General features: G+C 39.8%; 1 protein-coding gene and 1 pseudogene across 1 annotated transcript; both read left to right on the top strand.

The window, feature by feature from the left end:
• Positions 1-56,522: 56,522 nt before the first annotated feature.
• PDIA5 (protein disulfide isomerase family A member 5) lies at positions 56,523-244,663 on the top strand. The gene is made up of 17 exons (XM_072613786.1): positions 56,523-56,756; positions 98,204-98,330; positions 102,266-102,353; positions 156,995-157,078; positions 157,275-157,320; positions 163,843-163,935; positions 165,951-166,011; positions 170,983-171,050; positions 186,869-186,960; positions 187,097-187,168; positions 196,163-196,299; positions 212,874-212,944; positions 213,524-213,687; positions 227,208-227,338; positions 234,974-235,044; positions 240,446-240,580; positions 244,431-244,663. Exons 1-17 carry the CDS (start codon positions 56,538-56,540, stop codon positions 244,509-244,511), a joined length of 1,740 nt encoding a protein of 579 aa, XP_072469887.1. The 5' UTR covers positions 56,523-56,537; the 3' UTR covers positions 244,512-244,663.
• LOC140503239 (histone H3.3A-like) lies at positions 57,090-70,718 on the top strand (annotated as a pseudogene).
• Positions 244,664-288,358: the final 43,695 nt, after the last annotated feature.

The following is a 288,358-nucleotide window of genomic DNA, read 5'->3' as shown; positions in this document are numbered from 1 at the left end:
AATTTAGCACAATCAGGAAAGCAACTCTGAGCCTGTTCCATGAGATGACCCTCTTATACAAGGATCTCATGTTCAGAAATTCAGCAGTTAAATTAATGTTTATAGATAGTCTAAAAGCTATGTGATTCTTGCCACCTTTTGCTTTCTTTTTTTGCTACTCTCTTGGCAGTAGACGAGGGCCCATAGGCACAGGCCATTTTGTATCTTTCTATGTCCAATGGGGAGACCATGGCCAAAGAATCATCACCTACCTTCTAATAGAATTCTTATATACCTATTTATTGCTAGTGGTTTGGAGATGTACAAAGTTCATTAAAATTATAATTAAGATATTTATATATATGTACACATACATACATACACACAAACACACATACGTATAATATATATACATATATTTAATGTACATTTAAAACATGGAAAATTTCTTAAACTTATTTTCTCCTTGTTTCTTGAATTATTTTAATTGCCAGAGCCTCCCATTTCCTAGTAAGTAATTAAGTAAGAATCAAGGTCAAAGGCCTACCCAGCGCTTAGAAGGAGGTGCCAACAGGAGCACAAATAGCATCTCAAGGGAAGTGCCAGAAACAAAGTCAACATTGTCCTCAGGGTGATTAAGGAAGAGTTGTGCAGTGACCTTGTGTACCCATAGTCAGGTACACAAGGAATCTTCCAACAGGGTTAGGTGAAGGAACAATGAGCTTATGCTCCATAATACACAGATTTTGTCTCTTGGGGGTTTCAGATCTTTTTTTCCAGCCTTTATTTGAATCTGCTCAAACCCTATGGCATCATACTATGGAATTAAGCACCTGTTCCTCTGCAGGATCAGAGTTCTGAGGCACCAAAATTTAGAAGATGCTGACTATACTTCTACTCTTTCAGAATATAGAAATAGGTGCTTTTAGCACCTAGTTCTCAAGAATAACCAGCTAAAAATAGAAATGACCGTATCTAACATTTGCAAAACACTTCATTTACTTTGCCCAGAATCACACAGCTAGTAAGTATGTGAGTCTGGATTCATAGTCAAGGCATCGAGATGGTAGAGTGGATAGAGCACCACACCTCAAGTCAGGAAGACCTGATACTAGCTGTGTGATCTGTGATCCAGTCACTTAAATGCTGCTTGCCTTGGTTTCCTCATCTATAAAATGGAGATAATGATAGTACCTATCTCCCAGGGTTGTTGTGAGGATTAAATGAGATAATAATAGCAAAGCACTTAGAACAGAGAACAGCATATAATAAGTGATATATATATATGTAATATGTAAACGTAAACTATTTTTATTATTAAGTCTTCATGACTCCAAATTCTGTACTCTACTATGTCACCTGGATGATACATTTTCTTCCCACCTCCCAGAGTCTTCCCCAAAAAAGCAGCTCTCTCCACCCAGGTTTTTCCCGACCTGAGCCTTAACCTTTACCGTCCCTGGCAGTAGCAGATGCTGACTCCCTTGGGTCATCCTTCTCGATTACCAGCCGTCTCTCCCAGGATGATCATCACATCATAGATTTAGCAGTAGAAGGGATCTTAGTGGTCATCAACTCATTTTATAGATGAAGAAACTGAGTCATAGAGAGATACATTGCTCATAAGTGTTTGATGAAGGATTTAAATTGATAGCTTCCTGTATGCAAGTCTAGCTATCGATTCATTATACTCTGCTGCCTTTGTCTCCCCAAGTGGGTTGGTGTCTCTGAGTTGTTTTTTTGTTCCCCCTTGGGGTCTTTCATTGTATGGTCCAAGATCTTTCCTGAAAGTCTCCCTCACACCCTCAGTCAACAAAATTTATCTTAAAAAGTTGGCTTAAAGCTACCTTTTTAAGGTATATGTACCTTGAATATGGTTCATGGACCTTGTTCCCCTCACGAAAATTACTAGTGATGGTTTTGAGAGTATGTCACTGTATGATGTGCAGGTTGCAGCATATGAACATATGGCCTGAAACCTTTTCTTTCTTTCTTTCTTTTTTAATATTTTATAGAAGGTTTTAATTTTTTATATTTTTTTAAATTAATTTATTTATTTTTAGTGTTCAACATTCATGTCCACAAGATTTTGAGTTCCAAATTTTCTCCCCATCTCTTCCCTCCACCCACTCCAAGACAGCATGCATTCTGATTACCCCTTCCCCCAATCTGTCCTCCCTTCCATCACATCCCTCCCTTCTCTTGTCCCTATCCCCTCTATTTTCTTGTAGGGCAAGATAGATTTCTCTACCCCATTGTCTTATTTCCCAGTTGCATGTAAAAACAATTTTTAACATTTGTTTTTAAAACTTTCAATTCCAACTTCTCTCCCTCCCTCCCTCCCCATCCACTCCCATCGAGAAGGAAAGCAATTCAATATAGGTTATACATGTGTGGTCATACAAAACACTTTCATAACAGTCATGTTGTAAAAGTCTAACTATATTTCCCTCCTTCCTATCTTGCCCCCCATTTATTCTATTCTATCTTTTGACCCTATCCCTCCTCAAAAGCATTTACTTCTAATTACCCCCTCCTCTCATTTGTCCTCCCTTCTATCATTCCCCACCCCCTACTTAACCCCTTCCCCCCTATTTTCCTGTAGTATAAGATAGATTTTCATACCAAATTGAGTATGCATGTTATTCCCTCCTAAAGTCAAATCCAGTGAGGGTAAGATTCACTCTTTCTCTCTCACCTCCCTTCTCTTCTCCTCCACTGAAAAACCATTTTTCTTGCCTCTTTTATGTGAGAGGTAACTTATCCCAAATATGACCTTTCCATGTAGGAATGTAAACAATTTGACTTTAGTAAGTCCCTTATGATTTCTCTTTCCCATTTATCTTTTCATGCTTCCCTTGATTCTTGTGTTTGAAAGGCTAATTTTCTGTTCAGCTCTGGTCTTTTCATCAAGAATGTTTGAAAGTCCTCTATTTCATTGAATAACCATTTATTCCTTTGAAGTATTATACTCAGTTTTGCTGGGTAGGTGATGGTTGGTTTTAATCCCAGTCTCTGCTTTTACTCCATCATCTTAGCTCCACCCCCTTGAAACCTTTTCTGTAGAATAGTATCTTTGTATCACCATCACATAGGACTTAGTGCATAGTAGGAGCTTAATAAATATCTATTGAATTTTTTGTTCCAAAAGTGTGATGGAATTGCTAAAGAGCTGATGAATAAGAATAATGGTAACTAACATTTGTATAGTATTTTAAATTTATAGTCATATGAAAAAATGCTCTAAATCTCTATTGATTAGAATAATTCAAATTAAAACAACTCTGAGGTACCAATTCACACCTATCAGAAATGACAAATGATGGAGGGAATGAGGGAAAGTAGGTATACTAATAAACTTCAAGTGGAGTAGTGAACTGCTTTGACTATTCTAGAGAACAATTTGGAACTATTCCAAAAGGCCATAAAACTGAGTGTACCCTTTGATCCAGCAATACCACTACTAGGTCTATATCCCAAAGAGATCATAAAAAGAGGGGAGAGGAGCCACATGTACAAAAATGTTTATAGCAGCTCTCTTTGCCATGACAAAGAATTGGAAATCAAGGGGGTGCTCATCAGTGCAAAGCTTCTACAAATATCTCATTTTTTCTTCATGAATATCTCCATTTGACAGATGAAGAATCAGAGGCAGACAGAGGTCAAGTGTCTTAACCAGGATCACACAGTTAGTAAGTTTCTGAGACTAGATTTGAACATAGGTCTTCTTTACTCCCAACTACTGCTTTATCTACTCTAAAACCTAGCTGCCCATCAAAGGAGCAGAGAATAGGTGAAAATCCTCCAAACCTGCCTCCCCTTCTGATTTCCCTGCTTCCATGGACAATACTACCATCTTCCAGTTATTTAAAGTCAAAATTTTAGAGTTATCTTTGATCCCTCCCTCTCTCCTCCTTACCTACTACATCTAATCAGCAGCCAAATCACATTACTCTTCCATTTTCAATGTCTCTCATCCTCAACCTTCTTGACCTCTATCCATCATTTGATACTGTGAGTCACCTTTTCCTCCTGGACATCCTCTCCTTTCTGGATTTTTGTGACTTTGTTCTTTCTTGGTTCTACGCACCAAGGGTGTGGTGGAGCTATTGTTAATTTTTTAGCATGATCATTTATACCTCAGAAATTATCAAACCCTACAAATCAGAGATTGATTTATTGTTTTGTTAATTGTCTAGACAAGAAAATGATGGAGATTTATAATAGTCAAAATGACTTATTTGTTCAAAGTTGTTCTTAAAACAATATTACTGTTACTGTATGCAATGTTCTCTTGGTCTATTCATTTTTGGGGAGGGAGAGGAAAGGAAAAAAGAGAAATTCTCATGATAACTTTATTATATATTTAAAAGGAATGGAAACTTGTACATAATAGATTTGCAATTTCATGTGCAATCATCTTTTTTTAAAAAATTACACTGTTATGGAAATGCTTGTTTATTCCAATGAAATAAATAAAATAGTTTTTAAAATGATGAAGAATATTGTAATAATGCAAATTAAATTAACAGGTGTATTTTGTCCAGTGAGTCTTTTATTACAGGTGATGGAACTGAGGCTCAGACAGTGAAGTGACTTAATAGATAGCAGAGTAGGGATTTAGATGATCTTCTGACTCTTGTATTTTTTTAATCAGCATCATAAGTCAGGGTGAGAGGTGTGTGTGTGTGTGTGTGTGTGTGTGTGTGTGTGTGTGGGTGGGTGTGGGTGTGGGTGTGGGTGTGGGTATGGGTGTGGGTGTATGTGTGTGTGTGTAGGAATACAGTGAGACTACAGTATATTTTAAAAAGACCAAGCACTTTTAGTGAACTACAAGTCTAACTGAGTCATTAGCTGGACACAGTAATAAAAAAAAAAGTCAATGTGGTCTCATGTTGTTCTAAGAAATGGCAGGTTTGGAGAACAAAGGAAGTGATGGTCTGTCCTGGTCAGTCCACATTTGGAGCATAAGGTTCAGCTGGGACACCATATTTTAGGAAAGACGTTGACAACTGGAATTAATTCAGAGGAAGGTGGCCAGAATGGTGCCATATAAGGTGAGGCTAAACAAGGGATGCTTAGCCTGGAGAGAACACACAGGACAGGAGATAATAATCACCTGCAAGCACTTGAAGGGTTGTCACATAGAAATGAAATTAGTCTGTTTTGCTTGGTCTCAGAAAGGAGAATTAGGAGCAAGGGTGGAAATTGCAAAGTAACAGTTTTAGGCTAGATATAAGGAAAAATTCTTTTGAATAGTTAGAGTTATCTAAAAGTAAATTATACTATCTCAGGAAGTAGTTTACAGTGGGAAAGCTCTAGATTTGGAGTGCAGCGACCTGTGTTCAAATTCTATCTCTATCACTTACTCGATGACCTTGGGTGAGTCATTTAATTTCTGACCCTCAGTTTCCTTACCTGTAAAATGAAGGGGTTAGATTACATGGCCCAGTGGATAGAGTGCCAGGCCTAAAGTCAGGAAGACTCACCTTCCTGAGTTCAAATCTGGCCTCAGACACTCACTGGCTGTGTGACCTCAGGCAAGTCACTTACCCCAGTTTGCCTCAATTTCCTCATCTGTAAAATGAACTGGAGAAGGAAATGGAAAACCACTCCAGTTTCTTTGCCAAGAAAACCCCCAAGGGAGTCACAAAGAGTTGGACATGACTAAAACTACTGAACAACAACAACAAAGGTTCTTTCCAACTCAGAATTTATGATCCTTTGACTTCTCTTCTTAGTCTGCCATTTGCTAGGGATTTTATAGAGAAGAGCCCTATAGAACTAGATGACCTTTGAACTAGACTAGGGTCTGGGCAAAGGCCCCTTCCAACTCTGAGGATTTGTGACTGTGATTCTCTAACTCCCTGTCTCAATGTTCTTTTCACTATGTTGTATTATTGCACACTGTTCCCTTCCCTCCCTTCCTGCCTCCTGCCTGCTTCCTAATCACAGGATTTTATTTGAAAATAGGACTCAGAACAATGGAATAAGTGCTAGTACCAAGGGGAATACACAGGAATTGTGTAATTAGTGTTCTTGTAAAGTACTAATAAGCTTACCGTATGTTTTCAGTTGGTCTGCCCTATATTTCTGCATAACAGCACACAACCAAGGCAAACAAACAACATCTCCTCAGTCAGATGCCTGCTCTTCCAAAGGACAGAGATAAAGCAAATTGACAACCTCTGCAAGTCAACAGAGCCTATCATGTATGACAGGTTTGTAAATTGGAAAAATCTCCAGGTTCTTAAACAAATTCCTAAAAGCCCAGGCTCATGACATCATAGACATAGTGAAAACTCTTCAGTATTCCATATGACAACAAACCTTGACTTGATTTCAAAAATGCCCTTAAAAACTGTTTGAAGATACACACACACACACACACACACACACACACACACACACACACACACGCTGTGTATGTGTATATTTTAAAAAAGAACTCTCTGTGCCCCAACGTTAAAACAGTGAGGAAGTGGAGGAAGGAGGAGGGCAAAGAGGGAAGAAGAACCAGAGGTATTTTAAAACCAACTTCTAGAGAGCTCATCAGAATCCAAAAGGATCATGAGAACAGATTCCTTGTACCTCATAGATGCAAGTGACAGGGGTTAGAGGCAGTTTAGCTGAAGCTGATCTAGGCTCCCAGGAGAGTATTTTTAGAAAATGGTTCCATTTTTAACAACTATGAGAAGACCCTACATTATAAATGAGATGGTTTAAAAAGCAGAATCTTTGGGTTTTTTTAACCAAGAAAGCAGTATAAACTCTTGAATCCAAGAGCATTGGATAAAGATTTTAGTTCTTTTTTCTCCTCTTCCCACTTCTTTCTCTCTCTCTCACAGACTATTAAAGCTTGATAGCTGAAACCACTAGAAAGTGGGGGACTTGGGTAGAATGCAACTGAAGCCCCAAACAGGGGGCACCTTGTTCATCTGGAAAAGAGGTCCAAGGCAGGAGATAGTCATTGATCATGACAGGAAAATCAAAACTATTGTCTGCTTCTATCTAGTCAGTGAAAAGACAAGAGCCTTGGGGGACAAGATGCACACAGGGAGAAAGTGAAAAGAGAGAAGATGAAGAATGAGGAACATGGTGACCTAGCTGGTCAGCTGGCAGACAGACTAGCCACATTATCTGTGCAGTACAGAGGAAAAGGTTGACAACAGTTCAGGAACTTTAGCCTAGTATGAAGTTAATAGAATTAGCATAGTCAGTAAGAAGGCACTAAGGAAATGTCTCACTCTGAGAACACACATGGAGAGGGGACATTATGAGACAATGCCAGAAAGGTGCTGCCAAATGATGATCAACCTTGAATGCCACGTTAAGGGATGGCAAAGACTATAAATGGCCAAAAAACACAAGAGGAGGGAGAAAAGAGAGATGATAGAAGAGAAAAAAAAAACAGGAAAAAAGGTGAGAAAGAAAATAATAAAGGGAGGGGAAACAGAATAAATAGCAGAGCTTGGAAGAAGTTAAGGAATGGGGAAGAGAATAGGGAAGTGTGAGATCCAAGGAGAGAGGGAGCAAATAGCAGGCATTCTAATGAAGTCAGCTAGGAGAGGATGACAGACAGAAAGCCTGGAGTTCTGAGGTCCCAGATCACACACAGTGCTGCACAATGATGTAGTCCTATAGGCACTATGGAGTCACACTGGAGTAACATCAGTTATCCAGCAGCCCTACAGGTGAAGGAGTGGGAAATGTACTGAAAGGGCTGAGTTTTGCTCACTTCAACAGCTTCTTAGTGCAATAGTTGGCAGGTAAGGCCAGATTGAAAGCATAACATGATAGTGAATGCATGTGAATATGAATGTGTCCAAAAATATTTACAGCAGCTCTTTTTGTGGTGGCAAAGAACTAGACATTGAAGGGATGCCCATCAACTGGGGAATGACTGAACAAGTTGTGGTCGATGATTGTGATGGAATACTATCATGCCATGAGAAATAGTGAAGCAGGATGGTTTCAGAAAAATGTGGGAAGACCTATGTGAACTGATACAAAGTGAAGTGAGAAGAATCAGGAGAACAACCTACATAGTAATGGAAATATTATGAGGAAAATCAAATTTGAAAGGCTTAGTAACTCTGATCAGAACAGCTATCCAACTCAATTCCAAATATAAAATGCTATCCGCTTCCACATAGAGAGCTGATGGACTCAGAGTGCAGATTGAAGCAAATTTTCCTCTTTTTCTTTTTTTCTTAGATCATGTCTAATACAGAAATGTGTTTTACATGACTATATGTATATAGTGGATATCATACTTTCTTAATGGATGGAGAGGGGTGGAGGGAGAGAGTGCATGTGGAATTGAAATTAAAAATTAAACTTTGATTTTTAAAAATGAATGTGTGTAATTTGAGAGGAGGGTTCACTGAAACTGTAATTGAGAATTTGGGGGCCTGGTTAAAGAAGACAGGAAGGAGACATCAGGAAGTTGCCACAGTGAGAAGGAATAAGCCTTAGGGGTAGGAGAAAAAACATGCCCCAAGAGAGGTTTCTCATCTGCTAGAGTACTAGCTTACATATTTTCCCAAGTCCCCTCAGCTGCAAAAGCATTCCTGATAGAAGAGTGCCTCCCTTCTACTTTCTCTTTATATCTTTGTGCACCTATTTACATATCAGAATGTAATTAGAGACTCAAGAGCACATTGTATACAGTAATAGCAATATTGTTTTCACAACAACTTTGAGCAAATAAGTTATTTTATCTATTATAAATATCAAAATTAACTGTAAAGACATATGAAGAAAGCGCTATCTGTATCCAAAGAATTGAGTCAAAGTATGTATAGAATAATTGTGTGTGTATGTATGTATATGTGTGTGTGTGTGTATACACCTATTGGTGTCTAATGGTAGCCATCTGTAGGGTGGGGTGAGGGAAGAAAAAAAGGGAGAAAAATTAACACGATAATTTTGTTGTATTTTTGAAAGGAATAGCAAGTTGCACATAGCAGATTTGCAGTTTCATGTGCAATCAGTTTTCTTACTGTACCATGTTATGGATATGCTTGTTTTATTCCATAAATTAATAATAAAATAAAGAACACTTGATGCATAAAAAAAGAATGTGACTAGAATGTAAAGTCCTTGCGGGCAAGGACTGTCTTTTAATATTTGTATATCCAGTACTTTTCATAGTACCTGACACATGACAAACATTTCATAAATGTTTTTTGAATGATTGCTTACTCTGAGACCAAAGCCTAGATTGCCCCACCTCAGTTATAGCTCAAGGGTTTACTGTAGTTGACTGGCCAGCCAAACGACACTACAGTTAAGCACCTGTAAGCAGAACAGAACCAGCTGGATCATAGCAGTTATCCAGATATTGTAAAAACTCCAAACTTTCCCTGTTACCCAATGCGAGCTGAAAAAGAAGAATATTATGAGCAAATGCATTTGATCAAGCTGTGTGTACTTTCTGAGGGGTGGCTTTGGCATTGCCAAGTGAGACACACATGGCATTAGGCGACTAGCTAGTTGGAGCCACTGAATAAACAAGCAGTTGAGCATAAAGCTGCAGCCCAATTTTGCTTTTTTTCAGACAAGTCATTTCTGAACACAGTCTCCCCTGAACACTTTTCCACTGCTGATGAAACTGGCTCATTCTGACAGAACCTGCCAACTTCCACATTAGCAAGTGCTGGGCCAGGCAGGTGCCCCAGGGTTTAAGCAGAATAAATCAAACCAGATCAACAAACAGGTATTAAGTGCCTGCTTTGTGCAAGGGGACTGGCCATTCTTGGGGTGGTGTGGATACAAAAAAAAAGAAAAAAGAAAAAACTGGAAGCCATAGTCCTGGCCTTCCAAAAGCTGAAAATCTGGTTGGAAATTCTCATCATCTAAAGCTTTCAAAAGTATGGCCTATTTACCTATTCTTATACCACATGAGTTAATGCCTGCATGTTCCCAAGCTCCTTGAGGATAGGAACTGTCTTTTACCTTTTTTGTATCCCTAGTTCTTAGGTAGTACCTAGCACATAACAACTGCTTATTAAATGTTGATTGATTGAAAAAGTAATTTTCTTCCCTTAACAACCATTGGTACCTCCAAAAAAAGATACTCTTTGATATAAAAATGCTCTTATGTCACAAAAAGGCATATATCTCAAGCAGGTCAAAAATAGAGAGAAAGGTCACAAACCAGTCCACAGTATTTGTATTTTTTGTGTGTTGTATCAAAAAACAAATGAGGTAACCATAGACTGGGGAATGACTGAACATGTTGGTATGTGAATATAGTTGGAATATCATTGTGCAACAAGAAATTTTAAAATGGGAATTTTTTTGTTTGGGTTCTTAATTAAAATTTTTTAAACCAATGAAAATCTGCCTTCTCTTCCTCTCATCTCTTTCCCCCATCCCAGCCCACCCCGCCCCTCCTCAACTGAGGAAGAAAAAAAAACCCTGCTATAGACAGCTATAGTTAAGCAAACAAATTTCCAGATTGGTCACAGCAAAACAAGGTCTCCATCTTCACCTCTCTGTCAGGAGGTGGGTAGCCTCTTTTATCATGAGTCATCTGGAATCATGACTGGTCAAAGTGTGGATCAGAGATCCAAAGTTTATGAAAGTTGTTTGTCTTTACAATATCGTTGTTATAGTATAAATTGTTCTCCTGCTCACCTCACTTTACATTAGTTCATAAAAGGCTTCCCATGTTTCCATGAAAGCATCCCTTCATTATTTCTTACACACAGTAATATTCCATCACATTTATATGCCATAACTTACTCAGCTATTCCCCAGTTGGTAGCCACCCCTCAGTCTCCAATTCTTTATCATGAGAAAAAGAGCTGCTATAAATTAAAAATGGGAATTTTACAAAGAAATCTGGGAAAGTATTTTTGATGGAGAGGATGATAAAAGCAGAACTAAGAAAATAATATATATACATATATACACATACACACATACATGTATGTATATGTATATATACATATATGAAGAGATTTTGTTACATTCTTATAGTTTTATGTGTATAATATAATCATCATTGCAATTAATCAGTTCAATTGCCTTTTAACATAGTTTTTGTTATATTCTCAATTGCCTTTTAATATAATTTTATTATGTTCTTGTAGTCATTTTATATATATGTATATATAACGACTGTGTCATATACATGACTACAAGAATGTAACAAAAACTGTATTAAAAGGCAATTAGACTGATCAATTGCAATGATGCGGAAAATATTTTCATCTGCTTGGCAGAAAAGTGAGGAATTGCAGGTACAGAATACTGCATACTCTGGTAGATGAGGTCTTGTGGTTAATTTTGTTTAACTATGTTATCTTTGATATAAAGGTTCAGTGGGATTATAGAAAGAAAGAAGTGAAGTGCTAAAACAAAAGGAATCAATAAAACTTTGAAAAAGAAGTAAAAATCATTGCAGAAGCATCAAGTAGCCTGAGAGAAAACCTCATCTACTAATAGACAGTTATAGAATTGTACTGGACTTGGAGTCAAAGACCTGAGTTCAAATCCTACTTCGGACTCTTAACTAGCCTTGTGACATTGAGTAAGGCATTTTCCTTCTCTAGAATTTAGTTTCTTCATCTCTAAAATGAGAGGATTGGATTAGATGATCTCTAGCTCTAGAGTAGTAGCCTGTTCTACTTCTAACATACCAATAAGTCCACCAACATGTTTTTTATAAAGTGCCTACTCTGTGTCAAGTACCACTGGAGTCACAGGAGGACGTATGAGGATTAATGTCTGGAAAGATTTTTTTACCACCTTCCTACTTACCAATGTTACTTTATCAATTCACCCTATGTGTTCGGCCTAGAGGCCGATGGACTACCTGAGTCTTACCTTCTTCGGTGGCCAACCAGATAAACGTGTTGAGAGAAGAGAGAAGAGACTTTCCAGAGTTGAACAAGGGTTAGGCTTTATTCAGGGTCTTGGTTACATGTGCAGGGTGAATTCTTCCTCAGGAGAGAGGAATCCTCCTCCTCCCAAGGGGCAAGGATCATACATCAAGAGGATGGGAGTGGGAGAGGGGAGGGACCCTCTTCCCTCTAAGGGCCCCTCAGTGCAAAGAGCCCCCGGAGGGGACTCCGCATCCAGAAGAGGAGCCCCCAGAGGGGACTCCAAATCCAGAAGAGGGCCTTCAGGCTTTCCTGTCCCTACTTAAGCTCTCCTGCCACATAGTTTGCACGTGAATACCGTGCCTGCTCTCAGCTCCTAGCTAGTCAAAAACAGGTGTGCTCAGACCACGGGCCAATCTCAAGGGTGGGATGCTCTCCCCAGCAAGTTTCCCACTGAGAAGAGGTGGAAATGCACGAGATAGCCCGTGTTTCACACCTCAATTCCCAGCTGTTCCCTGGGGGGACTCATGAGAACTCTGAGATTTAGAAGTCCTCACCTTTACCTGCCCGAGACTGTCCACGTGAAAACTGAGCTTACACCCCTAACACCTATGAACCAAACTCTTCAGTTTATGAATTCTAAGCTCCTCCATTAGATTGTAAGCAACTTGAGGGTAGGAACTGTCTTTTACCTCTTTTTGTATCCCTAGTGCTTAGCACTATTTTAGCTATTAAAAACATGAAATATCATCATGAGAGAGAGAGAGAAAGAGAGAGAGAGAGAAGGAGGTGGGGAGAGAGGTAATTCAGTAAGTGGGCATTCCACAGGGCTTGCAACATTAAAGACACATTATTTAATGCTGCCTATGCTTGGAAATATGCTAAAATCAAATCACGGCCTGGTGTCATAGAAGTGTCACCTAATAAGGATTAAGGTGATGAAGAAAAAAGACTTTTGGCTTTTCAGAGCTTTACCTACATAGGATGATCAGGGGTTTCCCACCCAAAGCTTCAATTTTGAATATGCCGCCAATGCTCACATTCCTTCCTCCAATACAGAAACAACTGATTAATTAGATTAATTAATTAAAATTAGAAGCTACCAGTTGGTGTTCTTCCTCTCTCGATGGTGGTTGCACTCTAGGGGAACTCTTCCCTCCCACCCACTCCTTAGAGCTTCCCCAGTGATGGCTTTGAGGTTTCCTGGGATCTCTGCCTCTCCTTCCTACAAGGTCCTGTTTCCTTGACTCTCTTTTCCAATCATAGGACCACAGGATTATAAAATCATAGAACTGGAGTTGTTAGGGCATCAGAGGGCACCTAATTCACCTCTCTCATTTTGAGGAAACTGAGGCACAGGGAGATTAGGTGACTTGCCCAAGGTCACACAATACAGAGGTGGGATTTGAATCTAATCTTCTGACTATTCAGTCAGTGCTTTTCCTGTTGTGCTATACCACTCTCATTCTTCTGAAAACTCAACTGAATTAATTTATTTTAAAATTGATTCTTAGAATGTACTTTATACAGAGGCAGTGTAGTACACTGCAAACAGTGCACTACTTGGTGTCAAAAGACCCAGGTTCAAATTTCAGCTCTTCTACTTACTGTCTATGAGACTTTGGGTTACAATGGCAAAGTGAATAGAGCACTGGGACTGTAGTCCTTGAGTTCAAATCCAGTCTTGGACCCTAGCTATGTGATCCTGGGAACATCCCTTGACCCTTGTCTGCCTCAGTTTCCTCAACTGTAAAATGGGGGTAATAATAATGCCTGTCCCACTGGACTGTACTAAGGATCAAATGAGATAATATTTGTAAAGTTCTTAGCACTGAGCCTGGCATATAGAAGGTATTTAATAATAAATGTGTGTTTCCTTCCTTCCTCTGTAGGGCTTAGTACCCTCATCTGTAAAATGAAGGGATTGGTTTGGATAGTCTCTAAGGTAATTTTTAGCTCTAAATATATGATCCTTTTATCCCAAGTTATTGCTTGACCCTGCCCTGGGTACCAAATCATTAGCTTTACTCTGAGTTCTCCCCAAAACCCCTTCACTGAAATTAAAAAGTATTATAGCACAGCAGAAAGCTCATTAGATATGGAGTCAAAGGACCTGGGCTAAAATCCCAGCTCTGTTACTCATTAGTTGTGTGATCTTAACCATGTTAATTTCCCTCTTTGGGCCTCAGTTTTCTCATTTGTAAAATGAGGCTGTTGTTGGATCAGCTGCTCTCTAACATCCCCTTTCAGTCCTAAATTTTCAAAGAGGTAAGGTATACTCCTCTTTCACACTTCATGAACAAACACAGCAATTGATGTAGATGAATAGATGAAAAGTGACAGAGGGGCCCGTGGCCTATTGTGCCAGTTAAACAGAAATCAGGGAGAATGTTTGAACATTGCTGACAGGTCAAAGGACAGTGGAGGCAGCAGCAATGAAGTTTTTCTGGAGGATGACAATATCGCTAAGGAAAAAGTGGCCCTGGCTTTTGATTCTCTAATTAATTTCTGCAGAAAACCAGCTGTGTTACACTGCCCAAGAGCTCCTGCCACTACATCTCCTTCCCTCCTCCGTTATGAGAAAGATACAATTGACCAAAAAAGCAAGCAAGAGTCAAGGACTTTTTATTTTTAATGTAGAGAAGGCTGGTAAGGTTCTGTGCTGGTCAGATTGCAGAGCACAAGCTAGTGTTTGTTTTTTGTGGTTGTTGTTACTATCATATACAATAAAGCCTCCATGAGGATGGAAGGCAATGATCTTGCCTTCTTTGCCTAGTTTTTGCTCTCATTCAGTTTCATTTAAATGTCAATCACAGAGACTCTTGGGAGAAAAGTAGACTGTATCCCCAACCTCGACACAGCTCTAATGGGGTTTTATTGGCAAACCCACTATTTGGGCTTTGGTGCGGTACACAATATTTATAGGAGTTAAGCAGGAAGTTGAAGGAATTTCTAATCCTACATCAAATAGTTGTCCAAGACAAGGGACTCTGAATAAGCACTAGAATAGACAGGGTATTCTAATTTTTTTCACTTAGCTGTCTTTAGTTAGGTGTGTTGGCTCATGGCCTTAACAATGGTCTAAAGAGCTGTTATCCTACCCATGTCAGGCAGAGTCTTAGAGAGTAAGAACCCAGAAAATGATTCTAAAGACTAAAAACTCAGAAAATAGTGGCAGAGATGCTCAGCAACTCAGAGACAATGCAATGCTAAGCAGAGTTGATGTGCTTTTCTGAGAGTAACAGAGCATTGTGCTGAGATCACCAAAGGACATTCTCAGTCTCATCATATAAGAGGCTGTCCTCACCATACATGCTTCCTGGTCACATGTATACCCTTCACCCACGAACCCTGGCCAAGTCTGTTTCCCTTCAGTCTTTAGTAGGGCTCTCTGTGATAGAATATATCCCTAATGTATATGGGGGAGGGGGAATAATTAGTTGTCCTTTATTTGCCATTCCGTTCGATTAAATGTCTTTGGTTTTGAACTACTGTATCTTCTGTCTAGCTGGTAAAAGTGAACATGTCAGTAGAGGTTTTCGAGAGCTGACTCACAGGGTGCTTTGAATTTGTGTTAGCTTTTCTAGAGACCAAGATGAGGGTAGAATATCATAGGTACTACATTCTGGAAAGCAAGTTCCCTTCTAGGGTCATTCCATGCAATCTCTAGGTGTAGCTACATCCACAGCTTACTACAATAACTGCTATTAATACAGAGAACATGAAGCCATTATGGAAAGGTTAGTTGGCAATCATGGTACTTGGTTTAACAAGATTATGACATGTGGGATCAATTTATTATTTTATTTAATTAATTTATTTGTTTTCAGTTTTCAACTTCCATAAGTTTTAAATTTTTGCCTCTCCCTCTCCCCTCCCTCCCCAAGACAGCATACAATCTTATATGGGTTCTATACACACATTCTTATTAAACACATTTTCACTTTAGTCATGTTGCATAGAAGAATTAAAATGAATTGGAGAAACCATGAGAAAAAAACAAAACAAAACATAATGCTTTATTTTGCGTTCTGATTCCATAGTTCTTTCTCTGGATGTGGAAAGCATTTTGCCTCAAGAGTCCTTTGGGAATGTCTTAGGTCCTTGCATTGCTATGAAGGGCTAAGTCTATCAGAAACAGTCCTCACATACTGTGGTTATTACTGTGTATAATGTTCTCCTGGTTCTGCTCCTTTCACTCAGCATCAGTTCATGTAAGTCTTTTCAGGCCTCTCTGAAGTCTTCCTGTTCATCGTTTCTTATGGCACAATAGTATTTCATTACATTCATATACCACACCTTGTTCAGCCATTCCCCAATTGATGAACATTGCCTTGATTTCCAGTTCTTGGCCACCACAAAAAGAGCTGCTATAAATATTTTTGTACATGTGGGAGGTTTTTCCCATTTTTATGATCTCTTTGGGATACAGCTCATGTGAGGTACATTTTATAAATATTTCAGTCAAAAAAAAAGATTAAAATTTTTATTCCTGGCATTTAGGCAGTTAAAAATTTCTACAATTTGATCATATCATTTGTCCAGAAAAGCTTGCCAAATAACTAAGATCTTAGGATGTATTAGTAGACCTCACATTTCCCACCATCATCTTGATTACCTTCCTCATTTAGGGTCAGGGTTTTAATTTCCTTTCATATCCAGTTGACTCTGTTCTTGGCCAATCTTAAGATTTTTTCACCTTAGCATCCCCCAACTCTACAGCCTCAGGCTGATGCATAGGAATCAAGTAGAAAAGTCATCTTTTTGGAGAGGGGTGAGAGAGTAGGAGAGGAAAAAACTATAGAGCAAGCCCAAAGGAATTGTGCTGTCACTGATTGATAATTCTCTAGCCTCTGCTGGTTGAAGAAAATCACTTTCTGGAGATGAAGAGGCAAAGGTGGGGATGGAAATGGAACAGGGGTTCCCAGGTGACTCTCTCAGGGTCTCTAGAATATTTCTGAGACAATCTTGTTTACAAGTTGTCAGCACTGTATCCTAGTGATGTACAGAAGAATGATCAAATATAGAAGCAAAGCATGTGATTTGCCTTAGATTTTTCCCAGCCATGTTCTTTTCAAGAATTAAATTTAGGAAATAAATATTCCTGAAGATAAACAATAAGTACAGCTTGGTTGTTGGTATTTGGGGAGGAACATTTCCTTATGTTTCTCTCTCATCCAATGCATAAGAACGAATGAGTGAAAGAATGAATGAATAAGTGAATGAGTGAATGAAAAAGCATTTATTACATGCTAAACATTGAAGACACAGATAGGAAGCAGAGACAACTCCTGCATTCAAGGAACACATTTTCTTTCCAACACATATAGGAGGTTTCAACTGTCAAATGGGAGGGCCCTGTCCATGGTCCTTAGGGTGCAGTGCAGGTGGTAATGAATCTAATCTACTTTCATTTTCACTGCTAAAACCAGATCCATTTATGAGGCTGAATCATTTAACAAAGTCAATGAATTTGTCAGTAAGAACTTTCTTTTCTGGGTCTTCAGCATCTATGGCCATGGAGGTAGCAAGGGCTACAGCACCAGCAGAGACAATTGCTAGGTCACATTCCACAGTGTTTGCCCTGCTGGATGACTGCTGCAAGGGCTGAGCAACAAGAAGGGTTGGTGGTCTGGGGCACTTAGGCTTACCTCCCTATCATGGGTAGTCAGCAGTTGGTGTTGCCTGTGATCAGGATGGCAGGCCCCTTCTCAACAAGGACTTCTCTCCTGAGGGAAGGCTGCAGACCTGGTTGTTCTGAGGTAGTTGCTATTCTAAGATCTCTTAAGTTCAGGGAAGCTAGGTGGCACAGTGGATAGAACACTAAGTTTGGAGTCAGGAAGACCTGAGTTCAAATTCAGCATCAGACACTTACTAGCTGTGTGACCCTGAGCAAGTCACAACTTCTGTTTGCCTCAGTTTCCTCAGCTATAAAATGGAGGAAATAACAGCACCTGTCTTAAAAGGTTGTTGTCAGGATCAAATGAGATATCTGCAAAAAGTGTCTAGCATAAAGTAGGTACTAATAAGCATAATAAATGTTTATTTCATCCCTTCCCTCCCCCTCAGGGTTCTGGGATGTCTCTATCTGGATCTGAGAAGATGTGATAGTTGAAGAGGTAGCAGTGGTTTGACTTGCCACCTTCTGTCTCTCACATCACATTTTGTAGTGAATTTGTCTGAATTTTGTCTTCATCCTCATTATCAACCCAGAGTCATAGTATTATAATGGAAGATTCACTGAGCCCAGAGTTGTGAAACCGTGGTTGGATGACTATCAAGGCAATCCTGGATGGGTCATCCCACCTTTCAGAACCACATTTCTTCATCTGTACAACAGGTACATTAATATTTATACTAACTTCATCACAGAGATGGTATGAGGTAAGTGCATTATAAACCTAAAAATAGTCAATCAACAAGCATTACTATCAACCAAGTACTGTATTAAGCTCTGGGAGTACAAATGCAAGAAAAATAATAGACAGTCCCAACCCTCAAACTTACATCAAGATGAGGAAGGCAAACCATAAAAGGAAGTTAGAAAGGGGGGGAGAAAGAGGCAATGTACTGAGCTTGGGGGCAGGAAGGACATGATGAAAAAACCCAAAGGAGTGCAGTGTAGTGGAAAATGAAGAGATGACTGACTTGGGCATCTTCCTTACCTGGAAGTTCTGGGAGGAGCCATCCAATCATAGATAGGGGCCCCAGGGACATTTATGTAGTGAAATATTATATGAAAATAAGCTATTGTTAAAATGAAAGTTATTGTCAAAAAATGTTTGAGGTGGAAAGCACCTTTGAGATTAATTAGTTCAACCACTTAGTTCACAGGTAAAGAAACAAAAGCCCAGATCAGTTAAGTGACTTGCTCAAAGTCCCACAGCTAGCTAGTGACACAATCAAGATCAGAACCCAAGGTTTCTGACCCCTAACCTGTCATTATCATCCTTTTATTAAACATCTATCAGTTCTGTATCACATATGGATGAAAGACGCAAATGTGGGCCCTGTCCTCAGGGGCTCACAGTTTAAAGAAGACACCTAGACAAATAAATAAAGAATAAAGCCCAATAAAAAACATTAAGTAGGTTGATAAAAAATTAATCAAGAAAGCCTTTACATCATATGTGTCAAGGGAGAATGTACATTGAGTTGGATGAGGAGGGTAAATATATCACTGGAGCAGGCAGAGATGTCTGAGGGGAATAGCCATGAGAATTACAAATCCCCACAGAGTGAGCCTAGAGAAGGCATTAACTCTCCTTAGATCAATCTGGAAAGGATCAATGCCAGTGTTGCAGCAGCAGCTGAATGATCAGCAGGAACTGGTGTAATGTCACATGCATTACATCACCTACTTCTCATTTAGATTTCACTGAATGAAATCACACAAATGCAGGGTGTCCCAAAAGTCCTAGTGCAGTTTAAACCTTCACTAAGACTTATGGGATACCCTGTACAGTACAGTACAATATAATACAATATGACAACTATTTTTTAAGGGCCTACTCTGTACAAAGTGCTAGGTTAAGCCCCAGGGAAGAGGCAAAGTATAGATAATACACTGTCCTTGCTCCTGTCCTCAAGGATTTTACAATCTAGAAAAAAGCTGAACTCTGACATATAGTTATAGGACACAATGTTATATAAGTGCATTAGAGAGGCACAAAACAAATACTCTGAATTATGAGAGGAGGCTACTGTTCCCAACTGCAGAGATGCACAAAGACTTCATAGGGAGAATGCAATTTCAGTTGAACTTTTAATGGATAGGGAAGACATACTAGATATAGGGTACAGCTTAAGGAAATATCCAAAGGTAGGAAGGAGTCTAATGAGTAAGTCATAGAATCTGAAAAATCTTAGCATTGGGAGGGACCTCAGATCATCTGTGCCTAAAGAGAAATCTCCTTTCTAACATGTCCAAGAAGCCCACTCTTACATGCTTATATTAATTACATACTTAATTAACCATGGGCTACTTAAAGGTGGGGGCAGTTAGATGGTTCAGTGGATGGAGCACTGGGCCTGGAGTCAGGAAGACCTGAATTTAAACCTGGCCTCAGAAACTAGCTGTGTAACCTTGGGCAACTCACTTCTGTTTGCCTAGGAGGCAGCTAGGTGACTCAGTAGATAGAGTTCTGGACCTGGAATCAGGAAGACCTGAGTTCATTACTAGCTGTGTGACCTAGGGTAAGTCATTTAAGCTGATTGCCTTGATCCACCAGCAAAGGAAATGGCAAACCACTCTAGTATCCTTTCCAAGAAAATCCCATGGAGAACATGGTCCACAGGATCACAAAGAGCTGGACAATAGCAACTTAAAAGTGACCTTTGAGAGGAGTTTGGTGCTACTAGCCAGATCAAAGTCATTCTGGGGTGTTGGAGTGAAAGTGTGAGTATGAATAAGAATTGGAAGAGATCTCCAATATGAGCAAGCCAATCCCCTTAGAGTGGAGAAAGGGGAGTGGGACTCTCTGGGACTGGGACTCTCTTCTTGTAAGCTCTCTGTGACACTGCAATCCTTTGATTAGAGGACCTTTCGTTAAGATTAAGTCCTCATTTCTTAGCTGATGATATATGATTGAACTGGGAGAGAGGGAGGCTTTGGTGCTACCATTTACACAGAGATTACCTACATATCCCTCCTTGCTGAAAGCTCCTTGAGGACAAGCACTGGTCTGCTTGTTACCTATATCACCAGCACCTGGCACATAAGTAGCTGCTTAATAAATGCTGTTGGGAGGAACTAGTGGATTGCAGGGGTTATTTATCATGAAATAGACAAACTGCTGGTATACCTGTCAAAGATGTCAGATGGAGAATGTGGTAGGAAGAATAGTGACTAGGATGAGGCAATTTGCCCAACGCTAGGCACCATAAGGGTTGCTCAGGCTCCTGACAGTGCTGGCAGCTGCTATGCTAGAGAGCCTGGTGATAGAGTGATGAATAGAGCAGGTTTTCTCCAGGGGAGCTATGTGGCAGCAAGCCCCATTTTGGCTCCAGCTTGCAAAGTCTTCTAATCAAACGTGGAGAAATTTAGTGGCTGTGGCTGATGGCACCTGACCTCCAGCCCAGGGGAGGAAATCTGGCTTTCTCTGCTCCTGGTGAACTGGTCCCTTCAATGTCAATAGCAACCAATGGCAGCTTGGAGGATGGGCCCAGGGGAGGGTAGATAGGGAAGAAGGGTGTGCAAATCATCTATTACCTACATTTCCCCCAATCTACTCCACCTGGAGAAAGCTGCTGGGCTACTCTACCTGGTAGAACTAAGCTTGGGGTCAGAGTGTGTCCCAGGAAAATTAAGGAGTCACCCTCCTAACTAAGGTGTTCATCCTGAGTCCTAAGTGCTGGTGCTCAGGAAGAACCAGTGCCCATGTGAGTATTAACCTAGTGATCCTTGTCTAAATCTCAGGTCAAATGTCAGCTTCCTGTCTAAAAGTACAATTTACAATTTACTGAGTCTCTGCTATGATACTAACTCTGGGGCACTCTTTCCTGATCTATAAAATGAAGGGAGGAGCAGAGTATGGATAGGGTGTTCTCTAAGGCTCTTTCCTGTTCTAATAGTCATAAATCTGGGAGATCTGGTCTCTATTTAACTCCAGTCCTGCTCAGCCCCAATTTCAGCAAGATTTGAATGAGATTTCTTCTTTAACCTTGAGGAAGTCACATCCCCAGTCTCAGGCTTCAGTTTTCCTACTCTGTAAAATGGAAGGACTAGATTTGACAATCTCTACGGTCCTTTAAAACTCGATACTTCCATGATAATTGGAGGGACTTTTGAGCGACTGGTTTCAAGCTCTCTTATAGCTCCGTCCTCAAAAGCTTCTGTTTGTTGTAATGGCTCCCCTTCTATCTCCACCCACCCAGCAATCAGGCTTCTTGAATGCTAAGTGTGAAGAAACAACTGAGCCTAGCACCTAGTGATCAAAAATAGTTAACCAGATGCTGTGTTTCCTCTCCCTGGGGCAGCTTTTCAGTGGCTCCATCTGTTTCTCTACCCCCTGGTCACAGCTGTCTCCATACTGCTCCTTCTCTCTTATACCAGTTGAGGCACTTTATGTGCCACTAGACTTAGGTAGGTGCCTTTCATAGTACTTGTCCCAGGTCCAACATTCCCTGCTATGGATTGTAGATTTAGAGGCAAAAGGACCCTGGCTTATTTGGTAGTAGTTCAAGGTGGTGATGAGCTGTATACCCTTTGACACAATGGCAGAGAGTGATCACACCTGGAATAGCAAGAGGCTAGGAAGATGTAGCAGGAACTATGAAAATGGCCAGTAGCTAACAGGGGTTGCCTTGGATCTCCTTCCTTGGTATGGTTATTGAGGTTGATCTAAGGCAATCTTCTGCTTAAATGTCTTTGTTTTCCTTTCCTGACCAATTTAGGGTAAGATAGTCTCTTCTGACTCATTCCCCTCCCTTCCACTCTTCCAACCCCAGGGTATATGGGGTGTTCAGGGAGCTCTAGCACCTCTGGTGTAAGGGTTTGCTAAGTCCTTTTCAGGGTTGCTCATCTACCTTTAGTGTCCATCTGACTCACCTGTGCCTCTAAAAAGCTGTAGTATATGACATGGTCATACTCCAGTAAAACCTTCTAAGCAGATGAGCTAAACTACATTGAAGGTAATGATAGTGAGTTACCTCCAGGCAGGTGAATACTTCCCCCGACAGTATGAATGTATGAAAACAGTTTGTTCCATCAGCCATGAAGGTGGCTAAAGTAGGCACTGTGGAGCGCATAGAACTTGGTCAGGCATCAAAGATGCTGGTCTTTCACTGCATCCTAGGCCTTGGCCAGTTGTCTTGACTTTTATCCTGTCACTAGACTTTGATGACTCTGGTAGAGAGAGGCTGATGACTTGGAGCATCTCTTCCCCACTAAAATCCAATTTAAGGGCAAGTCAAGACATCATACTGGGGTGTTGCTGGTCCTCTTCAAAAACAAAGAACAACTAGCAGTCACAAAGTCATAAGCCTCACTCTCTCCTCCAGAGTCATCAGAGTCCAGTGGCAAGACACAGGTCAGGATGGCTGATGATGACCCCCAAGAAAGAGCATGTCTCAAGAAAACAGCTGAATCAGAAGGAAGTCACCCACGATCACAACATGAGGGGCAAAGAGTGAAAACAAAGAATAAAAAGACTGATGCTTTGGGGAAGCAGATTGAGTCCAATAAATGCGCTGTTCACTGGAACTTCACTCCATCCATAGCTTCTACCTTGGAGCTCCACCCACCAGATTAAGTGACTATCTCTCCCAGACCACTACTTTAGAAAAAAGCTATGCTTCTTTTCACTTCTTGTTTTCTAGCCATTTATGCCATAGTTTCAACAACTCCCTTGCTCCCTCAAGAGTACCCTTTCCTCTTCCACCCCCAACCCCTGGTCTGGAACCTTGAACCATGATCAAATCAACTCATTGTTCCTGGAGGGGTGTCAATCTGTGCCCTAATGGGTCCCACTCACCATCCCTGTGACTATCTAGGTCAAAGTTAACCTCCCTGGCCACCACTTCCCTTTGTGTGTTGTCTCCCTCACTGCAATATTAATATTCCTTCAAAGTAAGGACTATCTTTATTTTTTGTATCTCCATCCCCAGAACTTAGCATAATGCTTGGCACACAGCAAGTGGTAAATCAATGCTTTTTTTTCTTTTATAACCCTTATAAACTCTGAGAATCCTCTCCCCCTCTCCCCCTCTCTCCCTCATAAGCCAGATCCCCTGGTCAAGGTTAACTTTCCCTTTGGGGGTCCTAGGGAGTACTCCTGGGAGTTTGGGGGTTTCTTCCTCTAATCTTAAAGCCCACATTCTAGTGTATTCTCCTCAATATTAATCACCAATTATGATCATTCCAATATAATTTAACTGATGCGAGACCCACTTGAGCCCCTCATCACCTAAAAAAAGTCAAAAGCCTGGACTGGCCAATTGCAGAGGATGATCTGAGCCCTGCTGGGCTGACATAACAACAAACCTGTTCAGTGCTTCCTGAGTGAACCCAAAATCCTTCGGCTGTGTCAGGAACCACAACACCAGATTAAGCTTGCACAAACATCCTGAGTCAGGGGGACTTGCTGGCTTTATGGCTTTATAATCCCCTTTACCTAACCCTTTCTCAAGCTCAATTCTGACTGCAGCTCTACATGCATGCCACCAGCTTGAAAGAAATAAAACATGCATACAACCAAATTTTGTTCTACTTTCTTAGATCAAACTCTGGGATTGATACCAATTAATATCAATAAATTTTTACAAAAGAATATTTTCTGGGAATATATATCAGAAAGAGAAGTATAAAAATCTCCCCATAACATTCTTCTCTATTCCATCTCACTCCCTGGAGAGAGTGAGCTCAAACTTAAAGCAGTTTCCACAAAACATTTACTCCCCCAAGTTCACTTCCAATTGTAGCATAGATACCAAGTGAGTTACTGGTGCTCCCTCTTGGCTTTGATTCACTGCTATGCTAGGCCAAATGGGTCAGTAGGGATTTTAGTCCACACCAGGCTTGGCATAGACTCAAGCTCTTGGACCTCTGACAGCTTGCTCTCCCAACTTTTCAAAGCTTACAATATCACAGGTTAGTCCAATATTCCACCCAAGAGCAGGGAAATATAGATACAGCAGAGACAGAAAATAGCCACACCACAAACATGTCCGCATGTTGGTGCTCCAGGTGGAGAGATAAAAGCTGGAAGCCTCTCTCTCCACGCAGAGGCTTATAGTACTTCTGAACTGACAGCATCCAGGAAACAGAAAGCCCAAATCATTTGATTACTGTTTCTTTAAGTAGTTCAAGCTCAGAGACCAATCAAGATGTTCCTCTTCTTCATTCAGTAATCATTCTAGGAACATGCTCTGAAGCCCACATCAGGATTATGTTAGATAGAAGTTGCTACATTGGACAGCCCCTTCCTCCCTCTTACACATTCATTTATTCACTTCACACTTTTGGCTTTTACAGCTTCCTCCAGTGCTTTGCAAAGAGCCTCTCTGACCATCTGAGTATCTCAGTGATCTGCACATACTCAAGTATGAATCTTGGTGCCGCTTTTTGGTTTACACTTGCTTTCATTCCAATTAGACTTCACCTTCTTAGGCCCAGATGGGGTGCAGTTTCCCCACCCTTAAGGGGCTTTCTAGTCACTGAATGTAACACACAGTCTAAAGACTGGAAAATAGTGGAACCATCAGAATCCAACTTTCCTTTTCTAATGTTCTTTCTATTAAATCATGGAACCTCTCCTTCTCTTGATTATTTGTGACAATGAAGAAATGGAGACAATCTAAGATATTGAGCAATATACTACATATTGTATTTGCTTTTAGGACACCTTTTTATAAATCCACCAATTAGTCAACATTTACTGAGGACTTCCTTTCTGCCAGGCATGTGCTTGCTAAATGCTTAGAACACAACAAAAGATAAAAAACAGGCTCTGCCCTGAAGATGGGAAAACATTGTATATAAATGCATATTTTATGTATGTATGTATGTATGTATGTATGTATGTATACACACACACAAGCCTATCACACAAATAGCAGATCATTTTCATAAACTCAGGCACTGTCTCTGAGTCAAAACTTCCCTCTCAGCATACCAGCTCGCTATCTGCAGTGATGGCACAAAAGATGGAGGAGATATCACCTAGTTTCCACCCAGCATGAAAATGTCATTTCCAATAAGGTAAGTTGTTTTTCCTTGGATTTTGAAGAGGACCAGTGACATCATGGGGGATGTCTTGACTTGCCTGTGAATTGGATTTAAGTAAGGCAGAGCTGCACAAAGCCATCAGCCTCATTCTCTCTTCCTGAGTCATCCAAGTCCAGTGGCAAGGCAAAAAAGGCGACTGGCAATGGTTCAGGATGCAGTGACCTCGGTGTCTTTGATGTCTGACCAAGTTCCTCTGCTTCAGCTATCTTTGTGGCTGTTGAAATAAATTGTTCTTATGTCTCTGTTCTGCTGGGGGAAGTCTTCACATGCTTGGTGTAGACATCTCCTTAATTCACCAATAGGTCTGAGGCCTATCAGTTACCCTCTACCTGGTTCAGCCCATCTTCTGGGATGGTTTATTGGATGTGGCTACTAGGCATGCTACAGTTTCTTGAAACTTGAGAGTTGGGTGAATCAGGTGGATACCAAAGATGGATGAACAGCTTGGCAGCCCTTATATCAGAGAGACTAGTCCTCCCTAACACACACACACCCCGTGTTCCCCGCAATGTAAGTAACCATGACTGAGACAGAGCCTGGGGACAGCAGGGCTGGAAAGCATTCACAAAGGAGCCTGAAGGAGATAATTTTATGGGTGGTCCCCCTGTTTTGCTGGAGTCAGTTTCCCACCACAATGATTCATAAGGTCTAGAGCCAGAAGAGACCTTAGAGAATGCAACTCTCTTGTTTTACTGATGAGGAAACTAAGGCCAAGGATTATTGGGTGACTTGCCCAAGGTTAAACAGGTAGTAAATATCAAAGACAGAATTTCAAACCACATTTTTACCTCCAAATACTCTATTATTTCTACCTCATCATGCTATTTTTCTTGTGGAGCTTAGAGGTGGCATCATATAGTAAAAAAAAGAACTGCGCCTGGAGTCAGGAAGACCTGAGTTCAATTTTGGCCTCCAATGCTTATTAGCTGTATGATCCTGGACAAGACATTTGACCGCTGTCCAACTCATTTTACTCAATCTATAAAATGGGGATGATAATACAATCTACCTCATAAGGCTGCTACTCTGACAAGAGTAAAATAAGATCATATCTTTAGCACAATGCCTGGCATGTTGTTCAGTCACTTCAGTCATGTCCCACTCTTCGTGACCACATTTGAGGTTTTCTTGACAAAGATACTGAAATGGTTTACATTTCTTCTCCAGCTAATTTTACAAACGAGGAAACTAAGGCAAACTGGGCTAGGGGTCTTGCTCAGGGTCACACAGCTAATAGGTGTCTAAGGCCAGATTTGAACTTGAAGCTGAGGCCAGATCCATCTTCCTGACTCCAGGCCCACCACTCTATCCACAGTACCACCTAGCTACTCTATGTGCCTGGAACATAGTAGGTGTCTTAATGAATACTTGTGCCCTTCCCATATAACAGGGAAAACCCTAGAGTTAGAATCAGAAAGACCTAGGTTCTAAATGTGGGCATTTTGGACTTCATTTTCCTGATCTGTAAAATGGGAAGTCATAATACCTATTTGTCTATCTCCTTTATAAGATTAATGTGCAAATGAGATAATATACACTATTGCAAAAATGCAATATGTTGCGTTGAACATTGCAAATTGTTAAAATTTGCAAAATGAAAACTGCAAAATGTTATACCAATGTATATATTTCTACATCAACTTTATCTGTCCTCCTTTAATTTGGGAAGGGCTGATAACCTTTACATTTAATGCCCCTTTCTTTACCCAGTGGCTTAAGAATAATAATATCCCTGACAATAGAGCACTTTGCACATATACCGAGTCAGTACTTTGCAAGGACTCAGTCTACCTGATCAATAATCTCATTTGACCCCAGATGAGTTGTGGAAGGGGAAGGCTGCCTGGGAGTGAATTGGCAGATGGAAATCAAGTCCTACAATACAATGGATGATTCTTCCCTAGATCTCCAGAATTCAGTGTGCATCCCCAAACTTTCTAGCCCACACCTTGGAGAACTAAGATCCCTGGCATACTCCAATACATTCAAGCAGATTCTGTCACTGGGCAGCAAATAGTTAAGACACCACTTTACTGCAGCATCAGTGCCTGTTTTCCTGGGAGATTAAGGTAGAGTCCTTCAGAATAAGATATGACAGGGGCAACATTAACTAGAACTGGGCCAGAGCTGTACAGAATACAACACAGATTTCAAAAAACTCTCTTTAGAGCTTTTTCTTTTATGACACCAAAGTGAAGCAACTCAGAGTAGCCAAAGGCTTATACGATTCTCTAGCAATGTTGGAAGTAATTAGAAGCAGGTGGTTTGTCAGGGAAACAGGGTAATTAGATGCCAGGTTGGGGAGTAGGGTATTACAGGGAGAGAACTAGATAATAGATAAGCCCCGCAAAGGCCCAGAGAACACTTATGTTTCCTTAGCAGATGGTTCCCAGGCTTGCAAAGGGCCCTTATCCTTCCCTTGGGAGTTCGGGTGTGGGCTTGTGTTATCTTTCCCATAATTCTAGGACCCAAGAGGTCAGAAGAACCCTGAGCTATTAGAGTATGGTCAATAGGTGAAATCATTCCTATTACTACCAATGCAGACTGGTGTCCATGTTTCCCTGGGGAAGAAGGTCAGGAGGCAGGAACCCTACAACATTTAGTTCATTTTTTTTTATTCTTACTGTCTTTTCTGTTCCCTTTAGCAGTGATTTTCACTCAAGAGTTTTTAGTGAGTATCTTCATAGAGTTACAGAGCTGCAGGAAATTGGGCTGAGGAATTGGGACCTGAGGAAAACTTAAGAGAAAGCTGGCCAGTTCAATTCAACGGACATTGTGTTAGGCTTTAGGGATACACAGATGGCTGAATTCCTGCTTTTTGTTTTAAACTACTATCACCCAAAGTACAGAATCAAAAACACTAAGAGTTGCAAGAAACCTCAGCAGCCAATCCACACCTGAAAGAAATCCATGCTATAATGTCCCCTGACTGGAAAAAGAGATAGACTAGCCATTTAACAAGAATGAGACAATAGATGGGCAGCTTGTTGCTGTCCATTGTACATTGGTATCAAGGTACCATATTAAAAGAACCAGGGAAAACCTCCAGCACATTGAGTAGACTTTCTAGGGAGGATTATGGAAATTTATGACTGAGAATTGTAGCAGATGAGAATAATAGCTAACACTAATACCAGCTAGCATTTATGCAGGCTTTAAGGTTTGCAAAGTGCTTTGCATGTGTTAATCTCATTTGATCCTCAGAACAACACAGAGAGGAAGCTGCCATAATTTTATAGATAAGGAAACTGAATCTGAGCAATGTTAAGTGACTTGCCAAGAGGCACACAGATAGCAAGTAACTGAAAAAGGATTTGAACTCAGATCTTTCTGAATCCAAGTCTAGCACTCTATCCACTACCCCAGAACAGGGGTTTTTGCAATTTGTATCCATGAATCGAATAACCAGCCAGATGATATCACAGATTCAACTAAGATGCAGCTAAGAAAATTAGAATATGATGAGGGGTCAAATAAAGAGGCAATGACAGACTAAATTAGGTAAAACCCTTCTATGTACAAAGGCATCAGAGAAAGCTTCAGTGGAAAAAGTAACATCTGACCTGACTTTGAAGGAAGGGAAGGATGTCAATAGATGGGATGACCTGGTTCCAGACTGTGAAATGTGAAGTATTTATTATGGCACGTATACATACACAGGAAAAGACTGAGAAGAATGGTGAGTAGTTCGGTTTGGTTTAAACATAGAGCACTTGAATGGGACATCTCTGAAATGAGGCAGGAATGGCAGTTTGTAGTCCAATTATTTAGGTCCTTGAAAGTCAGGTTAAATTTCTATTTTATTTATTAGGCAATGAGGAGTCACTAACATTTTGTAAGGAGTGTAATGATTTGATAGATCTTGGAAACCGACAGGACTTTGCCAAGTATGTGAAGAATGTATTGGAAAATTTAATTTATAGTCTAATGTACAATTTTTTGTTATTTTTTTCTTTATGCATTTTTAATATTTGTGTTTGCTAATAGTTAAGTTGTTTTTAAAGGATGGGTTGAATCAGAAAGACATTAGAAGCAGGAAAAACAATTAGGATGTTAAAATAACTCAAAAAGTGATAAGGATCTGAACTAGTAAGGTTGCATTACGTGTGAGGAAGAAGGGATAGATGTTAGAGAGAAAATCAACAAGACTTGGAAACTGATTAGATTTGAGGGATAAGAAAGAGTCAAAGTTAACTCAAGGATTTCAAGACTGTTTGGGATAATAATGGCACCATTCAGAAGTTATGGGCATGTTAAGAGGGGGCAGGTTTGGAGGAGAAGATACCTTCTGTTTTGGATATTTTGATTTTGAGGTGTCAGAGGCACATCAAAGTGAAAGGAGTCTAGGGATCCTGGGGCTGAATATGTAGATTTAAGAGTAATCTACATGTAAAACCTTATGGCAGGGCTCTCCTGACATGAAGAACTGTGTACATTTTGGGAACCTCTCACTTACTTGGATCATATGTTCTGATCCAGGTGCAGACTGGGATTCTTGATATCTATCTCTTCCCCAGTGGTAACACTAGCTTCTCTTCCAAGCAGTCAGTCTCACAAGATGTTAACGTAGAAAAAGGATTATTTAGATGGTAAAGAACAAAGAAAGGACTCAAATTAGACCCCAGAAAGAGTAAAAAGAACCCCATTTCTTCTTGTGGTCCCCCCTCCCACCCACTTCAGAGAACCCTAAATTTCCTGTATCAGTCCTAAATGGTTAGGGATAAAAATTGACTTCTCCCCATGACTTATATTCACCACTTCATTGCCTTATTCTTCCATTCCTGGTAGGTGTCATGGATCTTTCCTGCCATCACTGATACCTTCCACTTCAGACAAAGGTCAGTGCCTGTAGGGTCTAGCCCTCACAAGTAATGGACCAGAGAAACAATCAGTTTTCTCAGCTGACAATAATAGTGTTCCCTTGCCCTCCAGGGGCCAGGATGCCTCCAGGCTATTTCAAACTTTCTATTATTTCATACCCTGGTCCCAGGAAGGGTTTCCTCAGGTAGTTATGGGAAAACTTCCTATTTTCCTTGCTCTATCATTCTGTTTCCCACTTTTTAGATGGGGGGGAAGGAGTAAGAGGTGATTCTGTCTAATTGAATCTTCTTCCATCTGCATCCAGGAAATGATTCTCTTATGCATGTTAGTACCTCTCCAGAGACCTTTTGGGTTTCAGAATAGTATTCATGCTTTCTTAGATTTGCCTTTCTCCTTCCCACCTTCCTAAGCTGAAGTTGCTGCAGCTTACTTCTAGAAGCAGGGAGGGAACAGAGGAAGAGCTGGTGGCTGGCTGCTTTCACTGGCATCATCTATGATTCAGAAGGGGAGGGGCAGTTCTACTTTTCATTCCCCTACTACATGCCAAGAGGTGATAATTGATGCCTTGGAAGTGGGTGAGAATCACAAAGGAGAGAGCCCTCATAAGGAAGAGAAGAGGGATAGAGATAGAATGTTGGAGGATACGCTGGTGACAAGTTGGAAAGGAAATAGCAAAGAAAACCAAAAAGGAATAATCAGAAAATTCAATCCTTTCTTTTACAAGTGGAGATACTGAGGTCCAGAAAGATTAAGCAACTTGCCCGAAGTAACAGAGCTAATTAGCTGGTAACTGAGCTAAGATTAGAATCTGGATCTCTTGATTTTCCATTCAGTGTTCTTTACAATTTAACCCTCACTTTCCTCATCTTGAAAACGTAAATAATAATGCATTACATAGGGGCTGAAGCCAAAATAGAGGCTTAGAGGAAGCATCTCAGCTGAACTCTCTCAACATTTTTCTCCAAACAACTCTTAAAAAGCACCTCAAATCAAATTTTGGAGTGGTAGAGCCAACAAGAAGGTCATTTTTCCAGCCTAAAAAAATTTAGGAGGTCAGCAACACTGGGATAGAGAAGCATGTCCAGAGTGCCCATACATAGCAACAGTAGCCAGCCTTAGAGATGGCAGCAATAGTAGCAGCTGCAGCAGCTTCAGGAGCTCTCAACCCAGAGAGAGTAAGAGGTTGTCTTAGGATGGTCAGAAAGGGGATGGTCAGAAAGAGCTTACAGGGTTCCCTTGGTTGGCTCTGGGTACATCTGGGTACAACTCTGTTGCCTATACACAGTTCTAGGTTGCAGTTCCAGGCAGAGAAGAGTACCTATGGTCAGTCACAAGGGAGTAGGGGCTCTGCTCAAAAGTCAAAGGTGGAAAAGAATGTTAGTGTTTGTGGCCGCAGGGGTATAAGAGTGTAGATGAAGAGAGCAGCAGCCATAATTCTTCCAGGACAATAAAACCTTGGAAGCATCAAAAACTTGCAGACTCCCAGAACTAGCTCTGAAAATAGTAGCACAAAAAAGCCTAAAGCTTGATAAGGTGCATCCCCATTAATGAATGAGCAAAGTCCAACTTTAATATAAAGTTTCAAGTCAAGAAATAGGTTGGAAATTGAGCAAACAACAACAACAACAACAAAACTTCACCATATAAGGCTACTATGGGTAGCAGGAAAGATCAACACAGACTCAGAAGAAGACAATAATGTGAAAACAACTACAAGCAAAACCTCAAAGAAAAATGCCAATTGAACCCAAGACCAACAAGAATTTCTAAAAGAGTTAAAGAAAGAGATAAGAATGGTAGAGGAAAAATTGGGAAAAGAAATAAGACCAAATAAGAACCAAGAAAATTATGAAAAGGGAATCAACAACTTGGTAAAAGAAGCACACACAAAAAGTACTGAAAAAGATAACTCTGTAAAAACAGAATTGGCCTTATGGTAAAAGAGACACAAAAATTCACTGAAGAGAATTCCTTAAAAAGTAGAACTCCTTAAAAAGTAGAACTCTTTAAAATGTAGAATTGGCCAAATGGAGACATAGGCAAAATAATACCCTAAAAAAAAAATTCCTTAAAAAGCAAGATTGGATACATGGAAAAAGAACCACAAAAGCTCACCGAAGAAAATAATTCCTTAAAAATTAGAATTGGAAGCCAGAAGGCTCTTTCCTTTGTTATTCTCACCCACTTCCAAGGCATCAGTTATCACCTCTTGGCATTTAGTGGGGGAATGAAAAGTAGAACTGCCCCTCCCCTTCTGAATCATAGATATTACCAGTGCAACCAGCAACCAGCTCTTCCTCTGTCCCCACCCTGCTTCTAGAAGCAAGCTGCAGCAACTTCAGCACAGGAAGTTAGGAAGCATAAAGGCAAATAGAAGAAATATACTCCGTGAAACATCAAGAAACAATAATACAAAGCCAAAAGAAAGAAAAAATAGTAGAAAATGTGAGATATCTCATCAGAAAAACAACTGACCTGGAAAATATAATAAAGAAATAATTTAAGAATTATTGGAGTACCTGAGAGCCATGATCAATGAAGGAGACTAGATATCATATTTCAAGAAATTATCAAGGAAAATTCTTCTCATGGCTTAGATCCAGAGGGTAAAATAGAAACTGTGAAAGAATCTACTGATCACCTTCTGAAAAATATCCCTAAGTGAAAACTCTCAAGAATATTATAGCCAAATTCCAGAACTCCCAGTTTAAGGAGAAAATATTGCAAGCAGCCAGAGAGAAACAGTTCAAATATTATGGAACCAGTCAGGATCACAGACTCAAGAGAAACACAAAAAGGTAAATGTGAAAGAGTAATCATAAGAGGCTCAATAAAGTTAAATTGTTTATATCCTTATATGGGAAGATGATACATGTAATTATTTAAGAACTTTATCATTATTAGGGCAGTTAATAAGAGTTTACATAGATAGAGGGCATGGGTGTGAGTCGATTATGTTGCAATGATCTCCAAGACAATGAAGGGATGAGAAAGAGAGACACATTGAAAGAAGGGAGAAGGAGGAGGAAGAATGGGGAAAATTGTGTCACATAAAAGAGATATTCAAGGAAAAGTTTTTGTGGCGGGGTGGCAGACAATGCTTGAACTTCATTCTTTGTCAGAATTGGTTCAAAGAGGAAAAACATGTGTGTGTGTGTGTGTGTGTGTGTGTGTGTGTGTGTGTACACTCAGTTATGTATAGAAATCTATCTTGCCCAATAGGAAAATAGGAGAGGGAGAGGATACATGAAAAGGGAAAGGATGATAAAAGGGAGAGCAGATTAAGGAAAACAAGCAAAATAGACTTTTGAGGAAAACACAAGAAGAAGGAGGAGGAGGAGGAGAGAGGAGGAGAAGGAAGGAGAAGGGGAGGAGAAAGAAGGAGAAGAAGAAATGAGATGGAGGAAAATACACAATAATCATAACTGTGAATGTGAATGGGATGAGCTCACTCATAAAATGGAAGCAGATAGCAGAATGGATTAGAAACCAGAATCCAGCAAGATGTTTGTTGTTTACAAGAGACACACTTGAAACAGAGAGACACACACTGAGTTGAAATAAGGGGCTGGAGCAGAATTAAACAGGCTTTACCTGAAGTAAAAAAAAAAAGGCAAGAGTAGCAATAATGATCTCAGACAAAGAAAAAGCAAAAATAGGCTTAATTTAAAAAGATAATTAGGGAAACTACATTTTGCTCAAAGGTACTATAGACAACAAAGTAACATAAAAAAATTTTACAGCAAGTTTCTCTAATAAAGGCTTTATTTCTCAAACACATACTGAGTATAGAACTGAATCAAATTCATAAAATTAAGAGCCCTTCCCCAATCAATACATGGTCAAGGGATATGAATAGACAGTTTTCAGAAGAAGAAATAAAAACTATCTATAGTCATATAAAAATGCTCTAAATCACAATTGATTAGAGAAATGCAAATTAAAACAACTGTGAAGTACTACCTCATTCCTATCAGAGATGACAAATGCTGGAAGGGAAAAGAGAAAATAGTTACACTAACGAATTGTTGATGCAGTGGTGAACTGGTTCAACCATCCTGAAAAAACAATTTGGAACTATTCCCAAAAGTCTATAAAAGTGAGCATACCCAACAATACCATTAGTAGATCTATATCCCAAAGAGATCAACGTAAAAGGACCTATATGTACAAAAAATGTTCGTAGCAGTTATTTTTGTGGTAACAAAGAACTGGAAATCAAGGGGCTGTTCCTCAATTGGGGAATGGATGAACAAGTTGTGGCATGTGATTGTGATGGATTTTTATTGTGCTATAAGAAATGACAAGGGGAGTGGTTTTAGAAAAACATGGCAAAATCTGTATGAAGTGGTGAAAAATGAAGTGAAAAGAACCAGGAAATCACTGCGTACTGTAACAACATTTTAATGATAATCAACTGTGAAAGACCTAGCTACTCTGATCAATACAATAATCCAGAACAATTCCAAAGGACTCATGATAAAAAAATGCTATCTATCCCCACGGAGAGAACCGATGACCTCTGAGTACTAACTGAAGCATAATTTTCTCACTTTCTTTATTTTTCTTGCTTTTTTTTGCAAAATGGTAAATATGGAAATATATTTTGCATGATTTCACATGTATAATTGATATCCTGTTGCTTGCTTTGTCAGTGGGTGCAGGAGAAACTGGGAGGGAGAGAATTTGGAACTCAATTTAAAAAGAAAGTAATGTTAAAAATAAATAAATCAGGCTTTTTAAAAATGCATTACATAGTTGTAAGGAGATGGTTTGACAGACAATAAAGTACTATTTAAACGCAAGGCACAGTCAATAAAGAGCTGCACCTGCCTTCAGTAAGACCAAAGTTCAAATTTTATCTAAAACACTTACTGTGAGATCCTGGGCACTTAGGATGGGTTGGATTAGGCAGATATTTGAGGCAGGGAAAATAATTAGTAGGTTATTATAATAACAGGGGAGATGATAAAGGTCTGAACTAGAAAGATAGCAATATATGTAGGGAAGAAAGGATGGATGTTAGAGAATTAACATGACATGGTAACTGGTTAGATTTCCCGGATGAAGAACAGTGAAAGTGAACACAAAAGTTTTCAAAACAATGATCAGGAGAATAAAAAAAAACACACATAAATAGGAATATTAGAAGAGGACAAGTTTGTCTGCCTCAATTTCCTCAACTGTAAAATGGGGATAATAATAGCACTTAATCTCCCAGAGTTATTGTGAGGATCATATGAGATATTATTTTTAAAGCACTTTGCAAAACCTTAAAACACTATAGAAATGCTTATTAGCTATTATGTAGAATCTCTCAGTATGCTTCAGTTTCAATGTACTTTGTTATTAGTAACTATGCAACTCACTGTCAGAGGCTCCATTTAATCCAATCTTTATTTCCTGGGCCATATGAGAGGCATAAATCTAATAGCAAAAGCTTTTAATTAAAACATGAAACAAAGTAAATCAAGTAGCAAAAACATTCTTGCCACTCATACACAAATGGAAGCAATCTTTTCTATCTCCAGGGAAGTTCTAATCTAATTCCCTTCCAGTCCCTCTGATACCCTAACATAACAGAAGGACACATTTACTCTAATTTTCACAGCCCTAATGCTTAGGATGCCGTGTTGTCTGTGCCTTGAAATCAGTCAGTAAACTAGGGTTTATTAAGTGCCTACTATGCACCATCCATATGAAGAAAACTAAAATATAGTCCCTGTTCTCTAGGAAATCACAGTCTTGGGGCACAATCCCCAGCCAGTTGGAGAATGCTAAAGCATAGTAGGTCTTGCGTTGGTTCTGGAATCATAAGAGGTCAATCCCAACTCCTAGGTTTGGAACACCATGGATAAACACCTTTCCCCACGTTCCCCTTCTTTTTCATTCTCTAACTGCAACCCTAATCCTTGTCTCTCTCCTTCCCACTCATGCTACCCTCACTCTGGCACCAGTATCCTTGCTCCTTTAAACCTGCCACTTGTAGAGAAGTTTTTGCCAATCAGATCATTCACCTGGTGGATGTCACCACCCTAGTTGGTCTCCCCATATCAAGTCTGCCCCAACTCTAATCCATTTGCCACACAGTCATCATACCTTACCATGACACTTTCTCCCTCTCCTCTTTCCCCAGACGCTCAAAAAACTCCAAGGACTCCCTATTATACACCAGTGCTCTCTGTCATTTAACACTCTTCAAACCTGACTCCTTTCTACCTTTCCAGTCTTCTTACATATAACTCTCCTCCACATACTCCATAGTTCAGCCATATTGGCTAATTTGCTGTGAGAGAGACAGAGAGACATAGAAAGAAAGGATGGAGGGAGGGAATGAGGAATGGAGAGAGAGGAAGAGAGAGAGAGAGAGAGAGAGAGAGAGAGAGAGAGAGAGAGAGAGAGAGATTCCATTTCCATCTCTTGTCCCTGAGCTTTTGCATTGTTTGTTTCTCATACTTAGAATACATGCCCTCTACTTCCCTCTCTCTTGAAATCCTGATTTTTCTTCAGTTCAGCTCAAGTGCCACCTTCTGCATGAATCTTTCTTGATTGTTTCTTATATTCTTACCTTTTATGTATGTATTCTGTGCATACTTGTTTTTTGTATGGATGCATTTCCACTCCTATTAGAATATAAGCTTCTTGAGGACAGGGACTGCATGACTTTTTTCTTTTTATCCCTAGTGTTTAGTACAATGTCTGGCACAGTAGGTGTTTAAGAAATGCTTGTTGCTTGATTGATTATTTGTGTGTAACATAAGCATTATGGGAAATGAAGTTCCAAGGTCACTTCCACTATAATTATTAATATACTTTATTTGTCATGGATCAAAGTGCTCATAGTCAAGAGGTTAATGGGATGGACTAGAAATCCACTGGAAACTCTTGTATATCAAATCCTATAGAACAAAGGTTTTTAATGGGGAGTCAAACAACTTGGTTTTTTAAATATTTTTATAACTATTTTTACATAATTGTTTTCCCTTATAATTCTATATCTTTTGTTGTATGCATTTAAAAACATTATTCTAAGGTGCAGTCCATAGGCTTTATCTGACTTCTAACAGGTCCACTGCACAGAGAAAGAGAGGAGAGAGAGAGACAGAGAGAGAGAGAGAGAGACAGAGAGAGAGAGAGAAAGAAGAAGAAGAAGGAGGAGGAGGAGAAGAAGAAGAAGAACTCCTGCAATTAAATTTGACAGGCAATCTACTAGAATAAAAAAAAGACAGGATACACAACCAGAAGATTTAGACTCTAGTTCCAGCTCTGGTACTGGGTTCATGTGTGATCTTCAACAAGTCATTTTCCCTCTTTGGGACTCAGTTTCTTCAACTGTAGAATGAGGTGGCTAAACCAGATGACCTCAAAGGTTCCTCTTAGCTCTAACATTCTGTAATTCTATGATTCTAATGACAAAGTCTGCAGTATAACTGGATCTCTATACTTCTTTCATCATACCCTAGAAAAGTATGACTGTGCAAGGGATGTGTCTGTGCATAGGTATGAATGTACACACATATGCAAACCCCTTTCCAAAGGCACTTGGAATGTAGGAAGACCCAAATAAGGTTCCCACACAATTCCCAATTAAAATATAAATATGGGGAAAGCACACCAAAAGAAACTGAACTCAATAATTATTCAAAGTATTTAAGTGTTTACTACATACCAGTCACTGTGCTAAGCACTAGGAATGCAGATACAAAAGAGAAAGAAAATCCCTGTCTTCAAGGAACTTACAATCTAATGGTGGAAGACAGTCTACAAGAAGAATCTCAAAAGGGGTGGGGGCATGATGGAGAAGCTCAAAGGAGTGCAGTTAGGTGGGAAATGAAGTGATGGCTGGCCAGCATACCCCCCTTAAGTGGAGGATCTGGGAGGAGCTCATTGCTCCACTCTTTAGAGGGGCACAGGATTCTGTTGAGGATGAGTACCAAGGCTGATTTGATCTTGCAAGATAAGGATCAATCTTGGTACCAGAGAACATATAACAAAACATGACTCCCTTTTCTTGGCAAAGAGGTGAGGGTCTATGGGGATAGGATGTTACATGTCCTCTCTGATGTAATCACTGTATAAGTTGTTTTTCTTTGCTATGACAGAAGGTTGAAATGGGATGGAGAAGGGAGGACATATCTGGAAATGATTTGCAATGAAAATCTAAAAATGATTGCAAAGTAAAAACAAAGGGCAACCATAAAACTTCGATAAAGTAGATGTAGGGACTTAAAGTTTTAAATGTAAGACAATAGGACTTTTTTTTCCTGTTCAGTGATTTCTCAGTCACGTCTGACTCTTTGTGATTCCATTTGGGGTTTTCTTGGCAGAGATACTGGAATGGTTTGCCATTTCTTTCTCCAGGTCCTTTTATAGAAGAGGAACTGAGGCAAACAGGGTTAAATGACTAGCACAGGGTCACCCACCTGGTAAGTGTCTGGATTTGAACTCAGGAAGATAATCTTCTGATTCCAAGCCCAGTGCTCTATCCACTGTGCTACCTAGTTAACCCAGTTCAATAGAATTACCATGACACATTAGGGGATGACTTTGTCATGCTACTGTCTGTTTAGAATTCTAAAACAATGGGGTCTCCTAGCTATGCCAAAGGGACTGCTAAGGCTTCTGAGAGGACGTAAAGAGAGTTAGTTTCAAAATGAAAAAACATAAACATTGTCAGGGAATATAAGTCTCAAGAAAAGTATACAACAAAGAGAAAAATATGTAAGATGGAAAAAAAGTACAATGTACTAACTCAGAGTTCAAGGGTAGGGGAAGCATCTTTAAAGAGAACTTACAAGAACATCAGAGATAAGACTAGCTTCTTAGAGATAGTGCCAAAAAAGTATTGACTGAATCACTGGCATCTTGGAGGTCATCTAATTGAAACCCTTATTTTACAGATGAGGAAACTGAGATGAGAGAGGTCAAGTGAGTTGGCCACTGTCATGCAGGCCTATGTGGTAGAGCTAGGATTCACAGCCAAGTGTTCAGATTCCAAATCCTCTTACCTCACAGGGATCTTGTGAAGCTCAAAAGGGCTAATGTATGTAAAGCATCTTTTGAGCTTTAAAGGGTTATTTAAATATTAGCCAGCATTATTATACACACTGAAAACATTGAATTTATGAACAGCATGGCATAGTAAATTAAGAATTGACCTAAGAGTCAGGAAGATCTGGGTTTAAATTCTGTCCCAGACACTCAGCACGCGCTTGCATGTGCACACACATGAACTGTGCAAATCACCACCTCTAGGTGCTCTAGGTAACTCCCAGAGCTGAAGGTGCAAAGAAGGTGCTGAGCTGTTTTGGTAGAGGGAGTTTTCTCACCAGGAGTTCCTTACACCAATTAAATCACAGGTCTAATCTCTATCCCTTTATTGATTAGGGTAAGAATGTTTCTTTTAGAGATGAAGTGTGGCAAAGTAAACAGAATAAGCACTAAATATAAATGTATAATACCATGAAGTCTGGAAGTAGAGTCTGAGGGCCTGGGTTTGAATTCTGACTCTGCCACATACTTCCTGTGTAAAAGAGATCTCAAATTAGGTGATCTCTAAAGTCTTTTCCAGCTCTAAAGTTTTATGATTCTTAATGCAGTGTCCTTCCAAGCTGTACATTTGGGAAGAATAGCAAACATATTGGATGACAGAAACAAAATTCAAAAAGATCTTTGGCAGGCTGTAATGATGGGCTAGTATTGACAGGATGAAATTTAAGGGATAAATGCGTTTAAGTTCAAAAAAATCAATTGTTCAAGTAGAAGACAGAGAAGATATGATTTGACAGCAGTTAATGTGAAAAAGATTTGGAAGTTAAGTTCAATACGGGCCAATAATGTGGTCTGGCTGCTAAAAAAACACACAAACAAAACTAATGTAATATAAAGCTGCATTAATAGAAATAGCGCATCCTAAGAATAGTTGCATTGTACTGCATACCAATCAGGCCACATCTAGGCTATCATATCCTGTTAGAGGCAGCTGGGTGGTGCAGTAGCTAGAGCATTGGACTTGGAGGCAGGAAGACCTGAGTCCAAATCACCTCTTATTGGCTGTGTGATCCAGTGCAAGTCACCTTACCTCTGCCTGCTTCAGTTTTTTCAACTGTAAAGAGGGGATAATAATAGCACCTCCCCTCCAGCATTGTCATGAAGATCAAATGAGATTGTATTTGTAAAGTGCTTAGCATAGTGCCTTTGCACATAATGGCTGTTTAATAAATGTTCATTTCATTCCTTTCTCCTCCTGTTCTGCACGTCATATTTTCAGAGAGAAATTGACAAACAAGAGTTCCTCATTGGGGGGGGGAGGCAGGGCGTGGGACCAGAATCATGGCAAACTGTTATCACATGAAAAATGATTGAAAGACTAAAGAACTATAAGGTCAGAAAAGAGAAAATTTGGTGGGGAAGGGTTATTATAAATATAAACTCTTGTACTTTGCTCTGGCCTGATAGTTGTGTTAGGTGGTGGAGGAGGCAGAGATATATTCTTTGGCATTCTGAAGGGAAGCACTGGGGAAGGGAAGGAAGGATAGGAACTGTTAGGTGAGAGTAATATAGAAAGGCTCAATGTATTTTGGTTCATTACATAAAATGTTCACAATTAGAGCTGTCCAGCAACAAAATGAGCTGACCCCAAACATTGTTAGCTCCCTGTTACTAGAAGAGCTTGAGTATTCATGCAGACGTGGGATGGATGGATAGCAGAGAGGTCGTACAGGTAATTTTGCATTGGGTAGAAGTTTCCAGTGTCTTGCTTAAGTAGGTGATTAATACATTTTTGTGAAAGTATAGGTTAGACTAGATGACCTCTAATGTCCCCTTCATCTCCCAAATTCTATAATAATAATGAGAAACAGCTTTTGCATCTTCCAGAGCCAGGTTAATTATATTTTGCTACCCTGCACAAATTCCTTCAAGTAAAAAAAATTGGCTCAGAAGCCTTAAAAGATTGTAAAAATCAATTTAACACCCAATTTACCACTACGCCCTTCCAAATCCAGGCTGATCTTCACACCTGTAAAGTTAAACTCAAATATTATTAGAATTCTCCATTACCTTTCAAAGGAAATATATTTTCCCTCCTTCCCTCCTGAGAAAGTGTCTTCTCTAGTTAATAGCTTCTAAAGCATTCAGAAGAGGTGGCTAACAACACTTAGTACTTTCCAATTCAGGAAGATCTCATTCAAGCACTGGGTTTGCAAGTGAGAAATGAAATCCATTGGGCATCCTAGAAAGTGAAGCTGACACTCGTCTTCCCCCAAGCCTCTTCCCATGAATGGAACCTCTCCATCTTACAATCTAAAATCTGTCTGTCCTTGAATCATCCTTTTCTTCCAATGCCATTTTCTAGGATTTATCTCTTCCTTTATGGTTCCCAAATTCCTCTGAATCCTTAATCAGATGAGCAGATAATCTGAAGTATTGTTTGTCCTTTCACTTCCTATCCTTAAAAAGTCTCCTATGACCCTGCCTTCCCCTCTGCCCCCTTAAGTTATAGTTTTGGTCATAGAAAAAATGGGTGAAAAATCTGGGGCTTACCCAAGATCAAATAGTTTGTCCATGACAAAGTAGGAACTAGATGTGGTGCTGATTCTTACTACACAATGTAGAAAAATCTGGAAACTCAAAGTAAGATGGGTGCTCAAAGGCAATACCTTCTATAACAATGGAGACAAATGATCATCCATCCATGCTTGAAATTCTCTAGAAAGGGCAAACTCCCTAAGGCAGCCTGTTCCATTACGGGACGCTCTAATCATTTGATAGTTTTTACTCGTGTCAACCCTAAATTTGCCTTTTTCTAATTTCTACCTATGACTCTTAGTTTTACCCTCCAGAGCCAAGAAGAACAAGCCTATAGAGATGGGTAATGAAATTGTAATAATGAATACCATCATACTGAAAGCAGTAATTAATATGAAGAAATTCAGAAAAGTCTGAGTGATTTTTTTAAAAAATGGTACAGAGCAAAAAAATAACAGATAATAATATATAATAAGAAAAATATTATATATATAATATAAAATATTATATAAATATAATAAATATTATATATAATATAAAATATATAATAAGAAAACAACAGTAAAAGTCATCTTAATTCAGATAAAATCCAGTGACCAATGATGCTCAGACCAAGCAGGAATCCCCTCTCTAGCAATGGTCCAACAAGAAAGATGTTGGATTTGGAATCAGAGGACCTGGGTTCTTAACTCTAGCTCTGCAATTTCATACCTGTGTGACCTTGGACAAATTAACTAATGCCTCTGTACCTCATTTTCTTAATCAGCAAAATGAAGACATTGGACTAGATGATGAATAAGCTTCCTTACAACTCTAAGCCTGTCACCCTAGTGTTTATCCTTAAGTCTTCAGGAACCTATTACTGTCAGAGGCAACTTCCACAAATTCAGTTCAATTCAAAGCTTATTAAGCCCCTACTATTTCAAAGTACTGTGCTAGGTGATGGAGATGCAAAGACAGACATCTCTTGCAAATGTCTCTCCATTTGTCCTTTCACACAGCTATCACTCCAATTCAAGGCCCCATCACCTCTCTCCTAGACTATGGCAAAGCCTTCTAATTGGTCTATCTCAAGTCTTTCCTGACTTCAACCCATCTTCCATATAGCTGATAAAGTGATTTTTCTAAAGTAAAGTCTGACCACTTCACCACCCCTCCCTCACTTTGCAGTCAGCCTATACCTGGAAAGCTCTCCCTCCTCACCTCCACCCTTGGAATCCCTGGCTTCCATCAAGACTGAGCTCAAGTTCCACTTTCTGTAGGACTTCCTCTGTCCCCTTCCTCTCCTTTGTTAATGCCTTTCTCTCTAATGTTATTTTGTATCCACTTTGTAGACATCTGATATGTGCCTATTTATGTATGGATTGTCTCCTCTATTAGATTATATGTGCCTTGAGGGCAGGGAATGTTTAGTTTTTTTACTTTGTGTCTCCAGAGTCTAGCATATAGTTAATTCTTAATAAATACTTGTTGATTTATTGATTGATTATTAATAAAATAGTCATTCACCTCAAGGAGTTTACATTTTATTTCAGGGGATATCACAATTGTTCAGTCCTTTTTCATTCACATCTGACTCTTTGTGGCCCCATTTGAGGTTTTCCTGGCAAAGATATTGGAGTAGTTTGCCCTATAGCATGCACAAAAATAAATGCAAGGAAAATTGAGGAGAGAGAGCTCAATATTAACTGGAAAGAATAAGGAAGGCACTCCCTCTTCAAGCTCCTCTATGATTTAATAGGTCAATTCTAGAACAGAGGGTGTTAATCTTTGTTGTGTCATGGGCCATTTTGGTGGTCTGGTAAGGCCTATGGACCCCTTCTCAGAATAATGTTCTTAAATGCATAAAACAAAAGGCATGGGATTGCAAAAGAAACCAATTATATCAAGGTAATCAACTTTTTAAAAAGTTTACTGAGGGGGCAGAGCCAAGACGGCAGAGTAGAAGGATGAACCTGCTCTAGCTCTACCCTTATAGCTCATAAAATACCTGTAAAAATTACTCTAAACAAATTCTAGAGCAGCAGAAGCCTCAAAACAACAAAGTGATACAGATTTCCAGCCCAAGACAGCCTAGAAGGCTGACAGGAAAGGTCTATCACACCGGACTCAGAGCAGAGCACAGCCCAACCTTGGCCATGCTACACAGCAGGGACAGGACTGGAGCAAGCTTCAGGGAGCAGAATCACTGACAGCAGCTGTGGTTCCCAGATTTATCAACCCACAAATGCCATAGATAGCTTCAAAGGAGAAGGGAGCAGGGTTCAGCCCTAGCCCAGCCCCAGGGCAGCAGCAGCCATAGTGGCAGCAGTGTCCATTTTTGAAGCCCTCAGTCTAAAGACCCTGAGGGAATCAAACAGATGATCTGAGGCTCAGTTCTGAGTCATGGCACTGGGGTGAGGAATAGTGCTGGTGTGGTAGAGTTGGTGGAGGTTCTGGAGAAGGAATTCTACTTGCAGATCATGGATAGAAAAGCTTGTGATTGCTTCCAGACCAGAGCACAGGCCAGGAGAGGAGTAAACTCCCCTCCCTTAATTGTGCCACCCTGGAGGAACTGAAAGCTTACAGGCTCCCAGAGTACACCTTCCAATTGACAAAGGACTTTAAAGTCAAGTAGCTGGAAAATGCCCAGAAAAGTGGAAAAAAAATAAGATTTATAGAAGGTTACTTTCTTGGTGAACAGGTATTTTCTTCCATCCTTTCAGGTACCATCAGATACCACAACAAAGTCAAGACTTCTGCATCCAAAACCTCCAAAAAAATATGCAAAGTTCTCAGACCATGAAGAGCTCAAAAAGGATTTTGAAAATCAAGTAAGAGAGGTGGAGGAAAAATTGGGAAGAGAAATGAAAACGATGCAAGAAAATCATGAAAAGCCTGTCAACAGCTTGCTAAAGGAGACCCAAAAAATGCTGAAGAAAATATACCTTTAAAAATAGACTAACTCAAAAGGCAAAAGAGGTCCAAAAAGCCAACGAGGAGAAGAATGCTTTAAAAAGCAAGATTAGCCAAATGGGAAAGGAAATAGCTTTTTAAAAATTAGAGTGGAGCAGTTGGAAGCTAATGACTTTATGAGAAACCAAGAAATTACAAAACAAAACCAAAAGGATGAAAAAATAGAAGACAATGTGAAATATCTCATTGAAAAAACAACTGACCTGGAAAATAGAGAGAATTTAAAAATTATGGGACTACCTGAAAGCCATGATCAAAAAAAGAGCCTAGACATCATCTTTCATGAAATTGTCAAGGAAAACTGCCCTGATATTCTAGAACCAGAAGGCAAAATAAATATTGAAAGAATCCACCAATTACCTCCTGAAAGAGACACGAAAAGGAATTCCAGACCTCCTAGGTCAAGGAGAAAATATTGCAAGCAGCTAGAAAGAAACAATTCAAGTATTGTGGAAATACAATCAGGAAAACACAAGATCTAGCAGTTTCTACATTAAGGGATCAAAGGAATTGGAATATGATATTCAGAAGTCAAAGGAACTAGGATTAAAACCAAGAATCACCTACCCAGCAAAACTGAGTATAATAGTTCAGGGGAAAAAATGGTTATTCAATAAAATAAAGGACTTTCAAGTGTTCTTGATGAAAAGACCAGAGCTGAATAAAAATTTGACTTTCAAACACAAGAATCAAGAGAAGCATGAAAAGGTAAACAGGAAAGAGAAAACATAAAGCACTTTCTAAAGTTGAACTGTTTACATTCCTACATGGAAAAATAATATGTGTAACTCTTGAAACTTTTCTCAGTATTTGGGTAGTTGGAGGGATTATATAGATAGAGGGCACAAGGTGAATTGAATAGGAAAGGATGATATCTAAAATATAAAATTAAAAGGAGAGAGAGGAATATGTTGGGAGGAGGAAGGGAGAAATGGAATGGGGCAAATTCTCTCTCATAAAAGAGGCAAGAAAAAGCTTTTTCAAGGGAGGAGAAAGGGGGGAGGTGAGAGGGAAAAAGTGAAGCTTACTCTCTTCACATGGCTTAAGGAGGGAATAACATGCACACTCAATTTGGTATGAAAATCTGTTTTACGCTACAGGAAAGTAGGGAGAAGGGGATAAGTGGAGTATAGAAGGGATGATATAAGAAAGAGCAAATGGGAGGAGGGAGTAATTAGAAGTAAATACTTTTGGGGAGGTACAAGGTCAAAAGAGAGAACAGGATAAATGGGGAGCAGGATTGGATGGAGAGAAATATAGTTAGTCTTTCACAACATGACTATTATGGAAGTCTTTTGCATAACTACACATGTATAACCTATATTGAATTGATTGCCTTCTCAATGGGGATGAGTGGGGAGGGAGGAAAGGAGAGAAGTTGGAACTCAAAGTCTTAGGAATGAATGTTGAGAATTGTTTTTGCATGCAACTGGGAAATAAGAAATACAGGTAATGGGGTATAGAACTCTATCTTGCCCTATGAGAAAAAATAGAAGATAGGGATAAGGGAAGGGAGGGGTGTGATTGAAGGGAGGGCAGATTGGGGGAAGGAGCAATCACAATGCATGGTGTCTTGGGGTGGGCGAGGGGAGAGATGGAGAGAAAATTTGGAACCCAAAATCTTGTGGAAATGAATGTTGAAAACTAAAAATAAATACATAAATTTTTTAAAAAGAGAAAAAAAGTTTACTCCTAGTTATGAACTTCTGTCATAGCAAATTGCTTGAGTCTCAGAGAGATTAAGTGACTTGTCCTTGGTCTCACATCTAGTGTCAGAAAAGAGATTTGAACCTATGTCTTCTTAACTTCAAGTCAAGTGTTATAGACCTATTCAGGGGTGGGGAACAAGTAGCCTGGAGGCCACATGTAGTACTCTAGGTCCTCAAGTGCAGCCCTTTGACTGAATTCAAACTTCACAGAACAATTGAATTCAATCAACAGGCTGCACCCAAGGACCTAGACTGCCACAGATTCTCCACTCTTTGCCTATATTCTCAGAATCCCTTCTGGAGCCCCTTTTATAGATTATATTCACATTGTTGGTGTTGTTCAGTTGTGCCCAAATCTTTGTGGCCCTGTGCATTCCAATACTGCCTATGGGGTTTTCTTGGCAAAGACACCAGAATGGTTTGCATTTCCTTCTCCAGGGGATTAAGGCAAATATAGGTTAAGTGATATACCCTGGGTCACATAGTTATTAAGTGTCTAAGGCTAGATTTGAACTCAGAAAAATGAATCTTCTTGACTCCAAGCCTAGCACTCTATTTACTGTACCACCTTGCTGCCTGATATTCATATAAGGAAATATCAGTTCGGGTGACTGGTCCTAATCACAGATTTGGGAATCTTACATTTGGGAATCTTACTTGGATGATCTTTGGATTTTGAAAAAGATACCCTATAACTATTTCTTGGACTTTTAATGAACAAGAACTGTATTCAAATATAATGTTAAATATTCTTAATTAATTTTAACATTTCTCAAAATGTTTGTATGTATTACTTATGTTGCATTTTTATTTTGTGACCTTGGGCAAATTATTTTACTGCTCTGGGCCCCAGTTTCCTTATCCATAAAATGAAGGACTCAGACTAGATTATCTGTAAAGTTCCTTCTAGCTCTGATATTCAATTTGATTCTACAAGTATTTATTAAGGGCTAACTATGTGCCAGGCACTATGCCAAGCATGGGAGTCACAGATAGAAAAATAAAATGGTTCCTGTCCTTAAGGAACTGATGTTTTAGTTGGGGGGGGGGGGGGTGGAGAGACAATATGTACGTAGAGAAGTATGTATGAGACATACAGAATCAAGATAAAGCAATTTGGAGTTGCAGAGGAGATTCTTAACAACTAGAAGGTATCAGGAAATGCTTCCTGTAGCAACTGAGTTATCCTTGAAAGGATTCTAGCAGGTCAAAGAGATTCCTGAGAATGTTCCAGGCATGAGGGACAACCTGGACAAAGGCACAGGGATAGGAAATTGAAGTATTACAGACAGGAATCATTAGGTAGACCAGGTTAGCCAGAATATGGAATTCAGTAGGGTACATAATATTATAACCTTTGAACAATCAGTCAGCATTCTGTTGTGAAGGAGGAGAGAAGAGGGAAGGGGAAGATACAAAACGAAAAGGCCCTTGTGACAGGCCTTCAGTGCCAGAGAGAGGAGCTTCTATTTACGACTAGAGGACATAGGAAACCACTGAGCTTCTTGACTGAGATGGCATAGACCTTGGCTTTAAGTAGACCAGTTTGATGTCAATTTGGCAGTTGTGTGGAAGATGGGATGGAAAAGGAAGGAAACAAGCATTTATTAAGCACCTACTATATGCCAGGGGCAGCTAGGTGGTATAGTGGATAAAGCTCTAGGCCTGGGAGTCAGGAAGACTTATCTTCCTGAGTTCCAATTCAGCCTCAGATACTTAGTAGCTGTGTGACCCTGGGTAATTCACTTAACCTTGTTGGCTTCAATTTCCTTATCTGTAAAATGAACTGGGGAAGAAAATGGCAAACTACTCCAGTATCTTTGCCAAGAAAATCCCAAGTGGGGTCATGAATAAAACAACAGCAACTATATGTCAGGTACTATGCTTATAATTATTATCTCAATTGATTCTCACAAAAAATCTGCGAGATAGGTGCTTTTTTATCCCCATCTTATAGTTGAGAAAAATGAGGCAAAGAGCGATTAAGTGACTTGTTCCACAGCTAGGAAGGGTTTGAGGTTGGATTTGAATTTGAGTCTTCCTGACTCTAGGCCCATGTCACCTAGGTAACTCTCCAAAGAGGAGGAACAAACAGCTGGCAACTGAGCATACATGGGGGTTAGGGGAGGTTCAGGATGTTGTTCTTCATGATTAGTTGTTCTTGATGAATAGTTCAAGATGATTCCAAGATTGCAAAGCTAGGTGACTGGAAGGATGATGGCGCTTTTGACAGAAATGGGGAATTTCTATTTCTAGGCTCTATAATTTTAGAACTCTGTGATTGTGTACACAGATACGTAAGGAACCTGAGTATTTACTGCAAGAATCAGGCAGCTACTGACATGCAGGTCATGGTAAGTGTGAAGTTTCTGTCTTCAGATCTAGTATCTGTGATTTAGGAGAGGTTAGGAAGGACTTGGAGAGGTGTCATTTCCAATTACACAGGTGGGAAATGTGATGGCTATTAGAGGAGAGCATTCTAAGACTGGAATCAGGAAGAGCCAACAGGGTTCCAATCATCTTAGGGTTGGGAGTCTCAGAGGACACAAGATGGAAGAGCTAATGGAAATAGAAGAGATAAATGCCAGGGTCCATAGATTTGAAAGAACTGGAAAACATTATGGTCATGACTCTGGGCCAGGGGTAAGGAGAGAGGAATTGAAGGAGGTGAAAGAAAGTGGGGTAGTCTTTCTAACATCCTAAATCTGGGCTTTTTCATCTGATATATTCTTTTTGTCCTCAGACTCTATTTTTATTTATTTAATTTTATCCATGCTTTTTTAATACTAGTTATTTCCTGACATACACCGATCCTCTCCACATGGAACTCCCTCTTATTGCAAAGAAAATCAGTTAAGCAAAGACAACAGACAACGATAGTGTCTGACCTCGTATGCATCATTCCATGGCCATAGTCTACCACGTCTAGCGAGAAAAAGGAGGTGTGTTTCACCATAGGATCCTAAATACAGAGTTGAATGGCATCGTGGAGGTCATCTACTCCAGGGTGTCTTGAACTTTTTCCACTCAAGACCCCTTTCAGTGCTTCTTAAATTGTGGGTCTTGACTATTTTTTATGCCTTCATTTTACAGATGAGAAAACTGACACAGAGGAGATAACATTTATTAAACTGTAGAGTAGGGACTGTTTTTGCCTTAGTATAGTATTTGGTACACAGTAGGTACTTAAATGTTCGTTGACTTCAATTGATCTGACTTGCCCAAGTGTACACAAAAGGTCAGTAGGAGATCTGGGACCTGTGCTGGGGCTGTGATTTCTCATTGTAATTCATTAGGGTTGCCAGTCTTTTATTATAGTTTTCATTTATATTAGTATAGTCTTCTGTATATCGGTCTTCTGGTTCTGCTTTCTTCATTCTCCTATCTGATGTTCTCCTAATGAAAAGTCAGTTGCTGGTGATAGTTTGGGGGTAGTGTTATGTAAACAGTTCAATGACTAATGACTAATCGATGCCCAATGATGAATAACTAATTATTATTCAATAAGGAACAAACAACCACTCCTTCCTAGAAATGTAGTCCTTTCCTAGAAAGAAGTCCCTGGGGTAATCTTGTTTATGTCTTTGACTCTGGACAAAATTTTACCTAAAACAGACCAAATAAGAACTGGGGTGATTCTTTTGTTCTTTAAAACAGCAGAGAACTTTCTCTAATTTACTGTTACTGTTGCCTAGGAAGTTCTCCCTTATGTATAATTTCAGTCTCTCATCATAGTTTAAACCCATTCCTTCTTGTGAACATCTACTTTTCCTTCTCTGTGTCCTCATTTATTTATACCACATGTCCCAAGAGTCTTAGTGCAGCTTTAAGTAACTTTAAGCTTAAAAACTGCTCTGAGACTTTTGGGACACAGTTGTTATTGTTTTTTTAACTCCCCTTTCTCATTCTCAGGTTCCTTCTCCTCTGTCCATTTCTCCTCATAGGCACAATTTTCCACTCTATTTCTCAGGGAGTATATATAGTGAGATGTCAGGTAGAGAATATTTTTCCATTCTTCACTTTTTGTCCGCATCTCCAAATATTTCTTCCATTTTCAGTTACTTTTGGGTAATGACCATGCTAGTAATAATCACAATAGTCCCAATCTGGAACCACCATCTTTCATGACTCATACCTAACATGTGGAAGGCTACTAGTTCTGTTCTCGTACAAGTTACTGTTGGAAAATAGTTTATTCCTGTTGAGAGCTGTGTGATTTTGAACGAAAATGAAATTTTAAATTGTTAAAAATTCCCAGCAGGGCATAAATCTTTTTGCAACTTGTTTCAATTGTGGAATGAAATAGCCTATTTTCTTGACATTTTTTCTTTGCGTTTAAATTCCTTTCCCTCTTGTTCCCTTTCTCAAATGGATATGAGTTTCCTTCTTTCCTTCTTCCCTTTCTTTGATTCTCTCCCCCTTTTGTAGTTACAACATTATGATTGAGCTCTATTTTTTCCCAGGGAATCAGAAAACTGCTACCTAATCACAGAAGCAAAGAAGCTAAGAATTGGAAAGGTCATTAAAGATCATTGAATTTTACAAATTTTACAAATGAGGATACTGAGGCTAACGGAGGCTAAGTGACTTTGTTAGGGTCAAAAGGTTAGCTAAAACTGGGATCAGAATCCAGGTTTCTTAACTCCCAGTACAATGTTTTTGTATTATATCACACTGTCCCTTTATAAAAATTCTATAAAATGGGCATGAATGTACTGTATTGAACAAGTTATTATCATAGCACGTACAATGTACTATAAGGTATATTTACATCACATGAAAATTACATCTCTGCTGTGAATTGATCCAGCCATTCTGAAAAGCAATTTGGAAAATGACAGTTCATCCTATCCTCTCATTCAGAGGGATATATTTGGAAGTGAAAATAATACAAAAACAGAAGACACTCATAAATACATATATGTACTTTATATATTTAAAACTAAAAATCCCAGAAAGGTCCCATTTATACCCAAATATTCATAGTAGCCTTTTTGTGTTAGCAAAGAACTAGAAATAAAATTCATCTCCACTGAGAAACAGCTAAACAAATTGTGATATGGGAATGTAGCTGAATTGCCCTACCCTATAAGAAACAATATGAAGAATTCAGAGAAGCATGGGAAGAAATATGACAATATAAATGTAAAGAACCAGAAAAATAAAACTGAACACTGTGTAATTAAAATGACAAGTCTGTCCTCTCTGAAAGAGATAAGAAATGCAGTTGTTCTCTCTTCTTTGGAGAGGTGAAGGACAATGCTTGACGAACATGGCGTATGCTTATCAAACTTGGCTGATGTGTTGGTGAACTGTTTGTTTTTCTCTTTCTTCTTTTTTGTTGCAAGGAATAATTTCTTGGACAGGAAATCAAAGAGGGATACATTTGGAAGTGAAAATAATACAAAACCAGAAGACATTCATAAATACATATATGTATTTCATATATCTAAAACTGCTCCATTGTACCACAAATTTGACTTTCTAAAAACTAAAGTCCTAACTCTGATAAATATTTCATTAATATCACCCTCAGTGACTTCAACATCCATGCTAATGTTACTTCTAATATGATGACCTTATAGTGTTTCATTCTAATGACCTTCTTCTCCACTCCATTTCTTCTACCCACAAACACCCTGGGGTTAATTAATATTCATAACTTCTTCACTGATAAGAACTGAGATGCTCCTCTATGAATACAACCTTTTATAAAATCTTTCCTCTTATTACTACTGAACTAAAGAATCACAGAGAACTTCAGAGGTCACATTTGACAAAGAATTCCCTCTACCTCATACCTTAATAAGTGGCTGCCCACTGCTTAAAATCCCACAGTGAGAGAGAACCCACTACCTTCCCATTCTGCTTTTTGATGGCTGTTTTTGTTAGTAAGTTTGCTTCACAACAAACCTGTTGTTGTTGTTCACCTTTGTTTTCAAACCTAAATTTGCTTTTCTTAAACTGCTATTTATGGATACTAGCTCTATCCACTGTGGACAAGTGGAACAAATCTTATTCCTCTTTATACATCATGCCCTTTAACTACTTGAAGATAATTGTCTGTCCTCAGTCTTATCTGGAATCTACAAACTGTAGAGGAGAGCCCTAAGCATTTTCTCTGGCTGCCCCCATACCTGGAATGTTCTCCCTCCTCATCTCCATCTACTGACCTTCCCGGCTTTCTTTGAGCCCTAATTAAAATCCCAACTCTACAGGAATGCTTCCCCAACCCCTCTTAATTCTCATCTCCCTTATCACTATACCTTTTGAAGAACAGGTTTATCAGCAAGGCAAGCCAATGTATATATGTATGTATACATATATGTGTGTGTGTGTGTGTGTGTGTGTGTGTGTATACACACATATTTAGGGGCTCTGTCTTTGGCACAGAAAAAAGAAGAACTCCAGATGTCTAGATAATATACATTCTTCCATTACCACCATATCATTCCTCCAAGCCAAGTTTATAACTTTTCTACATGCCATATTTATTTCCTCTCTCTCTCCAGGTTGTCAATAATATAATTTCATGGCAATATCTCTATTTCTCTCGTTCATCTTTGCCTAAACATAATGCTACTTTACCCCATCCTCCCTTTTACCTATTTTATTCCTTTTACATAAAGTATTTGTAATTGATATTCCAGTATAGAACTCCATTCCACCATCTCAGTGATAGTTGCTAGGTCAAATTCATCTCTCTGTGTTAGAATGTCTTGTTCACTTTGCCTCTTTGCCCATTTTTCACATATCTGTATATAAATCTGTGGTCCTAGATCTTATTCCTGGCTCCTTTCTAAGATTTTTGTGTCTTACAAACAACTAGGCATCTTAATTGGTTACACAAAGTCAGTTTTCCCTCACCCCAATTATTTTTATTTTAAAATATCTCAGTTTTCCTAGACACCAGGTATTTTACTTGCCCTTATTAGGAGTATTCTGTCTCTGGCCAAGAGCTTATCATTCTTAGTGTTTAAGCCTCATACGTTAAGCTAAATTGTATTCTCAGACATTATTTTCTTAATCTCAGATGACAACATTGTTAACACTTTCCTAAAGCTATCTTTTTTTTGGAAGCCCCTGCTTTCAGTGATATTAGTGATTTCAGAACAACAACAATCCATCTGTGTTCCTAATAGGGGCTTTAGTTTTTTGCTTAGGATATCATAATCTATAACCAGATAATCTGCTCTTCCCTCCCATGGATACTTCCATTCCTTTCCCTTTTCCAGTTTGCCAGGTTCACCAGTACGCTTCTGAATTCACTTGTTTGTCATCAGTCTTTTCAATAGTATTCTTCCTAACGTGGTAGAATTCTTTACTTCCCTGTAATTCAGTTTCAGTGCTATCCCCTCCTCAAGCTATGGTCCTTCCCTCCCTCCTTTCCACCACTGCCAAACTTTTTGTAGGAACATTCTATGCCACTGCTTTTGTTTATTCTCTATCTTTGCCAGCTTCTTTCTCTTGCAATCTGGCTTCTGCACTTTGACACTTGATTGAATGTGCTCTGGTGAAGATCACTGGTGATTACCTAACTGCCAAAATCAAGGGCCCACTGCTCCTAGGCCCCATGCACACTCTGTTCTCTGACTTCTCTGATAGTTCAAATGTCACCTCTTCCATGAAGTGAAACCTGATTGCCACCCCTTACTTTGTAGGTAAGACAAGTACACAAATATTATAATACTCTACTATACAATACAAACACTACTATATATTAGAATAACTATAACGCAAGGTAGTATATTATGGGTAACAAAAGAGATACAAAGTCCAGTGGAAGTTCAGAAAAGAAACAGGCATGGGTTCAAATCCTAGCTATGCCACTCTTGAGCAAATTCCTTAAATTTTCTAGGTCTCAATTTCCTCATTTTTAAAATGGCAGGATTGGATACATTACCTCTGAAGTATGATCTTGTCCTATGAATTCCTAAGGAGGGATAGGGCGAGGAGTAGGGTGGGGGTTAGGGAATGGAGGCATGGTGACAGGCACGTTTTTTTGGAAAGGAGTGGCTGGGGAAAACACCATCAGCCCGAGTTCCTATACAATTTGCCCAATAATCTAGCATCCTGGGTATATATCCTTACAGGTAGAGGCACAGGTCAGTGCTGCAGACCCCACCAGGGCAGATTCCTAACTTTGCTTTCTTGGAGAATCACCTCAGTTTCTCTTTTGATGTGCTGGGTGAATTAGAATCATGGACTATTACAGCTAGAAGGGACCTTAAAGACAGTGCCATATCATCCTTCCTGGATTTTCCAGAACCAAGAATATGACTTAAGAATGAAGCTTTACAAAAAGAATATCTCATATCATATCAAGTGTCCAGATTTTGAGTTTTAAAAAATGCTACTTATCTTTAATTGTGCCTTTCGTTTTGTAGACTTACAGTGTTGAAAGGGTATTGGATCTGGAGTTTTGATACTGGCCCTGCCACTAAGGACTTAGTTGTTTGACCTGGGACAAGTTACTTGGGCTAGATGGCACAGAAGATTGAGCATGGGACCTAAAGAAGACATGACTTCAAATCCTGCCTCAGACACTTGCAAATCACTTACCATCTGCCTGACTCATTTTCCTCAACTATAAAAGGAAGATAATTATAGCACCTCATCTCACAGGGTTATTCTGAAAATCAAATGAGAACATATGCAAGGTGCTTTAGCTATATATATACATATATATATATATCATATACTAGTGATGATGATAGTGGTGGTGGTGGGGTGGTGATGATGATGATGTGATGGTGATGGTGATGGTGATGATGATGATGATGGTGGTGGTGATGATGATGATGGTGGTGGTGATGGTGATGATGGTGGTGGGGGTGATGATGATGATGGTGGTGGTGGTGGGTGGTGATGATGATGGTGGTGGTGTGGTGATGATGATAATAATGATGGTGGTGGTGTGGTGATGATGATGGTGGTGGTGGTGGTGGTGTGGTGATGATGATGATATGATGGTGATGGTGATGGTGATGATGTGATGGTGATGATGATGGTGGTGATGATGATGATATGATGCTGCTGCTCCTGATATGATGGTGATGGTGATGGTGATGATGATGATGGTGGTGGTGGTGGTGATGATGATGATGATGGTGGTGGTGGTGTGGTGATGATGATGATGGTGGTGGTGGTGGTGTGGTGATGATGATGATATGATGGTGATGGTGATGGTGATGATGTGATGGTGATGATGATGGTGGTGATGATGATGATATGATGCTGCTGCTGCTGATATGATGGTGATGGTGATGGTGATGATGGTGGTGGTGGTGGTGATGATGATGATGATGATGGTGGTGGTGTGGTGATGATGATGATGTGATGGTGGTGGTGATGGTGATGATGTGATGGTGATGATGATGGTGGTGATGATGATGATGGTGGTGGTGTGGTGATGATGATGATGGTGGTGGTGGTGGTGTGGTGATGATGATGATGTGATGGTGATGGTGATGGTGATGATGTGATGGTGATGATGATGGTGGTGGTGGTGATGGTGATGGTGATGATGATGATGATGACAGTCTTCAACGTCTTGGTCTGTGAACATTAGAGGGTCTGGACTTGAAGTTTCCTCCCAGCTTTGCGATCTGGATTCCTGATGGACAGTCAGTACCTGCTCGGTAAGGTCCCTAAGCATTGGTTAATGCCGGGAGCACTACAGAAGAAACTCTGGTCCTGTCTAGCCCCAGGGATGCACGACCATCTCTCTTAGAACACCACTCCCTCTCGGAGCCCCAGAACCAGCTGGGGAAGGAGGCAAGTGGGCACCGGGGAGAAGCCCTCTCAACCCACCCACGCAAGTTCAGGGCTCGGAACTGTCCTGGAGTTGCCAGCCGCGTAGTCCTTGGTTGGGATATACCCCTTTTTTTTCGACCCCGCCTTCAGAAACTACAATCCCCAGCATGCCCATTTCCCCCTCTCCCCTTCCCACGCCCCCGGCTGGCCCGCCCCGGCGCAGTGCGCATGCCTCTCCAGACGTGGCACCGGGAACTTCGAGGGCGCTGGGGGCGGGGCCCAGGGCAGCGGCCGCGGCCGTTGGAGGAGCGGGAGCCGGAGCCGGGCCGGGCCGGGCCGGGCGGGCACCTGGCAGGCAGGCTGGCGGGGCAGGCGGCGGCGGCGGTGATGGGTCGGGCCGGCCGTGGGTGTCGCTCCGGGCTGTTGCTGCTGCTGCTGGCGTTGCTGGTGAGGCTGGGCAGGGGCCGCGCCGGGGAGGGAGGTGGGCACGCTGCAGGCTGTGCCGGGGGCGCGGGGCATGACTGCCCGAGAGCTGAGAGGAGCCGCGCGGGCCGCTCCGGGGCCGCCGGGCAAGCCCGGGAGCGGAGCCGGGGCGGAAGAGAGGACGCCCTCCCCGTGCCTGGGTAATGCCCCTTGCACCTGTGCGTGTGTACGCCCGGGAGTGGGGGCGCGGGGGGCTCAGGGGGCATCACCAGGCAGCCGAATTTCGGGTCGCTCACGCTTCTTGGTTTCCGTCCCTGAGACTTCTGGCTTCATGTGACCGCGCTGCCCTCTTCCCCCATGCCCAGACCCCTGCACCCACGGGCCAGGCCCCTTGGAGGCCGGGGCAGCCCGGTCCTGGAGGTCACTGTCGTTAACCCGGCGTGGGCTGAGAGGTCCCGTTTGTGCCGTGGGGGAGGAGCCCTCCCAGACTTGGCGGGTGTGACGCTCCCACCCCCGTGCTCCGGAGAGCGTCCCTGGGTCACACCCCGGAGGACCCTGGAGACCCGAGCTGCCGAGTGCCAGAATGGATGGGGGCCTGGGAGGGGATGGCATGAGGCGGCCTCTTCCCCTCCCTGCAGCCTCACTCCCCCTTGGCCTCCTCCCAAGAGCTTCCCTCTTGGCAAGAGGAGGAATCGATAGAATTCTGGTCTTTTATCTGTTAGGTGGAGGGCAACTGTTTAGTCCTGGATAGGGAGTGACAAAGTTAGGATGCCTCCAGCCTAAAGCTTTTCCATTTCCCCAATTACTCTCCCTTCCTTCCAACATAAGTTTGGTGAATTGATCCTCTGTTTCCAGATGGCTTAAAGATGACCATCAAGGGAAGAGGAACCGGGGAGAATTTAATTCAAGAGATAATAAATACCTAGTATTTGTAAGGCACTGTGCTAAGCTCTGAGGATACAGAATGAACCGCCCATACTCCCAAAGAACTTGTATTTTTTAGGGGAGATGTTGTATGTCTAAGTAGATACAAGTTATGGAGGAATGAAGCAAGTAAAAGATTTTTGAGAAGGAAGAGGAGAGTACTAATAACCGGGGAGATCGAGGATGGCTTCACAGAGAAGATAGTACCTGTGGGATTTCATTTCATGTGAAGGGACAACTTGTATGCATGTAGAAAGGTGTGATGTGGCCTGCATGAGGTTATTTCTTTGATTTAATTTATTTTTCTGGGGGTGAGAAGTAAAAGAAGGCCTGTCTGGGCTTACTAGCCTTTCTGAATATATGTGGGCACTGAATTTCAAAAACACCTGCTCGTCTAAGTACATTACTGGAAAGACAGGGACTATGCAGATAATATAGTTGATGTCAACTTGTACTTCAGTTTAGGTCTCTTTTAGGATTCGGAAATACTGGAATTACTCACTAGGGAATGGGAGGAAATCATTGACCTTCCCGTGGACGGAAGGGATGAGGGATGATTGTTCCTGCCAAGATTTCCATCCTTCCTGAGGGAAGGAACAGATTTCCTCCCTTGCCTTCAACCACATCTGATCTCAAAGTCTTTTCTTAATCATCTTACTTGTGGGCTAATGGGAATTGTGAGCACATATATAGGCAGGTAGGGTCTTTTTTTTGTTCTTTTTGGGATGATCGTTACCCACTTCTCTAGTGCATATAAGAATTGGAATTTTGAGGTCTGCACTGTCACAAGAAACCAGTTCAGCTCAGTCTGTCAACCACCCCTCCCTAACTGTAAAAATGGCAACAGTAACAAAACTTTTAAAATTGTAAGTAGGTTTCTGTGATTAGTTTTTCATGGAAAATAAAATTGGAACTCTGAGAGATGCATCATATATATTACCCCTAAAATGGAAAAAGAAGAAGCATACCTTGAAAGTAGATTTCCACCCCCACCGTCCCTACCTTTCCCCCTCCCCCCAAGCCTGGCTTAAGAGAAGGGAATAAGCAGACAGTGAAGGTGAAGGTTGGTGTGTTTGTTTTTCTTTTCTTAGGAAACTGGGATGGGCTACTGTACATTTATACACCATGTATGTCTGATAAGGTCCTCAGGAATTCAAGGGAGAAGGTTGGGTTCCTTTACTTCTTTCAACAAATATTTATTGAGCATAGCATTGTGTTAGGTTCTGTGAGGGATACATAAAATATGATGTGTGATTTCTTCTATTTAGGGTCTCAGGGAGACAAGATTATACACAAAGTTAGACGCCTCTTTAGGAGGACGATGCAAGAGATGTCTGTTATAAGTCATTATAAGAAGATTGACTAGAAATGTTTGATTTGAATGTGAATAGTTACCCCCATCTGGTAGTATAAATTTGCCCTCCCTCTTCTCTGTTCCATTTGTGGGATTGTTTCTTCCTTTTAAACACTCCTAGCTGTTTATTTCTGCTACTCTATTTCCCTTAGATTGCCCTACTCTCTAAAGCTGGAACCCAACTTGTTCTGGCCCAATTCTTTCTCTAACTGTTATAGTGAAAAGTGTGTAGGATTTGGAGTCAGTGGACCTAGGTTGGAATCCTGTGTGAATGGTATGTTAGACACTTAAACTCTCCAAACCTCTAGTTTCTTCACATATAAAGTAAGTGAGTTGTTCTAGATAACATCTAAGATTTTTTCCATTTCCAGGTCTCATCATTCCTTTTCTCTTTTCCCTGTCCCTTTACCCTTCCTGCCCTCTTCCCTCTCTCCTCTAGCTAATTTCTTTTTACAGTCCCTTTTTTCTCTGAATTCAGAGATGGCCTTGCTGTTGAACCATTCATTTCCTTTTCTCCTATCTCCACCCTGCTAGCTGAACTATTCCCACTTCCCCTTCCCTTCTCCTCTCCCCCAGTTGACTTGTTTGTGTAATCCTTCACTTTTCAAAGCAACCATCCCACCTTCCTGCATTACTTTTCCCTCTACCCACTTCCTCCTCCTCCTCCTTAGCAGGAGGAATCTCCATTTTTTATCTGTCAGAATCTTCCTCTATCATGTTTGCCCAAGCCTCTGTCCCAGAAGTCGTTCCCCCAGGGGAGCCAGTATGCTGGCTTGAAGCTGGGAAAACCCCTTTTCCCATTGACTGGCATGTGCCCTGCTTTGGGCGAAGGGTTGGGGGAGGATTTGATCCTTCTGTAAAGTGGAATCCTGTCCATTTTCCCAAAGAGCCTTTTTTTTTTATGTTTTGGCTATACTGTAAGTTAAATTAGGCTTTTGATACTAAATCAGAAACTGACCACTTAATGTTTTGTTTCAGTAGGAAAACACGTTCAAGTTCTGAACATCTGACTGAAGAACAAGCCTTTGGAACAACCCACTTTATAAGTAGGTTGGAAATGGCCTATGGATGATTTAGTACCAGTTATATGAGATCCTTGATTTAGATCACTAGAAAGAACCTTGGAGGTCATTTAGTCTGATCCTTTCATTGTGAAGGATTAAGTGGCTTGTCCAAGGTTACACAGGTAGTTATTGAGAGAGTCTAGATTTGAGCTCAGGTGCTCTGTCCATTCTGCCCCACTGGAAATGTACTCAGAGCACCTGTGTTCAACTCTGGACTCTCTCATTTACTACTTGGGCAATGATCCCTCTGAAGTGTTACAAACAAGTACTTTGAATTCAGTGGAAGGAGCGATTCTTATGTTCAGGAAGGCTTTTTCTTGAACTAGAACTAGGCCATGATGGGTAGGGTTTATGGTCAGATAGAGGGGGATGAGCATGCTATGGAAGGCGCATGCTATAAGTATATGAGCAAAGTAAAGAGGAAAAGGAATGAGCACTGTTTGCAGGGAGGGAAAATGAAGAGATCAGTATGACTGGAGTCAAGATTCTTTTGTGGAATAATGAGACATATAGGGTCACAGATTTAAAAGAGACTATCTGACCTCCTCATTGAACAGAACAAGAAATTGAAGCCCAAAGAGATTAAGTGATTTTCCCAAGATCACATCATGTGAGAAATAAAATTTGAACTCAGATCCTCTGACTCTGTCAAGAATCCTTTCCACTCTTCTACCTTACCTCTTCTCTTGCTTCCATTACTCAAGAGTTGATTACACAATTCCCTTCTTTATCATCTTTCTCGCTTTGCTAACTTGTCTTTTGACCATTCTCTATATGAAGTGTAGAGATAACAAAAGGTAATTGTTTTAATAAAAAGTTTGGTGGAAAGGAGTTTGGAACCAACAGCCAAAATCATTTCACCTAGGGAAAGTCCCACTATTAAATTAGAAGTATACAGGTTCTTCCATAATCATACTGTTTTTGGTTAGGGGCAGTTTGTGGAGGACCTTGATTGGCAAACTAAAGATTTGAAGTTTTTTTTCTGTAGGAATAAGAATTGATTGAAGAAACGATGTGAAGAAAGCAGTGCTTTAATATTAATATGGCACTGGTATGCTGGAAAGATGAATGAAATGAATGAGAGAAAACTAAACAATTTAGGAAGCTTTTGCAATAGTTAAGACTTTAGGTGATGGTAGGAGAATGGAAAGGAGAGGTAGATGTGGGAGTATTATAAAGGAAGACTCAGTAGGACTTAGTGAATGGTACTTGGGGAAAGAGAAGAGTCACATATGAGTCTGAAGTTTGGATGACTGAGAAAGTAATGCTACCACTGACAAACAGTCAGGAGAGGGAATTAACTGATGCTTTGGTTGTGAGTCACCCAGGTGCATAGGGAGCCTGATGCTAACTAGGGAAAAAATTTTAATGTAGTTCAGAGAGGGCTAATGATTTTCCATGAGTTTTAGAATATCTGGCTACATTTCACATCCTCCTGACTAGTCTCTATTTCCCTCTGTAGGAGACTGCTCAAACTCTTTTGACCATGACATTTATTGCCATACTTATCACTAGGTGAAATATTTCTTCTCTTGAGAGGGAGAGAGAGCAGAAAGTGAGAGTAAGTCTGATTGCAGCCTGGGAAATCTATCTTTGTCATCCTGAATGTGGTCTGGCCCTCACCTCAGCAAGTAAGCAGTGCTTACTGCCACCTCTTTTATCCTTGGTCAAGGAGTGAGGTATATGTGTGTGAAATGAACCCTAGTATTGGAGATTTTGCTTTTGACTTCTGTATTTTGATCTTGAATTAGTACTCTGAATAATCCTGTCTTGAAATCAGCAAGGCATAGTGGATCATTGGCATCAGAATTGGCAGATTCAGGTCACACCTCAGACATGAGCAGTGTGACCCTGGCTAAGTCACTTAACTTCTCTATATGCTTCTTTCTGTATGCTAGTTCTATATGCTAGTTCTAAAATGATGGGTCAGACTTGGTGACTTCTGAGCTCCCTTAAAGCCCCCAGCTTTAAATCTATTAGCCTGTGGTTCATACCCACTCAAATGAAGATATTTACAAAAAGACATCATCTATAAATGACAACTGTTGTTATTACTGAGTATTTATGTTAACGTACTGTCTTACCTGTAGTAGACCCACTCCTGCCATTGGCTTTCTGTCTTCTTCCAGTTCATGATCAAGGTCTCATGAATTACATTTAGGGCAGTCTTCAATCTTCAACCAGCCCCCCTTCCCCTTTCCTACACTGTGATGCAGCCCAATTGGAGCTGGCTTCCCGATCCCCTTCTCCTCCAACACACACTGAATTCTTTGATCCCTATATTCCCTTTGCCTAGAGTGCCCTCACTTTCCATCTTTACCTGTTGAATTCCTCCCTATCCTGTAAAGCTCAGCTCAGATTCTCCCTCATTCAGGCAGCATTCTCTGATCCCTTTGGTTAGCAGGGATCTCTTTCTCTCTTTCTCTTCCCCCCTCCCACAGGTAATACTTGGTTTTGCCTCTCTAATTCACTATCATGTAATATTGTGCATTATATTTATCTTTGTATTAAATCCCTTAAGAGACTGTTTTGAGAGTATGGCCCATTTCTTAGATAAACTTTGTACCCTCCGCAATACCTTGCACAGGGATTTGTACACAGGCATTTGTTGAATGACTCCAGAGCCAACACCTGGAAAGGGAAAGCAGAGAGGTGAATATTGTAGGTATTACATCGTTCCTTGGGTGATTACCTTCCTTCTTTTCCTTTGAATGTGAAACCATCAGTTTGGGCAGAGAGACCTTCCTCATCACCGCCACCTCATTTATTTGGTAGTAGATGGTTATGGTATTACTCCATGACTATCTTTTAAAAAAAGTTTTTTGATGCTCTTTTTAAAAAATATCATTGTCACTTCTCACTAACTTTCCTCCTCCCAAAGTACAGATCAACCTTGTAACAATAAGTTCTGTCAAGCAAAACAAATGTACATGTTTGAAAATGTATGTTTGAAAATGTATGCCTCATTCCATGTCTCCAATCTGTGGATTTACTTTATATACTAAAACTTCTCTGGTTATTAATTGTTTCAGTTAATTTTTTGTTACACATTTAATCTTCCCCCTCTGTCTAGAGGTAAGATGCATGCTTCACCAATAATCTTTTGAAGTCATTATTGGCGATTGCTTTGATCACAATTCTGAAGTCTTTTAGTATTATTTTCCTTTACATTATTGCCATACTTAGGTGGTCATCCTGTAAATTATTCTTCTGGTTCTGCAATTTATACAACTCTCTTTGCATTATTCATATTTGTCATTTCTTTTGGTACAACAATATTCCATTGGGTTCGTATGCCACAATTGTCCTTTCATTTCCCAATTGATGAGTCCTCACTTTATTTCTGGTTCCTTGGTACAACAAAAAGTGCTACTATAGATGTTTGCATATATATATATATGAGACTTTTACCTGTGTCTTTCTCCTCCTTGGACAGCACCCTTATTAGTGGTAACACTGGGTTAAAGATTATGGATAACTAGTGATCTTATTTTGCTAAAATTCCAAATCATTTTCCAGAGTGGCCTCCATGACCATCTCACATTTCATTTCATGGCTGAGTTGGCTGAATGACATAGGAGTAGACAATTCTAAATGAAGTAGAAACAATTTCCAGACGTCTTAGATTGGTAGGATTTGAGACAGAAGTTTCTGGTGTATTGATTTGATTGAGGATTGGGAGTGGGCTGTTGTAGAGGAAAAACAGACACAGTAGTCCTGACTCCAGTCTGGAATGGTTACCTAATAAGGCCCAACATCTTCTTCCTTGTTCTTGATGATTGGCTGGAATAGGAACTTATTTGCTCTTGCTGGGGGTTAAAGGGGGAGTGAAAGTACAGACAGTGATATCTCTGTAGACTTTCGCTTTAAAGTTCCTTCAACTATTTTGGCAAATAAACTTAAGCGAAATCCACACAGACTATTTCCTGTAATGGGAGGAGCTTTACATTTCAGTCATCTCTTAAATTGGAACAAAGAGGAGGGGCAGAGATGCCAGCCAGCTGGGTTTTCAATGACTTAATTCTTTTCACCTCTGTCATCCTTCTCTGACTGACTTTTTCTTCTTTCTGAAGTATTTAGTCTGGCTACCCTGCTTATCAGGGCTTCCTTCCATATCATTCCCCAACCACTTCTAAGTGTTTGAATTTAGAAAGAGTATACAGATTCAGACTAGGCATAGGATTCGAGAGGTTGGGGCATGAGACTGTGATGCCTTTTTGTCTAGAAGAAGTCCTTAGAGTTCACTAATTATGCAGGCTCCCTGATCTCAGCTGCGTGTGGAACAGATGTCTTTATTGAACTGATTGTGGTGGCATCTCCGCCTGATTCCAGAGAGGTGCCAGCTCATTTACCACCTGCCAGAGTACAGGGAATTGTTATCATCTTGCCCTAGGGAATAATATTCCCTCTTTGGCACAAGCAACTCTTTTTATCCTCAAGATGGGAAATATTAACAACTATCTTTGTTTAAGGCTCAGTAGTTTTTAAAAGGTTCTGATGTAGTCTAGGCTGCTTTGGTCCAGAGAGCCATCCTGTGACTGGAGTCATGTGAGACTCAAGTGTAGAGAGAACAGCTTCATCACTAAGACACCTAATTATACCTGGCCTAATACTGGACATTTTACAAGAATACATATGTTCACTCACCCACTTTGAAGGTGCTCAGGCAGCCATATAGATGGACTAACATCATTAACTGTAACTAGGATGGTCTTTCAGATACCTCATTTATAGGTCACAGGTAAAAGAATATATGGAGTGGGGAACAAGGGTGAGCCTGTCAATACTAAAAATCTGGTTTTTATTTAAGCAGAATGGCATAGTGTGAAAGAACTCATGCAGTGAGAATATCTGGATTTAAATCCTGGCTCTGACTCTAATGAACAGTATGCCCATGGGCTACTCACTTAATCTCAGTGAATCTGTTTCCTTATCTTGTCAAATGAAAACAATAATACTTTCATTCCAGTGTTGTTATGAGGAAAGGACTTTGTCAACCTTAAAGCCCTATGTACAGCTGTGTTGTTATTAGACTACTGGACATTGAGCCATGCCTGAACAAACAAAAACTTTTTCTTAACTAGTGGCATGATTTTCACTTGGGTGGCTAAGTGGATAGAGCTCTAGGCTTGGCATCAGGAAAATTCATCTACCTGAGTTCAAATCTGTCCTCAGACACTTACAAACTGTGTGACCCCAGGCAAGTCACTTAACCCTTAACCTTTTTGCCTCAATTTCCTCATTTGTAAAATGAGCTGGCAAACCACTCCAGTAACTTTACCAAGAAAACCCCAAATGGGGTCACAGAGTTAGACACAACTGAAAAGGCTCAACAACAGCATTATATTTACTTGAAAGCAACCTACTTGGACCTTATCTACTTCTCTCTTGTTAAGAAAAGCAATTAATGTTTTATAGGTTGTAAATTCCCCAACATTAAAAAGTTTTTATTGTTGTTTATGTGTAGTCTTTTGTTTTTGCTTTTTCCTCTGAAAGAGTTTTAGGAATAGCAAAGGTCATAGACTTCAGAACTGGAATGGACCTTGGAGATCATCTCTTTATTTTCCAAATGAAGAAACTGAGACTGGGAAAGGTTTAAACATTTGTCCAAAGCCCCACAGGTACTATCAGAACCAGCATGGAAATCCAGGCTCTGTGACTCCCACTTTAGTGTTAGGTGAATATGCCATATTTGAAAGTAGTAACTAAGTTGTGCATTGGGGCTCTTACGAGTGTTTTTCCAAGTCTGGAAGTAAAAACAGTGCTGGTCGGCATAATTGTTGTTATTGTTCCAGTCTTGGTAATTTGGAATGGGATGGAGACTTAGTAACTGGGGAAGAGTCATATTTAGTGTTGTCCTGTACAAGGCTAACATTTGGTTGGAAAATAACTAATTGAAATAGTGGGGGTTTGATTTTTTTTCTCAGGTTGTAGGGGAATACTGAGGTTTTAGCAGTTTTATGTAACTGCTATCTTTCTCTATATTAATGCATTGTTGGATTTGGATGGATATTGTGTAATAATATAAGCAAAATAACACGTTAGCATCCTGGATCTGCAGATTTGTCAGGAATCCAAGGAATCAGCTCTAGTCTGTGCCCTGGCATGGGGAGACTAGGTTTCTAAACCACTAGTAGCATTAGTAGTCTATGTTTTGTTTAAAGGGACTGGAATTATAATCCTAAAACAAAGATCTGTTTTCATAAACTCGCCAGATCAGTAATCCAGCTGACTAATTGTTTTCTTATACCCTTGTCAACACCTACAGCATTTATGTACTTTAAGCACTATTGGGAATACAAAAAAGGTTACTGTATTAGACCAAATATAGGGGAGAGATGTTTTTAAAAGGACAAAACCTAGTCAAAGACAGGTCTCATCCTAAATTTGTTGGAGGTGTCAAATAGGTGTGAAACAAAATGAATACATAACCCTTTATACCTTCATCCAGGGTATTGATAAAAATATTAAACAATTGTGGACCAAACACAGATCCTTAGAACAAAGTCTTGTCCTCACACTAGAACATTTTTATGTCTGTCCTCTGGCTTATTCCTTCCAGAATCTCTATTTTGAGGAAAGCTTCCAGGCCAGCTGTATGTTTATTCTTTCTAGACTCCACTCTTGACTTTTTCATTTTTTCTACCATACCTTCCAGGTGAGTATCTTTTCTCCTTTTCCCACCTTAGCTTTTAAATATATCAGTCATCTTGGAACAAATTCTTGTTTTTAAAACATGCACTAATGGGAAAAGGACTCACATGTACAAAAATATTTATAACAGCTTTTTGTGGTGGTAAAGAACTGAAATTGAGGGGATGTTCATCAGTTGGGAATGACTGAACAAGTTGTGGTATATGAATGTAATGGAATACTGTTGTGCTATGAGAAATGATGAGAAGGCAAATATGCATTATAGCAGAACTGACTGTATTTGTTTATAATTATCTGTTTACATATAGTGTGTTTTTGTTGGTGGTGGGCTGTCATTTCAGTTGTGTTCTACTCTTCATGACTTCATCTGGGGTTTTCTTGGTAAAGGTACTAGAGTGTTTTGCCATTTCCTTCTCCAACTCATTTTACAGATGAAGAAATGGAAGCAAACATGGCTCCAGGCTTGCTACTCTGTCCACTGTACCACCTGTCTGTCTCTTACCAGATAATGTGATAATATTATGTATTATCTGTTTACATATTGTATCTTCTATAGAATGTAAGCTTCTTGAGGGCAGGGACTGGTTATTATTTTGTTTTTCTATTCTCAAATGTCTAGCATAGATATAGTACAGATAAGTATTTAATTTTTGTTGGGTTGTGGCATCCCTTTAAAGATCTTCTAAGCTGACATTAGGCCATTAGTGGCCACTTTTTGGTTATGGCCATTCAAGCAGTTGCAAATTCAGCTAAGTATTATTCTCTAGCTTTTATTTTAACCATCTTTTCCTTAAGAATAGCATGACTTTTTACTTTGTCAAATGTTTTGCTAAATAATCATCTAAAAAAATCTATGGTATTTTCCTGATCTGTCAGTCTAATGAACTTGTCAAAAAAAAAAAAGAAATAAAGTTAATTTGACATGATCTATTCTTGATGAAGCCATGCTGACTCTTTGTGATCATGGTTTCTTTTTCTAGGCATTCAGTATCTACCCCTTTAATAATGCATTCCAGAATTCTTCCAGGAATGGAAGTCAAGCTCACTGGCCTACATATTGCACATTCCATTGTCTTGCCTTTTTTGAAATTCAGGATATCTGCCTTTTTCTAATCCTATGGTACCTCTTTCAAAGATTGTTGAAAGAAGTTCTCCCACCACATTTTCCTGTTCTTTTAGTGCCCTAGGATATATTTCCTCTAGGCCTGGAGACTTCAGCTCATGTAAAGCAGCTAGATTTTCTCTTAATATCTCCATATTTATCTTAAGTATCATCTTGATAGTAGCCATTTCCCTCCCCCCTGTTCCTTTCCGTCCAATGATCATACTTTTTGGAATGGAAAATAAGCAAAATAGGAGTTGATCAGACTCTGCCTTCTCTCCCTCTTTGCCCTGTCGTGACCTGCCCCTTCTTTGACCCTCCTCTTTTCTCAGCAGAGCTTTAAAAAATCCCCCAGGACCTTTTTGTTGCCCTAAGCTTTTCTTAACCAGCCTCGGGTGCTGTTATTTCTCATTCAGTCTCTTTCGGTCCAACACGCTGAAAATTGTGGCATAATGAATAGAGCCCTGGACTTGGAATTCAGGAGGGCCTAGGTACAAACTTCACTTTTGAAATTTAATAAGGCTGTGTGGTCACAGATAAGCCACTTCACCTTTCTGAGTATTATTTTCTCATTTGTGAAAACAAAAATAAAAAATTAAGGATAATATTAGTAATAACTGACTTAACAGGGTTGTTGTGAGGCTCAAATGAGATAATGGATATTAACTGCAAAGCAGCATATATTAAACGTGTCTTATTGCCATCATCACACCTGGACGTAGTGCACAAGTAATTTTGCCAGGAAGGAAGGCATTTTGATGTATAGCCTATGTGGGGTAAATTGTATGTGGTTCTACAGCCTGACTTTCCATAGGCTTAAAATATTAAACCAGTGGATCCTTAGCTAGTCAATGGAAAAACCCGACCAGGTCATTGAGAGTGGCTAAGATTTTTCTACTAAATTATAGAATCCAACTGTAGGTTGGAAGGCCTTAGCTGGAGGCAGCTGACATATTCCCTTCTCCCTACCTTCCACTTCTACCCCTACCCCCACCCTAGGACCTTCTAGATCCTTTTGGTCTCCAGAGGAGTAAGGCTTTTTCCTGTTTTGGTAAAAACTATTAGGTCTTCTTCCTCTGACCCAAGAAATCTGTCTTCTCTGTATCACTAAGCTATCCCTAGATCTTGATTGATACACACACACACACACACACACACACACACACACGAAGTTGGTTTGTCTTTTTTTTTTTTTTTACAAGAACTATTCTTAATATTTTATATTCAGCTTTCCATGCCTCATTAGCACACAGCCCCTTTCTTGGTCTATGTCTTTTATTGAACACTCTCATTTTTAAAAAAAAAAGTTTTATTGTTGCTTCCTGTGTTTACACCAGATATTTCTACTAATTCCTTTGGTTTATTCCTTCATCTCTTCCTTCCTCCCCCCTTTTTTCCCCATTGAATCATTTCTTTAGAGAAAAACAAGCAAGGTCACAGGGATGCTATGTGCTTACTTCATCCCATGTCCATAGCCCCTGCTCGTCTGAGAGAGGAGAGGTAACATTTGACCTTTTTCCCTTTCCTTTTTTCTTAAGTACCCTTCAGTTCTGAAAAGTCTGCCCTACCCAACTGAGGATCCCTCTCCTCTTCTGAGTCTGGCTATCATTTCTTCTCCAATATCATTTTTTAGGGATTCTCAATAGATGTTTTGCAGGCAGCTTCCATGGAACACTTAAAATAATTCCACATTTATATTTTAATAAACACAGTACTGCCTTCATCTTTAGTACTGTAATTGATTTGTCTCACAGTTTACAATCATTTTTAGTGAGGGCAGGGATATTTTATAACACAAGGTGGGAGGGGGAGGTGAAAGGTGAGTAAAATAATCATATTTCCCAAACAACTACTCCAGCCTTTATTCCTCCATCAAAATTATTTGAACACCCATACTCTATCTAAAATATAACTGCTTGGTGGGGAAGCAACATGTCATGGTGAATAGCAAGCTGGCCTTGAAATCAGTAAGCCCTAGTTAAGTCTTTCCCCTCATACATATTGGGTCTGTGACTATGGACAAAATTACTTTCCCTTTTAGTGCCTTCAGCAACTGGTAAAACTGTTGTGAGCCAGGTACAAAAACGCTGCTAAGCTGTATCAGTGGAAGAAGTTTCCACATCAGAAGTTCCCTACATGGGAAAAAATGCCCCTAGCCCAGACCAAAAAAGACTTTTCCCTCCTCCAGAAATTATTGTAATGGGGGCTTATAAAAAAGTTTTTCTTTCTTCCTTCTTTCCTTTTTTTTGTTTTACAAGCAAAAGATATTTATTAAAACCAGGTAGAGGCCGCCGTGGCTCTCCAGCCCAAGCCGAAGGAGAAGGGGGTGTGTAAGGAGAAGTTTTCAGGAACGTGGCTCGTACCAAGCAAAGTGCCTGTAAATCCGCCGGTGGTAAAGCCCCCAGGAAGCAGCTCGCTACACAAGCCGCTCGCAAGAGTGCGCCCTCTACCGGAGGGGTCAAGAAGCCTCATCGCTACAGGCCCGGTGCTGTGGCTCTCCGTGAAATCCGACGTTATCAGAAGTCCACCGAACTTCTGATTCGTAAACTTCCCTTCCAGCGTCTGGTGCGTGAAATTGCTCAGCACTTCAAAACAGATCTGCGCTTCCAGAGTGCAGCAGTTGGTGCTTTGCAGGAGGCAAGTGAAGCCTAGCTGGTTGGCCTGTTTGAGGACACCAACCTATGTGCTGTCCACGCCACACGTGTCACAATCATGCCAAAAGATATCCAGCTAGCACGCCGCATACATGGAGAACGTGCTTAAACTCCACTATGATGGGAAACATTCTTCATTCTCAAACCAGAAAAAAATCTCTTCTTCCTGTTATTGGTAGTTCTGAACGTTAGATATTTTTTTCCCATGGGGTCAAAAGGTACCTAAGTATATGATTGTGAATGGAAAAATAGGGGACAGAATCAGGTATTGGCAAGTTTTTTCCATTTTCATTTGTGTGTGAATTTTGAATATAAATGCGAGGACATAAAGCATTAATGCGGTCAAAAAAAATGTTTCCATGAACAAGTTTCAACGATTCAACTTTATAACAATTATAAATAAACTTGTTAAATTTTTCTGGACAATGCCAGCATTTGGATTTTTTTAAAAAGTAAATTTCTTATTGACGGCAACTAAATGGTGTGTGTAGCGTTTTTATCATATGGTAGATTCCATCCATTCACTATACTTTTCTAACTGAGTTGCCCTACATGCAAGTACATGTTTTTAATGTTGTCTGTCTTCTGTGCTGTTCCTGTAAGTTTGCTATTAAAATACATTAAACTACAAAAAAAAAAAAAAAACCAGGTAGAAAATGAGATAAGAAACTTTTCTTTAAAAAAGCCCTGCATTTAAGGATTTTAGGCCAGATGGGAAACAAAACACACATTTAAACAAAAAAAATAGCATTTATGTGTAGATGAGTGACACAAACAGTACTATGCAGTAGTAATTGAATTAGAAAATGATTCCATGTGGGGGAAACAGGCTGTGAGTTTCCCAGGCATCCAGGTAAATTGTTAGAAGGAAGGAAGGCAGAGGAGAAAAGTTCATTTATTTGAACTTGGCCTTATAGAATGAGTAGACTCAGATAGTTGGGAGCAGCAAAGCTGTTTTGAGCAGGAGGCATGATGGAGGACGTGAGATGAAGATGGTGAAGACAGATTTAGATAAAATGTTTAGGGAATGTTCACTCTACAGTTAGGCTTGGTATGAAGGCAGGAGCTCTGAATCTTTTTGGTATCATAGTGCCCTTTGACAATCTGGTGAAGACTCCTCTCAGAACAATGTTTTTAAATACACAAAATTAAAATAAGATTCAAAGGAATCCAACTATATAGAAATACAGTTATGAAAATATTTTTTAAGAAGTTCCCAGACCCCAGGTTAAGGACCTCTGCTTTAGGAGACTCGTGATAGGACAGGTTAGAAAGGTAGATTGGAAGCAGAATGAGAGGCAGCTTGGGGTAAGCAAGTGCTGCCTGGGGAGACAGGTGACCTAGAGACCCTCAAGATTTACTGACTCAGTAACCACAGACAAGTCTCTGAACCTTAACTTCCTAATCTGGAAAATGGGGATGATTGCACAGTACCTACCTCACAGGATTTTTTGTGAGGAAAACACTTTGTAAGCTTTAAAGCACTAGATTAATGTGAATTCTTATTATGGAGGACATTGAGTGCCTGCTTAAGGAGTTTGGACTTCATTCTTTAGGTAATGGGGATCTATTGAGGATTTTTGAGTAGGGCAAGTGACATTATCCTAGTGATCTTAGACTCATCAGTCTGATGCCTGTAAGGAGAATAGAATAGTGGGATGTAAGACTGGAGACAGGTTAAGAAGCGATTGCATCAGGACTAGGGCAGTGACTCTGTGAAAGGAAAGGAAGGGACAAATCTAAGACACAGTACGAAGGAAAAATTAAGAGTTTGTGGACTAACTCAGAATTGAGGGAGAGGGAAGAGTCAAAGATGAGCACAGTTCTTTTGAGCTGGTGAATTGGAAGATGATGCCACGTGAGGAAAGCAGGAGGAGGAAACTAGCTTGTTTATAGATTCTGACACTTTCTTCTTCTCCCAGAAGATATGGTAGTATTTGGTGCCATGCTTAGTTCTGTCTCACTCGTTGTTTCTAATGGGCTAAAATTGAATGACTCATAGGTTTGACTCATTACTGAGAAGTCATTCACAGGTTCCAAATAAGCATGTCCCCTGTAGATCCTTTTCTCCAAGTAGGGCAGTACTCATTGAAAACCTTACTTTTCCTTTGACCGAGGAGTGTAAAATAATCCTTAGAGACATTCATACCAAAACCTTGCTTATTTTTCTTAGAAGTCAGTTGTGCTTGAGCACTTTCTATACTATTCCCCTGCGTAGAATTTGTGTTTGGTTCACTTTAGGAGGAACTTTAGAAAACTAGAGCCTCCCAGGAAAGAATTACACAAGGTTGTCAAGAGTCTCTGTACCATGTCATGAGTTATAGTTGAAGGAGGTAGGGATGGCTTAGCCTGAAGAAGAAAGGACTAGAGAGATATGGTAAAGGTTTTCAGACTGCTGAAGGACTAATCATGAATAAGAAGGATTCAGCTCATTCTTTCTACCTTCAGAGGGGTAAACTAGTGTGATGTGGTGGATGTTACAGGAATTAACTCAATATACGAAAGATCCTCTAGAAAGAGCCAGCTAGCTGTCCAGTAGTGGAATAAGCTGTCTTGTGACAGAGAGTTCCCTTTAAAGGATGTTCAGGAAGGGATTTCTAAAGTAAGTTGAGCTAGATGACCTCCAATATCCTCCGCAATTCTGAAAATCATTGAAACTGAAAGAGCCTTCCTAACTCCTAGGGCTCAAGTGATGGGATTAAAGTTGATGGAAAAGATTGCTTAGGAGGTTTTTATTTCTTCCTGTATCCTGTGTCTTTTGGGGCAACTATGTAGCAAAGTGGATAGAGTGCTGGGTCTGGAGTCAGGAATATCATCTTTCTGAGTTCAAATCCAGCCTCAAACACTTACTAGTTGTGTGACCTTAGGCAAGTCACTTAACACTGCTTGCCTCAGTTCCTCATCTATAAAATGAGCTGGAGAAGGAAGTAGCAAATTCCAGTAACTTGGCCAAGAAAACTTGGGGTCATGAAGAGTCAGATAGGACTGAAAAACGACAGAACAACAAAATTCTGTGTCTTTACTTTAGGTAACCTGATGAGTTCCCCTAGTTTGTGATCTAATTTTGTGGTTTAATCACAGGCACAGTGGTTAGGGAAGGGAATAAGCATTTTAGTATCTAAAATGTGTCAGGCACTGTGCTAATTGTTTTACAAATTTTTTCTCATCTAATACAGCAGCTCTGTGAAGTAGGTGCTGTTTTGTCCTTATTTTACAGTTGAGAAACTGAGGTAAACAGAGGTTAAGTGACTTAACTCAGGGTCATACAGCTGGTAAGTATCTGAAGCTGGATTTGAACTCAGGTCTTCCCAACTCCAGGCCTAGGGCTTTTTCCATTGCGCTACCTAGATGCATTGGCTTACTTTAGGCCTAGATGGGCCATCATTTAATGTACTAAACTGGGGGGTGAAGAACCTGCTGGCTGGAGGCCACATGTGGCTTTCTAGGTCCTTGGTTGTGGCCTTTTGACTTGAGTCCAAGTTTTATAGAACAGATCCTTTTATTAATGTGATTTGTTCTGTGAAGTTTGGATTCAGTGAAAGAGCCACACTTGAGGACTTAGAGTGCCACACATGGCCTCACCTCTGCTCTAACCTGTACATTTATCTTTTTTATCTTTTTAACTTTTGTGCCAAGAAATTGGCTTATGTTCATAATAGCATATTCTTTAATGACTTGTAGACTACAGTACAACATTTGGGTAGGACCCTTACTAGGAAATGAGGAAGACACAAGGTGTAGAGTAGTTAGCAGGATAAGCAACTAGCACTGATAACTACAATAGACATACAACATTGTATATTATAACATGACAAATGCATTAACTTGTTATAAAACACAGTTTTGGGTTAGTTGTGAGGGGTGGCTAGGCTCAAGAAAATCTTAACTTGAGTAGGTGGTGTTTAAATTGGACTTTAAAGGATGGCTGGGGATTCAATAGGTTATGAAAGGTTATTACACATAGAGACAAGGCTGAGCAGAGGTGAGAGTGCAGCACACATTTGGATGATAGAAGTGGTTTAGTTGGGCTGGTGGAGAAGGATAGGAGAGAAGGGTGGATATGCCAGTCTTTGGAAGCCAGGCAGAGAAATATAGACAGGCCTCACCAGGAAGCCACTGGAAATGTTTGGAGCAGAACAGTGACACGATCTAATGAATGTCTGAGAAAGATTATTCTGGCAGTAGTATGCAGGATCAGGTGGAATTGCCTGGAAGGGGAGACCTTAAAACCTGTTGTTGGCTATGGGAATAGGCCAGATGGGGCAATAATGAGAGCCTATACTAAGGGAAGGAGCAGTGGGAATTGAGAAGAAGGTCAAGACTGAAGATGTTGATTGAGGTAGAATGGATAAGATCTGTCCCTCTTTTCAGCTTTCAAGATTTTGAGTCCGAATTACTGGGAGAATAGTTGGTTCTGTCAGCAGAAATAGGGAAAGTTGGAAGAGTTTCAGGTTTAGGATAGAAGATTGTGAAGTCACTTTTAGAAAGGTTGAGTTTGAAGTGCCAATTGTGCAGTGCATTAATGGTGAGATATGACAGGAAGTTGGAGATATTGGATTATAATTTAGGAGAAAGATTGAGGCTGGATAGATAGATGTAGGAATTATTTGTAGCTAGAGGTAATATTTAAAGCTAAGAGACAATAAGATCACACTGGAGAGGGGAGGAGTGTAGAGAAAAGAGATTGGAGTTTGGGTACACTAACGGGGTAGAAGTTGGGTGGAAATCTAGTAAAGGATACTAGTAAAGAAGAGGTCAGACAGTAGGAGGAGAACCAGGAGAAAGCAAGGTCATGGAAGACAAGGGAGAAGAGCAGATCTAGAAGGAAAGGGATCTAGGAGGAAGGGTTATCAGTGTCAAAAGATGCAAAGCAAATATAAAGGAGGTTGAAGTTTTAGAAGTCACCTACCAATTTAGCAAGAAGAGGATACTGACCTTTAAAAATGTAATTTCAGTAAATGAGGGAGTCAGAAACCAGATTCCAAGGGGTAAGGGAATCAAGAAAGTTTAAGTAGTTACTGCAGACCTTTTATATATGTATTTATAGAAATTTATCAGTGAAAGGAACAAGAGATAAAGGATGATAGGGAATGCTAGAGTCAAGTGAGGGTTTCTTTTAAGGATAGAGAAAATGTGGGCCATGTTTATAGATAATGGAGAAGAGCTAATAGATAGGGAGAAGGGGATTAATCAGTTAATCTGTGCCAGAGGAGAGCGTGGGGAGTAAAGGCCCAAATGGAGAAGTTGGCTTTGCCTAGGAGAAGGAAAAGCTGGATTAAGAAAGTTTAGAAGAAGATAAAGGAGCTCAAGCCAGATTATCTCAGTATTAGTAAAGTAGGCCTAGATTTAAAGTCATGTCTGGGGAGAGAGAAGGTCAAGAGTGAATTTCAGGTTTGGAAAAAAAAGATTTGGAACACGAACAGTGGATAGTGTGATAGGAAGTTAAATACTGTGGTTCTCACACCTATCAGATTGACTAATAGAGCAGGAATAGATTCAGCAATGCTACTACTAAGCCTGTATCTCCAAGAGATTTATAAAAAAGCGGGGGGGGGAGGAAGGGAAGAACTTATTTGTACAAAAATACTTATAGCAGCTCTTTTTTGTGGTGGCAAAAAATTGGAAATCGAGGAGATGCCCATTAATTGGGGAGTGGCTGATCAAGTTGTGGTATATGATTGTAATGGAATATTATTGTGCTGTAAGAAATTCAAACAAAATGATTTCAGAAAAACCTGGAAAGATTTACATGAACTGATTCAGAGTGAAGTGAGCAGAACCAGGAGAACACTGGATCAGCAATATTGCACAGTGAACAACTGTGAATGACTTATTCTCAGCAATACAGTGATCCAAGACAATGTCAAAGGACTCATGATGAAAAATGCTAAGTGCCTCCAGAGAAAGAACTGATGGAGTCTGAATGCAGTTTGAAGCATACTATTTTTCACTTTCTTTCTTTTTGGTTTGAGTTTTCTTCCACATAATGAGTAATATGGAAATATATTTTATAAGACTGCACATGTATAACCTATATCAAATTGCTTACTATCTGAGGGAGGGGGACCAAGAGAATTTGGAATTCATAATTTTGAAGAACAAATGTTAAAATTTGTTTTTACATATAATGGAGGAAAAAATAAATTTTTTTTTCAGTAAAGAATATACTGTGGTCATTAGCCTGTCTTAAGATCTGCTCTTCAAAATATTTCCTTTTTTTGACTACACTCCTCCTTTTAGGGGAAGTGTTATTTGAAATACAGGTGTTAATTACTTCCTTGATACTGCTCTACCACGTTTGTGAGCTCTAAACTCTCTGTTAGCATTTATTTTCTTTTGCCTTCAGAAGACAGGTATCTGTCTGTTTTTTATTCTCACTAACTCATTCAGTGTTCTTTCCAGACTTCTAAAAGGAGCCATACTCTTAAAGCTTTTTTTTTTCCATTTCGAAACTATCAGGTAAAACATGGGTTAAACACAGTACAATGGAGTTTATTCACAGCTCCTAATCTGCGAAACACACATACATTGTGTTTGTCCTTCCAGGTAGAAGAGTAAGGGCCAGAATGCTTTCCCTCCCCCACCCAGTTTCCTAAGCACTTAACTTAGGTCTTTACATCTTCCTGCTTTAGCAGGCTTCTTTTACATAATTCAGTATCTCTGGTTAGCTGATCTGAGTTGAATAGCAAATCCATAATGACAGATTGCTTGGACCACTTAATAGAATGTAGGAGAGATTGGGAATGAAAGAATCACACAACATATATTTTTTCTAATGAGTTGATTTAAAAAACTATGTAAGTATGTTAGTACGTTTATTAGTGCATGTTTCTTTTTTATCATTCAAAAGACAAATAAAAGAAGAAGGGAGTGTGGGTGGGATGGGTAGAGAGAGAAATAAGTAAGAATGGAATAGGGAGAGGAAAAATCTCCTTGGCTGAAAATATTTAATCAGTTACTGTGGTTAATTTTTCATTTTAGTCATGATCTGAATATATGGATTATATTCTTTCTGATGTTTGTTAATTATTAAAAACTGAGTGGATTTAAATGTCCTTTCTCAAGCCATACACATTCTCAGCCATACTTCAATGAAAAATAGAGACCATTGACAGAGAGCTCTTCCTTGCCACTCACCCGTCTTCCCCTGCTATTTCTTCATTTACTCTTTTCTCAAAGGAAGAGGTGGGCCATCTCCTTGCCAAGGCTAAACCCCTAATGTCATCCCTGCTCTCTCTAGGCTTCAGTCTCTCCCTTTCTAATGGCTCATTTCCTAATATTCATTCTCTGTTTACCCCATTCTTAAAAAGCCCTTCCTTGATTTACCACCTCGCCTTCATTTCCCCCTTTCTTGTACACATACATGTATGTATGTGTACACACATACATATATGCATTCATATATGTGTGTATAGCTGTATGATATACATATGTGTATATGCATATATATGTGTGTATACACATACATATATAACATGAATACAATTATTTTACAGTAGGAATAAGGACTGGGCCTATGATTTCATTGATTCAGGGAATTTCAGGTTGTCACCTTTTCTGCAACCTACAGCTTTAGAGAATTGCCTGCAATGACAAGATGTTACATGACTTGTCTACTATGTATTAAGGCAGGTCTTGAACCCAGGTCTTCTTGGCTTCAAGGCTAGCTAGCTTTCTAACTGGTATGCCATGCTGCTTCTCTGTTTAAAAAAAAATGATGAAATACTTAATGGAGTCAACCAGTCACTTAAGAGATTCTGGAAGTCCAGAAAAGTATTAGTTTTATTTGAGCCCATTAGAGAAGACTTCATAGAGGAGTTCGTGATTGAGATGAACTTGATAGTATTCTATACAGTATTCTAGGTGAGGGCTGATAAGGATCTATAGTGGGTAACACTGGGAACAGAAAGGAGAAGTGAGGCATGTAAGAAATTGGCAGGACTTGGCAGCTGAATAGGTGTAATAGGTGAGTGCCAGGGAAGAATCCAGCATAATTCAGGTTTCAAGACTGAGTAATGAACTTTATGATGTAATCAAGAGAAACAGTGAAATTAGGAGATGGAGCAGGTTTTAGAGGGAACCTGTTAAGTTTAAAGGGTTCTTGGGACCTTAGGGTGGAGTTTTGCCTAAAGCATTTGGAAATGGGGCACTGACAGGGAAGAACTTGGGTTAATAGTGAAGATTTGGCGATCATTGATAGCAATTACTGTAAACAAATTATACTTCCATTTGAGAGATTGGGCTGTGTTTATTTCTTTTCTATCATTTACAGACTTGGGGTCAGTAATCCTCATGTAAGAATTCTAGTGTGCAGTTGTGTTATGGTGTCCTGAGTTCTGATGATGGTATCTTCCATGATCTGGCACTCTGACCCCTATGAAAACATGTATCTGGTTCTGGGAATAATTTTTTAAAATATTTTTCTTTCAAGTTTGAGTTCCAAATTTTATCCCTCCCTCCCTCTTTCCTTTTTCCCCTCCCTGAGATGGTGAGCAATCAGATATAGATTATACATGTGCAATTACGTAAAACATTTCCATATTAGTCATTTTGAACAAGAAGATTCAAATGAAAGGAAACAAATAAAAGAAAGTGAAAAATAGCACACTTCAGTCTGTATTCAGTCAATATTGGTTCTTTCTCTGGAGGCAGATGTTATGCTTTATCATTAGTCCTTTGGGAATTGTCTTGAATCATGCTGAGAATAGTTCTTCCACAGTTCTTCATCAAAGAATATCACTGTTATTGCATACAATGTTCTCCTGGTTCTATTTACTTCACTATGCATCAGTTCATGTAAATCTTTCCAGGTTTTTCTGAAATCATCTGGGAGTAATATTAATCATGAGTAGAATGGAGGAAAACTGCCCTCCGTTAGCAGTATGTAGCTCCAGTGGAATATTTTATGGATCTCAGCCCAGCTCAGACCTGAATGTAAATACGCTTAAAGCAGAAGGCTGGTGAGCAGAAAGAAAACAATTATTGGAGAAGGTCAAAAGGAATTTGCATGATGCTGAAAAAGGATTTTTTTTTCCTTCTGTCTCCAAAAGGTAATTGACGCGAAATTTAAGGCGGCTGCCCAACAGTAAGAACAGTACTGGCTGGCTTTGGAAGAACTTTTTAAAATGCTGCCCTTCTCCCCACCAGAATTTGACAAAGGAGTCAGATGCATCGTTAACAGCATTTTTGTTACTCTTGGCCAATATTGTAATTATAAATGGACTGTGATTTCTGATGTCTGTAGGAATAGTATAGTGTGTATCCAGGGACTCTACAGTTGCATTTTAGAAAGGAATGTGCTTAAAAGCTAATAAAAATACTGTTTTGGGGAGAGAAAAATATGTAAGTCACCCTAAATGACTTTAGTTAAAGAGGGAGTTTAATGAATTAAAATAATTTGATAATTATTATCATATTTATAATTTTTTACAATATATAATTATATGTTTATTATATATTTATATATAATATAGTAATAAATAATTAAATAATAAATTAATTAAATTCTCTTCATTTGACCTTCTTTATTACTGCATATTTGAGGATTTGCTTGAAACTTAGAATCATTGGCTTCTCTCCTTCCATTTATGGCCAGAGGATTACCAGTCAGGAGAAAACCAGTCTTTCTACTCATTGTGTGGATTCCCACTACTTCTCCAAAAGATCTTGTTCTCTTTCCTGTCCAACACCTTCCCTTTCTCCCTCCTCCTGGCTCTTATCTCTTTCTCAACATTCATATATATATGTTCAGGTCTCCCTTATTAAAAAAAAAAAACCAAAAAAAAACAACAAAAATCTTTGCTTTACCTTTTCTTAGATTTTAGCTGTCTGTCATTCAACTGTGCTTTCTCCTTTTCTTTTATTTATTTATTTAATTTTAAAGTTTATTTATTTAACTTTTAACATTCATTTTCACAAAATTTTGGGTTCCAAATTTTCTCCCCATTTGTCCCCTACCCCTACCCCAAAACACCGAGCATTCTAATTGCCCCTATCACCAATCTGCCCTCTCTTCTATCATCCCTCCCTTGTCTTGTCACCATCTTCTCTTTTGTCCTGTAGGATCAGATAACTTTCTATACCCCATTACCTGTCTTTCTTATTTCTTAGTAGCAAGAAGAGTACTCGACAGTTGTTCCTACAACTTTGAGTTCCAACTTCTCTTCCTCCCTCCCTCCCCACCCATTCCCTTTGGGAAGGCAAGCAATTCAATATAGGCCATATCTTTGTAGTTTTGCAAATGACTTCCATAATAGTTGTGTTGTGTAAGACTAACTATATTTCCCTCCATCCTATCCTGTCCCCCATTGCTTCTATTCTCTCTTTTGACCCTGTCCCTCCCCAAGAGTGTTGACTTCAAATTGCTCCCTTCTCCAACTGCCCTCCCTTCTATCATCCCCCCCACCCTGCTGATCCCCTTCTCCCCCACTTTCCTGTATTGTAAGACAGGTTTTCATACCAAAGTGAGTGTGCATTTTATTCCTTCCTTTAATGGAATGTGATGAGAGTAAACTTCATGTTTTTCTCTCACCTCCCCTCTTTTTCCCTCCACTAAAAAGTCTTTTGCTTGCCTGTTTTGTGAGAGATAATTTGCCCCTTTCCATTTCTCCCTTTCTCCTCCCAATATATTTCTCTCTCGCTGCTTAATTTCATTTTTTAAAGATATGATCCCACCCTATTCAGTTCACTCTGTGCTCTCTGTCTCTGTGTGTGTGTGCATGTGTGTATGTGTGTGTGTGTGTAATCCCACCAACTACCTAGATACTGAAAAGTTTCTAGAGTTACAAATATTGTCTTTCCATGTAGGAATGTAAAGAGTTCAACTTTAGTAAGTCCCTTGTGACTTTTCTTTGCTGTTTACCTTTTCATGCTTCTTTTCATTCTTGTGTTTAAAAGTCAGATTTTCTTTTCATCTCTGGTCTTTTCATCAAGAATGCTTGAAAGTCCTCTATTTCATTGAAAGACCATTTTTTTCCCCTGAAGTATTATACTCAGTTTTGCTGGGTAGGTGATTCTTGGTTTTAGTCCTAGTTCCTTTGACTTCTGGAATATCATATTCCATGCCCTTCGATCCCTTAATGTAGAAGCTGCTAGATCTTGTGTTATCCTGATTATATTTCCACAGTACTTGAATTGTTTCTTTCTAGCTGCTTGCAATATTTTCTCCTTGGTCAGGGAACTCTGGAATTTGGCCACAATGTTCCTAGGAGTTTCTCTTTTTGGATCTCTTTCAGGCGGTGATTTGTGGATTCCTTGAATACTTATTTTGCCCTCTGGTTCTAGAATCTCAGGGCAGTTTTCCTTGATAATTTCATGGAAGATGATGTCTAGGCTCTTTTTTTGATCATGGCTTTCAGGTAGTCCCATAATTTTTAAATTGTGTCTCCTGGATCTATTTTCCAGTTCAGTTGTTTTTCCAGTGAGATATTTCACATTATCTTCCATTTTGTCATTCTTTTGGTTTTGTTTTGTGATTTCTTGGTTTCTCATAAAGTCATTAGCCTCCATCTGTTCCATTCTAATTTTTAAAGAATCTTTTCTTCAATGAGCTTTTGAACCTCCTTTTCCTTTTGGCTAATTCTGCTTTTGAAAGCATTCTTCTCTTCATTGGCTTTTTGAACCTCTTTTGCCAATTGAGTTAGCCTATTTTTCAAGGTGTTATTTTCTTCAGCATTTTTTTGGGTCTCCTTTAGCAAGGTGTTGACCTGCTTTTCTTGCTTTTCTTGCATCTCTCTCATTTCTCTTCCCAGTTTTCCTCCACCTCTCTAACTTGATTTTCAAAATCCTCTTTGAGCTCTTCCATGGCCTGAGCCCATTGAATATTTATTTTGGGTGTTTGGGATACAGAAGCCTTGACTTCTGTGTCTTTCCCTGATGGTAAGCATTGTTCTTCCTCATCAGAAAGAATGGGAGGAGATATCTGATATCTGTTCACCAAGAAAGTAACCTTCTGTGGTCTTTTTTTTTTTCCCTTTTCTGGGCATTTTCCCAGCCAGTTACTTGACTTCTGAGTTTCCTCTCCATACCCACCTTGCCTCCAGATCCGCCCAGCAAGTGCTTGGGGGTTGAGATTCAAATGCTGTTTCCCAGCATCAAGGCTTTCACTAGGGCTGGGCTGCTATTCAGTGTGAGATTAAGTTCAGCTGCTCAGGTGGGTGCAGGGCCACCTCACAGGGCTCAGTTCCCTCAGGAGGTTTATGCGGAGACCTTCTACAATGGATCCGAGCTCCTGCCTGCTTTGGGAGCCCTTATCTGCTGCTGCCTCCACTGCTGTCTTCCAAGGGGGCCTGAATTATGGAGACACCCTGCTCCCCTGTTGGCAAGCTGAAAAGACCCTCTCACTGACCTTTGGTGCCTGTGGGTGGAGGGACCTGCGCTGCTGCTGGAGATTCTGTCCCTGAAGCCTGCTTGGATCTGCTCTCCTTGGTGCTGTGCAGCCAAAGCAGGGCTGGGCTGTGCTCTGGTCTGGTGCGCAATGGACCTTTCATGGCAGTTTTTTAGGTCTCTCTGGAATAGAAATTTCCTCTACTCCGTTGTTCTGTGGCTTCTGCTGCTCTAGAGTTTGTTGGGAGTTCTTCTTTACAGGTATTTTATGGGCTGTGAGTTCGGAGCTAGCATATGTGTGTCTTTCTACTCTGCCATCTTGGCACCTCCAAATCGCTTTCTCCTTTTCATGACCAAACTCCTCAGTACTGCTGTTTCCACTTTTTATTTCCAACTCCCTTCTCAGCCCTCTCTAATCTGATTTCAGCCTATCTCTCCTGAAATTCACTTAAAGTCACTAAGTACCTTTGACAAATTTTATGGCTTTTTATTATTCTACTTCTAAGAGTTATTTAGCATTGTTAATTACCAACTTTTTTTAAAAAACATTTTTTCTTACTCTGAAATTGGTAAGCACCAACAATTAAGTACATTTTTATATACAGAGAGAACTGAAAAAAGAGAGTTGTATTTGACACCACTAATTTCCATTACAGCTTGTTTTTTTAATAGCACATAATAAATTGAACATGTTACTTCTCAAGTTTTCTTTCTTTTCTTTGTCTTCCTCTGAACTTCCTTCTGTTTTTATGTGCATTTAAAAAATACTTACTTTATGATTTTTTCTTTCTGCCTTCTCTATCACCACCCCACCATTCCAGTTTCCAACCACATGAAAAAAAATAAAAGATTAAACCTCTCTTGTGACAAGTAAACATCCACAATAGGCCATGGCCTAAAATATGTTTGATTTTTCACCTTGCATTCCATCACTTCCCTATCTGGAGGTGAGTAATATATTTATATTTCATAACTACTCCTTTGGAATTGGACATTACAGTTGGACATTACATTGATCAGAGTTCTGTCTTTCACAGTTTTTTATAGTGTGGTAGTCATTGTACAAATTATTCTCCTGCTTCTGCTCACTTTATTCTACATTATTTCCTTCAAATGAAATCATCCTTTTTACCATTTCTCACATCACAGTAAATATTCCATTACACTCATATACCATAATTTGCTCACCCATTCTCCAATTGATGGTTATCTCCTTAGTTTCTGTTTTTTTGCCACAACAAAAAGTGCTGCTTTTGTACAATATTTTTATACATATGGCTCCTTTTCCCTCTTTTGTCTCTTTGAGTGATACAGGTCAAAGGATATATGCAATATGTTGTGGCTTTGAGGGCATGATTCCATGTTGTTTTCCCAAGCATCTGTGTCATTCCTTTCACAGCTGTGAGGCATTCATATGTTTGTATCCTCTCAGTGTCTCCCGCAATTGGTCTTTCTCCTTTTTTTATCATCTTTGCCAACCTAATGAATATGAGGTGGAACTTGAATAATAACTTTATGTTTTTCTTATTACTAGTGATTTGAAGCGTGATTTCATATCTGTTGATTTGTTTTTAGTGCGAAAAAAAGTTTATTTTGAAGGAAAGAAAAAAGGCAGAGAGTTGGAAATGTGAAGAACACAATTGCACCCCCAAGAACTAGAGCAGGTTTGATTTTTTTTTTCCCTTAAGGAGAAAATCATGTCTTTTGATTATTGAGAAGTAGCTCTTGTTCTTACATATTTGAATCAGTTCTCTATATCCTAGCTATTAGATCTTTATCAGAGAAACTTGCCATAATGATTTTTTCCTGGATAAGTTTCCCTTCTAATTTTAACTGCATTGATTTTGTTTGTGCAGAAGCATTTTATTTTTATATAATTGTCTATTTTTTTCTTGTCATCCTCTCTGTACCTTGTTTGCTTATAAATTCTTTCCCTATCCATGATTACAAAAGTTTTCTCTTTTGCTGCTCTTCTAATTTGTTTATCATATGACCTTTTACGTTTAGGTCACATATCCACTTGGAGCTTGTTGTGGTGTATGGTGTTAAATGTTTTTCTAAATCTGAATTCTACCGTATTGATTCTAGTTTTGTCAGCAGTTTTTGTCAAATAATGGAGTCCTTGTCCTAGTAGTTAGGGTCTTTGAGTTTAGCAAGCACACTATTCTGTTTGTTTCCTTCCAGATCCTGTGTATCTAATCTGTTTCAAAGATCAACTGAAAAATTTTTTAACTAATACCAAATAGCTTTGATGATTACTGCTTTGTAATATGGTGTAAGTCCATTTGTTCCTATTTTTTTCATTATTTCCCTTGAGACTCTTCTTTTAGATGAATTTTGTTATTCTTTTTTCTACCTCTACAAAGTAACCCTTTGATAGCTTGGATATGGCATTGAATAAGTAAATTAATTGAATTATTTTTATTATATTGGCTAAGTACAATCATGAGCAGTTAATATCCCTCCAGTTATTCAGGTCTATATTTTCATAAACAGTGTTTTAGAGTTATAGTAAAATAATTGTTATGTTAAGATAATTGTGTTAAAAAAGTGTGTGTTGGTAGATTGACTTCTAAATATTTTTAGATCGTGTAGATATTTTGAGTAGAATTTTCTATTTCTTCCTTCTGGGTTTTGTTAATACAGAAAAAGCTAGTTATTTATTTGGGGGTAATTTGATATTCCACTACTTTTCTGAAATTTTGAATTTGTTAAAGTTAACTTTTTAGTCAGCTTTCTAGGATTCTTTATGTTAACCATAATGCCATGTGCAAGAAACAAGCTTTTGCTTGCTCTCTACTTGTGATTATTTGCTTAATTCCTTTTTCTTATCTATTGCTATAACTAGCATTTTTATAACTATTAAATAATAGTGGTGACAGTGGACATCCTTGATTTACTCTTGATCTTATTGCAGAGGCCTCTATTGTTTTTTTGTGTTTCAGCTAATGCTAGCTCTTGGGTTTGTGTAATTACCATTTCCTACTTTAAGAAAAGGTCCTTTTATTCCTATGCTCTTTTAATGTTTTTAATGGAAGTGATTATTGTGGGTATCCATCAATTGAGAATGGCTTAGCATTATGTTTTGTAAATTTAATGTTTTGTAAATTTTTATAAATTTAATGGTATTTTATTGTTCTGTAAGAAATAATGAAAGAGAATTTCAGTTTGGGAAAATTTTGTTTAACTGATTCATAGTGAAATGAGTAGACTCAAGAATATTTTATATAATAACAGTTGGGTTGTAAAGAAAAACAACTCTGAAGACTTAAAACTCTGATCTATGCTATAACTAATCAGAGGTCATGATCTAAAGGTATAATAGTGAAGTATGCTTTCCACCTCCTGACAGAAAGGTGACAGACTCGAGCTATAGAATAACACTTTCACTTTCAGACCTAATATGGGAATTTGTTTTGCTTGATATGCACAGTAATTACAAGTTTTGTTGCAGTTTTGCTTTTTTTATAATTGTGATGAAAAGGGAAGAAAGAAAAGGGAACTAGGGACATTGTTGCCATCTTCTTCCCCAAAATAAGAAAGAAAAGTGAGAAAAAGAAAGTCATTGAAACATTAAAAAAAAACTACACAGAAGAGAGAGTTGGGAACTGAATGTTAGGAGGGTACCCACAGTTATGATGAAGGAAATGAAAGGGTCGCACAGAACAGAGAACCACGTAAACTGCAGTGTCACAGGAAGCCAAGGAAGGACACTTTTAAGAAAGAGTGGATGACAGATTAGAAAGCAGAATTCAACAGTACATTGTTGAAATATAAAGATTTACACAGAGCTCTGAGAGTTTTTGTTGAATTAACTAGGTTTCATTTAGATTTTAACCTTTCTTCAGAGGCTTTTTGTTTTCTTGTCAGTAAAGAATTTTAAAATATTTCTGCTTTTCTGTATTTGTGAGCTTTTTGTATGCTGGAACACAATTTTTTCTTCAATTTTCTTTTTCAGGGTGATGTTCTCATCAGTGAATTCTTTTTTTATAGTTTTAAAATCATTGGCCAGTTTTTCTTTTATATCCTTCTTCAGACGTTCCAGGTAGTCTAGTTGTGCTTGCGAGAAATTCATAGTCCCATCTGAGGTTTCAGATGGAAGTACAGTCTCAGCTCTAACCTCTTTGGTGTTTGTGTTTTGGTCCTTATCCCCATAGAAAGATTCTATGGTTTTTTCACTTTTCGTCTGCTTTTTCCGATTCATGATGTTGGCTGAGTGTTGTAGCTTTTGGTTCTTTCAGTCAGAAGGTACAGATCTTTAAGTTGAGCTGATGTGTGTCTAGGCTAAAAGCAGGCTTTTGTTTTTTGTTTCCCCGATCAACCCTGGGGTTAGCTTGTTAGATGTGTGGGAGGGGTGGTCTGGTCTCAGGATATCTCCTCAGCTGACTTGAGGCAAAGGCAAGGTCAGGGGATGGTGATCCCAGCTTCCCTATTGTCTTCCCTTTTCCCCTGGAGGGCTGGGGCACACCTAGAAGCTAACAAGTGTTCCGGCCCCTCCTGGGGCTCGTCTCCCGGCTCTGAGGCTTGCCTGGGTCTCAGTGCGAATTTTCTCTGCCCTGGGTCGTCTGTCCCTCCAGCCGTCTCCGCCACCGTAGGAAGAATCCCCCTTTGCCACTTTTCCAGCCTCTGGTGTTATAAGACCACCCGCCCCCTTCTGCTGTTCCTGCTGATCCAGGATTAATCTGGGGAAGAATTTTATGGTTCCCTCACGGTCATCAGGGGGGAGGAGAGAGCACTTACTGATCACTCTGCCATCCCAGTTCCTGGAAGTTCAAGTAGTGACCCACCAAAGTCCGTCTTCAGGCTGGAACACAATTTTTTAAAATATGCCATATACAGGTGAGAAATGTGTATATTCCTTTATGTTTTCATTTAGTAATCACCATCTGTTAGATTTAACTTTTCTGAGGTTTTGTTCAGGTCCTTAACTTCTTTCTAGTTTGTCTTTTTGTTAGATTTGTCTAAGTTTGAAAGAAGTACCTTGGGGTCCTCTCAACTATTATTTTTCTACTTTTGTTTGTAATTTGATTAACTTTTCCTATATATGCTTAGATCTTGGTACATTCAATGCATATAGATTAAGCATTTATTTTATTTCATTGTCTATAGTTTCTTTAAGAATAAAGTGGTTTCCCTGATTATCTAGATTAACCATGTCAGTTTTTGCTGTTGCCTTGTCTGTTTCATGATTGGGTTACCTTTTTAAAATTTACCTGAGATATGATCAATTCTGTCCTGCATTTTAACTCTGTGTAAATCTTTATATTTCAACAACATACTATTGAATTCTGCTTTCTAATCTGTCATCCACTTTTACTTAAAAGTGTCCTTCCTTGGCTTCCTGTGACATTGCAGTTTATGTGATTCTCTGTTCTGTGTGATCCTTCCATTTCCTTAATCGTAACTGTGGGTACCCCCCTGACATTCAGTTCCCAGCTCTCTACTTTTCTTTCTGTATTCACAGGCTTGGAGAACTCAGACCTTCAGTTGTCATCTGTAACAATGGTTCCCAAATTTTTATATCCAGTATATGACATTTCTGCTCATATGTTCTAATTCACTGTGTCCATAAGCTTGTTACCAACTCTTCTCCCCAGAAACCTCCCCTGTCCTTCTACCAAAAAAACCCTCTTCCCTCCCCTCTGAAAAATCTCCATTTTGTTAGCCTAGAAGTCTCAGATTTATTTGTTTGTGTTTTTTCATTTTAATTTTTTGACTCTTCCTTTCCTTTATTACTTAAATTCAATCTGGCAGCAGGCCTAGTTCATTCCTTCATCATGTGTCCTAGATTTTTCCCTTTATTCTTCATTCCCACTGTTTCTACTCTACCCATGTCACCTATGTCTAAGTTACTGCAACAACCTCCTTGTTGGTCTGTCTTCTTAAACTATAGTTTTCATCCTGCTCTCCCTCTACTCAACAGTGGTCGGTTAGACAGAGTCAAGATGGCAGAGTAGAAAGATGCACCTACTCTAGCTCTTCCCCCACAGCCTGTAAAATACTTGTAAAAAAATGACTCTAAACAAATTCTAGAGCAGCAGAAGCCACAAAACGACAGAGTGAAAGAGATTTCCAGCCCAAGGTAGCCTGGAAGGCCAACAAGGAAGGTGTATCGCACAGGGCGTGGAGCAGAGCTCAGTGCATGGAGACCAGCCCAGCATTGGGGAATAGGACCAGAACAGGCCTTGGGGGTGGAATCCCCAGCAACAGTTGCAGTTCTCAGATCCCTCAACCCACAAGTGCCAGAGAAAGCTTCAAAGGTCAGTGAGAAAGCGTTTTCACCTAGGTGAGAAGGGAGCAGGGTCCTCCCCTAGCCCTGACCCCAGGTGGCAGCATCTGCTTTTGGAGTCCTCGTCGTAAAGTCTCTGGGGGAACTGAGTCTGATATGGGTCTCAGTCCTGAGTGGTGACCCTGAGGTGAGGAAGAGTGCTGGCTGGCATGGTGGAGCTGATGGAGGCTCTGGAAAGGGAATTTTACTTGCTGATTCTGGGCAGAAAAGCTTTGGTAGGTCCCAAGCTAGAGCGCAGGCCAGGAGAGGAGTAAACTCCTCTCCCTTGATTGTGCCACCTTGGAGGAACTGAGAACTTACAGGTCCCCAGAGTATACTCCGTTTCTTGACAAAGGACTCAAAAGTCAAGTAACTGACCCAAAAAAGGGAAAAAAATAAGACTATAGAAGGTTACTTTTTTGATGAACAGGTATTTTCTTCCATCTTTTCTGAGGAGGAAGAACAATGCTTACCATCAGAAGAAGATATGAAAGTCAAGGCTTCTGCATCCAAAACCTCCAAAATAAATATGCAATGGTCTCAGGCCATGGAAGAGCTCAAAAAGGATTTTGAAAATCAAGTAAGAGAGGTGGAGGAAAAATTGGGAACAGAAATGAGAATGATGCAAGAAAATCATAAAAAGCCTGTCAATAGCTTGCTTAAAGGAGACCCAAAAAAATGCTGAAGAAAATAACACCTTTACAAATAGGCTAATTTAATTGGAAAAAGAGGTCTGAAAAGCCAGTGAGGAGAAGAATGCTTTAAAAAGCAGAATTAGCCAAATGGAAAAGGAGCTTCAAAAGCTCACTGAAGAAAATAGTTCTCTAAAAATTAGATGGAAGCTAATGGCTTTATGAAACCAAGAAATTACAAAACAAAGCCAAAAAAATGAAAAAATAGAAGATAATGTGAAATATCTCATTGGAAAAACAACTGACCTGGGAAATAGATCCAGGAGAGACAATTTAAAGATTATGAGACTACCTGAAAGCCATGATCAAAAAAAGAGCCTAGACATCATTTTTCATGAAATTATCAAGAAAAAAATGCCCTGATATTCTAGAACCAGCAGGTAAAATAAATATTGAAAGAATCCACAGATCACCGCCTGAAAGAGATCCAAAAAGAGAAACTCCTAGGAATATGTTAGCCAAATTCCAGAGTTCCCAGGTCAAGAAGAAAATACTACAAGTAGCTAGAAAGAAATAATTTGAGTGTTGTGGAGATACAATCAGGATAACACAAGATCTAGCAGCTTGTACATTAAGGGTGTGGAATATGATATTCCAGAAATCAAAGGAACTAGGATTAAAACCAAGAATCACCTATCCTGGAAAACTGAGTATAATACTTCAGGGGAGAAAATGGTCATTCAATGAGATAGAGGACTTTCAAGCATTCTTGATGAAAAGACCAGAACTGAATAGAAAATTTGACTTTCAAACACATGAATCAAGAGAAAAATGAAAAGGTAAACAGGAAAGAGAAATCATAAGGGACTTACTAAAGTTGAACTGTTTATATTTCTACATGATAAGATAATATTTGTAACTCTTGCAACTTTTCTCAGTATTTGGGTAGTTGGAGGGATTATACACACACACACACACACACACTCTCATATGCACACACAGAGAGCACAGAGTGAGTTGAATAGGAAGGGATGATATCTAAAAAAATAAAATTAAGGGGTGAGAGGAATATATTGGGAAGAGAAAGGGAGAAATGGAATGGGGTGAATTATCTCATAAAAGAGGCAAGGAAAAGCTTTTTCAATGGAGGGGAAAAGCGGGGAGGTGAGGGGGAAAATGTGAAGCTTGCTCTCATCACATTTGTCTTAAGGAAGGAATAACATGCATACTTAGTTTGGTATGAAAATCTATCTTACACTACAGGAAAGTAGGGGAGAAGGGGATAAGTGGGTTGGGGGGAATGATGGAAGGGAGGGCAAATGGGAAGAGGGAGCAATTAGAAGTAAACACTTTTGGGGAGGGACAAAGGCAAAAGAGAGAGCAGTCAGAGCTGGGAAGGATGCAGGCAAACAGGCAGCTGGCTAATGTGAATGATTTTGTGATTATGCTCTTGTTTAAGGGGGCTTGCTTGTGATTTGTTTAATGGAGCTGGTTTGTGGAAAGCCTAAAAGGGGGGAGGGCTTGAGCATGATGTTTCTCTGCATTATTACTGTGTATAGATTTTTGTTGCTACTATGGATTTGGGTCTGAAGAAATGTGTTGGTTCTGCCTTCCAAAAAAAAAAACTGAAACAATGGTCGGTTACCTACTGTATTTGTACTCCATGTCCAGCATCCAAGTACTTCCATAATTTGGCCGTATCCTGCCTATTTAACTACTTTCCCACTGTCGTTTATTTCTGGGCCCTAGCCAGAACAGTCTTGTTGCCCATGCACACCTCATGATAATTGTTTCCTCTTTGCTTTTGCTCATATTGCTTCCTTACCTCATATTGCTCTTCCCTGTTTCCTCTACCTATTCAAGCCTATCCATCCTTCAAAGCTCAGTTCAGTACCACCTCTTCCTTAAAACCAGTCCTGACCACTGCAACTCACATTGGTCTCTCCTTTTGAATTCCTTTTGCACTTACAGTCTGTATCATACAGTTTTAGCATCTTGATTGTCCTTCAATTAATTCATTTGTCATGTTTCTTCAGAGTGTAAATTCCCAGGGAGATCCTCTACAGCTGCTACACATGTAGGTGCTGATTGCCCTTTCAATTTCTTCTGTGCTCTGGTTGTGGCCTCAGCAAAAAGACAAGCATCTGCTCAGATCACCTTGAATTTGTTGCCTCAAGACCTTTCACTGTCTATCCTGAGTGTATTATGAGCTTTCCCCTCCTGAATATTTATCTTGCTTTCTCTCCAACCATTTAGTAATAATCTTCTGGTAGGTAGACAGGGATTGTCATTTCAGAATAAAACTCTGTTCAGCACATGATACTCATTACCTTCAATACCTGTTAATGGCATGTTAGATGACCTTTGGTGAGCTCAGCCTCTGACAGCGTGGCCATGGCCCTGAAAAGATTGTCTGTGGTCTGGGATTATTTATTCTGAATACTGACAATGATAACTATAAGGTCCTTACAAGTTTATAATTTTTAGACTCTTAGAATGTCAGAGCTGAAAGGAAATGAAAAAAATCATTTGGTCCAATCCCCTAATTTTCTTTTCAGATGAAAGTGAAGCCAAAGAAAGTTGAAATGACCTATCTAAGGTCACACAGATAGCTAATATCAGAATGGCTACTGTTGAAAACAAAATTTCCTGGCTTCAGGACCAATGCACTTTCTACTACTTGAATGCAGATTTGAGGTGGTAGAATTTTGATTAGTTTTGCATATGGATTTTAGCTGTAATTTTTTATGTATAGCTAAGGTGTAGGTTTGATTGGGGAGGGCCGTCAGTTGCTGCCATTCATATTTCAAGGACATATTTCATGGACTGGTTATGTGTAGTCCCTTTGCTGTTGTTTTAATTTTACAGTCCTTGGGCTTCTGACTAGGGTGAAATTAGAGAGAAGAGTTGATTAGGAGGTCGACTGGAACGAGAGTGTTGTCATTCAGGTACCTCTCTAAACCTAGAACTCTGCTTAGAACTTCATTGGGTTATTCATTCATAGAAAAGTCAATCTGATTAGGGAGCTCCTGATCTAATGGGGGGATGCCCTCTAGGAACTCCTAACTGGAAAGAGAAGGCATAAGGATTGTCTGTATATAATTGTTAGGATGTAAATATGTTGGGGAAAAGTTAGATCAGATGTTTTTCTGTCAGGCACAGTTTGTATAGATATTGAGTTCACATAGGACCTGCATTCAAAAGGTAAGACTTAGACTCCGTAAATCAACCTGTTAATTCTTAGTTACTAAAGTCATTGGCTGACTCTTGCATGTGCAGTCACATTACTGTACAGTTGGAATTCTGGCTGAGTCTTGTGATATTTCTTAGGGAGGTGAGGAGAGCAATATGCCTTCACAGAAGTTCCATCGCCAAGGCCATTGATTCCCAAGCCTGAAGACTTTGTTTTCTCTCGGGGTTTGTGACTTGTCCAGTTTAGTAAATTATTAAAAATAGCCATGTATTTTAAAAATTCTTTTTGTTTTTCAAGTAATGAGGTTTTAAAAATAGTCTGTCCCTTTGACTCTCCTTACTTCTCATTGAGCAAAATAAAGACAAACAAACAAACAATTTATGATTACATAGTCTGGCAAAACAAATTTCCATATTAAACCTTTCTGAAAAAATGTATGTCTTTTTTTTGCATTTTCAGTTCACTATTTCTCAGGTAAGTGGAGCACATCATCTTCATTCTTTTGTACTTATGCGTTATCGTTGTGCTGATCAGAATTCTAAAGTCTTTCAAAGCTATTCTCTGTAATGTTACGTGGTTGCTTTAGTCTTCATTTCTCTAATTATCAATGATGTAGAGCATTTTTCAATCCCTTATGAGTGTCAATAGATTGGATTTCTTCTTTTGAAAACTACCCACTGTATTGCTGAGAATAGCTCAGTCATTCAAAATTCTTCATTGTACGACATTGTTATTACTGTGTATAATGTTCTACTAGTTCTGCTCATTTCGATTTTCATCAGTTCATGTAAATCTTTCCAAGTTTTTTTGAAATCATCCTGCTTATCATTTCTTATAGTACATTAAAATTCCATCACAATCATATGCCACTGTTTGTTTAGCCATTCTCCATTCTCCAGGGCATCCCTTCAATTTCCAATTTTTAGCCACCACAGAAAGAGGTGCTATAAATATTTTTGTACAAATAGGTCCTTTTACCCTTTTTTTTTTTTTTTTTTTTTTGGATTTCTTTAGGATATAGACCTAACCAGTGGTATTGTCAGATCCTAGGGTATGTACAGTTTTATAACCCTTTGAGCATAGTTCCAAATTGGCCTCCAGAATGGTTAGGATCAATTCACAACTCCATTAACAGTGCATTAATGTCCCAGTTTTCCTACATCCCCTCCAAAATCCATCAGTTACTTTTTTTGGTTATATTAACCAATCTGTATTTCTAGATTTTTAATAGAAATAAGTATTCAGTTTTATCAAGCCCTTTTAACATCTATTGATATGAGATGATTTTTATTATTTATACTATTATTATGTATCTATGTACTATCAATAGTACTATCAAACTTATTATATTTCCTCATATTGCAACATTACTACATTTCTTATATAAGCTCAACTTTGCCATAATGTATGATCTTTCTAATATGTTATTGTAGTCTACTTGATAATATTTTATTTAAAATGTTTGCATCAGTGTTCATTAGGGATGCTGATCTGTAGTTTTCTTTGCATTGTTTCTCTCTGGTTTAAGTATCATGACCGTTTTTGTATCATAAAGATTGGAAGAGTGACTTCTTTTCATATTATTGCACACAGCTTGTGTAGTATTAGAAGTAATTGTACTTTGAGTGTTTGATGAAGTTCACTTGTGAATGCATTTGTCCTAGAGTTTTTTCCTTTGGGAGTTCATTTGTTACTTAATTTCTTTTTCTGTTAATGAGTTATTTAAATAGTTATTTAAGCAGACCTTCTTGGTTGACTCTCAAACTATAATGGTTTGTTTTCTTTCAGGGGCCTATGACTTGTCCTACTTTGTAAATTATTAAAAGTAGCCAAATGTAAATGTGTTTTTCAAATAAAGAAATTTTCTTTTTTTATCACATACTTGGATATGCTGAGGTACCTAGAGTTTTAATTTCATAGCCCAAAATCTGTTTGTGAGCCTCTCTTGCCCTTAAGCACATGTAACTGAGAGAAATAAAAAGAATGAAATTTGGTCATGTAAATTCAGTGAACTTTTTTAAGGGAAAATTATCACAGTTGTGACTTTGGGATTTGAGGAAGAAGAGTATAGGAAGCTTTTTATGATTGTATTATCATGAGAAAGAATAAAGGGAGAAGTCAAGATAGTGCTACTTTCTAATGCTACTAATCATTTCTGTTTTAGATATTAGGAAAATAATGTAACTTAGTGGAAAGACTCTCAACTGGGAATTAGGAAACCTGAGTTCTAACCTGAGCTTTGCTACTAACTAGCTGTATAAGAAGTGAATTACTGTATCTCATGACTTCCCCGCAATTTCATACTTCTTGACATCTCTTCAGCCTTTGATACACTTTCACCATCCTCTCCAGGTTTTTGAGGCATTGCTCTCTCTTGGTTCTCCTCCTATTTGTCTGACTTGTTTCTTTTCATTTTGTATGTGTGTGTGTGTGTGTGTGTGTGTGTGTGTGTGTGTGTGTGTGTGTGTGTGTGTGTATGTTCTAGATCTTCATCCTAATCATGCCCACTAACTTTTGCGTGTTCCCAGAAGCACTGTCCTAGACCTTCTTCTCTTCATCCTCTCTACCAGGGGTTTCTTAAACTTGGGTCTGTGGTCTTGTTTTTAACTGTATTTCAATATAATTGAGGTTTTGTTTTTGGGAGGGAATCCTATATATTTTATTTTATGCATTTAAAAACTATTCTGAGAAGGAAGGAAACAGTTTTTCATTTAAATACCTACTATGTGCCAAGAGATGTGGCAAGCTTTTACAAATACTGTATCCTTATAAGAACCTTGGGAATCAGGGGCTATTATTAATCCCCATTTCACACTTGAGGAAACTGAGACCAAGAGAGGTTAAATGACTTGCCCAGAGTCATACTGCTTAGTAAGTGTCTAAAATTTGCCCTCACATTTGCCAGGCTGAGTGATCTCTCTACAGTGGGACCTAGTTGTGCATCCATAGGCTTCACAACACTGTCGAATACAAAATGAGGAATACCCCTTGCCTAATATCATCTCAGTGATCTCATCATGTCCCTTGGGTTCTGCTGCTTGATTGTTGTCCTTTGTTCTTGAAGAGGACCAAAATGACATCACTATGCTAAAGTCAAGTTTCACTGTGTCCTACTGTGGCTCAGACCAATATGAGCATAGAATGCTGTACCACAGGTCGGGCACAAACAGTCCATGTGAACATTTGGGGTGGATACTCCAAATTTGCGCATCCTCCATTTCCTTTGAGCTGTTTCAATTCTGCTTTGCTCCTAGAGCACAGCACCTTCCCTGATGTGGGCATGCCATGCTGAACAGTCCTGTGCCAGTGTCTCCCATGTCACTCAATCAATTCCAGAGTTCTTAAGAGAGACCTTGAGAGTGTCCTTGTATCACTTCTTCTGACCATCATGTGATCACCTGCCCCACATGAGTTCTCCATAAAATAGTCTTTTGTGTAATATAGGAGACACTGGCACAGGACCACTCAGCATGGCACTATCAGCTTACTTACTGATTCCTGCCCTGCCTTAATGCACTTTTGTAATTAATAGAATTGATATATTTCTGTACAGTAGACAGAATATATAACAGAAATTGACCAACATGGATTGGTAAGTTACATCTGTTTAGTGGTTTCTAGAGCTCTATGAGGAAAGCAGAATTGAGATAGTACAAAGGAAACACAGGATATGCAAATTTAGAGTAACCACCCCAAATATTCACATGGACTACCTGTGCCCAACCTGTGGTAGAGCACTCCTAGCTTGTATTGGTCTGATCAGCCAGTGAGATACACTGAAACTTCACTTTATCATGGTGATGTCATTTTGCTCCTCTTTGAGAACGAAGAACAATAACCAACCAACCAATTTAAAAAAATTTTTGTTGAAAGATTTTTTTCATCTATCCAGTCTTTAAAGCCCAGTTCTAATAATGCTGCCTTTTCTCTGAAGCCTTGCCTGCTATCCCAATATCTCTCCCTACCCACTGCTTCTTCAGACTTCACATAGCATTTTGTCATTTCTTTCTCTTTTGTTTATATCTTACTGTTTATTATAGTTGGCTAAGTGTCTTGTCTTCATATTCTATGAGAGCAAGTACTTGAGCTTAAATGAAGTTGTATGGTTCTTCTTCTGGATACAGTGTTTTGCTCACAATAGGCAATTAACAAATGAGTATTGAATTGAATTAGCTGCCAAGGTTCTATTTGAAAATGCCTTTCCCCAACTCTTCAATCTCCGTCTTCCCTTTCACAGCCAAACTCCTAGAAAAAGCTATCTATATTTGGTGCCTCAGCTTCGCGGCTTTTTGCAATCTTTCTTCTGTCCCCAACACTTAACACAAATCACTCTGCCCAATATCATGGATGATCTATTTATTGATAAATTCACTTTTCTTAGCCTTTGTTTTGTCTGTCTTTATGTCTGAAGAGTTTGACATGGTTGACTCTGCTTTCCCTTTGGATAGTCTCTCCTTCCTTTCTGTGACCCCTATTCTTTCCTGATTCTCCTCTTACCTGTCTGACCTCTTCATATCAGACTGTCTGTATCCTTGTTTATGGGTATCCTGCAGATTTTTCATCCTGGCCCTTGGTGATCTCATCAACTCCCTGCACTCTCCCTTGATAATGACATCAACTCTCATTGTTTGAATCATCTTGATGCAGATGATTCCTGAATCTAGAATCAGCAGCTCCAAACCCTCTTCTCCCCTCCAACTATCTGTGGGATATTTTTATCTGGATTTCCCATGGTCACCTCAAATTCAGTATGTCTCACTTTCATGTATCTCAGTGCATAGCATGTGGTTTGCACTTAATAAGTGCTTGTCTGTTGGTTGAATTACAGTTTATTCAGTATGAATCTGCTGAAAAAGGAGTGCTTATTTCCTTCCTATTTTTATACTTTCAGGCTTCAAGATTAGAGAAATAGTATTTGCATCTCTCCCATAAAGAATGTATCCATCTGCTACCCTCAGGGTATGGCTAGTCTAACATGTGAGGCAAAACACACATGGAATTCTTATAAATATTTATCACAAAATTGAGAAGTGTTTGAAAAGAAAAGGTGCCTGGAAGCTTAATGAATCTTTTGTCTTGCCCTGATAAGTTTTCTTGGTGGAGGCCATCTAACAGGAAGATTTTAGGTAGAGCCCAGCTACAGTGGAGAAAGTAGTCATTCCATACCGCCCCCCCCCCCCAAGAATTTAGAATGTTGGTTTTTCCATTTAAATTTGGATTGTATATTTATCTCCATCTGCTAATTCTAGTGACCAGACTGGGAACTGAGATTTATGATTAACCTGTTTCTTTTAACCTCCAGGTAGTCCTGCCAGTGTGTCTGTCCTCCATCCAGATCTCCCCTCTCATCAAGAAAATTTCTGAACATAAGGATTTCAAGAAGCTTCTCAGGACTCGGAATAATGTTTTGGTGCTTTATTCCAAATCTGGTAAGTACTCTTGATTCTTGCCTTCAAAAGCAACAAAAATAAAAGTAGAGGGAGGGAAGAAGGGAGTGGTGGGGTGAGAAAGAGAGAGAAACAATGTGTGTGTGTGTGTGTGTGTGTGTGTGTGTGTGTGTGTGTGTGTGTGTGTGTGTGTGTATGAGAGAGAGAGAGAGAGAGAGAGAGAGAGAGAGAATGATGATATATTTATGGCTTTTGGTGGGGAAGGTGGGGAGAAGAGGAGGGAACTGAAGAATCACCCAGGAAAAGTGACCTTACTCCGAGGCTTATTTACTTTCATCTTTTTTCTGTGAGCTGCAGAGAAGGTGCTAACCTGATTTTGTACAGGGAGCTTCCTTACCTGGGAGATTTCTATACTAAGGAATTCACAGGTCTAGTCCCTATTTCTAGCCCTGTTTTATCAGTTGCTTTGGAATAGTTAAGATGTGCAGGGTTTTGTTTTTTTGGGGGGAGGGGGCAGGGTTTGTGGGTTATTTTTTTCCTGTCACTTAAGAGAATCTCTTCAGATAGTTCACTGGGGCAAGACACCGTCTCTGTTCTTAGGAAATTCCTAGTTTGATAGAGGAGCTGGGAGATATGCACAAGAAAAAATAAACAAATGTAAATTCTTATAGTAGACCTTGTGAAGTGGGAACTGTAGTTTTCTTGTTAGACTGGGAGACACTGGAAGATAGGGACCATGATTTCTTTCCTCTTGGCTGTGTCTACATTGCCTAGTACATGGCTCTGTTCACAGGATGTGTTTAGGCAGCACCAGTGATTCATTGACTCTGCCCTGCCAGTAGCCTACTGATCTGAGAACTGGATTTGGCCAACTCCAGCCCTGCCTGCCCTCAGTCTGCCCCACTTTGAAGCTGGAGCATGTGGCTGAATTTAGAATCCACTAAGAGCTTGGCAGATTTATTGAGGGTAGATAGCCATGACTAAGACCTTTCTTCTGACCTCCAGGCTAACAAGCAGAATAACTGATGGAGAGAGTTTTGCTTAGCTTTTGGCAGTGACTTCAGTGAAGGGTAAATGTCTGACTTGGTTGATGTGGTTCCAGGAGACTTGTGTCTTTCCATTTCCAAAGGATGCCAAGTCTTCAGTATGCCAGGAGAGACAGCAAATGACTGGTCAAGTTCTGGGCACAGTTCTCACCAGTGACTCCTCTTTGGGTCATTAGGACTCGGCTCTGATGGATGTTTTGGACGTGTGTCCCTCTTGAAGCTCAGATCATCTCTGGCCTATAGCCATGCTCATTGGCACTTAGTGAATTTCCACTTTAGAGTACTTGGCTGTGTTTGCTGGCCCAATTATGCTGAGTGCCTAGGATGTGACTAGCTTCTCTTTGCCACCAAAAGGTGGAGAAACTGAGGTTAGCAGGGAGCCAAGTTCAGATGGGGTCCATAGAGGGTTCCAGAGCAGAGTTTCTTAAACTCTTCGTGTCATGGACCCCTTTGCAGAATAACATTTTTAAAGAGTACAATAAATTCATAGGATTACAAAAGGAACCACTTGTATTGCAATACACCTATCAGCATATTTAAAAACCAAGCTGACCAAGTTAAGAACTCTAGAAACCACTAGGCAGACATAACCTACCAATCTATATTGGTCAATCTCTGTTATATATTCTGTCTACTGTACAGAAATATATCAATTCATTAATTACAAAAGTGCATTATGACAGGTCAGGAATCAGTAATTGGGCTGATGTGTTGGACAGTCCGAAGAGGGGAAGTGTTTCTTAAGGATTTTCAGACTTGACGTCTTAGTTTGAGGTAGAAGCTAATGGACTTCTTCCCTATATTGTCTCTTTCTGGGAGAGTGGAGTTGCTTTTACCCATTACCTCCCAGTTACTGCAGTGGGATATGATTATTTACCTTCCCTTTCTGTCTGCCCAGATTAAAAGACTTCATTTTTAGCTTTTTTTTTAATTGTGTTTCATTACTATGGAGCCTATGTGGAGGGTGATATTTGTGACCTTCAAAGTGATTTCTAAGCAGTACAATAACTGATTTTTTCATTGCCTTTAAAAAAAAAAGCCACTTTTAAGTCAGTTTACTAATGTAGGCCTAGCTTCTGCTGGGCTGAAGTGTGGGGTTTGGGAACAGTGCTGCAGAGAGGGAGAGAGAGTTCTTTTGCTTTCTTATTGCTTTGTATTTATATTTTTGCTTCCTTTTGTGTTTCCCCAGAACACAAATTGAGCGTTGACTTTTTGTCACATTTAGTCTGATTCAGTTCTTTCCTCCTTTCTCCTATTTCTAGAACCTGTCTAGTAGGGTTTGGGGACAGAGTCAGAATGGTGAGAGTTTCCCTTAGACCAGGGGTTCTTAACCTGGGCCCTGTGAACACGTTTTCAAAAAAATTTTTGATAACCCTATTTAAATATAATTGGCTTCCTTAATAATCATTTATATTGTATTTTATGCATTTGAAAACATGATTCTGAGAAGGGAATCCATAGGCTTCACCAGGCTGCCCAAGGCATCTGAATGCACAAAAAAGGTGATGAGGCCTTTCATTAGGAGCTCCATGCATGCTTACTGCCAGCAGAGCTCAGGACTTGTCAGAGCTGCTTTCAATGGATGCTTTTTGTTGGTTCCATGAAAGTCACAGTATGCCTTCTGATTTACAGCTAAGCCTCAATTATCCACTTTAATGGAAGGGAATAGTAGTACAGATAATTTAAAAATTTTTCATTTTCATTTCACTTTGGCTTTGGAATGTGTCATATGACTTTCTGGAAGTCAACAGACATTTGTTTTGGCTGATGTTAAAATAAGTATTCAATGTGACCCCATAGTGAGTTCATTGTCAAGGATTAAATATTTGTTATTCTGAAAGTGGGTAACAGAGTTGGCGGAGTTACAATCTTGGCGATAGGGCCAGTTTCCTCCTCTTCTTCCTCTCCTCATTTCCCCTCTCATTCCCTCTATAGCCCACTGTATAGGTGGGATTGGCTCCTTATCAGTGTAGGAATAAATTAGAAAAAATCATTTGTTGATAATCTCTAAAGTTACCTCTAGCTACAGATCCTGTGATCTTAAGCTGGCAAGGCTTCCTGCAAAAGGTGGGTCTTTAACTGTGGTTTAAAATAGATGTCCATAACCCATGTGTACAAGAATATGTGTGGCATCTCTTTTTGTGGTGGCCAAGAACTGGAAATCGAGGGGACACCGATTAATTGGGGAATGGCTGAACAAGTTGTGGTGTATGACTGTAATGGAATGCTATTGTGCTATAAGAAATAATGAGGTGGACTTCAGAAAATCTGCAAAGACTTACATGAACTGATGCTGAGTGAAATGAGCAGAACCAGGAGAACTTTGTACACAGTAACAGCCACTGTGTGCAAGTACTGATTTTAATAGACTTAGCCCCTCTCAGCAATGCAAAGATCTAAAATAGCTCCAAAAGACTCAAGACCATCTACATATGGAAAAAGAAATATGGAGCCTGAATACAGATCAAAGCAGACTATGTTCTTTTTGTTTTGTTTTGTTCTTTCTTTCCCATTTGTGAAAATATGTTTAATAGGAATGTATGTGTAAAGCCTATGTCAGATTGCATGCTGTCTTGGGAAGGGAGGAGGAGAAAACTTAAAACTTATGGAAGTGAATGTTGAAAACTAAAAATAAATAAATTTATTTTAAAAAATAAAATAGGTGTCCATACATCTGATAGGTAGAAGACCTGAAGCATATAGCTCAAATTTAATACCTGCCCATTCAGAGGCAGAGGTTATGGGCCTTGTCTGTCATATATGAAAATTCCAAGTTATGAAGAAACATGTTTTTGAAATGATACTTTCCTCTTTGCCCTGGGCAGGTGGTGCTGATCTTGATTTCTGTTAGTGCCCACTTTGCTGTATGGAAGAAGGTGGCACGGATGGCTGTGGAGCGCCTGTGTTCATTTCATTGTTGTTTTTTTCTAGCTGCTGCAGCCGAAAACCACCTCAGGTTGTTGTCTAACGTGGCCAAGGCAGTGAAAGGACAAGGCACCATCTCCTGGGTAGACTGTGGGTATGTGCCAAAGGCTTGGGGTCATGTGTGTTTGGGTATGTCGGTAGGGTGGGGCAGTTGCTGCTTGTTTGGAACTTTAGGAAGGAGAGAAGTGTATTTTATTACTATCTGACTTGAAGCTACAGAAAACACTGAAGGAGGCTTCCTCAGTTGTACTCCTTGCTCACCTCCACGGAGAAGGGCAGAGGATAGACTGCCTCTGTGCTTAACAGTAACCTCTTGGTTTCCATACAGCCATTACTTTTCCAAGCATCATGTTGTGTTATCTTTTATCTTTACATCAACCCTGAGAAGTAGGTAAGGAAGGGATTTTCACCTTATTTTGCAGAAAGGATGTCTGAAGCCCTGAGAAGCTAAGTGGTTAGTGAGATAATAAATGCTTACTGATTTAATTTGTTTTATTTTAGAGAGTGTGCAATAATGTTCATCATTCTTGCTAGCTCTGTTTCCCAGTTGTCTTTCTAGTTTTCTGCTAAAGCAAGGATCACACCTAGTTGATTATTCTTTACCTTCCACCTTTGCCCCACATTTCCTTCCTCCCTACCCCCCACTCTCTATCCCCCCATGCAGCTACATGACCCAATAGAGAGAATACTAGAAATGAAGGCAAGAAGACCTGAGTTCAAATCTAGATTTAGACACTTACTATATGTCACCCTGCAAAAGTCACTTAACCTCGATTTGTCTTGATTTCTTCATTTGTAAAATGGGGATAATAATAGGACCTACCCTCTAGGGTTGCAAGGACCAAATGAAATAACTTATGCAAAGTGCTTTGCATTTGAAACAACTCTGATGTACCACCTCACATCCATCAAATTGGCTAACATGACAGAAAAGGAAAATGACAAATGCTGAAGGGGATGTGGAAAAACAAAGGCATATACACTGTTTGGTGAATATGTGGACTGATCCAACTGTTGTGGACAACAATTTGGAACTATAGCTAAAGGGCTATAATACTATATATACCCTTTTATCCAGTAATACCAATACTAGATCTGTATCCCAAAGAAAATTTTTTTTAAAGGAAAAGGGTATATATGTACAAAAATATTTATGGCAGCTCTTTTTGTGGTGGTGGAGAACCTGAGGGGGTACCCATCAATTGGAGAATGGTTGAACCAGATATGGTGTATGAATGTGATGGAATACTATTGAGTTGTAAGAAATGATGAAAGAAAAAAGCCCAGGAAGATTTGTATGAACTTATGTAAAGTGCTTTGAGTAGAACTGGGATAACATTGTATACAGGAACAGCAATATTATAATGGTCATCAACTTCGAAAGACTTCTCTACTCTGATCAGTACAATGATCCATGATAGTTCCAAAGGATTCATAATGTAAAATGCTATCTATAGAGAACTGATGAACTCTGAGTACAAGTGGAAGCATATTTTTCCCTACTTTTTTAAAAACATGGCTGATGTAGAAATATGTTTTGTATCATTTCATATGTATAACGAATATTGTATTATTTGCTTTCTCAGTGTGGGGAGGGACAGAGGGAAAGAATTTGAAATAGAAAATTAAAATTAACAAAAATTAACCAAAAAACACCTGAAACAAGTGAGAGCACATTTAGAAATAAAATGGAAAAGAACATAAAAGACTAAAAGTGCTTTGTAAATTCTAAAGCAGTATGTAAATTCTGGATATTATTGTTATTATTATATGCATATTCTTTCTTTTTTTATTTTTGGTGGCAGTTGGGGTTAGGTGATTTCCCCAGGGTCACACAGCTAATAAGTGTCAGAGTTCAGATTTGAACTTGGGTCCTCCTGACTCCAGGACTGGTTCTTTATCCACTCTGCCACCTGGTTGCCCCAAGCTCTTTCTGAGATGTGCTGCCTAAGAACCCATCTTAATATTCCATCTTACTTATATTCTCCTTTGCCTTTCTCAATACGGTGCCCCCCTGAGGGATTTTAAGACTTTGTATAAATAACAAGAAGCTTCTTTCTGTAAAAAGTTGAGTTTACCTGTTCTAGAATTTGTGGCCCATGGAAGGGAAAAAGCTTCTTCTGAATGGAGAAGGTTGAATATTGAAGGAGTTACACTGCTTCTCTGTCATTTGAGCATTCCTTATCCCACCATGTTGTTTTCTTCGCTTTTCATTCAGTTATTAGCTCTTTATTAGTTGTTTGTATGTGGTGCTGTTCTGGGTACACTATATGGTAAACAGTGCATAGAGATGCTGTGATCAAAGGGTATCTAGTGTGAGACTGACATATTAATACAAGGACAGTAAATGAACACAGAGTAAATGCATGTAAGTGCAGATTAAACGTAAGCACTCATGAATATAATAGAGGTCCTGTAATATAAATGGCTAGCTTATGCTTAGATCCGAGTGCCAGAGGTATTTCCAGAACCAGTGAATTCCTTCTTGCCTCAATAGCCAGTGGTAGTTGAGTTTTTAGATGGAGAGTAGAGCAAGGTAATAGGAGGAGATATACTTATAATGTTAACCATCATTCTCTTCTTGAAGCACACTATAGAAAATATTTTCTCATTGAAGCAGTATTATAAATGATGGTGATGTTTGCTGTTCTGCTCACAAAAGCCTCTAGTAATATTGGTGCTTATATTAATGTTCTACACTATATATATCTATATATATAGATATGTAGATATAGGCTCTTGTAGGCTGGATCATTTGTAATATTGTTTCTGTAGGAAAGCGTATTCCAGATTTCAAACAGCCAATTAAACCTGTTTGTAAGTTTGGGACCATTTGCAAGGCTTATCCCTTCCCTTGCTTAGGATGAATTGATGGAAATTCATATTTAGACAGAGTAAGGCTAGAACAAGACATCTTTGGATTATTGCTGTGATATATCTTAAGCAGAACTACTTGCATGCCACCCAAACAGCCTTGTTGTTCCCTGTTTAGGTGAAAGATGCTAGAGAAAATAAACCCACAGCCCTTGCCTATTTGGTATGTTGAGTAATGCCTAAATTTCAGTCTCAAAAGCCTTATTGGGACTACATTGAGAGCTCCCTGAAGGTCATCAGAGCCCATCAGTATCCTGTACAAATCATTTGAGTTGGCTTGTTGTATCATAACTGATGACAAGACTTTCTAGTTGCTTGCTCCAGCCCAACCTCCTCTTACCCTGGCTGAGTTGGAAGATGGAGTAGAGGGGTGAAAGCAAGGGCAACCAGGGGAAGAAAGCATCAATCACATGTGCCAAATATGCTCAGGGACAGTATGTGCATCCAATGTCAGTACACCAGTGTTACATTTTGGGGGTTTTGTTTGCTCATTCAGACAGAAGTTGTGGAGATGGCAGTGTGGGAAGATTTTTTTTTTTTAGTGTTATGTAGTTTGTTAAGGAAGAAATTCACAGATGTTTGTGGTGCAAATGTTTTGAAAACCCAATTTTGACTCCTAATGTTGGATTTGCTACAGGCACATTTTGATAGGGTCTTATACCTTCAGTCCTTAGACAGCTATAGATGGCACTATCTATAATTTCTGGTTTACCTTGATTTGACTGTCTTGTTTTTTTCTCTTGTCTCTTTAATCAAACTGGGAGCTCCCCAAGGTTAGGGACTTTGTTTCTCTCATTATAGTTTTCCAAAGGGAAACTTTCCCATTAGACTAGGAACTCTCTACCAGAACAATTGGCAAAATAAAAAAGATTACAGAGAAAAAAAGGCATAGTGAAATCTCTAAACCTGCAGATGTAAATTCTTTAGGGTATTGGCATGTCATTCAAACGGAGATAGACTATAAGAAGTTCCCATAAGGAGGACTTAAAGCCAAGATGGCCACCTCAGTAGAGGCAGGCATCCTAACTTCCACATACCTGCTTCCCCTAAAAAGACTAGAAATAGCACCAGATCCAATAGAGATCAAGCATAAAAAGCTGCAGTAAGTGCCTTTACCCACCCCAGAACTACACAAAAAGTCAGCAGAAATTCTGGCCACAGGTAATAGGAAAGGAGCTCTCCCAGAGAGAGTTATCACCATTGTAGGTAAACAAGAAGGCAGCCTCCCAGTGGAACCCCATACACCTGTAACCTGTAAGGATCTCTATCCAGAAGCAGTAAAAGTAGGGGACCCAGATTGGGGATCTTGGAAGCAAATGGGTTTAGTAGCATTCAGACCAGGACTCCTAGGCTTAGGGTCCAAAGAATTCTGTCCTGAGATACCTTAGAGGACCCCAAAGATGTAGTGCTTTATTTGAACCTTATATATCTGGAGTAGGGGGCGTCTGAGAACTTAAACTTCCAAAAGCTCTTAGAATAGACATATTCCAGGAAGTGAAAGTTGGAGCAGGAACCTAACTGGAGAAAAAGCAAGGCTTTTTCCTCACCCCAAAGTACAGTAGAGTTTGGAGCTTAATCCTGATACAAAGCCTCAATTTAGGAATTAAGACTGGGGAGATGAGTAAACAGAAGATGACACCAGCCACTATAAAAATTATTTACAGGATAGAGTCAGAATGGCCAAGTGAGAAGTATTTTTGCCTAATTCACACAGCACATGGCCACCATAATAATCTAGAAAACATGCTAGCCCTAATTCTGATTGGAAAAGCCAAGAAGTAAGTTTATGTTACCAGGTCAGAACAGGTTAGGGAAATGAAGAGAGAGGGCTGAAGACACTGAGGATAGAGAGCTGGTCAGAGTATACCAAGTGAGCATTTCACCCCTGCCAAAGACAGAAAGAGGGTAGAGACAAAACACCAGGGCAGGAAGCACTGGGGCAGAAAGAGATCCTGGGGGATGCCTAAACTAGCAATAGGTGCAGAAACATACCATCTGGCATCTTTGTTGCCCATTAACCAGTTCCAGGTCACAGATCCAGGGTGGAAGTGAGTGGTTGCAAGTGGATGTGGGCTTAAAGCTGTGTATTGATTAAGGAACAAGTTCTGTAAATGTAGTTGTATGACTTTGAACCCAGGAGTAGAGCAATGACTCAGTTCTAGTCTTTAGCCTAGCACATAAGCCTGCAGAGGAGTAACTAGAGAAGAAGTCTCAGGCTGACAGGGAACCCACACTTCAACCCCTCTGAACTTGCAGAACCTCCTAGCAGGCTAACAGTAATTGAATACATCAGCAGTCTACAGAAACCCAGCCTCACACAAGCCACCAGACCCAAGTACGGATTAGAAATTCACAGAGCTCAGACCAGGAGGGCAAGTGAACAAGGCTTCTTCCAGATCACACTACTTTGGGGGCACTGAAAACTTACAGCCACTGGACTGAGTTGTGAAAGCAGTAGAACATAAAAGGATAGAAACACAGGCCAGACATCCCTTCCAGAAGTGCTCAGCATAGCACAAAGTCCAAAGTCAAGAAGCAGGCTGGAAGAATGAGCAAACAAACAAAGAAAGAACCTGGCCATAAAAAGCTGTTATGGTGACAGGGAAGCTTAAGACTCCAAATACAGAAGACAATGACTTGAAAACATGTATCTGCAAAGCATCAAGGAAAAATGTAGATCAAACACAAGCCCAACTGGAGTTCCTAGAAGAGTTAAAGAGTTTTTCAAAAAATTATTTTAAAAACCAAATGAGAGATGGAGGAAAAAATATTAGAGGTTTGGAAGAAAAATATGAAAAGAGAATTAACTGGTAAAATAGCTCATGAGGCATAAAATCATATTGAAGAAAATAACTCCTTGAAAATTAGAATTGGCCAAATAGAAGCAAATGACTCTGCACAACATCAGGAAATAATAAAACAATCAAAAGACTAAAGACAAAAATGGGAACTATCTTACAGGAAAAACAGTTGACATAGAAAATAGGTTGAAGAGAAATCATTTAAGAATAATTGGATTACTTGAAGTCCATGAACAAAAAAGATTAGACATCATATTTCACAAAATCATAAAATAAATTGTCCAGATATCTTAGAAGCAGAGGGCAAAGTACAAATTGAAAATCAGTCACTTTCTGAAAGAAACACCAAAATGAAACTCTTGGGACTGTCATAGCTAAAATCCTAGTTTAGGGAGTCAAAACAGAAGTATCACGGTTCCATTTGTGTTGTAGAAGGAATTTGTTAGGAACTTCTTTATTGCTTTTTTTTTCTAACATTTTATGCACTATTGAGATTAATTTTTGTTTAAATGTTTAGTAGAATACAGTTTCATATAGTAAATTGATCTGGTTCTAGGTTCTTTTTTTTTCCCTTGGGAGGAGAGGGTTGATTTATATTTTGTTCAATTTATTTTTCTAAGATAGAGTATTCTTTTCTGTTCTATGAATCTGGGCAATTTATGTATTATATTTTTGTAACCATTCATTTCATTTTTATCTTCAGTTTTGTTAGCATGTAGTTGAACTCCCTAAGCCAGGAAGTCAAAACAGAGACAGAAAACTATAGACCAATTTCCCCAATGCAAAATTAAATAAAATACTAGTAAGGAGATTATAAAAATATGTCATGCTTATTTTTTGCCAGGAATGCAAAACTGATTCAATATTAGGAACACAATAAGCATAACTGACCATATTAATAAAATTCATATGATTATTTCAATAGATACAGAAAAAGTTTTTGACAAAATGTAATACCCACTCTTGTTAAAAAACTAGAAAGTAGGAATAAATGGAGCTTTCCTTACAATGATAAATGGTATCTATCTAAAATGAAAATCAGACTTTATCTGTAATGGAAATAATAAGCTAGAAGCCTTTCCAGTAAGATCAGGAATGAGACAAGAACATCTCTTAGCGCGATTACTGTTCATTATTGTACTGGAAATACTATCTGTATTAATAAGAGAAGAAGAGAAAACTAAAGGAATAAGCATAGGCAAAGAGGAAGCAAAGCTATCACTTTCTGCAGATGATATGATAGTTTACTTAGAGAACCTTAGAGAATAAACTAAAAAATTAATTGAAACAAAGTTTTGATTCAGCTTCCAGCAAAGTTAAAATATATAAAATAAACCCACACAAATCATCAGCATTTTTATCTGTTCCCAACAAAATCCATCAGGAAGAGAAAGAGAGAGAAATACCATTTTAAATAATGGTAGACTCTATTAATATAATCACCAAGATACACACAGGAACTTTATGGACACAATTTTATAAAACATTCCTAGTGCTTTACTCTTTCTCACACCAACTGTTTTTTTTTTTTTTTTTGGAGACCATTCCAACATAATTGACTCAATGCACTCTGCCTATGCAGACTCCTCCTAATTGCCTTAATGGTGATAAAATTCTTAGGAGTTACATTTTCTCATGTAGGAATGTAAACAGTTTAACTCCATTGAGTTCCTTATGGCTACTCTTTCATGTTTACCTTTTTATGCTTCTCTTTAGTCTTGTGTTTGAATGTCAGATTTTCTACTCAGCTCTGTTATTTTCTTCGGGAATGCTTGGAAGTCCTTTATTTCATGAAATGTCTATTTTTTTCCCTGGAGAATTATACTCAGTTTTTCTGAGTAGGTTATTCTTGGTTATAATTCTAGTTCCTTGCCATCCAGAATATCATTCCAAGCCCTCTGCTTCTTTAATATGGAAGCTGCTAAATCCTTTGTGATCCTAATTGTGGCTCCATGATATACAAATTGTTTATTTTTGAGTGCTTATAATATTTTCTCCTTGACCTGGGAGCTCTGGAATTTGGCTATAATATTCCTGGGAGTTTTTATTTGGAGTACTCTTTCAGGAGATGATCAGTAGATTCTTTCAATTTTATGTTAATTTCTGGATCTAAGATATCAGGACCATTTTCCTTGATAATTTCGTGAAATATGACTAGGTTCTTCCTCTGATTATGGTTTTCAGGTAGTCCAATAATTCTTAAATTATCTCTCTTTGATCTGTTTTCTGGGTTATTTGTTTTTCCAATGAGATGTTTCATGTTCTTTTATTTTTTTTATTCTTTTGACTTTGTTTTGTTGTTTCTTGAAGTCTTGTGGAGTACTTAGCTTCTACTTGCAAAATTCTAGTTTTTAAGGAATTATTTTCTTCAGTGAGCTTTTGTCCCCCTTTTTTCATTTGGCCAGTTCTTTTTTTTCCAGAAGTTCTTTTTTCATTGAATTTTTGAACCTCTTTTTCCATTTGGTCTATGCTGCTTTTTAAGGAATTTGTTTCTTCAGTGAATTTTTCTACCTGTTTTACCATTAGGCCAATTCTGATTTGTTGTTTTTTTTTTAAGGTCATATTCAATATTTTTGTGGCTTTTTTACGAAGCCATCAGTTCTCTTACACAATTTTCTTGCATTATTCTCATTTCTTTTCCTAATTTTCCCCCTATTGTTCTCTCTTTCATTAACACTTGAGTTGAACTTGGGTCCATTTAGCATTTTTTTTTAAGGCTTTGCTTGTAGTTCTTTTTATGTTATTATTCTGGGTTTTTGTCTTGGTCTTCCCTGCCATTGTAGTAGCTTTTTGTGGCCAGTTCTTTTTTTTGTTGTTCATTTTTCCAGCCTATTTCTTGACTTTGAAGTTTATGGTAAAATTGTCTCTGCTCACTGTGGGGTGAGGAGGCAGTGTTCCAAGCTTTGGGATTTTTCATGCTGCTGTTTTCAGAGCTCGTTCTGGGGGGTCTGCAAGTCTTCAGTGCTTCCAAAGTGGGAGAGGTGTGGTCACTGTCTCCTGGTCTGTTCTCTGGTCTTAATCCAGGAAGGGCACCTCCTTTCCTGTGGCCACAAGTGTTTGTATGCCTCTCTATACTGGAATTCTGACCAGGGCCCCTACTCACCTGTGACAAATCACAGGTGCTCCTCTCTGCCCTGGAACTGTGACCCAGAACTGCATATGGGTAATATATTTGCCAATCAGTGCTAGCTACACCCAATACCCTGTATTAGTCCCCTGTAATCTCTTTCTGACCAATTGTCTGACCCCCTTATTGTTTCTGGGCTAAAGAGCTCCAAAACTGCTGCTGTTGCTATTGTGGGACCTGTGCCCACCCTGGTATTACAGACCTCTCTTGCAAACCTCCTAAGTTGCTTAGGCTAGAAAAATGTCTTTTGTTGTCTCTGCTGCTCCAAAATTTGATTTTAAAGTTGTGGAATGTTGGGATCCTTCAGCTGGGTTCCAGCCTGTACTCTGCCATCTTGGCTCTGCCGCTGTGGTGTTTTCTTTATTTGTTTGTTTGTTTGTTTTAAAGAAATCAATCCTCCTTACATCCTTACACAACAGCAGTTTCAGAAACAGACATTACTTTAGCTTGGTGAGGGGAAGAACAGGGGAAGCTTCCCAGGAAGTGATATCTGTCCTGGACTCTGATGAAAGAGTAGGATTGCTTTATCACAAATGAATGGAATAATAGCTAGAAGTTGAGTATGCCTGTATTTGGAGACCTGGATTGGACGGCTAGAATAGGGAGTTGCAAAGTCTGCCTTATTTGTCTCTTTGTGGTATGTATGAGGCTACTAGGTAGAAGAAAGAGCATCAGGTCTGGGGTCAGGAAGACTTGAGTCAAATCCAGCCACAGACATGGAACTGTGTGATGCTGGGCAAGTCATTTAACCATTGTTTGCCTCAGTTTCCTCATCTATAAAATAGGTATAATAATAGCACCTACCTTACAGGGTTCTTGTGAGAATCAATTGAGATAATAATTATAAAGCACTTAGCATAGTGCTTGCCACACAGTAGGTGCCATATAAATGTTAGCTTATACACACATATACACACGTACAGAGCTATTAAGTACATGCATTTGTGTGGGAGGGGAAGAGCATAGAGGGTATTCTCCAGTGAAAAGAGGGAATTCTTGAGCCTGGGCCTGAGACATTACATCTTTCAGGCAGAGTTGTTCTCACGGCTTCACAGATGGCAAGGGGAGAAGAAAGAATTTAATGACTCCATTCATTCATTCATTCAACAAATTTACTAATGGAATGTCATGCAGACTTTGTGAAGATGCTCTTGAAATTGTTTTTAGGCCCTTAATGTGACTCCTCCATTATCAGAGACATTTTTCGTAGGATATTCCAGGAGATAGCAGGGCTTGCAATAGGTATCAAGTGTTTGGTGGTTATTTCCCCAGCAGGAGTCCCCTCTCCTACTTTGTGTCACTTCCCTTTGTTTCTGGGTCTTAAGAGTGCAACTTTTGTCTTCCCTGGTTCCATTTTCCAGCTCTTTTCCTAGTCATTCTTTGTAACTCCTTTCTTTTTTCTATTTCTGCTCTAATTTCTCCTTGAATTTATACCTGAATAGTTTCTGAACAGTAATTTGTTGCTACTGGTGTAGTCTGAGTGTGTCTAGTTTCTGCTATCCTTTCCTGTTCCCAGTTTTTTGACCTGGGCTCTGGAGGCTCCATTCAGTTTTGCTGGTGATTGTTATCAGGTTTTTTATATGTATATAAGCAGAATTTGCATTCCCATCACACCCCTGTAGCATGGCACTGGGGAGAGAACTTGGCTGGGATTCTTATAGTCTGAGAGGATAGAGGAAACTGTGGCCAAAGAAGAAATTAGTATGAGTGAGCGCTGTCTAATATGCTAATTACTCCTGCTAATTCCTTTTTTGGACATGGCTGTCCTATCAGACAAATGCTACTTCCCTCCCTTGGGTTTGGAGGTTATCATTTCTCTTGATTTTTCCTGCCATGAAATTTCCCTTCTCTCTGCTCTCTCCCTGTGTCTGCATTTTTATTTTCCATAAAGCTTAAGTCACTGGCCTGGAGCGGTACATGGAAAGAAAAGCATCCTATAGATTGATTAATCAATCTTATTTCATTACTCTATCAGGATTCTGCTATGCCCATAAGTGTGGGGACTTTCGCCTTTCTCTACATCCTCTTCTTGTTTGTACTACAGATTACATTATATCAGACTACATTGAGTTATCCCAGGAAAGCCACATTTGGAAGAATTACTCTTATTCTTAGAGGTAATTCCTGTATTGCCTGTTTGCCTAACATCCCACATGAACTCAGAGTCCCATCTACATGTCATATTGAATCTTCTTCTCCCTCTCTCCCCCCTTCTGCTTTCTTATTGCGTTCATGTGTCTTATCTCTCAACTCAATTTTAGAAAGAGTCAGAGTTTCATTTGTAGCACTCAACATCTGGCACAGTACTGGGCACCTAGGGGAGAAAGAGGGAAGAGCCCTGGATAAGAGTCAGGAGACACTGATTCAAATCCTGGCCTTACCTCTTGTCAGCTGAGTGACATCGAGTAAGTCAGTCACTTCATAGAGACCTAGTTTCTTCTTCTATAAAATAGCAATGCTCTTTCCTGCCCTGTTTATCTCACAGAGTTGTTGTGAGTATAAAAATAATGGATATGAAAATGCTTTGCTAATTGTAAAGCTATATTGTGTATTATTATTGTTATGGGTGCTTATTAAATTACTTGTTTCTTCCCTATGCCACATTTCCTGCTTATCTTTAAAGAATGGTAGGAGCTCTTCCCACCTCTTATAACTACCTCCCAGGGATGTGAAGTGGGGCAATGGGGGTGGGGATTTTCACATTGTAGATAAAAAGTTTTGAGAATAAGATGGCATAGCAGTGCTGACTGTGGCTAAATGAAACTTTGATGGGGGTTTCTGGGAAATGTACTATTCAGTGTCAGCTTTATTTTTTAATTGTCTATTTCCTTGTGCTTTCTGTTCTGCCCGCCCCTGCTCAGAGTGAGCATGCTGAGTGAGAAGGAAGAAGAGGCCAGGTTTGGACATGGCATATCTGTGTCATACAGTGGAATCATAGAATTCTGAGCTAGCAGAGACTCATCAGTTCCAACACCCTTATTTTTCAGATGAGGAAAATGAGAGAGGAAAATGAGAGTAGACTTGTGCAAGGTTGTACAGCTAGCTAATGTCAGAATCAGCACTAGAACCCCAAATATCCTACTTGCCAGTCTTATGTATTAATCACACTGTCAAGTCATCCTAACAAGGGCAGGATACCCAGGATATTTACTGTTTGGGATATTGTAGCCTCTCCCTAACTACTGCTCTCTCCCCAATCCTCTTCATCTGTTTTACTTTTTTTTTTTTTTTTTTTTGCGGGAGGTGAGTCCCCAGAAGCATAATATGAGAGATCATTACTACAAAAAGCTTTATAAAGCAGCTATCCTAGACCCAGTTGATTCCATAGAAAATCCTTAATCATACATTCTGTTTGTTTATATGTGCCTATGTTAGCCATATATCCAGGATTATATGGGGATCATATATTTGTTGGAGATTGAAAAAAGGAAGCTTCATAGTCTGAACTGGCCCAAATCTGAGTGATTTAATGAGGTAGGTTGTGGGATTGTAGTTTCAGGATGGAATTGGGTAAGGACTGTCAAGTAGCAGTTGGTGATACCAAACTCAAAAAATAATAGACTTCTGAGGTTTGGGTGGACAAGCAAGGAAGATCAACTCCCCTGTGTGTTTCTGCTGCTAATATTTGGTTCCATTAGGGCAGGTGATGAGACTGAGATAGGTTAGAGCCTTTGGACCCTCAAGCCTATTACTATCATTCCATTCATAGTAATGTCCCATGGGTAACATCTCTCCCATTGGAAAGAATGACTGAGAGAAGAAGTGAACAGAGCCTGGAAGATACTACCAGGTTCTATAATGCTAGGCATGTAACAGATCTTAAAGCCCAGAAAGCCAGGAGACAGGAAAGAAGTGAAAGGGTTGAGAAAAGCTCAACAGCTGTGCTGTTTTTCTGTACCCTTCCTGTCATGAGAACTGCTTTATATAACATTCTTTGCTCCATGTATGTTTCAGGACTGAGTAGGAAGGGTCTCAAAGGGAAAGACGTGGACTTTGCCCTCAGGGAACTTTTATCTATTGAGAGAGACAAGAAATACACAGGAAAAGAAACATTGTACTATGGTTATCTCCATGCTGAAGGCATTCAGTGCAAGTAAGAACTTGAGGATTGCCTGTCTTCTGTCCTATTAGAAAGGATGAAGTGTTCTTGGGCAATGATGGAAAGAAGAAATGAAGAAAAAGGCAGTAAAATGTGAAAAAGCCTATTAGCTGGTAGGCCTGACATGGAAAATCAAAAGGCTTACTTTCTTGAATGTGCATCTAATGATGAGAGCAGGAATGGTAGTGTGGCTCCAGCCCACCTTCTCATCTTTATTTCATATTTTTTCCCTTACATATTCAGTGCCACAGCTAAACTGGCTTGTACATCATTCCTTAATTTCATCCTTCTCTTGGCACATTTACATATATTCTTCCTCATGTCTGTATTGGATGCTTCCATGTTGGTCCCTATTGCTCTTATGCTTTTCAGGTGCCATGTGCCACCGTCACCTCATCTCCTCAATATGAAGTGATCCCTTCATCTCCGAATCTCTCATTCCACTCTCATTTGATTTCTTCTCTTTACTTAATCGTGTTCCAATTTGTATTAATTATTCATGAATATATCTTAGCTTCTCTGTATGATTGCAAGTTTTTTGAGGGCAGGAACTGTGTCTTTTATTTTTAGCTCTCCAGTTCCCATCTCAGTGCTGCGTATATGATAGTCATTAAATAAGTATATCTGTTGCTGAATTTGTTTACTGGGGCCATGCAGTATTAGGAAGAAGAGCTGCACTTTCATAGAATATGATAGCTTTCTCTTGCAGACAGTGTCAAGCTAGTGAAGGCTTTGAAAATTGGGGAGGAAGGAAAGTTTCTATCCTTTAGTCTGCGAAAGCTGAGTATTAACTCTTTGGGGTCATTTAGCTAAAGCAAATTAAGAGTGGAAATCAAGTTAAATTCTTAACCTTTTTTGTATCATGGACTTCCCTGAGGGCTTATAATCCTAAGGTAATTCTGTTCTTTCTTCACCAAAACATAGCATATCTCTACAAAATTTGCCTTGAACTTTTCACCAATGTGTGAGTGAATCAGAGGTGCTGAAGCTGGCATAGCCTCGTGGGATTTTCTAGCCCCAAGGGACGTTACCTAATTGATTCATATTGAATGGTTCCACGCAGAATGTAAGCTTCTTTTTTTAAAAAAAAATACCTCCATCTCCCCAGCATAGTGCCTTGAAGTATACTTAAGTGTTTGTTGGACGTATTTAGACTGAATTGAAATCATTCTGGACTGAGAGAACGTAGAGAAAAACTCTTTTAGCATATTGTTCCATGTTTCTGGGGGTGGAGGGTGGCATTATCTGGAGGTCTGAAATAAGCAAAGCATTGAGACTGGAGCCAGGAGATAATAAATAGCAGGACCTTGAATGACAGACTAAGAATGAGGGATGGGAAGACTGTTGTGTTGTTTATCCCTCATTCTTTTTTTTTTTCTTTAGGTTTATTACAGGAAGGAATTTTATTATTAGAATAGGGAAATTTTAGACCATCTTCAGAAAAGAATAAACATGGGTAGAACTGGAGTTCATTTACCCTTCTGTTGTTTACTTCTTTTAAATATATATATATATGTATATATATATGTATATATATATACATATATATATATAAATTTATTTACTTTTCAGTTCTCAACATTCACTTCCACAAGAATTTGAACTCAAAGTTTTCTCCCCATCTCTCCCCACCCTCCACCCCAGGACAGCATGCACCCCATCCACCCCTTCCTCCAGTCTGTCCTCCCTTGTATTACCCCTCCTTCTTCCATCCCCCTTTCCCTCTATTTTCCTGTAAGGCAAAATAGATTTCTATATTCCATTGCCTGTATATCTTAATTTTCAATTGCATGCTAGAACAATTTTTAACATTCATTATTAAAGCTTTGAGTTCCATATTCTCTCCCTCGCTCCCCACCCACCCTCACTGAGAAAACAAGCAACTCAATATAGGTCATACATGTGTAACAATGCAAAGCACTTCCATAATAGTTATGTTGTAAAAGACTAACCACCTTTCCCTCTGTCCTATCTTGCTCTCCATTTATTCCATTCTCCCTCTCTTGACCTGTCCTCCCACAATAGTGTTTGGTTCTGATTAACCCTTTCCCTAATTTTCTGTCCTTTCTATTATCTTCCCTCTCCTTCTTAAAGGGTAAAATAGATTTCCATATCCAGTTGAGGGGGGTTTTTAATCCTTCATTCTTGAAGAGAACCAATGCCATAACAAGGATGATGTCTTGATCTGAGTGTGAATTGAATTTAAGTGACACAGAGCTGTGCAAAGTCAGTCTCACTTTTTCCTCTATAGTAATTGGAGTCCACTGGCAAGACAAAAGTCAAGATGACTGGCGATAGCCCCTGGATGGGAAGAATCTATTTATTAGATAGTACTCCAGTTTCTTTTAGTACCATTGATCAGTGCTGGCTGTTTCTTGTGGGCTGGGTTCACATGGATAACACAGTGTTGAGGCAGTGTGGTACAAGGTTAACCCAAGTCTGGAGTTGGATAAAGAGGACAGTACGTTGGGGTTGCTTCTTCAAACAGTTTGAGCCATTGATCTGTTAAGTTGGTTGTTTGTTGTTTTTTAAGTCAAAGAAAACAAAGTTTATTAAGGATTCGCCTAATTGGGTTGCCTCTTAAGGAGTCTAAGCATTTGTAACGCTTGTATCCACAAGCGGGTGAGATAGAATCTCAGCTAGACAGAGTCTGAGCTGGATTGAATCTGAGTACCTTCATGGAGGCAAGATGAAACTTAAATACAGAAAAGAGTATAGGAGGGATCTGGGGGGGTGAGGGGGGGGGTAGTCTGGTAGTCCAGGGTGATGGGAGGAGGGGTTTAGGAAGAGTCTTGAGGAGAAGTCCAAGGAGGGAATCCAAGGAAGGGTCAAGGGCTGGAAACAGCTGGAGGCTATCAGGAGATAGCAGACAATGGAGGTGGGAAGCAAGTGGGGCAATCGAGAGATAACAGACTGTGGTCACAGATTTGAGTATGAAAAGCCAGGTTCTGTTGAGACATACAAGGGGAGCTCAATTTGAGTATGAAAGTTCAGATTCTGTGAGGAGATACTAGGAGAGCTCAATTTGAGTATGAAAAGCCAGGTTAAGTGAGGAGATTCCAGGGAAGCTCAAGGAAGTTCCCAGAGTTTGAACCTCATCATTCCCCCCTCAAACAGATTGAACCCAAATTCTTTTGGGGTAAAGGGCAAAGGTCTCAGTTTCTGAAACTTCTTCCTGCTGGCAAGGGGCGTAGAGCTGTCCCTGCCTTGATGGGTCCTGTTCAAGGGGTCAGACTTCAGAACCTGAGTGGTGCCAGGTCCAGTGGGCTGGAGATCTTGGATTCAGATGGAGGTTGGTATGCAGCCTGGACTGTCATCTGGAAGTTGATGGCTTGCACTCTGGAAAAGACAAACTTGGCAAGGAGGTTAGGCAAACACACACCAAACAGGTACAAAAGGAGTATAAAGAAAAGACAATTTCCCTGGCATAAAAGATAATTTCTCTGCAGAGAATTAAAGATGACTATGGCAAGGCCAAAACATAGAAGGGAATGTTTGATATGGGAGTTTTTTGCTGTCAGATATCCCCTTTCTTTCCAGATTGCTCCATGGGCATGTAGAGCAAGGAAAGCATATTTTGAGTAAATAAAAACATCAACTGGCCTGGGGTCAGGTAAGACTCCCAAAGCTTGTCCTCTCCTTTCATCAACATACAGAATGAAAGGTTTTCCCAGATTGGGTAGGTCTAGTGATGGAGTGGTGATCAAATTAGTTTTCAGAGTCTCAAAAACTTTAGCCTGGTCTGAGTCAGTGCCCTGAGTAGGGTCATAAAGGAGTTTAGCAATAAAACCAAAATTAGGAATCCAGAGTCTACAAAATCCAGTCATTTCTAAAAACACTTGAACTTGTTTCTTAGTAGCTGGAACAGGGATAGACAGGATTGTCCTTTTTCTCTCAGAGGTTAAGGAGAGAGAGGGTGTGAGTTCATGGCTCAGATACCTTATGGACTGGCATGCTATCTGCGCTTTGTTCCAAGAGACCCTATAGCCTCGAATGCCTAAGAAATTAAGGGCTTCTGTGGCAGCAGCCAAAGAAGCCTCCTGGGTGGGGCTACAAATAAGAATATCATGCACATACTAAATTAAGCTACTGCCTGCTAGTTTCTGGTGCCTTGAATCCCTTCCCAAAGCCTGGCCAGATAAATGAGGGTTATCTCGAATCCCTTGGGGCAAGACTGTCCATGTTAGCTGATATGGACTTGATTCCCCAGGATGAGTATATTCAAAAGCAAAAATAAATTGTGAGTATTCTCCATTAGGCCTTTTTGTGGGAAGGATTGCAGTGTTGCAAGGAGATGAACAAGGGACAAAGATTCTATACTTAAGGAATTTTTCAATTAAAGGTTGTGGTCCTTCCCAGGTCTCAGTCTTAATCAGATACTGGCTGAGATGGGGGAGCACTTTAGGGTCTGGGAGACTAACAATGGCTGGGGTGTCAGAAGTAGCTCTCTCTGGAATTTCAGCGTCCCAAATATTTGGCCTGACTCTCTCCCACACTCTCAAGCAAACCAGGGAAGACATAGTGAACAGCGGCAAAAGGGAGATGGGAGGTTTAACTAGAGAAAACTGGCTCCCCAATTTCACCATCAGGTCCCTTCCCAACAAGGGGGCAGGGTCCGAGGAGGGCATAAGGAAGGAGCGTTTAAATAACAGATTCTCAAGCAGGCTGGGGAGGGGATATGTCTGGAGACATTCCTTAGTTTCCCCTTCAATGCCCATGACCCAAAGGGCAAAGGGATGGGTAGGGCCAAAGTGACTGGTTAAAGCAGAGAATTTAGCCATGTTAAAGTGGGTAACCTTACCTTCAGCCTTCGTTTTTGCCCAGGGCTTGGTGAGAGAGGTGGAGAAAGTGGGAGCACTGCCAGCACCCAGGCTTTCCTGACGTTCCAAATCTTGAGAAGACTGGAGGACAGGGTACTGGGGGGCAGCTCCACAACTTTTCCAACCTGAGGGACAATCTTTCCTCCAATGTCCCTCCTGGTCACGTAGGTATGGTTCCACAGACGTTGGTTCCTGGGGCTCCCTCTGGGGGGGGGGGGTGCCCTGGAGGGGCACTCCTTGGACCAGTGACCCTCCTTGTGGCAACGAAAGCAGGTTTCCCTAGTGCCTAAGTAGCCAGCCTTCCTCCAAGGGGGTGCCCTGGAGGGGTGCTCCCTGGGTCTTTTCCTGACCAAGGCAGCAGCCAAGAATTGAGCATGCTCCCTGGCCCTGGCCCTTCTCCTTCGTTCTCTTTCCTCTGCTGCAACGAGGTCTCTGTTGTTAAAGACTCCAAAGGCCATCTCCAGTAATTGGGCCTGAGGTGTGTGGGGTCCCATTGCCAATTTCTGCAGTTTCCTCCTAATATCTGGGGCAGACTGATTAATAAAATACATGCTAAGGATTACTGCCCCTTCTATGGAGTCAGGATCCAAATTTGTATGCTTTTTAATGGCTTCTACTAGCCGGTTTTGAAAAATGGCAGGGTTTTCCTTTTCTCCCTGAGTCATTTCCCTAATTTTTTGAAAATTTACTTGTTTTTGAAATGCAGTTTTTAGGCCTTCTAACAGGCAAATTACCATAAAGTCTCTCTTTTCCCTGTCCTCACTCTTTTGATAGTCCCATCTGGGGTCACTTGTGGGAACAGCAGCTGTTCCTGGGGGGTATTTTATTGGATTATTGGTAGCCATATGATCCCCAAACTTTTGGGCATGTTCCCAAATCCTCCCCTTCTCCTCAACGGTACAACAGACAGAGAAAAGAATATGCAGATCCTTCCAAGAAAGTTCAAATTGTAGGGATATGTCCCTAAAACCCTCAGTAAACCTAGTGGGGTCTTCCGAGTATCTCTCCAGTTTCTCTTTAATCTGGATGAGATCCGAGAGAGAGAGAACAAAACTTGCACCCTGGTTGTCCCACTGGGTGGGGTGGGCACTTCTTTCAAGGGAAATAGCCCTGACAGCCCAGTGGGGACAGGGGCTTGTGGAGGAAGATAGGAAGTCCCACTTCTTGTGAGGGAGGGGCTGGGAAATACCTGAACTGGATTAGGCTGCAGGGACAGGGGATATGGCTGGCAAGGGGAAAGATCCGCTGGTACCTGAGGAAAAGTAGGGATCAAAGGGGGAGATGCCCCAGAGAATGTCACGGGAGTGAGGCCTAAGGCCTGAGTGAATATTGCCCCAGCCAGAGGGGCTGCAGAGGGAGGCACCCCAGCAAGACCCATAGTTGGGGACTGAGGTAGAGTCCCCAAGGAGGGGTGGGTTACCAGCAGTGATACTGTTGAGACTGCCATGGGGTGGGGGTGGGGCCTGAGGTCTGAGTGAATGTTGCCCCAGTGAGAGGGGCTGCAGAAGGAGGCACATCAGCAAGCCCTGTGGCTGGGAACAGTGTGGGTTACCAAGGTGGGGGGGGGGGGGGGCACGGGAGGAGATTCAGGATAGGCAAATGAGGCAGGAATTGGGGGGGGTTGGGGTAGAGGTGGCTGAGGGGGAGGTGGAAGGACTGGGAGGGTGGGGGAGCAGCAGGAGGTTGGGGAGCTGGAGGAGGGCTCAGGAGGGATTGGGGAGGGGGAGGGGATTGGGATGGTGGTAGCGGAGGTAGAGAAGGAGGTGAGGTCGAGATCCTAGAAGCCATAAACAGGGGGTCATCCAAAACATTCAATTCACCCCCATTTCCTTTTGTGGAACAGCTCTAGCTACAAGCATCTTACAATCTGTTCTGAGAATGGGGTCCTGAGATAGTTCAACAAAGGCCCTTATGTAAGGTATCTCTATCCATTTTCCCTTTTGGAGGCAATATAATTGTAATTGTAAAAGGATATTACATTGTAAGATCCCAAATATGGGCCACACTTCGTTGTCCTCCAGGTGATACTGAGGGTAAAGTGTGTTGCAAAAGAATACCAACTTTTTCTTAAGGTCTTTAGAGAAGTTAAATTTTTTCCCATTTTGTAAAAGACAGCCCAAAAGTGAATTCCTTGGAATTGATGAATTTTGACCCTTTTTTTTTTTTTTTTTTTTTTGCTGTGGGGCTGGAAGTCCCCCCCCTCCTTAAAGGAGGAGGTGGAAGTAAGCCTTGAGAAAAAAACAAGAGGACCAAAATAATCAAGTTTTCCTTGATTTACTTGCACCCAGGAAATCCAGAGAATTGGACACCCACTTAACTAACATTTCTCTAACCTCCTAGCGCCCAGAAAGTTCAGAGAATTGTGCTTTGGAGGGTATGCCCAGGTCCACGGCCTCAAACACAGCCACTGGACCGACAACCCGAGTCTCTAACTCTCTAGCGCCCAGAAAGTTCAGAGACTTTGCCTGATACTGGGACCTGAAGCCAAAAATCCACTTCCAAGGTGCTTGGAGAGCAAGTAGGGGATAGAGAGAGGGGGAGACTTACATACCTTCCAGTTTTAGCAGAAGAACTTGAGATTAGCAGCTTTCCCAGTCAGGGAACCATAAATGACGAGGTTAAGGGGTGATGGGGGACCCCAAAATACCGACAGTCTGGGTCGTGCTCAAATGAATTCGACTCAAGCCTTCTTAAAGCCAAAGAAAACAAAGTTTATTAAGGATTCGCCTAATTGGGTTGCCTCTTAAGGAGCCTAAGCATTTGTAACACTTGTATTCACAAGCGGGCCAGATAGAATCTCAGCTAGACAGAGTCTGAGCTGGATTGAATCTGAGCCTGTTAAGTTTTCTTACCTAAATGATCCTAAATTTTAATCTATCTGCAGTGCCTTTTTCCACAGACCTGGCCTAAAGGAGACAGAATTAGAATGGTTGTTGGGTTGTGTGTTGTCTTTTTTTCTCCTCATCATTGACCTTCCTTGTTAAATCTGTGTAGCCACACTCAAAATACCATAATTCTAACAAGAATCAATGAACAAATACCTATTTTGTGTTGTGGGGGTTAGAAATCAACACCCCAGGGACATAATTCCCCATTTAGCTCAGTTTCTGTATAGCAGTAGTTCCACTGAGTTCAAGTCCAGAGCCCTGCTGATCAAACACTTGCTCCTCAGAGCTTTGCTGCCCAGCTGACTGCCTAATACCCTGGATTTCTGGACTCCAGTATTCCCCTGGCTCTAGATCCTGGGTAAAAGACTCTGTTTCCTGCCTCTAATGGAAGAGAATGAAGGAAAAGACCCAAACCCCAGTCCTGTTTCTCAAGGCTACATGACCTTAAGGTGTTGTCCACCACCCTTCCCACCAACCCCAACCACCCCTGTCTTACGGAGTTCCGTCTGTCACCTGCTGTGAATGAAGGAGTCCTCAGTCAGGAGTGTAGAAAAAAGTTTACTGAGTTTCTGAATCAGGCTATTTTGAAGATGCTGACCTTTGCAGCTATGAAACCGGTGGAAAAGTCTGCTTACAATCATGAGGAAGGTCAGTGTTGAATGTTCACATACATGTCTTTCCTCTTGATAATGTAGTCTTAGGTGCTCCACGACATGTACCAAACCACCATTATATAAAGAAATATAAGGCCTGTACCCTCAAGCAGCTAAAATCTAGTTGGGGACATAATTTGGACATGTATGCAAAGTTAAATAACGGGCTGAGGCAGTGTAGCAAGTGTGAAATAATTGGTAGTGAAATATTCCAGGTCCTTCTGTAGGAATTAACTAACCAAATACATAACTGATTCATTTTTAATGTTTATTTGTTGTTTTCAACATTCATTTCCACAAAATTTTGAGTTCCAAATTTTCTCCCCATCTCTCCCCTCTCCCTACCCCATAACGCCTTGCATTCTGATTACCCCTTCCCTCAATATGTCCTCCCTTCTATCACACCCCTCCCTTCCCTTATCCCCACCTTCTCTCTTTTCTTGTAGGTCAAGATAGATTTCTGTACCCCTATAGCTATATTTCTTATTTCCCAGTTGTATGCAAAAACTTTTCTCAACATGCATTCCTAATACTTTGAACTCCAACTTTTCTCCTTTCCTCCCTCCCCACTCATCCCCCCTGAGAAGGCAAGCCATTCAATATAGGCTGTATATGTGTAGTTTTGCAAAAGACTTCCATAATAGTCATGTTGTGTAAGATTAACTATATTTCCCTCCATCCTGTCCTGCCTCCCATTTATTCTATTCTTTCTTTTCACCTTGTCTCTCCCCAAAAGTGTTTACTTCTAATTACTCCCTCCTCCTATTTGCCCTCCCTTCTATCATCCCACCCACCCCACTTATCCCCTTCTCTACTTCCCTGTAGTGTAAGGTAGATTTTCATACCAAATTGAGTGAGCATGTTAGTCCCTCCTTAAGCCAAATGTGAAGAGGGTAAGCTTCACTTTTTCTCTCTTACCTTCTCCCTTTTCTCCTCTGTTGAAAAAGCTTTTTCTTGCCTCTTTTATGAGAGATAATTTGCCCCATTCTATTTCTCCTTTTCTCCTCCCAATATATTCCTCTCTCACCCCTTAATTTTATATTTTTTGATATCGTCCCTTCTTATTCAACTCACCCTGTGTTCTTTGTGTGTGTGTGTGTGTGTAATCCCTTCAACTACCTAAATACTGAGAAAAGTTGCAAGAGTTACAAATATTATCTTTCCATGTAGGAATTTAAACAGTTCAACTTTAGAAAGTCCCTTATGATTTGTCTTTCCTGTTTACCTTTTCATGCTTCTCTTGATTCTTGTGTTTGAAAGTCAGATTTTCTATTCAGTTCTGGTCTTTTCATCAAGAATGCTTGAAAGTCTTCTATTTCATTGAATGATCATTTTTCCTTTGAACTCAGTTTTGCCGAGTAGGTGATTCTTGGTTTTAGTCCTAGTTCCTTTGACTTCTGGAATATCATATTCCAAGCCCTTTGATCCCTTAGTGTAGAAGCTGCTAGATCTTGTGTTATCCTGATTGTTCCACAATACTCAAATTATTTCTTTCTAGCTACTTGTAATATTTTCTCCTTGACCTGGGAACTCTAGAATTTGGCTACAGTATTCCTAGGAGTTTCTCTTTTTGGATCTCTTTCAGGAGGTGATCTGTGGATTCTTTCAATATTTATTTTGCCCTCTGGTTCTAGAATCTCAGGGCAGTTTTCCTTGATAATTTCATGAAAGATGATGTCTAGGCTTTTTTTTGATCATGGCTTTCAGGTAGTCCCATAATTTTTAAATTGTCTCTCCTGGATCTATTTTCCAGGTGAGTTGTTTTTCCAATGAGATATTTCACATTATCTTCTATTTTTTCATTCTTTTGGTTTTGTTTTGTGATTTCTTGGTTTCTCAAAAAGTCATTAGCTTCCATCTGTTCCATTCTAAGTTTTAAAGAACTATTTTCTTCAGTGAGCTTTTGAACCTCCTTTTCCATTTGACTAATTCTGCTTTTTAAAGCATTCTTCTCCTCATTGGCTTTTTGGACCTCTTTTTTCAATTGAGTTAGCCTATTTTTAAAGGTGTTATTTTCTTTAGCCTTTTTTGGGGTCTCCTTTAGTAAGATGTTGACCTGCTTTTCATGCTTTTCTTGAATCTCTCTCATTTCTCTTCCAATTTTTTCCTCCACCTCTCTAACTTGATTTTCAAAATCCTTTTTGAGCTCTTCCATGGCCTGAGACCATTGCATATTTATTTTGGAGGTTTTGGATGCAGAAGACTTGACTTCCTCTGATAGTGTGCATTGTTCTTCCTCATCAGAAAGGATGGAAGAAAATACCTGTTCATCAAGAAAGTAACATTCTGTAGTCTTATTTTTTTCCCCTTTTGGGGGCATTTTCCCAGTCAGTTATAACTTTTGAGTCCTTTATCAAGGGGAGGGTATACTCTGGGAACCTGTAAGTTCTCAATTCCTCCAAGGTGGCACAGTCAAGGGAGAGGAGTTTGCTCCTGTCCCTGGCCTGTGCACTGGTCTGGGAGCAACCAAAATTTTTTCTGCCCAGAATCTAGGAGTAGAATTCCCTCTCCACAACCACCTCTCGCTCCACCATGCCAGTGCTCCTCCTCACCCCAGGGCTGAGATTCAGATCAGCAGCTAAATTCCCCCAGGGACTTTAGGTGGAGGGCTCCAAAAATGGACACTGCCACTGCAGTGGCTGCTGCAGGCAGTCATTCCCTTCTCCAAGGTGAAGGAGCTTTCTCACTGACCTTTGAAGCTGTCTTTTGGCATTTGTGGGTTGAGCAGTCTGAGAACTGCTGCTGCCAGTGGCTCTCTGGAGCCTGTTCTGGGTCCTGTCCCTGCCGTACTGTGGCACTCAGCTCCATGCCTGGTGTGATAGACCTTTCTTGTTGGCTTTCCAGGCTGTCTTGGGCTGTAAATCTCTTTTACTCTATCATTTTGTGGTTTCTGCTGTCCTAGAATTTGTTTAGTCATTTTTACAGGTATTTTATGGGCTATGTGGGAGAGCTTCTACAGGTCCTTTCTACTCTGCCATCTTAGCTCTGCCCACATAACTGATTCTTCATCAAAGGGGTCTAAGGAATGGAGAGACAGAAGGGGAAGGGGAAAGAACACAAATATACTCATTAATCCCACCTTGGCCTCATTTTCTTTAGAAGCAGGTAAAGTCCAGAAGTTTTCTGACCTCAGATTAGTTCTTTTTCCAGTATATCAAATCATTATGAGATGCTAAATAATTGTGACCTATTATTATTTTGTAGCCAGTATATCAATTCTGAGTAATAGTTATGATGGAATTGTGTTTGTACATGCTACATGTCTTTCTTATAATGTCTGCATAATTTAGTCATAATCTTCTGGCAGTGAGAGCTAATTTAACCCATTCTTGCCTTTGGCTTTTCCTCCAAACCCTTTCAAGAAATTCTGTGATTTTCAGATTTGTTCTTTTCTTTTTTGTGTGTTTGAATTCCCCATATGCCAACAAATATTTCAGAAACCAGAAAAGCACAGGGGCCTGTGTGGATGATTTTCTGTGTTCTGTAGGCAGATATTTATGTGGTGGGAAGTATTGGTTAGAAATGCAGACTATGTTTTATTTGATAATACCATTTTGAAGGTTTGAGATGAAAATTAAGGAAATCAGTTGATTTTGAAATGGGTTATATGCGATGTTCTCCTGTGTATTCTTTGCTGTTGGTCTCCTCAGTGTTGCTTATCTTTCTGGTTCTTAGTCTTGGACCTGTGTGTTGACCTTCCACTTAAAAAAGAGGGGAAAGGATAGGATAATGTTTAGTAGCTCACTGTCTCTCCCTACTCCCTACATATATGTAATTTCAATGTGTTGTAGTAAAAAGAGGACTGGACTTGAGGAGACCTGTTCTAATGGAGGCCTTAATGCCTAAGTAGATGACATTTACCCTTCTGAACCTCAATCTTAAGTATTGTTATCTTCATCACTACAGTAAGGATAATACCCATCTCAAGACTGTTTTGCAGGAAGTGCTGTGTAAATGGTAAATCAGTAGAGCATCAATACATGTTGAGTAATTGTTATTTCCTAGAGGCTGTCAAGGAGATTGGAGTGTTTCAGGAACCTCCCCCTCCCAAGTGTTTCCGTCTTTAGAGAGCTTACCCAGCCTGCTCAAATAATTCCCAAAGAAAATATCTGATTATAACTTCAGCTCAATTACTTTTCTGCTTCCAGATTTTCTTCTGTTTTGACTGCTTCTTGTCAAGATGCCAAAAAGCAATTTCACTAAGAGGGTTACAAGGTCTTTTCAGTTCAGTTATCTACTCTCAGAACATTCCTTGCAGGGGACACTTTTCTCCTTGCATCCCCTTTCCTTTCATGGTATGCAGGAAGAGATCACATGCTTTAACACCAGAGCTTACCAGATGCCTCACACTTTCCAGGGACAGGAGAATTGGGGAGACGGAAAGGTGAAGTAAATCCTCCCTCAAAGTTTTATACAGGTGAAATTTGATTAAAATGAACTAATGAAGTAAGAGAAGTAGAATGTGTGGGGAGAAGGTAGAGGAGATAGATGATGGTTGTTACCCCTATAGTAATGGGAAGGGGGCTACTTGGTTTACCTCTAGGCTGATCATGCTTGCTAATTTCCTCTTTCTCCTTCTTGAGCAGTTCTGCTTCCCAGGTGAAGTCAGAATTTGATGAAGAAGCCCATCTGCCAGATCTTAGACGTGATTGTGGTCACAGGATGTGTTAGTTTACTCTGTTAGCAGAATTTAATCTTAAGAACCTTTCCAATTCTAAATCCTATGATCCCTCTGAATATAACTCATGAATGACAATAAGGGGTTGGAGTCCAGGTCTTAAAGTAGAAAGGAGAGTTGCCAGATATTCATCCCTTCTCTCAAAGTAGAAATTATAATTCAGGTAATAAGTATCTATATTACTAAGTCCATAGTGACCCATCAGTTTGGCTCCTTTTTAAAAATCTCAAGTCAAGCATTCTTCTGTTCCACACATTCACTCAGTTAAAAAAAAAAAAGTAGAGTGGATTGTGGGAGACCATGAAGTATAATCAAGGTGAGTCCACACCTGATACTATGCTATATTTTTCTGAACATTATTTTTTTGTAAACTAAGATAGGTCTGCCACATGATGGTCAACGACGAGAGGACTTTGGTTTGTCAGGCTTCGTGATGTGTTTAGGATTCCTCAACTGACTTCAGCGTACCTTGGTCACCTCATTGTATAGATTTGTAGGCTGTAGTGGGAATTGGAGGAGTTTGCTCTCAGCAACCAAGATCCCATTCCCATGAAAATTCTTTGAATAGAATTATATACTATTCATTAATATATTTACAAATGTATTTTTTCTCTCATTTGTCAGACTTATAGAGAGCCACATATCTGAGAAGATAACTAATGGGGCTGTAATTAATATTCAAAATGATCTCCATTAGCTAGATTTGACCAGAATTAACAAGAGAAAATATAAAAGGGAAAAATATAAATTCTTGTATTCAGGTTTGGTCTTTTTTTTAAGTGAGAAAACTATACTTCAGTTGGTGCTCAGAGTTTAACAGTTCTTTCTCTGAAGGTGGATAGCATTTTTAATCAGTCCTTTGGAATCTTCTTGGATCATTGTGTTGATCAGAGTAGCTAAATTTTTCATAGTTGATCATCATTATATTATTGCTGTACAATGTGTACAAGGATACAGTGATCTCCTAGTTCTGCTCCCTTCACCCTTCATCATTTGTATAGGTCTTCCTATGTTTTCTGAAACCATCCCCCTTGTCACATCCTGTAGTATAATAGTTCTCTATCACAATCATGTTCTACAACTCATCCAGCCATTCCCCAGTCGATGGGCATCCCTTCAATTTCCAGTTCTTTGCCACCACAAAAAGAGTTGTTAGATCCATTTCCTTTTTCTTTGATCTCTTTAAGGAACAGGCCTAGTAGGGATGTTTCTGGGTCAGAGGTATACACAGTTTTATAGTCCATTGGACATAATTCCAAGTTTTTCTCCAGAATGGTGGGACCAGTTCACAACTCTATCAACAATTCTTTAGCATGCCTACAGATTGTTCTAATTTTATGTAAATTTGTCAATGCAAATATGACTTTATGTAAAGAATTTTGAAGGAAATCCACATTCCAAAGAAAACCGATGTTAATTTTGCTCCACTGTACTTTCTTTCTCCTCTCCTGCCCCCTAGCACTCTGTGACCTCCCACCACCCCACCAAAAAACAAACAACAAAAAAACCCAAAAACATTCCATGTGAAAGCAGAGGGACAGATATGCAGAGAAACTACCATAGCTGCAGGCACCAGACCAGTGACTTGACTTCAGACTGTCAGCACTGAGAGAGGAGACCTTTGCCCTGCTCTGCCCACCTGCCTGCATGTCTAGCCCTCATTTATCTGTCTTCCATCCATCCATGCTGGGGTACTGTATGTCTGTCCCTGGCCCCTCCATGGTACCCATAATCTCCTGTCTGTGTCCATTTCCAGACCTTATGCGTCTGCCCTTCCCCCCCCCACACACACACATGTTCTTCCTCTCAGTTCTGGCTGGGCCCTCTTCTGGTGGGCCCCAGACCCAATGTGTTCCTCCTCCTGCACTCACATCTCTGTCCCTGCCCCCACGTGTCCTTGAACCATGTGTTGACCCCTTTCCAGCCTCTCTCTCTCTCCTCCCTTTCCCCATGCTCATTGTCAAATCAAATTGCATAAAAATTGCTTTACGTAGAGGTCTGCCTAATAAAGTCAGAACTGTCTGTATTTTCCTTATCCTTGCCAGCATTTCTCATTTCTGATAGATGTGAGAGAGTACCTCAGAATTGTTTTAATTTGCCTTTGTTTAATCAATAGTAATTTAGACCATTTTTTTCATATGACTATAGATAGATTTGATTTCTTCTTTTGGAAACTGTCATATTCCTTGACAATTTACTAATTGGGGAATGGCTCTTATTTTTATCAATTTGATGCAGTTCTCTATATATTTGAGGAATGAGGCCTTTATTGGAGAAACTTTGCTATAAAAATTTTTGATAATACATTGTCTATGCTAACTTTTCAGCAAAATGTAGTTTCCTGATTGTCTCTTTTAATTAGGTCTATTTTTACTTTGGCTTTGTCTGGGATAATGATGCTACTACACCCCTGCCATTTTTACTTAAGCTGAAGCATAATAGATTCGGCTCCATCTTATTTTAGTTCTGTGTGTCTGTCTTTGTGTTTCAAGTGTGTTTCTTGTAAATAACATTGTTGGATTCTTGTTTCTAATCTTGTTTTATGGGTGAGCTCATCCATTTTTCCACAATTCATCATCATTCTTTTACAGTTATGATTACTGTGTATTTCCCTCTATCCTATTTTCTTCTTTTTATCCTTTTCGCTCTCTTCTTATTCTTTCCCTCCTTAGAGGTCTGTTTTGTTTTTGACTGCTACCCCTTTTAATCTACCATCCCTTTAATCATCCTCTCATCCCCACACCTGCCCTCAGATCTCTTATCCCATTTCCCTCTTATTTCCTTGTTGGGTAAGAGTTCTATACCCATCTGGTGTGTGGGTGTGTGTGTGTGTGTGTGTGTGTGTGTGTGTGTGTGTGTGTGTGTATGTGTGTGTGTGTGTGTGTGTAAACTCATACACATATATCTTCCTCTTTTTTACCCATCCATTTCTTTTTGATATCATACCACCATAATCAACTAACACCCATGCCTTCTGTCTATATAGACTGCTTGAGTCCCTTTTTGATTTCTTTTTCCCATTTATCTTTTTGTGCTTCTCTTGATTTTTGTATTTGAAAGTCAGATTTTCTATTGAACTCTGGTCTTTTTTTCAGAAATGCTTGGAAGTCTTTTATTTCATTAAATATTAAATATTTCAATAAATAGTCATTAAATATCTATTTTCCCCTAAAGGATTATATTCAGTTTTTCTGGGGAGGTGATTCTTGGTTATAATTTTAGCTCCTTTGCCCTTTTGCACTTGGATATCACATCCCTAACCCTTTATTCCTTTAATATAGAAGCTGTTAAATCTTGTGTGATCCTGATTGTGTCCTCATGATATTTGAATTGTTTCTTTCTGGCTGCTTGTAATATTTTCTCCTTGACTGGGAGCTCTGGAATTTGGATATCATTTTCATTTTGGGATTACTTTCCAGAGGTGATTGGTGTCTCTGGATCTAAGATATCAGGGCTGTTTTCCTTGATAATTTTTTAAAATATGTCTATTCTCTTTCTTTGCTGATGGTTTTCTGGTAGTCAAATAATAAATAATTCTGGACTGAGAGCTACCAAAACTGTTGCTAACACTCTTGTAGTAGCCCTGAAGCTGCTGCCACTGATACTCTTGGAGCTGCCTCCAAGGCGGCCACCTTGGTGCTGCCACTCTGTGCACTCTGGTCTAGTCTCCACCCATTTGTGCCAACATGTTAAGTTGTTTTACACTGGAAAAATGTCTTATCCCAACTTTTCGTTGGCTCTTCCACTTCAGAATTTGATTTGAGGTGTTATTTTATAGTTGTCTAGAGAGGAATGTTGGGAGAGTTCAGCTGGGTTGGTGCCTCTAATCCTCCATCTTGGCTCTGCTCCCTGTGTTCAGTTTTTAAAAATGGAAAAAAAAACCCTCTTATGGACAAATATAGAATAGTGAAAATTATCTTGGTTACAGTTCATTTGAAACCGGCTTGGAGGTTTTAATTAACCATGAGCTTAATATAAGTCAACAGTATGATGTGACTACTAAAAAAAACCTTGGTCTTATTATTCCAAGTGTCTAGATCACAGGAAGTAAGAGTTTAACTGTGTTTCATGCTGGTCCAATCCTTTCTGGAGCATTGGCACTGATAAAGTGAAACAAGTCCAGAGAAAGGTGGTCTTAATAGTGCTGGTTTGAAGTAACTGGGATGTTTCCCCTGTAGAAGAGAAGATGAAAAGGAGAATGTGAAGATCAACACAAGTGTGAAAGCACTTTTAATCAACTAGCTCCTATAAGCCAGCACCTGTTGTATGCCAGGTGAGGGAAATAGAAACACAAAATGAAGTGGTCCCTGTTCTCCAGGAGTCTACATTTTATGGAGGAAGACAGCATATACATGTGTAAATATGTACGGGATAAATGCAAAGTTAAGTATAAGGTAATTAGGGAAGGAGGACACTAACACGGGAAGAATAAGGAAAGGCTTTGTGTAGAAGGGGATTCCTAAGCATCATCTTGAAGGAAATAAGGAATTCTGTCAGATAGAGGAATGTAGAGAGAGAGCATTCCAGGTAGGGTAACAGTAAGTGCTAAGGCATGGTGATGGGAGATAGAGTCCTGTGTGTGAGGAATAGAGATACAGGTTGGACTGAGCCTTTTAGTGTGGGGAGGAGGAAAATGCAGAGAGGGAGAGCAGAGGAGAGAAAGAAGTTGGAAAGAGAGGTAGGGACCAGGTTGTGAAAGATTTTCATAGCTAAAGAGAGGAGTTTACATTTTATTTTATTTAAATGAGATATTTGTAAAGTGCTTAGCACAGTGCGTAGCACATGCTTGCTTGTTCAGTCATTTCACTTGTGTCTGATTCTTTGTGACCCCCATTTGGAGTTTTCTTGGCAAAGATACTGGAGTGGTTTGCCATTTCCTTCTCCAGCTGATTTTGCAGATGAGGAAACTGAAGCAAAGAGGATTAAGTGACTTACCCAGAGTTACACAGCTAATAAGTGTCTGAGGCCAGGTTTGAAATTAGGGAGATTAATTTTCCTAAGTCCAGGCCCAGCACTCTCTCCACTGAGCCACCTAGTTGCCTTGCCTAGCACATAGTAGGTGCTTAATAAATATTTGTTTCCTCCCCCCCCATTCTACATACAGTAGAGAGCCACTGGAGTTTGTTGAATAAGAAAGTGGTTGGAACTACACTCGAGAAAAATAACGTTGGCAGCTATATGAAGAATGCATTTATTAAGGACTATAAAGAAGTATACACTAGTACTTTATGCACATAGCGTAAATCTAGAGCTAGAACTTCAGATGTCACCTAGTCCCTCATTTTACTGATGAAGAAACTGAGGAGCAAGGTGTCAGTCAAACATTTATTAAGCATCTGCTATGCATTAAGCACTGTGCTAAACTCTAGGGATACAAAGGGAGTCCAAAGACAGTCCACATGCAAAAAATATGTATAAACATGTTATATATAAGTTAAGAAATAATTAAGAGAAGGAATGCACTAGAATTAAGAAGAGTTGGAAAAGTCTTCCTATAGAAGATAAGATTTTATTTGGAACTTAAAGGAAGCCAGGGAAGTCAGTAGGCTTGCTTAAGGTCATGTAAAGTTTTAACATATTTGAAGTGCTATCATATGGAAAGCTTTGTACTGTAATTCCAGAAAACAGAGTTAAAACCAATGGACAGATCTTACAGAGAATCAAATTTCTGTTGAATAGGATCACAGATTCTCGAAGTTCAGTTTGAAGTCATTAGATAAAATGATATCTTAAAGGGAGTGAGGATAGATAGAGAACAGCAAAAGACTAAAGACTAAAATTTGTGATTTGTTAGAGGTTGGAAAAAGAAGAGAAGTCACAGAAAGAAACAAAGAAAGGTCACTGTTGAATGTTATGAGTAGGAGACCCATGATATAAAGAGGCATTTGGGAAGCCATTAGAGGTGAGAATTTCAGGAAGCAGTGAGGGAAGATGGCAGTGTCAAAGGCTGTAGAAATTAATGAAGATGAACACTTTGAAAAAGCAACTGGATTTGGTGATTAAGCAGTGGCTTTTTGGCTTGCAGTTTCAGTAAAGTGGGAGGATGGTGCAGTAGCCTGATTTTAGGAAAGACAGAATGAGTGGTGAGAAAGTAGGGGAAGAGTCAATATGAGCCATTTGTTTTGGCAAGGGGGAGGAAAGAAGGAAGGAAGGGAAAATGGATTTCTAGAAGATTTAGGTCATATAAATTTGGTGATTTATACTAGATTTATACTAGACTTGCAAAGCATTAATTCCTTCTTAATCTTCACCTTGTTCAATTTGAAAGTGTGTAGGGTAGAAAAAAAAATCTTATTTCAAGTTGACAGTGATGAGTTCCTGCACTTGAATGGCTGGTGCACTTTTTGTTTATAAAGCCTATTTGGAAAATAAAATAATATGTGGAGCATTTCTCCAAACCTCATTTCTCAGGATGTTTTCTTTCGGTGGGAATAAGAAGAATAAAAGGAAAATGCCAATGATGTGTTTTGGTGATAAGATTCTGTTCTTTGCTTCTTTGCTAAAATATAATATTATATTTTATATTCAATATAACTCCCTTTCCACTATCTGTGACTGGGAGTAGGGAGAGTTAGATATTTGAAATACATAGGGACATCATGGACTTCATTTTAGCAATTAGATGCACACTCTTCAGATGCAACTCAATTCCATAACAAACATTAATCATCTACTGTGTTCAGTGTGCTGTTCGAGGTGGTAGGAATACAAAGAAAAAAATGAAATAGTCCTTGCCCACAAGGAACTTGGAGTCTGCTGGGGAAATATAGTAGGCATAAAAGTAAGCAAATACATAGTAATTTCAGGAGGGGAAAAATACAACTAGGGATCAAAAAAGATCTCATATAAGAGGTAAAATGAGCTGTGTTTTGAAGGAAGCTATAGATCCTGAAAAGTGAGAAGTGAGTGTAGTGCATTTTAGATAGGATGAAGCATTTTCACGTACCTTGTGAAAAGGTATGGAGAGCAAGAAATGATGGGGTACACCTGTAATCTCTGCTTCTGGGGAGTCTAAGACTAGTAGAACACTTGAGTTTGGGAGCTCTCAGCTTCATTGTTCTAAGCCAGTTGTTTATCTTCACTGAGTCCAGCAAAAATATGGAAAGATCCTGAGGGCAACAGGCCACAGGGCTGCCTAAGGAGGGGCAAACTGGCTCAGGCTGGAAATAGAGCAGGTCAAAATGTCTATGACAATCAGTAATGGGATTGGGTCCATGAGTGGCCACTCTATTTAGTCCTGGATGACATAGGGAGATCCAGTCTAAAGAAGAAAACAGGAAAGGAGGGGAAGAGTGAGCAAAGGAGGTGAGAACTAGAATGATGTATACTGGGAACAGTCTTTGATTGGAAGGGAGAATACCAGAAGTGCTATCTAATAAAACTAGGAAGGTAGGTAGGAGCTACATGGTGGATAGCTTTTAAGTGTCAGGCTGACGGTCAATCAACAAGTCATAAAAACAGCTGTGAAAAATAATGATAATGATAGTGAGACAACATACCAAAAGCATACAACTATTCTCCCAGAGGAGAAATGGTTGTAAATAAAATATAAAAGGATTAATAAACTGAATATGAAGTTTTATTAAAATTAGAAAATCAACAAACAAATCCAAAATAATCTCAGAAAAGGAAAATTTGACGATTAGAGGAGAAATACATAAATTGGAAATGAAAAAGAAAAAAGTGCTAACACTAATAAGCTGATTCTTTGAAAAGACTGATACGGGGGGGCAGAGCCAAGATGGCGGAGTAGAAAGACGCACATATGCTACCTCCAAACCCACTGCCCATAAAATACCTGTAAAAAAAAGAACCACCGGCGAATTCTGGAGCAGCAGAGGCCACAGAACAACAGAGCAGATAAGATTTCTGCTCCAGAGAGCCTGAAAACCTCTCGCAAAAGGTCCCTCACGTCCCGGACCCAGAGCAGAGCCCAACCCTGCCTTGGCGGCTCAGCGCTGAAAGGAGCAGATCCAAGCAGGCTTCAGGGACGGAATCTCCAGCAGCTGTGTGGGTCCCTCCACCCACAGGTGACAAGGGTCAGTGAGAGGGTCTCTTTGGCTGGTTGAGAGGGGAGTGGGGTGTCCCCATAACTTAGGCCCCCTCAGGAGGTAGCAACGGAGGCGGGAGCAGACAAGGGCTCCCAAAGCAGGCAGGAACCTGGATCCATTGTTGAAGGTCTCTGCATAAACCCCCTGAGGGAACTGAGCCCCATCGGCCCTGCCCCGACCTGAGCACCTGAACTTAATCTCACACTGAACAGCAGCCCTGCCCCAGCCCAAAGCCCTGAGGCTGGGAAGCAGCATTTGAATCTCAGACCCCAAGTGCTAGCTGGGAGGATCTGGAGGCGAGGTGGGGGTGGAGAGGACACTCAGAAGTCAAGTCACTGGCTGGGAAAATGCCCAGAAAAGGGAAAAAAAACCAAGACTATAGAAGGTTAGTTTCTTGGTGAACAGGCATTTCCTCCCTTCCTTTCTGATGAGGAAGAACAATGCTTACCATCAGGGAAAAACGCAGAAGTCAAGGCTTCTGTATCCCAGCCCACTCAATGGGCTCAGGCCATGGAAGAGCTCAAAAAGGATTTTGAAAATCAAGTTAGAGAGGTGGAGGAAAAACTGGGAAGAGAATTGAGTGACATGCAAGCAAAGCATGAAAAACAAGTAAACACCCTGCTAAAGGAGACCCAAAAAAATGCTGAAGAAAATAACACCTTGAAAAATAGGCTAACTCAATTGGCAAAAGAGGATCAAAAAGCCAATGAGGAGAAGAATGCTTTCAAAAGCAGAATTAGCCAAATGGAAAAGGAGGTTCAAAAGCTCACTGAAGAAAAGATTCTTTCAAAATTAGAATGGAACAGATGGAGGCTAATGACTTTATGAGAAACCAAGAAATCACAAAACAAAACCAAAAGAATGACAAAATGGAAGATCATGTGAAATATCTCATTGGAAAAACAACTGACCTGGAGAATAGATCCAGGAGAGACAATTTAAAAATTATGGGCCTACCTGAAAGCCATGATCAAAAAAAGAGCCTAGACATCATCTTTCATGAAATTATCAAGGAAAACTGCCCTGAGATTCTAGAACCAGAGGGCAAAATAAGTATTCAAGGACTCCACAGACCACCTCCTGAAAGAGATCCAAAAAGAGAAACTCCTAGGAACATTGTGGACAAATTCCAGAGTTCCCTGGTCAAGGAGAAAATATTGCAAGCAGCTAGAAAGAAACAATTCAAGTATTGTGGAAATACAATCAGGATAACACAAGATCTAGCAGCTTCTACATTAAGGGATTGAAGGGCCTGGAATAGGATATTCCAGAAGTCAAAGGAACTAGGACTAAAACCAAGAATCACCTACCCAGCAAAACTGAGTATAATACTTCAGGGGAAAAATTGGTCTTTCAATGAAATAGAGGACTTTCAAGCATTCTTGATGAAAAGACCAGAGCTGAAAAGAAAATTTGTCTTTCAAACACAAGAATGAAGAGAAGCATGAAAAGGTAAATAGCAAAGAGAAGTCATAAGGGACTTACTAAAGCTGAACTGTTTACATTCCTACATGGAAAGACAATATTTGTAACTCTTGAAACTATTCAGTATCTGGGTAGTTGGTGGGATTACACACACACACACACATGCACACGCACATGCACACACACATAGAGACAGAGTGCACAGAGTGAATTGAAGAGGATGGGATCATATCTTAAAAAAATGAAATCAAGCAGAGAGAGAGAAATATATTGGGAGGAGAAAGGGAGAAATGGAATGGGGCAAATTATCTCTCATAAAAGAGGCAAGCAAAAGACTTATTAGTGGAGGGATAAAGAGGGGAGGTGGGAGAAAAACATGAAGTTTACTCTCATTACATTCCACTAAAGGAAGGAATAAAATGCACACTCATTTTGGTGTGAAAACCTAACTCACAACACAGGAAAGTGGGGGAGAAGGGGATAAGCAGGGTGGGGGGGATGATGGAAGGGAGGGCATGGGGAGGAGGGAGCAATTTGAGGTCAACACTCATGGGGAGGGACAGGATCAAAAGAGAGAACAGAAGTAATGGGGGACAGGATAGGATGGAGGGAAATATAGTTAGTCCTATACAACACGACTATTATGGAAGTCATTTGCAAAACTACACAGATTTGGCCTATATTGAATTGCTTGCCTTCCAAAGGGAAGGGGTGGGGAGGGAGGGAGGGCAGATTGGCAGACAGGGGCAATTAGAATGCTCGGTGTTTTGGGGTGGGGGGAGGGGACAAAAGGGTAGAAAATTTGGAACCCAAAATTTTGTGAAAATGAATGTTAAAAGTTAAATAAATAAAAATTAAAAAATAAATAAATAAAAATAAATAAATTTTTAAAAAAGACTGATACTATTAACTGCTAGTCAATTTGATTTAAAAGAAGAAAATAAAATTTTAAAAATAAAAATGAATCAAGTGAGAAATCATAATATGGAAGAAATAAAAAGGATAGAAAGAATTGTCAGAGCATGCTATTCACAATTATATGGCAACAAAACTGAAAATTAAAAAGAAATAGAGAATTATCTACAAAAAAAATAAAATACTCCAGTTAATAGAAGTCCAAATAGAGATCTTAATCCAGTCTCTGAATAGGAAAAAGAAGTAATATGAATATGAGAGGAAAAAACTCTTGGCCTGATTGATTTAAAGGAAAATTTTATGAGATTTTTAAAGAACAATTAATACTAATATTGCCCAAATTATTTTCAAAAATTGAGAAAATGCTCTACTCAGCTTATTCTATGAAACAAATGTAATCTTGATAGTTAAAATGAGGAAAAATAGAGAGAACTATAGATCAATATTTTTAGTAAATGTTTTAAAATTTTTAAACGAAATTTTGAAGACTGTAACTACTTATTTAAAAAATTGGATTTATACTAGAGATGCAGTGATAGTTAAACATTAGCAAAACAATGAACATAATCATTATAAACATTTACATAATCAGCTATATAATTAAAGAAATTGGCAAGAATTCTTTGATAAAGTTAAACACTCATTTCTACTAATAGTAATTTAAAATAAAAGTACAAAATATGTGCATAAGAAAGATCTTTTTTTTAATGTGATTTAAAAATCTATTTTAAAAGCCAAAAGGTAGGATTTTATGCAGTGGGAAACTACAAGAAATTTTTTTATTATTTTCTCTAAGTCTGTACAGCTCTGATAGTTTGATTGTCACAGCACTAAATCTATAAATTAACCAGTGCTTTACAGATTCAGAGAAAATAGTAACATAATTCTTTTGGAGGGACAAAAAAACGTAGATTGTCAAGAAAAATAATTTTTAAAGAAGAGTGAAATTGGGATAAACAAAGAAGAATCAGAAATAATTGAACTCAACCCAGTGTTCAATAAACCCCAATTATAAATTATCTAGGAAAGATATATCCCTATATGACAAAAATGGCTGGGAAAACTGGAAGGCAGTTTGGAACAAAAAACTATAATAAATTAAAAATGGACACATGACTAAATATTGAATATCACACCAAAAAAAATGAGGAAAAAGATCATTTAGCTTTCACAACTATGGCTAGCTAGTGAATTCTTAAATAGAAGGGTAGAGTTAGATACACAAGTCTGTTATAAATGAGATGCAGTCTTGGAATACAATATTCCAACCGGTGAAAGATAAATACATATAAGCTTAAAACCAGAAAATAATTTGCTCTGCTAAACTGAGCAAAATGGTCCAGGGGAAGGGTCTAGTTTCAGCTTCTAGCTCAGTCTGCAAAGGAATATCCAGGGCAGATATATCCCATACCAAAGGGCAGCCTGCAGTTCTGCCACTGTAAACTAGCTGAGCTTCCTGGATGTCTGATTGTGGGTGAGTCCAGCTTCAGGCTACTGTTGCTCAGAGCAGATACAGGTCAGGAAGTTGCAGAGTTTAGATCTGAGTAGCAGCCTTTGACCTGGATCAGACCATACTCTATGAACACTGAAAACTCAAAGGTCCCCCAGAATGTCCCTAAGATCCTAGTGTAATATAATACTCAATAGCTTAGGAAAGCAGCGACAAGAATAACCCAGAGCTTCTGTTCATAAATGCTGAAGCCCTAACATCAAGTCTAAAGTCAAGATGTAGTCTGGAAGAATGAGCAAACCACTCTAAATAAATGTTATGCTAGCAGGAACACTTGAAAGATAAATCCAGAAGAAAAAATGAATCCAAAACATTTACAAGCAAAGCATAAGCCAAAAAAAAAGTTACTATTTTTAGTGAATATTCATTCAAATATTTTGAAGAAAAGACTACAGCTACTTATTAAAAAAAAAAAATCCTGTTGGACCAAAGTTTGGTCATGAATTCAACTAGATTTTTTGAAAAAGGTGAAATGAGAGTTTTTAAAAAGAGTTTATAGATCAGTCAGTCATTTATTAAGTGTCTACCATGTACCAGGCACTGTGCTAAGTACTTGGAGATACATAAGGAAGCAGAAGACAATTCCTAACCTCATGGAATTTGCTATCTAATGAGGAGATAACAAGTAAACAAATCTGTACAAACAAGCTATATACAGGATAAATAAGAAATAAGAGAGAGAGAGAAGGCACTATAATGAATATAAATGAAATTAGGATATTTGAGGGGGAAATTGGAAAAGATAATAACTATGGAAAAAGGAATTGTGAAGAGAATTAACAGCTTGACACAAGAGGTACAAAAACCTCACTCAAGCAGCAAATTCCCTGAAAATTAGACCATATCAAATAAAAACCAGAGATTCAATGAAGCAATAAGACATAATAAAGTCAAAAGACTGAAAAAAATAAAAGAAAATATAAAGGCGTCTCATAGCAAATACAACGGACCTACAAAAAAACAGATCAAAGAGAAAAAAAATCTAAGAATCGCTCAGTCATTTCAGTTGGGTCTGACTCGTTGTGACCCCATTTGGGTTTGTCTTCACAAAGATACTGGAGTAATTTGCCCTTTCCTTGTCCAGCTTATTTTACAGATGAGAAAATGAAACAAACAGGATTAAGTGACTTGCTCAGGGTCATATAGTTGCTAAGTATCTGAGACCAGATTTGAATTCACGAAAATGACTCTTCATGATTTTAGGCCTGAGACTCTATCCATTGTACCACTTAGCTGCCCCTATAAATCTTTAGACTATCTGAGTTGCCATGAACAAAAAAATCTAGATATCAGATTATGAGAAACCTTAAAAGAAAACTACCTACGTGGAATCAGAGGATAAAGTAGAAATAGAAAAAAATTCTCTGGTCATCTCCTGAAAGATGCCCCCAAATGAAAACTCCCAGAAATATCATGACCCAGACAGTTTCCAGATCAAAGAAAAAAATACTGTAAGCAACAAGAAAGAATTCAAGTACAGCTTCAGTCTGTATCATACCATTTTTCAGCAACCACTCAAAAGGAGCAGAGAGGGCTTAGAAATATACTTCAGAAGGCAAAAGATACAGGTTTATGGCCAAGAATAACTTACCCAGCAAAACTAAGTGTAATACTACAGGGAGAAAAATGAATTTTTAGTGAAATAGAGAACTTTCAAGTATTCCTGATGAAAGACCAGAGCGTTGGAGAAACTTTGCAGTTCAAACCAGGAGTAAATAGAAACAAAAGACCCCACAGATCAACAATGATAAAAGACTAATGTTGGAAGATGATACAGATGTCTCTTTTAAACCATGTCATCATTAGGAGTTTTAGAGGGAATCTAATTAGACAGGACCTGGGAGTGGTTCTGTTATGCCGTGATCTTAAGAGAAGAATGGAAAGAAAGGAGAAGAGCAATGCATGGAGTGGGAGAGGGGAAGGAAAATTAAGTAAAATGATTTCACATAATCAAGGTGGTAAAGTAGACATCTATACAAACAAGGAGGTGGGGGGAAGCAACTATACTTGAACTGCTCTTTTATTTGCACTGTCAATAGAGGAATATATAAACATGTATAAGATTGGGTATAAAAATACATTTCACTCAGCAGGGAAATAGGAAGGAAAGTAGAAAAGGGTGGATTAGAGAAATAGTAGATGAAGGTGTAGGACATTAGTCCTAAGCAAAACAAACTCTCAGGATGTGTAAAAATATTTAGAGTTCTTTCTGAGGTGACATAGAATAGGATTCTGCAAGTATGCTTGTAAATGGGGAAGAGCCGAACAAGTTATGGCGTATAAATGTGATGGAATACTAGACTAATGTTAGAGATGAAGGGTATTGTTTCAGAATACCTGGGAAGATTTATATGAACTGATACACAGAGCAAAGTGAATAGAACCAGGAGAATATACAGTGAGGACAGTATGGTAAAGGCAAACAACTTTGAAAGATTTAGGAACTCTGATCAGCATAATGACCAGCCACAGTTCAGAGAATTGATGATGAAACATACCACCTATCTCCAGATAGAGAGGTGAAGGACCCCGAGTGCAAAGAGACACTATATTTTTGGACGTGGACAATGAAGAAATTTGTTTTTCTTGACTATTCAGGTTTATAGCAGGGGTTTTGTTTTTCTTTTGTTCTCAATTAGGGGTTTGGGTTGGGTGAGAGGATGAGAAGGCAAATTTTTGCAGACTGAAAAAAAATAAAATGTTAGCTTTTTAAAATAAGGAAGGGAAGAACATCAGTAAAACATTAAAAAAAAATTTTTAATGCCCAGAAGCAAGTAGAAGGAAGCACAGACAAGCAGGGCAGCTTTGAATGTAATTATCCGAAATTATTTTATACTTTTTTTTATGAAAACAAGCCATATGAATTAGAATTTCAGTTTTCAAATGCATTCCTATTTTTTTTGTTCTGTTATATATGACAGTCCTCATTTTTCATATTTAAGTTCAGAATGAAAAATAAATCAATTTTTTTAAAATGCTGTAGAGAATTCAAGAATGATGAGAACAGAAAAGGTCAATGGACTTAGGAGAAGATGGTTAATTTTATAGTAGTTTCAATTGATTTTTAGGATGTGAAGCCAAATCATTAAGATGTGTAAAAGGAAGGTGAGAAAATGGAAGCAGTGTATGATGATCATTTATAAATGCTTGGCAGTGAAAGGGAGAAGGGGTGTTGCGTTGAGGAAATGGCAATGTCTAGTAAAGGTTTTTTAAGGATTTGGGAGAAGTGTGGGTGTATTTGTAGGTGGCAGGGAATGAACCATTTCTCCCCAGAACTGCTGACAAAAAGTCCTGTTGCCTGCCTGGACTGAGTTTCCTCTCTTTTCTGTTTCATATAGAAATGTACAGAAGGCATTGAGTAAATAGCCCCTAGGCTTGCAGGGAGATTATTCAGTTTTTAAGTGCTACCTTTCAAAATTTTAAAACTTGTATCCCAATTTTCTCAGTTAGGTTTTGTCAATTGGATGTACCTTCTCCCTTCATAATGTTATTACTGATGCATAGTAGCTTTCTGTAGTTAGTTCTTGTACCACTCACTTTCTGCTCATTGCTTAGCAATAGATCTGGTATATTTCATTGTAATCATAGACTATTAAAGGTAGGAGGGAACATACAGATATTTGTTATACCGCATTCACTCGATGCAGGAAGATAGGAAGAGACAGAGGTCCAAAGATGGAGGGATTCTGTCCATGGCCACATAACTAAATTAGTACTCAGATCTCCAGGTTCCTAGCCTAGTGCTACTTTTTTCCTACTCTACCATGTTTCCTTCCCTTTGTGGATTCTAGAGCTATTTGCTCTGTACAGTAGGCCTTTTTTCCTATGCCAAAATTCTGTTTCCATGTTTCTTCCTAATCTCTCCCACACTCTCTTTGTGATTAAAATGCCTCATTATTGCCACCTGGCCCAATCTTATAGCTTCCTCTACTCAGTTTTACATTTCAAATGCAGTTAGTTATATTATCTTGGTCAGGTGTGGTCTACAATGTTTCAGTTTTTATTATGTAAATATAAAAGTTCTGTCTATAGTGGGTTTTTTCCCCATAATAAGCTTTTTATCCTATTACTTTGTATTTATTCCTCACATGCAGTAATATATCTCTTCTTTCCCTATACCTCTTCTTCCTATAAGATCAACAGCCTCTAACACCAAGATACTTAGGGAGATATACATATTTTGGACCAAACCTGTAATTTTATTCATACAGATAATTTCGAGGATGAAAACTCCCTATACCAATGCAGATTGGCACATGATCTGTGTGATTTGCCCAGGGTCTCACAGCTAGTACGTTAGAGACTGTTTTCTGTGCCAAATTGCCTCTTGCTAAATATATAAAGATCCTTTAAAAAAAAATACCAGACAAGTTTTACCTACACTAAAGCCTTTTTTGAGTGTTTTATTTAAGTAAGAGGGTTGGTTTTAGGATCCTGAAGGCAATACCAGCAGATTACAAATTTTGGCAGGCTCTGCCAATATGAAAAAGCTTTGAGTATGGAGCTAGTAATGAACTTGTCTGATGGTTCTGTCTTACCACACGCCTAACTCAATTCTGTAGAGATTAATCAATAGTTTATCCACAAGATGATAAAATTTTCAGCCATACCACCTCAATTAGGTCATAGTAGACATAGAAGACTTGTAATCTACACCAGAGAAAGAAATAATGGATTCTGGAATAAGTTTACTTCTAACATTGGCACATAATCATTTACACATTCAGGCCTACCACTTCTCCAATACAACAGGTATCTGACTGGATGGATCAACCCTTTTGTCACCATAAAGATAGCATGAGCAGGCCTTAGATTTCCTTCTTGACCTTATAAGACCTTTTTTTAGTATTCTGTGCTTAGTTGCTTTACTCGTCTTAAGTTTTAAAACTCCTCTGTTTCAGCTTGTAAGCTCTTCCTGCCCAGTGCCATTTTATTCAAGTGAAGCTGACCCTAACAAAGGCTTTTACATTTCTAGTCCTACTCTTTCCCTAGGGTCCCTCTCTTATGTACCACTAGATGGTGTATCAGATGGTTGGGTGGTACTCCTAAGATAGCTGTGGTACATCAAGAATAACCAGGAAAAGAGGTTTTTTCTGAATAACTGAAGATAAACCCTTAATACTAAAACTTTGTTTCATCCTTTTTCATGGCGAATTTTCTTTCTTTCTTTCTTTCTTTCTTTCTTTCTTTCTTTCTTTCTTTCTTTCTTTCTTTCTTTAACTTTTAACATTCATTTTCACAAAATTTTGGGTTCCAAATTTTCTCCCCTTTTGTCCCCTCTCACCACCCCAAAACACCGAGCATTCTAATTGCCCCTATCACCAATCTGCTGTCTCTTCTACCATCCCTCTCTGCCCTTGTCTCCATCTTCTCTTTTGTCCTGTAGGGCCAAATAACTTTCTGTACCTCTTTCCCTGTATTTCTTATTTCCTAGTGACAAGAACAGTACTCAACAGTTGTTCCTAAAACTTTGAGTTCCAACTTCTCTTCCTTCCTCCCTCCCCACCCCTTCCCTTTGGAAGGCAAGCAATTCAATATAGGCCAAATCTGTGTAGTTTTGCAAATGACTTCCATAATAGTCGTGTTGTATAAGACTAACTATATTTCCCTCCATCCTATCCTGTCCCCCATTACTTCTGTTCTCTCTTTTGATCCTGTCCCTCCCCATGAGTGTTGACCTCAAATTGCTCCCTCCTCCCCATGCCCTCCCTTCCATCATCCCCCCCACCCTGCTTATCCCCTTCTCCCCCACTTTCCTGTGTTGTGAGATAGGTTTTCACACCAAAATGAGTGTGCATTTTATTCCTTCCTTTAGTGGAATGTAATGAGAGTAAACTTCATGTTTTTCTCCCACCTCCCCTCTTTTTCCCTCCACTAATAAGTCTTTTGCTTGCCTCTTTTATGAGAGATAATTTGCCCCATTCCATTTCTCCCTTTCTCCTCCCAATATATTTCTCTCTCACTGCTTAATTTCATTTTTTTAAGATATGATCCCATCCTCTTCAATTCACTCTGTGCACTCTGTCTCTATGTGTGTGTGCATGTGCGTGTGCATGTGTGTGTGTGTGTGTGTAATCCCACCAACTACCCAGATACTGAAAAGTTTCAAGAGTTACAAATATTGTCTTTCCATGTAGGAATGTAAACAGTTCAGCTCTAGTAAGTCCCTTATGACTTCCCTTTGCTGTTTACCTTTTCATGCTTCTCTTCATTCTTGTGTTTGAAAGTCAAATTTTCTTTTCAGCTCTGGTCTTTTCATCAAGAATGCTTGAAAGTCCTCTATTTCATTGAAAGACCAATTTTTCCCCTGAAGTATTATACTCAGTTTTGCTGGGTAGGTGATTCTTGGTTTTAGTCCTAGTTCCTTTGACTTCTGGAATATCCTATTCCAGGCCCTTCAATCCCTTAATGTAGAAGCTGCTAGATCTTGTGTTATCCTGACTGTATTTCCACAATACTTGAATTGTTTCTTTCTAGCTGCTTGCAATATTTTCTCCTTGGTCAGGGAACTCTGGAATTTGTCCACAATGTTCCTAGGAGTTTCTCTTTTTGGATCTCTTTCAGGCAGTGATCTGTGGATTCCTTGAATACTTATTTTGCCCTCTGGTTCTAGAATCTCAGGGCAGTTTTCCTTGATAATTTCATGAAAGATGATGTCTAGGCTCTTTTTTTGATCATGGCTTTCAGGTAGGCCTATAATTTTTAAATTGTCTCTCCTGGATCTGTTTTCCAGGTTAGTTGTTTTTCCAATGAGATATTTCACATGATCTTCCATTTTGTCATTCTTTTGGTTTTGTTTTGTGATTTCTTGCTTTCTCATAAAATCATTGGCCTCCATCTGTTCCATTCTAATTTTGAAAGAACTATTTTCTTCAGTGAGCTTTTGAACCTCCTTTTCCATTTGGCTAATTCTGCTTTTGAAAGCATTCTTCTCCTCATTGGCTTTTTGATCCTCTTTTGCCAATTGAGTTAGCCTATTTTTCAAGGTGTTATTTTCTTCAGCACTTTTTTGGGTCTCCTTTAGCAGGGTGTTTACTTGTTTTTCATGCTTTGCTTGCATGTCACTCAATTCTCTTCCCAGTTTTTCCTCCACCTCTCTAACTTGATTTTCAAAATCCTTTTTGAGCTCTTCCATGGCCTGAGCCCATTGAGTGGGCTGGGGTACAGAAGCCTTGACTTCTGCGTTTTTCCCTGATGGTAAGCATTGTTCTTCCTCATCAGAAAGGAAGGGAGGAAATACCTGTTCACCAAGAAAGTAACCTTCTATAGTCTTATTTTTTTTCCACTTTTCTGGGCATTTTCCCAGCCAGTTACTTGACTTCTGAATATTCTAGTCACACCCACTTCACCTCCAGATCCTCCCAGCCAGCACTTGGGGTCTGAGATTCAAATGCTGCTTCCCAGCCTCAGGGCTTGGGGCGGGGGCGCGGCTGCTGTTCAGTGTCAGATTAAGTTCAGGTGCTCGGGTGGGGCAGGGCCGATGGGGCTCAGTTCCCTCAGGGGGTTTATGCAGAGACCTTCAACAATGGATCCAGGCTCCTGCCTGCTTGGGGAGCCCTTGTCTGCTCCCGCCTCCGTTGCTGCCTCCCAAGGGGGCCTGAGTTATGGGGACACCCCACTCCCCTCTCAACCAGCCAAAGAGACCCTCTCACCAACCCTTGTCACCTGTGTGTGGAGGGATCTGTGCAGCTGCTGGAGATTCCGTCCCTGAATCCTGCTTGGATCTGCTCCTCTAGGTGCTGCGTGGCCAAGGCAGGGCTGGGCTCGGCTCTGGGTCTGCAGCGCAATGGACCTTTTGCAAGAGGTTTTCAGGGCTGTCCGGAACAGAAATCTCATCTGCTCCGTTGTTCTGTGGCTTCTGCTGCTCCAGAATTTGTTGGGAGTTCTTTTTTACAGATATTTTATGGGCTGTGCGTTCGGAGCTAGCGTATGTGTGTCTTTCTACTCCACCATCTTGGCTCCGCCCCCAAATTTTCAAAAATATAATGTATATTCTTGTCTTCTTTACCAGCATCCTTAACACAAGCTAATCTTTTCTTGTTGACTAAGTGTCATTATTAGGTTCAGTTCAATACTATCTTATACTGTAAACACAGATGATTTGGGACAGTAGGTTGAATCTGTAGTGAACCTGGACCTTGCTGTTGCTTTTTTCCAAAATGAACTGCCAGTATGCATTGGTTCCTTTTTGTATCCTTTGCTTCCTTTTCATAAAAGGGAAGTGAAAAATGTGCAGTTGGTTGATTGCCTGTGAAGATAGTGTGACTGCTGCCTTGCTGCAAAATTAGTTCTAGAAGCAAGAACTAATGTAGGTTCCTAAATCAAGTCATCATCTCCACTGCCTTTTCAGTCTTTTCGTGACACTTGAATCATTTATTTTAACGAATTCCATTTCTAATTTGGTGTGAAGTATCCTCCCACCCCACTTTTTTGCCTTCATGTAGAAACAGCCATCTTGTGGACTCTTAGAATGTTTTTTTCCTCCTTTAATGACGATTATTAAGACCTACTTGTGTCTTCACGACTATGGCATGTTTATCAGATAGTTTATGTTTTTAAAACAGATGTTTTATTTGTTTAAATCATCCAAAATTCACCTTTTCACCCTCCCACCCCTTCTCCAAGTTGAGAACACAAGAAAAACTTAACCCATTACAAACTTGCATATTCAATTAAAACAATTTTCTATATTGGCTACATTTTTAAAAATGTCTTATTCTGCGCTATGAGTTTTCTACCTCTATTTCAGGAAGTGGGTATGTGTGGGGTGCAGGGACCCTTATCAATGAATTAGAGACTCAGCGATATTAGCAAAAAGAATAGTTCATTTATTGACTTTCTCGAGAAAGTGCTCCCTCAGAGTGCCCAAAAGATGGCACCAACTGAAAAGAGCAGCCTGCTGCAAATGTTTCAGCAGGACAAGAACAATTAACCCCTTGAAGAGGCTTCACTCCTGAGAGGGATCCTCAGAGATCATCCCTCACAAGTAGCATGTTTCATTATTAGTCCACCAAAATCCTGGTTGGTCATTACAGGGATAAGAATTTAGCACAATCGTATTCCGTCACGTTTATATACTATAACTTGTTCACCAATTCCCCAATTTATGAATATGCTCTCAGATTTCCATTCTTTATCACCTTAAAAAGATCTATAAATATTTTTTATACATCTTTAGAGTTTGTTTGCTTAGGATAGTTGTTCAGTCATGTCTGTCTCTTCTTGACCCTGTGGACTGTAGCACACCAATACTATCCATGGAATTTTCTTAGCTTAAGATACTGGAGTGGTTTTGCCTTTTCCTTCTCTAGTGGATAAAGGCCAACAGAGATAAATGACTTGCCCAGGGTCATACAACTAGTAAGTGTCTGAGGCCAGATTTGAACTCAGTTCTTCCTGATCCCAGGCCCAGCGCTCTATCCACTGAGCCACCTAGCTGACTCAAGACTTAGGATTTATCCCTTTCTTAATATATCCTTCCTCTAAATCCCCCTCCCCTTTCTTCTCTTTCTTTGTTGAGTACAATGTTATTTCTGTAACCAACCCTGTGTGTGTGTGTTTGTGTGTGTGTGTCTACTTGCTTCTTTTGAGCAGTTTGGCGAGTGTGAGGTTCAAATGTCAGCCCCTCCTCCTCTTTGCATGAGTGCCCTGATGGTGTGAGATCATTTTCTCTAACCCTCCTTTCCCTTCTACCCTGGTACATGCCTCTTCCTCTCTTTTCATTCTTAAGATCACCCAGACATAACAGAACCACTCCCAGATCTTGTCTAATTAGACATCCCCTGTGACCCTGATGATGGTTCAGAAGGAATACCTATGCCATCTCCCCATTTTTCAATGTAAGCAGTTAATCCTTGTTTATTCTTTTATCCCTGTTTATTCATGTTTACCTTTTTATATTTCTTTTCACTTGACTTTGTGTCCAAGCTGTGTTTTTCCCTGAGGCTTTAGATATTTTGGAGTCATTCCCTTTTTTAATGTTTGTGATTTGATCTTTCTTGCCAGCATAATAGCTCTTTAATAAGGTTTTTGTTGTTGTTTTTATGCATATTTACTGTTGTCCTACCCTCCTCCCTGACTTTATATTGATGTTAGCCCTGGACCATGGGGCACTTCTGGAAGGAAGGTTTGGGCTGATCCTGTTGCTCCTTTCTTAGGGTATTGATATTGTGTTTTTCCAGGATCTCAGTGAGAGATTAGCGCTCCCAAAGTAGTCTAACTAAGGGTAGAGTCACTTGCTGTCCCCTGGTATGAGCTCTGTAAGTTTTTGACCTGGTTTTGGTCTGAGGACTAGTAAACTACTGCTAGGTTCAGTCTCTATCAGCTCGCTGGATAGCTCTTAATTCAGAGAGACAGAACTACAGGTTTCCCTTTGGCCTTCAAACCCTGCCCAAGTTATTCCTCTGTAAACTAGGCTCTTGATGGTAGGAGTGAGGCCTTCTGTATGCCTGGGGTGTAAGCCATGTGGCTACTACTGGAAACTTGTGAACTCCCTTTTTTTTTCTGGAACGTTACCCTTTGAGCAGGTCTTCTTCTTAATCTGCTCTAGATCTGTGACCCAGAACTGGGTATGGTGTGACAAAATTTCCAGTTGGCACCTGTCCCTGTTGCAGTGCCTTGGTATGTGTCTGGTGGTGTCCTGGTAGGGGTTCTGAGCCCTCTTTTTAAACTGGTACACAGCCACTCTCTAACTGAGACTGCTAGAGTTGCTTCCAACCTGTTGTTGTTCTTTACTCATTTCAGTGTCCAACCCTTCATGACCTCATTTGTGGTTTTCTTGGCAAAGATACTGGAGTGGTTTAGTATTTCCTTCCCAAGCTTCTTTTACAGATGAGGAAACTGAGGCAAAAAGGGATAAGTGACTTGCCCAGGGTCATACAGCTAGAAAGTAGCTGAGGCTGTATTTGAATTCAGGAAGAAGAGTCTTCCTGAGTCTAGGCCCACCACTGTATCCACTGCACCAGTCCGCAGTCACCACAGATATCCCTGTCCTATCTCCCTGTGCAGAGCTGGGTTGGACAAATGACTCATTTTGATTTTTGCTGCATTTCTCATCAGGATTTGTTCTGGTATTTTCTCAGTCATTTTAGAGGAGATTTTTGGAAGGAAGTTCACCACACTGGTTCTTACCATTGCCATGTAACAATGGTAGAGTGAATATAAAGTGATTTTATCTGGTCATAGAATTATCAAATAGCAGAGCCCAGATTAGAACCTGGGTCTTTTGATTCCTTGTCCAGGGCTCTTATTTTAGGATTCATCAGAATTCCTCATGGTGAGATGTTTAGAGATGATTAAGGTGTAATATCAGTAACTTGAGTTATGGTGTATGAATTATCTGATTTGAAGATTTTCTGTGGTAAAGCCATAGTTTTTAAACTATCTGATTTGTAGATTATCTGTGACGAATATGTAATTCATAGTTCATCTCCTCTAACCCTCCTTCCTTGAGCATACATACTTAATATGAATCATCTTTAACATTTGTTTCAACTTATCTTTGCTGCCTTCACCCAGGAGTTGGGAGTTCTTTCTTGCAGCTACAGTTTGAAGCACTGTAACGTCCACATACCTTCTTTGTCACACAGGACACTCCTGCAACCCAGTTTGGGCATTTTCACAGGCTGTCCCTGAGCCTGGAGTGCTCGCCCTTCTCATCTCCACCTCCTGGCTTTCCTGGCTTCCTTTAAGACTCACTTCTACAGAAGCCTCTCCCAATCCCCCTTGATAATGCCTACCCTCTGAGAATTTCTCTAATTCATTCTGATATGTGTATGCGTGTATATACATGTGCATACACACACACGCACATCCACATAGTTGCTTGCATTTAGTCTCTTCTCTCATTAGATGTGAGCTCCTTGAGGGCAGTATTGTTTTCACCTTTCTTTGTATTTCCAAGGCTTAGCCCAGTACTGGGCTTGGCACACAGTAGGTGCTTAGTAAACATACATGTTGACTTGTCTTCTGATCCCCTTCTGTCTACAGCAATACCTTCTCAGTCCATTTTAAAAGCAATAAAAATCTTGTGACGGTCATGGATGTATGAAGGCACAAACTAAACATGATAGGCAGTCATAGGTTTCTTTAATTCAGTTTCCTTGATTTTTGAAGCCATCTTGCTGAGTTGTCTTGTTCTGGTACCCATCACATCTCCAGTTTAAGGTAGTCCCAGCCTGGCTCCAGGAGGAACCCTTATTTTTTCTAATCTCATACTGCTTCTATTGTGACTGTGTGTGTAAAGTTAGGCTTTTAATTAAATTTTAAAATTCTTCTCTTTCTTTAGTTGTTCTATTCCTCCCACCTACCCTGAAGACCTTTTCGGATTATTTGCTAGAATTCAGAGCTGTTGAGTCTCTCTAAGAAGAGACACAGAGGACTTGCTTTTTATTTACCTTTTAGCAATCTTTAACAATTAAGGTTTAGTCATTTTACACTTTTACATTTTGCACAGGTAGTTTTGGGACCTCACTGTCAGACTACAGTGAAATCGTGATAAAAATATCATCTGTTAACATATTGTTCTTTGCCCTGTGACTTGAGAGAAATGATGCTTCATTTCTTCTCTCAGATTTTTGCTTCCAGAGCCTGGAGCCATTACTGGCATAATACTTTAAATACAGTTGGTTCTTGGTAACCCCTGCAACCTGCCTTTGTAATTTGCCTTCAGTTACTGAGTTCTCAAGAAGAAAGCATCTTAAAACAGCAAAATGTATAACAGGATTTTAAAGCAGACACTTTAAGTGGTTGCATTGCACCCCCAACCTTTCCACCTGTTCTCTCCCCTAGACATTCCTTCCCTACTCTTTTTGTGGAGCCCAAAGTATCTGAGCTTATTCTAAAAAAGAATTCCAGGCCTTGTGTGCCTGCCACAGCCAAGAATAGGTGGCAGAGCTATATGGCTTTCTTCTCTATTCTCCTTTGGCTTCTGACTATTTCTCTCTGCATCACTTCACATGTTCCCAAGTTTTTCTGCCTTCTTCACACTTATCATTTCTTATGGCAGAGCAATGTTCCATCACATTCCTATACTACAACAATATAAAAGAAAATGACATGGAAAGACTTCAATATTCTGAAGAAAGGGCTAGATTTGAGTAAGCAGAATAGAGAAGGGATGCTTTTAACCAGTAAATCAAGTATTTATTGAACTCTTGGTAGATGTAAGGCATTGGGCTAAACACTAGTGATAGATACAAAAGACTCCAAAATATGAGCCTTTTTGGGTCTTGATTTCCTCATTTCTGTCAATGCCCTCAAAGAACTCACAATTTATGATGAGATGCCAAAATAAAATATTAACGAGTATTGCAAGACACTTAATGATAACTTCCGGATGAGTAGAACCTTGCAAGTACTTGAGCAGCTGACTTGGGAAAGATCACAGTGGTCAGGGTAGTTAGGGAAGGCTTTATAGGGGAAGGGGGAGTTGTGATTTTTATGATTTGCCTTTTTTTAAAGGAATAAATAGCTTTATTGGGCCCATAGTGAGAGAAATAAAGTAAGACAAGAGTTATAAATGACAAAGATGAAAAGAACTCACCAAGAGATGAGGTTCCATAATGCCACCTACGTTAGTATATTCAAAGTGACTCCATTGACAAGCAGGTAATGTGCTGAGTGGAATAGACTGCAAAATCAACTGGGAAATGTACTTTGTATATCCCACAAAGTTCTCATTATCATAAGACTACCATGCCCAGACAAATTTCCATGGTAATGCCACATTCCCTTCATCTCCTTTTCTCATCCATATTACAAAAGGAATTTTTTTTTTAAAAAAATCACATTTTCTAGATCCTAAAATGGTTTTCAGGATTTAATTCAAAGGAAGCTTCAGCATTTAGCTCATCTTCCAAAAAGATGATTAAATCTAGGAGATGGAGAAGTGGACTTAGGCCAGTAAAGATCCTTTTCTCACCTTCCCCAAATATTATTGGAAATTATGATTGTCTGAGCTTATGGTTGCAATCTCATTTTCCCCCAGCACAACAGGGTATCCAGGGCTTGACTGGAGAGTTAAGGTAGTGTGACTTGGGTTGGGGGAGAGGGATTCAGTTATAATTAGAGCTGGAGGAGAAGGAGGAAGAATGTTTGCCATACTTGTTGCATTTATGCATTTTTTATTGTTGTTCAGTGGTGTCTGACTCTTCATGACCCCCTTTGGGGTTTTCTTGGCAGAGATACTGGAGTGGTTTTCCATTTCCTTCTCCAGCTCGTTTTACAGATAAGGAAACTGAGGCAGGCAGGGTTAAGTGTCTTGCCTAGAGTCATGCAGCTAGTAAGTGCCTGAAGTTGTATTTGATCTCAAATCTTTCTGACTCCAAGGCTAGCTGTCTATCTACTGCACCACCTTGCTGCCCATTTTTCTTATTACTAGTCTTCATCTTCTGTCTCAGCATTTCATCCATCCTTACATCTGGCCCCACTATCTTACGGGTCAAGCAATTCACAGAAAGCATATGGGGGAAGAGGTAGCTTCCCCTTTGGGAGGGGTAGGTTCCCATTGGGAGAGGTAGCTCAGTATCCTGGCTTCTACCCAGGCCCTAAAAGAGTATGCAGAATATTCCCTAGAAGTCCCACTGTGGTTGAAAAGGGGTACCTGGAGGGAAGGCAGGATTGGTTGATGGAGGATAGGGTTATCCAGATGTTGCAGGGGAAAGTGTGGACCTCTCCCCAAAAAGGACATTTCTGACTGGTCTTTCTTGGGGTTCCACATGCACTGCTATTCTTTTTCCTCCACAGGAGCCAGAGTTCTCTTCCCACACCAACCCCCTAGAAGAATACTTGAACTGAGCCTTTAAGGAGAGAGAGGAACTAGAGAGTCAGGAGAACAAAGGGGCCAAGGCAGCAGGGACAGAATGATCAAAAGGCAGCAGATATGAAAAAATGTTGGAAGCATAACATTGGTCTGTACTGTGAAGGGCTCTGAAAGCCAGACAGACCAGCTTAGATCAAATGCAGTAGGCAATTAGGGGACCGTTATCGATTCTTAGGCCAGAGAGTGACATGATGAAAGCTACATTTCAAGATGATTATTCTAACAGAGATATTCAGGACCAGGAACCAGGAAGGAAGCCAGCTAAGAAACTGTTGAAGTCACTGAGACAAGAAATCTGAGACCCTGAACTAGGGAAGTACCAGTGGGAATAGAGAGGATGGAAAAAAATGAGGAATATCCTGAGGAGGAATGAACAATATTTAGTAACGAAAATCTAGTGTATTAAGAAGAGGCAGGGGTCAGAAACAGTTCACAGGTTTTGAACAGTCATGCTACTGACCAAGAAAGATTAATCAGAGAAGAATTTCGCTAAGAAGAAAATGGACTATGCTTGTACATATCTCTGAGGGGGCATGAGGGTAGAAGTATCTTGCAAAAAAGAGTTATGGATGGTCTTAACAGTTCCAGATGTCCTTTTGGTGTTATGCAAGAAAAGGACTACATGATCAGTTCGCACATTTTGATGCAGCAATACCACTACCCAGCAAAATCAAAGGCTCAGTGTACTGTTTGTAGTAATAAAGAACCAGAAATAAAGTGGATGCCCATAAATTGATGACTGGTAAAATAAACTGTGATTTGTCACTATAATGAATGTTCACATATTTAGTAGGAGGAGCAGTATCAAGTGGGTGGTTAACTTCCAAAAAGGTGCATCTCTCATAACAGTGGTCAGCAAAAAACAGGGCCAGAAAAAGGTTATTTGATTTGTCAAGGAGATCATTGATGACTCAGAATCCATATGTAGGCATTTTATTAGGGAGGATGTGACAAGGAATGGAGCAGGTACAGAGGCCACAACCTTCATGCTCCTTCTTATAGTTTTCTTCCTCTTGAGGCAACTAGAGAGTGCAGTAGATAAAGCCCTGAACCTGGAGTCTGGAAGTTCAAATTTGGCCCCAGACACTTACCAGCTGTATGACCCAGGGCAAACTCTTTAACCTCTATTTGCCTCAGTTTCCTCAACTGTAAAATGAGGACAATAACAGCACCTCCATCACAGGGTTGTTGTGAGGGTCAAAGGAGATAATATATGTAAAGCACTTACCACAGGGCCTGGCACATATAGGCACTATATAACTGCTTATTCTTTTCTTACCTTCCCTTCTCTTGGGCTTCCACAACACTGCGCTGGGATTCAGTCTTATTCTCTTATTGTTTCCTTCAAGGCTTTTCTCAGTAACTTTTGAAAGTATTCATCCTGGAGTAGCTCAGCCCATTCCAGTCTTCTCTTCCTGCTCATTTCCTCATTCTTGCACCTCCCTTCATATCCTACCCCTCTTCCTGTCTTTTATCGACTGTTCATGCTCAGGGATGTCAGTTCTGTCAGCTGCCCTGGTTCAAAACCTTGTAATTGTCTTTGATGTTTTGTCCCTCATATCCACTAAGTCCTGTCAGTTCTTCCAGTCTAGCATCTCTGGTGTCTAGATGTTCCCTGTTTCCTAACTGGTCACCCTAACTTGATTATCTCACCACTTCAACCCATCCTGCATCCTGTTGATAGATTAATCTTTATCTACAACACCGTTTTGTAGCAACTCATTTAACATCTTGGAACTTCCATTTCCTGTCTATAAAATGAGAGTTGTGTTAAGTGATCTCCACACCTCTGTGATTCCTTTGTCATGTCATTCCCCCATTCAGAAATGTTCTGATGGCTCCCTATTGTCTACATGATAAGGTCCAAACTCTTCAACCTTGCACAATCAATTTCCAACCTACCTTTCCAGGAGATACTCAGTAAAAATTTGTTGTTATAAGATTTATGTATTAGCTAATGAGCTAATCTGTACAACCGTTCCACCCATTCTCTCATTAGGAAATTCCACTAGGCCCTGATGTGCCCAAACTATCAGGAGGAATTCAGTGGTTTCCAACATTTATATTTTGCAGTGATGCAGAGAGTCGGAAATTGTGTAAGAAGATGAAAGTTGACCCGAGCACAAAGGACAAAAGAGTGGAATTACTTCACTACAAGTGAGTGTGAAGGGACATGGGCCCCTTGTAATTTCTGAATAGCCATATGAGGTCCTCATCAGTATTAACAATGAACCCACTAGATTGGTGTTATTTCAGATGGAGATTTTATGTTTTTAATTAAATGACTGTGTCTTATGGCCCCGCCTGGCCATCCTTGAAGTCTCAACACTCTTTTCCTTTCTCTGTTTAACAGGGATGGTGCATTTCACACTGAATATAATCGCGCTGTGACATTTAAGGTAAACCAGCTTCTTTGATTTTCAGCAGGGTAGGAGTCTGAATTGCTGTTAAGTATTTGACAGTTTTCTTTTTGAAAGGAAACAGGGCAAATTTTACAAACAATTGTTTTGAATCTCATAAAGGGATTTTTCTTTCTTAAGCATTTCAGTAGAATGTCTCAGATATATGTGTGTGTTTACATAAGTATATATACTATATATATATGTAATATATTTAAAATTAGAATGACTTAAGAATACAGTAAAATGGTCAGTTAATCAGCAATTATATAGTGTAATAGTAACATTATAGCACTATTGTTACTCAGTGGGTGGGGACTTTTCCTTAGGACTCTGAAAGCCTCCCTTATGTCCTGTACTCCTCTCCTGTTGCAATGACAACAGTAATGAAATACATCAGGCCAGTGATCTTGAGTGCATGTACAAACTGTGTACAGGTTGGGAGTTACAGATATGTTGGCTCAGTTCCAATTTAGAAAATCAGTGTTATCTAATCCAAACCAGTTCCTATCCTTTTGTCTGGATATTTCTGTTCAGCCCAGTTCTGCTTCAGACTCTTCCACCCATCCCTCATTTTTACCTTCTTTTCAAACTCTATTTTCTCTTTTTAACTGTCATTATTGTTTGTGACTAAAATTGAGTTGCCAGGTCTCTCCTCATTTAAAACATTCTCCTTTTCTAATCACCTCTCCCAACTGGCCTGGAATCCCTTCTAATTCCATGGCACTCACAGCCATTGTCTATCTCCTGAGGGAACCAGAAGATTCCTTGTCCAAACAGTTCTGGTTATTTGTCCCAAATAAACCATGTGGCACATGATTGCTTATTGCCTGTTTTACAGTTGTAATGAGAACTGATGCTTTGCAAGCTGTATATCCAAGCCTGCATTAAATTCTGAAATAATCAGATGTATTATACTGGTTGGTTATAGAAAAGAATGAGCTTCCCTCCTGAGACACGTACTTTGGCTGAGACTTAGAAAGGTGGCACTTGAGCTGGAACTTCTAGGAAGATAAGGATTCTGAGAGTCAGAGATGAGGAAGGACTATAAGGCAGCCGTAAAGGCCATCTTGTGCAAGAAGGCACAAGATAGGGGAGCCCAGAGGACAACTAGTGGTCCCGTTGATCACTGAAACTCAGTATGCATGCAGGTAGGTCCCATGAGGTGAAGATGAAAACTAGCAGTTCTAGTGGCTCCAACACACCTGAGGAGCTGGAAACCACTGCAGGGATTTAAGCATGGGCAATAACATAATCAGACTCTGCTTTCAGTAGATGCATCAGAAAGAGGGAATAAGTGGGAGCAAAGAGACTGATTAGTGGCATTACCATAATCCATGAGACAGGTGATGTGTCTGAATTACAGTTTATAATTAACATTGAAATAAGAAGCTAGAATGAACCCAACAACCCATGTACTTGTGACATGCTTTCTAAACCTTAAACACAAGAGCAAAGAAAATGAAAAAGAACCTATGTGTATAAAATATTTATAGTAGCTCTTTTTCTGGTGGCAAAGAATTAGAAATTGAGGGGATACCCATCAATTGGGGAATGGCTGAACAGGTTGTGGTGTGTGATTGTAATGTAATACTATTGTGCTACAAGAAATGATTAGAGGGCTGGTTTCAGAAAAACCTAGGAAGACCTGTATGAATTGATGCAGAGTGAAGCGAGCATGAGTAACAGTAATGTTTGTAATGGTGACCAACTGTAAAAGGTTTAGCCACTCTGATCAATACAATGATCCAAGATAATTCTGAAGGACTCATGATGAAAAATATTTTCCACCTCCAGAGAGAGAACTGGTGATTATTTATTTAACTAATGATGAATTCTTGAGTATAAAATGAAGTATAATTTATCTGGCTTTATTTTTATTGCTTTTTTAGTGATATGGCTAATATGGAAATGTTTTTCATGGTTTCACATATATAATTGATATAGTGCTTGCCATCTCAGTGGGTGGGGGAGGAGTTGAAGGAAGAGAAAAATTTGGAACTCAGAATCTAAAAAAAAATGTTAAAAATAAATAATATGTTGAGAAAAAATGTTTCATCTTAAACCCAGTATTTAACCTGCTTTCACCATTTTTTCCATTTCTTTTCACCATTTCTTTGGGACTTTCCAAAGTAATTCACACTCAAATATTAATACAGCAGAATTTTCCCTCCAAACTTATTCAGATTGAAGTGTAAATTAGTCTGTAACTAATCTAGTCTAATCTCTTTCTCTCTTTTGCAAAGTTTCTCATGGCTTTGTTTGGCCTACTGAAAGTGGGACTAATTGTGAGGAAGATATGCATCTGCTCACCTTCTGGTTTATATCACCTAACTCTGGGACTTCTAATATGCTGTGTTACCTCTCTCTTAGATTGCCCTTCTCAATTTTCAAATTTTCCATACAAGGCAACTTAAGCAGCAGCCTTCAATAACTTATCTTTCCAAACCCAGCTATAATTTAAGTCAGGTTTTCATAAAGAAGCTGGTTTCTTTTTTAGTAATACATTTTAAAACATTTCATTTTGGGGAAAGGGTCCCACATGTACAAAAATATTTATAGCAGCACTCTATGTAGTTGCCAAAAACTGGAAGTCAAGGGGATGTCCATCAATTGGGGAATGGCTGAATAAATTATGGTATATGAATGTAATGGAGTACTATTGTGCCATAAGAAATGATGAACAAGAAGACTTCAGAGAGGCCTGGAAGGACTTATATGACCTGATGCTGAGTGAAAGGAGCAGAACCAGGAGAACTTTATGCACAGCAACAACCACAGTGTGTGAGAGTTTTTTCTGGTAGACTTAGATTTTTGTAATAACACAAGAACTTCTGAAAAAAAAAAAAAAATCCCAATGGTGGACCTCAAGGCAAAATGCCTTCCACACTCAGAGAGAGAAATATGGAAGTCACTCACATAATGTAGCAGATCATGTTTGTGTATGTGTATCTGTTTGTGTATCATGTTCTGATTTGTTATACGGATTCTTTCATTTATCTTAGTCTGACTACATAGCATGACTATAGTGAAAATATACTCAATAGGAAAGTATATGTAGAATCTATACAGAATTGTATGCAGTCGTGGGGAGGGAGGGAGGTAGTGGGGGGTGGGTGGGGAGGGATAAAATCGCAATTGTATGGCAGTGATTGTTAAACATTAAAAAAATAAAAAAATTAATAAAAAAAAAAAAACATTTCATTTTAAAACCTGATACATTTTATATTGAAAATAGATGCTTCACAATAAATACTCATGCAGTCTCCCTTACAAGGTACCTTAGCCAAAAAACTTAGCTTATTGATTGTTAATAGAAAGAAGGAATGTAGCCTTTAACTTTGACAGTAAATACAATACCCTGACTGTTGTGTCTTAGGCTTTTGTTGACAATAATTCACATTGCTTGAATCATTGTATAAATCATTCTTTTGGTCCTGCTTGCTTCACTTGGTGTTTCTTCACACAAGCTTTGCCTTGTTTTTTCTGAATTCTTCATCCTGACATTCCATTTCATTCCATTTCCACACACTAATTTGTTCAGCCATTCACCCATCGCTGGATGTGTTTAGTTTCAGCTTTTTGTTATCGTGGATGTTTAGATGATCATTTTTGTCCATAGAGATCTTATCGTACATAGAGGTCATTAACATCCTTAGGACATAATGATATAGTGCAGATCTTCTTAATTTAGTGTCCATAGACTTGATATAAAAAAAAATATTTTGGCAACTGTATTTCAACATAATTGAGTTCCTTTGTATTTTATTTCCTATGTATTTTATTTTATGCATTTGAATTTTTTTCTGAAAAGATGCATTGTCTTCCATGTATTATTAAGAAGACATTCCATCTATCTGCCATAATATTTATCTGGGCCATGAGCTGGTTAAGAACTCTTAGCAACTGATCTCCCTGTATGATACAAAAGCATTGTATCTTGTATTGCTAGTGTTCCCAAAGCCTTTTGATTGTCCCAGCGTCCAGTTAAGAGTAGATAATAGTGAGGCAAAAGGTAGCAAAAACTGTACAATGCAGGATTGATTGCATTAGATCCTTCCTAGTGATTTAGTACCAGAGAATATGGATTCAGATTTCAATTCTGCTGCTTACTGCCTGTTTGATCTTGGGCAAATCATTTAGCCTTTTTGGGCCTCAGTTTCCTGGTCTGTAGAATAAGGGGTTTGGTCTGAATGACCCCAGAGGTCCCTTTTAGCTCTAATTCTGTGAACATACAGTACTTGCCGTACTCTGAGGACTTAGCTGTAGCCCACACTGAGAGCACCTGGGGATTACTGTTTTTCTTTTCTCCCCATCTGCACTTGCCCAGCCTCTGTCTACCCAGACACTCAGAGAGAGATCATTCAACTTCATTTAAACAACAATTAGCCTTGAAGCTCTAAAGACTGTCAATATGTTTAATTTCTTCAGTTAAAAGATGCCATTTTCTTCAGCCACATTTGTTCCCTTCTCATGACTGTGAGGCAAGGCTATATTATCAGTGGGGGAAAATGTCACCAGACACTTACAGGGATATATCCTCAATAGCAGAAAATGAGAAAGGGACCACAAGTGCTTTAGGTGGCCTTGATTGAGGGAACTCTGGCCTATCTTTGGCTATCTTTGGGAAAGCTCAGTCCAAGCCATGTCTTCTCGTACCCCATGATAAAAGGGTTGGAAACTGTCCAGGAAATAATCCCTTTGGCTGCTGGAAAGCAAGGTTGGTTTTTCTCTTCTGGTGCCAGAAGCTACTTCACAGCTTTTCTTCTTTTGGCTTGATGGGAAAATAGAATGAATTGAGTCCTTCTAATTCTTGGCCCTCCTCCCTATTCTTTCATAACAGCTGTTTCCAGATAACAGATTCTCAAAATGAGACAAGTCTCCCTAAGGCCCTCTCCAGGAATTTACTAAGTGAATAAGAACTAAGAGCGTAATCCCATTTGAAGGATTCTCTCCTGTCATCCCCTCCTGCCCCAAGACTGTCACTGTTCACTGAAGCTTGTTGAAAAGGTATCCTTAGAATTAGAAGGCACGTGCTTGGACAGATCAGGGAGAGCTGAAGACTTGATCTTGCTTAACACTGAATTGGCATCTTTTCTATCCTGGCTTTGAGGGATGGTGGTCCAGGTGACATTGAGCACCCTTTCGTGGTTGCTGCTTCCTTCAGAGGAAAAGGAATGGCTGATCTCAGCTCTGTTCCACCTTGGTGCTTGTGGACCAGAGCTGAATGCAGACATACTAAGGGTGATCCATAAATACTTACTATGTTTGTAACTTCCTTTCCTCCCTCTTTGCTCCAGTGTTATTAGCTGGCTGAGCTATATCAATATCAAGCATTTTGATGGATAACCCAGCCTCTAAGAACCTCAGAGGATGTTGAGCAGACTGGCCTACCTTTTCGCTCAAGATTTAACACTTACTCAGCCTGTTAATGCAGCTTTTGAGCTGTTGCTTCAGAAATACTGGAGCATCTGTGAACAGTGTAATCCCTCAGATTATTGTTTGCTATCTCCCCTATTACTTCATGAGTAACTTGGTGGAAACGAAGGGGGAGGTTGGAGAGGACTTCTAGCTGGGGCCCGATGGTCCTTGAACTGTGCCGTACTCCAAGGCTAGAGAAAAGGGAATGATCATGTCTCTTTCTTGTTTGTACCTTTCAAATGAACTAGAAAATTAAGCCAATTATTGAAATAATAAAGTCTCCCAAATCCTTTTTTTATTAAGCATCTGTCAAAGGATTAGAGATTTTATTTAGAGTTGGAAGGGATCTCAAAGATCATCTAATCCAATGTTACCTGTTATTTTTTTTTTCCATAAATACATGATAAAACTGAGGCCTGAGAGATTCAGTGATTTATCATTTTGATTACCATAACCCTTCTCAGGTGATAAGGTGCTAAGTAGTGTAGAAGAAGATTGATGCAGACATAAACTTCTTCTTCAAGGTGTTCCCAGTTGGAGACATTGATGGAGGCAGAAATGGAAAGGACGGTATACATTAATTAACATGAGGCTAATATATATACTAAACAGGTAACAGTCTGTTAAGATTACATAATTATCTTATGTATAGGCAATCTCAATGACCCAGGGAGTGCAAAAGAATCATGAAAGTTTGCTGTTTAAACAGGATAGAGTGGGAGTAATTTGTCACCTCTTTTCCAATTAGGGGAGGCATCTTTGAGGAGATGAGATTTTGTAATTGAGGCATAAATGTGTCTTTCTGGTTTGAATTGTCCAAACAATTGCCTTGTTTTCTGTAGACACAGCCTACACATGGATCAGTTTGACCAGAGTGAGTGAAAGGGCCTGTTTGAAAAGTTGGAGGAAGGAAAGAAAGCAATGGGTAGTAATGGGTCCGTTTGATCTTCGCTGTGCAGTTGTGTTAGTTATGAGATAAAATTTTGTGGTGACAAGCTTAGGATAGCCTGGTATGTACAAGGGAGAAGAGCAGGGCACTCCGAGTGTCTCACATTTCTCATATAAAATGCTTTTTTTTTTTTGTCGTCTTTGCTGTTTTAGTCCATAGTGGCCTTTCTGAAGGATCCAGAAGGGGCCCCACTTTGGGAAGAAGATCCTGAAGCTAAAGATGTTGTCCACATTGACAGTGAAAAGGTATTTCAATTTCCCCAAACTAAATGAGTTTTTATTTGTATTGGAATTTACTTCTGTACTTGAGTTCAGGCTGTTGTGAGTCACTTGAGAATAAAATAAACAGAATCAGCTAAGGAAATTGAGAAAATTGAAATGCTACATTATTTCATAGTGCTTATACTTTCTTCTAGGGGAGTTGCCCTAGTGGGCTGAAATCAAGGGGGGGGGGTAGATTTTATGTGCTTAATTCGTTTTCTGAAATTTAAATGATAGAGGGGAACAGACTGCTTGGCATCTCTGTCTTTTTAGCTTGTTTGCCAATAGTAGTAATTTTATGAGGATGATATTGTGAATGTTAGTAAGAATTCAGTGATATCTTCTAAGAACAAAGCTCCTTTATGACAAAAGTTGGCCATGATTTTTTGTTTGTTTTTAAACTTCACAAATTATTCAAATCAATGTTGCCGTGTATTATACAGTTAAGTGGGTTTTTTTTTTTGTCAGATTACATGGGACAAAAACATTCATTCACTTTGGTTGGTGCCCAGTTGGAGACAAATGGGACCATACCTTAACAAAGTTGTGAAGCAGGTGTCTAGACAGTTTTGTTTCTGTGTTTTTCTACTCTTGATGGTGATTTCTTATATTTTAGGACCACAGTGTCCTCTTGTTCTTCTATACCCTTTATCCTACCAAAATAGTGCCATCATGCATTTATTTTATTGACTTTAGAGTGAATTCATTTTCTTTTTTGTGAGGTTCATCTTAGGTTATTTGCATTTTGAACCTTTCATTGTGAGATAAAAGACATTGTCACTGTTTAAGAAATTTCAAGCATCAGCAAGTAGGTAGAGAAAAAATTTCAAGGTGTATGTGTATACCCTGACGTCACTTCAGCTTAATTTCATCTCTTCATGGTGACTCTGTGATGGAAAGGGTATAGGGGATGGTCCTCTTTCGCTCCTGCTTCCCTGGCCCACTTCAACTCCTGGATACTTATGCTCAGGAATTGCTAGAGATAGAGGATTAAAGGTATTGATCTCTTTCAGGACTTGGAACCTTCCCTTTGGTAATCCATCCCCTTACCTACTTGCTCCCTTTCTTGCCTGAACATAGCTCATGGTCTTCGCTACTGTTCGTGACCTTAATCCCTTTGTCCCAGCACTCCTAAATACATGTTTTGGAACTTGTATTTTTTTAAACGTTTCCAATTGTTTCTGTTGCTTTGATGATATTTTCTTAAAATGTTCTTTTTCTGATGTCCTGAGTTGCATCCTCTTCTTTCATAAAGGTAATATTCTAAAGTGAATTTAGCCCTGGTGAAATGTGGATTTCAGTTAGAGGCAAAGTCTAAGAATCCATAGAGTTAACTTCAAATTACTTGATTTTGGCAGATGTTTCAGCCCTCATAGACTTCCCTCTATTGTGAACAGACTTATGGGTTCCCTTTCCTCTTTGTCAGTTGTTTTAAGTTTCAGAGATGTGGCCTTATTTTAATGTTAGTTATTCTGAACACAGCTGAGGATATATATCTGCTACCCAGAAAGCCCAAGAACACTGGATGGGACACAGGACACTGGTCCTAGCTGAGAGACCTTGGAGAAGTTACAGAATCTGGGTCTCTGAATGAAGCTTTCCCATCTACAAGATGAGACACAGCCTTGATAAATATGAAACTCTGAGTCTGTGTAGTGTGCATCCCTAAACCAAATCTGCCATGTGTCTTGATTGTCTCTGTTTTGGATCATTCATGATACCTCCCCAGTCCATTAGGATACTTGGGAGTTATCCACTATCTCAGAGAGATATGTATGTAACTGTGATCTTTCTTAGAAATCTTGGCTTATGTAAGAAGACATTCAGGTTTTGTAGAATGAATACTAACATGTTTTTCTTTTATACGTAATTTAGGATAACTTGGGTTTTAAATTAAGCTTTCTATAAGTTTGAATCTCCTCTTCTTCTTACAAATACTGCTGCTGTACATGTTCTCTCCTATGTCATTACTTAAATACATTTCTGTTTTTTCCTCTCAGGAATTCAGACGGATTGTGAAGAAGGATGACAAACCTCTTCTGATGATGTTCTATGCCCCTTGTGAGTGACCAGAGATCTGGCTTAGGGGACTTGGTTGATCTTTGTTTTCTGTCCCCGCTAAGAACTGGGAGCAGGGAGTCCACTTTCCTCAGATGCTCTCTTTTGTCCCAGAGGATTTACTTCAGGACCTTGGTTCTCATTTCCATCTCTTCATTTGTCTTCATTTTTTCTTTTGGCTGTTTCCCTCTTCTGATACCATTCTCCCACCTGGAGGATTCAGAGTCCATCATGTGTTCTGTCTTCAGCCCGCTTGTTCTGGCCCCCTCTCCTTCACATCTATAGCTCTTCCCTTTCCATATACTTGAGTATTTCTTTAATCCTGTATATCTTTTTGCATACCTGAGAACATATAATTATTTCCCAGCTCAATTTGTTCCTCTCATCATTGCTGTTCTTTTCTTTCAGAAACTCTGAAGCCATACATGAAAGTTTCTTTTTCTGGGTGATCCTTCTCCTTTCACATTCTAAAAGACTGTTTTTATTTCAGATTACTGCAGTTAGTTACTTCTGTCCTTGAGCTCAGGATGTAGGGTGATTACTCTTGCCTTGTTACTATGTGACCAGGTAGAAAGTAAGAGTGTGCCAGCAATGCCTGCACCTCATCTGAGATCAGTGTGCTGGAGTGTAAAAAATGCTGAACTCTAGGACCAGGCAGGAAACCATGCTTGACTCTGCTGCTTACCCCCCAGGCCACCTTTGCTAAGCCACCTGACTCTTCTGTAGCTTTAGTTTCCTCATCTGTAAAATGGTTAGTTAATCCCTTCTAACCCTAACATTCTATGTAATACAAGATTTTTCAAAGAGATTGAAAGGGTATGTGCATGTGTCTGTGTGTGCGTATGAGTATGGGGATGTGTGTTTACAGAGATGGATGTATTTGAGTGTCAGGATATGGATATAAGCACTTGAAGGTTAACATTGTCCTGTTTCTCATCCATCCCTTAAAGGCATTTTCTTCCCTGAGCAAACTGTCCTCCTTCCCTTCTCACAGCCTTTATTCTTTGTGCACATAATCATCATTAATATCTCATGTTGACTCTTGACACCTTACTTTGTCTCTGCCTGCCTGCTGTGCCTAACTAGGGCCTGTGACTCTGTCTAGGAGGGCAGATCAACTCCCAAGACCATCTCTTGTTGCTGCCACCAACTGTACCCTGCCTTCTTGGTGATTCCAGGCTGGTCTCTCTTCCTCTGTGCTGTGGCCTTCATGCCTTCCAGTTACATGAGATTCCTTCAGAGGTTCCTTTCTGTTTTTCTTTTTGGAAGGGGAGGCTTTTATTTAAATAGTACTGGGTCATGAATCCCTGGATATAGAGCTGAGATGAACTCTCGAGATCAGCTAGTGCAACTGTTCCATTTTATAGATGAGAAGAATGATGCCAGAAGATAAGTGACTTTCCCAAGGTCATAGAAGTAGTAAGTTAGAAGAGCTGTTATTTGAACCTGTCTCCTTTGATTCCAAATTCTGTACTGTTTCTACTCTACAACACTGTCCTAGAACCATTCAGGACTTTGGTCCTAGAGCACCAATGAAAAATCCTCTGCTCCAGCCTCCTTTATTTTCTAAAGCACCCCATTCCTCCTTTCTAGGCTAGCTTACTTTGGAAGACTTTATCAACTGCCTTTTTTGAGAAATACTATATACTCTTTGGATCATTTGCTTTGTTTTCTTTTTTAATATCTTTGATATTGTAAGTTCTCTTCAACTTATCTCTCTCTCTGCCACAGATTACCTACCTGACTGCCCATCTGTCCATCCTCCTCACTTGGTGGCAATGACTTCTCTTTATGTAATCTCTTTGGGTTGGCGATTTTAGAGCTTGGGGTGCAGGTAGGGTATGCCGAGGAAGTAACCAGAGATAATTAGTTGAAGTTTAAACTAGATGTGTCTTCTTTCTTACTGAGTGGGTGTGTTCCTGATGCCTGATGGGGAAATTGGGGTGGGGGGGTAATAATTCTCTGAGATATGTTAAGTTTGGCTTATTTAATCAAGACTACAGTCATTCTCTCTGGGAATCGCCTCCTGAATTTTTCTTACAGGAAGGAGGACAGGCAAGATGGCAGATCCACCCTCAGAGGGTTCAACCTTATGATAAAAGAGCAGATGCTATTTCTCTTCTTTTCCCTTCTTATAAACCCACTCACAGTCCCTTAGGGTTGACTTTTAGCAGCTGTCATTTTGAGAGCCTGGCACCAAAAGCATTCTATTATCCTTCTGGTGAAAACCCAGCTGCATCTTACCTTTATAGTTTCTATTCTCTTTCAGCGGTGGGAAAAACCTGCTGATGATCAAATAATTTCCCATCAAACCTCTCTGAGCACCCACATTGTTTAAGCTGTTCCTTCCACAGGTCTCCACTGTTCTTATTTCTGGTACAGACAGGGAGGGGGTTCAGGAAACTCTCTCTTTGAACCTCAGCCAAATAATCCCTTCCCAGGATAGTCCACTGATATTCACTTGGCACATTTATCTAGGCTTATTTCCCTAGAGAGCATGCATCCAGCTGAGCTCACTGGTGTTGTCCATTTTTTTCCCTTTTCATCTTTATGGATCTCCATAGTGGGAACAGGTTCCCCAGATAATTCTACATTCTCTTCCCTCACATTTTTCATTACCAAGATGATGAACAATCAACTGAAGGATGAGTGAACAGTATAAACAAATATTTCTGAAATCTGAATTTTTAGAGGCTCCCCCCCCGCCCTTTGCAGAAAGGAGATGCTGCAGCCTTTAAGCAAGTGAGAATTATGCTTTTGTTTCCACTTCCCCTGGTCTGTCCGGCTTAACATGCCAGTTCAGGAGGTAGTAGAGAGAAAAATAGCAGGCATGGCCATATGAACCATATCAAACATCATTCCTGGTAGGGAATTTAAAGTGAAGAAACCTCTCATCACTTCAGATCAGCAGCTACTTTACACTTTAGCCAGTGGCTTAGGGCACTGAGTTCTTGAATGATTCACCCAGGGTCCCACAGAGGTAGTTCTTGAACCCCAGCCTTTTTCACTGTGAGGCCAACTTTATCCACCATAGCACTCTGCTTCTTCAATAGCCCTGAGTTTTTGAGAATTTCAACCCTACTCTCTAGGATGTACTCCAAGAAGAGGAAATTCTCCCATTTTCCTTATCCTACTCACTTCCTGCTGAGACGTTAGCCTGAAGCAGGCCTTGGCAGCACTGACAATACTGACACACGATCTCTTTGCCCCACTGTAATGTATGGAGATGGGAATCTGCTGTTTGACACTGCACATGGCTTCTTCTTTGGCTTCTGAGGCTATCAGACACTTCTCAGAACCTGTTTCAGCACAGCATCTGTTAAATTAGCAAAGTCTGCTCCTTTAGGAACTGCCTGTGTCTGCAAGAGAACTGTCTCTTCTTTTGCATGGTCATTGCAGAATATTTAATATGATTTAAGGTCAGGGGGAGTTTAAGTGATGTCAAAATTATCTCTATGATTTTATAGTGTATGTGTGATGCCTGAGATTTTGGTGCTCTGTAAATCTCCTGGGGCTGAGCTAAAATAAAGACTAGCTTTTCCACTCTCTGGACAATATAATATAACATCAAGTAGACTTTGAGTTCCAAGGCTTCCCCAAAAGAAGAATGAATTTCTTAATTATCTTAATTATCCCTGCCAGTAGTAGGAGGCAATGTTATGTATAATCCTAATTTCTAGTGTTCTGGAATACATGGTGTCATTTATTATAGATCATTTAGTCCAGCTTCCTCAGTTTTACAAATGAGAAAAGAGAAGTCAAGCAACATAACCAAGGTCACACAGCAAATTAGTGGTAGATCTAGGATCCTCTGATTCTTCCAGACTGAGTAGCCAGGAGTGGATCTCAAAAGCGTGATATCCAGTTCTCTTTCCTTTGTACCATGTCCCTTCCTGGGACAACTCTGTATATCATTTTTTTTTTTATTCCTGTTTATGATGGAGAACAGTGGTAGAGAGAATTCTACTTTCTGTTGTTCTAGATTATGTTGCTTGATTTTTAATAGCATGTTTTCCTTCCTTTAAGCTTATAATTTAAGCTTGTAGTAATATTAGTGTGCATTTACTGGGCTGTCCATTGGGCACTGAATGGACTAGGCAGTTTAGGGAGCCTGGTACAGAATTAAAATCATTGAGTATAGTTTAGTGTTATAGTGCATTGTTTTCTTAACACATAAAGCCAAGTCTCTGAATATCAGCTACATGTGCAGTTAGTAGCAAACAATTTAACATTTATTATTTAATAGGTATTGGCTCTGTCAACTCAATTAGATTGTAAGTGACTTGAAGGCAAAGGAGTGTGCCTTACATTGTCCGATAGCTTGGTGTACTGGAAAGAGAGCTGGCTTCAGGGTTAGAAACCCCTGAGTTTAAGGCTACCTCTTGACATATACTAGCTATCTGATCCTGGAAAAGTCACTGGACCTCTCAGTAACCTTGGCACCTCTAAGACTATAAAGTGCAGAGAAGGTAACAGTCTGCATCTCTAGAGTTTCCTCCTGAGTAGTTCAACACGTTGATGAAGTTATAGCTGTAGATAGCATCGTCAAGCATGGTGCTGGCGCATGGTGCATACTAAGCTGATAATACCTATTGATTCAGTCTCAACAGACGGGGATAATAGTAACAGTTGTTTCACAGGGTTGTTGTGAGGGTCAAATAAGGTCATATTTATAAAGCACTTAGCACAGTGCCTGGCACTGAATAGGAGCTTCATAAAAACTCCTTTCCTGCATCTTTCCATTCAGGGGCTTATGTGACCCTGAGCAAATAAATCTCTGCTTCTCAGTTTGCTCATTGGTAAAATGGAGAGGTTTGAGCTAGATGATCTATCTCAATATCTAATATTTAAATTAAGTATTGTGTAAATATCTAAATCCCCAAAACTATGGTCTTATGATTTGTATAGGAAGAGTTGAAGATAATCTCAGGTCATGGATAACCATGTTTGACTTTTCTCTCGATTGTGCTGCAGGGTGTGCCATGTGTAAGCGGATGATGCCATCTTTCCAACAGGCAGCCACAGAATTAAAAGGCACCCATGTAAGTAAGATGCTGTTTACTGGGCACAAGGGTACAAGTCTGAAGGGTGGGGGAGGGAATGATGTATAAGCAGAGGAAGGGGGAAAGAGACATTTTAGGAAATAGAAACATTGACTCAGACCCTAAAGCTGCTGAGTCTGCTGAATAAAAGAGAAGGCCCTTTGTACACTTAATGTAATATAGGGTTAAACGTGTTGTGTGGTGTGAGAGATCTCTCAATTCTACTAAGAAAAGACTTTCTAGGGAATCAGCCACAGGCTACTACATGGCCTGGAGACTGGGAGAGTCCACTGCAAATAGTGAGGAAAATATAGATCGCGTATAAGCAGATCAGGAATTATCTGTGGAGTAGATCATTCCAGCAGTAGGAAATCAGAAAGTTGATAGTGACAGTGGGAGAGAGAATCATTCATAAGGGCATTAAAACATCTAGAGCAAGTGGTCAGAGAATCAGTGAGGCTAGAAGGGACAAGCCAATACCAATCTAAGGTTAAGATCTTGAAGTCATCTGCATAAAGGTGACAGTTGAAGTTGTTGGAGTAAATGAGGTAGCCAGGGGAAAGAAGATAGAAAGAAAAAGGGGAGAGAGCAAAAGTTAGCACTTGGGGATACCTTCACTTTAAGAAATTAAATCCTAAAGTCAGTAAGAGAAGCAGCTATCAAAGAGGTAAGAGTAAAAACAAGGAAACATGGTACCTCTGAAGCCAGAGGAAAAAGAGAATTTCCAGAAGGGATGGAGTGATCAACAATGTCAGCCTACTACATAGAGATCAATCAGGGTGAGGACTGAGAAAACTCCACTGGACTTGAAAGTTAGGTAATTGGCGACTTTGGTAGAGTGGTGGGAGATCAAAACAGATTGCAGAGGATTAAGGAGAAAATGGAACTGAAGGCATCAGCTGTGGACCACTTCTTCCAAAAGTTTGATAGTGAAAAGACAGGACTAATTGAATAGGATGGATGGGGAGAATAGAATGTATTTATAAATAGATGGGAAGGAGCCAAGGTAGAGATGTAATTGGAAGATGAAAGTGAGAAATTGATGAATGGAGTAGGGTCCTGGAGAAAATAGAAGAGAAATGTAATTAAAAGCAAAAATGGAAGGATTAGCCTTATTCAGCATTAGAGATATCTCTTCTTTTATCACCAAAGGGAAGGTTAATGTTGATGGTGAGAAGTGTTTCAGAGTGGAGGACAAAAGTTGAGAGAGCTCATGTTGGATGACCTTTGTCTTTTCATTAAAATAGATTTAGCTGTCTTTTTTTAAGGGTGTATTTGAAGGCTATGATTGAGAGATTGAGGAGTAGGGATAAGGTTTAAAATGTGATCATAATCTACTTAATAGAAATAAAGTTGGGTAAGAAACATGAGCCCTTATCATGGGATCTGTTTAGAGAACAAAGAATAACCTATTTTGGCTAGGAGACTGGAAGTGTAGTGGAGGATAAAGTTTGACCATGTCGTGGAGGGCCTTAGGAAGCCTAATCTTCCTCAAGGTTGAATTGGAGAGAGAGACTAGAGACGAGCAAGTCAATTAAGTAAGTAGTGGTTGTATTAGTTCAGGAAGGAAGTGGAAAGTATTTGAACTAGAATGATGACAGTAAAAATAAAAAGGAAGGGATGGATCCAAGTAATATTTTGATGAATTATTATGACTCAGGGACTGGCAGTAGGAGCAAAAGAGAGGGGAGGAATAAAGCATTACTGAGGTTGCAAACCTGGGTGACTGGGAAAATAATGGTGTTTGAGAAAAATAAGCATCAGGCAGAAGGACTGACTGGGTAGGGGTGGGAGGAAATACTGTTTGCAGCTATTGAATTTGAGTAAAAGGTCGGATATTTGACTGACATAAGACTCCAATTTGGATGAAAACTCAAGACTGGAAATGTTCATTTGGGAGCTATTCGCATGGAGATGATATCTAGAGCTATGAGAAAGAATGAGCTCTCTTGGGCAGAGCAGTAAAGAGAGAAAAATAGAGCCAAGAACTAAACTTTGAGGAAGGCCTATATTTGGGAGGAATTAAAAAGAAACATCAAGAAATAGCCAAATTTGAGGAGTCGTTCTAAGAATTTATATCTCTGGTTGGTTCAGTTTTTCTTATATCTTTGCTATTTATATATGAGCCTATATTTTCCTCTTGTTTTGCCTCAGTGTTAATTAAGAATAACTAATTACTATCTCTTTCATGAAATCCCTTTAAATACTTAATGCCTTAGGTTTTAAGGTTGAAAGGGACTTTAGTCTAGTCCAATCTTTCATTTTATAGAGGAGGAAACACTCCCTGGGAAACAGCATGACTTGCCCAGAGTCTTATAGATGGTAACTTAATTTTTAAAATGTTATAAAACTTTTGTTACAGATGGACCTATAAGTTCTTAAGTTTTAAAGAATTTGGCATTTCAGTTTTTTGGTTTTGATTCTTCCGGCATATGAAGACTGGACATACTGGAGAACAAAGGAGGTGGAGTCTTCAATCTAATTGACAAAACCAAAAAAAGTATGATACTATGTGGGCCCATAGTATCAGGTAGAGTAAGCACTTATTTTGAGAAAAAGCCCTAAAAAATAAGACTCCACTCCCACTCCTCTCCTTCCACTCCAAAAAAACCCAAACAAACCGACAACTCATTGCGTCCAACATTTTGTGTAAACCTAGTTGGAGTTTCTCTCCCTTCTTTTGATGTTTTAAAAATCATCTTCAGATGCTCATGAAAACTGCAGCCTTAATTTAATTGAGACAAGCTTCTCCTACTCTGCTAGGTTATTTCTTAATTCACTTTGAGTTTTTCAAACAGTATATTAGCTTCTTTCACATGCTACAATAATAGGTGAAGGAATCAAAGCAAGAACAGTCAGAAGCTGTCTCATGCTGCTGTCATGTTGAAAGAGGAATATGCTTGGCAGAATCCCAGGTTGCATTACAAGATGGGACACCTGAAGGTGCTCTGTATTCTGTAAGTGTTTTGTGATCAGTCAGACAGCAGCAGAGCCCTCTTCACTCAAATCTCTGCCTTTGACTGATGGGATCCAAGAGATTGGTAGCAATGGATTGGGTGAAGGCAGAGCTGTTCCTGCCTTAGTCAAGTCATTCCCATTATTCTTTACTTGTACATGAAAATACAGTGAAACTCTTGAAAGCAGTTGATGTTCTGGGAGCTATTTGGTAAAGATATCTCATAGAGACATGATTTGGATCTAGTGCCTGTTGAAGTTGCCTCAACAAGAATCTTCAGTCAGAGCAGGTTCTTTGGTTGAACCTAAGAGATGTTCCTACTGAGTACCATATTCCTTACACTTGTGGTGACTTTAAAGAGCCTCTCCTGTTATTTTGTCTCAAAGACCTTAGTTTTTTAGTTACTCACAGAGAACATTTCTTATTAACACAGTTTACCATAGAACTTGTACCTCTCTCTGATTCTTTTCACTCTCTTCTTGCTCCGGGAAGGCAGCAGCTATAAGGAGTTTTTACATGACTTGTATCCTTGGTAACTGTCCTACATGTCACCCCTTCATTTTCCTCTCCATTCAAGTGAACTTCTTTGCTCTCATCTGCAGACTCAGGCCTGATCACTCTCCTCCCTTAGCAGGAAGTACAGGTAGGTGATTCATTTACCTCTCACTTCAGCAAATTGTCTGACATCTGCCCCAGCTTTGTCAGGTGACTCTCCTTCCTTTTCTTTGCATGCCTCCCTTTTACCCTTGAAGAATAGACCCGGTCACTGCTTGGAACTCATTCCCTGACTTTCAGCACCATTCTCTCTTCAATGGAGTCTTCTAGAGTCTCTAGTGGCCTTGAAGAAAGGGTCCACTCCCAGCTCTGTTCCTTTACATTCTCTAGTCTTTCTGATAGCATAGAGCTCCTGTCTTCCTTGCCACTGAGCCCTGGCCCTACTTACTATAGTGAAATGTAAAGGAATGGATGCTTAAACAGAAATTTAAGTGTTTTTCTGAAATGCAGGTCAGTCTTCTTGTAACTCTTTGTATATCTAGAGACTAACTATTAATCCATTTCCCTCAGGCCTTTTGTCTTTCAGTCAGTCAGTGAAAATTATTAAAAGTTTATTGGGACTAAGTAAAAAGATAAGGAAGATGGGAGAGCCATTGAAGGCAGCCTTATTCACAAGAGGAGGAATCAGTGGCACCAACCTAAGTTAAAAAAAGTACAAGTAATCAGGGGTGCTCTAAAGATAAGAATGTGGTTGTAGTTTGAAAATATCAAGCCTGGTACCATTTGCCTTTTAAGGAATCCTGTGAGACTTTGAAATCTTAAAACTCCTATAGTTTCCTTGTTTTTGTTTGCTCTATGAGCCCCAAAGACTGTGTGCTTGTTTTAGGGACAGAAGGACATCAGATAAGCTGTGAGACTGGGAGGGCCAGGGAAAGCAAGAAATCCTAGTTAGAAGGTCCAAGCCCCAACAGTGAAAAGGGAAGCACCAGGCCAAAAAGAGAAGAAAAGGAAAGACGTGAAATAGGTAATTACTTGGGACAAAAGAGAGCTGGAACTAAGGCTTGGCAAGGTAGGTAGCAGCCTTAGATGTCATGGTGCTGGCAGAGTGTCATGAGGATCACCTTTTTTTTTTTTTTTTGCTTTTTTATTTTAAGTTTTTATTTTTATATTTAACATTTTTTTAAGTTTTAAGACCTGAATTCTCTCCCTCCCTTCACTTCCCTCCCATTGAGAAGGCAAAGCAACATGATATCAATTAGATGTATGAAATCATACAAAACATATCCCTATATCAGCAAAGTTATCAAAAAAACACAAAAACAAAACAAGAAAAATAAATTGAAAAAGTATGTTTCAGTCTTCACTCAGAATTCATCAGTTCTCTTTCTAGAGGTGGATAGCATTTTTCATCAAGAGTCCTTCATAGTTGTCTTAGATCATTGTCTTGATTGGAGTAGCTAAGTCTTTCACAATTAATTATCTTTACAGTATTACTGCTGTTGTGTATGACATTCTTCTGATTCTGCTTACTTCACATTGTGTCAGTTCATTTAAGTCTCCCCAGGTTTTTCTGAAACCATCATGCTTATCATTAGCAGCATTCTGTTACAATCATATATTACAACTTATTCAGCCCTTCCCCAATTGATAGGCATCGTCCATGAAAGACACTTTTAAAAATATACTCATTTATTTCCATGTGCCTCTAAAATCTGTTCTTTCCTCTGCATCCCCCAACCCCCACCATTGAACAAAAGAGAAAAATGAAAACCTTATCATAAACATACACAGTCCAGCAAAACAAAGTCCCACATTGGCCATGCCTAAATATAGGTATGTTTGTCTCTGCATTTTTAAGTTCATAAAGTGGCATGTTTCATCTTTAGTTCCTTGGGCAATCATCTTGCATTGACAGGGGTTCAAAATCTTTCCAGGTTGTTTTTCTCTCTAATGTTATTGTCATTGTTCTCACTTTGCTCCACATCAGTTCATAAGAGCTCTTTACAATTTCCTTTCCAGTTCTTTCCACTTAGTCATTTATTATGATACAATATCCCATTATATCCATAGACCGTAATTTGTTTAGTCATTCCCCAATTGGAGGATTATAAAGGATACTTTTAAATGTGACTTTTACAAATGTACCCATTTTTATTGACAGAAAATTCTACTTTCTGAGACATGTAGGTATTAAGCCTGTGGATAGTAATATATCAGGGAGAACAATTTTCATTGCTTTCCTATTGTGTACAAATGCTAGGTACTGGTGTTATAAAAGTATCCCTGGGAATTTGCTGTGGCAAGAGGTACTGACTGCCCATAGCTTCCTGCCCAGGGCCTCCCCTTCCTGCTCTTTCTCTGCTGTGGCCCAAGCCCTTCTTCCATCTGGTCCATAGTAACCACTGTTAGTAGTTCACAACTGGAGGAGTGCCCATTCCTATTGCTTTGCAAGTGGAACAGACAAGGTAGGGAGTAAAAAGGACTGGTAGAGGAGATTTTTCCATGTGTAGCATCTGAAGGTGAGGCAGAGATGTATTCCATGAGTTCCCAAGTTGGAGTTCTGAACTCCTTTTTCTGTAGAAATACTACTGCATTTTGTGGCTTAAATAGGGCTTTGTGAGCTATACTAAAAATTTAGCCACCATGTATCACTTTATAAATGAATTTTAGAAATGCATTCCTTTTGCGACTTCTTGTGTATTGAGAGCTCCTGCCTCATAGCCCTTTATTAGGACTCTAATGTATTGGAATCTCCTTCGTGGCTAGTGGCTAGTGCCCCATACTTGTTACTCAGATTCCTTCTCTAAATTCAAGCCCCTTTGTTTCCCATTCTTTTTTATCCAGTTTCCTTTCATCTGACCTTCCCTCCCCCCATTTTAAAAAACCAGCCTCCATGAATGGGTTTCTGACCCTTGAGAGCTCATTGTTTTAGTTTGTGATTCCTGCTGCTGGTCTATTCAGATTTTTTTTTACCTCTGGCCTACATGACTGGCCTAATTTTTAAGCCATTACCTGTCTACCTGTTTTCCAGCTACTCTTTAAAATGTCTCCCTATCCCAGATCCTTAGCTGTTTTGTGATAAGATCTGGGTCTAGTCTGTTCTCATGCCTAATGATTATCTGCTTTATCTTCTGATACCTTCTGGGCACTGAGACCTTTCGACATTTTTGTTCTTTTCTAAACCTTGTGGAGTGTAGCTAGCTTAAGATGTTGTTAATAAACAAGTTGAAATCACAGTCACCATCTTGTTGCCGTAATGTGCGGATGTTTATCTGTTATCCCCTCCCCACCTTGCACTTTCATGTCCCCTGCATTGCCTATTAGCAGAATGAATACTCGATTGCTCCCTCTCTTCTGTAGGGTTCCCTGTGTGTTATGGCTTTATGTGTTCCTCCTGTTTTGATGCTTCTGTGAAATACTGATTGAGGCGCTATGACAGTTTATTTCCTCTTCTTGGATTGCCCTTCCAGTACATTTGCCCCTTCATCTCTAAGGGCATCAAGACACTGCTTCACCCATTCCTTTTGCTTAGATCTGTTGCCCATGCACGCTCCAGTTCTAAAGGAATTTGTTCAATGAATATCTGCTGGATAAAGAATATAAAGATCTCAAAAATTGTAAACTTCTTGCCAGTCTAGAAGCAATAGCTTTTGAAAAATAGCTTGATCAAATTTTTCTTAATCTTCAAATTTCATCTAGTCTGCAAATGAAAATTTTCCATCTGGTGAATTAGTTGCAGAATTTGATTAGTAAGGAGGTTGATTAGATAACCCTTTTGCTACTGCTGGTGCTGCAGAAAACAGTAGTCAGAGAAGGAGGACCTGTGGATTGAGAGCTGGAAAGAGTCACTTATACTGTCTTAATTGTGGGTCCTCGTAGCCATCAGACATTTTCTCATGCCTCCAGCACGTTTCTTATATGTAAGTATGTGTCTAGGGATTTGAAAATGGTTGTTTATTTGACAACATTTGCAAATCATGGTGAGTTTTTTGGCTAGATATCTTGAAAAATGGAAATATTTCCACATCCTAAAACTGCATCTCACCATTTTTTCAAGAGGATGGAGAAATGTAGAATTAATGACTGGCTTGCATATAAACACTAAGCTACAGGATGGAAAAAGCATTCCAAGTTTAGTCATTACATCCCCTCAGAATTAACAATAAACAGTCTCACTGCTGTGTTTGGGTAAGTGATTTTGCCACAAAACATTCAGTTATGATGTGCATAATTTATGAAGCCATGATATATATGCACAGTTTAAGAATTACTAGTTTGGATAAATGTAAACTCTTAATTTTAAATAAAGTATACTCCTCCTACCTCCTGTAGATATGTTTTCCAAGGTTTTGTCTTTATCCCTACTTTTTTCCTCTGTGGGCTGTTTCTCCATTTCTCCTCCACTCCCACAGTTTTAGCTTTGGCTTCTATTATGGATCCTCTCCTAAATAGTTAACTGCAGGCCCACATTTCCAGTCCCTGGTAGAAATTTTCACTTCAGAATTTATCTAAGATTGTTAAGGTCGTTTGACTGCCCTGGGCTGGTCAGATTCCCCTCATCTGGCCACCCTAAAATGGCTCCTTTTTCCTCACTCCCTGTTTTGGCAGGAGCATCCTTGTTTTCTCAGACACTCAGGCTTGAAACGTCAGGACTGTTTTCTTTCTTCCTCTCTGCATTGCTATACTCCATTAGTCACCCACTCTTTATAGTCTTCCTTTGCAATGTCTCTCAGGTCTATACCTCTCTATTTTACTTTCACTGTCCTTGCTTGTTATCTTAGTTCTGAAGTATGTAACAGCCTTCTCCCTGGTTTCCCTGCTTCTTACTTCTTCCCTCCAATCCATATTACATGTTGCCTCCAGATTCTTTAGCCAGGACATTGATTATTCCGTTTCCTGGCTCAAAAACTTTCAGTGGCTCTCTGTTGCATACAGATTAATGTCTATACTTCTTAAGCCTGTCATTCAAGGCTTTTTTTGCAACTTTGTATCATATTAGTCTCCTGCACATCCTTTGTTTGGCATGCAAACTTGACTGACTGCACTGTTCCCTGGACAAATCTCACTTTCTTGCCTCACTGTCTTTCCTCTTGCTATTCCCTTTGCAGGCGATGCCCTCCCCATCATTTTCTACCAAACTTCTATACATCAGTGCTATCATCTTATCCATAAACTTTACCTAGCTAGGTGGTGCAGTGGATAGAGCACTAGTGCAGGAGTCAAGAGAACCTGAGTTCAAATCTCATCTCAGACACTTGATACTTACTAGCTGTGTGACCTTGGGCAAGTCACTTAACTCCAATTGCCTGATCCTGGGTCATCTCCAGTCTTCCTGGTGAATATCTGGTCACTGGATTCAGATGACTCTGGAGGAGAAGTGAGGCTGGTGATCTGCACAGCCCTCCCTCACCCAAAACAAAGTCAAGTGCAAATCATGTCATCATTTCTCTGATGGCATGGTCTTCTTCAGCAACAAAGGACGAACACACACACACCTTGTATGCAGCCAATACTTGTTTCTTTCCTTTAAACATTAAGAGTGTTTTGCACCATCTTATGGTACCATATCATACATATGTGTCCACTTGTCTTGTCTCCTTTACCACCATGTTGTAAATTCCTTCATGCTCAGAACCAAGTCTTGATTGCCTTTACAGCTGACCCAGTAGCAACACACAGTAATTGCCCAGCCAACATTTATCAGATGGAGACTCATTCAGAATAGTTTAGAGAAATGCTTACTTCAGGTGAGGGAAGTAAGTGGAGGATTTAAACAGAACCTTGAAGGATGAGTAAGATTTGGCATAGAGGAGAGAAAAACATTCCAGGCAAGGGAAGCAATATGAAAAAAGAGGCAAGAGGGCACATGACATGTTTGGTGAATATAGAATTAAGAGTGAGAAGGTACCCTACAGAGATCTAGTCCAACAGCCCTTAACTTTTTAGTGTGTGATGGACAGACTCTTTGGCAGTCTGCTGAAGCCTACAGGACCCTTGTCAGATTGTTTATAATTGCATAAAATAATATTACAAAGTACTTTTAGAAAACAAATTCATGTAAGTCCCAAGCTAAGAACCCCTGATCCAGGCCACTTCCCTCATTTTACAGATGAAGGGACTGTGAAAAATTGTGAGTTGCTCAAGATCACACATGTAAGAAGTAAAGCTAGGACTTGAACCCAGTCCTCCCAGCTCCACCTCCATTGTTGTTCCTACTATATCTCATGACAGGGGATAGAATCGTAAGGATTAGAAGTCACCTTCCAATAGTCTAAACATTACTCAATGCTATGATACTCTACACTAAAAGGGTTCTTAATTTGGAGTCTGTGACCTTTAAAAAAAAATACTTAATAGTTGTATTTCAATATAATTGGTTCGCTTTGCAATCCTATGTATTTTAGGCATTTAAAAACATTTTCTGAGAAGGGGTACATAGGCTGATTCACCACCGCCAAAGGGATCCATGACAAAAAACAAAAGGATTAAGAACCTCTACTGTACATCCTTGACACAGAGTAAAAACAGTTTGGATGGAGAGGAGAGGTCATTTAGAATGGAACAGCCATAGCCAACTTAGGTAAGCTGAGTCTCATGAATTAATCCTTAAAAAAAAACAAAAACATGAAATTAGGCAAAATGTTATACAAGGCACAGTTCAGTGGAAGCAAAGTTGAAGAGGTGAGGCTTAGAGGGGAGAGGAGAAAAGGAAACTAGGACAGAAAGAAGAATTAGATGAGTTTGGAAAACACTTTGAAAGACCTGTCCAGAGGGATGTTTTGTCAGTGATGGCAGACTTCAGCTATCCAGATGTCTGCTGGAAGGAGCCCAAACTCTGTCTTACTCTCGCTTTCTCCACAAAGGCAGAGCTTCTACTAACTAATCAACTTCAATAATTTCATTTTTCAAAACTGAGAAGAGCAACAAAGGGAGAGGGATTCTGTTTGGGATCTGCTTCTCCCCAACAGGGAGGAGCTTACTGCTGGGGAAAGCTAGCCACACCTACCTAGCTCATAACAGAGGAGAGGAAGGCCCCAAGTATCGTTACAAGATGTAGACCCTCACTTTGAGGAGAGATGTTGAAGAACCATTTTATGGACAGAGGCAGATCCAGGCCATATGGCAGCTCAAGAAGGAAAAGTCTGAAGGCACAAAGGGAAACAGTTTCAATGAGTTGGAAACACAGGGAGAAGTATAAAGAAACCAGTGTGAATACGTAATGATCTCACCAACCAATTTAGTTTTTTTCTTTGTTTTTTAAAGATCTGTACTGGAGAAGGAAACAAGGGCAAGAAATGCTATGAATAAAAAGGGTGGCATAGTATGCCAGAATAGTGTCAGGAGTGCTGAAGCTCAGCATGAGCTAAGGCTAGGGAGGAGAGAGGACAATTAAAAAGGAGGCCTTGTTTTAGCTATATTGGGAGAAAGGATTAAAGAAGAAATAGGACTGCTTTTCAGGGTCGGTTGGGTGGTGATGACTAACAACAAAAAGGAGAACTGCTTGGTGCCTGTTTTCTTCTGTTTTCTCTGCCAAGAAAAATGACCAAATTTTCCTTAAAAAAGCAAAAACTGCTGGTAGAGATTTGATGTCTGAGATAAGTAAGGTGATAGTAAAAGAATGCTAGGAGGCAGCTAAGTGGTTCATTGGATAGAGCACTGGGCCTTGAGTCAGTAAGACTCATCTTCCTGAGTTCAAATCTGACCTCAGACACTTACTAGCTTCATCTACTGGAGAAGGAAATGGCAAACCACTGCAATAACTTTACCCCCCCCCAAAAAAAAAACCCAACGCATGAACAGTATGGTCCATGGGGTCCTAGAGTCAAACATGACTGAATAACTGAAACACAACAGCAAAAAGAACACTTTAACTTCCTGTAATGAATTTATGTCACAACACTGGTTGAACTGTGTCCTTGGGTACTGAAGTTACTTACAGTTGTGATTGCTGAGCCATAGACATTGTTACTTGAAAGACTGTAAAGAATAGTTGAAGCACTAGAAGGTTGGAGAAGAGCAAATACTGATCAATCTTCACAAAAGGGCAGAGGATGCAATCTCTTCCAGTGAGCTTGATTTCAATTTGTTGGAAAATTTTAGAATGTATTTTTTAAATGTTGGTTAGCAAACATCTGGGGGAAAAAAATGGTGATCACAAAGAACCACGATAGCTTCATAAAGAACTGATGACACCAGACTAACTTTTTGGCCAGTGTTACTGAGCTCACTGAGATCACGGTAGTGTTATAAGGTCAGCTAGGTGGCACAATGGATAGATTTCCAACCCTGGAGTCAGGAAGACCTGAATTCAAGACCTAGCCTCCAACACTTACTAGCTGTGTGACCCTGGGCAAGTCCCTTAACCCTGTTTGCCTCAGTTTCCTCATCTGTCAAATGAGCTGGAGAAGGAAATGGCAAAGCACTCTAGTATCTTTGCCAAGAAAACCCTAAAATGGGATTACAAAGAGTCAGACATGACTGAAACAACTGAACAACAAGCTTACCTGTTTTAGCACTGCTGTTCTTGTGGACAAGATAGAAAGATGAAGGCTAGATGGTAATCCATTGAGATGAATTTGGAGCTGGTTGAATGGTCAAACTCAAAGACTGATAATTAATGGTTAGATGTCAACTTGGAGGGCGGGCGGAACCAGCCAAACCGAGCCGGTGAGAGCCGCTGAGCGCCAGATATCAGCGCAGCAGCCCTTGAAACCTTCAGCCTAAAGACTAAACTTCGGTAAGTCACCTACTTGAACTTCCGGGAGCCAGGATGGCGGAGTGATCAGTAAATGCTCTCTCCTCCCCCCTGATGTCCGTGAAAGAACCATAAAATATTTCCCCAGAAAAATCCTGGATCAGCGGGAACAGCAGAAGGGGGCAAATAGTCTCATAACACCAGAGGCTAGGAAAATAGCAAAGGGGAATTCTTCCTACTGTGGCGGAGGCGATCCAGAAGGACAGAGGACCCAGGGCAGAGAAAATTCGCACTGAGACCCAGGCAAGCCTCAGCGCTGGGAGAGGAGCCCCAGGATGGGTGGGAACACGCATTAGCATCTAGGCGTGCCTCAGCCCTCCAGGGGAAAAGGGAAGCCAATAGGGAAGCTGGGATCACCATCCCCTGACCTTGCCTTTGCCTCAGGTCAGCTGAGGAGATCTCCTGTGACCAGACCATTCCTCCCACACACCTAACAAGCTAACCCCAGGGTTGATCTGGGAAACAAAAAACAAAAACCTGCTTTTAGCTTCTTCACACATCAGCTCAACACAAAATTCTGTACCTTCTGACTGAAAGAACCAGAAGCTACAACACTCAACCAACATCATGAATCGGAAAAAGCAGACGAAAAGTGAAAAAACCATAGAATCTTTCTATGGGGATAAGGACCAAAACACAAACACCAAAGAGGTCAGAGCTGAGACTGTACTTCCATCTGAAACTTCAGAAGGGACTATGAATTTCTCGCAAGCACAACTAGCTTTCCTGGAAGAGCTGAAGAAGGAAATAAAAGAAAAACTGGCCAATGATTTTAAAATTATAAAAAAAAAAAAAAAGATGTCAACTTGGAAGGAGATATGTGTTAAAAACATAATTAACATCCTTATCAAATTTCCTGATGATACAAAGCTAGAAGTGGTAGCTAGCTAACACAGCAGATGATGAAATCAGGGTCAAAAAAAGACCTTGACAAGCTAAAACATTGGGATTGGATGAAATTTAATAAGGATAAATGTAGTCTTAGCCTGGGACTCAGTCAGTTTCATTAGCATAGGATATAGGAGGCACAGTGAGGCAGCAATATCTGAAAAGGTTCTGAAGATATGAGTAGACTTCAAGCTCAGTAATAGACAACAGTGTGCCATGACAGCTAAAAATGATCCTGAAATCTTGGACTACATTAAAAGAAGAATAGCTTCCAGGAACACAGATATGATAGACCTTCTATGTGCTACTCTGGTTTGACCACATCTGAGCTACCGTGTCCACTTCTGATGAACACATCAGTTAAGAGAACACGGTAAAGTTGGAGAACATCCTCTGGAAGGCACACAGAATAATTAAGCCCCTCAAGTCCACCCTAGATGAGAGTCAGTTGAAAGAACTGGAAATATTTAGCCTGGAGAAGGAAAGCCTCAGAGGTGAGGGAGTGGGATATGATAGCCATCTCAGACTTTCAAGTCTGTCATGTGAAAAAGGGTTGAACCTACTCAAGCTCCATTTAGCAGAACTAGAAACAACTGAATGCAAATTTTAAGGAGGCAGATTTCAACTTGATGTAAGGAAATTCTTCCTTAACGATTTGAATGGTGCAAAAAATTAATAGGACTACTTCAAGAAGTAGTAAGCTCCCTCTCATTGAAAGTCTTGAAGCAAAACTTAAGTGACCTCCTATCAGGTGTGCTCTAGTGGGGATTCTTTTTCAAATGTGGTTTGAACTGGATGGTCCTTTCCAACCCTAAAATTCTGTGAATGAGGGAGAGAACAGGAGAGAGGGAAAGAGAAATGGCCACCACCTAGAACAAAGTAGCAGTGGATTTTGGTTATAATGTAGTCACCATATTATTGTAAAAGGATGTTGGTTGAGGCATCATTATATAGACTTTGCCTGTATTGAGAGATAAGGCTGGAAAACAGATTAAAGTCAACAGTATAAAGAGGATTGAATCCCCTATTTAGGCTTTTGTAGTTTAGAATTTCTCTTGTAGGTTTTAGGGTTGATTTCATCTTTTTTTTAATTTTTAGTAAGTGATGATAATTAAAAACAGTGTTTTAGGAAGATTAATCTGACATTGTTGTGTAGGATGGATTAAAGAGGGGAGAAACTAGAGACAGGGAGACCAGGTAGACATAAAAAAATAACTTCCAGACAGCTGTCACTGAAACAGGCTTCTGAACCAATTATCAGGGAGAACAAAATTACTTTGAGGGCTCCAGAATTCCTTGATAAGTTCTGTTGCAGATTTGCTTGAACTTTTAATATGTAGGTGGTCTGGAGTAAGCTAATGTAGATAGCAAAAAAGAATTAGAGTTGAGAGTACTTTTTTCCTAAAGAGGGAGAAGTCAGTTATGAAGATTTAGATTCCCAGTGGGATTCTGAGTCCATTTAACATCTGTTGCAGTTCCTGAGTTATATCACAGAGCAATGGAGATTCACATAGAGCTATTTATATTTTCTTTCTCTACATCAAAACTCTACTTCCTGGGTCCCCTCTGCATGTTTCTACAACATTCCTACCCATATTGCCATGAAGTTCCTCACCCCTTTCACTCTTAAGCATCTCTCTTCTGTGACATACATTTCTGTTCTGTAGCTTCACCATCTATCTCCCTTTATTAAAAATTAACATCAAAATTCTTTCTGGGAGCTGGACCACAGACAAGAAATCCCCTACTGCACAAGAAGAGGAATAGGAAGCCTCAATTTTGAGGAAATTCTAAGTTCTTTTTCCTGGCAATGCCTTTAGTATAATATTCTGTTACTTCAGTGGATCAGTGATCTCACCTATGGGTGATCCCTTTGACACTGCATATCTCAACAAATCAGTGCTTCCCATTCTGTTCATCTTTTGCCCATTCTCCTTCATGTTTTACACTTGCACTCCTAATGGCCATTAGCATTGCAGATGCTAAATCTCCTTTACATCAAGAAGTGGTAGATATTTGGATTTGGGGGGACCTACATCTTGGGTTGCAACAGGTTATAAATGTGAAACAGGGAACAGGTACTGGATAAAGTACAAAAGGTATAAGTGGGTGTCAAGAGTCAGGCTAGAAGCAACAACAGTTGTGTCATTGCTCAAAAGCCATGGGTGAGAGCTAGATCAATGATCAAGGAACAAATGAGCCAAATAACTAGGAGATGGGCAGGTGCCGGTATTTGAGATTTAGGCAGAAATCTTGGTGAGAAGGGGTAGAACAGGAACAAATGGAGAAACCATAGTATCGTGTCAAAAGTCAAATTGAATTTGATAATTGAAAAGCATTCTGCCTCGGTCATCTTTCCTGCTCACATGGGAGCTAATCTATGGATATATTCAGTTTATTCATGAATAGGGGAAGGCACACATATTGTGGATCAAGAGAGGAGTGCAGGGGCATCAGCATAGGCAGTTCCTGATGTTTGTTTTTTTCAGGATCCCTTGAAGTCAACTCTTAGTTACCAGTAGCTAATGTCTGATTCTAAGCTAGTTTCCTTATATCTCCCATTATGCTCCTGGGATGCTCAGCACTCCCACATCTGTCTGAGGAGCCTTTGGAAATTCTTTCTCTTACTTTGAGGAGTTCATGCCCAATTAGAGGCTCTGGGGCAAGATATGGGATATATTGGGGCAGAGGGCAGACGAGTCCATTCCTTCCTTGTCCTCCCAGGTGCTGGCTGGGATGAATGTCTACTCCTCTGAATTTGAACACATCAAAGAAGAGTATGATGTCCGTGGCTACCCCACCATCTGCTATTTTGAGTAAGTCCCCAGCTCCCTAATCTTAAGTGCCATCATTCCTCTTCCCCAGTGGCACTTATACCCCTTATTCCCCTCTTCAACACCCCCTGCCCCAATTCTTGAGCTGAGCCCCCTTTTGTCTCTCCACATTCCACAGGAAAGGGAAGTTTCTGTTCCAGTATGAAAACTATAGGTCCACAGCCAAGGACATTGTGGAATGGATGAAGAAGTAAGTCTTTGCACCTCAAGGAATATATACATCTAGTTCTTAGAGGGAGGACATGTATCTTGTCCTGCCCTGTAATGTTCTTTTGCTTAGGAGAAACAGTAAGGGTGGGGGTGGGAAGTGGGTAGTGGGGATGATGGGGAAGATCTGCCTGTATAAGTTTTCCTCAGATTGGGGTCCTGGTCAGTGCTGGGTTGTATTGATTCATTTAGTTATAACAGATGGCCTGAGGTTTTATTTGGGTGAAGAATCCGGTAGGGTTCCAACTGTCCCCATTGGTCTGTGACCTACTTGAGTGGAGTGTCCTTATATTTGGATTGGGAGGCCTAGAAGGGGGTAGGGTGGTAGCCCAGCTAATCTTGCCAATTCTCTTGAATTAGTTGTCTTCTGAAATCTTCACATATGTCTCTAACACCCAGAGAAAGAGATCTTTCTCTTTTGTTGCCAGGCTTGAGGAGCCTTACTCTAGGGCCCTTACTCTTTATTCATTCCTTCACAGAGTAGCTACTCTTTGTAAATCACTGTGCTAAGTTTAGTAGAGATGCAAAGACTGACACAATCCTTGCCATCTAGTTGGAGAACTAGTACATATACGTACCAGTATCATAGTATTTCAAGGTAACCTCCATTCCTCATCACTTGAATGTTTTTCCACCTATGTATCCTGTAAAGCCCAGTTCATATCTCCTCCATACAATTCATTCCTCCACATAATTTTCTTTGAACTCCCTGGGTAGAAGTGATCTCTCCATCTTTTAAATTTGTATGCCACTTAAGTCTGTGCCATGCATGTGGCACATGTCAAGTATGTGACCTTTATTGTAGTTCCTTTGGTATTCATGAGAGATTAAGAAGGGAGAAGGGAGCACATTTCAGACTAGAGAGAATAGCTCAAGAAGAGATGAAGTGAAGACTAGCATTATTAGAGGCAGCAGGGAGATCATCCTTGTTCAAGATCAGAGTATGGTGGGAATGAGGGCAGCTAGGTGGTACAGTGGATAGAGCACCAGTGCAGGAGTCAGGAGGACCTGAGTTCAAATCTCACCTCAGACACTTGACGCTCACTAGCTGTGTGCCCTTGGACAAGTCATTTAACCCCAATTGTCTCATCCTGGGTCATCTCCAGTCATCCTGATGAATATCAGGTTTCTGGACCCAGATGGCTCAGGAGGAGAAGTGAGGCTGGTGACCTGCACAGCCCTCCCTCACTCAAAACAAAGTGCAAGTCGTGTCATCATTTCTCTGATAGCCATGGTCTTCTTCAGCAACGAAGGACAAACACATACCTTGTCAATAGTGGGAATATTTAGAAAATCAGATGGGTTGACTGGGGCTAGACTATGAAGATCCTTGGATGCCATGCTAAGAAATTTGGACTTTTTTTCTTCTTTGTGAAATGAGGAGCCATTTGAGATTGTTGAGAGGTAGAATTATATGATTTAACAATTAAGTTAGGAGGCTTACTCTGTAGAAGAATGCAGGGTAGATTAGTCAGGGGAACGTGTTAGAATGCTATTACAATAATCAGAGAAAGAGCAGCTGAGGGTTTGTATACCCTAACAACATATCCCTGACAATGGAAAGGAATAAGTGAATACCAGAGACATTGAAAAGAAAGACTTAATAGGAATCAGTGAATGCTTTGATGTAGGAAATGAAGGAAAGAGAATGCTGTTTCAGATATGGAAAACTACTAGAATGTATTAGTCAGCATGGTGTCACAGAGATATACACATGAGTTTTGACTCTACTGCTACTTTGGCGTGTGACTTTGGTCAAGGTATGTTGCCTTTGTTGGATTAGATGATTTCTGCTCCACTCAAGCTGCTACAGTGCGAACTTGACCATTTCCTTGACCCCTTCCTACTCAACAAATACCAGTGGCTCCCTCTTGCCTTTAGTGTCAAATGTAAACTCCTCCATTTGAAGGGCTTTTAAAGCCCTTTACAACCTGGCCATTTTCTGCCTTTCCAGTCTTTCTACATTTCATTCCTCTCCATAAACTCTAAGATTCAGTGACACTGACCTTCTTGCTGTTCTTGAACATAGCACTCCTCCCAGTTGTGTGCTTGTGCATTAAATGACCCCTATGCCCAGAATATTCTCCCTCTCACCTCCACCTCCTGGCTTCCCTGATTCCCTTCAAGACTCACCTTAAATCCTACCTTATTCAGGAAGCCTTTCCTGGTCCACTTCCTCCCACCCCCTTCACCAGTTCCTTCTGCTGACATTACCTTCCATTTACTCTGTACACATCTTGTGTGTACATAATTGTTTGTATGATGGCAGGTATTATATTTCTGCCTTTCTTTATATCCCCAGTACTTAGAAGAGTGGCTGGCACAAAGTATGATGATGATGATAGCTGATATTTATGTAGTAACTTCTATATGCCAAGCACTGTGCTAAATACTTTTACAAAAATACAGACGAATCTTTCATTTGATTCTCACAGCCCTGGGAGGTAGGTGCTCTTGTTATCCCCATTATAAGGAAACTGAGGCAAACAAGTTAAATGACTTCTCCAAGGTCATATAGCTAGTAAGTGTTTAGAACTGGATTTGAACTCAAGTCTTGACTCCAGGACTTATGTTACATCCACTGTGCTATCTCACTGCCTCTGAATCAATACCAATTGACTAGTCTTGACTCTAAGCTCTCTTACAGCTCTAACATTATATAATTTTTTAATAGTGCCATTTTCAAAAACAAGGTCATCAAACCAAATTAACAAAAAGGATGATAAGTTAGGGATGTGTTGAGTTTATGGAGAATACAGACACGTCTAAGAAGAAATGTCAAGTAAACAGTTCAAAATGTTGTACCGGGGCATGAGAGAGATCAGGCTAGACATATAAATGAGAAAGCTGTCACCTTTGAAATACTTGCCAAAGCTTTGAAAGAATATACGTTCTGTGAGGAACAGTGAGTATTTCTTAACTGAAAACCAAAGCTGAGGATTGACCTTGCGGGCTACTCCCCTAGCAATTGGGTGGATGAAAAAAAAACTATCAGAGAGGCAAGAAGAGAACTCACATAGTGTAATATTATAGAAACCAAGGGAAGAAAAGTTAAAGGTTGAGGGAGCAGGCAGCAATCAAGATGACTTCCAGCTGTAAATCTTTGGTCCAATGATTATGAAGTCAAGAAGAATCTCAAAGGTGCAAGACCTTGCCAATTAACTAGTTATTGATGAACTCTGAAAATGTGTTTCAATGGAGTGATGGGGATGGAAGCCAGATCATGGGGAGTTGTAGAAGGAACAGGTAGCATAATAGCCACTCACTCAAGAATTTTGGCAGCAAAATGAAAAAAGAACTACACCGATAACTGGAGTAGGGAACAAGACCAAGTAAAAGAGCAGACCTGTGTTTGGTTGAACACAGGAGAAGTAGCTGGTGGGAAGAGATCAAAGATGCTGGGAAAATATGAACAGTATTAGAAAATCTCTCAGGATTTAGGAATGAATGTGATCCAGGGCACTGATAAAGAAATTTCCCTTAAAGAGGGTCAGCACTACTCTTCTTTTGAGATTAGAGGAAAGGTTGGGCATAGAAGCAAAGATATGTTGAAGTATAGAGAGTAAGCGAGGGAGCTCATGTGAGTTGTCATCAGTCTTCACAGTAATACAGTAGTCAAGATTTGAGAGTGGAAATGAAGGGGTTGGTGGGTTTAGCTTGAGGTTTAGAATAGTTGTTTTTTACATTTTTATTTAGGTTTTTTTGTTCTGAACTTAACTAGCACATACACACACAAATGAACATTTCCACATATAAAGCAAAAACATAAAGAGTATCATATGCAAAACTGTGAATCTCTTTTCCCATTAGTAACCTGCCTTTGAAAAAATATTTAAGTTCAACACATTGCTTTCAAAACTGCATTCTTCTGAGTTTCCTTCTGTTCACTGGATAATTTTTAAAAGTTATGTTAAATTTTAAAAGGAAATATTGCAGTGACCCTTCTTATTTTTCTTTTTTCTGACATCACCATCAATATCCCTTTCCCCAGAACTACACCAATTGAAATCAGAAAGAAAATTTAAAAAAAAAAATCTACATAGTTAAGCAAAACAAATCCACACCATGATCATGTCCAAAAGAATGTGTCTCTTTCTGCACCTTCAGTTCCTCATGTGTCTGTCCAGAGGTTGGTAACATGCATCATCATAAGTCCTCTAGAGAGACAGATGGGCATTTCTCTAATTAGTCTTGCAACACAATATTCCATTGCATTTATACACTATAATCTGTTCAGCCATTTTCCAAAGGATGGGCAACCCCCTTAATTTATAATCTTTTTCTTTTCTTTTAATCCCTCCCTCAGGATCAGGACATCGGTTTGTTTGCAACCCTTCAGTACTATTCTTAAAACCCCCATTCCCCAGTCTCTGCCTGCTTTCCTATTTAGCTTGATGTATTTCTACACCAACTACTTTGTGTATAAGTTGTTCAGTCTAGATAAGAGTTAGGTTCATCCTAACATCCTAGGTTCTTCCCCACCCCTTCCTCCATGTTTGTGTACACTATTTCTTAAGCATTCCTATTATGAAAAATACCAAGTTCCTCCTTTCCCCCCCCCTTCCTTTCTTCACTAATATATTATTTCTTTACCTTCCCTTTTTTTTCCCTCTTAAAAGCTTCAAAACAGAACCAGTCTACCCCTAGGTCCTCTGTTTTTCTTAATTAAATTCCTTAATACTCTTTGAAAGCTTTAAAGAGACACTGGTTTCTTCTCGCTCATTCAAATGTTAGCCTTTCAGTCATCTTATAATCCTTTGCAATTGTTTAAATATAATCTAGGTTTCTCTTGAGTCTTGTCAAAGGGTGAACTTGAACCTAGCCCTTTTTGATTCTATTCACTGTGATATTATGTCTCTGAGATTAAATATTTAAAATTAGTGATATTGTAGTTCCCAGAGTAACTTAGTGTTTGTCCATAGCCTCAGGCTTTATGTGCTTCTAGAATACATAGGCTGTTCCAGGAAAAGGTATTTTCTATCTTCATGGACTCTAAGCTGCTTTGCTTTAGGTAAGAATTCTGATCTGCAGTACTTTTGTTCCAAAGAAAATAGAAGTTATGAGGGATAAACTGGACAACAGATCTATAAGGTAAAATGTCACAGAGTGGAAACATGTAGCCCATTTTGCTCTGGAATGTAGCATAGAGTATACTACCCAACCACATACCAGGAAGCCAGACAGAGTAGGAGCTAGATATCAGTGTTATAACAGCTGTTTTCAGTCCTCATTTAGGTCTGCTAAATCCCATGCTGTGGGATTTTCTAGCCACATGTCATTGTAGTTGATCTCCTATACTTCCTGTTCTGACCAAAGCTCTGTCGATTTGCATTTAAGTATGTAAAGAGTGAAGAAGGACCAGAAAAAGCTGTTACTTTTCATGACCCCACCCCACCCCACCCCTTGCTCCAGCCAAGTCTGTCACATAAAATACCCAGATATCAATAGCCATCTGTACTAGATGTCATGGGATGAGGGCAGGGAAAGGTAGTATAAACTTCAGAAGATTGTGAGTGACTGGGTAATTTTCTAAAACTGGACGTGGAGATTTCCCATATCTGTGTGTTTGTTTAGTATTTCTGGAATGGAGTTGTTGGTCATGGCCACACTGAAGCTTTCTTACTCTGTGGAGTATCATCTGTGACAATATGTGCTTGCATGAGCATTATGTGTCTCCACAATCCCATACTGAAGAGTTCAATCTTTGTCTATCTCCTCCACTAATTATCTAGACCAGGAATATCCAAGTCCATAAATAACACGTTTTTTGCTTGAATATAATTTAGAGTAATTTTTTTTTTTACTTACTAAAAGCAAACTAAGAAAAATTAGTTTTGGAAGGAGAAAAGACCCCTTTACCACTTTTTTTTTTAAAGCACTGTTGGTTTTGTCCTTCATCATAAAAACATGTCTACAGACTACGTCAGGTAATGATTTGGTTTGCAGATACCACTGACTTCTATGGACCCATGTGAAACAGCTTTCTCTAGACCAAATGAAAACTTAATTCTTCAAAGTAAGAGATTAGCCAGAATTAACATATCATCTTTCAGCTCAAACAGTTTTACAGGCACTTCAGTATCTTTTGGAAATGCTAATAGCATACATAGATTCTGTATTGAAGGAAAAAATAGAAAAAAAAATTTTATAGAACTGAGTTTTAGAAATTTAGTCACTGTGACCTTCTCATCAGGATAGGTAGATTCATCCTGTGAACTCCATTGGTCCTTTGACCTCAAAAGTCACATAAGATAGGAAAATATCAAGATTCAGCAACCTTTTGTGCTGAGGGGAAGATTATTGGCAGAAAAGAGTGGAGTTGTTAATATCCAGGAAACAAAGGGAGAAGGAAAAGGAAACCCTAGAAATAAGATATTTAAAGAGAAACTGAAGAAATAGGAATATACAACTCAGGCAGTATAGTACCCCAAGAGATTTGCTATTGTTGAAACAAAATTCTGAGTATCTAGTTTTATGTTCCTTTTTCATTTGTGTTTTCTTGTGTGCCTGTTCTTTCTATTACCCTGGCAGATAAATGATAATTAAAGTTAATCGAGGCAGGTGAACAGAACTAGTGAGCCCAGGATTAAGCCTTACACAGGTACAAGTGGTCAGAAGCAAGCCACAGGTAGAGAAACCAGAAAGTCCAGGCAAAAAGTGAGTCTGTTTGGTCAGCTAGTTGGAACAAGCCTAGTTACCAGAAGTCCAGGTAGAGATATGGGATAGTCATGATATCTCTGGTGGGGATAAGGCAGACATCTGGGAACCTGGAAGGCAGTGCAAAGATGAACTAATTCAGGGCATCATTTGTCAGGACCAGGGTCTAGCTCCAAGGATGCAAAGGAAAGAATCTAACCCAACCTGCTTTGAAAATGAGCAAAGGACCAGGATCCAAAGGTCAAGTAGAGCGAAACAGAGGTACTAAATGTCAAAAATACAGGAAGGAGTCTCATTCTGGAACAAAAATGGCTTGCCCTCTGGCAGCTTTTGTACTCTCTGAAACCAGAGGTGCTTACAAGAAGTCATTGAAGCTACCTAAGAATGCAGAAGCAGTGTGACTGCGGACTTTCTATGATTACCATAGAGATAGGACAATTAAGGCTACAGAAGTGTGCTTAAGTCTTCTGCCTGCCTCCCTTTTTAAAAACTGCCTTTTCTTGTCATTTGTTTTCATATCACATGTACTTCTATACATATCTTTTACTCTCCCCTACCCCCTAAGCTGTCCCTTGCTACAAAGATTTAAAAAGAAGGGGAACAAAGCAGTTCAGAACAGGGGAGGGGAGAAGGAAATATATTACTGTGTGCCAGGTGCTGTGCTAAGTGCTTTACAAATATTTGTTTCATTTGATCCTCACAACAACTCTTAAGAGGTAAGTGCCAATATTTTCCCCACTTTGCAGCTGAAGCTAATTGTGTCTTAAGGCTAGATTTGAAATCAGGTTTTCCTGACTCTGAGCCTAGCATTTTATCTATTTAAATTAACTGTTTGACAATATGTGCAATAATCCACATGCATAGTCCTCCACCTCAAAAAAGGAAAGGAAGTATATCATTATAATTATGCAACATTCAGGGTTTTTTTGTTATTTTTTCTGTTTATATCAACATTACCACTGTGTCCATTGTTTTTCTGGTTCTACCTACTTAACTGCGTCAGTTCATAAAAGTCTTCCCGGCTTTCTCTGAACTTGTCACATCCATCATTTCTTAGAGTGCAGGAACATCAACAGAATTGTAGACTCAAAGCCGTCAGGGACCTTAGGGGCCACTGCTCTAATCCCTTTATTCTGGAGATGAGGAAATGGGCCCAGTGAAGACAAAGTGACTTGCCCAGCTCATTCACCTTCTTTTACCTTTCACCATTTGTTCAGCCATCCTTTCCTCACTCGGGGGAATATCTGCTTTATTCCCTATTCTCTGCTATTGCCAAAGGGCTTCTGTGTAATTGAGGTGCAGAAAGACCTTTTCTGTCTGTCTCTGATGCCCTTCCCATCCATGCCAGACAGAGAGATCTGGGTCAAAGGGTACCTCAGAAGGGAAGATTGTAACTAGCCTGCTGTGGAAAATGAGGAGCATTCTGTTTTATTGACCACAAAATTACGAACGTTCTTCTCCTGGAACCTTGGTTTGTTGCTGAAAACTTGTCCAAGCTGATAGCAATGGCTACATTTTGTATCTGTCAGCATAAATTGGTTTTAAGTATTAGCAGATGTAGTTTAGAAAATGAAGCTTGCGGCTGGGAGCAACTGGGAATGTGTGTCACCAGCGCAGATATTTTAAGCTTCAGGGCAATCGCGTCCAGGGACTTAAGAGCTTTTAGGCTTTGTCAAGGTAGTGAGTCCACATAAATCCCTTGTCATGGGGAAGGTTCCCAAGCCTCTGCACCCTTGTGGGCCTTTTCCTTCATGGTGACTTATCTTACCTTGAGCAGGCAACCATTTTCTCAGGTGTCACACCTCTATCCTAGTCCTCTTCCATTCTCTACCCTTGCCTGACCCAGTCTTAACTTATCTTACCTCATCTTTTCTATTCCCTCCCTCCCCCAGTCCCACACAGTGAGACAAACACAGGAGCCAGATTTCACAATGGCTGTTCCTTGCTCTCACCAGATTCTTGCCACTTTGCTAAAGAAAGAAAGCAAATGAACCCCTCCACCCTTGAGAGGAAGCTGATTTAAGAGTCATAAATAAAAAATGTGCTCTCTATAATAGGACACCAGCAAAGTTCATCCGTTTGGGAAAGAATAGAGGGAGAGGAAAGGCTCTCTGCCATTCTTTTCCTCTTCCCATAAGTCTCACCTCAAGGGTAGTTTTTGGGGTTTTTCATTGTCACAACCTTTGTGTTCCTTGTCACGTGACTCTCCCTTGAGATTAATGAAGCTGGGCATGGGTCTGTGTAGGACAGCAGGGTCCTTTTTGTAGCCTGTGGCTGGCAGATGACATACATTCAGCTCTACCTGTTTTTGGTCTTCCAGTCCACAAGCACCACAGCCCCAGGTCCCCGAGGCTGCCTGGGCAGATGAGGGAAGTGTCGTATATCACCTGACAGATGAAGACTTTGACAAGTTTGTGAAGGAGCACTCTTCTGTTCTCATCATGTTCCATGCCCCATGTGAGTGGAATGCTTTTCTTCCCCCAATTCTTCACCCCCTCCACCAGGCCCACCTCAGCTGGGATCTAAACATGGCCTCTGAAATTTTCAACCTTTCATAACAGTCATCATACAAAAGTCTTTATTAATTGTGCACAGTACTGTGGTGTATTCTTCTCTTCAAAGTTAATTATGCAATTATACTCTCAGAGTAGAGGTACAAAAAGAATTAACTGAGTTAGAATTTTGAGTGAGTTCTCCCCTGTCCCTCTCCCCATTCACTCAGCATGTGTTCTGGAAATGCAAAGCCATTTCAATGCCAAACATCACAAAGGAAGGGAATCTAATGCCAACAGAAATCATATGATATATTCTCATATTTATTGGTTGGCTCTGAATTAGGTTCAGAAATTTGTGAATTTGTGTGAATGCTCCTAGACCCCATGCTTGTCCTCAGGACAGGAGAAGTAGCATTCATGGAGCAAATAACTCCTAAAGACTCAAAGGCAAGGGCAGCTTTGGGCCTGTGTGGTGATTCATCCCTAGAACTGGACTGGGCCTTTTGGAACACAGGGACATAAAGTAGTCTGAGTGCCATCTTCTCTTTCCACCCCGATCTCCCTCCCATGTCTCTGTAAATAACCTGAACCAGCAAGTGATGGATGAGAGAGAACAAAAGAGATTTTAAAACATGAGAAAAAACTCCTGGGAAGTAGAGACAAACCCCACACTGGCAGGGAGCAGTGGGGAAAGGGCCTCCTTCTGGTACATAAGACTCGAAGGGAAGCCCAGAGCAGGTAATATGTTTTCCTGTCAGGAAGAAAGTCTCAGTCAGGGAATCACTGAACATGAGGAGGGCTATAGGATAACTTTGAAAACCCAGGATTAGACATTTGAATTTGAGGCTAGAAAACTCTGAAATCTTCTTCTATTATCTTTGCACAGGAAAGAGGAGATTGATGCCTTGAGGAAAAAAAAATGTTTCTTATATGTGAGGTAGATGGTAAATCAGAAAGAATGGACTGGGACAGGGGTTCAGTGCCTTAAGGTAGCATTAGGAGAAAAAACCAACAGCCAGAAAAGCCTGGTGTGGTAGGCATTTCATCAACCTCTTACATACTTCTTATTCCGGAACTCTCTCCGGCATCCCCCAGAGCCAGCTCATTAGGACAGAGAGGCAGCATTATAGTCACCTTGCTGGCTAAAAAGTTCTCTCCAGGCCATTCTTATACTTGCTGATGGAAGCAAGTTTAGAAGCAATTTACTTCCCCATAGCTGGAGGAAAATGGTCCTTCCCTGCTCCTTTTCCTTCTCCTCCTCCCCTAACCCTGTCACCTACGCCAGCAGTAGAGACAGAGGACAGCAGGTCCTTGACTATTTCTAGCTTGGGAAGCTCTATAAGGCTTGTCTGCTTCAATCTGTCTCCCCACAATCCCATTCCATCTCTGAAGAAAGCCCAACACTCAAGTAAGGTCAGAAATCATAGAATTCTGTTCTGCAGACAAAGCCCAGCAACATTTCTGCACATGCTTAAAACCAGCTGTGTTGTATACACGTAATATACCTGGGGGAGGGGAAGGGCTTGGTGGTATATTTGTGTATGAGTACATATGACATTCCTTATGTAAAAATTGTAAATTGTTGTAAAATTCTAAGTTCTAGGGCTCCAAATTGCTGAGAGTAAATTTCATATCTCTCTTCAAAATATTATTGCACTCATACTAACACTTCTAGTTGAGAAATAAATATTTTTTGTCCTTGTTCCTTTGGCAGTCTTGGGTATTTGCATATCACTGCCCTGTAGTTGAGGATAGGCAGCTTGACTCCCATCCTTTTCTTCCCCAGTGTAGTCATCTCTTCTTAGATCATAGAGGTGAAGTCTAGCACTAATTAGGCAAAGAGGACTAGAGATCATTTGTCTGATGTGATATATGACACAATCCATTGGTTGCCCTATGGCTTATCGTCCATAGATATTTATTCAGCACTCTGATTCCAAATCAAGTGTTCTTTCCACTCTCCTGCATCCACAGTGTGGATTCATTTCTCTTTGGTTAGCAGAGTGAGAGGGAGCAAGGCTGACTAGCAGAGCTGTTTGACCTGCCTGCTGAAGAGCCCATGTGGGTGGCCATGACCCTTCCTTAATTAATCCTCTCTAGATATTCCCTTGTGTCTTTTCCATCAAGGAAAATAATTATTTAACTGGAAAAAGTAGAACGAGCATGCTTAAACAGCAGTAGGAAACCCTGATAGGTAAGAAAAGAGAAAAATGACACCTAGCTCTTGTAAATGATTAAGATTCTTCAGCCCAGGGTGCAAAGAGGGCAAGGAAGAACCACTGTCAGGAATCTTTGAGAAATCATGGCAAACAGCAGAGATGCCAGTAGACTGGAAATGATTGAACACAAACCCCACAACTGCAGCCCAGGAGCTTGCTGTCCATCTCCAGCACATTTCCAGAACAGGCTATGAAACATCATGTGAGCATAGGGAAGATGGAAATCTGAGATCAAGTCAGGATCTCAAAAGAACCTCATTACCCCCTCTTGACTGAGGGATCAGGCAGTGTTATAGGTATGATGTATCTGTATTTCCCCAAGGCATTTGATAGAAGGCCATTTGAGGTATGAATAAATAAGGAGGCACACACACATATAGACACACACACCGCGCACACACACACACCACACACACACACACACACACACACACACACACACACACACACACACACACACACACACACACACACACACACACACCCCTACACACACACCTACTCTCATGGACGTGCTACAACAAGATAGGGTAACAGATGCTATGGCTCCCTGAATTCATAGCTGTGGAACAGCTATCCTCACTTGATCTGTGTGAACCAAAAGTTGGTCTCTTTCCAGGGCTGTGTCCCAGCACTCTGTCCTGTCCAACATTTGTATTGATGACATGGAAGAAAATAGAAGAGTTTATCAAACTTGCAAATGACACAGAGCTGGGAGCAATACCTCGTAGGATAGAGTTAGTATCCATAGCAGTCTTGACAGGCATAACTGATGGGGCAAAACAAACAAGGTTAAATTGAAAAGGAATATGAGTGAAGTCCCGCATTTAGGTTAAAAACATCCATTGACTCAATTAAGGCAGGGGAGCCCTGTCATAACTGTGGTACATGTGAAAAGATTTGCAGCTGTTAACTGACTGCAAGCTAGGTGTGACATCACAGTGACATGAGTGCCAAAAATAGCTAACACAATCCCTTGGGTTATGTTAATGGAAATGGGCTGATCAAACAGAGGTAGGAAATAGTCCCACGGTGCCCAGCAATTTTTATTCCAAATCTAGATTATTATATTCAGATGTGAGGGCCACATTTTAAGACTAACTGAAGAGTGACTAGAATGGTAAAGAATCTGTTAACTATAGTCAGTGATCAAGCAACAAGCTTTTATTAAGTGCTCACTGTGTGCTAGGCACTGTGCTTAATGCTTAGGCTATAAAGAAAGGCTAAAACACAGTCCATGCCCTTAAAAAAGTTCACATTTTCATGGGGGAGAGACAACATGCAAATAATCTGTACATATATATACAGTGTAAATGGATGGTAATCTCACTAGGAAAGCACTTCTGTAGAAAGTGGAATTTGACTGAGACTTAAAGGTAACCAGTAGGTGGAGGTGAAGTGGGAGAGCACTTGGTGCCTTGAGTCAGCCAGGACAAAGACACACTGGTGGGAGGTGGGGTCACAGCAAGAAGGTTAGTGTGAGTGTGTCCCAGAGTAGAAAGATAGGGTGGGGCCCAGCTGTGAAGGTCTCTAAAATCCAAGCAAAGGATTTTATATTTGATCATGGAAGCAACAGGGAAGCGCTGGAGTTGATTGGGGAGGGAGCTAATGTGGTGAAACCTATGCTTTATGAAGATCATTTGAGCAGCTGAGTGTAGGACAGATTGGAGTCAGGAGAACCTCGAGGCTGGGAGACCAACAAGAAGGCTCTAGTCACAGTCCAGGCTTGTAGGGAGCTTAAAAGGACAGACTGGATGTGTGTGATGAGTGCATGTGAGGCATCCAGTACGCCTCTGAGGCTGTGAATCAGGGTGACTGGGAGGATGGTGGTGTCCTCTACAATCCTATGGAACATTGGAAGAGGGTGAGGTTTGAGAGCCCTGTTTTGGATTTGTTAAGTTTGAAGGACATTAGGCCAAGATATGTAGATTTGGAAATCATCTACATAGACATGATAATTGAACCCATGGGAACTGATGCGATCACCATTCAAGATAGTGTAGAGAAAGAAAAGAAGAGGGTCCAGGACACAACCTCAGGTGACACCCACAGTTAGTAAGCCTCCTCTGGATAAAGAATCAGAAAAGGATACTGAAGAGACAGGTCAGAAAACTAAGAACAAAGTCCTGGACCCTCAGAGAACAAAAAGTAACTGGGAAAAGAGAATGATCCACAGTATCAAAGGCTGCAGGTCAAGAAGGATGAGGACAGAGACAAGTCTTGGCAGTTGGCAAGAGATCATTGGTAACTTTGGAGTGCACAGCTTAAGCAGAGTGATGAGGTCAGAAGCCAGACTGCAGAGAGTTTATAATTGGGTAAGAAGAGAGGAAATGGAGGCACCAGTTGTAGACAGCTTTTTCATTGAGTTTATCTAAGAAGAGGAGGAAATATATGGGATAATAGTGGGAATGATAGGATCAAATGAGGATTTTTGTTTTTGTCTTTGTTTTTTTGAGAATGGGAGTGACTTGGGCATGTTTGTAGGCAGCAGAAAAGCCAGTTGACTGGGAGAGATTGATTAAAGATCAATGATAGCGTAGGGATGGTTAAGGGCACAGGCTGCTGAAGATGATGAGATAGAATGAGATCAAGGTTACATATAGAAGGGTTTACCTTGGCAAGGAGAAGAACTGTCTTTCATGTCAGAGAGCTAGTTGAAGGAACTGTTTAGCCTAAAAAAGAGGAGTCCCATTAGCTTTCTTTAAAAGGCCATCACGTGAAATTGAAGGTAGACTTTTGTTATATATTGCTCCAGTAGGAAAACTAAGAAAAATGGATGGAAATTATAAGGAAACTGGTTTCATTTTGACATAAGAGAACTTACTATCCATCCTCAGTACAAAGAATGCAAGTTGGAAGGATACAGACCTCATTGAATCCAATCCCCCCACCTGAGCAGGAATCTTCTCTTAAATCCCCAATATATGATCATCTGGTCTCTGCTTGAAATCATCCAGCAACAGTGAATTTGGGGCCCACTATGAAAGGTCATTCCACTTTTGGACAGCTCTAATTCTTAAGAAGTTTTCCTTTACATTGAGCCAGATTTCTTCTCTGCAAGTTCTTCCTCTGTGCTCATAATTCTTTATCCTGGAGCTAAACAAGAAAATTTTAGTCTTTCTTCCAAAATAAAGCCCTGCAAAATGCTTGAAGACAGTTCTCATTTCATCCCCTGTCTCCCCTAAGTCTTTTCCATTTATTGCTTTTAAAAATTCATCTTATTAGATTTGTCCCATCATTCTAGCCTGTCAGGATCTTTTTGGATCTTGATTATTCCATCCAGTATGTCAGCTCTCCCTCCCAGCATCATAACGTCTACAGATTTGATAAATTTGGTATCTGTGTCTTCATCCAAGTCATTGATAAAAATATTGAACAGAACAGGGCCAAAATTATATCCCTGGGATGTTCTCGGGGAGTCCTCCCTGCAGGCTGACACTCATCCAATAGAGACCATTAATTTGGGCCTTGCCCAACTAGTGTAAAGTCCACCAAATTGCACTATCATCTATCACACACCATCTTATCCACAAAGATAGAATGAGAAACTTTTAAAAATGATTTGCTGAAATCTGAGTAAGCAGTATCTATAGCATTCCCTGAGCCACCAGTATAGTAATCCTGACCAAAAAGAAAAGAGATTAGTCTGGCCTGACTTGGTATTGAAGAAGCCATACTGGCTCATAGTTATCACTATGCCCACAAGTCCTCCCTTTAAATATATTCTTAATTTGCTGGGACTCAAAGTCAGTTCTGTATGGTTTAAAGAATCTATCCTCTTCTCTTTCTTGAAAAAATCAGGACAACATTTACCTAGCTTAAATCCTGCCTTGGCCCTCTGCTCTCTCTGAGAGATTCCAGCCAGTAGCCCAGCACTCAGATCTACCCTGAGATATAGTTTGTCCAAGCCTTATGACTTAAAATCAGTAAGAGCAATTAAGTGCTCTCCTTCCATCTCCTCACTTACCTTGGGTTTAATTTCCTTGTTAGTCATTTTTGTTCTCACTTGCTCACATCAGTGATCATTTACCTTGTTAGCAACAACAGAAGCCAATTAAGAACCAAATCATTCTGTCTTCTCCATATCATCCATTATCGTCCCATCAGGGTGCATGGGGTGTTCGGGGTGGACCAGCACCTCTGGTGTGAGGGCTGCTCATCCACCTTTGCTGTCCACCTGTCACCTAACTCTCTCACCTGTGGCTCCAAGAAGCTGTAGCATACGTAGCATGAACCCACTGGAAGTCTCTGACAGAACCTTCAAGAATCTAGGGTCACCTCTACCTTCCAGTGAGCCAGTGGAAAAGGAGAAATCATAAACTCAGTAAGTAAGCTTGCCAGCAGATGTGTCTATGTCCTAAATGGCAGGGAGATAGGGGTGTTAGGGATTGAGGGAAGCCCTACCATGCATATACCTGTCAGGCCTCCTTGGAAGAATTCCACTAGATTGCTCTCCCTGGCAGAGTCAGACAAAATTCTTTTTTCCCCATTTCCTCGTCAGTACCCTCTTCCCATCCCTATTTGCATAACTTAGTTGTTCTGACTCCCACTGTGTACAGTTAAATGAATGAATGTAAAAGCATTTATTAAATGCTTACTGTATACCAGGGATTGTGCTAAGCGCTAGAGAATAGTACAACCCCTACCCTCAAGGAAGTCGCATCCAAATTAGGGAACAGCACATTGGAAATGGTGGCCAGTGAGGAACGATCAGTTCATTGAAGTCAAAGGAAATGATGACTGGACTCAGGACAACTGATTGACATACATCCCAGAAATGGTAGTGCAATTACTGGCTTTAAAGCTATTCATGTGTGCTAGTGTCCATAGGGCTAATGAACTGTGAGTAATGAGCTAGGGGATGGGGGAGGGTGACAACCCATCCCACACCAGTCCCCATTAGCCTGACCAAGGAGAACGACTTGTGTCTGATGCGGGATGGGAAGGAAGTGCAGAGAGTGGGAGTGGGAGGAAATGACCCCTTCTCTATCATTGGCAGAAACTTTAAACTTGTAAGGCACCCTGGGCGAACATCTTGGTGTGGGGTGTGAGCCATGACTTGACCATATGATTTTGGGAAAGGGGGTGGTTCTTGCAGTGCAGTTTTAATATGTTTATCCCAATCTGGTCTCAGCTTCCATGCCAGGCCACCTGTAGCTTCAGTCTCTATCTCCTAACAGAAATCAAAGCTCCCACCCACATGACTCTGCACTCTGCTGATCAAATCTGTGTTTTATAAATATTAATTTAGCAGCAGTGAGGAAACGAATTTGAGAGAACAGAGGCTGGAAGGAGATAGGGCAAGAGATTATCCCAGTGATTTGGACAAGAGGTGATAAGGGTCTATTTTAGGGTAAGATATGTGAGTGAAAAGAAGGGGATTGATATGAGATGCTAATTCTATATCCAAAATAGAACTTGGCAACTCATTGGAGTGGGGGGGGGTGGTAAATGATGGTGAGGGCAAGGTGAGAGAGGAAGAAAGGTCAAGTATGACTCTAAGCTTGTGAACCTGAGTAACTGTCTGCAGGAGGGTAGTCCCCTCATTGTGAAGATGAGAAAGCAGGCTGAGAAGTAAGTAATCTACTCTTGACCACATAGCTAGTATGGTCCCTCTGCAGTTGTCCTGTTCTATTTCAGGCCGCTGGACCCAGATGGCTCAGGAGGAGAAAGTAAGGCTGATGCCTGGCACAGTCCTGCCTCACTTAAATCCCCTCTCATGTCATGGTCCTCTTCAAGAACTAAGGACAAACAACAGCAACAAGTATGAAAGGCAAAATTTTAACTCGGGTCTTTGTGACTTTTGACTCTAGTACTCTAAGTAGTATGCCATGCAGGCTTCCAAAAGAACCTCCTGAAGTTCTGGAACGCCACATTAAGTCCTGACGGTTAATTGAAATATATTGCATCCAGTGGAACTGAAGAGCCTAAGACTAGGTAGGAGGTTGACATTGCTACAATAAAAGGGAGAAGTGCATTAAAAGAATTGATCCAAGGGTTTCTGTGCTGGACCAGGAAAAGAGAGAGTACTTCCCAACAAGGAAGCTTGACAATAAAACTTAATGGCCTATTAAATCACAATCACTGGGGTATTAAAAGCATCAGTGAAGTGTGTTCCCCTCTCCCTGTGTGTAATGCTTCATAGCTGGATAGCCTACTGCCTTTAGGGACATGGACTTCCCAAAGGCCAATGCCCTGTGTAGCCATATTGGCATCAGGATTTTTTAAGTTCATTTTTTATTCAGAACTTAAACTCACAGTAAAATAAGCCTTTCCATATAGTAGAATAGGAAAGGATTTATGGGAATCTACAAATATAGTCTGTAGAACTTGCTGTTTTTCTTAAGCATGTAGTCCACATGTAACTTTCAAAGCTATCCTTCTTGGCAGTGATTTCTTATGACCTTTCTTCTCTTCTCTTCCTATTTTGTTGTTGGGGCAAGGGGTTTCCCTTCTCTCGCCCCCTCTTATTGGAGAAAAAAAAGAAAAAGAAAACCCTTACAACAAATGTACACAGTCAAGGAAAACAAACTTCCATATTGGCCGTGTCCTATAAAGGGATCTTTCATTCACGTCTCTCCAGTGATGGGTAGCATTCTTCATTATCTGTACTCTGGAATTGGGGTTGGCCTTCTCATCAATCAGAGTTCTTAAAGCCTTTAAAGTTGTTTTTCTCTGCGATGTCATTGTTGTTATATAAAATGGTCTTCTGATTCTGCTTACTTAACTGCTCATTTCATACAGTTGTTGCAAGGTTTTTCCTGAAACTTTCCCTTTTATAATTTCTTATAGCACAATAATATACCATAATTTGTTCAGCCTTTTCCCAGTTGATGAGCATCCTTATATTTTACAATTATTTACTACTACAAAGAGAGTGCCTATAAATATTTTTGTATATATAGATTTTTTTCTCTTTTATGTTTTTGAGATGTAGAACAAAGGTAATGCTAGGTCAAAGGGTATGCAGAGATTCGTGAATTTATAGATATAGTTCCAAATTGCTTTCTAGAATGACTTGCCAATTCATAACTCTACCAATTTTTGGTGATAAGATAATGTTTTTATCCTCCCCACCCCCACCCAGGACCAGCACACCATAGGGAGGAAGGAAAGAACCTTTCAGCTTTGCCTCACGCCAACTCTGAGTCAACATCTTCATTGACTTGTCATCCATTCATTGGAAACTTTGTAGAATTTTATAGATCAGTTATTTCTTTTATTTCTTTTATTTAAAGAACTGATTCTTGGAAGCAGAAACAAAAATTTAAAATCATAAAAGAGTCAGACTCAGGGTGATTTGGGGTAACTTCTAAATTGGAGAAAAGGAAACAGATAATCTAAGACTTTGGTAATATTGCTGTACACATTTTCTTGAGCACTATGGGTAAAGGGAGCAGGAGCTAGGAGAATGTACAAATACAGTAACTGACTTCTCTGTCACTTAGGTTAAATCACATACTTTAAACCATCAAGTATTTGGGCACCATAATGGGGTTTATGAAAACATATAAGAAATAGTCCTTGCCCTCAAAGAGTCCATAGTCTTTTGGGAGGCAAGGACAAGACCTGCCCACAAGAATAGTTAAATAATACAAGTCAGAAATACAAGGACAATCACAAGACAAGTTTGTGATTATCTACTAAATGAAGCGTTTGAGAATGAGTTGCGAAGCATGAGGTCCCCAGGACTATAATGCTCTGGGAATCACTACATGAAATAGGTGGGATTGGAGCTGGGCCTTGAAAGATGGCAGAGGAATTGTTTCATTCTTTGTATACCCAGCAGTCAGCATAATGATTGACTTAGAGTGGGCACCAGATGAGTACTTGTTCATTAATTGATTGATAGAATTCAGATGGTTGGAAAGAAGTGGAGGAGACATTCCAAATCTGTGTGAAACCTGTGTGAGCTCAGGCAGGAAGGTAGTATGATGTATTTAGAAAACATAATAGACCTATATTGTTTAAACTTCAGATTTCTTTAAGAGTTTAGTAGGTAGATAAGACAAGAAAGAGAGGCTGCCGTCAAAGTGTGGAGAGCCTTAAATGGCAAGCTAAGGAATAATAGGCTTTTATCCTGTAGCAAATAAGGTTGAAGATTTCATTGCAAGGAAGTGATAGAGAAAGATTGATTTGGGAACTGTCTATAAGATGAGACAATGATTTAGCACTTAGAAGGAACACAGAGGTCATCTAGTCTAGACCTCTCATTCTATAAATGAGGAAAGTGAGACCCAGAGAAGCTGAGACTCAGTACAATTCACACTGGTAGTCATAGAGAAAGCATTCACATTCATGCCTTCTGATTCCAAATTCAGTTTATAAAGGGGAGAGACTGGAGGCAGAGATAAATTAGGACAATTTTACAATACTGTATGCATAAGGGTAAAAATTTAGGTACCTGAAATAAAGAGTGAAAAGGAAAGCGTACGTGTGAGACATGTTGAAGGAACAATTCGTTAGGGTTTTGATGACTGGCTGTTGGGAACAAAGGAAAAGCTTCTGAGACAGGATAACTGGAAGAATGATAGACTATTAATAAAAAAAGGGAATCTAGAAAGGGAGCCAGCTTTGGGGGAGACGCTAATGAGTTTAGTTTTAGATGCAGAGTTTAAGATAATAGCAAAGCTTCCAACTGGAAATTTCCAGTAGACGATAAGACGTCTGTAAATAAAAAAAAAGTAACAAATGCCCCACGATGAGAATAGCTAGTCCCCTCATTGTTTCTCTCTCCACCCTGACTGAGTGTTGCCTTTAACTGGCCTGCCAAAGAAGAGTTGGTGAAGTACCTATTCATGCTGTATCTCAGAGAAAGAAAATTGGGCGGAACACCTTCCTGCCAATCATCCTTCTCCCCTTACGCAGTCAAATCCCCATAGGAAGCACTTGAATCAAACTTTGTCCATATAGTTTAATTATTTTATTTCATAAATAAAGTTGATGTTGGCAGTTGCTGTATATTGTTAGACTTCCTCAAAACCAACTGACAGCAAGGGCTTTGTCACTCATCCCTCATTGTGTCATGCACACATGAGTGATGGGGGGAGGCTGTGCAGGCCCCCTTTCTATAGTTTTCTTAAAGTAAGAAAGATTTTTTTGTTTGCTTGTGGGTTCAGTATTATTAGGCATACCATCAGAAGAAAAGACTTAATAACTTCTAAGGCTCCATTGGTCTCAGAGTGGCCACTAACCATTAATCATGGTGGAGCTTTTTAACCTAGCCTATCTGTTCTCTTATGGATATTTTAAAACTTATTTCAGGAAAATGATGGGATCTGATTCTATTTCTATTTAATGAATTACCAATAAAAATTTCTTTATTCTAAATAGGCAACTTTTTACTTATGAATAACTTGCTTAAGAATAAGGAAAGTAGGAAAGCAGATGAAGTAATAATAATAGCTCACATTTATACACAGCATTTTAAAACCTTTCCTGGGGGAAGCACTTTCCCCATGCTTTGATTTGGTGATATAAGAATCATTGTCTCTTTTTTACAGATGAAAAAACTGAGATATAGAAGTGACTTGCCTACGGTCACATGGCTACTCAGTGTCAGAGTGAGGATTTAAACTCAGGTGTTCTTCTATTAATACTAAGTCCAGCATTCTTCCCACTATATCATATATGAAAGCATAAAGATATAACTTTTCAAATGCAGATGGGGTCATGTAAAGTGTTAACAAATTAATAAGTTCTGAGGTCCCTTCCAATTCAGATGGTCTGCTACTTTATTGTTCCTTAGTCTTCTCTGAATCTGAGCATATGGTAAGCACCCAACAAATGCTTTTTCATTCATTCTTATCCCTGCCCTGAGGTTCCCTGTTACTGCTTCCAGCAGAGGGAAATGTATCCCTGGTGTCAAAAGTTGAATGCAGAATGCATTTCTCCAGAGAAATAGCATTTAAATAAGTACTTTGGATACTTGATGGACTAAATGGGTTTTTGTAGACTCATGTGGGGTCCTAAACCAAAGCATTATTTGAATAAGAATATTCATGCCAGGTTCCAAATAACGTACTTTACAGACTTTTGGAACACAATCTGTTCATAAATTGGAAGCTATCTACTATGTAGAGACAAATGTTTATTTCCAGGAAATTGTGCTGAAATAGACTGTCACCTTGATTTACCCTGTGGTATTTGTTACATCCATAAGATGTCATTTGACCTTCTGTATTCTAGAATACCTTCTGGAATCTTCCTCATTCCATATAGATACTCTTCTAGTCCTTTCTTCTCTTTTCCTGAGTTTTTTTCCCCTGCTCTTGTTAAGGCACCAGGTATATTTAGGAATATGCTAGAGGCAATTTTGTCTTCCATTAGAGGCAGGGTTTTCTTTGGTCTTTTCACCTTCAGAATAGTAGAGATGACTTTTTTGTACCCTGGCTAATAATTTTGAAAGCTATACATCTTTCTCTTCCCTTTAATATGTAGTGGGAAGAGCATTGACATTGGGGTCATAGGACCTGGGTTTTGATCCCAGCCCTACGACTCATTATATAACTTTGGACCTTGGTTTCCTCATCTGTAAAATAAAAGGATTAGATTAGGTGATCTCTAAAGTTGTCTCCAGCCCTAGACCTATAACTATGATTTTATGAGCCCTCTGATTATATGGGGGGTGGGGGGAACAGAAGGATGGGAGAACCCAAGTCCTTGTCAGAAACCAACCATTTCTGCCTAATATTTAATGCTCATTTTCCATCCCTGGAAAGTCATGACAGAGAGAGGTACCTAGGGAAGTACAGGGAAGTGTGCTCTTCCACAATGAAAAGGTTCCACAATGCTTGTCAGAGGCTTATGTGGTTCTAGACAATCCTTCAGGCATGCTTATTTAGTGTGATCAGTTTTTCTAAATCCTCTAGACCAAACGTGTTTCTCCAGCAGTCTCTGCTGCAAATGATAGGTCCTTGAAATGCTTCTTCCAGGAAAACTTTAGTTTAGGCCTGCCCAACTTTAGTCACTCAGGTTACCCCAACTTTTCCAAACATCTTCAATTAGAAGTAATTTGTTCTATCCTTGTTTGTCTCTATGTATATCATACATGTGCTTTTTTCCCAAAAAGACTCCAGGGCATCTTTGCATAGCCTGTTAGACCAGGAACTTCCCAAGAGGCAGCTACTATATTTGGAGATAAAACCCGAGGTTTCAGATCCCAGCTCTGTGGACTAGTTACATGATTGGAGGCAAGTCAACTTCCTCTTCAGAAATGATCTGGTCATACAGTGACCCTTTCTCAGCAATAGCCCTGTGTCATTCACTTTCTGTGCATTAAAGTCTGTGATGGGGAGCAGAAACTTTGTTATCTCAGTTATAGTGAGACGTTCCTGAGGTACCTTGTCTCTGTGAGACTGGGATCTCTATATTGTCCAACTCCATATCTCCCTGCTTTTTAGCACCTTGCTTTTTTAGCAGCCTGGATTCTTTTCCTTCCTTCCTCCCTCCCTCCTTTCTTCCTTTTTTCCTTCCTTCTTCCCTCCCTCCCTCCCCCACATTGGCTCTAGTGTCCATTTCATCTGTTACACCCTCAGTGTTGATTGCTAGGGCATTCCTGTCACTTGGCCCTATTTGGGAAGAGGCATTGTTTTGGTGCTGCCAGGAATTCAGGAAAACCCTGAGGGTTTGTTTCTATCTGTGCCAGCCTTGGCAGTGTCTGTAGATTGGTGATGAATTTTTGATACCCTAAAAATTTCTGCCCCACTGGTTTGTCATTAGGAGGAATTTAGTAATGAGCCCTTAGAAACTGGGCAATTCCCTTGGCTTCCCAATTTCCCCATGTTAGGGCTATTTTGTCCTTGGTGAGGGTGAAATTCCTTGTATGACCTTGTTACCATTGAACTATCATGTTCCCAAGGAAGGTGAATTAAGGTGGGGATGAGGTATAAGAGCTATTAATAGCTTTTCTGCTTTTATGTTAAGCTTTGTAGTCTACAAATTCTTTTCCATATTCATTATCTCAGTTTAACCCTACAATGTAGGCAGAGCAGGGCTTGTCCTCTTGTGTTGAGAGAAGAAATGGGCAGAAGTTTCACAGACTTGAGGTGGGACAGGCAGGTGTCAATTCAACTCACCTATGCCTTGCCTTAGGTGATGGGTACAAAGACAAAAGAGATATCTCTATTCCACTGAGGCCAAACACCATGTATGCAGATAAATAAACATAAAATATATACAGAATGATTTGTCTGGGATATTGCTAATAATTGATGGGACTGAGAAAGCACTCCTGGAGGAATCCCTGCTCAGGATTTGAGAAATTGAAAATGAGTCGTCATTCTGTGTTGGGGAAGAAATGGGTGTATTTCACAGAGGAAAGGGAACCAGTGGCCTTTTTAAATCAAAGCCAAATGTTCAGAAAAGGCCAAGAAAGAAGTTTTTATGATTGAGGTGTGTGTGTGTGTGTGTGTGTGTGTGTGTGTGTGTGTGTGTGTGTTTTAGTGGGTTAATCTTGGTATATGGGGGATTTTTTATTTTGGTTTTTTATTTTTTTGATGAGCTATAATGAATTACTTCTTAGCAATGTCGGGTTCGAGATAGCTAGATAGCACAGCGGAGAGAGTGATGGGCCTGGAGTCAAGAGGTGGTTGTTGTTGTTCAGTTGTTTCAGTCATGTCCTACTCTTTGTGACCCCTTTTGGGATTTTCTTGGCAAAAATACTGGAGTGGTTTGCCATTTCCTTCATGAGGAAACTGAAGCAAATAGGGTAAGGTACTTGCCCAGGATCACACAGTAAGTGTCCGAGGCCAGATTTTAACTCATGAAGATGCTTCTTCCTGACTCTAGGTCCTGCCCTCTATCCACTTCACCACCAAGTCTCTTAGTTCAGATCCAGCCTCCTTACTAGCTGCATGATCTTGGGCAAGTCGCTTACTCTCTGTTGAGAGAGAGGAAGGGAGAAAGAAAGATGGAGGGAACGAGAGAGAGAGAGAAGAATGTAGGATCCTCAACATGTCAAGGAAATATCAAATCTTGCTGGGTAACAAACTTTGTCCTAAGCATAGTGAATTACTTTCTGAACTTTCCATATCACCAGCTTTCCATACTGTATGTGCTTCATAGCCCTCCCCTTACTCTGACACCTTATTTCAGCTCTACCAACTAAACAACAATAAAGCACTCATTATCAAAATAAAAGCAATTCACAGATCATTACTACATAGCAGTATAAAAAAATACATTAAATGTTCATTCATGATTTCTGACCACTTTCAGGTATAGTAAAAAGGCAAAGTACAGTATCTTTTGAATTGGTAAGATGCTCCTTTTCACACACAACAGATTCCATATCCCTGTGTAGTCATTTGAGGTGTGAATATAAAAAGCAAAGGACTTACACTAGAGTAAACATAAAACGTTTAAGAAAACTTTTCCTCTGCAGTGAGTACCACCATTCCAGGCACCCTTACAGTCTTTTAGATTTAGGCTCTGTGTTCCTTGTGTTGAAATTTCCATGTAAGGGAAAAGACTGATCATTAGTGAGTCAGCATCCTTCCCTGAACCTGCACAGTCCATATACCTCACAGTAACAGCAAAGGGCAAAGTTTGGATTTTAATCATCCTTTGGCTCTGTGCTTGCTACTTCCCAGTTTCCAGTTGGTCCAGAAACTCAGTGACTGTGTCCTGGAGTCCTGGACAGGAGCTCTTCTGTTGCACATGGCTCCCTGGAAGGGACCACAGGAATATACAGGCTTCCCTCCAAGGAACGATACCTGTGTCCAGCCAGCTTCTCTTCATCAGCCTCGCAGCTCTTCTGCTTAGTGCTCTTTTGTCTTTGCTCTCTTTTTTAAAGGCCGACTCCAGAATAAGTGCATGGGTATAAGACCTAGCCATCATATGTACTTGATTGATTGTCCACTACAGGATGCTGATGGAGCAGCTCAGGATGAGGTGAAGAATTAACCTCATAGGAGACATCACCACTGCTTGAGCAATGCCCTTAAGTGGACCATGAAAACTTTTTACACGATATGTAGGGAGTCATTACACACTCTGCCACAGTGGCAGAACCAAGGGCTATATCCATAGGGCAACAAAGTACAAGAAAAGGCCAAGTCATACCCACTAGATTTTTATTTTAGGACAGTATGTATTCTCTTCCCCAAACAGAAGAGCACTTTCATTCAATCCATCCCAGAGTCTTGGGACTTGGACTGGACAAGTCTCATTTATTAGTATTGGTGCTCCCTTCTTTCTTCCTTTGCCACCATTTCCAGGAACAGGAAGGTTGGCTTTATGTCTAGGGCAGGCCATGGGAATAGAGAAGGTTTGAGCTAAGTTCTCAGTACCTGGCCCACCTCCACTTTTTATACAGGGTGCGGACATTGTAAGAAGATGAAGCCTGAATTTGAGAGTGCAGCTGAGGCCCTCCATGGAGCAGCTGATGTAAGTGCCTTTTTTCTCTCTCTCTCCCCTACCCCTTTATCTCCTAACCCTTTTTTTAAGAAATCAGCAATAAATGGAATCATAAAAGCAACTTACCTCAACAGATTATTTAGTTGTTTTCCTGTTCCCTTCATCTCTTTAGTACATGTCATCCACAGTGCATCATTGTTGGCCACATGTAGTCTCTTGGAAAAGTGAGGAACACATTCTGTCTGAACTGGAAACATAGTGATGAAATGTTCTCTTATTCTTCTGGGTGCTTGAGTTACCTTGGTCCTAGAATTTAAATCTCAAATGGCATTTCATTTGTCCCGCCTTTTGTCCCCTAGGGCCTTCAAGCTTGGAGACAAGGTTCCATCTTCTTTTAGTAGAGTGGGTTTAAAAGTTTCATCTGGGTATCTTATTTAGAACTGTATGGGGATAATACTTTCAGTGGTATTCATGAGTCTGACTGACAAACGACTCTCCAGAGAGATGGTCCGTGCACTGGCTGTGTGCCACTGGGGGGAGATTCATCTGTCATCTTAGCAGCTCTGTGCCTGATCCTTTGACCCACAATTTTCTCTTTCCCTATTCCAGAGTCCAGGTGTCCTTGCAGCTGTTGATGCCACTGTCAACAAGGCTACTGCAGAACGATATCAGATCTCAGGGTTCCCTACACTGAAATATTTTAAAGATGGAGAAGAAAAGTATACCTTGCCACAGCTTAGAACAAAGAAGAAGATTATTGAGTGGATGCAGAAGTAAGTTTTATGATATTGAGATTATGTCCAGATTTCTGGCACTTAGCCATTGGTGATTGCCCTGGGGGGAAGAAATATATCATAGAGCCCCAATTTCTTCAGTTCAGGGCCCTCTTCATCTAAAATAGATTTTAATTCCAGAATCCAGAAATCATATAGTTTGTTGATAATGAATGCTTCCTAATCCATTGAGTTACTCTTATCCCCTTTGGATGATATTTTCAAAATCTTAGTAAAGTGCTTGCATGTATTTCCCAAAGGATCCTTTCATTTAATCTCCTTAGCCCCAGGTTATGTTTCTTTACTTCATTTTTTTCTCTCTCTGAATAAAGGTAGGAATATAAAATATAGAAATAGAAGAACCAGTGTGCTGATTGGTCCATGGTTACAGAACTGATCTGATTGACAGAACCCAGAGTTAAAAATGTGAATTCTGAGAAGACTAGGACAAAATGGAAGTATAGAAATAATCAGAGATCCTGGTGCTGTTCCAGGCTTCTTTTTCTCATCTAAGAATTTTAGGGTTGGTAATTCTCTAAATCTTGTTTCCATAATTTCCCAGGGAATAATTATGTCATATGTATAGATGTACTGGCAAGGAGATTGAAGGCAGGAATGGGCAGGAATGGCATGCTTGAGGTCCCAAGTCAGCAAAGACCATAATTAGCCTCTTAGCCCTCTTCTTCACTTCCCGAATACATATGACATTGGTGGATATAGAAGAAAGAGGAAATAGGGTTTCTCCCCATGGAAAGCTCTTAAGTTGAGACTGCATTGTCCTTGCCATCAGTGACTCTGCTCTCTCATGGACCACATTAGAAAGATATTGAGGGGAAAGGACTCAAAGGATCCTCACAGAACAACACAGAAACCTGTGTAGATTAATGGAAGGCAAACTGAGTATGTATATGCTCAGGATTCAGTCAAGTAGTCATGAATATCAGATGGGTTTAATTAGGAAAGGCTTTCTGCAAGAGGAGAGTGGAGTGATAAGCTTCAGAGCATTGTGGAAACTGTAAGCCACTACAAAGGACCTTTCCTTACCATCCCCTTCAACCTCTGCCTTCTCTTAGCCTCAATGGCAGGATGAGCACAATGCTACATTCTAGACCCCAGGTTTGTGAGAGGTGGGTGGCCTTTTTATTTCAGATCCTAGAACTATTCTCTGGGCCTTGCAGGAAGCTGTGTCTGGGGCTAGCATTGCATTAAGCAAGCTGTTTATCCAGGCCTTTTCCTTTGGCTTCACAGAATTGCCAGTTGGTGGCTCATTAAGAGGTAACAGAGCAGAGGATAGCAGGGATGATAAAGATAAATTAAAACCAATGCATGATACTTGGCTTTCTGTTCAGTCAGCACATAAGTAAAAGTAAGAATTCATCATAGCCATAATACTAAGTTCCTTGGTGGTATGTATGATCTGGACAGAGAAAGAGAGAGAGAAAGAGAGGGCAGGGGGAGATGTCCTTTTTCTAAGTTCATTCTACAGTCATTGCTTTGTGTTTGTATGACTGTGTATGAAAAAGATCAATACGCAATTAATGATACACAAAGTTTGCCAAGTGCTTTGTTTCCCCCCAAAGTGTTCTCAAATTATTGCCTCATTTTTATCCTCAGGGTACCTATGAAGCAGAAAGTAAAAGGTACTTTTCTCCCTTTCATATATAGGGAAACTGAGACTCAAAGATACTGAATGACTTGTCCAAGGTTACATAAGTAATCCTTTCCAATTTGTACCTGCACAGAGTATCTTATGAATGTGCGTGTGAGGAATGAATGCCACATAGTTGTGGTATTGTAACTGAAGTTTGGTGACCTTGTGCACAGTAAAGAGAAGAAATACTTCAAAGATGTCTAGAAATGCAACTTTAAGTAATTTTGGGGAGGTAGGGAATTCCAGGAGCAGACAGAGCAACCATGAGTGAGGAGGGAAGGTGGCAGTCAGGATTAGAGGCAGAAAAGATTAGGAAAGAAGTGTGTTTTCTGTGAGCAAAGACCTCAGATCTCTAAAGAACTTGGGGACAAACAATGGGAGCTCTTGATTACTGAGAAAGGTTCTTCTCAAGCTCTTTACTGCTAATCACCTAGTTGGTTCTGACAAATCAGGGACTATTTCATTTTTGTCTTTGTATGCTAGCAAAATTCCTGGCACACTAGAACTTAATAAGTGCTTATGCATTGAATAATTAATTGTTCTAAGAGCATCCTTTCTTGCTGGCCTGCTGAGGCTGAGAGGAAGCAGTCTGAAGTCATTCATGGCAGTGATGCATCCCTGATGTGTTCCTTCAAGCAGATACCTGGGTGATGGACAGCTAGTGTGCACTGGCAGAAGCCACACGCTACTGTGCAAGGGAGGAGTATCAAAGTATCCCAGGAAATAGAAAACAGAAGTGTGCAAGTATGGAAGGAAGCAGCAAATAAAGAAATAGCAAGAGGCACACCTGAAAAGGGTCCATAGCAACTGACAAATTCTCCTTCTTTATTGAGCCAGGAGCATCAGGCATAGCCTATTGCAGATGATTTGGCATATCCTTTTGTCTCTGCAAAGCAGGCCATCATTAAGAAATATGGTGCACTCCTCAAGAGGAATTCTTGTAAGACCATGCAAATAAGGGGAGTTCAAAACTACAGCCCTGAGATTTCATTCCCTGCCATCCACTTATGTGAATTAGTTGACTTCCTTAGAGTTTTCTCGTTCAGGTATGTGTTTATAGAGCAGTATTTCATCTCTGTTTCCCAAGATGGTAGAGGACCTATGACCAGACTTTGTTGGTATGTAGCAAATGGCAAATGGGCAGCAGACCTTAGTCTAGAGAAATGATAAGCCTCAAGTATGAGCATTCAAATTTCATTCAGGAGGAGGAAGCTTAGATTTATATACATAAGAGGTATGTACATGACTGCACATAATTGGGTACATATTGCAGTTGTACATAATTGTACAGTTTCATGGATAGAAGATGAGAAATTATTATCTCTTTGTAAATGTGCCTAAAAAGGACTTGGGATTGCAAATGGATCAAAGAATAAACATGTGGTATTGTTATAAGGCAGATATCATGACTTTGACTTCAACTCCTTGAAAAGTCCTAGAATGAATTATTAAAGAGATGCTGAATATCAAGAAAAGGAAACAATGATCCCCAAGATTCAGCATGGTTTTAATCAAGAAAAGTTCATGGCAAGTGGACCTTATTTCCTTTTTTGACAAAGTTACTAAACCAGTGTTGATCAGGAGGATAATAATTTTAATAATAATAATAATTCTTGGCACTTAAAAAGCACTTAGTCTGTATTACTTTGTCTCAACCTGGTAAATAACCTTCTAAGGACAAATGCTGTGAGTATTTTTCTATTTTACAGCTGGGGAAATTGAGGCTTAGAGAGATTAAGCCTTGCAGGTGGTTCCATAGTTAGTAGCAGAGACAAGATTTTAATTCAGGTCTTCCCACCTCCAAGTCCTGCACCCTCTGCCCCGCACCCCATTGTCCATAGATGTGAGTTTCAGTAGAAAATTTGACAAAATATGGACAGGATGGAGAGATGTGAGCTAGATAGTACCTCTGCTAGGGGAATTCAGAACTGGTTGAATGATGAGACCCAAAGAGTGGTCATGAATGAGTGGTTCTGAGTTAGAACCTTTCTTTGAGGAAGGTGAGAGCACTGGGATTTCTGCTTGACCCTAGGCGCTTTAACATTTTTTATCAGTGATGTGAATAAAAGTACATATGAAATGCTTATCAATTTTGCAGATGACACAAGGGTTAGAATTTTGAATCAGGATTCAAAAAAATCAGTACTGTAGTGGATCTATGGACATTGCCTCCAGTGATGCAGCGATCAACCCATCTATTCCTGCTTAGTACTTGTCCATGACCTAAATATGCCATGGAGATGTACCATGTGTTCTGGGGCCTTCCTCATGTTCTTCTGATACTGCAAAGAAACTGGTTGTCCATCAATAATCCCCAGACATAAAGTGCTTGGCTAATGTTCTTTGCACCATGTTTCCTGTATGATTCCTTCTCTGTGTATTGTGTGTAGCCCTCTGTAGGTCCATTGTGCACCTCTCTGCTGTCTTCTGTGTGACCTTCAGTTTCTGTTCTTCAGAGACAGTTCTGAATGTCACAAGTTAAGGACAATCATAAGCTGGGGAGCACTCAGAACAGTGTGACCAGGAAGGTGGAAGGCCTCTAGGGTTGAGCCTTATGAATATCCATGAAAAAAGCCCAGAGAAGTAAAGATGATTCAGGGGGCACAGTACCACTGTGGTCAAATGTCTGAATGGGCTATCCTAACAAATGGGGAATACACTCGATGTGCTTGGCTTCAGAGTACAAAACGTGGAGGTTTGGGTTTGATGTAATCAGCAGGCATTTATTTAATGCCTACTATGTGCTAGACACTGCTAGACAGATCTTGGGGACACAGGTACAAGAATAAGAGAGCCCCTGCCCTCAAGGAGTTTATATTTGAGAGGGGAGGGGTACAGCATGTTCCCAGATAAGTGATGGGGGTGAGGGGTTAACACTGGGGCAGGAAAGGGAGGCCTCTTGAAAGAGAAGCCTCTTTAGGTGACTGAGAGGTTCCTGAAGGCAGAGGCAAGGAGAGTATTCCAGGGGTGTGTATGCGTGACTATATGTGTATATATATTTTATACATTACATAAATGTACTACTATACTAATATATTACTAATTTGAAGTATATATAAAGATATTTTTTAAAGCTGAGGTAAAGATTAAATTTAATTTTTTTTATTTTATTAATATTTTAATTATATATAATTATTATTTTTTCCTCATTAAAGATATTGCTAAGGAAAATTCTCAAAGCTGTTATTAAGGGCACTATCTTTAGTGAGAACAATATGATTGGATATGCTTTTCTTTTTTAAAAAAATCCTCATGTATGGCTTGTGGAGGGTAAGTAGGATTATAAATAATAATTGTTAGTCATTAATAACTCAATTTGGTCAGTGTAGCTAGTGAAGCAGGTAAATTTTTAAGATATTCTTTTAAAATTGAAAGATCCACAATCTAATAATCCAAGAAAAGTCCTAACATTAAACATACCAGTGTTTCAGCAGGAGTCCCCACAAACAATGCAAAAACAAACAAAAAAGCAATTATCTTTGATTTGAGCTCAGCAGATAAAAATTTCCACCATTAACTTCTCCCTCTTTATTTCCATAGTCCTACTTAAGGGACAGTCTTATACCTCAATTTCTTATTCATGTTTGGAGATTTTAGTTGTGGTTTTGCATGAGTGAGGAGTAGTAGAAAGGCTGGTCTGGCCATACTGTAGGAAAAAGACTAATGCAGGGGTGGGGAACCTGTAGCCTTGAGACATGTGGCCCTCTAAGTCCTCAGGTGTAGCCCTTTGACTGAATCCAAACTTCACAGAACAAGGAGGTTTGGATTCAGTCAAAGGGCCACACTTGAGGATCTAGAGGGCCATATGTGGCCTCGAGGCTACACAGGTCCCCCATCCCTTGACTAACGTATAATTTTTAAAAAGCCCATTGGGCCAAGTTGTGAAGGGGTCAGAATGCCAAACAGAGGAGTTTACAGTTCATCCTAGAGTCAATAGAGAACAACTAGAGATTTCTTTAATTGGGAGGGTTGGAGTGACCTGGTGTGACTGGCATTTTAAGAAAAATTCCATTATCAGGTTTTAGAGGATAAATGGGAGTGGGGAAAGGTTTGAGGCAAGAAGACCAATTTGGAAGCTGGTAATAATGGTAATAATCCATATGAGAGGTGATGAGGACCTGAAATAGAGTGGTGATTGTATAATTGGACAGAAAGGGAGTATTGGAAAGGATATTGTGGAGAAAGAAATGACAAGATTTGGCAACTGCTTAGATATGTGGGATGAGTGAAAATGACGGGTTTGTCATGGAGTTTGTAAACCTGGACGACTGGAAGGATGGTATATCCTTGACAAAGATGGAAGTGTGTGAAGTAGGTTTGGGGGGGAGGGAGATGGTGTAATGAGATTCAAACCTATTTATACTGGCTCATCCTGTGACTTCTCCCTCTGTTCCACCCAAAATGAAAAAGGAGAAGAGAAGAGTTCTTACAGATTACTGCCCCGGAGTACGGATCCTCTTCTCTGAAGGGCGTATGCTGACTTCCACGGCAAAGAGTGTACATACTAGAGGGAGAGGTTGTAGAATTTTCCCACTAGCATCTGCCTATCTGCTGCTGTGAGTTCCTAAGTAACCAGTTATAACCACCCTGAGGGGCAACACCTGGGGTGGGGGGTGGGGTAGTGGGCATGGGACAGGATAGCACAGCACAGTGCAGGGGAGTAGATAGGAAATTGTACTTTGCAAATGAGCCATAAGGTTTCTGAGTGATAGATGATGGGTGGAGGCAGAATGAGACTTGTTTTGGAGACAAGCCCAGCAGTTGGTTATTGTGGGGAAGGTGAAATCCAACCCATCTTTCCACCTTCCAGTTGGTTGATCACATACCTTTTGGGCTCATGCACACCCCTATGCATGTCCTAGAGTAGAGTATATGCAATATGTAGTCAGTGTTAATGTGCTTGTTAACTATTCAGAATCTAAGATTCCTCCTTCTCCAATATGTTACTCTGTCTAAAAAGGATATTCTTTAGTTTCTGGTACTAAGTAACATTTTTCATATCACTTCCATGGATCAGAAGTTTCACTTCTGATTTTAACTGATTTTTTTGTACTTTGTATCTAATTGTAATGCTTTTTCTTTTCATCTGTGTGCTGAGAGAGTTTGTCAAGGGAAGGAGAGGGTGGAGAGAGAAACAGCAATGAAGCTTCTGAGTGGTCTACAAGCCTTTAAGCATCTTTTTTTTTCTGAATACTGAGTTACATACCTACATGTTTTTCACCTTTCTCCCATATGCCTTTGCATTGAAGTCACCACTTACTAATGCATATGGTCACTTAGTTTGAAGATCTTAAGCTCTTCATAAAATTTCTTCATTTTCATCCTTTGTTTTCATCAATGCCACAAATGTGTGCTTAAAAGTCACAGTTATCTTCACAGTGGTCTTTTTTGTTCATTCTCATCATGAACACTTCGTGTCAAGATGACCAAATAGCTCATAAAATGATGTTTCTTGTTGCCCTTGGGCACAGGATGAGAACTTCATAATTTGTCTTTCCAAGGAAAACCTTTGAGCCATATTTTCTTTTAATTGTAACTTCCTTATTCCTTATGATTTCATTTATACTAAGAATGTCAATATTGATATGATTCAGTCCCTCTAGGAGTATTCCAGCTCATTGGTCATTAGACTAAGAGCTCACACTTAGTCTCAGTGATAAAATTCATATTGTTAGGTGAATTTCTTTTAGCCCTTTTTCTGCCACCATCACTGTCAAAGCCAAATGGGGGAAATGGAGGACCAAAGACCATTTTGTATTTTATCTTCTGTCATGGGTTGTCATGGCTAAAGAATCCATGGCCTGGTAGCCAGACCTACTAGAAAAGAGCTGTTCCTCAGCCAGCAGCTGCTTCTTGCCAAGGCTATCCTCAAAGCCTTTCTAGTTTTATAGAACCTGCCAGAGCTTACAGCTCGCAGGGCCAGGGCCACCTCCAGGCCACAATGAGGCTTCCACATTGGACCACAGCAGCGGAGGGGACTTTCCTAGGAAAATAGATACTCATTTCAAAAATCAGTTTTGAAATAGAGCATTTTCACTCTGCAGAGAGGACCGTTCTGAACCGCTGGAGATCTAACTAGAATCCCAAAAGTCTGTGATAAAAGTCAACAGCTTTCTCTTAATTCCAAAACCCCAGAATCTCAGGATATGACATTAACTAATACTTAAATCAAGTTTATTGAGCTCTTCTATCTCCTTTACCCCTTTCCTTCTTTTCACTCCATCACCTTCCCTTAACTGGACAAAGAAGTAAAAGAGAATTTAGAAATCATTTAGACCTCGTCCCTGTTTTATAAAAGAGGAAATTCAAGCTTATATTGGTAAAATAGCTTGCCCGGAGTAACACAAGAAAAAAGTAGTGGATCCAAGATTTGAGCTGAAGTCATGAATACAGATCCATTCATTTTCCCATTCTTACCATGCTGCTTCTTATATGTGACCTCCCGTCAACTCTGACAGGGTTGAAGGGAGGGCCAGTGTGATGGTATTCATAGACACCTTGAATGATAGAATGTTAGAGCTGGGACTTTAAGGGTCATCTACTCCCTTCCCTTCATTTTACAGGTGAGGAACTGGGAAATGCATTGCCTGCAGCTGAACCACCGTGAGAACGCAGTCCTCACATTTAACACTCTTGAGTGGTTTTTTGTTTTTAATTTTTGGCATTGCTATTGAGTAAAGTTTGGTTTCTCTCTTATTCATTTTAGAAGTATGAGTTGAACATTTTGTTTTTCATTATCTAAACACAATGTTCATTTCATGAAATGACTTTTTCTTCTGTGTCACTCATGATTTTTTTTCCAAGTCAGAAGCTCTCAGTCAGTAAGTGTTCCCAATCTCTGGTTTACAAAAGTGTTACATTTGTCATTAATTTGTAAGTTTGATGGCTTCTCTGACTTCTTCACATCTTAGCTGAAAATCTGACCTTTTGCAGAAAGCCTTACCTGCTCCCCCTTCATGCTCATGCCTTCTTTCTAAGATTAGCTCCAACTTATCTCCAGTCCTCCTGATCCGTATCTGACTCTGGAAGGAGAGATCAAGGCTGATGATCTTGCACAGCCTTCCCTCACTTAAATCCCATTCACTGACATGTCATGACATCACCTCCCTGATGATGGTCCTCCGCAAGAAGGAAGGACAAACAACAGAGCAGCTCCAATTTATCCTGGATATAGCTTGTCTTACATAGTTGTTTGAGCAGCTCAGTGGTGCCATAATGCACAGAGCATTGGTCCTGGAGTCAGGAAGACCTGATTTCAAATCTAGCCTCAGATACAAGTTTTGTGACCCTGGGCAAGTCAATTAATGAATGATGTTTGCCTCAGTTTCCTCATCTGTCAAATGAGCTGGAGAAGGAAATAGCAAACTGCCCCAGTACCTTTGCCAAGAAAACCCCAAATGGAGTCATGAAGAATCAGACACAACTGAAAAACAACTAAACAAACACATAGTTGTTTGCATGTCATTTCCTCCATTAGAATGTGATCTTTTCTTTCTATCTCCAGTGCTTACTGTGGTATCATTGTGTTAGTCTGACATATAGGACTGTAGCTGCATAATATGTACTTACAGATTTGACTTGATTTACTGGATTGCTCTTTCCTCCTAATTAATTAATTTATGATTGGGATAAGGTACCCAGGAAGTCTCATCATTATTGCTTCAGGAACTGGTCAGGTTTCCAAAGACCTGGTAAAGTAAAAAGGAAATGTAATATATCTTCGCGTGAAGTTCTTTTCTAAAATGAAATTAGAAATCTTTTTAATACAGCAAAACAAAACTATCAACATTTATTTCTCTTTCTTATGTTTAAATATCTGGTGCATAATTTAGAATAAGATTTAAAGAAATACAGATACTTTTACACAGAACTCACTATAATCCCTAACCAGTATTAATCTTAATCCTTTTCCTTTTATCTCTTTAGATAGAAAACCTTTAGCCATCTTTACATACTTTGGTGCCTCAGTTTTGATCACAGCAAGACTGTGCAATTAAAGTTCCAATAACAGCCATCAAAGTGTTTTCATTCTGTCAACACAATTTATATATTGAGTGACTTTTATTGCAGACATTGTGTCACATCTACCAGTGCCAGGTACAAAAGCATGTTATAAATGCTTTTTGAACAAAATTTCATAATATGCTTTGAATTACATGATAATAACACAAATATATATAGCACTGTACCCAGTCCTTGGCATAAATTATCTCATTTTATCATCCTAACCACCCTTCATGGTAAGGAGAGCAGGTATTGTTGTCTCCATTTTACAGATTAGGAATTTGAGATTCACAGAGGTTATAGCTTGCTGATGGTTGTGGCTATTGTATCAGGTTTAGACTTCATGACTCTTATTTCTGATTTAAATTCAGTGTCTTTTCCATTAAATTGAGACTGTGAACTCTCTTAAATGATCGGGCAGGAGATAGGATTTTTTAGGCAGTAGGAAGCTACTGCAGGTTTTGAATCTTGGGAAAGACATTGTGAAAACTAGCTTCTAGAAAGAGTAATCTTTTAGCAGTGTACATAACTGGAGTAGGAAAACAAAAGACAATTGCAATCATCTTGGCATGGTAAGGGTCAGAACTCGAATGGCTGAGAGTGATGTGATACATACAAGTACACATGTGTATGTATGTATATATGTATATGTATGTATATGTGTATATGTATGTATAAATTGATTTGATTATCCAAAACTAATTGGATTATTGCTTAAGAACCTCAGTCAATCAAGGAGTATTTATTAAGACTTGCTAAAAAAAAAAGCAAGTATGTGTTCTCTACCCTCAGAAATGTTTCCATTCTAACAGGGAAGACAGTGTACAAACAACTGTGTACATACAAAGATATATACAGAATAAATATAAAGAAATCTCAGAAGGCAGTTAAAAGTAGTAGGACAGGGGAAGATGTGGAAGGGAAGGGAAGATGTAGAGGAGACCAGGACCAGGGACCAGAAAAGGCCTCCTGTAGAAACTGGGATTTAATCTGATTCTTGAAGGAAGCCAGAGAAGTTAGGAGGCAGAGATAAGGAGAGAGTCCAGGCATGGGAAGGCAGTCAGTGAAAAACCAACAGAGTTGAGAGAAGGTGTGTCATGTGTGGAGAGCAAGAAGGTCAATGTGGCTACATCAAAGAGGAGAGTAAAGTGTAAGAAGACTCGAAAGAAAGGAAGAGGCCAGGTTAAGAACTTTAATTACCATATGGAGGTTTTTCCTGTTTGATCCTAGAGCTAATAGAGAACCTGAGCTGGTGGAATTGATTGAGTAGAGAGTTGATGTGGTCCCACCTGAAGTCTTGATGGGGAGAGACTTGAGGCAGGAAGACTGACCAGATCTGTACTGCAGTAGCCCTAGGTGGTGGCCATGTGAGGGGAGAAAAGGGAGCCTTAATGAAAGGTGTGGTACATCCAGAAGATTGGAACCAGGATAGTCAAGAAACTTGGCACCATGCCACCCACAGATTGACTGAACACACGTGATATCTACCTTGGAGAAGAAAAGAGTTCTTGATGGACATGAACTTGGTCTCAAGGCCTGTGTAGGAGAAGAGGGATCATAGTCACTCTGCTTGTTCCCAGAGAACACGGCGAGAAGCCATGGCTGGAAGTTGCAGAGAAGTATTTTTAGACTTGGCATAAGAAAAAGCCTCCTAATAACTAGAGCTATTCAGAAATGGAAAGGGCTGCCTTGGGAGAGAGTGGATTTTTCTTCTGGTGCAAATTGGATGCCTATTTTGGGAGAATGTTGCAAAAGGGATTCCTGCTCAGTTATGGACTAGAACTGGGTCTCTTCTAATTTCCAAAATAATTCTTGTATTCAAGAAATATTGTGAAAGGAGCATCAATAAGATTTAGTAACTGCTTAAATGGGAGAAATAAGGAGGGACTCCTCAAAAAGGACTATGAATTTCTGAGCCTGGTGATTAGGTGGATGTTGCTGCCATTAGTAGAAATCTGACCAGTTTGAATGTAAATAGTAACTCCCATGGTTATCTATCACTTTAAAGTTTATAAAACATTTTATTCATATCAGCTCTGTGAAGTAGGAAATACAAAAACTATTTTCTCTGTTTTACGTATAAGGAAATTGAGGCTCAGAGACATTACTTGATTTATTTACAATAACACATTTAGAAAATATCAGAATTCCTGAAATCCACTATAGCACACTCTCTCTAAAGATAGGTTTATTTTAAACATGCCAAGTTTGATGTGACAGTGGTGCATTCTTGGAACTATCCAAGAAGCAATTAGAAATGCAGGCTGAGAACTCAGTGCTAGAGATAAGGCTTTCTTTTCATACAGGTCATGATAAAGATGTATGAGTAAATGAGATTTCTGAAGAAGAGATGCTAAGTGTGTACGTTGCCTTCCCTTCTTTTGCTCCTCTTCTCTCACCTGGAATATGCACAGAGGTGATAATTGAAATTGTGAGAGTACATGTGCTCCCTGAATGAAGAGATAATTGTAGATGGGAGGACTGAACCTTGAAGAAGGCTGGAGAAAGAATAAGAACTGCTTAAGGAGCCTTATTGTGAAATGTCACGGAAGTCAAGAAAGGACAAGTTTCCAGGAGAGGATGAGGAATAGTGTCAATTATTGCAGGGATATCAAGGAAAATGTGTCTGCTTGGCAGTTTTAGTAGGATGGTAGAGAGAGGAGCTAGATTTCCAGGATAATGAAAAATAAATAACGGTAGGTGTAGACCACTTGGTATAGAAATTTGACAGTGGAAGAAAAGAAATAGGACCAGTGGGGGCAAAGTAAAGGTCTGTTCTTGTTTTTAAAGATGAAGGAGCCAATGTATATTTGTGTACAACAAAAGAAGAAAGCCATGTAAAAGCAGATTCAAGATGCTTGAAAGTATAATTGTGACAAATGTGTTACGTTCTGAGAGGAGGCAGCATTTTAGAAATGGAACGAGGTATAGAACACAGAAGTGGAAGGATTAGCCTTGGAAAGAAGAAAAAACACCTTTTATTCTTAAGACTGGAGCAAAGAAAGAAAAAAAAATGAGCTTAAAAACAAAAACAGTTGTGTTTAGCTCACCTTTTCTCTCACTTAGGTAGTTTGGGTGGAAAAGTGGGCCCTAAAAATTATATTCAATCTGCATTAAATGATGCTTTAGTGACTGTCTCAAAAGTAACACAGCTCTCCTTTTACTAGAGCTTTCTATGAAAAGGCAGAAATTTTTAAAAATCTAAGCTTAACAAGAACTCTTTTCTTCTTATTGTTTTGTCTTCCTTCTTCCCTCCCTTTCTCCTTCCCTCTTTCTGCCCTCCTTTCTTTCCTTTCCTCTTTCCTTTCTCTCTTCCTTACTCCTCCTTCCTTCCTTCCTTCCTTTCTTTTTCACTAGTTCTCCCTATCTTGCTCAAACTGAAAGTGCAGTGACCATTCTTGGATCTGCTCCCAGTGTTGATCAATATGGAAGCTTTAACCTGTTGAGTTTTTCCTGACTCAGGCCTGTTTTTACCCTCCTCAGGCAACCTGCTGACTCTCCACTCTCAAGGGTTGGCCATATTAGTACCAGACCTGGAGTGGAAACTCTTTTGGCTGTAGTCCCACTTTAACTCAGAGCTCTCTAACCCAGGAGGTTCACTGGTTCTTGGCCTTCCCCAGAAACAAGGATTACAAGAGTGCTCCACCATGCCTGGCAAAACATGTGTTTATGTATGTGTGTGTGTATATATATACATATATATATATGCATGTGTGTGTGTATTAGAACATAACATAAGAACGTTTTAAGCAGTGATATAGAGAGGTTTCTCTAAAATATGCTAAAATTGTGTATCTTTGTGGATATCTGCATTTGAAAGATAGCCTATATGGTTGGAATCAAAGTTGTGTTCTGTTTCTTCCAGTCCTGAGGCACCCCCACCCCCAGAGCCTGCCTGGGAAGAAAAGCAAACCAGTGTGCTGCACCTGACTGGAGTGGACTTTCGGGAAGCCCTGAAGAAAAAGAAGCATGCTCTGGTCATGTTCTATGCGCCCTGTGAGTAGATGGGGAATTAGCCATCTAGACAGGAAGTTAGTGTAGAGCAGGGAGGCAGTGGGTGCTAGCTTCCTGTTTATCTGAAAAAGAGTGTCTCTGGGCCAAAAGCAGAGGCTAAGAGATTCTCTGGGCATACAGGAACTTCTTGGGGTTTGCCAACCATTAAAACTGGAAAAGATCTTAGAAGATTAGCTCATCTAGTTCTTTCATTATAGATGAGGAAACTGAGGTTCAGAGAGGGGAAGTGATTTTGCCCATGGACATACAACTGACGAATGACTTGTACCCAATCTCCTGACTCAAAGTTCAATGTCTTTCCCTCCACACCATGATCTGGAGCACTTGTACCTTATCAGTTCATTACACAGAAGAGAGTCAGTCTATTCTTAAAGATTGCGCAAGAGAGAAATTGCGTTTTCTCACTTGTTCCAGTATTTCACACACCCCTAATTGTTGGGAATTCATCCGTTGTCTAACCTATTTCTATTTCTGGCAGGCAGCTTAGACAGCCACCTTGCTAGCAGGCCACTTAACCTTCATATTCTCCTACCTTCTCCTCTTTCTCTTTAATTAGGCACCGAAATGAATACACTTCCATCCTCAAGACCTTGATGGCCTAAAAAATTTGAGTAATACCCTTCTGAACAATGCCATTCCTCTCCCACCTACATCCACCCACCCTCCTGAGTCCCTGTGGGTACAGCAGCTGCTGTATTGCCTCTCCTGAACTCCCATAAGAGTCTAGTTTTAATCAAAGACTAATCTAAGGGTGATCCACAACTCTGCTCCTAGGCTGGTATTTGCAAATTTGGGTTTTTGCGCATCCCTATTTTAAATGTTAATTGATACTTAACAGAACGCACCTTAGGATTTCCTTCTTTGTTCTTACTTTTCTCTTTCCCCAACTTACAGCTCAGCCTAATGGAGTGAAAATAATAGAAGTTGAGGTCTGTGGGGAACCCTCGGGGTGTGTAGCTCAGTCTGGTAACAAGCTGACCCAGTTGTCATCCGCCCTCCTTTAGGGGCCCCACTGCCCCTAACTTCCAAGTAGAACATCTTTCTGAGGCTTCACCTGCAGAATATTCTGTCAGCTCAGCAGATGCAGAATCTCTGTCTGACAGCTGATTTAGTAAGTCAGGACCCTCCCTCTCTGTCTTTGTCATTTCCCTTTTCAAGCTATACCTCCCACCTGTAGGACAATTTGAAAAGATCTCAGTCTTTCACTGGTGTTGTTTCTTAGGGCCTTAGAATTTCGGTCTTCATTTTCATTTATTACAGTGCAAGTAATATTCAGTTACATTCATGAATCAGTTTGTGTAAGCATTCCTCCAAGACATCTACTTTGCTTCTGGTTCTTTGCTAATATGAAAAGTGTTTCTGTAAATATCTTGGAGTACACTGGACATTTCTTTTTACCATCACCCTCCGTGGAGTATATGCCTACCAGTGAAATCTCTGGGTCAAAAGATCTGGATGTCTTAGTCACTTTCTTAGCATTGTTCCAGAATTATTTTCTAGAATGACTGAATCAATGCACAACTCTTCTAATAGGACATTAATAGGCCTGTCTTTTCATAGCCACTCCATCATTGGACTATTCACATCTTTTATCATACTTGCCAGCTTTCTGGGAGTAAAGGTAAAGCCTCAAAATTTATTATCAATGATTTAAACTATATTTTCATATAGTTGTTGGCAGTTTGCACCTCTTTTGAGCTCTTTGTTCATATCCTTATAGTGCAAGTAATTGCACTTTGACCATTGAGGAATAGTTTTTGGTGTCATATATTTGTGTTAATTCCCTATGTATCTTAGAGGTCAAACCCTTATCAGAGATAATTGGTGCCAAATTTTTTCCTGGTTGGCTGCTTCCCTCCTTATCCTAGTTACATTACTTTTATAGTGCAAAAACTATTCAATTTCATGTAGTCTAAATTATTTATTTTGCCTTTTGTGATCCCCTTTGTCTCCAGTTTTCATTAAGAATTCTCCCCTTAATCACACCATAAAAAAATCATAAGGGAAGTGATTCATATACTGTTCATGACTATGGGCAAGAGAAGAATTCTTTTTTCTTCCTTCTTTTAACAGGGTAGTAACAATATTGCTCTTTTCTGTGCCCTTTATTCACTGTTTTCTCCTGTGCAATAGATATAGAGAGAGATTTTTTTTTTAAAAAGCCATTCCCTAATAGATAAGTGGTAAAAGGATATGAACTAACAGTTCCCAAAAGAATTATAAATTATTAACACTGGGAAAGAATAGTGCAGATCACTAATAATAAGGGAAATGCAAACCTTAACAACCCTGAAGTTCCATCTCATGCCCAGCAAATTAGTAACGATGAAAAAGATGGGAATAGTCAACGTTGTAGCAGTTAGAACTGTAAGTTAGTGCTCCCATTTCAGTAAGCAATGTGGAATTATGTAAATAAAGTGAATAAAATGTTTATACACTTTAGCCCAGAGATTCCACAATAGGCAAATGTCCCAAAGTATATGTTTGATAAGAAGAAAATTCACATATTCACAAAATATTTCTAGGATGACTTTTTGTGATAGCAAAGAATTGGAAACAAAGTAAATGCCCATTATTGGGAAATGGTTAAATATGTATTAACATGTAATGGAATAGTACTGTGCTGTAAGAAATGGCAGTATGATGAAAACCATCATATTTAACTAATCATCATATCTAATTTAGAATGAAGCAAGTGGAACCAAGAAAACATTGACTCCAACAATATAGATATAAAGAACAACAAACACAAAATAATTGAAACTGAATTTTGCAAAATTAAAACAAGGAGATAGGGAGAAATTTAGGTGATTTAAAGGCAAAAGACATCAATTTTAAAAAAAAGTATCCTTTCCCTAGCTATGCCTGTTAAAGGAACTTGATCTGGTTCTCTTCTCATTTTTTAAAAATTGTAGTCATTTTGAAAGTTGTGGCATATGATGTAAGATGTTCTAAAACTAATTTCTGCCATGCGGCTTTCCAGTTTTCTCAGCAATTCTTGACCGTAGGGAGTTCTTCCTAAGTGATTTATGTTCTTGGTTTTCTCCAGGACTGGGTTCAGTAGAGCCTGATTCATCCTTACCTAGTCTGTTCCACTGATTATCACTTTATAGTATAATTTGAGGTATAAAAATTCTATTTCCTCTTCATTTCTACTTTTTTCTATTATTTCCCTTAAGATTCCAGGTTTTTTTTTATTCCTCCAAGTGAATTTTGCTGTTATATTTATCTGCCTTTTTAAAATATTCCCTTGATAGTTTGGTTGGTATAATACTAAATCTATACATAAATTTAGGGAACATTATTCTTTTTATTCTATTGGTGAGACCTGGCCATGAGTACTAAAAATCTGTCGTTATTCAAGCCATTCTTTGTTTCTGTTAAGAGGATCTTCCCATCTTTTTCACTCTAAAAGGGTAGTTTGTGAGCTCTGATTTATTAGCATATTTCAGAGAGTAAGCATTTTAGACAAGATATCATCACAGGAGAGCAGGGGTCCCCTAGGATCCAGGTACGGTACGGGCCCTGAATTCCTGGGCTGTTAGCCGATATCACTGTTAACAGGCAAGCTTTTCAAAAATACAAACCAAACTTTCTGTCTCAAAAAAACCATCATCAAATTCAGACTGAAAGAGATTTATCTAGCTCCCGTCTTGGGTAGTGCAACTAATATCTAAGGAGCCACAAGGAGCTTAAATTAATGTAAGGAGAGGGGGAAAAAATACACAAAATAATGATGGTACAAAAGAAGAGTAAGCCAAATGCATAAAAAAGGAACAGTAAACAATGCCAGAAGAAATCTTAGGAAAGAAAGTGCATTTCTGCCTGGGAAGACTTTGTAGAGCGAAAGATGTTTGATATGTGCTATTATAGCTGAGATGAGTGAGGCTACTCTTTCTGTTCATTAAGAGAGTCCCCAACCCATCTTTCCTGGGACTGAGTCTACAGCTCCCACAAGTCACCCAAACTTTCTTCTACTGATTGGCAAGGGCAGATAGATGCCAAAATTCCCAGATAATCTAGGGCTAAAGAGCCCCTACTACACTTCTTATCTCCCACCCAAAATTAGTCTTAAGTTCAATTTGTTTAGGGCAGATAATACCACAACCCAGCTTGTGCCCAAAGACTATGCCCTCTCCCCCAAGCCTGTTATCTGTTTTATTGCTTTATTTTGATCCCCCACAATCAGAAGTTGAAATTTCCCAATCATTTAATGGTTCATCATCATCTATGGATAAATATTCATTTGATTCTGCAGTGTAATCACTTATTTTCTTTCTTGTTCTCCCATTTTCTTTTTCTTTCTCTCTTTCCTTCCCCAACCTCTATTCATTTCTTTTTTCTCCTCACTCTTTCTCTCCTTCCTTCTTCACTTTCCCCCCTTCTAATTTCTTCCTTCTCTCCTCACTCATTTTCTTTCTTTCTTTCTTCCTTTTTTTCTATTTCTCTGTAAGAAAGAGACAATAAAAGGTTATTGACCTGGGCCGCATAGTCTGAATTGAAGTTTATCTTTGAAATCTCTTGTGAGTAAAGATTTTAATAAGCAATTAAGAATACAAGCAAAATTATAAGAGGAATGCTCACCCTACTTAAAGAAACAATTTTTTGAAGTCCTACTTATTAGCGCAGAGTTTTATGCCAACTACAAATTTTTTCTGCTGACTGCAGGAGATCTATAAAGATATCTGTTTAGCAGTATTTTGTTAACTCTTTATAAGATTTTATGTTCTTGAAAGTAGTAAAACCATACTAAAAGATAGCGTGATATAGTAGAAAAAGCATTTACCTTGGAGTCAGACAACCCAAGTTCAAGTCCTGCTTCAAAAACTTGCTAGAGGTGTGGCATGGACAAATCATTTTCCCTTTCTGGGCCTCAGTTCCTCTTCCGTAAAATGAATAAATTAAAAAATATTTATTAACCACTTATATTGTATGCCAGATGCTAGCCTAAATGCTGGCGACATAAATATAAAAGCAAAGAAAATCCTTGCCCACAAGTACCTTATATCATAATAATAATTATATTAGTAACATAATAAATCATAATATCATAATATGTAATTATGATCATAACATCATAATCAATCCCCTACGCATCTAAGTGAGCGATAGGAGACTGAGCTGTGGTGGGGTGGGAATTTTAGTTTGGAAACTTACAGTGATGATAAATATAGCCATAGGGAAATAGATGAGTACACCCTTTCCTGTAGTAATGGGAATATTCATTTGATTATGACTCCAGAACTAGAAGGCAGAGTGGGGAGCAGGGCTAAGATCAAATGTAAAATGGCTGCCAAAAAGAAAGCTGGGGAGCAAAGCAAATTGTGCTTGGGGCTTTCTGGTTATAGTGAACCATGGGAGGCACCCACAAGTAAGCAGTATTTTCACTCCCTATTTCATTGGGTTGTTGTGAAAAAAGAATGTTGCAAACCTTAAAGAGCCTTAAATGAAGGTGGTTTTGTCATTTAATGTTTTTTAAAAAATACTCTTTAATTCTAGATTTGCACTAATCCAGGCTGTTCTTCCACTCAGGTCAGATTATTGATGTTTTACTCCAATTATTGTTCCACTATAAGAACCAGCATTTTAAAGATTATTCCCACCTCCCCACCCCCCCCAATAAATAAAGCCCCATATCCAGATGCAGCATCCTCCTCTCTTCTACTTCAGACATTTAGGTAATATACAAAATCCCTAGACTAGGCGCAGACCTTAAGAGGTCATCCCATCCATCTTACTATTACTGGGCAGAATATGACTTCTACCAACCCATGGAAATGAGGCATCTCTCCTGTTCTCAGGTTGGCTTAAGCATAGAATTCAGTTTTAAAATTGTATTAGATTTTTAATTTCAAATAAAATACTTGAAAATATTATTTTTTCCCTCCTGTAAATAAAGAGGGAATCCCCTAAGACTAGTCAGAGTTCCATTTTCATTCCTTATCCCAGAGCTATGGGGAATTAATTTGGCTCTTACTCCTAGGGAAGAGAAACCTGAAACTAGTTCCAAACATGGGTGCATTGCAAGTGACCTTTCCCATTTGCATATTTTTATTAAGATGTGTTCTCATTATCAGGGAAATCATTTCTTAGCTCTCCTTAACAGTATCAGGGAAACTAGTTGAAAGAAATAGCTTGTTTTCATCAGTTAAAGTTAACAAAGATTTCTGAGAAGTCTCTCTTTAGACACTGAAGAAGTCTAATATTTCCCCCTGAGGGCCTCATCAACTTGTTTTTATCAAATGCCCATCACAAAACAGAAAGACTTAGATAGGCAGTGAGGAATGAAATGGCACAAAACGTAGTCATTCCCACTCCCCATGAGAGATGATATAGTCTGAAGGTAAAGATGGATACTTAGGGGAATGGGGAAAGGATAATTATTTGGATTTAGCTCTCAGCCATGAAAGACACCAAATAGAAATGAAATTATAAGATTCCTTTCTGGAAAAGGAGAGGTGTCTTTAGATGCTAGACAGTCAGTTGGATGTAGATGCCACTATTCTGGATTGTTTTGGTTGCCTTCCATCCATCCCCCTTCTTACCTGCCAACCTCATAAGAAGAAATAGACTTCCAACTTGAACAGCCATAGGGGAAAGGACAGTGAAAGAAAGCACCTTGAACAACTGAAATTGTTGTTCCAAAAGCTGGTGAACTGTCTGCCTACCACCCCTGACCCAGCCCTGTTCTCCCCATCACCTGAGAGGTAGAGGTTGGGTAGATGTGTTTGGTGAATACCTTTCTAGAATTGTTTTATCATAAAGCTGTGGTGAAAGGAGGGTGAATTTCGGCACCATCACTGCAAAGGGACGATAAACGTAAGCAGAAGGCGCCATGATTGAGAGCATTTGTGAATAGAGAGAATGGCCTGTTGCCTCACCAACCACTTTGCAAAAGGAGGATTTGCGTCTTGTTTGGAAGGTCTCGAATGCACAAATGCCCTTCCCTGGGAAAATAGCTGTGCCTAATAGCAGCCTACAGCTATGAAGACCTTGGCTTTTTCTAAGGAGAGGAAGATAAGCAAGAATCTTTTAGGGCAGATTTCCTCATTATTTCCTGCCTCTGGTTGTCAAAGATCTGGACAGAGATAAAAGGCTCCCAGGCAAGAGTGGCCCTGTCCTCTTCTTCACATGTGTTTTGGGATGCTGGGAAAGGAATTCACACAAATTTTGAGTTAATCTTCATAAAAAGAGGAATACAGTGACTTCTCAAGGTTGGAGCCACCAGAGGCTCAAAGAAGGACTGAGAGATCATCCTAAGAAAGGCATAATTTTCTTTATTTTAAATTTAAATAAATTTTCTTAAATTCATTTAAAAATAAATAATTTTTTTTTCAGTTAACAAGTATCTATTTTCTCTTCCTTCACTCTCCCTTTGAAAAGAAAAACGAAACACTTGTAACAGATATGCAGTCCAGCAAAGCCAATTTCCACGTTAGCCATATCCTGAAATGTGTGTCTTGGGCTGCCCCCTAGGTTGAGGCACATCTTTCCTAGGCCATTGCGGGTTCAGGAAGCTCATCTGGTTTCCAGCCTCCTCTACCCAGATGTACTCTTACATTAGGGACACTTCCCATCTCACTTGGCTTTCCCCTGATCTCTTCCTCTCCTGTGCAGGGTGTCCACATTGTAAAAATACAATCCCGAACTTCACTGCCACCGCCGAACTCTTCAAAGACGACCGCAAGGTAAAGATGTCTCTGTTTGTTTTGTCTCTACCCTTGAACTCTGCTTTCCCACCTATGCTGTAGGGAATCCTGCCCCATGCCTGGCACATCTCTGTAGAGAAGGCTAGCTTCCTTGGCACTTCTGGCATTTTTATCACTAGCTGTTTCACTTTAGGATTCTCTTGGGAAGGGTCAGATTTACAATCCAATGACAATGAGAGAGGAGCTAGGAGAGAAAGCTATGATCAGTGAAACCACATCATGCTTAAGCCAGAGGCACCTGCAGCCACAGCCTAATGAAGCATAAAATTAACAAGTTAAAACTGCAGATTAGAATAGAGAGAGAGGAGGGAGAGGGAGGCTGGGCACAGTAGCATGGACCTGACTCAGCTCTGATTTCTGTTTTATATGTGAAGAAATCAAAAATCAGTGGTGTGGTGAAACTCTGAAGAAGCTACTCCCCAAAACCGCTAAATTGCTCTGGGAGGACCCCCTACTGCCCTAGCGGTCCTGAGTTCAGACAGCTGTATATACTGAGGAAAACAAATATGCAAACTTGGATTGGAACAAAAATAAAACATTTCCCCTGCATATTTCTATGTTGATGAAACAAACACATTATTACTACAGCTCCGGTTTGTCATATGGCTTTTCTGTACTGGTCTTGATACATTATTAGCCAGAAGTCTCAATGACCAGAGAGAAAAAAATCACCACATTCATGGCAAAAATTTGCAAACCATTTGCCAGGCTGTCCCCATCTTGAAAATGGGTTGTATTTCAAAAGTTCATTTGTTTAAAAAAATATATTCATTTGCAGATAGCTTCCTTAGATAATCCACAAAAGCTAATTTAACTCTTCATAGAGCTGAAATTTTCTACACATTTACTGTGGAGAATATTTTTTAAATATTGTAACCGGTTACTATAGTTCTGCTTCATGTTACAAAATAGTCATTTGTGAGTTAAGTTGGAAATGTAAACAGAATATATATAAATTATTTCAATGGGAAAATGCCTCCTAAGATCATTGTGAACATGATAGTGCCAGGGAGAGACACATAGCCACTTTGTACTTGCTATTTCAGGCCAAAGTCTGTCAGCCTGTTGTCTGCGACAGAAATCAGGCAAGGATGGCCAGGAATTGGTTTACATGGGAGTACCCTAACAGATGCCAATTCCAGGGAGGTTATCCAAAGGAAGAGCTGACAGATATTTAGGGTCAGGTAAGCAGTAGGGTCTGAAGTCCAGGAGATCAAAGAATAAGCAGGGGGGTAGCCTTAGCAAGTAAAATTAGAAAACTTGATTTTGTCATCAACTATAATCTTAAAGGTGTTGTTCAGTTGTTTCAGTCATGTCTGACTTTTCATGACCCCATTTGGGGTTTTCTTGGCAAAGCTACTGGAGTGGTTTGCCATTTCCTTCTCTAACTCATTTTACTTCTGAGAAAACTGAGGCAAAGAGGGTTAAGTGATTTGCCCAGGGTCACACAGCTAGGAAGTGTCTGAGGCTGAATTTCTCACTCCAGGTCTGGCACTGTATTCACAGTGCCACCTAGCTGCCCCAAACTTGAAAGTAATGGGAAGAAATGTGGATTGTACTCTGTTCCTTCTCTTTGGATCAGGTCACATTGATATAGAACAGATACCAGAAAGAGTGACAGCCAGTGTAAGGGCAAGGGAACAGAGTCGGCTGGAGATCGTGGAATTAGAACAGTAGGAGAAGATAGCCAAAGGCCCATGTTATCAACCTAAGGTGAGACAGGCTTCCTGAAAGAAGTGAGGATCATTATCTTCTCCCATAAGTACTCTACCTACATCATCTACCCTTCTGACTTAGGATGAGGAATAGTTGGTAGATAATCAGGGAGTGTTGATTTTTTTTTTAATTTGTGATATATGTTAACATTAGTTAACTTCATCGGTTTACTCCTAAAGTAGATTTCCTATATTAATAGAACCTTAATGCTAGAAGGGACCCTAGTGACCAGCCAATTCAGCCCTCTTCCTTTAGGAGTGGAATAACAAGCCCAAAGAGACTAGGATCTGACCAAGGTCACAGTGTTAGTGACCAAGCTGGGACAATACCCAGGTTTCCAGAGTTCTGGTTCACTGTGCTTTTCTCTACCTCTTTCAGCTTGAATTTTATTTTTGTCTCCAGAAGCCTGTCCCCACTCCTTCCCCCAATCAATATGCAGCTGGTTATTCACTTCCATTTTCATAGCCAAAGTCAATATTAGCTCCTGCAGAGATTTATTTTACTGAATCAATAAAGCTGCATGTGGCAGTACATATTTTAGCAGGAGCACTCCCACCTCTGAGAGTTAACTTGCCTTATTCAGTGGCCTCAGCTGATGGTAGATACAAGAGTAGAAGGAATTCAAGGCCCTTAGAATGGATAGCTTTCTGGAGGGGGCAGTGAAGGAGACAAAGATTTGGGGCTGGGGGGGAGGGGGTCACTCCACACATAGTCCTAACAGTTGGTTGCAGTGGAGTGGGGAGGCCATTGCCTCTGCCTTCCTTCCAGTTCTCCTAAAGGGACTCAGAGCAAAGGCTAGACTAAATGATTTCTGTCAGCCTCCAATGCTAGGAGCCTCTGATTCTGTGATCAGCACTCACCATGTGGACAGAAATGTAAACAACAGGCAGGTGTACTGCCTAGACAGATTAAACATGAAGAAAGAAGTTAAAATCTGTACATTGTGTACCGTGGGTGGGTGAATAAGTGCAAATTAAGAGGGGGCATCATGAGAATTTTGTGTTTGATGGAAGGAGGAGAAGACAAGTTTGCTGCCTTATTTCCAGAGAGTCTAAGGAGGTTTCCTGAATGAAGTAAAAGTTCATGAGCTGTTGAAATTTGGGGAGGTTGACAGCTTGTGTCTCTTAGAAGCAGGGGGATGTGAGTTAGCATTTGCAGCCACAAGCTGCACTTGATTATTTTTTGAAATTCAGAATAGATTTTTTTAATTTAGTAGATTTATAAAATTGTGCCTCATATTTCAAACAGGAATACAAATTAAATTCATAATTTAAACATTAATATGGAGAATAACCAGAAGCTATTAGGTCTAAAGACACTTATCAGATATTTGAAAGCTGTGCTAAAGGATGGGCCTCATTGTCCCAGTGTCCCCAGGCTCCTATGAAGGACCATGTCTCAGCTTCCTGTTAGTTAGGGGGTCACAGTAAAACTGGCAAGACCCTCTCCCAGAATCAGCACCATGGGAATGGCTACATTGTTTTATATGGGACTCACAGACTATCTTTTCCTCACTTATTTGCATAATTCAGAAATGCTTTAGATTTCAGATTGTCTCAGAAATTACAACTGTCTATATTAATTGGAGAACAGAATGATAATAGCAAATAACAGCTAACATTTATATGGCACTTATGTGTCAGGATCTATTCAAAACACTTTCCAACTGTTAATCTCACTTGATCCTCACAACAACCCTCGAAGGAAGATGCTATTTTTACCTCCGTTTTACAAATGAGGAAATTGAGGATAACACTGGTTAAGTGACTTGCCCAAGGTCACATAAGTGTCTGAACTCAGGTCTTCCTGATTGGAGGTCTGGTGCTCTACCAACTGCGCTACCTAGCTGCCCCAGTAATGAACTTCTGGCCTGAGATCTACAATTCATCTCTTGTCTGGTACCTTCTGAACTGACAGGTTTTGGCCACAAATGCTACCACTCAGAAAAGAATGTTTCTCCTTGGTCCTAGACATTTATTAAGCCTTCAGGAAACATTGATTGATAGGATTGGGGTGGTTATTTTCTGGTCAGAGGGAAGCCTTGGCAGATTTAGAAATAAAGAGCAGTTCAGAAGCTCTGAACCTTAGTTAGCAACTAACCTAACAAAGTAAATGAACATTCTTCTCACACCTCACTCTCTTCTTTCCTCTTTTTCCTTTTTCTTCTTTCTGCCCCTTTTTTCGCCGTTTCCTCTTTAATTGACTATAATGTGGAACTACAAAAATAATTTTAGTACTTTTTTAATAATGTCACATGCTACCCATTCTTAATTTTAAAAGCAAATAAGTTAAGCTAAACCTTTTGCATTTTCCTCTTTAAAAACGATAAAAATCTCCCTCATTAAAGTTGCTTTGTATTTATATGTGACCTTTTTTTTCTTCCTTCTTTGGAGGTCAGTGATTTTTGATTGAAAAAAATCCTTTTTACTGTCCGATTCTATAAGGATAAGGTAAGGGGAAACCTCCCAACTTGTAGGAGACCCTGAAAAGAAAAAAGAGGGCCTGCATAGAAAAAATAAAGGGCAAGTGGACAAATAAAAGAACTTAGAAAGCTGTGAAATCCCTTCACTTAAGAGAGCTTAGAATGTGGGAGACTCCCGTCTGAACTAGGGTGGAGATCATCCATCCTAGTTAGAGGGAAAAAAAGAAGATATGACCTCCCTTAGATTCTTATCTTGCCTAATGACTCTCTCAGCCTGTGACAGTCTGACAAAAACACCCCACAAAACCACTGAGCTTTTAGAAACATTTGCCAGCCCCTTGAAACATTTGTACTACAACTCCACTCATTCCTCTATACTGTCTCCTCCCCTCCCAAACACACTGTAACCTGAACTCTCCACGTCTCTGGTCTTCAAGTCTTCTCATCAGACACATTTAGAACACTTGGGTGTTTTCCTGATCCGCCCCAGACACAGAACCTTATGGAAAATATTCAGTGGAGGCAAAGAGGAACGATAGGAGGAAAATTCATAGAGATAATCTCTTTATTCTGAGCCGCCTCCCTGCTTTCCTAGGCCCATCTAACTATTTTGCATCCTTGGCCCTGTGTTCCTCTACAGGCCTCACTGCTTATAAAAATGATCACTGCTTTGATGGCAAACAATAGTGGGCTAAGCTCAGAGAGAAGTGGTCTCTTTCCCTCAGTTCTTGGAGGTGTGCTCTCTCTCGAGGAGTCTAAATTTTCACGTGCCAAAATTAGGTTCTCTGGTGCCTGTGGACCTGGAATCAAGCTGTGACCCCCTCTGCTCTGAATGATTATTACCATTATTGTTCCTTTTTAATCCTGACTAGCTGGCTTCAAATGTGTAACTTTTCAGAGCCAAGCAAAAAGTAACCCACTGCCCACTGCTGTTAAAAACCACTTAGCCCAGGGGTTCTTAGCCTTTTTGTGTCACAGACCTCTGGTGGGCTGATAAAGCTTAGGGACCCTTTCTCAGAATAATGTTTGTAAATGAATACAGTACATAGGATTACAAAGGAGGCCAATTATATTAAAATATGGTTATCATAGTATTTTCTTAAAAAGATATTCCCAGGCACTAGACTAAGAATGCCTAACTTGAAGCAGGCGCCCTGATGGCAAGGTCAAGAGCCTTGTCCTACAGATCACCAGTGCCAAGGGTGCCCTGTTCTCTCATACAGTGTTTCCTTTTCCTGGTAGATTGCCTGTGCTGCAGTTGACTGTGCCAAAGATAAGAACCGGGATCTGTGTAAGCAGGAAGGGGTTGATGGTTACCCCACATTCAACTACTACAACTATGGGAAAATGATCGAAAAATATAATGGCGATCGGACGGTAAGTATGTAGAAACTACCACGTGGGCTGGACGAAGTTCTTCCCTTGGTGCTGCTTCTGAGTCTGAGGTCTTACTCCTTTCCTCTCTTCTTCCTGCTCATTCTGGGTTTCAGACCCAGAACCATTCAGTCCAGCACTGCCTACTCCATTCCTCGATCTCTCTTCCTTTCCTTCTTCTTCTCCTTAACTGCACCCTTAGCCCAATCCCATGATTTCTTGTTGAGGAAAACTTCTGACCACAACCAGTCTCATTTCTGACTCAGAAAGTGACCATAATGGTTGTTGGCAGGTATAGGAATTTGTCAGATTTGTTGAGGATGGTTGAGGAAGGCATAGGTATGTCAACTATATATCCCAGATTACCTGAGACAGTTTCATTTGTGAAGAAAGCAGATTGTACATTAATGAAGCCACATGAAAATAATATCTTCTCTCATATTCAGGGGCCTGGCTAATCTATCCATATAGTCCCTAACCCTAAATGTAGATAGATATGTAGATATTAATTTTCTGTCCTTAATTTAAGTAAGGAAGAATCTATCTTTCTAACTTCATTGAATATTATTCCCCTGCTCACACTTTGACCTCTCTATTTCCCACACATAACAAGTCATCTCCCATCTCTGTCCATTAGTACTTCCAAATGCCTGGGCCATACCCCCTCTTCGTCTTCACCTCATAGAGTGATTCTTTACTGATGCTTTTCCTTTAGGACATAGCTGCATAGATGGAATCACCAACAGCACGTGTAAAAATGTATAGGAGCAAGATGTCTCAGCAAAGGGAACTCAAAATGAGAGGCCACATGGGTAGAAAGAAAATCATGAGAGATGATTTTCTCCCTTCCCAGTTTCTAGTGCCTTCCCTTCCAAACAACTTTGTATTCAACAGTATATCTGTATTTTTGTACCTTGTGTCTATGCTTATCTATCTTTATATATGTCCTAATATTATTAGAATGTAAGTTCCTTCTGAGTAGGGACTGTTCCATTCTTTGCATTTATATCCCCAGTGGCACATAGTAGGTACTTAATAAATATTGATTGATTGAACTCCAATTAATGTATTTAACATATTTTTTAAAAAATGAACTGGTAAAGTAAAATACACCCCTTAGAGTTTCAGTTTGAGGGTTGCAGAGACAAATGTTAATAAGAACATCTTACCTTCTGAGATTTAGCACCAGCCATGTTGGTGGCCTTGGAAAGCAAGGGCCACCTCAGAATATGAAAAAAAGATGTAATCATTCACTTCCGGAATCTGTGGATCTTTCCCCAGACCGTACTCTGCATATAAGGGTGCTAAGAGCAACAGTTTTTGGGAGTTGCCAATATCTTAAAAACCTGGCCTTCAGGACACTCCCATCAGATTCTTTCTCCCAGTGTCCAGTTGGCTAAAGAAGTTCACTTTCTTTTCTCTTCAGTCTTGACCCTATGGTTGGTCAACTCTTCTATCCTTGAATCTCTTGTCTCCTGTCCTAATTTTTATGCCTTCCATTTTTCAAATTTTGGTCACCCCACCAGCTCCCTTTTCCATGAATGAACTCTACTGGAGAAAGTCACGACGTAACTAGGCCAAGTAAGTCTGTCACTAATTCATGTTATCTCATTTTAACTGACCTTCAGCTACAAACTTCCCTTTGAGTAGGAATGTTCCTGTTACTCTAATTAGTTCTTTTTTATACTACAATTATTTCTCAATATGTTATTCCCATTCTCAATTGATTCTTTCGTATATATAGGAACAAGGTGGTTCTTCCAAACTATCTCTTCTCTTCAAACCCCACAGAACATTCATTCTCACTGCTCTCTCTGTTAACAGATTACCTTGTATCTTACTTTACTGAGAAAACTGAGTCTATATCTCAGGAATTCCTTACTCTTCTCTGCTACGAAACCCTTCTATATGTTTACCTATCTTCTCCTCCTTTGCTGTGGTCCCTGTGAAAGAAGTGATCCTTTTCCTTATCAAGGGTAACCCCACATCTTGTGCCCTTGATCCTGCCTCTTCCCATGTCTTCTGGGAGTTTGCCCCATCCATAATTCTCTTTCCCTCTCCCTCGTTTTCAGTCTTTATCTATGGCCCCTTTCCCCACTCCCTTTAAGTATACTCCCTTCCTCTGGATACTGCCCTCCTTCCCTCAGCCTCTACTCTCTCATGATTTTCTTTCTACCCATGTGGCCTCTCATTTTGAGTTCCTTTTGCTGATACATCTTGTTCCTATGCATTTTTACACATGCTGTTGGTGATTCCATCTGTTTATGGGGGTCCAGTTTATCTCTCGGCTTATGATTCTCATATCTATATACCCAGTTTTCTTGAACTCCTGTCCTTTGTTGTCATCTTTCTCCTGAACACCTCTAAGCTGATGTCCCATCAGCATCTGAAACTCAGTGTGTTGAAAAAGGAACTGGGGACATTTCCCCTAAAACCTGCCCCTGCTGTAAATGTCCTTCCATAAGTGCCTTATTCATCTCCTTCTCCCAGACCTCTCATGACTCATACCTGGACATTGCCATCCCTGCTTCCATCCATGCACTAATCCTGTATCTCTTCCTCACAACTGCCAGAGTTCCAACCACAGGCACGGTTCCAACCATGTCATCCCCTTGTTGGAAAACCTTCAGTGTTTCTCTGTTGTTCCAGGGATAAAAATAAGCAAGTCTTTAGCCTGACATTTCGCCTTTTTTCACATTGATTATTCCCTTCACACACTCTTTGTCCCAGCCAAGCTAGACAGTTACTTATTCCCCAAACTCAAGAGTCCATCTGCTGCCTCCACACAGTCTCAGCCCTGGTTGAAGTGTGCTCTCTGCTGATCTCAGTTTCCCATCTCCCAATCTTCCAGCAAGGCTCAGGTTAGCTACTGCTGTGACCTTTCCCAGTACCCACAGGTGCTCCTGGCACATACGTTGTCATGTCATCAGAACCTCCAAACAGCCCTGCACCGTAGGCATCCCATACAAGGTAACTGTTTTACAGATGAAGAAGCTGGGGCTCAGAAAAGTTGAGTGATTTGCTTATAGTCATGCAGCTTGTAAATGTCAGAGAGAGAACTCAGATCCCAAAGCCCAGACTGAGTTCTCCTTCTCTCCATGCTCTGCCACTCCTTCTCATTGGAAACTCCCCAAGAGCAGGAACTGAGCAGAGCCAGCACCTAGAATGTACTTAATACATCTTTGTTGGGTTGAATTAGTCCACATCTCTCAGATATCACCCTGGAAAGTGTGAAACATAAATGGAGAAGGGGCCCTTTGAAAGCAAAAGAATGATGTTGACCAAGTGAAACAGCTTGGGTGGTGCCCAACACCCCGTTATGGGGGAAGGAGCTTGGATGACCATCAAGCAATAAATTGTATTTGGTCAAGGTCTAGGTCTAGGTCAGTCCTCGTGGGTGCTAGTTAGCTTCACTGTCTTCTGCAGCCATAAATTTCATCCCTTACCTCATGGAAGAAACCCACCTCTAATACTGGAAAAGGAATTCATTGCCTATGTCCTGGTGGAACAGAAAACACCATAAGGGTATAGTATAAGAGACACTCTCTTCCTGGTGACTAAGTGGGTTTCAGAGTTCAGGACTGAACTGTCACCAGCTCCAAAGGGCAAGCAGAGGAAAGAATAGCACAGATCTGCAGCCAACTGACTTTGTTGGGCTCTCGTGTGGACCCATAGGACGTGGCTGAAGCCACCATCCTCAGCTCTGTCAGTGGGGTGAGGAGAGAGGCCGTCAGCAAAATGAGGAGGAGACTTATGTGGCCCTTCTCAGGTAATGAGAAGACCCCTTTCCTGTCCTGCCCCTCACCCCCTCTGCTCTCTACCTCCCATTCCTCAACCCTTTCCTCTCTTTCAGGAGTCAGGGTTTGTCTCTTTTGTTCGAACTCTCCGAGAGCGAGACCATGAGCGACTTGGAAAAAAGAAAGATGAATTGTGATTTCTGCCTCAAAAGAAGCTTTTCCACTACACTGTGAACGATGCTGGCTTTGTTGTTCCTGAGTTTTCACACCTTCTGAAGACAAAGTTTTTTATAGCCACCCGTGGCCATTTTGTACAATTTTAAATAAAGTTGAACCACTTGTTTGGGGATTTGGGGATTTTTTTGGGTGGCGGGTGGGAAAGGTGGGGATTGTTCAAGGATGGGCTTGTTGCCATATTGAGCTCTGCGCTGGCATTCCCTCCTCCGTGAGGCAGTGCCAGCAACACTCCTATGCAATATTTATCTGGGTAGAGACTGAGGGCCAGCGTTGGTGGGGGTAGTCTGTGCCCTCCCGCTTTGGAGGGGCGGGGGAGGGGAATAGAAGAAGCGAATGAGACTGGAAGACATCATTTGGACATAGATCTTTCCAGGCTTGGGAAATTATCAGATGTTTGAAGGGAACAACATTAATAATGCTCAGGGAAAACCAGAAAGTGAAGTGACTGAAGACATAAGATCTCCATGACTTCAGTTCTGATGTGCTGTACCTGGAATGTGTTCACATAGTTCTGTTTTCCCTCTCAGACTCTGTGTCTCCATGTGTTTGTGTCTCCTCTTTTTTTAATATCTTCCTGCCTCCTTCAGTCACTTGAATTCGCTCTCACTTTCTCACTCTTTTCCTTTCTTTCACCTCATTTCTTTTACATGTGCTGATCTTTTTAAACAAGGAATCAGCCACTGTATCAATAGCAAAGACCCTTGAGGTGAAGCTGCATCTGGGGTATTGTGGGGAGCAGGGTGCCACATGTCCATATTACTCTGTGCCTGAGTTCAGCAAATAAGCAGTGTTGGGAGCCGGGTATGCCATGATCCAGACGTGTAGAAATTATGCCTCTTGACTCTTGTCCTCACAAAATAATTCCCCCTCCCTTTTTTTTTTTTTTTGCTTTCAAATCAGGTTCTTATAGAATGCCCTTCCCCTTTCTCCAGCTCTGCTTCTCCCTCTCTCTTCTCCCCTTCATCTGCCTCCTGTCTTTGTTGCCTCTCTTGATGATCCATCCTTTCTACTCCCTCACACACCAACACCCTCCTCTCTGCTCCTCAACTGTGAAATCCCAAAGCCAAATCTCCCCCGGGGTGTGTGTTCTGCAGATGTGCCCATCTGGTTGTTGCTGCTCCTGTTTCAGCGACAGCTAAAGGTAGTAAGTATACCTCAGAGTGGAGGAATTAACTGAAAGAATCACCAAGTTAGGGGTGACCAGAACTGCAGAGCTCAGACTCTTAAGGAAAGAGGAATGGGGGCCATTTCTTTGATGACAAAGTATCAGATGGAGCATTTAGTTTCACTTTATCATCTTCAACAAACAGGAGAAGAATGATTTAGGGGAAGGAACATTGATCTGGGAATTAGAAGTCTTGAGATTTACTTGTGGCTCTGCTACTAACTAAGTGTGTGAGCGTGGGTGGATCAGTTAACTATGCAGAACCTCAGTTGCCTCATCTGTAAGATGGGAGTGTACCAAATGATACTAAAGGTACTTTCCAGATTATAGCTCTCTGACTTGAGTGGACATCTACAAAGGACATTGTTTGGAACGGTTAGGAAGGAGGTATTCCTGTTGCTCTTGCTGCTGTGTATATGTGTATGGGTGTGCATGTGTGTATATTTTACCCATCTGCCATTGTCTGGGGGGTTGGGGGAGAGAATACAGGCTCTTTGTGTGGGTTTATTTTCCTTTTAGCTTTTTTCACAAGCTTGGAAGTGCCCTTTTGGAAGGTCATGGCCCTACTTTGAGTAATCCTCTTCCTCTACACTCTTGTCTTCTCTTCCAAGGAGAGTAATCTTCAAGATGAGAACCATAGAACAAATAATGCTTCACTACCAGGGAATGGAATTGTAAAGTAAGTGAGATAATAAGAGAACACCTGCTGTATTTATCGTTCAGGTTTCTAGGGCTAGAGCAATTACATCCCAAGCTGCAGGAAGAACTGGCAGATGTGATCAGCAAAGCAACCTGTAACCTTTGAAAAGTCATGGAGAATGAGGGAGATGCCAGGAAGCCAGATTTTCAGAATGAGGGGGGAAGTACACTCTGATGAACACAGCCAACCACGGGCTTGATGGCAGTCTCCAGGAAAGTTCTGAAACCGATTAGACCTAATGTGAGCCCTTGGAAAGGGAAGCAAAGATCACGAGAAGGCAGCATGAGTTCATTGAGAACAAGTCATGCACAACTAACCTCATTTCCCTTGTGAGAGGTTACTAGTCTGATGGATCAGGGCTTGTTCTAAGACATGGTTTGCATAGATTTCTGCAGAGCACATGACAAAGTCTCCCATGACATCCTTGTGGGCAAGATGGAGGAAAGGTAGGCTGGATTTTCTGACAGTAACATTCCTAGGCAGTTAGGTAGGTCATAGCTGATAGCAAAGCAATCATATACCTCCAGAGTGTTAACAGATTGTTGACAACCTTGGGGTGAGCTTTCTCCAGAGTCATATTACAGGACTTTTGTCCTTGGCTCTGTCTCATTGAACAATTTCATAATGACTTGGATGAAATCAGAAAAAGGGATAGCTAATGCAGGCAATGACTGGATTAAAATTCATAGTGATCTTGACAGCCTGAGATTCTGAGCCAAGATAGATAAAAATAAATGGAGATAAAAGCGTAACATCACATTTAAGTTCTAAAGCTAAATGGTACAAATAAAAGCTGGAGACCCATTTTTAGCAGTTCATGTTTTTAAAAATCTAGGCATTTTGAACTGTCCACTAATTCAGTCTGAGCCAGTGTTATCGATATCCACAGAGATAAGTATCGTGGTTGCCTGTTAGAAGGATGCTAGCCAGAACAGGGGAAGTAATGCTCCTCCTAGAGTGTCATATTCAATTTTGGAAATATCACATGGACTACCTGGCAGACATCCATGACAGGAAAGGCCCCAGAAACCTAGAAAGGTCCAATGAAAAGAAATAGAAGGAACTGAGGACAGTTAGTTTGGACAAAGGAAGACACATGGGGAATAGGTGTCTTCAGAAGCATAAATGGTTCTTATGTAGAAAAGGGAATAGACCTCTATCTTGCTCTCAGAAGTAATACAAAGATCAGTTGGTAGAAACTAGAAGCAGATTTTAGGTCCTCCTAAGGAAGAACAATTGGCTACAATTAGAGCTGTCCGGAGGTAGAAGGGCCTGCCTTGGGAGGTAGTGCATTGTTACTAGACATATTCACAGATGAATTCTGGGGCTTTATGATGCTCTTGCAGTTGTCAGTGGGGAACTGAGGGAGGCACAAGGTGAACCAGGCTTCACTGGCCTTGCCCCTACTTCCTTCCCTCCTATCCCATAAAATTGATGACGTTACTGAGGAGACCAGAGCTACGGAATTTTCCAATAGTTGTTTGAAAATGATGTCTGCAAATTAAATTCATAGCCTTTTAGTTGAAAGGAGTAGTAAGGAGCTTCAGGAATCATCTGACTGGACACCCTCATTTCACAGGAGAGGGCACTGTAGCTTGATGAGGTGAAGTAACTTGTCCTAGGTCACTTGTCAAGTTAGTGACTACAGGAACTAGAACCCAGTTTCCCTTGATTCAGAGTCCAGGAATCATCCCCCTCCATTCCACTACCCCTCCCAAAGAGCCATCAGACAGTCCTTAACCTGTTCCTTAGATCCTCTCTCCCTCCAGTGATTAGCTGGTCAGCTTTGCCCCCTGCAGTGACTGCCCTTCTTAGACACATGCTATAGTGGTACCTCTACTGGCTCCTCTTTCTTCCCTGCCTCTCCACACCCCAGTGTTGGGCATAAACTGGCACTGGGGGGAACCATCACCACCCTGGCACAAAGAACAAATCTGTGTTTTCATCTCTGCAGGTAGTACTGGAGTGTGTGTGTGTGTGCACGCGCACGCGCACATGTACATTCCCACTTGTTACTTTGAGAATCTGTGAGGAGGAAGAGTTTTCCTTAGTCATAGTGAATCTTTTTGTGAATCTTTTTCACTTCAAAAATAAAACATGATGAAGACGAATGTTTCTTTACATCCTGGTTATTTGGGTTGCCTCTTTCTCAAACAGGCTCTATTTTTAATACCTCCTGCCTCAGCCTCTACGTCCAAGGTTTTTAAGAAACAGCTGCAGGCCCAAAACAAAACATATCCATCCCTCTTCCATATGTCGTTTCCAGATGAATCTGGCCCAGGGTGACTTGATCACTAGCCAGGTGACCTTGGGCAAGTCATTTTTTTCTCTTACACTCTCTTTATCTGTGGGTGATTGATTTAAATGACCTCTAAGGTCCCTTTCAGCACTGATATTCTGTGATGCTGTGCCTTTTCAAAAATCAGACCCTTCCTCACCCTTGGAAATAACCCTAAACTTGAGATAACAACATCGCTTCCTTACTTCCCTTCTTCCAAGGCCTTCTTTTAACCCTGCCATATGCTTGCCCAATCACAGGAGACAAAATATTAAACTTAGAATGGCAAGTAGTTCTGTGGCCTTCTTTTAGAAGATAAAAATTGGCTAGGTTTCTCCCAAGGCCCCTCCATCCTCAGTTCAGTTGTTCATTGGATTATAGGGTTAAAGCTCCCAGGTACATTGCTGGTCATCTAATCCAACCCTTTTCCCCAGAACCCTTCATTTGACAGCTGATCTGTGTAAAGAATGAAACTTTGTGGAAGCTAAGAATGGATGGTAGGAATGAACTAAGTTTTCCAGTCTCCAGTCCTGCAGTGATTTCGGAGGTCAACCATCACACTGTCAATTCCCAAAGCCAGCTTTCTATTCTGTACACATGGCTTAACCCACTCTCCCTTGAGCCATGACCTTGTTTAGGACCTCATACAACAGCTGGGCACCAAGCACCACTAGTTCCTGTGCACTAAACCATCCTCCTTTCCAAAACTAAAATCATTTTCCAGTTTCTATTTCCCTTCTAGCTTCAGTGACTGCCAATTAGCTGCTAAATCAAACGCTCCTAACCTAAAACCTTCAGAACCCACACCATCTCTCCCATCTGTCTTGGCACCAGCCCATTCCACCCAGCCTGCCACCTCCATATGGGAGGGTGAAGACAATAATTTATTTCATGGGGGCTTATGCCTTGCTCCATCCCTAATGTGGGGAGGAAGAGGGGCTTCTCTAGCACCATGTTGAGTTGAAGAAAATGGTCCCTTCTGTCATTGTCATAAGACAATATTAGAGCTTGAAGGATTCTCAAGGAAAGCAGCATGTTACAGAGGAAAAATTATGTGATCTGGAGCTGTAAGACCCTGGCTTCAAAAACCTTGCTGTGCTAACTTAGCACCTGTGTGATCTTGGGCAAGTCATTTTCACCTCTATGAGCCTCAGTTCCTCCTTCCTAATGAGATTAAATTAGAAGTCTAAGGTCATTGCCAAGTATATTTGTACAATCTAGACCAGTGGTGTATCAGACTCAAATAAAAGTGGGGCCACTTACACCACACAAAGTTCCCTGCAGGTCACATATTGACTTAGAAAACCACATGTTTAACATTATCTATGTTCTATTATGTTAAATATTATCCAAATACATTTTAATCTTGTTTGGACAGCACTAGGGAGTGTTGCCCTAGTGACATGTTTGACACATTTAATTTCCAGATTTGCCCAAGGTCACACAATTTTCACTGGCAACTGGAAGAATGCCACCTAAGCGCACTTCAACTGGTACCTAAAACCAAGAATTCTGTGCCTAGGACTTTTCCTAGAAATTCTGAGAATTTCCTCCTTCCCTCCTCTTGCTTAAGTCTGCATGACATGAAGACATCACAAACGCACCCTGCCACCAGAGGGCTAAAAACTAGAAGGGACCTTAGAGGTCATTGATTCCAACCCACTTAGCTTACAAGTGAGTAAACTGAGGTCCAAAGTGTAAACATCTTGCCGATGGTCTCCCTGGTGATAAGTAGTGGAGCCAGGATTTGAACCAGCCAGTCAACAAGCATTTATTTAGTGTTTCTTTTGGGCCAAGCCATGTGCTAAGAGCTGGAGATACAAAGAAAGACAAAAAATATTCCTTGCTCTCAAGGAAGTCCTCAACTCCAAACCAGTACACAAGTCTCAACTTCTACCATCATGCAGCAGTGTTGACTGGTGTTCATGAGTGGAGATTTACTATTATGTAGCAATTGAGAAGCTCCAGGAAAGGCATCTGACAATAACAGCTGAGAGCTAAGCTAAGGTTTGCTCCTGCACTGCACCCCTAGATTCACAAAACTTCAGAACCAAAGGTTAGAGGTTATCTAAACCAATTCCCTTACTTTAGAGGAAAACAAGGTCTGGAGAAGTTAATGACTTGTCCAAGGTCACACAGAGTTCTGGGGGGTATGGGACTAAATCGTGAGTTTCCTGACTCCTAATTCCAGTGTTTTTTACTCTTATTCCCCACTTCTATGTGCTGTAGTTAGTTATGCCTCTGAAAACAGTTCTAGTTCTTTCCCAAGGAACGCTAGAATAAAGAAATCTGTAGACAATTTTCACATTTCATTGAAACCAACATGTATATTTATTTACCTTTATGTCATTTTCCCTTGCACCACAGCAGAGTGGCTGATAAATAAGAATATTTGGATGGGATGAATCACCTTTATTTTCCTTAACTTATCCCTCACCCATAGGAGATCCTGAAAAGCTCTTGCATTTTTATAGAACCTTACAGTTTGCAAACCCCAAGTAAAATTTCATTTTATCCTTACAGCAGCCTTGTGAGGTATGCTTTCATACAAAGGAGCAGACTGAGGCTCAGGAGTCAGTGTGTGATGTGATTATGGAAAACCAAGAATAAAATTGAGATCTCCTGATGTAGACCACGAGTCCATGCTGCACCATTGAATAAGGGACAAGGTAGCATCTTTAAGATGGTGGAAGAGACAATGGCTAGACCATGATAATCCATGCACTGGAAACTCCTCAATAAAGACTGAAAACACTAAGAAACTTGTAAGAAGGTGACAGTGTCATCTAAAGTTCACAGGATTAAAGATTCTTGGGGTCAGAAGGGTTCTTGCAAGTAATCTGGTCTAAAGTCTTAATTTTAAGACGTTAATGAAGACTCAGAGAAGGTTTCCTAACTCCAATGCAATGTGCTTTCTACTGCCTTGGATTCATGATAGGGAATAGGAAGGGAATGCTGAGTATAAAATGACACTGATCTTAGATTTTAGGAGAATAATTTCAGAGAAAAGATAGGATTCCATTGCCTAAGTCTTTAAGAAGGAAGTGGGTTCAAGATGAGTGGGAGGCTTGCAAGAATAATGAAATTTTGAAGACATAATCAGGAATGACTCAGTTGAGAAAAGAAAGATTAAAAAAAAAGGCAAAGAGGAAAGAAGGCTCTGTGTGGCTGTCTAAGGGGCCTAGAAATGGCCTAGGATTAAAAGGACACACACACACACACACACACGCTACAAGAATGCATAACAACTTAAATTTATGTTGTACTTTCAACTTTTTAAAGCATACCATGTACATTATCTCATTTCATCCTCACAATAACTTCGTGAGGTAAGTAGTACATTAGTATAATCCTCATTTTACAGGTAAGGAAATAGGCTTACACAGATTGAGCGAGTTACCTAAAGTCACACAGCTTGGAATGAGAAAGCTGGAATTTGAACCCAGGATACCTAATTCCAAGTTGTCTCTTTTCACTAGACCAGGCTGCACAAGGATTTAATGGATTAGCTCAGATCTTAAAAGGACAAGAGTTGGAGTGCAGGGCACAAAAACTGTTGAATACAAGAATGACCTGGTCCTGTATGAATATTGTCAGAACTATGAAAACCCAGAATGAATTTGTCATGAAAGTTAAGTTTATAAGAAGGGATCGTGGGGACAAGAAGGAAGGAATAAGCCCAAAAGCTTGGGATGGATGAGGTGATGACTAAAGTCTGATGACAACATGGAACTACCCAGCTTGATGCATTTTATGTGTATGTGTATATGTCACATTATATATTTTCATGCACAGATATATACATATGTGCATTGTGTATATATACACACTTAGACACAGATACTTACAATACAATACAAACATACACACTTTCAGTTTCTTCCACCTTGGCACCTGTACCCTATGTCTAGAGATAGATAGGTAGATAGATAATGTAGATATATCTACATGTAGATAAATGCAGATCTACCTACATATAGATATATGTGTGTCTATATAGACAGGGCATAGGGATCAGGGTGAGAGGTATTAAAAGTTGAGCACGCATAAGAAACAGACACACACACATATATGTACATTTATATAAACATCTCCATGGCTTTCAAATTAGAAAAGAGGGAAATTGGAACTCACAATAAGTGAGATGATCAGAGAACACCTAACTCCTTCGACGAGTTCAAGTAACCAAGATCAAATACAGTCTATCCCAGGGGACAAAAAGAATTCCAGATGTGTAAGCACTGTCCCTTATCTTTGAGGAATCCTTGAGGACAGAATGGGGTACTACTGGACTGGAGAGATTGTCATATTTTCATAAAGGTAAAGAAGGTAGATTCTACAAACTACATAACATGTTGAGCTTGACATCCATTCCTGTACATTTTCTAGGATGGCCTGCCAGAAGCATCAATTGACAAGGAAACATTTCATAAAAAAATAGTTTCTTTCTGCTATCAGTGAAAATGCACTTTAGATTCAAGTAATTATAAATACATATTATAATTTTACTTGGAAATAAAACTTTTCATCATACTATTAACTGGCATAGCTTGGTCTTTCAAGGTATTCTCAAATTCTTATACTTCTAGTGTTAAATGAAGGGTTTGTAACAAGACATTTTTGTACTTTAGATAAGGTTTGAAAATTGTGCCCTCATGTGTTCTGTCAACCTTTGAATCTTTACTATAACACATGCAACCGATGCCAAATACACGAGTTGCTTCCTAAGCACTGTACCCCAAGGGACTACCAACCTTGTCTCCCCCCAACCCAGCTCTGAATATAAGCATTTAGGGAAGTATTCACTCTAGGCCCACATCATGGATTCACAAAGAACAAAGACTTCTGAGGAAACCATATTGAGTCTCTTCCAATCCTAAGGCTCTGATTCTGTGATTGTGCTCAATTCTCAGGGCTCCATTTTAGAGGAAGGTAACTGAGATAGTGTGAAGATTCACAACCATTCAATCACATTCCATGAACCTTTTTAGGATGATAGACTGTCAGAGTTGGAGAGGAGGCTTAGAAGGGTAGAGTGACTTAAGGTCACACAACCCATAGATAGTCAAACTAGATTGAACCCAGGTCCCTTAACTCCCAATGCAATGTTCTTTTTACCATTACTGTATTTCAAAAAGTAGCTTGTTTGAAAACAGCAGGCTCTGGAAAGCCGTGGAGAAAATAAAATTTGATTCTTGCCCTCATGGAGCTTACAACCTAGCATGGGAAAGATCGTGTGTCTAAAAGCTACATAGTGCTATATATGATCTATATTATAATATTTTATAGTGCATTAATATTCCAATTGTAAATACCACAATTTGTTCTATTTCTCTTTCATTATACATAAAAAGTTTTTCCAAATTTTCTCTATTAGAAATAGAGAAATATTTTTTCTGTTCAAATAAACATTTTCCCTTCCTTTTAATGACATTCATAGGAAGCAGTCCTACTAGTGAAAACATGAGGTGTAATCATTTTTCAAAAATCTTTTTTACATATTCCAAGGTGGCTCACCAAGAACTTTATATCAATTTATGTCCCAATAATGACGGAATACATGCCCATTTCCCTATAGTTCCATCAACATTTAACATTTTGGACTTTTTTTTGTCTATCTGATGGTTCCCCAAGGAAAGATTTGGTCACCATTTTCTCAGAGATTTTGAAGAAGAAATGTTCAAGAAAGATTGGGCTAGTTGACCTCTAAGATGCCCTCCAGTATTAAGATTTTATTATTACATTAATAGAAAGGAAGTTATATCAAATTGGTTTATTTACCAGAGAACTACTTATTCGTTAGTTGTGTTGTAGGGTGGTTCTGTTTGCTTCCCCTTCTTAAATGTCCTATTTACCTCTCCAATGGACATTGAACTTCAGGTTGCATGATTATGTTAAGATATTCACAAATTTGTTCTTCACATTCTCTTCACAGTGTTCTCTACCTAAATTCATCATCTCACAGAGGTCAGTGAGACTTTGTTCCATGCCCTCCTGGTATAAAAGAGCCTTGAATATAGTTATTTGGGAAGATTAATGGAAAAGCAAGACAGAGTATCTGCCTTTAGGGAACTCCTAATCAAATAATAGCCATAAAATCTCTTGTGAGATGGGGGGGGGGGAATCACTGAAAAGGGAGGATATGTCATTGGACATCTTCCCATGTAGAATCAGATACACATGTATAAAACCACACTATTTGACTTCACATGCCCTTCATCCTACTGAAACTGACCCACTTGTATTCACCACACACATCATCTCGGCCCCTATGTCCTCCTTATCTCTCTTAGAATGCCTAACTTTCTTCAAGGCTTAATGCAAATGCCACCTCTTAAGTGAGGTCTTTTCTCATTTCTTCCATCATTCCTTCCCCTTCTGAAATAATTTCTTTTTTGTTTCAAATATACATTATATTTACTTACTTGTGTATATGTCACATTCCCTTCCAATAGAACGTAAGCTCTTTGAAGTCAAGATCTGTTTCATTTTTGTCTTTTTTTTTCATTTTTTCTTCAGTGCTGGCATAATGCTTACGTATAGTTTTGTTGTTGCCCAGTCATTTTCAGTTGTGTCTGACTTTCCATGACCACATTTGGGGTTTTCTTGGCAAAGACACTTTAGTGGTTTGCCATTTCCTTCTCCAGCTCGTAGGAGCTTGATAAATGCTTACTGAATTGATTCCCTACCTTGATAATGGCATTTGACCGCTAGGAGAAACATAGACACATTTTCAACCTTCTTCGGGTTTTTATCCCCATGTGGAAGGGGAAGGGCTTCTCAGAATCATCACCACACCTACGATCCATTATGCCTTTGCATGTGCCACTCTGCTAAGTTACTAAAAGGGTAGGTGACATTGATAAAAGGAGCTGTCTAATATGAGACATTACAGCATCAGTCATAAAGATTTCAACTGTGTGTTTTTACTAATTACTGTTTGCCTATCACATCTTCTCTTGTAAAAGCTATGACTACACAGTAATGCAACTAAGTTCATCAAATAACATGTGGAAATTGATTTTGTTCATATTATAACTCTATACTTTCTCTTCTGTCCCACTGAAACACTTTTTTTCAATCACAGGAGTATAGACTGTTCTCGAGGCAGCTGGTGGTTGAGTGGATAGAGCCCTGGGCTTGGAGTCAGGAAGACCTGAGTTCAAATTCAAAGCCAGAAGCTTACTAGCTGTGTGTCTCTGGCCAAGTCCCTTAACCCACCCTTTGCCTTCAGTTCCATCATCTCTAAAATGGAAATAATAATAGCACCTACCTCACCAAGCTGTGATGCAGATCAAACAAGACAACATTTGTAAAGTGCTTAGCACAGCACCTGGCACATAGTAGGCTCTATATAAATCTTACTTTCTTCCTTTCCCTGTTTCGTTATTATCTTTTTCTATATTTTTTATGCTCTCATTTGTGTCTTAATTAGAATGAGACACCTTGAGTTAGAAGAAACCCAATTTATCCTGTATATACATATATATACAATGTATGTATATATGTATGTGTGTGTGTGTATATACACACACACACACACACACACATACACATATATCTTGTTTGTGCATAGCTGTGTTCCAGTTGTCTCCCCCACTGGACTGTGAGCTCCTTGAGAGGGACCTCTTTTACTTTTCTTTGTATCCCCACCATTTAGCAGAGTGCCAAGCACATAGCAGGGGCTTCATGCATGGTTAGGGACTGAGTATCATCTACAATATACCTGAAAAGTAGTTATCCAGACTCCGTTTAAACTGTTCCCTACAGTGGAGAATTCACTACCCACTCAGAGACAGCCCATTCCAATGGTGGCCCACTCAAATTCTTGTTTCTCTTAGCCCTGAGCAATTCTGTGGGAAGTTTGACTTTAAAAAATAGTATCAAGGCAGATGAGAAAAGAAACAAAAAAATAAACAGAATAGAGACTCAAATCTAGGAGAGACTCAAATCACCAGAGCGCCGCTCAGCTTCCATATTTTACCTACCAGAATCTAGAGATTCTAATTCACCCTGACTATAGGGCATTTTAAGATCAACTGATCCTAAATATATCATCAGAGTCAACCAGAGGAGAGGAGAAGCGACTTAGATGGTAGCAGTCATATATATATGTTGTCTTCCCCATTAGAATATGAACTCTTTGACTGCAGAGACTTTTTTTGCTTTTTTGTTTGTATCTTCAGTGCTCTGCACAGAACTTTGCACGTAATAAGTGCTTAAGAAGTGCTTTTCGTTCATTCATTCATTCCTCACCTCCCCTTTGTAGAATCCCTCTCTTGCTTCAAGTCTCAGCTTAGGTAGCTCCTCCTGCACGAAGTCTTTCCTGATCCCAGAACTGCTAGCACCATCCACTTCCTAATTACGTTGTATTTATTTTATAATTGTTCCATTTACATTGACATATGTAAATGTTATCTTCCCTAATAAAACGTAAGCTCCTAGAGAGGAGAGAGATCCGTTCATTTTTTGTGTCTATGTCCCCAGGGACTAGCACATAATAGGTACTTAATAAATAAAAGTTGGATGGATTGGCTAATACATAGAAGAAATCACTAATTTGGTGGAGCTGTAGACTGGATTTCAATAAAGACTCTAGGAGTGAATTGATAGGTGGCATTTATAGTGTCATCCTGGAATCCTTGGCCCACTTGATCTTCTGTCATTCCTGCCCTGTTTTTCCTCACCCCCTAGTAGCCCCAACCATCTGCCTTCTCCACTTTTCCACCAAGGCTGCCAACCAATGCTCAAGAAAGTCATAGTGCATTTCACCCACTATAAATTCATGTGTGACTTTATCTTAGCTGGGCTTTCATGGATGCTCAAAGGTTTTGGGGGTTTGGGTTTTTTGTTCATTGATACTCATGTCATTATTGCATTCCCTACAGATACCACCCCAAAACTTCTCTATAAGCCCCTGCTCCTGCCCCTACCCCCACTACCACCCATCACTCTAAGTACAAAGGTGAGTGCTGAAATTGGAGCCATTACAGAGGAAAGAAGAGCTAAGGGGAGAGAAAAGAGAACGAGAAATAGACTTGGATTATGAGGACTTGACCTGAAGTTTGAAAACAAAAAAGGGCTATTTCAGGAAGAGTAGACTAGAGAGGCATAAGTCTTTTCCTTCACTGGAAACCTGCAGTTGTCCAACTTGAGTAACATCAGCTCCCCTCCACTGGATCTCAAACCATCTCTCTGTTTTCACCTGTCTCTGCACTGTCCTTCAAACTGTCTTGATAGAATTTAATAAATTAAGGTGAGGTGATGACTTTGGAGGAAGAGATGGCCTTCCTTGAGGCTAATCATAACTTGTCTACCTTTGTCATTGATTAATCCAATACCCAACTATCCCTATTATTCATTTTTAAAAACATGAGATCAGAGATCATTTATGAAGCATCTACTGTATTTTAGATCACTGAGCTAAGTCACAGGGAAGATACAAAGTTTAAATAACATGGTCCCAGCATTCACTGAGTTTGCAGTCTGATGGGAAAGAAACACAATCATGTTACTGTAATTCAACTGGGTCCTAATTAGGGCAAATAAGTGGTCATATGTATCCAAATTCATACTGTTCAAAGTTATAATTATAAAAATTTTAAAAATAAAATAAAGTATGGTAATAATTTCCAACCCAATAGGGAGTGGTCAAATTTCCTTGTCTATCTTAACATAATTCTTTCCAGGTTTAATTTCATTCCAACAGCCTTTAAGCATTTAGTCTAAGGCCTAGGAATGATTGATGGGGACATGTTCTAGTTAAGTGAAAATGGGATAAGTGATCCCCACCCTTATACAAAATTTATCAATAATTTGCTGATGTTGTTGTTTTAATCTCCACAATTCTAGGGGTGCGTGTCAGGCTACATCTGGTTTTCTCCATTATAAAATATTTTAAAACAGAATAGTTATATATTCCCAGGATTCCCACCATTTCTACCCTAGCAACCAGTTTCTCTTTGTAGGTAGGAGTCAGATCATCCAAAATCATAGTTTTCTTCTTTCATTTCTCTTTATTTTGAAAGATAGTTGAAATAAATTACCATTAAGATAAGCCACAAAAGTGAGAAAACTGGGAGGTCCAGCAGGTGTCTGGATAAATGAAATTTCCTATCACTAAGATATCATGTTTCTGTGCTAACATGATTTGTTTCTTGAACTTACCTATTTCTTCATTCTGCCCAGGTGATCTCTAGTACTCTCCAGTGGCAATATTGCTTTTATTTCCACTGCCATTAATCTCCACTTAAATACCGTCCATCATGATTTTCCCATCTCTGGCTTGTTCATTTCCTAATATATTTTCTGAATATATAACCCCTCCCCCATCCCCCTGTTTCCCAATACCTTATTCTATTCTTTTAAATTTAGGCTTACCTTTCCAGAACCCTATTCCACTCATGAATCCCATATCATCAAATATTAGTGATACCTGTGAAGTCATGTTAACCCCCTTGTATTAGCATGTCTAACTCACTTTATTATCTCTATTTTAAATTTTATATAGATATCAAAAGATGGATTTTGTTAGTCTGTCTTCTTGTATTTTGTTTCCTGTGAATTTCTGGGCATCTCTCTGGGTGTTCTTCTTCCTACATTGCAGCAGCTACCTTTTCTGATATCTAGTCTCTATTGTGTCTATTTTATGTATATGTATGTACATACACACATATACATACACATATACACATATATATGCAATTTTCCTTGCTTTTTTTTTATTATATTTGTAAGACTCCAGGCAACTACATTTTTGCCAGCACTAATCAATTAATTAATTTATCTGTCCCATCCCTGGTCAAGAGACCATCATTCCTATATTTTAAAGTATAATCAAGAAATCCAAACTCTATTCTCAGAAACTATTTTATTAATCAAATGTTCACTTCTCAGCTATGGCCTCTTCTTCCAAAGCATTTGCCTTTGATCAATAATTATCATGAAAACAGTACTTGTACCCTGAAGATTTTCAATTTCTTGCCTAAGACTTTATAATTGTATGAGATGGAAGAGACCTTGAAGGCCATCAGATAATGCATTTTACATTCTTTCTGGTATAACTTCTGCCATGAGAATTACCAGAAATAGTTAATAGTCATCACGTTTGAGTAGTCTTGGGAGGATCTTTGCCACATTCCATATCCATGCTGTAAAAAGACAGGAGAACTCTTAATTGCTGCTGATTTAACAAACAGTTACCTCAGAACCCCTTGTAAGGGGCTCATCAATTGCCACTACTTATTCCTTCTTATTTTGACTTCTACAAAATTATTTCTTCTAATGGTGACTCCTATATATTTCAGAACTCAAGTTTAGGGAAATTCTGAGACCTATGTGCTACGTACTATATACAGTCACTATTATACATAAGGGGCCTGTGGATACATTCAATAGTTGTTTTGTTTTGTTGTAAGTGCTACAGTCACAACTGAGAGGTCAATTGTATGGCCACTAAATCAATACGAGAAGATCATGTGAGAAAGGAATTTGGAGGAGCACCTTTGCTCCTTCTTTGATTCTGACTTCCTGGATAGCAGAACCCAGCCTACCAATGAACAGTGTATACCCAGAGCTATCTCAGTACATGTTCAACGTGTACCTTCCTGGATGCTTCTAGTCATATGTGACTCAACACTGAAGGTCTTGTCATTTTTGAGATGATAACGTAGTTCTCTTTATTGCTTATCGAGTAGGAAGAGCCAATGACTCAACTGGCTTTGGAAAAGGGAGTGACTCTGCCTCTATGTCTCCATCTTCCTTCAGCTTTCTATTGAGTATCATGTAACTCCGAAGCAGGTAGAGGAAAGGTAACGTTCTGTTCCCAACCTGTGTTAACATTTGGCCAAAAGCACACAAGAGTTAATTAACATATCCTGCCAAAGTCAGCCTGCAGTTCAATTTGGGACAGATTCTTTTATTTTTATTCTTCCATAGTCTTAGGTGAATAAACATTGATCCCAGAATGGAGATGTCTAGGCCTGGAGGCCATGTTGTGAGTGTGGGAGGTTGGGAGGATTCGGATTCTTTGGTCAACACTAACTAGCATCCCAGGTAGGAGTCCCCAGTGATACTCCAGTGCTGCTTAGAAAAACCAGCTATCAACAGGAGGATGAATTCAGATCCCTGCCCTGTTTGAAAAAAGACTTGCACCCCTTTGACCCAGCAATAGGCTTCTAGGATTGTATCCCCAAGACATCATAAAATGGGAAAGGGTCCCACGTGTGCAAAAATATTTATAGCAGCTCTCTTTGTGGTGGCCAAGAACTGGAAATTGAAAGGATGCCCATCAGTGGGGGAAGGACTGAACAAATTGTGATGTATGGATGGAATGGAATGCTCTTGTGCTATAAGAAATGATGAACAGGAAGACTTCAGAGAGGCCTAGAAGGACTTATAGGAACTGATGCTGAGTGAGGGGAGCAGAACCAGGAGAACTTTGTGCACAGCAACGACCACAGTGTGTGAGGATTTTTTTGGTAGACTTAGCCCTTCACAGCAATGCAAGGACTTAAAAAATTCCCAACGGACTCTTGAAGCAAAATGCCTTCCACATCCAGAGAAAGAACTGTAGAATTTGACTGCTGAATGAAGCAGACCATTTTCTCTTGTGTTAGGTTTTTTTATGGTTACTCTCATTCATTTTAATTCTTCTATGCAACATGACTAAGGTGAAAATGTATTTAATAAGAATTTATTTGTAGAACCTATATAAGATTGTATGCTATCTCAGGGAGGGAGGCGAGAGAGCAGGAAAAATCTAAGATATATGAAAGTGATTGTAGAAAACTGAAAACAAATAAATTAATTAATAAAAAAAAGAAAAAAGACTTGCACCCTAAGGGAGATCCGTGCCAAGATAAAATATTAAATGTCTAATTAACAGCTAGGTGGTGCAGCGGATAGAGCACTGGGCCTGGAATCAAGAAGACTCATCTTTCTGAATTCTTATCTGACCTCAGACACTTACAAGATGTGTGACCCTTGGCAAGTCACTTAACTCTCTTTGCCTCAGTTTCCTTATCTGTAAAATGAGCTGGAGAAGGAAATGGTAAACCACTCCACTCTCTTTGCCAGGAAAACCCCAAAAGGGGTCATGAAAAGTCAGACACAACTGAAAATGATTGAACAACAAATCAACAGTCCTGCAAATTGTCTCAGGTTTAGATGATTTAAATTATCAACCTCTCTGCAGCGAATAGTAATAGTACTACCACTTGTTTAGGTTGCTTATCCTGTCAGTACAAAGATTGTTCATGTTTTATGTTTTAACATTACTCTTGTGTGGAACAAATAAATACAAGTCCCTTATTCATATTGTACACTGAGCATCTTTCTACTCTGCCCTTTAGGGTACCATATAAATAAGTTGAAATCTAAGTTCTATTCTTGGTGGCAGCTGTACCCCCAGATTCCTTGTCCCCCTGTCTCCCCAGATGTAGTCAATCCTTCAAAGATATAAAAGCCTTATGATGTGGAGTCATATGAGTGGGTGAAAAGGATTTTATGATCTGAAGTGTCCCTCTGCCTTCCTGACATTATCATCTGACCTGCCAATGTACCCTAAAAAGCCCTGGGCCTATCCATCATTAACTTTTTAGCTGCACCTATCATTCAAAACATCAGCAAACATGCCAAATAAAAGAATACACATGGGTTCTTTTAAAAAAACTATTGACTACATCTATGGACTCCTTAAGCACAACAAGTTTACTGGAACATTGTTGTCGATCATCCTTCAATTTTGAACACTATCAATGGCATCACAGGGTGACGTCTTGACTTGCAAGTGAATTGGATTTAAGTGAGGCAGGGCTGCACAAAGTTGCCAGTCTCAATCTCTCTTCCAGACTCATCAAAGTCCAGTGGCAAAACAAAAGTCAAATCAACTAGCGTCTTTGATGTCTGATCAAGCTCTAGGCACTCCACAGCACCTGACCTTCTTCGTGACTGTTGGAACAAATTGCTCTCATCTGCCCACTCCACCAAGTGAAGTTTTCACATGCTTGGGGTAGATACCACTAGTTAATCCACTGACAGGTTTGAGGACTGTTGATTACTGTCAACCTGGTTTAGCCCATGGTTTAAACCATGCCAAGATGGTTTACCAAGGTGTGGATAGTGTACATGCTTCAGCTTTTTGCGGCCACAAGTGAGAGTTGGGTTGACAGGTGGAAACCAAGGGTGGATGAGCATCCCTAAAAAGGGCTCAGCAAGCCCTCACACCAGAGGTGCTAGTCCTCCCTGAACACCTCATTCACCTCACACTGGAACATATACAGGACACAATGTTAGATCTGGGTTCTAATCCCAATACTGACATTTACAGTATTAGCAAATTAATTTCCCCACCCCAGTCCTTGGTTTCCTCATGTGCAAAGCAAAAGGGATTGCCCTAGATGAAAGCTAAGGTCTCTAAAGTGACCATATCTATGCCCTATGGAAACTAATTCAGCCAGAGACAGCCAATTAGCTGACACTACTACTGAGTGTCGTGTACTTAGATGAGAAGGTAAAGACAATCACAGAACGTAAATCTATATCTGGAAGAAATCTCAGAGATAAGCTAGTATAGTCCTCTCATTAAGGAGGAAACCAAAGGAGTTAAGGGGATTGCCAAAGGGTCACACAGGCAGTAAACGGCAAACTCACCAATTGAATGTGGACATCATAGCTCCAAGTTCACTGCCCCACACAACCTCAAGGTCCTTGGGAGGATCCTATGGGCAGACTACAAGTGGCCTTCTGGGACTGTTTGCAATTAGTGTGTAAGAATTAAGGGCACTAGAATAGGAGGGAGAGGATCAGATTTCAAATCTCAGCTCAGTCTTCTTGGACTAGTCATTTAACTTCTATGGGCCTCCATTTCCTCAAATATAAAATGAGAGAGTTGGACTAAATGACATCTTTAAGGTCCTTTCCAGCTTTATATGTATGAACCTACTTCCTCACTACCCTTACCCTCACCCCAAAACCCTCTGCAATACCGATCCTGTCCCCATCACTCTAATCAAACATGTGACCTAAAGCATTTCAATTTGACCCACTCAGCCCAAGGAGTGTCTGGCCTTCCAACCTAACTAATGTGAAACCAACTGATAAGCAAGGTGGAGACAAGGAGAGCTATGAAGGAATTTCAGTTTAGGAGTCCCTGACAAACCACTGGCCACCACATGAGACACTAATCCTACAACGCCATATAAGCAGAATCCTACCAATTTCATATGAGGGCCATTCATTTTCTTGTTTTACTTTAAGCTAAGATAATCTTTGTTGTATTGACAGCTTTCCAATGACACATGTACATATGTGCACACCCACCTACATCTTTTCAAGGAAGGTGAATCTGCTTTTTTTTTCTTTTTTCAGATAATCAGAAACCTAAGTAAGAGTTAGTCAGTTGAATCATCATCCCAGCACTGAGGCCACATTACTTAGATACTTATATCGGCTGCAGTCTCATCAGTGTGGACACCCCTCCCTCCAATAAGACAAATTGCAACCTTTGTCTCCTCCCACTGGTAATTCTTATCACCTAGAAGCCACTGAGTATTCTTGCAGCCACTTTCTGATTCCTCTAGCATCTCAAGGATTCCAGTATAATACTTAAGCTAGCTCTCTTTTGTCTCACTACATGTTTGGTTCATCTCCTTTTTTAGCCATATATTGGATCATAGGAAGTAGAGCTGAATGGAAACTTAGCAGTCATCTAGTCCAATAGCCTCTCGTGTGTCTTCTCCCCTATATCTCTCGATAGATGAATTTTCTCCTCATATAGACTTAGTCAACCAGATAGCAAAGTAGCGTGAGGGCAGGATTTGGAATCTGCAAGATCTGAGATTAAATACCCACTCAGATACTTACTAGATGTGTGACCCTGGGCAAGTGACTTAGCTTCTGTTTGCCTCCGCTTCCTCATCCGAAAATGAGGATGATAATACCACCTGCTTCCTAGGGGTGTTGTAAGAATAAAAAGAGATAATATGTATAAAGTGCTTTGCAAACTTTAAAGCATTATATAATTGCTAATAATAATGAGCAGCCTAAGTGGGGCAGTGGATATAGCACTGGACCTTGAGTCAGGAAGACCTGAGTTCAAATCTGAGCTCAAATACTTACTAGCTGTATGACTCTGGGCAAGTCACTTAAGTTTGCCTCAGTTTTCCCAACTGTAAAATGAGGGTAATAATTACAGCACCTATCTCACAGGATTATTGTGAGGATCAAATGAACTATTTATAAAGCTCTTAGCATAGTGCTTGGCACATAGTAGGTGCTATATAAATGCTTTTTTCCTTCCTACCTTCCTTTCTAATCATCCTCATTAACCTACTGCTCAAAAACCTGTACAGGTTCCCAATTCCATACCAAATAATTCAGACTTCTTAGCCTGGCATTCAAAGCCCTCCACAATCTAGCTCCAATTTAGGCTTCTTAGCATGACACACAACAGAATTCTCATGAGAGACCTACTAGAAACCCTAATAAGGGTCCTCTGTGGCATATTGTTTCCAAGTAGATATATAAGATATAGATATAGATATATAGATGTATATAAGAATAGTCAAAGGGGTTGGCAAAATGGCCTCATGAAAATGCAGGACTTTTCAGAAACCTCCATTGTTTCCTGTGAAAGGCACATTTCCCATAGGCCTTACTCTCTTTCCCCAACAGAGCTCGAAGACTTCTTGTATGAACTGACAAGTCCAGAACCAAGCTTCACAAGAATAAAACAATATGTTTCCTAAATAGGTCCAGAAAAACTATGCAAGGTCAGTCAGTAATCCCCAGACCAAATCTTGACAGAACACAATCTACAGTAGGTCCCTACAGATGTCCGTCCTACCTCAGCTCTACCAGTAAATGAGGGTGGTCCTTGAAAAGATACATAAGGTCTCAAGAATTTTTTATACAGGTCTATAACTTATGTATGTAGAAAAGAAATGAGTATCTGCAAGGCCAGATGGAAACAGATAGAGATGTGCTGGAACAGAGAGCATTTCTATGTAATCCTACTATGGAGAATTGGGGCGTGCAAGTCATAACAATGTCTTTTGTACTTTGAAATATACTCATAAACTCAATAGCAGAGGCTGGTTTTTCTTCTCTTACTTATTCTTCTTGTTTGAGAAAGAAAGATGACATATATCACATGTATATACACACATATGTGTATATATTTATATGTGTATGATATGTATTCATGAATGTGTGTGTTTTCTTTTTCTCTGGCTTGGAAAGGAATTCAAGGAACCCATCCTCCCCTATTTTTCTGAGGGTTGAGAGGTTCAGAGACTCTCTTTCTAATCAGATGTTACAATGCACCCTTGAAAAAGGGACCATTGTTGTGTTGGCTCTTCCAAAGGCACGCACTGAGGCAGCAGCCTTTGAAAGGCATCCCTGCCTTTCCTCCATATGTATATGTGTATTCTCCCTCTTATTTAGTCTAGCTTCTTTCCCTTCTGTGTTTTCCTTTTATGGCTATCTGGGGAGCATAAGCTTTGCTTTTTTTTCTGTCTGGACTTTTGATTTCATTGGTGTAAAAATCTCCCTTGATCAATATAGAGCTGAAACAGCTCGGCAACTTCATTTTAGAGAGCTGCCAGGGAAACTGAGAGGCTAAAGAACTTGCCCAAGGTAACACAGCCATTTTCTGTCAGCGGTGGGACTTGAGCCCAGGTGATTTTGACCTCAAAGCCAGCTCTCTATACACAATGCCACCAGTATGAATTAATATTAGAAGTTGCTAAAAGAAAAAAAGTTCCTCATGAAAAATAATTATCTAATCAAATGCCTCCCACCAGAACTTACATTTCGAATTATTTTACTTATGAAGGCAGTTAGGGGTAAGTGACTTACCCAGGGTCACATAGCTAGTAAGTGGGTTTGAACTCAGGTCCTCCTGACTCCAGGGTTGGCGCACCACCTAGCTACCCCATCATTTATTTATTAAATAAGCATTCAATAAAGACTTTGTCATGCGTTCATTCGCTCGTTCATTTTAACGTTTACGTTTATCTTAGAGCTAAAATTTCCCCACTGAGATCCCTGTGTACATGAATTCAGTATACTTAATAAACTTTCACTCCTGTTTTTACACAGAACTGTGAGTTTGATTTTTGGATCTGCTAAGACTATTGCCAAAGGTAAAAGATCCCAAGTTCACAAGACTTGTAAATTATGGGTAAAAGTAGTGTTTGTCCATGAGAAGAGCTTCCTCGACAGTTTTGGTGTTGATTGCTGGCAGGCACATGTCCTTGGCTTTCCATTCACAGTATGGAATATAATAAAAGAGAAAAGTGTTTTAGTCTTGTCCAGATCTGACCCAACTTTCTGTTTCTGTTCATGCATGGTGTGTGTGTGTGTGTGTGTGTGTGTGTGTGTGTGTGTGTGTGTGTGTGTGTGTGTGTGTGTGTGTGTGTGTGTGTGTGTGTGTGTGTGTGTGTGTGTGTGTGTGTGTGTGTACCGGGCAAGGGGGAAACTAGAGACTACTAGAGTTAAAAATACTTCTGAAAATGTACTGCTAAAATTATGAACATGCCTAAAATTGCTATGAAGTTATAGTCTTGAAACTGGAAAATGAACAGTTCTGAGATTTGTAGTAAGGGAAGAAATTCTAAAAAGCAGCCACAACATCCAGAAGGTGTAAATTTTAATAATTCTGGCCTTAAAAAGCCTTGAGCAATGGGGGAAGTGGAGGGAGGGAAGGGCAGGGAAAGATGAAAAAAAAAAATCTTCTTGCTTACTCCTGTACCAGTGCTAAGCATGAAATCTTACTGTATTCATCTTGAGGCCTGGTGAAGGGAAGCTAAGGAAGTTAGATGATGTGAAATTCAGTGGATGCAAGTCTAGTTTTAAAATACAGATTTGGCCAGGTAAAGCAGAACAGGACTTGAAAGGGAGGATAAATTAGATAGCCATAACTGTACCTCAGGCAGAAATGATTAGCAGCATGCTTAAGCAAGACACCAAATTTGAAAAAAGAGCTGAGCAAAGGAAGAATCTGAACCTGGCAATCTGAGAATTTCACATCCAGTGGCCCAGGAACTAAATTATGGGAGGTACTGAAGAAATCTTGCAAGGAATATAAGCCTTGGGGTGCTCAAAGGGAATTCTATGCGAGTTGCCATCATGGATAGCATGTCTTAATATGAGGGAATAATTTCCTGACCCAAGGAGGGATGCCTTATCTTGCAAAAGGGACAAACAGGGAGAAAATTTTTAAAATACTAGTAAATTTCAAAATAAAAACCACTGCTAATACTGGCACTTTTTAAATAAAACTTTAAGGTTTAGAAGCTAGTGTATACATCTCATTTGACCTTCACAATAATGCTGTAAGGTAGGGACTATTATTATCCCCATTTTTCAGATAAGGAAACTGAGGCTGAGAGAGGTTAAGTGGCTGGCCCAGAGTCCCACTGCTAGTAAGTGGCTAAGGCAGAATTTGAACTCAGGTCTTCCTGACTCCAAGTCCAGCACTTTAGCCACTGGACTACTTGGCTGCCTTGGGTAATAAAGTTATTCAAGTGGAGATAGAAAGGGAAGAGTTAGCAGCACAATTAGAAATTATGAAATATGATTTGAAGGCAAAGAAATACAAAGCAAAGAAATCATTAGAATGAGATTCATCCCCAAATGATTTATTAAATCAGGCCAATGAAATAGACCAACTTGTGACAGAGGCAATCTGACTTACAAGAGATATTCAAACAATTAGGAACTGAGGAAGAATCAAAAGCAGGAAGTAAAAATGGAATTAGACAAGGTTAAATGTGATTTTGAATCAGCACTGTCTAGACTTGAAGCTCAATTAAAAGCTAATAAGGAATGCAGAGAGATGTGCTGGACATTCAAAGAGAATTACAATAAATTATCTGCTTCAGCACAAATGGATAATTCTAGAACCAGACCTTACCCAGAATTAAAACATTCTTAAAAAGAAACAAAGACCAGGAAAACTATGTAAAAAAAGCTAAAAAAAAAAAAAAAAAGAAAGAAAGAAAGAAAAAGCTAAAAGCTATCTGTATTTATTGGACCAGAACTTGGCAGAATACAATCCAGAGTCGTTCTCCACAGGTGTTCCTCTTCCCACCCAAGTTCCCACAGTAAATCAGGTTGGCCCTAGAAGAAATTAGCCAAGTCATTCAGTAATGATCTCCCGTGCAGCTAACTTGTGTACTTAGAGAAAAAAGAACTATTTGCAAGGCCAGAGTGAATTAGAGAGACAAGAGATAAAAAAACCCACTCACTTCTAGACATCCTTACTACGGCAAAGCAGGGGTGGTCAATGATACCAATATATTTAGTTTGAAAAACACATTATGCCAAAGAATGGAGGCAGTTTTTTTCTTTCTTTCTTTTCTTTTACTGGTTTTGGTAAAAGTGCTTTTTGTTATGGTTTCTCTCTTCCTCTGGCTTGATGAAGATTTCAGAGGGCATTTTCCACCTCTAACCCTCATCTCTGAGGCAGTGAGGTGGTACAGTGGACAGAGCCCCTAGCCTGAAGTCAGGAAGACTCATCGTCCTGAGTTCAAATCTGACCTCAACCACTCACTAGCTATGTCACCTTGGGCAAGTCACTTAACCCTGCTTGCCTCAGTTTCCTCACCTGTAAAATGAACTGGAGAAGGAAATGGCAAAGCACTCCAGTGTCTTTGCCAAGAAAACTCAAATGGGTCACAAAGAGTCAGACACAAATGAAATGACTAACCAACAAACCCCATCTCTGTCTCTCTCCCCTCCTCAAGTACTGAGAATCTCCGAGACTCTCTAGCTGGAAGTTCTAATTCACTCCAGGAAAAACCAGTCCAATGGGGCCTTGGGAAAGCTATCTTGACTTATGTGTCCTAACTTCCCAGAGTTCCTTTCACTGAAAACTATTGCCTTCTTTTATGTGAATTTAATTCAATTTAACTCAAACATTTATTTAGTATGTATTATTTAGTATGTACTACGACTCGAACATTGAACTAAGCTCTAGGAATATAAAGATACAAGCATGCACCTGAGACATATCTCCACAGTTACGATAGGTGGGGCCACATGTTTATTTAGAGATGCCACTCAAGAGTTGAATAGATAAATGACTCTTCTCCAATGAAAACTGCTACCTCTCCCTTGAGGGGAGCAAGAGAAGCACAAAAGCGTGGTGTTTGCTTCTCCCTCACTCTCCCCACGAGGGGTATCAGACTAGATTTCTATCCATTACACCTTCTCCCTACTGGGTCCAACTTAACGAACATATTGATAAGCTCTACCTGTACATCTGATTGATTTGCAGAGACTTCAAATTTTAACTCGGGGTGGAGGGGAAGGTAGAGACAGAGGAACATGGGCTTTGCTATGATAATGCCAGCAGAGACCAGAAGTTTGTGCCCACCCCACCCCACCCCTAACATTATGATGCTCTGGCACTATCTCAAAGTTTAACTGTGTTGCTAGATAATTTTCATCACAGGATACTGGAGTTAGCAGAAGAACTGAACTTGAGTTGAAAAGACCAAGAAAGAGGTAGGCGTGTTGAACCACTTCCTCAGAAAGATGGAGAATATGGGACAAATATGCTATTTGCTCCCCCAAAGCACAGAAAAGATAAAGTCACTAGCCCTAACCTGGAGAGGAGGGACTGGGGAGTGAAGGAGGCATCTCACAGGTTCCTGACAAGCTATTTTTTGTACCACCTAGGGGAATTTTCGAGGTAAGGAGGCTGAAAATTATGGTGAACAAGCCCAACCACTCCTCTTAAAGATAAGCAAACTGAGACTCAGATTAGGTGAAATGACTTATCCACAGCCACTGTGTGTGTCAGCCAGATCTCTGGGTTAATAAGTGTCAAAATCAGAACTAGAACTCAGGCCCTGACATCCAGTCTAGCATCTTTTCCCAGTTACCTCATATTGCCTCCCTTATGACTAAGGATAAATTAAATTCTAGACATAGTAAGAGTTCTGACTTCATGGACACCTTTTAAAGATAGCATTCACCAATTCGCATCCTGAGCTTTGAACATGACATTTCAATGTCCCTGGGGGGCATGGGCAGAGTCTCACGCCAAGCCCTCATGATGGCCGTATTAGCATCATCTCCTAAGTGAAGAGTCAGGGCACAAAAGATATGACTTAACCAGAGTCACAAAATGAATCCATTGCAGACATGAGAATAAAATCCATCTCTCCATCTTATTTTTCAATTATGAGGCCCACACAATCTCCTTTTCATTTGCTTCATGCTGCAGTCACATTTACTGGAATTAAGAAACCTGTTAGTATTCATGTCTTCATCCAAGTATATAAATATGTAAGTGCATGAAAGAGTGAGGTCATTACTCATAAGCGAATATATTTGTGCATAATACCTTAATGAATGTAAGATTCTTGACCAAAGCAAGAAAAGGCCCAGAAATAACGCTCCTTTTACCACCTACCTACACCCCTTACCCCCAAAGAAAATGCCATGAGAAATCTGTTACAATAGAGCATTACATGTTACTGAGAAGGGATGGCATGACAAAGAAGAACATTAATATGGTTTTGCTGCTGGTTTCTCTGGGAGAGAAAGAATAATAGGATAAGTTGAAAGAAAAGACTATAAATCTTCCTTACTTGAACACAGTGGTTCTGAGGAGGGAGAAGTTTCCTATATCCAACGTATGGCTTCCTCCTGAAAAATAAATACATTCCTTTTTTTTTCACAACCACAGAGAACAGTTGCTTTATGGGATAATTGAAATGCAGCCTGAAGAAGATTATTTCGCAGACATAATGCACTCTGCGTGCTGGTCCAGCTGAGAGAAGAACACTGGAAGCTAAGAGGAATTGTGCCTCCCTCTTCTGCGTCTGGTCCCTCTTTAGGGATGTGGAGGTACGGTGAGTGCTCTGTTACCGTGAATCAGGCTGGTTCTAGGTACAAATCACAGTTCATATTCCTGTAGCTTGTGTAAGGTTCACAATAACGGCAGCTGGTAGGAGGTACTGCAGGGACTTTCCACCACTTTACAAATGAGGAAACTGAGGTCCAGAGAGATGAAATTACTTGCCCTTGGTAATCCAGCTAATTAAAGTCAGAGCTACGGCTTCAGCCCAGGACTACTCAGTCTAACTCTCCACTTGTTATGTTTATTGTTGTTCAGTTTTTTCAGTTGTGTCCTACTCTCTGTGACCCCACTTGGGGCTTTTTTGGCAAAGTTACTGGGCTGGTTTACCATTTCCTTCTCCAGCTCATTTTTGTTCAGATGTGTCTGACTCTTCAGGATCCCATTTGGGATTTTCTTGACAAAGATACTAAAGTGGTTTGCCATCTCCTTCTCCATCTCATTTTACAGATGAGCCAAACAGAGTTAAGTGACTTGCCCAGGGTCACACACTCAGTTAGTGTCTGAGTTTGAATTTGAACTCAGGTCTTCCTGACTCCAGGCCCAACTCTCCACTACACAGAGTTAAGCACGTAGTTAAGTAATCAAATCTTGTCTCTTGGTCATTTTGATTTTAAAATAAGCCCAAGACAATAAGATAGATGTAAGGTTTCAGAAGCTGTGACATGACCTAATTGACTTTCAAGTAAGCAAGTGGGAGGATGTTCCTTTTGGGTACATCATCATATCCTCCTTTCAGAGAGGTTGCTTTCTTATCAGAATTGCCCCAGCACCTAACACAGTTTCCTGTAAAGGAGACACTGAGCCCAAACCAAGTAGGACCACAGAACAAAGGCAACTGCCCTGCTCTTTTACCCCAGGCCCAAGCCCACCCTAGGGCTGCTCAATGCCTTTTTGGGGTCCGTTGATGCTCCAGGGTCCTATTCACTGGTTCTAGTTGCCAGGGGTATGATGATATTGATCCAGTCCCAGTAAAGAGAGAGGTACAGATTGCTCATGCCCATCATGCTTCCCTGCTGTGCTCATTCTTCCCTTTCACGTCTCCTGCTGGTGATGGCACCTCTCCATATCATGCTTCCATCTGCAACTGTTCCTTCTCTCTGATTTGGGGTCAATATAAGAGAATCAAAGAACACTTATAGTTATCCAAAAATGGAATGGGCTGATGCAAAAGGTGGTGGGTTGTTCCTCATTTGGAGGTCCTCAAGTGGACACTGAATGATCACCTTTTCAGGGTGTTCCAGAGAAGATTTCTGTTCAGGTTGGACTCTAATATGAGTCCAAAGATATTTGATAGCCAGTTGTTAAATTTTCAGTGTAGGCATTTACACTTTGGAACTTGGCAAATACTTCAGATCAGGGCTTCATTTGTTATTTTGTTGATTATCTAGACTTCTGAAAGTAATGGAGAAATGTTAATAATGCAAATTAAACTTAAAAGTGTGTCATAGATACATTCCCCCCCTCTCCCCAAGAGCCAGTGGTTAAACATTTACTGCCACACCATTAAATGCAACACTGAGTCATCAGGTTGTACTTATAACACATCTTTTAAAAGTCTTAGCTCATATTTAAGCACTTTAAGTTGCACTTAAACCTTGTTGACATCCAATATTCTAATGAGATTTAAAGGTCCAAGTTTGTAGTAATTCTGTCCTTATAAATATAGTTATGAAACATTACAAATAATTTGCAATTATACTCCCAATTAGAGAAAGAAAACTCTCTAACAATGGGCTGGGAAGACTGAGATCCCCATCTGCACTCGGAAAGGTCACTCTGTCGTATGTGGCTCGCGGAGTTGTCCTGTGCCCTCATTCCATGAACAAAAAGACATGAGGAAACACAAAAGACAAGGTCAACCACAGGTGCTTCTGAGAAGGCAGATCAGACTCAGGTTTGCATTAGATGCAGGTTTCACCATAAAAGTACATTCATAGAGTCAGAGGCCAGTGGACATCTGTCTAAAGTAAGGCAGGGGAAAGGGGGGAGCACCATCCTGCTCACTTTGCTCTGTTTCCATATCTGTTTTTTCTTTGCTCTCCAGCCACATAAGCAAGTGTCTTTGATTATAAAATATAGTCTTTTATCTTTCCACTTTCCCTTCTCCCTAGAAGCATGGATCTGAGGAGAAGAAATGCCTGCTGCTGCCCCTTCCTTTCAATGTTTCCCCTTCCTCTTCAGAGAGAAACTTAAAAAAAACCCCACAAAATCCCTGCTGCAGTGGAAAACTCTGCCCTTCTATTCTGCTTTTATGTTCGTTTCCCCTCTTGCTGGGATGGGAAGACACATAATCCCCAAGACCTTAAGTGATTCAAGTCCCCTCACAAGGCAGGCAGTCCAAGCCTGACCAGAAGGACCATTCCACTAAGAATAAGGGCAATTCCCTCTGTTATAATAACCATTTATTATTGGCTATAATAATATAAGTTATAAGCAATATTCTATTATAGTAATATGTTAACATATACTATCATTTATAATTATAATATTATAAATAATATAAACTATTTATTTGCTGTAATAACCATCTCCTTCCATTTCTCTCACTACCTTTGATGGACTTTTTCTCTCTTTCTTTGCCTTCACTCTTCCTTTCAAAGTTCTGGCCTATATTTAGACACTTTAGCCGCATAGCATCGAATCCTTTGCCCTTTGTATAACTGTCAGGTCTTGCTAAACTCCAATATTAGTTATAATTCATTGTCTCCCTGCAGTACTAAAAACCAAAGGAAAACCGAACAATGGTGCTGACTACATCCGCAAATTTCTGTTATCTGAGCTGGACCATCACTGATGCATGGATAATAGCCTTTTATTTTATTTTGAGCTGCTATCATCCTCCTCCCACAGAAACCTTTCCAAATTTTCTCTTCTCTCCCCAAGCCTCTGATACCACTCCAAAACACTCTCTCTGCATGAGACAAAGATTTCTTTGTTGTTCAGGTGTTTTAAGTTGTGTTCCACTCTTTGTAACCTTTTGCTGTGTTTTTTGGCAGAGCTACTGGAGTGGTTGGCCATTTTCTTCTCCAGCTTGTTTTCCAGATGAGGACACTGAGGCAAGCAGGTTTAAGTGACTTGCCAGGGTCACACAGCTGGGAAGTGTCTGAGGTCAGATCCTCCTGAGTCTAGGCCTGGGGCTCTATCCACTGTGACCTATTAGCTGCCTCAGAGTTGTGAAGACTTAAGCTCAAATCTAGCCTTAGATACTTACTAGCTATGTAGGCAAGTCAGTTAACCTCTGTTTATTTCAGTTTTCTCATCTATAAAATGACATAATAATAATATCTAAGATATTATTTGTAAAGTGCTTTGCCAACCTTAAAGCACTACGTAAGTCCTTTCTGTTATCAGTATTATCCTCAAAAAATTGAATTGGGACAGTTGGTGGTGCAATGAATGGAGAATCAGCCAGGAGTCATGAGGACCTGAGTTCAAGTCCATCCTCAGACATTTACCAGCTGAGTGATCCTGAGAAAGTCACTTAAACTTGTTTGCCTCAGTTTCCTCATTTGTAGAATGAGCTGGAGAAGGAAATTACACACACACATACACATAATTAACAAATGCTTCCCCCTGAGGAACTTACTAAGTGCCAACTTGTGTATGGGAGAGTGTGGCAGGTAGGTGGCATAGTGGATAGAATGCCAAGCCTAGAGTCAGGAAGTCTCTCTTCCAGAGTTCAAATCTCACCTCAGACACTTAGTAGCTGTGGGACTGAGAAAAAGTCATTTAATCCTGATTGCCTCCAAAAACAAGAAAATAAATAAACAAAAAGAAACTGAGTTGACTCCACCTTTCCTTAAACGCTTAAAAAAAAAAAGTCATCTCCATTGTTTATCGTACCTAAAACTATATTCTACCAAATGTTTAAAAAGTGATTAATACCTACTCTACACATTTTTTCCCTCATAACTTGAGAAAGAAGACATCTCTAACTTAAACCAAAGTGTGGGGTGTGAGGGGGAGCTACAAGAACATCAGATTTAAAGTTCAATGTTCTGGATTCAGATACTGCCTTTTTCAAATTATCTGTGTGACCTTGGGACAAATCACTTGCCCACCCTGGCCTTCACTGTCCTCATTTACAACACAAGATCGGGACTGATAATCTCCAATGTCCCCCTTCCACTCCTGCAGATCTATGACCCTACGAATTGTAAACCAACAAGATTAATAAATATAGATACATATAAAAAAATTAAATCCTAGAAAGAAGGCTATTGCAATATACCAGAAAAATGATTCCCTAGGACCAGATTGGATTTATATCAGGTAGAAGAGGATGATTAAGCATTAGAAAAATGATGTTGAAATAAAATAAAAATAAAACTGATATTAAAACTTAAAAATATCCCAAACCACATGACCACAGCAATAGAAAACAGGGTTTTACAAAGCACAGCCCTAAAAATCTCTGCTGACACTGCCATAGTCACGATGCAAGCCCTTATCACCTCCTACCTGAATTACTACAGTCGTCTTTGGGATGGTCTCCCAGCCTCAGATCTCTCCGGCTCCTGTCCATCCAAGCTCAGCTGTCAAACTGATCTTCCTAAAGCACAGGTCTGGCCATGGCCCCTCTCCCCCTCTCCACCTCCTCATTCAATAAATTCCTGTAGCTCTCTTACTACCAGGATCAAATATAAAACCCACTGCTTGGCTTTTAAAGCTCCCCCATAATCTGGTGCCCTCCAACCTTTTCAGTCTTCTTACACTTTGCTCCCTTCCCTGTACGTTATGATCCAATGACTACTGGCCTTTTGCTATTCAGCCCACAAACACTCTACAGTTATCCTTTCCACATCATGACTTTTCCCATGACAGTTTCAGTATATTGTGGCTTGGCATAAGAAATTAAATGGGAATTTGGGGGAAGTTTTGCAGAAGCCACAGACAACACATGAAGGCCAGCAGAAGACACAGAAAAAATTTAGAAACTCAGAAATCCATAAAATATAGGTATAGTATTATATACTACATATATATGTATATATATATATACTATAACCTGAATTTCACAATAAGGTACTGTAAACACCCCATAAGAGAAAAATAAAAAAATTCAGAGTTCTTTGGTACAAAGGGAGGCTTAAAAAAATTTTAGGGAGATTTTCCTGATGGAGGGGGAAGGGAGAGTACACTGTACTTTTAACCCCCACAATGTGGAAGATATAACAGTAAATTCCAACTCCATGTGTTTTCTCTGGCTCTCCTCTGTGCCTGGGATGCTTTCCTTCCTCATTTCTGCCTCAGGCCATCCCTGACTTCTTTCAAATATCAGCTAAAATCCCACCTTCTACATGAAGTCTTTTATGATCTCCCTTAATACTTTAAAGCCTTCCCTCTGAAGTTATCTTCACTTTATCCTCTATAGATTTTGTTTGTATGTGCTTTTTTATAAGTTGTCTCCCGTACCTTCATGCAACAGCCAGGAGGCCAGTGTCACTGAATAGAAGTGTATGTGATGGGGAGTAAGGGGTAAAAAGACTAGAAAGGCAGGAGAGATCAGGAAGGACTTTACATGCCAAATAGAGCATTTTATATTTGATCCTGGAGCCAATAGAGAGCATAATGTGGAGGGCAATACTTTCTGATCTTGTTCCCATGTCTTTCTATACCCCACTTTGGGGAACAATAGCCATCTGATTTGTTAGAATGGTGGAGAGCAAGCTGAACTTGGAGTCAGAAAGAACTGGGTTCAGATCTCAACTATTTACTAGCTGTATAACCCTAGACAAGTCAATCAACATCTCTTTGCCTCAGTTTCTTCATCTGTAAAATTGCAGTAATAATAGCACTTAGCTCATAGGGATATTGTTAGGACCAAATGAGATTATATATTTAAGGTGCTTTGAAAATCTTAAATCTCTATAGTTGTGAGCTACTGTTATACTTTGACATACACAATAATAATTAGCAGTTTTATATGCCTAGATTTCATTCAGTACAATCTTTGTAACATATACCCACAAAATAAAATGCCATTGATACAGAGATAGTAACTATTTAAAACTTTTATTGGCTATAATTTTGTTTTAAGATGGAAGGCTGACTTTCAAAGTTTGATAAATCTGTGATCTCATTAATGTGGATATGCCCTTCAATGATACAAATTAAAAACTGCAGTGAGAATAAGCTTGTTCCCTTGATATACCTAATTCTACTTTATAGCAGGTTACCGTTTAGTATTTTTATCTTTGTTTTTGTTTTTCCAATGTTAAGCATAATGTGGTCTAGGTGGGTAAATAACATGTTTGTGCTCGTAAACAACTGACAAATATAGAACACACCATTGGTGGGAAATTTGGTAAACAACCTAGTCATTAGCCACAATCAAATTAGTCGGTAGGTCACTGGCCACCAATCAGAACCTCAGGGAAACAGCTAACACTCATAGTAGGAGCTATGAGACATATACCAAAGACCTTCAGCCTTCTGCTCTTGGGTTGTCACCAACACTAATTCCTGTGCTCCTCAAACTTGAGACTCAGGCATCCTCCCTTTTTTTTAACTTTATGCCAATATGCATAGGGTGATAGAGATTTGCCAGTTTTCCAGCCAACTGCTTTGTAGGGAAACACATGGATCTCTTGGTGAACAACTCTTGTTGAGTATCAGCATGAGACATGCTTACTGGGAAGGCCTAGGAAATCAGGCTGGTGGTTTGAGCCTAATGGAATTAATGTTTTTATTGTTCTCTGTTGACTAGTAGATAATATAAACTAATTTTTGCATACATTATTAATAAATATTGGTTGCTAGAACTGAGAAGTATCTTTTCCTAACTGCTATTCTATACATCATTCAAGGAAGAGTCCCTAATATTAAGCACATGTTAAAATTATCTACTTGTAGAATTTCTGAGGAATAGGTTTTCACCTTGAATAAGGTGTAAAGTACTCATTCTCTTTGGGCTGTCTTCATATGAAACACTGGCATTATTGGAGGTAATGTTGGGGAAAGAGCAGGAATTCAATATCTTAATAGCACAGGAAATTGATCAGAACTGGAAAACAGACAGAAAAGACATATAGTAAATCTCAGTTATGACCCTTATGTCAAGAATTAAGGATAAGCTTTGAATTAGAGAATTTCCATTGTACAAAGAAACAGGTACACTCTACTTATTAGTCACATAATTTCCCTACCTTTTTTCACAGATATTTTACTGCTAAAATAAGAATGAAAATGAAGGTGGAATTATATGGTGATATTGTTTCAAAGGCAGTGAACTAAGTCGACCACTGCTAGGGAAAGCAAGAGAGTGAAACAATTTAGTTGTGCAGCACTCTGGAGTATTAATTAGGCTTAGTTATTTATGAGCTAAGTGCTTAAAAGGTCTAGGGTCCTTAATGGAGCTAATCAAATTTTAAAGGGCGCTGGTAACCACATGAAAAGTAATAGGATTGTATTGTCTGTTCTCTAGCTTATCACCTTAAACTTCTATAGGTTAGGAGTCCCAGCCGTTTAACTAGTAAACTGGCATCTGGAAGCAATCAATCAACAAACAATTGTTTGTTTATTTATTTATCTCTTTATTTATTTTCAGTTTTCGTTATTTACTTTTATAAGAGTTTGAGTTCCAAATTTTCCTTCCTCCCTCCTCCCCAAAGTGGCATACAATCCAATATGCACTATACATGTACAATCATTTCCACATTAAGTCATTCAACAAACATTTATTAAATGCATTCTAAGTTCTTAGTTCTGTTCTAGGTGCTAGGGATACAAAGACAGAAATGAAACTGTCCCTCCCCTCAAGAGATGGATATTCTGTTGGGAGAAACAACCTGTACCTCACATATACTAAGTATTTGGGGACAGGGAGATAGACTAGCCAGTCAATCAATACACATTTATTAAGTGCCTCCTATTTGCCAGGCACTGTGTTAAGTGGAGAAAACAAAAAGAAGTAAAAGACAGTGCCTGCTGTCAAGGAGCTCACAATCTAACAGAGAGAGATAACAAGCAAACATATATGTAAAAATAACTTATATACGGCATAAATAGGAAATGGAGGATTTGAAAAGGCTTCCTATAGATGGGATTTTAGCTGGAACTCGAAGGAAGCCAGGAGGCAAAGATAAGGAGGGACAACATTCCAGGCACAGGGGACAGCCAGAGAAAATGAGTGAAGCAGAGTGGAGAATCTTGTTCAAGGAACAGCAAGGGAGCCAGTGTCACTGGATCAGAGTGCATTCCATGAAGCAAGACTGGAAAGCTAGGAAGGGGCTAGGTTATGAAGGGCTTTGAATGCCAAACAGGATTTTGTATTTTATTCTAGAGGTGATAGGGAAACACTTGAATAGGGTTGAACTTGTGCTGTAGGAATATCACTTTAGTGGCTCAATGGAGGATGGATTGGAGTGAGAAGACCTGAGGCAGACAGACTCACCAGCAGCAGTGAGGGCCAAGACCACAGAGAAAGGGCAGGCACTCACCTGAGCTTTTTCAAATTCCCCTCAAAAACAATTTAAGATTATGTCTCAAAACGAATTCTGGAGTATCAGAACCTACAAAAGGATGTGATGAAACAATTTTCCAGTGAAAGACAATCTAGAAGGTTGGCAGGAAAGGTGTGTTGTACCAGGGTGAAAGTAGAGCTCAGTCTAGTACATGCAGTGCCCTGGCAACACAGAAGCAGACCTTGAATGCAACTGAATTGGCAGTAGTGGCTTCTGGAGCACTTGGCCTGTAGACAATAATGGGGTTGGATAACTGGCCAGAAGAGGATTTTAGAGGTCCCTTTGCTGGAACTGGGAATAGGACTCTGTTATATTGCTCATCCACAGATCCGGGTAGCAGTCTTGGATTTCAGTTCCAGGTTAAGGAGGAGCATCAGCATACCAGAGGTTATGGCCACAGGGGAGTGGGGACCCTGGTCACAGTTCTAGGTGGAAAAGAATGCTTGTGGTCACTCATAGACTAGAAAACAGGCAAGGTGAGTAATAAACACAAATCTCCTTAGGTCACACCACTTTGGAAGAACTGAAAAATTACAGAACTAGCTCTGAAAACAACATTATGAAAAGGCTAAAGCTTGAGACAGTACCCCCTCCACTCTGGAAGCAGAGCCCAACTTTGACATAAAGTTAAAAGTCAATAAATAGACTGGAAAAATGAGCAAACAACAAAAAGAACCTGACCACAGAAAGTTACAAAAGTGACAGGGAAGATCAAAACTCAACTCAGAAGACAACATTGTCAAAACTGCTACAACCAAATCTTCAAGGAAAAATGTAAGTTGGTGTCAGCCCCAAAAAGAATTCCTGGAAGAGATCAAAAAGAACTTTAAAAATCAAATAAAGAGGTAGAGGAAAAATTGGGAAGAGAAATGAGTTTGACAGCAGAAAGTTATGAAAAAAGAGTCAATTGCTTGGTAAAGGAGGCACACATAAGAAAATACTGAAGAAAATAACACTTTAAAAACCAGAATAGGCCAGAGGACAAAAGAGTCACAAAAATCCACTGAGAAGAAGAATGCCTTAAAAAGCAAAATTGGCCACAGGGAAAAAAATGTACAAAAATTTACTGAAGTAAAGACTTCAAAAAGTAGAATTGGTCATACGGAAAAGGAGTTACAAACATTCACTGAAGAAAATAATTCCTTAAAAATTAGAATTGGGCAAGTAGAGATGGTAGTTCTTATGTTATATAGGAGGAACAGCACATTGGCCAATTTTGCTGGAATGTGGAGTGAGTGAAGGGGAACAATGTGCAATCATCTTGAAAAGGTAGGCTAAATCCAGATAGTGAAGAATTTTAAATGCCATGCAGAAGAGTTTTTACTTTTTTTTCTTAGAGGTAATAGGAAGCTACTAGGACTTTTGGAGCAGGGAAGTAATATGGTCACACATGTGCTTTAGGAAAGCATTTGGCTTTGTAGAAAATATATTAGCAAGAGTAGTGACTGGAAATAGGGAGAGAAATTAGGAGGTTGTTATAATAATCTAAGCAAGAACTCATGTGATCAGAGAAAAAAGGATTGATTTAAGAGGTAGGGAGATTTTAGGGTGTTTTTTAAATTCCCACACAAACTGTTATTTTATTTTAATTTTCATAAGAGTTAGAGGAGCAGAAGTACTGATGAACACTATACCCATTGCCTTACCTGAATGTCATCTCAAAAAAATACCAAGAGGAAAAATACTTCAAATACAACCCTGTCACACATTCAAATGGTCAGCAAAGCCAGTAGAATAGTGCTGTCCATGCTGGATACTGCACAAATGCATCAGTATTTCTTTAAGACGAGAGAGAGAGAGAGAGAGAGAGAGAGAGAGAGAGAGAGAGAGAGAGAGAGAGAGAATCTGACTCCTACAACTCCTGACTTCCTTAACCATTACCAGCCCCCAAAAAAACCAAACTAAAAAAACAAAAACAAAAAACAACCATCAGGGACAATAAAAAAAACAACCCTCCAAACAGCTCTCATCAGTAATTGCCAGAATTTCATATATTCAGTTTTTAAACATCTTGTAACATTGTAATATCCCATTTTACCAAGAGCTTCAGAGTGGCTGCTATTATAAATGATAGAAATTAGGCAGAAAAAGAATTCTCTTTTCCTCTCAAAGTTGGAAGTATGGAAAGGAAGGAGGGGCCTTTATATGGAAGGAAAATAGAGAAGTATCATGTATCTTTATGTACATGAAGGATACCATCTGACCTGTAGTATAGTCTAATCTATGGTAATAATAATATAATATAATAAATAATCATATATAGTAATAATATAAAAGTAATAAATAATAACTGATGTTTATAAAACACTTTAAGGTTTAAGGTTTTATCTACATTATCTAATTGGGACCTCAAAATAACCCCATGGGGTAAATACTACAGGTATTATTACCTCTGTTTTACAGATGAAGAAACATATCTGAGAGACAAATAAAATGCCTTTACTCAGCATCAAATAGCTAGTGTCTGAGATAGGATTTGAACTCAGGTCTTCCTGATTCCAAGTCTAATATTCCATTGACTATGGTGTGCTATCTTTCCTCTTTGTATATAACATGAATACATGGTTTTTTGACAATATTCAGAAGAATTATGGAGAATTGGGAGAAGTAGCATTTCATACCTGAGAGAAAACTAGACTTGGAATCAAGAAGATGAGTTCAGATACCACTTCTGACACCTAGGTCTGACCCAGGGTAAGTCACTTAAAACTCCCAGGCAATACCCTAAGACTACTGAGTAACCCAGAATTCTGATCTACCTTGGTAGAGGGATCTTCCCAGAACCATAATTAGAAATTATGGTGCCAGGGGAAAATTCAGTTGAGAGTGTATGTGGGGAGAGAACATCCCTGTGGGAACTGAGGATGAGGAAGATGGGCCCCGAGACTGCAGATCTAATTCTGAAAGGAGATGAATTAGCCATTCTTCCTCCTCATCCCTCAACTTGTACTGCCTGGAGCCCTATTCTTTCCCTCCCTCTTCCCCCCACTTCACACCACCCCCAAATTTTCAGCACCTGGAGAAAAGCTCTGCCTGCTATACCCTAAGTATGGCTCCGGAGTTCTCTATGCTGATGAAACCATAGATCTTTCGGAGATATTCGTGTAGATTTAGAACAATCTACTATTCGTTGCCTACACTTTGTTCCAGTCTCTTCATGAGCAATATATGTTCATAATATTGCTGTCAGGGCACCAACTCTGATAAATTGCCTCTCTACCAGAACCTGTAAGTTAATAGGGTTTTCTGAAGAGTAAGGATGAGGTTGGTTTTTTTCAAAAGGCAATTTTTTTGGCAAAGTATTATTATACCAATTATAAAGTTATATCCAAGTTCCCATCACTTTGCAGACACCTCTCTCTACTTAATCCTTGAATTTTCAAATGTAATTATGTAAAATATAGTCTATTATTTTAATTATCTCTAATTAAATGCACATATGAATGTGTATTTTAATCACATAAGTCACTTGGAATTCTTTTACCATTTAACAATGCTTCCTAAAATAGTTTTCTATATGGATAATGAACATTGGAGTCTAATTTTTAAAAATAAAATTAACATTTTATTTACAAGTTAATAGAAACAGGTTAACTTGTATCTGAACCCATACTGTCCAATGAGCAACTTTCCCTGAGAAGTTTACAATAGTGCCCCGAGTAAGGCTCTGAGCATGCCCTCCTCCATTACCTATACAGTGTTAGTTGCTTCTACTAACTCTCACTTCCTGCCCCTTTAAGTAGGCATTGCTTAGCCATGAATTTTTAAAGAAACCTCAATTTCTGTTTTATTGTGCTATGAGAATGAATGTTAAAAGATCCTTCTCTGAGTCCTCCTTTTTCCTCCTAAATACTTTTCTCTCACCTGGTTATTCATGGTCAACTTTCGATGAATATTAACTACTTCTATCTGGTGTTCTAGTGGGCAGTGAGAAAGTGAATTCATCATATTCCTAATTATTGCTATTATGCCATTATACTAGGTAGTCATCAGAGTCCAAAGTCATGGATTCTAAAATTTGCAGTTATGGTCAGTCATCACAATCTAGAACTAATACCTTCTCCAATTGAGGTATGAATAGTCACAGTCAGAAGTATTATACAGGCACTTTATCTGAAGCCAAACCCTTTTCTTCTCTGATGTTAATAATAATGCCCAGAAGTCTGAAAATGAAATGCATTTTCTTATGACCCTGCTCTGGATTGTATTTTCCACTCACTGATTTGTAATTCTAAGATTAACTAGAGAGCCTTAAGAAAGGCATTTATTTGACTAATACCAAAAGAGAGTTCTATGTCATTGCTCTCCCTCTTTTCCTCCTTCCCTGCTTGTCCCCCTCCATTCCCTTTGTATCAATTTCCCTCTCTCATTCTATCTTCTCATTTCATCTCTTCAACAAATTTTTCCTCATTTCTCACATACTCCTTGTTATCTAAGTCTATTACACTGATTCTCTCTCCCTTTATTCCTTTGTTGACCTTGCAAAGCATCACCAAATAGTCCATTAGAAAAAAAATTCTCTCTAGAGAGAAATAGCTTTTTAATTTCATGAAATACAATTGGTGTGTAATGAAATCAATTTATTTTCTATGTATTTTTTCGTTCAGAAATGTTTGGAGCTATTATAAGGGATACAGTTATTTAAGTGTGATGTAGCTGAAAGAGAGCGCGGAAAACCTGGTCTTCTGTGCCAGCTAAAAACACTTACGCAAATCATCTCACCTCTTCTCTGCTTCAGTTTCTTTTAAAAATTCCTTACTATTTTTTTTTAAATCTCCTTCTTGACTAACTATATAACTTCTCTCACCTTTGCATAGAAAGCTATTTCTTGTAACTGTAGGCATCAAGTGGCATTGAGAGCTAGGCAGGCTAAGTTATCAGGTATCTGCTGAACCAACTGACCTGTTGAACATTCTCATACAGCTCACTTCCCTCCTCTTCTTGTAATCAGAACTTGTTTGTGGCCTTTGCTGCCTCCTGCCCTTGTAGTAGCTCATAATGTAGAGGTATATAAATCCCAAATTCATATTCCAGGTTTGTAACAAGTCAATACCACTCTCCCACTTTGTCCAATTTTACATATTAACTCTGAGCCCCCAGGTAAGTTTTTGTCTCACTAAAGGGAGAAAAAAAGGAACACATTCTTTCACTCTCATTCTTTTTCTATGTGTAAATCTTGATTAAACACACACATGCCCACAGCTTCAAATTTCTGCTGGTCAACAGGGTTTTATATTTGTTAAATAAAATCTAAGGTGAAAGTAATTGATAAGGATACAAACAAGTTTGCACTTCTGGCCAACTGGAAAAGGAATAATCAGTTTTGCTAAAAATAGAAAAGGTTACCAGATCAATCCTGTTCCTTGTGTGACTCTCACCACTTTAAAGCCACAAATCCTTGTTACCCTTATTGTGGTGTCATCACAGAATTGGCTCAGACCAAACCCTATAACAGGTTTCTGCGGAATAACTTTCAACAACCATCACCTTTTATGCCTCAGCCTTCCTGGCCCTTCTTACTTGCTCAGCTGTCAAAATTCTGGCCCCCCCATCTTCTCACTCACAAATCTTTTTCTCAAAGACTGGAGACTATCTTGACCTAGGACTGACTCAGCCAATCCTCTTGTAGCTTAGATTCAATATTAGAATAAAGTGAGACATAAGTAGTGCATTCAACAGTTAACAAAAGGAGACTTACTTAGCCATAGCAGGAGAAAGATATTCAATAATTACAGGCATGGAGAACCAATTGAGTTGAGTGAAACTCTCATCACCATCCAGGCATAAAAAGTCTAAGAGCACCTCCATCTCTTTATGATTGCTTTATACCCAGGTGACAAGGAAGTGATGTCAAAAGTCTGAATCCTTAGTCCCATGAGCCAACTAAGGCTTGAGGATACTTTTTAACTTGCAAAAGTGGAGGGGTTAGGATATTACTCCTACCACAAGGAGTGAGGTTGAAAGTCAGTTGTCACTGCCTTTCCAACAGTCAGGCTCTTCCAATTCTCTCAGCCCCAAGGATAGGTTATATACATAACAAAAAATTTTAAAGTGAAAGAGAAAAAAAATCATTAGTGCAGCAAAACCAACTAAGACATCAACTGAGTCTGATCATATATGAAATATTCCAAACCCATAGTCTTCCACTCCACAAAGAAAGGTGGATTTTTTTTTTCAACACTTTCCCAGGGTCAAGTTTCTTGGTTATCATAATTACAAAGTATTTCTTTTTTAAATTTTTATTTGTGTTATTATTGTCATTATTTATATTGTCTTCCTGCTTCTATTTACTTCATTCTGCATTAGCTCATATATCTTGCCATTTTTTGTACTCATTGTTTCTTGTGGCACAGTAATAGCCTATTGCATTAACATAATTTATTTAACACAACTATCTCAACCAGCTTGTCATCTGTAAACATGTACACATACCTACACGAAAAAAGAAACAAAAATTAGAGATGATAATATTAACTATACTCAGAGGGTTGTTGGCACAGAAATATTTCTGGAAATTGTAAAACTCTATGTAAATAGAAACTATTATTAACAAAAAATGTAACCAATGTTTCTTGCTAAGTGCAGCCAGGCATTTTGAAACTATGGCATTTTACAAAGAAGAATTTAAACTGTTTGACTTAAGGGGTTGGTTTGGAGAGAGAAACAATAATTGCTAATATGACTGCTAAATAAGAAACCGTATATTCACATAGAGCCTTCCTGGAAGTATCTACCAGCACATTTTAGGGAATAGAACTATAAAATTGGGTAGAGTGAAAGGCACTTTGGTGATAAATATGGTGATGAAATGGAGAGGGTGCTGATAGTACTCACAATCCTTCAGCACATAGGAACAGTTGGGTTCTGTTTCTAGATAGCAAGAGCAGTGAAAATAGGAAGACACTTACTTTTTTATAGTACCAAGGAAAGATTCCCATAGTAGATGCCCATCCATAAGAGAAAGATTCATCCTCCTGAGTTCAAATTCAGCCTCAGACCCTTACTGGCTTCCTGACCTTGGGCAAGTCACTTAACTCTGTTTGGCTCAGTTGTAAAATGAGCTAGAGAAGGAACTGGCAAACCACTCCATTATCTTTGCCAAGAAAACCCCAAATGGGATCATGAAGAGTCAGATATGAGTGAAAATGACTGAATAACAAACGTTTATGTCATCTTTCACATCTGTCCTCTCTACTCACAAAGCCTAGACAACTTAGTATCGTCTGTCATCCAGAGATGTGCTAGAGCTAGCTCAAGATGGCTCATTGGGGTTGTTAGTTAAATTTTTAGTGGAAGCACTTACATCTTGGAAATCAGTAAACATTACAAATTAGAGCTTGATTTATTATTTTGTTGATTGTCTAGAAAATAATGGAGAAAGTGGCACTTATATTACACCTACAATGGGTCAGGCCCTGTTCTAATCACTTTACAAATATTATTTCACCTGATCCTCACAGCAACTCTGGGAGGTAAGTATTATGAATATCCTCAATTTACAGCTGAGGAAACGGAGGCAAATAATGTAAATTAAACTTTAAATTGTGTCATGAGCTTTTTTCCTTCCAGAGAGATTAACTGTTTACCAGCACACCCCCTGCCCTCATCCCTTTTTGTAAAGACTATAGAAAGTTTCCTAATCAGTTTCTCTTCCTTAAGTTTCATACCCTTCTCCATTCCTCCCCCTAAATCTCCCTCTGCCCACCCCGACCATCCATCCTCCACAAAGATGCAAAAGTGATTTTCCCTAAGTGTACCTCTTACCATATCACTCCTTTACTCAATAAACACCAATGGTTCCTAGACAATTCTTTACTGCCTTTAGGAAAAATATAAATTCCTTTTTTGGCTTTTAAAACATTTGATAACCTAGCCCCAATGTGTCTTTTTCAGCCTCATTATACATTATATCCCCCCAATACTCTACAATGTAGACAAATGAGTATTCTTTCTGTTCCTCACGCACCGAGTTCCATCTCTGCACCTTTACACAGGCCATTATCTCTGTTAGGGTACACTCCTTTCTCACCTTTGCCCCATAAAATCCCTTTCTTCCTATTAAGACACAGGTCAGACCCACCCTCTATATGTGTCCCCTTTCCTAACGTCCCCAGCTACTACTGTTCTCCCTTGCTCACTACCTTGTATTTAATTACCTTGTAATTCTTTTATATTTTTTTTTCTACTTATACTTATGTATGTCTGTGTTGGTTTCCCAGACAGAATATGTTAACTTCATTAAGATAATAATAGCTATCTTTTATGTGGTGCTTACCATGTGCCAGGCACTGTGCTAAGAGCTTTACAATTATTATCTCATTTG

Source organism: Notamacropus eugenii, chromosome 5 (genome assembly GCF_028372415.1).
Source record: "Notamacropus eugenii isolate mMacEug1 chromosome 5, mMacEug1.pri_v2, whole genome shotgun sequence".
Classification (NCBI taxonomy): domain Eukaryota; kingdom Metazoa; phylum Chordata; class Mammalia; order Diprotodontia; family Macropodidae; genus Notamacropus; species Notamacropus eugenii.
Note: the sequence above shows the minus strand (reverse complement) of the source record. Positions and strands in the feature narration are given on the sequence as shown.

Coding starts and splice junctions, on each gene's coding strand:
- PDIA5 (XM_072613786.1), top strand. CDS start 56,538: ATGCCTCTCCAGACGTGGCACCGGGAACTTCGAGGGCGCTGGGGGCGG. Junction 187,169..196,162: donor ATTGTGGAATGGATGAAGAA/GTAAGTCTTTGC, acceptor TTGGTCTTCCAG/TCCACAAGCACCACAGCCCC. Junction 212,945..213,523: donor CCCTCCATGGAGCAGCTGAT/GTAAGTGCCTTT, acceptor TCCCTATTCCAG/AGTCCAGGTGTCCTTGCAGC.